The 288,358-nt window shown below is 45.7% G+C and overlaps 6 protein-coding genes, 1 long non-coding RNA gene and 3 pseudogenes across 11 annotated transcripts; 3 read left to right on the top strand and 7 right to left on the bottom strand.

The window, feature by feature from the left end:
• Positions 1-45,468: 45,468 nt before the first annotated feature.
• On the bottom strand, positions 45,469-46,403 carry LOC129393688 (olfactory receptor 4F3/4F16/4F29-like; annotated as a pseudogene).
• A 41,113-nt stretch (positions 46,404-87,516) lies between these two features.
• LOC117978468 (putative uncharacterized protein FLJ46235) lies at positions 87,517-88,310 on the bottom strand (annotated as a pseudogene).
• A 568-nt stretch (positions 88,311-88,878) lies between these two features.
• LOC117978467 (putative uncharacterized protein FLJ46235) lies at positions 88,879-90,264 on the bottom strand. Its single transcript, XM_055117367.2, has one exon. It carries the CDS (start codon positions 90,084-90,086, stop codon positions 89,463-89,465), a length of 624 nt encoding a protein of 207 aa, XP_054973342.1. The 5' UTR covers positions 90,087-90,264; the 3' UTR covers positions 88,879-89,462.
• A 13,765-nt stretch (positions 90,265-104,029) lies between these two features.
• LOC117977589 (spectrin beta chain, non-erythrocytic 5-like) lies at positions 104,030-130,625 on the top strand. The gene is given in 47 exon segments (XM_063594246.1): positions 104,030-104,068; positions 104,169-104,323; positions 104,687-104,873; positions 105,120-105,320; positions 105,557-105,673; positions 106,706-106,863; positions 107,248-107,383; positions 107,645-107,790; positions 108,605-108,719; positions 108,812-108,922; positions 109,145-109,324; positions 110,564-110,767; positions 110,947-111,096; positions 111,525-111,629; positions 112,041-112,208; positions 112,674-112,823; positions 112,938-113,129; positions 113,264-113,359; positions 115,637-115,752; positions 115,843-115,957; positions 116,757-116,870; positions 117,010-117,131; positions 117,378-117,540; positions 117,747-117,935; positions 118,174-118,251; positions 118,912-119,084; positions 120,687-120,777; positions 120,919-120,989; positions 120,991-121,063; positions 121,961-122,095; positions 122,174-122,430; positions 122,629-122,815; positions 123,162-123,374; positions 124,015-124,211; positions 124,332-124,536; positions 124,784-124,978; positions 125,555-125,710; positions 125,973-126,178; positions 126,313-126,502; positions 126,760-126,936; positions 127,022-127,123; positions 127,441-127,575; positions 127,907-127,978; positions 128,387-128,473; positions 128,606-128,697; positions 128,819-128,862; positions 128,894-130,625. Coding segments are annotated over 47 exon segments (6,801 nt in total). The 3' UTR covers positions 129,130-130,625.
• A 138-nt stretch (positions 130,626-130,763) lies between these two features.
• LOC117977805 (cytosolic phospholipase A2 beta-like) lies at positions 130,764-141,020 on the bottom strand. Of its 3 annotated transcripts, none has more exons than XM_063593838.1 (20): positions 140,954-141,020; positions 138,682-138,754; positions 138,246-138,382; positions 138,001-138,156; positions 137,811-137,851; positions 137,633-137,675; positions 137,335-137,389; positions 136,957-137,087; positions 136,630-136,713; positions 136,315-136,352; positions 135,100-135,235; positions 134,304-134,440; positions 133,847-134,069; positions 133,597-133,714; positions 133,143-133,280; positions 132,871-132,975; positions 132,538-132,717; positions 132,084-132,250; positions 131,397-131,583; positions 130,764-131,271 (listed from the first exon to the last, which is right to left on the bottom strand). In XM_063593838.1, exons 3-20 carry the CDS (start codon positions 138,342-138,344, stop codon positions 131,060-131,062), a joined length of 2,250 nt encoding a protein of 749 aa, XP_063449908.1. In that variant the 5' UTR covers positions 138,345-138,382; positions 138,682-138,754; positions 140,954-141,020; the 3' UTR covers positions 130,764-131,059. The 3 variants fall into 3 exon arrangements, with proteins under 3 accessions (XP_063449908.1, XP_063449907.1, XP_063449906.1); XM_063593837.1 differs by lacking the exon at positions 140,954-141,020 and adding an exon at positions 139,990-140,125 and having other exon boundaries at positions 138,001-138,132; XM_063593836.1 differs by lacking the exon at positions 140,954-141,020 and adding an exon at positions 139,990-140,125.
• LOC117977851 (bifunctional peptidase and (3S)-lysyl hydroxylase JMJD7-like) lies at positions 141,005-149,122 on the bottom strand. 3 transcript variants are annotated; one of them, XR_008626589.1, is made up of 9 exons: positions 148,995-149,122; positions 144,021-144,174; positions 143,691-143,944; positions 143,270-143,326; positions 142,671-142,766; positions 142,363-142,439; positions 141,972-142,131; positions 141,693-141,844; positions 141,005-141,141 (listed from the first exon to the last, which is right to left on the bottom strand). XR_008626589.1 is itself a non-coding variant. In XM_055117366.1 (8 exons), the coding sequence occupies exons 1-8, from the start codon at positions 149,056-149,058 to the stop codon at positions 141,756-141,758; spliced, it is 951 nt and encodes a 316-aa protein (XP_054973341.1). In that variant the 5' UTR covers positions 149,059-149,122; the 3' UTR covers positions 141,325-141,755. The 3 variants fall into 3 exon arrangements, 2 of the variants coding, with proteins under 2 accessions (XP_054973341.1, XP_034806721.2); XM_055117366.1 differs by lacking the exon at positions 141,005-141,141 and having other exon boundaries at positions 141,325-141,844; XM_034950830.2 differs by lacking the exon at positions 141,005-141,141 and having other exon boundaries at positions 141,325-141,844; positions 143,264-143,326.
• A 369-nt stretch (positions 149,123-149,491) lies between these two features.
• On the bottom strand, positions 149,492-166,941 carry LOC117979217 (mitogen-activated protein kinase-binding protein 1-like; annotated as a pseudogene).
• A 20,254-nt stretch (positions 166,942-187,195) lies between these two features.
• On the bottom strand, positions 187,196-227,464 carry LOC117975686 (nascent polypeptide-associated complex subunit alpha, muscle-specific form-like). The gene is made up of 24 exons (XM_063593840.1): positions 226,723-227,464; positions 222,158-222,311; positions 216,891-217,081; positions 214,772-214,829; positions 214,446-214,678; positions 213,479-213,675; positions 211,360-211,417; positions 211,034-211,266; positions 210,067-210,263; positions 207,945-208,002; positions 207,619-207,851; positions 206,652-206,848; positions 204,530-204,587; positions 204,204-204,436; positions 203,237-203,433; positions 201,115-201,172; positions 200,789-201,021; positions 197,700-200,018; positions 197,374-197,606; positions 194,285-196,603; positions 193,959-194,191; positions 190,870-193,664; positions 190,303-190,776; positions 187,196-190,174 (listed from the first exon to the last, which is right to left on the bottom strand). Exons 23-24 carry the CDS (start codon positions 190,700-190,702, stop codon positions 189,417-189,419), a joined length of 1,158 nt encoding a protein of 385 aa, XP_063449910.1. The 5' UTR covers positions 190,703-190,776; positions 190,870-193,664; positions 193,959-194,191; positions 194,285-196,603; positions 197,374-197,606; positions 197,700-200,018; positions 200,789-201,021; positions 201,115-201,172; positions 203,237-203,433; positions 204,204-204,436; positions 204,530-204,587; positions 206,652-206,848; positions 207,619-207,851; positions 207,945-208,002; positions 210,067-210,263; positions 211,034-211,266; positions 211,360-211,417; positions 213,479-213,675; positions 214,446-214,678; positions 214,772-214,829; positions 216,891-217,081; positions 222,158-222,311; positions 226,723-227,464; the 3' UTR covers positions 187,196-189,416.
• LOC134728518 (uncharacterized) lies at positions 226,400-228,479 on the top strand. Its single transcript, XR_010108982.1, has 3 exons — positions 226,400-226,608; positions 227,961-228,064; positions 228,346-228,479. It is a non-coding gene; the product is annotated as an uncharacterized LOC134728518 (long non-coding RNA).
• A 16,374-nt stretch (positions 228,480-244,853) lies between these two features.
• On the top strand, positions 244,854-279,088 carry LOC117977852 (beta-defensin 125-like). Its single transcript, XM_055117369.2, has 2 exons — positions 244,854-264,079; positions 272,317-279,088. The coding sequence occupies exons 1-2, from the start codon at positions 264,022-264,024 to the stop codon at positions 272,730-272,732; spliced, it is 474 nt and encodes a 157-aa protein (XP_054973344.1). The 5' UTR covers positions 244,854-264,021; the 3' UTR covers positions 272,733-279,088.
• The last annotated feature ends 9,270 nt before the right edge of the window (positions 279,089-288,358 follow it).

A 288,358-nucleotide genomic window follows, 5' to 3' on the forward strand; every position in this document is an offset into this window, starting at 1 on the left:
ACTGGCAAAACGAAACCAGCAGCACATCAAAAAGCTTATCCACCAAGATCAAGTGGGCTTCATCCCTGGGATGCAAGGCTGGTTCAATATACGCAAATCAATAAATGTAATCCAGCATATAAACAGAGCCAAAGACAAAAACCACATGATTATCTCAATAGATGCAGAAAAAGCCTTTGACAAAATTCAACAACTCTTCATGCTAAAAGCTCTCAATAAATTAGGTATTGATGGGACGTATTTCAAAATAATAAGAGCTATCTATGACAAACCCACAGCCAATATCATACTGAATGGGCAAAAACTGGAAGCATTCCCTTTGAAAACTGGCACAAGACAGGGATGCCCTCTCTCACCACTCCTATTCAACATAGTGTTGGAAGTTCTGGCCAGGGCAATTAGGCAGGAGAAGGAAATAAAGGGTATTCAATTAGGAAAAGAGGAAGTTAAATTGTCCCTGTTTGCAGACGACATGATTGTATATCTAGAAAACCCCATTGTCTCAGCCCAAAATCTTCTTCAGCTGATAAGCAACTTCGGCAAAGTCTCAGGATACAAAATCAACGTACAAAAATCACAAGCATTCTTATACACCAACAACAGACAGAGAGCCAAATCATGAGTGAACTCCCATTCACAATTGCTTCAAAGATAATAAAATACCTAGGAATCCAACTTACAAGGGATGTGAAGGACCTCTTCAAGGAGAACTACAAATCACTGCTCAAGGAAATAAAAGAGGATACAAATAAATGGAAGAACATTCCATGCTCATGGGTAGGAAGAATCAATATTGTGAAAATGGCCATACTGCCCAAGGTAATTTACAGATTCAGTGCCATCCCCATCAAGCTACCAATGACTTTCTTCACAGAATTGGAAAAAACTACTTTAAAGTTCATATGGAACCAAAAAAGAGCCTGCATCGCCAAGTCAATCCTAAGCCAAAAGAACAAAGCTGGAGGCATCACGCTACCTGACTTCAAACTATACTACAAGGCTACAGTAACCAAAACAGCATGGTACTGGTACCAAAACAGAGATATAGATCAATGGAACAGAACAGAGCCCTCAGAAATAACGCCGCATATCTACAACTATCTGATCTTTGACAAACCTGAGAAAAACAAGCAATGGGGAAAGGATTCCCTATTTAATAAATGGTGCTGGGAAAACTGGCTAGCCATATGTAGAAAGCTGAAACTGGATCCCTTCCTTACACCTTATACAAAAATAAATTCAAGATGGATTAAAGACTTAAACATTAGACCTAAAACCATAAAAACCCTAGAAGAAAACCTAGGCATTACCATTCAGGACATAGGCATGGGCAAGGACTTCATGTCTAAAACACCGAGAGAGGCCCTCTTATGCATTGTTGGTGAGAATACAAAATGGTACAACTCTTGGCAATATCTTAAAAAATTTACATGGTACTGACTTTTGGTCTAGCAATCCTACTTCTATCCTAAAGATATACTTGCAAAAATACAAAATAATTGATGCACACAAGTCTATTCATTGAAGCATTGTTTTTCATAGTAAAGAATGGAAAGTAGGCCGGGTGTGGTGGCTCATGCCTGTAATCCCAGCATTTTGGGAGGCTGAGGTGGGCAGATCACTTGAGGCCAGGAATTCAAGACCAGCGTGGCTAACATGGCGAAACCCCATCTCTACCAAAAATACAAAAATTAGCCAGGCATGGTGGTGCACACTTGTAATTCCAGCTACTTGAGAGGCTGAGGCAGGAGGATCGCTTGAACCTGGGAGGCAGAGGTTTCAGTGAGCCCAGAACATGCCTCTGCACTCCAGCCAGGATGACAGAGCAAGACTCCATCTCAAAAAAAAAAAAAAAAAAAAAAAAAAAAAAGGAAATTAACCAAATGACAAGTAGTAAGTACTACTTGCAAAACTTGTACGCAATAGAGTATGAAGCAACCATAAAATGAGTGAGAAATATCTCCAAATACTACTCTAAAGTAATCTACAAGGTATACCTTAACTGAAAAGAAACAAAAAAGTGACACCAGAATGTTATTTTTGTTAAAACAGGGATAAATACACTGGATTTACATGCATATATAAGTATATATTTTATAAATATTTAAATAAGCATACTTAAAATGGCAAAAACATAATACATATATAATTTTCTTATGGCAGGAGGAGGAAACAGGGCAAGGCACAGGGATAAAAGTTATTCTGAATACATCTTATTATATATTTTTGACTTTGAAATCATGTAGCTGTTTTACATAATTTAAAAATGTAATTAAAATAACAGAAAAAAAATTACAACTGCCAAAAATCAAGATCTGGCATTTTAATTAAGTTATAAAACATCGGAGAAAAGAATTGTCTCATGGGACACTAACATACAGTCAAATTCATTTGGAACCCAATGAATTAATGGGCCTAAGATAACAACCAACAGAAGCTAAAATGACGAGTAACTGTTTCAGAAGAAAACATATATGGAATGAATCAGCTGAAAATACCTGAACCTACTGATCAATTTTTATATCACATGAAGTGAATACACATAAAGTATAATATGGAGCACATAGAACCAACTAGAAATGAGCCTAATTGGTAAAGATTCTCTATTTTATGACAATATACAGGAAATATGTCGAAGAGAGAAACATGCAAGAACACCGTAGGATTTAATAAGATAATCACAAGGTATGGAATATTCAACAGGATGAATATCCTGGATTATTCAGCAAATACACAGAGCGAAAAAGCAGGAGAAAGGAATTCATATATATTTTTAAAAACTAAAAAGATATATTAGCCAATGCAACTTTGAAACTTCTTTAGATCCTGATTCAAATAGAGCAAATTTAACAAATATATTTGAAACTATTAAAATAATTTTAAAATGACTAAGTATTTGATTATATCAAATATAGACAATAATAACCTTGAATGTACATGGATTAAATGTCCACTTAGGGGCTGGGTGTGGTGGCTCATGACTATAATTCCAGCACTTTGGGAGGCCAAGGCAGAAGGATTGCTTGAGGTCAGAGGTTCAAGTGCAGCCTGGTCAAAACAGTGAGACCCTATCTCTACAAAAAACAAACAAAAATAAAAAATTAAACTAATTTAAAAAAAAAATATTTCTTCTAAATTCTCCACCTGAAAGATATAGACTGACTGAATGAATTTTAACTATGACCTGACTATGTGCTTCCCTGAACAAATGCACTTTACCTGTAAAAACACATATTAACTAAAAGAAAAGAGATGGAAAAAGGTATTCCATGAACAGAAACCAAAATGAGTAGAAGTAGCTATACTTATGTCAGACAAAACAGACTTTAAGTCAAAACTAGCTTTAGAAAAAAGACAAAAATGCTTATTATACAATGATAAAGGAATCAATCCAGAAAGAGGATATAACAATTTTAAATATATATGCAGCCAACACTGGTGCAGCCAGATTCATAAAGCAAATACTACTAGATCAAAACAGAGAGGTAGACTCAAATATAATAATAGTGAAGGACTTCAACACCCCACTTTCAGCATTAAACAGATCATCTAATAAGAAAACCAATCTCGCAGCCCTCACCCTGGAGAGTCCACAGGGACCAGGGGTTGGTCTGAACCCCCAGCACAGAGCACCTGCCTCACGGAAGAGTGGCTGCATTTTTCTTCATGCAGTTTTCCGTCCTCACTTCTCCTTACCAAGCAGGGCCGCCTGGCCTGGGACTCCTGTACAACTACCCTGCCCCTCACCTGACCACTTCAATAAGAAGTAGCCCAGCATTTCTCCAAGGAGGAAATACCAGAGTCAATTCACAACCACTGCAATTGCAGTGGTACCACCATAACAGCCCTTGGGCTGCAGAAGGAACTAAGAGTCTAGTCACTACAGTGGCACCTTCAGCACACCACAGCCACCATACAGAGAGGAGTCCACCCCCCTCCCCTGGGAACCCCCACCACCCACTCCACCAGGCACAGCCCCCAGCTCATAACTACAGATCAGTTGCCCCACCCACAGCTGAGCTTACCTACTGGCAGTGGCCCAGACTTTCCCCAGGGAGAGGCTCCCAGAGGCAAACGGCAGCCTCTCTGCCCCTGTCACAGCAGCAGTTCTATCCATGCTGTCCTCAGGCTTGGAAAGAAACAAAGCGCCTGAAGGCTGCACCTGAACTTACAGCATGCCACAGTTCCCATATGGAGAGGAGACCAGTCTCTCCTCCCAGTGAGCCCTAAACCCCCTGATCCCCAACAAGCAGAGCCCTAACCTCACACCAGCAGTACAGCTGCCCCATCCCCCAGGCTGAACATTCCCAGTAATAGCAGCTCCACCTGGAGATGGAGCCCCCAGGGTCAACCAAAAGCCCCTCTGCCACTGCCTCTACGGTGGTACTACTCCTGCTACCCTTGAACTAACAAAGGAGCAAAGACCCCAGTGCTCTATCCACACCTCCAACAAGCTTCAGTCGACCACAAAGAAAAAACCAGTCTGTCTCCCATGGGTCCTATCCACACCCCCTGCTGTTCACCATGGATGATAGAGTCAACAGTGTGAAAACAACCATACTGCCAAAAGCAACCTACAAATTCAATGCAATTCCAATCAAAATACCACCATCATTCTTCACAGAACTAGAAAAAACAATGCTAAAATTCACATGGAAACATAAAAGAGCCCACATAGCCAAAGCAAGACTTAGCAAAAAGAACAAATCTAGAGGCATCACATTACTTGACTTCAAACTATACTATAAGGCCATAGTCACCAAAACAGCATGGTACTGGTATAAAAATAGGCATATAGACCAATGGAATAGAATAGAGAACCCAGAAATAAAGCCAAATACTTACAGCCAACTTATCTTTGACAAAGCAAGCAAAAACATAAAGTGGGGAAAGGACACCCTATTCAACAAATGGTGCTGGTATAATTGGCAAGCCACATGTAGAAGAATGCAACTGGATCCTCATCTCTCACCTTATAAAAAAATCAACTCAAGATGGTTCACAGACTTAAATCTAAGACCTGAAACCATAAAAATTCTAGAAGATAACATTGGAAAAACCCTTCTAGACATTGGCTTAGGCAAAGACTTCACAATCAAGAACGCAAAAGCAAACACAACAAAACAAAGATAAATAGATGGCACTTAATTAAACTGAAAAGCTTCTGCACAGCAAAATAAATAATCAGCAGAGTAAACAGACAACCCACAGAGTGGGAGGAAATCTTCACAAACCATGCATCCAACAGAGGACTAATATCCAGAATCTACAAAGAATTGGAACAAATCAGCAAGAAAATAAACAAACAATCCTATCAAAAAGTGGGCGAAGGACATGAATAGGTAATTCTCAAAAGAAGATATACAGATGGCCAACAAACATATGAAAAAATGCTCAACATCACTAATGATCAGCAAAATGCAAATCAAAACCACAATGCAATACCACCTTACTCTTTCAACAGTGACCATAATCAAAAAATCAAAAAAGGTGTTGGTTTGGATGTGGTGAAAAGGGAACACGTTTACACTGTTGGTGAGAATGTAAACTCATATAATCACTATGGAAAAGAGGGGTGAAGATTCATTTAAAAACTAAAAGTAGAACTACCACATGATGCAGCAATCCCACTACTGGGTATCTACCCAGAGAAAAAGAAGACATGAAAAACATACTTGCACACGCATGTTTAAAGCAGCACAATTCGCAATTGCAAAAATATGGAAACAGCCCAAATGCCCATCAATCAACAAATGGATAAACAAAATGTTATATATATATATACGTATATATATGTTATATATATATACGTATATATATGTATATATACACATATATACGTATATATGTGTATATATACATATATACATGTGTGTGTCTATATATATATATAGACACACACACACATGCACACCACAGAATACTACTCAGCCATAAAAAGGAGTGAAATAATGGCTTTTGCAGCAATCTGAATGGAATTGGAGACCATTGTTTTAAGTGAAGTAACTCAGGAATAGAAAACCAAACCACATATGTTCTCACTCATAAGTGAGAGCTAAGCTATAAGGATGCAAAGGCATAAGAATGATACAGTGAACTTTGGGGACTAGGGGAAAGGGTGGGAGGGGGTGAGGGATAAAAGACTACACATTGTGTAGTGTACACTGCTCAGGTGAATGCACCAAAGTCTCAGAAATCACCACTAAAGAACTTCTTCATGTAACCAAACACCACCTGTTCCTCAAAAACCTATTGAAATAATAAATAAGATAAATGATGTTCTGTAACCATGGTTCTGTGAATTATTTCAGGGGAAGAATCTACCACCCTATTAGCATTACTTAGCAAAAACAATTAGATTTATAACTTGGTTAGGATGGAGCCAGGTGTGTAGGGAGAGAAGTGATTCAATAGTTAAAACCGGAATGTGTCTATGTGACAACTCATTATAAGTGAAACCCACCACAAGCCAGCCTTGAACTTGCTGAATCCAAGACATGTTACACACATACCAATGGTGGTTTGAAACACAAAGTGCATTCTGTGTGATCCAGCTGTGGGAGTACAAAGAACTGTACCTGATATGGCTGAACCCTTTTTAATTCAAATTATTCTCCTGCTGCCACTGTACTGTATCCTTCATCTGTAATGAAACTATTTTATGAGAATAAATAATTTGATTCCCCTGAGCCCTTTCAGCAATAACTTAGCGTGACTAATGCATAATTATGCAATTAATACACAAGGAATAGAGTGAAGTTTATATCCAGTGAAGCAGATCTTAAAGTATTAATGCTATTGGAAAAAAATTTAGACATGCAAGAAATCAGGGAATATTGTAATCACAAATCCCTTCCAGAAGAATCAACTAGGAGATAAACTTCACCAAGGACATAACTGGAAAAACTTTTTCATGAAAAGACTCATAGTGAGCAATCTATGTATTTAATTGCATATCTAAGATTGAAATAAAGGTAAGAATATTGTTGAAATAAAAGAATGTAAATCCTGTATGTTCTGAGAAAGAAATAATACAACCTAAACAAAATGGAAAGAGAGGAGAAAAAGGAAAGTAGAATAAGATCATTAATTGTTGTGTAGGAAATAGGAAGACTCAAGGATGCCATTTAAAACTGGCAAACAATATAGTAAGAGGTTAAATAAGAAAGGGAGCTATTGAGGCACTAGAGAATTTGTAAATATATGTTACCCACAATTTAAAAAAAGGGTCTTCCTAAATAACAAAAGAAAAATTTAAGAAAAAAGATGGGTCAAGCGGAAAAAGAAGTACAGTAAATATAGCATAGTATAAACAGAAACAATAAAATAATGTGACAGAGTACAGACAAACATATCAGTCTCATCAATATACATGAATGGGCTTAACTCACATATTAAAAGCAATGACATTTTATAAAAACCCAAAATTACAACTATATACAAGAGGTACAAGTGAAAGTAGTTGAAAAAGTGTTTAAAAGTGGGGAAATAATTGACAAAGATTCTAAGATATAGATTACCTAAACAATAGACCAATAAGAGAGATTTTATGGATGTTTTCTAACACTAGCCTGATAATAGAGAATATCTCTTCTTCTCAAGTGCACATGAAACATTCACAAAATTTCATCATATAATAGTTCCTTTAAAAACACTAGTGTCAGAAAGTAGAAATATTATAAAAAGTACTTTTTTTTATAAGGCAATAACACTAGAAGTTACAAGAAAAGGGATTGAGAAACACAGGGCCCTTTCTTTCTTTCTTTCTTTCTTTTTAAACTTATGTCCATACTTTCTTCAGGTTTTCTTAGTTTTGTTTTTGTTTTTGTTTATTTATTTATTTATTTTTTTATTATACTTTAAGTTTTAGGGTACATGTGCACAATGTGCAGGTTAGTTACATATGTACACATGTGCCATGTTGGTGTGCCACACCCATTAACTCGTCATTTAACACCAGGTATATCTCCTAATGCTATCCCTCCCCCCTCCTGCCACCCCACAACAGGCCCTACTGTGTGATGTTCCCCTTCCTGTGTCCGTGTGTTCTCATTGTTCAATTCCCACCTATGAGTGAGAACATGCGGTGTACAGGGCCCTTGCATCTGGAAATTTTTCAACTTGCTCTTAAGCAACACAAGGATGACAGTGGAAATATAAAAACAAGACATAAATATTCTGAATAGTGATAATAAAACAGTGCATACCAGAATACAAACTGTTTCCAAGTTACAATGGTTCAACCATTTTTCAACTTTATGGTGGTGTGAAAGTGATAGCCATTCATTAGAAACCATGCTCCAGGATGGGCACAGTGGGTCACGCCTGTAATCCTAGCACTTTGGGAGGCCGAGGAAGGCAGATCATGAGGTCGAGAGATCAAGACCATCCTGGCCAACATGGTGAAACCCCGTCTCTCCTAAAAATATAAAAATTAGCTGGGCGTTGTGGTGCGTGCCTGTAATCCCAGCTATTTGGGAGGCTGAGGCAGGAGAATCACTTGAACCAGGGAGTTGGAGGTATTGCAGTGAGCCAAGATAGCACCACTGCCTCTAGCCTGGCAACAGGGTGAGACTCCATCTCAAAAAAAAGGAAGAAACCCTACTCCGAATTTTGAATTTTGATATTTTCCTGGACTACCAATATGTGGCACAATGCTCTCTCACAATCTTGTGCAACAGCGGTGAGCTGCAGCTTCCAGTCAGCCAAATGATAATAAAGGTAGATAATCCATCTTGATATCTTCCTGAAGAACATAATGCCTGCCTACCATCAACAGGCATCAATACTTTCTACCAGCTATTCTCAACCCTCATCATCGGGAGAGACAGACACTGACTGTGTCAAAGTATTAGTCCCATCATTCAGCAATTAACTTTAGCTCAAATGCTTCAAAAATTCTTCAGGCCCTGTGTAATTTCAGCTACGTACATTAATGATGAGTACCCATACAACCATTCTGTTTCTTATTTTCAGTAACATATTTAATAAATATCAGTTATTCAATACTTTATTTAGACATTTTGTTAGATTATTTTGACCAACTGAAGTCTAATCTAAATGTTCTGAGCATGTTCAAAGTAAGCTAGGCCAACCTATAATTTTCGGTGTGCTAAATGCATTTTTAACTTATGATATTTTCAGTTTATGGGGGTTTGTTGAGACATAACTTCATCATACATCAAGGAGCATCTGTATATGGGATATAGTTAAAGCAGTGATCAGAGGAAAATCTATAGCCTTAACACATTTATTAATAAAAGTGTAGGAATTAAATTATCAGCTGAAAAATGTAAAAAGTATCTAAAAGAGTAAGCAGAAAGTACAAGAAAGAACCCAAAGTAGAAAAAAGTGAAAATTAATAAAATAAGAAGCCAAAAACAGATCAAATCAGTAAACCAAAAATCTTGTTCTTTAAACAAATCAACAAAGTTGACAAAAAATTAGATCTTTTAATCATGAATAAAAAAAAGAGAAAGCACAAAAATGAATATGGAATGGTGAGAGAAATAACTATTGATAATCAACAAATAAAAAATCATTAAAAACAATGTTGCTCACATCTATGAAAAACATTGAAAGCTAGAGGGAATGGGTAATTTTCCAGAAAAATACAATTCACCAAAATTGACTTCAAAAAAAAAAAAAAAGAAGTACAGCACTTATGTGAGCAATTTCCATAGAGAAATACAGTTGTCATGGAATTATAACACACACACAAACACTAGGTTTAGATGTTTTCACAGAGAATTCCACCAAACCTTTAGAAATCAGATCATCCAAAGGCAAATTAACAACCCTCAGCCATTTGAGGCAAAATATTACAATTGAGGCAAGATATACTGTACTGAAAGCTTGAGGAAAAAGCATGAGAGAAAGTTCCTTTGGGAAATTCGAATATTCAAAAGTGTTTACATGTAATGAAAAATTTGGAAATCCATGAGCATGGCCAAGGTGGGACACATGCTCAGAAAAGGCCTGAGAAGACACTAATAATTCACCTTTAGTAATTCCTAGGCTCACGGCAAAAAAAAAACGAGGGCCAAGGCAGAATTATATATGGCTTGGCTAAGTGTTGAGGGAGCCCCAATACAGAGTCAGTAAGCAAAGTCTGGGAGAGGTTTTTCATATTTTTTTTCTTTTTTGGCTCCTTGCAGTCAAGGAAATCATTTTTAAATCACTAAATGCTAAATGAACACAAGCTAAAGGAACTGAGCCTTCAAACAGCAAACATAAAAAAGAATGCAGATATTAAAAAACCAGTTTACAAAAGTTACTAAGCAAATAAAAACTACATCCCACAGTGGGTAACAAAAATAACCTTGAAGAGGGGGAAATTTGGTTTCCAGAATAAACACATTATACTATCCAAAATGCCCAGTTTTCAATAAAAATTAAGAAGCATGCAAATAAACACAAAAGTATGACTCATTTACAGAAGAAATAAATGAGACTCTCCCTGAGTAAGCACAGATATTGGAAATATTAGACAAAAACTTTATATAACTGTCTTAAATAAACTTAAAGAGCTAAAGAAACCCAAGAGAATGACATATGAATAAATAGGAAATGTGAATTTTTTAAAAAGTACAAAAAAATTCTGAGGCTGAAAAGTACAATAACTAAGTAAAAAGTTACTTTTTACTTGGGGTTCCAATGGAAGATTTGAGCAGGTGGAAAAAAGAATCAGTGAACTTGATAGATCAAATGAAATGATTCATTCTGAAGAGCAGGAAAACGAAAGAATGACAACAAAAAAGAATAGAGCCTAAAGACCTGTGTAACAACATCAAGAATGCCTACATGCAGAATCCTGGTGGGGAGTGAGGGGCAGGAAGACTATTTGAAGAAATGTGTTTGAAAGCTCCCCAAATTTCACTAAAGACAAATATACACATTCAAAAAGCTCAGTGAACTTAATCAAGGAAATATACAAAGATATTCACACCAAGACACACTATGTTTCAAATTGTCAAAAGGCAAAGTAAATGTTTGAAAGCAGCAAGAGAAAGGCAATGCATCATTTACAAAGGATCCTCAATAAATTTGACAGCAGATAGCACATTATAAGCCATGGATGCCAGAAGAGCTTAGGAGAAAGGCAACACATCATTTACAAAGGATCCTCAGTAAGTTTGACAGCAGAGAGCTCATTATAAACCATGGATGCCAGAAGAGCTTAGGATGACATTTTAAAGTTCTGAAAGAAAAAAACACTGTCAACCAAAAATTCTATAACCTGGAATATGCCCCTTCAAGTATTAAGGATAAATTACACATTCCCAGATTAAAAAAAAAAAAAAGAAGAGAGGGAGAGAGAGAAATAAAGAAAGAAAGAAAGAAAGAAAGAAAGAAAGAAAAGAAAAAAAGAAAAGAAAGAAAAGAAACGGAAAAGAAAGGAAGAAAAAGAAAAGCAAGCAAGCAAGCAAGCTTTAAAAGTTCGTGTTTGGTAGGCTGTACTTCAAGATACACTTTAAAAAAAAAGACTCCTTCAGATACAAACTAAAAAACACTAGAAAGTAACTCAAAACCACATAAAGAAATAACTGCAGTAAAGGTAACTACATAGGTAAATATAAAAGCAATTATCACATTTTTTGTAAGTCTTTTTTAATATTCTATATAAGTTTTAAAACAAATGCATAAAATAATGACTATAAATCTATGTTAATGGAGCATGATGTATAAAGATGTGGTTTGTGAAATTAACAACATAAAGAAATTCATAGGAAACTAAATAATAATACAGATTTTGTATACTATTGAAGTTGTTTCAATTTATGCTAAATTGTTCCAAATTAAGAATGTTAATTGTAAATCCCCAGGGTAACCACTAAGTTAATATCTTTTGAAAATACAGAAAAGGAACACAGAGGGTAAACACAGTGATATGCTACAAAATAGCAACTAAACACAAAAGAAGGCGATAATTGAGGAAATTAGGAACAAAGGAGGTATAAGACATACAGAAAACAAAAGCAAAATGGTAGGAGTAAGCCCCTCTTTATCAGTAATGACATTAAATACAAATGAATTAAACTCTCCAATCCAAAGAAAGAGATTGACAGAATGGATTTTTAAAAAATGATCCAACTATATTGTCCACAAGATACTCACTTTAGATCAAAATATACAATGAGTTGAAATGAAAGGATGGGAGAAAATATTCCATGTAAGTAATAACCAAAGGAGATCTGAGGCAAATATACTTATATCAGACAAAATAGACTTTAAGTCAAAAACTGTTACAAAATACAAAGAACAGTATATATTGATTTCAAAATTAATTAAGAAGATATAACAATTATAAATATATGTACACCAACTAACAGGGCTCCAAAATATATAATGTAACCATTGAGAGAATTAAAGGGAGAGACAGACAATTCCACGAAAATTGTTGGGCATTTAAAAATCCAACTTTAAATAAAGGATAAAGCATCTAGAGCAAATATCAAGGGAGGAATTAGAGGATTTGAATAAAACTATAAGCAATAACTATAGGTAACACTTCTCTCAAAAACTGCAGAATACACATTCTTCTCAAGTAAACATGGAACATTCTCCAGCATAGATGATATGTTAGGCCATAAGATAAGCTCAATAAACTTAAAAAGATTGAAATCATGCAAAGTATCTTCACTGACCACAATGGAATGAAATAAGATATCAATATCAAAAGAAAAACTAGAAAATTTATAAATATTTGGAAATTAAACAACACAGTATTTACCAACCAATGAATCAAAGAACAAACCATGAGGCAAATTAGAAAATGTTTAGAGACGATTGAAAACAAAGATATAACAAGATGGGTGTGATATATCAAAAGCAGTGCTCAGAGTTGTAACACCTACATTTTAAAAAAGAAACATGTCAAATCAATAACCAAACTTTACTCAATAAACCATAAAAGGAAGAGCAAACAAAATCCAGAGCTAGCAGAAGGAAGGAAATAAAGATTAGAGCAGAGATAAATGAAATTGAGAATTAAAAAATTATACAGAGATCAACAAAACTAAAAGTTGGTTCTTTTAAAATATCAATAAAATTAATATACTTTTACATAGACTAAGCAAAACATCTCTATTCAGCTGACTTTTTTTACAAGGGAGCCAACATTATTCAGTGGGGAATAATAGCTTTTTCAACAAAAAGTGCTGGGAATACTGAATATTCATATGCAAAAAAAATGAAGCTGGACCCCTACCTCACATTATATACAAAATCTAGATTGGATCAATAATGTAAATATAAGAGTGAAAACCATACATGCTTAGAAGAAAACATGGAAATAAAACATTGCTGCGGATTGGCAATGCGTTCTTAGATAATACACCAAAAATACAAGCATGAAACAAACAAATGTAGCCAAAATGTACCAGAATCTGAAAACATGTATTATCTATGAAGAATTAGAGAGGAATTTGGTGAAAGAAATATGGGAGAATGGGACATTGCTCTGTGAATGCTTTTGTGCATAATTGTACATTTTTAATTAAGTTAATCTTTTACACTCTCAAAGTGTGATATTAAGCAAGCAAAGATAAGTTATTACAAGACTCTAAAACCGAATGCAATGAGAAACAAGTGAATCCAAATATATTTCAAATGAATGAATGACATAATCAAACTTAAGGGGAAAATAATAATTAATCTGATTAATTTTTGACTGTTCTCTTATTTCAAATTGACTTTTGAACATACTTTGACTACATACCATTGCTTGAAAAAATAAAATATCTGCAACAAACTATTAAATCTTCATGATAGGCTTTTTTCTTTTTATATTAGTATAAATATAACAACTCTGAAACAAATGTATATGCATTGTAAGATTAAGCCAATGAGTAAATATTAATATATTTGTATTGCTAGAACCCCAGATTCTCACTGTGAAAGGACAGAGATACAGATATGGAATAAGACAAGGAAAGAAGCAGCCCACTGAGTTACATTAGAATCAGTATTATCCACATAAATATGCAATGTGCTCTCTCACATGCTCTTTCCTTCTCTTAAAAAAATATATAATATGTGCATATATTATATGCATAGACACACGTGTGTCTATACATATCCTATCTATACATATTGAGGATTAACAGGTGCTAGTAGAAAATATTAACTTTTTTTGTATTAACAGGTGTTAGTAGAAAGTAGTAGTAGGTGCTAAGATAAAAGCCATAATTAAACCTCCTGGTGAATGTACACACCATCACCTACAATCCTACCAAAAATAGAATCAAGCACGTGTCCTACTCAAACCTCTGGATTCAACTGTCATTTGGATAAAACGCAAAGGATAGTGAAAATGTCGATCTTCACTGAGAGTCTAACCAGCAAAATTCACAGTGTGGACATCAAGTGACAAAAATCCCAAATTTTTCAACAAATATATTGTATGGGAAAGAAAACTTTGAAAAGAAACCTGTATGTTAGAAGAGATTTTAAAAATATGACAAATGAAAAAAAAATGGGCAAGACTAAATCATAGTGTCTTGGAATGCATACATGAAGGATACAGCCGTGAAAATGCAAGGACGTCTCTATTGTAACAGTCATGTTTATCGTTACTTTTCAGGAGAAAGGTGGCTGCAATTGAGGAGAGTCACATGCAGGACTTCAGGGCTGGCAAAGTCCTATATCTTGACTTATGTGATGATTACAGGGATGTTTACAAAAATCAAACTATAAGTTTGTTTTGTGCCATGTTTTGTATTGTGTGTGTGTGTTGTTTTTCAACTTAAAAATAAATAAAAGCAAAACCAAGGCTTCATTATCAAGTAGCACAAAGTCTCCAATCTATAACCTCCTTTGTCTGGATATCTGCATTTAACTACCATTGCCAGAGCTAATCCTGACAATGCATTCATATTTTTAACACTGAAACACAGTAAACAGGGAAAATTTTTCTCCTCTAAAACAGGGCATCTTCAAGGCAATCAGAACAACTCAGAAAGTTTCTGTCTGTTGCATAAAACTCCCCTGTGCAAAGAGTTACACAAAATGCTGTCATAGTAAAGGTAGTTAACTAACGGCACTAATTGTTCTTGGGCAGTGGCCAAGTGGAACTTCAGAGACCTGGCATTGCCAGCCAGAAATCACTTGTCGCGGGAATTGCCTCCTGGAATCACTTTGGTTGTCCCAGGGTAACGCAGGGAAAGTGGTTAATGGGTCACTTGGGAGTGGCATCTTCATCAGTAAATCACATTTACTTTCTCCTACTAAGAATTTTATTTTTGGCCATGAAGCCAAAAGTCAGCTCTTAAATAACAAGGGAAGCAAATAATCATTGAATAAAAATAGCAGAAAGAAAAAGCTGTGCAAAGAAATTTATGTTTTTAATTTTTTATATATGTATATTTTTATCATACTTTAAGTTCTAGGGTACATGTGCACAATGTGCAAGAAAAAAAATTTATGTTTTTAAAATTTATTCTACATTATGAATTCTACATTAGAAAAATAAACCATAGCCTCATCACAGGCACTTAAATACACTGAAGCTGCCAAAACAATCTACCGTTTTGCCTACGTACTTATCAACTTCCTCCTAGCAAACTGGGAGAAAAAAGCAATGGAATGAATAAAATGATAGCCACAAATATCTAGGTGGGAGAAATACTTATTATATGTCCATAAAAAATTTTAATTAATGCAAAGTATTAACACCAATGATTGCAGTAATACAGATCTTACAAATGATAGTTTTAGTCTGAACAGGACTATCCAAAAGTTAATTTCTATAGTAACAGTTTTTAAATAAAATATCAATTCCTTAAACACATAAAATGGTCCATGAGTATACAACGAGTGAAAAAAAACAAATTCAGAGCAAACATAAATTGAGAAGTATCTAATATTCAAACATAGTCAAAGAGAGGGAGATTTCTGGATAATCACTTAAACCCATGGTTAAACATAAATGCAAATATGTTAATGTTTACTGAATAATTTATCGGTGCCAAGTGGTGTATTAATGATTCATTTTTATTTTTCACTAAATCTTTTCTCTAAAGTTGGTGTAGCCTGCAAGTAAATGCAGGAACTCTGACCTAGAACCTGCACTTCTTACCATTTTGCTCATATTTATTCCCTGTGCATTTTTGTAACATGTATATGTTATATATATATAGAAAGAGAGAGAGGCAGAGATGGAAAGTAATTTATGGAGTTTGATGTTATGTCAGGGTAATTACATGATTATATAATTAACAGAGGTTTCTTTTTAAATCAGCTATATCAATAGAAAAATAAATGTAGGAATCAAGAGACTCATTCTGTCCATCTGTGATAGTTCCATCATGATTCTGCATTGTCAAGTCATTGCCCCAAAAATATGGTTTAGCTCAACACTGAGTGACTATAGGAAACCAGAAACCAGGCTGGGTGCTAAAGATGCAAAGATGAATGAGACATCATCTCTGCCGTCCAAAAGCTTACTATCTAGTGGGAGAGTTATACATGTAAGGACAGTAATCTAATAAGAGCTAATAAGTGAAAACTAAGATAAATTAATAATACAAGATTACAGGGAAGGTTTCCAAAGTCAATGAGGCCTCAAATGAGTCTTGAAAGTGTGCAAGGATTAACCAAATGAAGAAATGTGTAAGTTTTTCAAACAAAAAGGAACAGCATGAGCAAATACAAGAAGGCCTAAAATAAAGAGATGTGTAAAAAGGTGTAAGCAGCTTTGTGCTACTGCCTGATAATTAGAAGAATATCGGGAGTAACAAGAGCTATAGAAGAGAGTCACAATTACGGAAAAATATTTATTAAATTATAAGAAATTTATAGCGTAAGGAATAGTAGGACCATTAAATGTTTTAATAAAGGTGATGCTTCATTTTTTTAATATTTATTTTTATTATACTTTAAGTTCTAGGGTACATGTGCACAACGTGCAGGTTTGTTACATATGTATACATGTGCCACGTTGGTGTGCTGCACCCATTAACTCGTCGTTTACATTAGGTATATCTCCTAACGCTATCCCTCCCCCCTCCCCCCACCCCACAACAGTCCCCGGTGTGTGATATTCCCCTTCCTGTGTCCGTGTTCTCATTGTTCAAGTCCCACCTATGAGTGAAAACATGCGGTGTTTGGTTTTTTGTTTTTGAGATAGATGATGCTTTAAATTGACCACTCTAGCTGCATTGCGGGAGGAAAAAAGATTTTAGAACAAGACTAGAAACAGAATAATTAGAAAAATGCAACTACAATGCAGATGAGTGATGATCAAGGTCTGAACTGAATAGTGGAAATAGAGATAAGGAGGCAAATTCAAGAAATGTGTGTGACAGTAAAATTAACATGACCTGGTGTTTGATTGACTCTGTAAAGTGAAAGGAAAGGATGAATAATCAACAAATATTTATTCTACCAAATGCCACCATGCCGCTCTGATGACAGGATAATATGTAAGCTTTTCTATTTCTCAGAAACTATATGACATGACGAAAAGTAAAAAGGGGATGGGGGTAAGGAGGTATCCTGAATTGACTGAGAAATAAGGAGGTATTCCACAGAGAATATAAAAAAACATATACTTAGTGTTCAAGGAATAATAAAAAAGTGAACATCTATGTGTCCACCATACAGGATATGAAATAGAACATTTGCCGGCCATGGTGGCTCACACCTGTAATCCCAGTACTTTGGGAGGCCGAGGTGGGAGGATCACTTAAGCCCAGGACACAGGTTGCAGTGAGCCAAGATGACACCATTGTACTCCAGCCCGGGCCACCATGTCTCAGAAAAATAAAAAATAAAGAAACTAGATGTCTTGGAGGATTGGAAACAAAATAGAACTTTACTAGTGCCTTAGACGCCCATTGGGTGCTCCTTGCCAATTGTGTTCTCCTTTATTTCCTGCTGGATATGACCACTATCCTTCCATTACATTGTATGTGTTTTTTAATAGACTTTAATGGTTCTCAAATGATGCATTATTTAGTTTGGTTCTTTGAAACTTATATAAATGAAATTATTTTGTAGAAGTTCTTTCACCTTTATCAGAAGGTACTTTCACTTTGATTCAATAATAAGTTTGCATATTACAACCTTGTTGAATGTTGCTGTAATTTATCCATTCGTATTGCTATATGATATTCTACTACATGAATATGTCGGACTTCATTCCTCAGATCTATTGTTGATGAACACTTGAAATTTTTCCAGTTTTTAACCATTACAAATAATGCTGCTATGAACATTCTTTTGTAAATCTCCTGGTTCATATGTGCAAGATATCCTCTGGGGTATATATTTAAAAGTAAAATTATTGAGTTATTCAACATTACCATGAAATGCTACACTATTTTTTTTTTTAACAATCCTACCAATTTACACTTCTACCATGAACAGATAAGCATTACCATTGGTCTTCATTTGTAGGAACGATATTTGTCTTTTGTTCTGGGGGCTTTGTTTTGTTTTGCTTTGTTTTTTGCTTAGAAGTGCTTTGGCTATTTGGGATCTTTTTTTGGCTCCATATGAACTTTAGGATTTTTTTTAATTTTGTGAAAAATAACGTTGGTAATTTGATGGGAATTGCATTAACTCTATAGATTGTATGGGTGATATGGTCATTTTAGCTATTGATTTTTCTAATCCATGAGCATGAGATGTTTTTCCATTTGTTTATGTCATCTATAATTTCTTTCATTAGTATTTTGTAGTTCTCCTTGTAGAGATCTTTCATTTATATAGTTATGCATTCCTAGGTATTTTTCATGGCTATTGTAAATTCAGTTGAGTTCTTAATTTGGTTCTCAACAAATTAATCTCAACAAACATTCAAACAGCTTGAATGTTTTTGGTGTATAGAAATACAACTGATTTTTGTGGCTTATTTATCCCAAGACTTTACCGAAGTCGCTTATCAAGTCTAGGAGTCTTCTGAAGACTTTAGGGTTTTCTAGGCCTACAGTCATGTCATCAGTGAGCAGAGATCATTTGACTTCTTTTCTAATTTGTATACCTTTTATTTCTTTCTCCTTTCTGATAGCTCTGGCTAGCACTTCTAGTACTGTGTTGAATAAGAATGATGAAAGTGAACATTCTTGCTTTTTTCCAGTTTCTAGAAGCAACACTTCCAACTTTTGCCCATCCAGGATGACGTTGGCTGTGGCTTTGTCATAGATGACTCATTTTTTGAGGTATACTCCATCTATACCTATATTGTTGAGGGTTTTTATTATAAACAGATGTTGGATTTTATCAAATGCTTATTCTGCATCTAATGAGATGATCATAGGGTTTTTGTTCTCAGTTCCGTTTATGTGGTGAATCATGTCTATTGATTTGTCTATTTTGAACCATTCAAGCACCCCTGGAATAAAGCCCACTTGATCATGATGAATTATCTTTTGGATGCACTGTTGGCTTCAGTTTGCTAAAATTTTGTAGAGTATTTTTACATCTGTGTTGATCAGGGATAAGGATTTGTAGTTTTCTTTTGTGATCTTTTAAAATTTTTCCTTGTTAATTTTACTGCACAGTATTATTTTAATGATGAACAAAGTGTTGAGCTGGACATGTGTACCTTGTTCCTCGTGTTAGAATGAAACTGTTTAATATGTCATGATTATTTATAATGTTGAGAGTAGTTTTTGTGTATATATTAAGATATTTACATCAGTTCTCTTCTAATCCTAGTTTGTTGAGTTATTATTACAAACAGTTTCAAATGTGAACAAGTGCTTTTCCCGAAGCTATTGAAATAACCATATTTTTTTCTTTTATTCAGTTAATGTGGTTAATTTCATGTTTTGGTTTTCTAATTTTAAACCATATGTTCTTGAAATTACTGCACTTAGTCACGATGTATTTTTCTTTGGAGTATATTCTTGGATTATATTTGCAAACATTTTTGTTTAGAATTATTATGTAGTATATTAGTCTACAATTTCATTTATTTTAATATCCTTGTATGGTTTTATTATCAAGGATGTACCACCACATAAACAAGTTGGAAAGTGTTATGTCTTCCCAATTCTCTAAAAATATTCATGTAACATTGGCATTATTTCTTTATTAAATATTTGGTAGAAATCATTATTGCATCCACCTGGCCCTGGAGTTCTTTCTACAGTGAAAAAAAATTTTATAAATAAAACTTCTACAATGAAAAAAAACTACTCAGTTTTTCTAGTTTTTTTCTGATCATTTCATAAAAATAGGTGTTTTTCATAGGAACTTGACCATTTCTTATGACTGTCAAATTTATTAATATAAAGTTTCATATTTTATATTTATTTTATCAGATAAATAAAATTATATACGTTTTTATTTTATTATTATAATACTTTAAGTTTTAGGGTACATATGCACAATGTGCAGGTTAGTTACATATGTGTACATGTGCCATGCTGGTGTGCTGCACCCATTAACTCGTCATTTAGCATTAGGTATATCTCCCAATGCTAACCCTCCCCCCTCCCCCCACCCCACAACAGTCCCCAGAGTGTGACGTTCCCCTTCCTGTGTCCATGTGTTCTCATTGTTCAATTCCCACCTATGAGTGAGAACATGCGGTGTTTGGTTTTTTGTCCTTGCGATAGTTTACTGAGAATGATGATTTCCAATTTCATCCATGTCCCTACAAAGGACATGAACTCATCATTTTTTATGGCTGCATAGTATTCCATGCTGTATATGTGCCACATTTTCTTAATCCAGTCTAGCATTGTTGGACATTTGGCTTGGTTCCAAGTCTTTGCTATTGTGAATAGTGCCACAGTAAACATACGTGTGCATGTGTCTTTATAGCAGCATGATTTATAGTCCTTTGGGTATATGCCCAGTAATGGGATGGCTGGGTCAAATGGTATTTCTAGTTCTAGATCCCTGAGGAATCGCCACACTGACTTCCACAATGGTTGAACTAGTTTACAATCCCACCAACAGTGTAAAAGTGTTCCTATTTCTCCACATCCTCCCCAGCACCTGTTGTTTCCTGACTTTTTAATGATTGCCATTCTAACTGGTGTGAGATGGTATCTCATTGTGGTTTTGATTTGCATTTCTCTAATGGCCAGTGACGGTGAGCATTTTTTCACGTGTTTTTTGGCTGCATAAATGTCTTCTTTTGAGAAGTGTCTGTTCATGTCCTTCGCCCACTTTTTGATGGGGTTGTTTTTTTCTTGTAAATTTGTTTGAATTCATTGTAGATTCTGGATATTAGTCCTTTGTTAGATGAGTAGGTTGTGAAAATTTTCTCCCATTTTGTAGGTTGCCTGTTCACTCTGATGGTAGTTTCTTTTGCTGTGCAGAAGCTCTTAGGTTAATTAGATCCCATTTGTCAATTTTGGCTTTTGTTGCCATTGCTTTTGGTGTTTTAGACATGAAGTCCTTGCCCATGCCTATGTCCTGGATGGTAATGCCTTGGTTTTCTTCTAGGGTTTTTATGCTTTTAGGTCTAACGTTTAAGTCTTTAATCCATCTTGAATTAATTTTTGTATAAGGTGTAAGGAAGGGATCCAGTTTCATCTTTCTACATATGGCTAGCCAGTTTTCCCAGCACCATTTATTAAATAGGGAATCCTTTCCCCATTGCTTGTTTTTCTCAGGTTTGTCAAAGATCAGATAGTTGTAGATATGTGGCATTATTTCTGAGGGCTCTGTTCTGTTCCATTGATCTATATCTCTGTTTTGGTACCAGTACCATGCTGTTTTGGTCACTGTAGCCTTGTAGTATAGTTTGAAGTCAGGTAGCGTGATGCCTCCAGCTCTGTTCTTTTGGCTTAGGATTGACTTGGCAATGAGGGCTCTTTTTTGGTTCCATATGAACTTTAAAGTAGTTTTTTCCAATTCTGTGAAGAAAGTCATTGGTAGCTTGATGGGGATGGCATTGAATCTATAAATTACCTTGTGCAGTATGGCCATTTTCACGATATTGATTCTTCCTACCCATGAGCATGGAATGTTCTTCCATTTGTTTGTATCCTCTTTTATTTCATTGAGCAGTGGTTTGTAGTTCTCCTTGAAGAGGTCCTTCACATCCCTTGTAAGTTGGATTCCTAGGTATTTGATTCTCTTTGAAGCAATTGTGAATGGGAGTTCACTCATGATTTGGCTCTCTGTTTGTCTGTTATTGGTGTATAAGAATGCTTGTGATTTTTGTACATTGATTTTGTATCCTGAGACTTTGCTGAAGTTGCTTATCAGCTGAAGGAGATTTTGGGCTGAGACAATGGGGTTTTCTAGATATACAATCATGTCATCTGGAAACAGGAACAATTTGACTTCCTCTCTTCCTAATTGAATACCCTTTATTTCCTTCTCCTGCCTGATTGCCCTGGCCAGAACTTCCAACACTATGTTGAACAGGAGTGGTGAGAGAGGGCATCCCTGTCTTGTGCCAGTTTTCAAAAGGAATGCTTCCAGTTTTTGCCCATTCAGTATGATATTGGCTGTGGGTTTGTCATAGATAGCTCTTATTATTTTGAGATATGTCCCATCAATACCTAATTTATTGAGAGTTTTTAGCATGAAGGTTGTTGAATTTTGTCAAAGGCCTTTTCTGCATCTATTGAGATAATCATGTGGTTTTTGTCTTTGGTTCTGTTTATATGCTGGATTACATTTATTGATTTGCGTATATTGAACCAGCCTTGCATCCCAGGGATGAAGCCCACTTGATCATGGTGGATAAGCTTTTTGATGTGGTGCTGGATTCGGTTTGCCAGTATTTTATTGAGGATTTTTGCATCAATGTTCATCAGGATATTTGTCTAAAATTCTCTTTTTTGGTTGTGTCTCTGCCCGGCTTTGGTATCAGGATGATGCTGGCCTCATAAAATGAGTTAGGGAGGATTCCCTCTTTTTCTATTGATTGGAATAGTTTCAGAAGGAATGGTACCAGCTCCTCCTTGTACCTCTGGTAGAATTCAGTTGTGAATCCATCTGGTGCTGGACTCTTTTTGGTTGGTAAGCTATTGATTATTACCACAATTTCAGAGCCTGTTATTGGTCTATTCAGAGATTCAACTTCTTCCTGGTTTAGTCTTGGGAGGGTGTATGTGTTGAGGAATTTCTCCATTTCTTCTAGATTTTCTAGTTTATTTGTGTAGAGGTGTTTGTAGTATTCTCTGATGGTAGTTTGTATTTCTGTGGGAATGGGGGTGATATCCCCTTTATCATTTTTTATTGCGTCTATTTGATTCTTCTCTCTTTTCTTCTTTATTAGTCTTGCTAGCGGTCTATCAATTTTGTTGATCCTTTCAAAAAACCAGCTCCTGGATTCATTAATTTTTTGAAGGGTTTTTTGTGTCTCTATTTCCTTCAGTTCTGCTCTGATTTTAGTTATTTCTTGCCTTCTGCTAGCTTTTGAATGTGTTTGCTCTTGCTTTTCTAGTTCTTTTAATTGTGATGTTAGGGTGTCAATTTTGGATCTTTCCTGCTTTCTCTTGTGGGCATTTAGTGCCATAAATTTCCCTCTACACACTGCTTTGAGTGTGTCCCAGAGATTCTGGCATGTTGAAATTATATATGTTTTGAAATATATATTCATTGTAAATTAGCCATGTTAAGTTAACATATGCATTACCTTACATGCTTATCTTTTTTTATGAGAACACTTAAAAATCTACTCTTAGCAATTTTGAAGAATACAAGTACAACCCCTATGGAGAACAGTTTGAAGTCTCCTCAAAAAACTAAAAATAGAGCTACCATGTGGTCCAGCAATCCCATTGATGCATATATACCCTCCAAAAAAGAAATCAGTATATTGAAGAGATATATGCACTCCCATATTTGTTGCAGCACTGTTTACAATAGCAAAGTTATGGAGTCAACCTAAGTGTCCATCAACAGATGAATGAATAAAGAAAATGTGGTACTTATATACAATGGAGTACTATTCAGCCATAAAAAAGAATGAGACCCTGTCATTTGCAACAACATGGATGAAACTGGAGGTCCTTATGTTAAGTGAAATAAGCCAGGCACAAAAAGACAAATACTATGTGTTATCACTTATTTGTGGAATCTAAAAAGCAAACAATTGAACTCATGGAGATAGAGAGTAGAAGGAAGTATACCAGAGGCTGTGAAGGGTAGTGGGGTTTGGGAGAGGTGGGGGATGATTAATGGGTACAAAAAATAGAAAGATTTAATAAGACCTAGTATTTGATAGCACAACAGGGGGATTGCAGTCTAAAATTCAATTATACATTTAAAAATAACTGAAAGAGTATAATTGGATTGTTTATAACACAAAGAATAAATGCCTGAGGGGATGAATATTCAATTTTCCATGATGTACTTATTGTACATTGCATGCCTATACCAAAATATTTCATGTACCCCATAAATGTATATACCTGGTATGTACCCAAAAAAAATTAAATTTAAAAACAATACATTGTTATCCACTGTAGTCACCATATTGCACACTAGATCTGTTGAATTCATTCCTCCTGTACAATGCAATTTTGTACCCTTTGACCAACATCTACCCAATCCTCCTGGTAACCCTCATTCTACTCTGTACTTCTATGTGTTCAGCCTTCTTAGGCCTCCACATACAAGTGAGATTATGCAGTATTTGGCTTTCTGTGCCTGGATTATTTTACTCAGTATAATGTCCTCCCGGTTCATTCATGTTGTCAACAAATGATACTTTTTTTATTTTTTAAGGTTGTATACTATTCTACTGTGTATGTGTACCACATTTTCTTCATCCACTCATGTTTCGATGGATACTTAAGTTAATTCCACATCTTGACTGTTGTGAATAATGCTACAATAAATATGGGAGTACAGATAACTCATTGACACACTGATTTGATATCTTTTTAATATATGCCCAGAAATAGCCTTACTGGATCATATGGTAGTTCTATTTTTAGAGAATCATTTATACTGTCTTTTACAATGGCTGAAATAATTTACATTTTCAACAATTACAAGGTTTTCCTTTTCTCCACATCCTCTCCAACACTTGGTATCTTCTGCCTTTTCTGTAACAGCCATTCTAATGGATGTGAAATGGCATTTTATTGTAGTTTTAATATGCATTTCTCTGATAATCAGTGATAATTAGCATTTTTATATATCTGTTGGCCATTTGTATGTCTTCTTTTGAGAAATGTCTATTTAGATCCTTTGTCAATTTTTCATTAGGGTTACTTGTTTTCTTATTATTGAGTTGTTTGAGTTCCTAAGATATTTTGGACATTAGCCTCTTATCAAATGTATAGTTTGCAGATAATTTCTCCCATTTTGTAGGTTATCACTTCACTCTGTTGACTTTCTTTTGCTGTGCAGAAGCTTTTTAGGTTGATGCTATTCCATTTGTGTTTTGTTGCTTTTCTTGCCTGTGCTTTAGAGTCATATCATAAAATATTATTGCCCAGACCAATGTCTTGGAGTTATTCCCCTGTTTTCTTCTAGGAGTTCTATAGCGCTAGGTCTTACATTTAAGTCTAACTTATTTTGAGCTTATATTTTTATATGGTATGAAATAAGGGCCTAATGTCAATCTTGTGGACATTCAGTTTTCTCAACACCATTTTTTGAAGAGACTGTTCTTTCCCCATGTGTGTTCCTGGCACCTTTGTTGAAAGTCAATTGACTATAATATGTAGATTTATTTATGGGCTCTTTATTCTGTGTAATTGGTCTATGTGTCTGCGTTTTTGCCAGTACCATGGTGTTTCGATTGCTATAGCTATGTAGTATAATTTGAAGTCAGGTAATGTGATATCTCCTGCCTTGCTTTTTTTGATCAAGATTATTTTGGCTTTTCAGAGTTTTTTGTGGTTCCATACAGATTTGAGAGTTGTTTTTCTATTTCTGTGGGAAAATGTCATAGGAATTTTGATAGAGATTGCATTCAATATGTACATCACTTTGGATAGTATGGACATTTCAAATATATTACTTTTTCCAATCCATGAACATGAGATATCTTTCCATTTATTTGTGGCTTCTTCAATTGCTTTCATCAATATTTTGTAGTTTTCAGTGTAAAGATCATTCACCTCTCTGTTTAAATTTACATCTAAGTATTTTATTTTTTGTTGCTATTATAAATAGGATTGTTTTCTTGATTTCTTTTTTTGTATAGTTTGTTGTTGATGTGTAGAAATGCTACTGAATTTTGTATGTTCACATTGTATCCTGCAACTTTACTAAATTCATTTATGAATTCTAAATTTTTTGGCAGAGTTATTGGTGTTTTCTATATATAAGATCATGTCAACTGCAAACAGAAACAATTTAACTTCTTCCTTTCCAATTTTCATGCCTTTTATTTCTTTCTTTTGCCTAATTGCTCTGGCTAGGATATCCAGTACTATGTTGAATAGAAGTTCTGAGAGTGGGCACCCTTGTATGAAGTTTTCCACAACATCTCTTATCTTTTTATTAGCTATATTTTAATACAGATGTTTCTTTTTCATCAGGAGTTTGAAAAATATGTCTTTTCTCCATATTGTTCTTAATCAGTCTTCCTAGAAGTATTTCAATTTCAAAAAGTAGCAACAACTGTGGGAGTTCAGTCAGGCTGGTGGGAAAAATTTTAAAGATAGTTATAAGAAATCGACACAAACCGTCATGGAAGGCTGGGGGTGTTGCATAGCTTCAGTAATAGATCTGAATGAAGGCGGCCTAATCCTTCCTTGAGTAAATAGCTTAAAGTAGGTGCAAAGGAACGTAAGGGAGTTTATCTAAATAACTTGTTTACTCATGTGGTCCTGAAGCCAACCTTTGATCATTCACAGGCAGGATGGCTCTCTCTCGGGGGAGGGTGACCAGGTTAATTACCCTCTATTTGTGTTGACTAAAAGCCCCTGTCATTTAATGTTTTTTCAATAAATGCTGGCAGGGCTAGCTAGTCAGGGCTCGTGGCTGCCAGAACTCTTTCTGTGCATGGCCCAGCCCCCTAGCGGCTCTTTCACTGAATAATTGGTGTCTGAGCACATTATTCATCCCTCACGCAGCTGGGGTCTGCAGGACAGACCCCCACAAACAACAATTTGCAAAAGCAAACTTCCCTGTTTTTTTTTTTCCCAAGATGATAAATTAGAGGCTTTTAGTGTGCCTCGGCCACTTAGAAATAGCAAGAGAGTGCACAAAGGTCAACTCTGTGAGCTCTAAGTCAAGAAGGAAAATGGGAATCCACCAGAATCATGAAGGACATCCTAGATCCCAAGAAGGAGAATGTGGGCAAACAGTCAACATGACAGCAACCAGCTTATAAAAGTGAGTGAAGTCCTAGCATGTGAGAGAGGCAGAGAGCCTCGCTCTGTAACTGACATTTTCACTGTGAATCTGAGCAACCCCAGCCAAGTTGTTGCATTTTGTTTCTCCCAAGGCCTGGAGTCAACATGGGGAGAGGCTTGGAGATGCTGTGAAGCAAAGACACTGGGAACAGCTGCAGACATTTTCCCAGACCAGGAAGTAAGAGCAAGATGCCATTTTCCATCTGGATGCATGCAAAGTGAGCTTTTTTTTTCCTTTTTGTGACCCAGCAGAATGCCTGCACAGGCATTTTAGTCTCAGGCCAAAGATTGGAACAACTGCTTTGGGGCTTGGTAGGGACCTTCACAGCCATATTGTGGAAAACACCTCAGCAGTATGCGCTGGAATTGTGCTTTCCTCCATCGCAGCCTTGGGGCAACAGAAAAGCTGCTACAGCTGTAATTTCTCCCAGGTGATGAAACTTGCAGCCAGGGCCAGCTTGGAGACCTACAACCAGTCTGCAGGTGTCATTGCTGGGTGCCCCAGCCTGTTCCCCTGAGAATGTGATACAGCAGGGCTTTCTCTGCTTCACCCCCAGGCAGAAATTCAGGCATTGGAGCACCTGCCTACCTGGACCAGCATACTGAGCTACCCCACCACTTATAAACATAGGTTGTGGTGCAGTGGGGCCCTCTCCAGTCTATGGCCAGGCAGATTTCCAGGTATGTGGAGTACCCACTTGACTGGATCAGCAGCCTGAGCTTCCCCAACCTTCCTGTGCTGAGATTATAGTGCAGTGGGGCCCTCTCATCTCCACACATAGGCAGACCTCCAAGCAATTAGAGCACCTGCTCCTATGGAGAACTTAAATTTACAAGAAAAAGAAACCTATCAAAAATTGGCCAAAGGACATGAACAGACACTTCTCAAAAGAAGACATGGATGTGGCCAACAAACATATGAAAAAAAGCTCAAATCACTGATCATTAGAGAAATGCAACTCAAAACCACAATGAGATACTATCTCAAACCAATCTTAATGGTAATTATCAAAAACTCCAGAAAAAACAGTTGCTGGTAAGGCTGTGGAGAAATAGGAATGCTTTTACACTGTTTGTGGGAATGTAAATTAGTTCATTCACTGTGGAAGACAGTGTGAAAATTCCTCAAAGTTCTAGAACCAGAAATGCCATTTGACCCAGCAATCTCTTTACTGGGTATATGCCCAAAGGAATATCAATCATTCTATTATAAAGATACATGTACAGGGCTGGGTGCAGTGGCTCACACCTGTAATCCCAGCACTTTGGGAGGCCAAGGTGGGTGGATCACCTGAGGACAGGAGTTTGAGACCAGCCTAGCCAACATGGGGAAACTCCATCTCTACTAAAAATACAAAAATTAGCCAGGTATAGTGGTGCACACCTGTAATACCAGCTACTTTGGAGGCTGAGGCAGGAGAATCTCTGGAACCCAGGAGGCAGAGGTTAAAGTGAGCCAAGATCATACCATTGCACTCCAGCCTGGGCAACAAGAGTAAAACTCCATCTCAAAAAAATATATATATATACACATATACATACATATATATACATATATACACATATATACATATACATATATAATATATAGTATATATAATATACATATATTATATATGTATATGTATATATATTTTATGTATATATGTACTTTTTATGTGTATATATGTAATATATATAATTATATATTATATATAATTATATATGTATATGTATATATGTGTATATATACACACACATATATACACATATATATACATATATATAACTACATATATATACACACACACACATACATATACATGCACACATATGTTTATTGCAGCACTATTTACGATGGAAAATACATGGAATCAATCCAAATGCCCATCAATGATATATTGGATAAAGAAAATGTGATATATATTCACCATGGAATACTATGCAGCCATTAAAATAAATGAGATCATGTTCTTTGCAGGGACATGGATGAAGCTGGAAGCCATCATCCTCAGCAAACTAACACAGGAACAGAAAACCAAATACCACATGTTCTCAGTCGTAAGAGGGAGTTGAACAATGAGAACACATGGATACATGGAGGGGAACAACACACACCAGGGCTTCTCAGGGGGACAGGGGGTAGGAGACCATCAGGACAAACACGTGAATACATGGAGGGGAACAACACACACCAGGGCCTCTCAGGGGGACAGCGGTAGGAGACCATCAGGACAAACACGTGGATACGTGGAGGGGAACAACACACACCAGGGCCTCTCAGGGGGACAGGGGGTAGGAGACCATCAGGACAAACACGTGGATACATGGAGGGGAACAACACACACCAGGGCCTCTCAGGGGGACAGGCGGTAGGAGACCATCAGGACAAACACGTGGATACATGGAGGGGAACAACACACACCAGGGCCTCTCAGGGGGACAGCGGTAGGAGACCATCAGGACAAATAGCTAATGCATGCAGGGCCTCATACCTAGGTGATGGGTTGATGGGTGCAGCAAGCCACCATGGCACACATTTACCTATGTATCAAACCTACACTTTCTGCACATGTATCCCAGAACATAAAATAAAATTTAAAAAATATATACACTGATTCATGATCTCCTTCCTCTCCTTCTGAAACACTCTTTGAAATTTTTTAGCATTTCCCCCTCTGTCTTCCATGTCTCCTAACTACATGTTTCTTATTTTCCATGTCTTTATTCCTGTGTTCATTCTGGATAGCCCCTTCTGACCTATATTACAGTTTACTAGTTCACTCTTCAACTACTTCTAACATACTAATATTCTGTTAAAACCACTCATTTGGGTTTAAATTTCAATTATGTTATTCTCTATGGACATTCTATTTGTTTTCTTGTAATCTTCTTGGCCATTCTCCAGAGTTTCCTGTTCCATTATGATATTTTTAATTTTTTGTTTTACTTTAAACATACTAAGTATAGTTATCTTATTTTCTGTATCTGATACTTTCAATAACTGCAGTCTTTGCTAGTCTTTTTTCTGTGCTCTTGCTCATAGTTTTTTTTGTTTGTTTTCATGATTAGAAAAACAGAGAGAGAAGAAGGAGAGTAAAGGGAGGAGGAGGAGGAGAAAAGAAGAAAGCAGAGAAGAAGGGACAGAGAAAAAAAGGAAGTTGGTTCTAACATTTCTCTAACAACTGGCTTCAGTGAAACACTCCCACCTTGTGGATTTTTAGGTTATTGAAATTAACCAGTCTTCTGGGTGCAGCACACCAACATGGCACATGTATACATATGTAACAAACCTGCACTTTGTGCACATGTACCCTAAAACTTAAAGTATAATTAAAAATAAAATAAAAAGCTACACAAATTAAAAAAAAAAGAAATCAACCTAATTCCTAGATTACCACCTCTTGATTCCAATGCTTTAAATCTAGGCTTTTCATCTGAGTCTTTCTTTTTAGTTATTCTGTTTATCTTCAAAACACTCCTGCTTTGAATCATTCAAAATCTACCTCCCTCCCTCTGTTTGACTACCATCAATTTTTTTGCTCATTCCTAATGCATTAATCTATTCGCTGTGAATATCCAAAAACCCTCATTTCACTGAATCTTTGACAGACCCCTTTGCATCCTCTTGTTCTTCTAATTATTTCCTCAGAAACTTTATGTTCTCTTTTCTTTACAAGCATGTCATAGTTTATATATAATGTGTGTATTGTTTTTATATATACCTATATATAGCCTCTTTTTAAAAGCACTGTACACCATGCTTTGAAATATATTCTAAAATCAGGTAGCATGAAAATGGAAACATAACATACTAAAACATATGGGATGCAACAAAAGCAGTTATAAGAGGGACATTTATAGCAATAAATGCCTACATCAAAAAAGAAAAAAAAGATCTCACATAAGCAACCTAATATGCCTAAAGGAGCGAGAAAATTAGAGAACAATACAAGCCCAAAGATAGCAGAAGGAAACAAATAACAAAGATCAGAGCAGAAATAATATAATAGAAACTGAAAATTTCAATAAAAATAAGAATTGTTTTTTGAAAAGATAGACAAAATTAACAAATTCTTACATAGACTAAGAAAAAAGAAAACAAACTCAGAAGTGAAAGAAGAGACATTACAACTGATACCACAGAAGTTAAAAAATCATAACATACTACTATAAACAATTATTCACCAGCAAATTAGATAACCTAGAAGAAATTGATAAACTCGTACCAAAACTGAATCATGAAGAATTCAAAATTTAGAACAAATCGTGAATAAGGAAATTAAATCACCAATGAAAGGTCTCTCATAAAAGAGAGACCCAGGGTTGAATGGCTTGCTGGCTGAATTCTCACAAACACTTAGATAAACTAACACCAAACTAACACCAATCCTTCTCAAACTCTTCCAAAAGAATGAAGAAGAGGAATACTTCCAAATCCATTTTTCAAAACCAACATTACCCTGATACCAAACCCAGAGAAGGACACTATAATAAAAATAAATTGCAGACCAATACTCCTGATGAACTTAGATGGAAAAACCCTCAGCCAAATATTAGCAAATATTATTTTTAAAAAAAACACAACAAAAAAATTCACCATGCTTAAGTGGGATTCATCCCTGGGAAGCTTATTAGTCTTATTTGATTTGTGTAATCAGAAAATTTCTGTGTCTAGTGAAGAGAAATGAGAGCAATAGAGACTCATAGCACCACAACAAATTTCCAGGCTTGAGCCAGTTAACAAATACGAGTCCTTCAAATACAAAAAAGACTGTGAAAGAAAATAGAACAGATCAATGAAACTAAGAATTTGTTCTTTGAAAAGATAAACAAAACTGACAAACCATTAGCTAGACTAGAAAAACGAGAGAATACTCAAAGCAATAAAATCAGAAATGAAAGAGGAAATATTGCAACTAATACCACAGAAATACAGAGGATCATAAGAGGCCACTATAAACAATTACAAGCCAACAAATTGGATAACCTAGAAAAAGCAGATAAATTTCTAGAAAAATGCAACTTACCTAGAGAAAGTCAAGAAGAAAGATAAAATCTGAACAGAACAATACTGAGTATGGAGAGTATATCAATAATAAAACATCTCCCATCAAAGAACATCCCAGGACCAGAAAACTTCATTGCTGAATTCTAACATTTTAAAAAATAATAATACAATCCTTCTGAAATTCTTCCAAAAACTTGAAGGAGAAAGAGTATTTCCAAACTCATTTTAAAAGATCAGCATTATTGTTTTTTTTTAAAGTGATGTTCCCCTTCCTGTGTCCATGTGTTCTCATTGTCCAATTCCCACCTATGAGTGAGAACATGCGGTGTTTGGTTTTTTGTCCTTGCGATAGTTTGCTGAGAATGATGGTTTCCAGCTTCATCCATGTCCCTACAAAGGACATGAACTCATCATTTTTATGGCTGCATAGTATTCCATGGTGTATATGTGCCACATTTTCTTAATCCAGTCTATCATTGTTGGACATTTGGGTTGGTTCCAAGTCTTTGCTATTGTGAGTAGTGCCGCAATAAACATACGTGTGCACGTGTCTTTATAGCAGCATGATTTATAGTCCTTTGGGTATATACCCAGTAATGGGATGGCTGGGTCAAATGGTATTTCTAGTTCTAGATCCCTGAGGAATCGCCACACTGTCTTCCACAATGGTTGAACTAGTTTACAGTCCCACCAACAGTGTAAAAGTGTTCCTATTTCTCCACATCCTCTCCAGCACCTGTTGTTTCCTGACTTTTTAATGATTGCCATTCTAACTGGTGTGAGATGGTATCTCATTGTGGTTTTGATTTGCATTTCTCTGATGGCCAGTGATGATGAGCATTTTTTCATGTGTCTGTTGGCTGCATAAATGTCTTCTTTTGAGAAGTGTCTGTTCATATCCTTTGCCCACTTTTTGATGGGGTTGTTTGTTTTTTTCTTGTAAATTTGTTTGAATTCATTGTAGATTCCGGATATTAGCACTGGGGCCTGTTGTGGGGTGGGGGGAGGGGGGAGGGATAGCATTAGGAGATATACCTAATGTTAAATGATGAGTTAATGGGTGCAGCACACCAGCATGGCACATGTATACATATGTAACTAACCTGCACGTTGTGCACATGTACCCTAAAACTTAAAGTATAATAAATAAAAAACAAAAACAAAAAAATAAAAATAAAAAGGCAAACAAGGACACTATAAGAAAAGTATGGGCCAACCAATATCCCTGATGAACACAGATACAAAAGTCCTCAAAAAAAAGTGCTGGCAAACAGAATTTAACAACACATTAGGAGAACATTTACCATGATAAAGTGGATTTATCCTCCAGATGGTTCAGCAAACACAAATCAAATGTGATAAACCACATTAACAGAATGAAGGATAAAAAAATAGCTATCTCTATATATGCAGAAAAAGCATTTGACTAAATTCAAAATCCTCTCATGACAAAACCTCTCAACAAATTGGGCGTAGAAGGCATGTACCTTAACACAAAACAGGACATATACAGCAAGCTCACAGCTCACATCATACCCAACAATGAAAAAGTGAAATCTTTTCTGCTAAGATCAAGAACAAGACAAGGATATTTATTCTCACTACTTCTTTTCAACTTATTTCTGGAAGTCCTAGCCAGAGCAATTAAGTCAAATAAAGAAATAAAAGATATTCAAATTGAAAAGGAAGAAGTAAAATTGTCTGTTTGATGACATATTATATATAGGAAACCCTAAAAACTCCACCAAAAAGCTATTAGAAATGATCAATGAATTCAATAAAATTGCAGAATTCAAAATCAATGTACAAAACTCAGTAGTTTCTTTACACTGACAACAAACTATATGACAAAAATAAAGAAATCAATCTCATTCACGGTAGCATCAAAAAAACCGTATTTTTTTTGTTTAGGAGCACATTTATGATTGTACTTAGGAGTACATTTAACCAAGGAGGTGAAAGATCTGTATTCTGAACACTATAAAACATTGATGAAAAAATTGTAGATGACACAAATACATGGAAAGATACTTTACGTTCATGGGTAGGAAGAATTAATATTCTTAAAATGTCCTTACTGCCCAAAGTGATTTATAGGTTTAATGCAATATTTATCAAAATTTCAATGTCATTCTTCACAGAAATAGAAAAAACAATTTGAAAATTTATATGGAACCACAAAGGACCCTGAATAACTAAAGGACTCTTGAGCAATAAGAACAAAGCTGAAGGCCTCACAATCTGACTTCAAAACGTATTATAGGAAAAGAACAAAAGAAGGAAGAAGAGGGTAGAGGAGAAGTGCAGCAAGGGTGGAGGGAGGTGCCCGCGCTGGGTCGGAGGAGCAGGAGGAGTATGGAGGGAAGACTCCTGGGTGGCATGGAGCTCTTGCACCTCTAGGCACTGCCCAGCCCCGTGTCAGCCAGGGCTGAACCCCCACAGGATAAGGAAGCCTGTGTGTGTACCAACAATCAAAGCTACATCTGTGACACAACAGGACACTGCTATGGGCAGTCTCAGTGTTGGAACTACTACTATGAACATTGGTGGTTCTGGCTGGCGTGGACCATCACCATCATCCTGAGCTGCTGCTGTGTCTGCCACCACAGCCAAGCCAGCCCTCAAGTCCAGCAGTAGCAACATGAAATCAACCTGACTGCCTATCCAGAATCCCGCAATTACTCAGTGCTACCATTTTATTTCACCAAACTATTTATTACCTTCTTATGAGGAAGTGGTGAACTAACCTCCACCTGTTTCCCTCCCTGTCTGTCCATTGTGGATGAGCTCTGAGCCCTGTTTTCCTGTGAAGATTCTTTGAATTGTGGCCATTCTATTCACATGAACTCTCACGTCTGGAGCACAGATGGCCTTCTCAAGGTAATTTATTGTATGCATTGACTGTTTACCAAACAAATGTCTTACTATGTACTCAGGTATATTCAGCAGCATTGTCGACCGCAGTCCCCTGTGCTTGTCAGAAGATACTGTATTCAAAGTAGAGGTTTCACAGTGATGAGTAATCACTGCAATTTTCCCATTGCTCCATGGACTCTTGGAGGCCGGTGTTCTGTTCCCTGTAAATAGAGATGTACTCTGAACCTTTCTGCTTCCCTCAGCTGTTCCTAGTCCTTGGTATCAGCCCCTGGAGGTGTCCACAACCACTTAGGACAAAAGGCAAAAGTGGAATTTCAGACAAAACTTTGATAGGATCTTCAGTGATAAACTTGGACTAACTGTGGCCCAGGTATCAGCACTCCCAAGAATTGCCAGGAGGAAGCTTTGGCAGACACCACAGGTATAGCAAGGCCTATCTCCCTCTGCTGAATCCAACAGGGGCAAGCAAGCTGGCATGTGGCCTGAGGTGACCTGAATATGTCAGCACCCCTCAGATGTCTTTCTTTGCACTTTTTAAAAAAATCTCAGAATTTGCTGGCAACATGGCCAAATAGGAACAGCTCCAGTCTGCAGCTCCCAGTGAGATCAATGCAGAATGCAGGTGATTTCTGCATTTCCAACTGAGGTACCTGGTTCATCCCACTGGGACTGGTTGGACAGTGGGTGCAGCCCATGGAGGGTGAGCCAAAGCAGAATGGGGCGTCGCCTCACCCGGGAAGTGCAAGGGGTTGGGGGGAATTCCCTCCCCTAGCCAAGGGAAGCCCCGCGGGACTGTACCATGAGGAACCGTGCACTCCACCCAGAAACTATGCTTTTCTCACGGTCTTCACAATCCACAGACCAGGAGATTCCCTCCAGTGCCTCTGCCACCAAGGCCCTAGGTTTCAAGCACAAAACTAGGCAGCTGTTTGGGCAGACACCGAGCTAGCTGCAGGAGTTTTTTTTTTTCTCATGCCGCAGTGGCAACTGGAATGCCAACAAGACAGAACCATTCTCTCTCCTGGAAAGGGGGCTGAAGCCAGGGAGCCAAGTGGTCTGGCTCGGCGGGTCCCACCCCTACAGAGCCCAGAAGCTAAGATCCACTGGCTTGAAATTCTTGCACAGCAGTCTAAGGTTGACCTAGGACACTCGAGCTTGGTGGGGGGAGGGGCTTCCACATTGCCAAGGCTTGAGTAGGCAGTTTTACCCCCACAGTGTAAACAAAGCCACCAGAAAGTTTGAACTGGGTGGAGCCCACCACAACTCAGCAAGGCCACAGCAGCCAGACTGCCTCTCTAGATTTCTCCTCTCTGGGCAAGGCATCTCTGAAAAAAGGGCAGCAGCCCCAGTCAGAGACCTATAGATAAAACCCCCGTCTCCCTGGAACAGAGCACCTAGGGGAAAGGGCAGCTGTGGGCACAGCTTCAGCAGACTTTGAGCATCCTTGAAAAGCCTGATGGCTCTGAAGAGAGCAGCAGATCTCCCAGCACAGCATTCGAGCTCTGATAAGGGTCAGACAGCCTCCTCAAGTGGGTCCCTGACCCCCGTGTATCCTGACTGGGAGACACCTCCCAGTGGGTGCCAACGGGCACCTCATACAGGAGAGCTCTGGCTGGCCTCTGGTGGGTGCCCCTCTGGGACAAAACTTCCAGAGGAAGAAACAGGCAGCAATCTTTGCTGTTCTCCAACCTCCGCTGGTGATACCCAGGCAAACAGGGTCTAGAGTAGACCTAGGGCAAACCCCAACAGACCTGCAGCAGAGGGGCCTGACTGTTAGAAGGAAAACTAACAAACAAAAAGGAACAGCATCAACATCAACAAAAAGGACATCCACTCAGTGACCCCATCAGAAGGTCACCAACATCAGAAACCACAGGTAGATAAATCCACAATGATGGAGAGAAACCAGAGCAAAAAGGCTGAAAATTCCAAAAACCAGAATGCCTCTTCTTCTCCAAAGGATCACAACTCCTCACCAGCAAGGGAACAAAAGAAAACTGGACGGAGAATGAGTTTGACAAATTGAGAGAAGTAGGTTTCAGAAGGTAGGTAATAACAAACTCCTCCAAGCTAAAGGAGCATGTCCTAACCCAATGTAAGGAAGCTAAGGACCTGGAAAAAAGGCTAGACCAATTGCTAACTAGAATAACCAGTTTAGAGAAGAACATAAATGACCTGATGGAGCTGAAAAACACGCCATGAGAACTTCATGCAGCATGCACAAGGATCAGGCACTGATTCGATCAAGCGGAAGAAAGATATCAGAGATTGAATATCAACTTAATGAAATAAATCAAGAAGACAAGATTAGAGAAAAAAGAATGAAAAGGAATGAACAAAGCCTCCAAGAAATATGGGACTATGTGAAACGACCAAATCTACGTTTGATTGCTGTACCTGAAAGTGATGGGGAGAATGGAACCAAGTTAGAAAACACTCTTCAGGATATTATCCAGGAGAACTTCCCTAACCTAGCAAGGCAGGCCAATATTCAAATTCGGAAATACGGAGAACATCACAAAGACACTCCTCAAGAAGAGCAACCCCAAGACACATAGTCGTCAGATTGAGCAAGGTTGAAATGAAGGAAAAAATGTTAAGGGCAGCCAGAGAGAAAGGTCAGGTTACCCACAAAGGGAAGCCCATCAGACTAACAGCGGATCTCTTGGCAGAAACTCTACAAGCCAGAAGAGAATGGGGGCCAATATTCAACATTCTTAAAGAAAAGAATTTTCCACCCAGGATTTCATATCCAGCCAAACTAAGCTTCATAAGTGAAGGAGAAATAAAATCCTTTACAGACAAGCAAATGCTGACAGATTTTGTCACCACCAGGCCTGCCTTAAAGGAGCTCCTGAAGGAAGCACTAAACATGGAAAGGAACAACTGGTATCAGCCGCTGCAAAAACATGCCAAATTGTAAAGACCATTGACACTATGAAGAAACTGCATTAACTAACAGCAAAATAACCAGCTAGCATCGTAATGACAGGATCAAATTCACACATAACAATATCAACCTTAAATGTAAATGGGCTAAATGCTCCAATTAAAAAACACAGACTGGCAAATCGGCTAAAGAGTCAAGACCCATCAGTGTTCTGTATTCAGGAGACCCATCTCAGGTGCAAAGACACAAATAGGCTCAAAATAAAGGGATGGAGGAATACTTACCAAGCAAATGGAAGGCAAAAAAAAGCAGGGGTTGTAACCCTAGTCTCTGATAAAACAGACTTTAAACTAACAAAGATCAAAAGAGACAAATAAGGGCATTGCATAATGGTAAAAGGATCAATGCAACAAGAAGAGCTAATTATCCTAAATATATATGCACCCAATACAGGAGCACCCAGATGCATAAAGTAAGCTCTTAGAGACTTAAAAAGAGACTTAGACCCTCACACAATAATAGTGGGAGACTTTAACATCCCACTGTCAATACTAAACAGATCAACGAAACAGAAAGTTAACAAGGATATCCAGGACTTGAACTCAGCTCTAGACCAAGTGGATCCAATAGACATCTACAGAACTCTCCACCCCAAATCAACAGAATATACATTCTTCTCAGCACCACATTGCACTTATTCTAAAATTGACCACATATTTGGAAGTAAAACACTCCTCAGCAAATGCAAAAAAAAATGAGAATCATAACAGTCTCTCAGATCGCAGTGCAATTAAATTAGAACTCAGGATTAAGAAACTGACTCAAACCCACACAACTACATGTAAACTGAACAACCTGCTCCTGAACAACTACTGGGTAAATAAAGATATTAAGGCAGAAATAAATAAGTTATTTGAAACCAATGAGAACAAAGACATAACATACCAGAATCTCTGGTACACAATTATACCAGTGTGTAGAGGGAAATTTATAGCACTAAATGCCCACAAGAGAAAGCAGGAAAGATCTAAAGTTGACACCCTAACATCTCAATTAAAAGAACTCAAGAGGCAGGAGCATACAAAAAGCTAGCAGAAGACAATAAATAACTAAGATCAGAGCAGAACTGAAGGAGATAGAGACACAAAAAAACCTTCAAAAAAAATCAATGAATCCAGAAGCTGGTTTTTGAAAAGATCAATAAAATAGACAGACCACTAGCCAGACTCATAAAGAAGAAAAGAGAGAAGAATCAAACAGATGCAATAAAAAATGATAAAGGAGATACCACCACTGATCCCACAGAAATACAAACTACTATCAGAGAATACTATAAACACCTCTACACAAACTAGAAAATCTAGAAGAAATGGACAAATTCCTGGACACGTACACCCTCCCAAGGCTAAACCATGAAGAAGTTGAATCCCTGAATAGACCAATAACAAGGTCTGAAATTGTGGCAGTAATTAATAGCCTACTAACCAAAAAACAGTCCAGGACCAGATGGATTCACAGCTGAATTCTACCAGAGGTACAAAGAGGAGCTGGTACCATTCCTTCTGAAACTATTCCAAACAACAGAAAAAGAGGGAATCCTCCCTAACTCATTTTATGAGGCCAGAATCATTCTGGTACCAAAATTTGGCAGAGACACAACAAAAAAAAGAAAATGTCAAGCCAATATCCCTGATGAACATCGATGCAAAAATCCTCAATAAAATACTGGCAAACCAAATCCAGCAGCACATCAAAAGCTTGTCCACCACAATCAAGTCGGCTTCATCCCTGGGATGCAAGGCTAGTTCAACATACGCAAATCAATAAACATAATTCATCATATAAATAGAACCAATGGCAAAAACCACATGCTTCTCTCAATAGATGCAGAAAAGGCCTTCGACAAAATTCAACAGCCCTTCATGCTAAAAACTCTCAATAAACTAGATACTGATGGAACGTATCTCAAAATAATAAGACCTATTTATGAAAAACCCACAGCCAATACTGAATGGTGAAACACTGGAAGCATTCCCTTTGAAAACCAGCACAAGACAAGGATGCCTTATCTCACCACTCCTATTCAACGTAGTATTGGAAGTTCTGGCCAGGGCAATCAAGCAAGAGAAAGAAATTGTCTCTGTTTGCAGATGACATGATTGTGTATTTAGAAAACCCCATGGTCTCAGCCCAAAATCTCCTTAAGCTAATAAGCAACTTCAGAAAAGTCTCAGGATACAAAATCAATGTGCAAAAATCCAGCATTCCTATATGCAAAAAACAGACAAACAGAGAGCCAAATCATGAGTGAACTCTCCCATTCACAATTGCTACTAAGAGAATAAAATACCTAGGAATCCAACTTACAAGGGATGTGAAGGACCTCTTCAAGGAGAACTACAAACCACTGCTCAAGGAAATAAGAGAGGACACAAACAAATGGAAAAACATTCCATGCTCATGGATAGGAAGAATCAATATCATGAAAATGGACATACTGCCCAAAGTTTTTATAGACCCAATGCTATCCCCATCAAGCTACCATTGACTTTGTGCACAGAATTGGAAAAAACTACTTTAAATTTCATATGGAACCAAAAATGAGACCACAGAGCTAGCACAGTCCTAAGCAAGTAGAACAAATCTGGAGGCATCATGCTGTCTGACTTCGAACTATACTACAAGCCTTCAGTAACCAAAACAGCATGGTACTGGTACCAAAACAGATATGTAGACCAATGGAACAGAACAGAGGCCTCAGAAATAACGCCACACATCTACAACCATCTGATCTTTGACAAACCTGACAAAAACAAGCAATGGGGAAACGATTCCCTATTTAATAAATGGTGTTGGGAAAACTGGCTAGCCATATGCAGAAAACTGAAACTGGATCCCTTCCTTACACTTTACACAAAAATTAACTCACAATGTATTAAAGACTTAAACGTAAGATCTAAAACCATAAAAAACCCTAGAAGAAAACCTAGGCAATACCATTCAGTACATAGGCACGGAGAAAAACTTCATGACTAAAACACCAAAAGCAATTGCAACAAAAACCAAAATAGACAAATGGGATCTAATTAAACTAAAGAGCTCCTGCACAGCAAAAGAAACTATCATCAGAGTGAACAGGCAACCTACAGAATGGGTGAAAATTTTTGCAATCTATCCATCTGACAAAGGGCTAATATCCAGAATCTACAAAGAACTTAAACAATTTACAAGAAAATAACAAACAAACTCATCTGTGGGTGAAGGATATGAACTGACATTTCTCTAAAGAAGACATTTATGCAGCCAACAAACATATGAAAAAAAGCTCATCATCACTGGTCATCAGAGAAATGCATATCAATACCACAATGAGATACCATCTCACGCCAGATAGAATGGCGATCATTAAAAAGTCAGGAAACAACAGATGCTGGAAAGGATGTGGAGAAATAAGAATGCTTTTACACTGTTGGTGGGAGTGTAAATTAGTTCAACCATTGTGGAAGACAGTGTGGTGATTCCTCAAGGTTCTAGAACTAGAAATATGATATGACCCAGCAATCGCATTACTGGGTATATATCCAAAGGATTATAAATCATTCTACCATAAAGACACATGCATGCATATGTTTATTGTGGCACTGTTCACAATAGCAAAGACTTGGAACCAACCAAAATGCCCATTCAATGATAGACTGCATAAAGAAAATGTGGCACATATACACCATCGAATACTATGCAGCCATAAAGAAGGAAGAGTTCATATCCTTTTCAGGGACATGGATGAAGCTGGAAACCATCATTCTCAGCAAACTAACCCAAGAACAGAAAACCAAACACCCGATGTTCTCGCTCATAAATGAGAGTTGAACAATGAGAACATATGGACAGAGGGAGGGGAACACAACACACCGGGGCCTGTCTGGGGGTAGGGGCTGGGGGAAGGTTAGCATTGGGTTAAATACCTAATGTAGATGATGGGTTGATGGGTGCAGCAAACCACCATGGCACGTGTATACCTATGTAACAATCCTGCACGTTCTGCACATGTACCCCAGAACTTAAAGTACAATTTTAAAAACAATCTCAAACAACTCGCTGAAGTGTCTCAAAGCTGAACAAGTTTTACCAAAATGAATCCTTCTCAGTTAACTGATCAAATGGATGAATCCTGACCCTCTGAAGTCTCTCTCCTGAGTTAGAGCAGGGAACTGCTCTGAGTGTTAACTGTTGGATTCACTGCAGTGTCCTACCATATTTTACAAGAAGATGAAAATGCAACCTGCAGATCTAGGCTTGATTCCCAAGTCACAGCCTGACCCCTGCTACAGGAGGTTACCCTCCTCAGGAAGAGATAGAAATAGGGAATTTGAAGGAATAGTGAGGGGACCAGGGAGATTTGATTGAGTCTGGTTTCCAGGTGAATTAAAAGGAAGGGTGTCATCCAGGGTTTGTTGCTACAGTCAAAGGAATAAATAAATCAATGAAGAAATACCTTCATTGTCTGTGGTTTTCATGCAGATATACTCATGGAGGTTGTAGCTCTCCAAAAACAGACAAATCCAAGGCTGTGAAGTGAACAAGCATCTGCATTTGAATTCCACTAAACCAAAATCTATGTTGAATGAAGTGAAGTCTGTACACAGCATTGCAAATGTGAACACATTCCTGTGTGAGGCACATCACCATTTGTCAGTTATTGTGAAAATGTGTATTCTTAAGCAATAAGATGCAGCTGGTCAGTTTTCTGGGCAATCTTGGCGATGCATTTCCTGTGCTGTGGTTGTTCTCTAACCACTGTGAGAAACCCAAATAAAAATCGATCCCCCCCACAAACACATACGTATCACAAAACCATAGTAATCAAAACAATATGACACTTGCACAAAAACAGACACATTGACCAGGGGAACAGAATAAGGAGCCCAGAAATAAACTCATGCATTTATGGCCAATAAATTTTTAACAAAGGTGCCCAGAAAACGTAATGAAGAATAGACATTTGTTTCAATAAATGGTGTTAAGAAAACTAGATATCCACATGCAGAAGAACACGAATGTGTATGGTGTGTATCCTTATCTCATACCATACACAAAAATCAATTCAAAATGCATTAAAGGTTTAAACATAAAACTGTAAAACTACTAGATGAAAACATAGGGGAAAAGTTCCACAATATTGGTTTGGTCAAAGATTTCTTGGATATAACCCCCAAAGCACAGGCAACAAAAGCAAAAATATATGGGATTGCATCAAACTAAAAAGCTTCTGCACAGCAAAGGAAACAATATGGTGAAGAGACAACCTACAAGTTGTGAGAAAATATTTGCAGAGCATACATCTGATGAAAGGCTAATCTCCAAATGTATAAGAAACTCAACTCAATATCAAGAAAACAAATAACCACGTCAAAAAATGGGCAAGGTCCTAAATAGACATTTCTCAAAAAAATACACACAAATGACTAACATAAAAAAAGTTTGTCATCCTAATTATCAGGGAAATGCAAATTAAAATGACAGTGAGATGCCACTTCATACCTGTTAGAATGGCTACTATCAAAATCATAAAAGATAACAAGTGTTGAAGAGGATACAGAGAAAAGGGAACCCTCGTACACTGTTGGTGGAAATGTAAATTAATACTATTATGAAAAATAGATAAAAGTTACTCAAAAAACTAAAACTAGAATTACTATATGATCCAGCAATCCCACTTCCTTGTATATATCCAAAGGAATTTAAGTCAGTATGCTGAGGAGATATCTCCAGGCTCATGTTCATTGCAGCATTATTCACAATACCCAAATATGAAATCAACACAGATGTCTATCAACTGACAAATGGATGAAGAAAATGTAGTGTATATATACAATGGAATACTACTCAGCCTTAATAGGAAGGAAAACCTGATATATGTGACAACATGAATTAACCCAGAAGATATCACGCTAAGTGAAATAAGCCAGGCACGAAAAGACAAATATCACATAATCTCACTGACATGTGGAATCTAAAAAAGTTGTATTCATAGAAGTAGAGAATGGAATGGTGATTATCAGAGGCTAGGAGTTGGGGGTAGACATGGAAAAGGTAGATGTTGATAAAAGGGTTCAAAGTTTCAGTTAGACAAAGTTTCAGTGAACTATTGCACAGAATGGTGACTGTAATAAATAACAAGGTATTGTATGTTTCAAAATGACTAACAGAGTAGAATTTAAATGTTTTCACCACAAAAAAGATATGTATGTCAATAACATAGACCTAATCATTCCACAATTTAAACATGTATCAAAACATTACATTGTACCCCATAAATAGATACAATTATTATTTGTCAATTTAAATTTTTTCACTAATTTATATTGTTATTGTCGCACCAACTCCTTTCCATCAGGCAGATTCTCATAAAGACTATTTTCTCTCTTACATGAAGCATTTCCTACACACCTCTTAATCACGGTAGCATTGACGTCATTCCACCAGATTCTATCTCCAGTGTTAAAATAATCAAGAACCCAGAAATCTCCACCAGGGGGCAACCAATGCGTATCAAAGTTTCCCACTTTCCTTTAGATTTACTTATGGGTAACTTATGGGAAAAAATACTTAAGTACTTCCCTTTTTAAAGAAAAAAATTATATGAATTCTTCAAAATTATGGCAGAAAATTTAAGAAGAGCAGATGCTTCCCAACTCATTCTAAAGGGCCAGCATTACCCTGATTCTGAAACAAAAAAACTTTACAAAATCCAAGATCCATTCCTGACTAAAGATAAAGGACATTTTCAGCAAACTGTGAATACAGAAAACTTTCTCAGCCTGTTAAAGATTACCTATGAAAAAAATTATAGCTAACATTATACTTAATGATGAAATATTTAATATATTTCATAACAGGAACAAGTCAAAGATGTCTGCTCTAACTAATTCTACTCAGCATTCAACAAAATGAATATAATGAATTCATACTAGAATTTTAAAAGCAAATGTCTTTATTCACTGAAAACATAATCATCTATAAAGAAAATCCTACATAACCTATAAAAAACTGATGGAACTAATAAGTTTTGCAAGTTTACAGGATATAATGTCCAACAAAGATCTATTATGTGCCCATAAGCTAAGAATAAACAATTGTAAATTGAAATAAAAATGTCATTTAACAGGGCATCAGAAATATAAAACTTAGAGATAAATATAAAGTACATATGCATAAAGTACCTGTTCACCAAAAACTACAAAACATTGCTGAAAGAAATTAAATGGGCATAATATAGATGTAGAGATGTGTTGAATTTATGACTCATTTTGAACAAGGAATATATTCATCATGTATTCATCAGATAAGAATTATGTTACAGGTCTAATAGCATTCAAATCAATACGTAATGTCTCATAGTTCCTGAATCTAAAATATCAAAGAAAGAAACATAAAGCCATATCATGTTTAATGAGAAGGGCTTATTGTATCATTTATGAGATCTTCTTGTAAATCACTAGCTGTTTGCATACTCTCTTTATTGCTGCCTTCATCTCCTTATTCCTGAATGTATAGACAACTGGATTCAGAAAAGGAGTGAGAACTGCATCAAAAATAGCCAGAAACTTGTCCATCTGTGAATTAGGGTGTGGCCGTGTATACACAAACATGGGTGGACCAAAGAACAAAAGGACCACTGTGCTGTGAGCTGAAAGAGTGGAAAGGGCCTTGGATGAACCACCTGAGGAATGTTTCCAAACAGTAAACAGGATGAAGACGTAGGAGATTAGAAGTATGAAGAAAGTACCCACACAGATAAACCCACTGTTAACAGTGACCATGAACTGCAATCTGTAGGTGTCGGTACAGGCTAGTCTGAGAAGCCGAGGAAGGTCACAGTAGAAGCTGTCCAATATATTAGGGCCACAGAAGGGTAAATTAACAAGAAATGCCAGTTGGAACAGGGAGTGACTGACACCAAGGGTCCAGGCAACAGCCAGAAATGAAAGGCACATTCTTGGGCTTATAATGGTCAGATAGTGGAGGGGCTTACATAGGGCCACATATCTGTCAAAGGCCATGGCTATGAGCAGCACCATCTCCACACCGCCAATGACGTGGATGAAGAAGATCTGAGCGATGCAGCCTCCAATGGAGATGACTTTGCGCTTTCTGAACAGGTCATAAATCATCTTGGGAGAAGTGACAGAGCAGGCTCCTAAGTCAATGAAGGAGAGACTGGCCAGTAGAAAGTACATGGGGGAGTGTAAGTGAGGGTCAGTGGTCACAGAAAACACAATGAGGATGTTTCCAGTAATGCTTGCCACATAGAGCACAGAGGAAAACACTAGGAGGAGGAGCTGGATCTCCCATGAATGAGTCCCAGAAACACAAACTCAGATACCACTGAGTGATTCTCTCCATCCATTGGTCCAGCCAACTGGGCTGTGGCTAAAATTATGAGAACTAAGAAAATGGGGAGGAAATTGTGATTATGAAGATAATAATGTGTACTAATATCATTAATATTGCAATGTCATCACTATGAATAAATAGTATACAGTTATTCATTTCCTCACATATAAAAACAACAAAAAATCAACATAATATTATCACAACATGTGAGCTGCAGCCTGATTTAAACCCATCATCAATACTTTCAGTATAATGTCTGATCTAAAATTAACAGGTTAGGTAAGAACAAGATTCCTGACTATCCATGAAATTCATCAGGTGTTTAAATGACCTGTGATATTGACTATTCCTCATTTCCAACATATTCCATTTGTATTAATACATATTCTTATAATTTCCTTCCCTTCCCAGTTTGTACCCACAATTCTCTGACAGAAAGTAGACATAAGAGGAAAACATGATTAACAGATGGATTATCACTGCAGTAAGAGGTGCCTGGGATGGACTTAGTTGAGGTAGGCTGTGGATTGAGAAAATATAGAGACTGGGGTATGTGAAATCGGAAAGCCCACAACTGTAGCAGAACGGAGTAAGTGGACTTTCACAAGAAATAGAATCACCACCATTATCTACCACATTTTCTCATGCTCACTGCTATTTAAGTGCCTCGGTTTCTATACAATCTTTCACAATTACGAAGCCCTAAATGGCTTCCCATCCTGCAACGATTTCATAAGGAGCCTATGCCACCTGTCATGTAGGGCTTTTTCCATGCCTAATAAATATGTTTTGGAGGGATTTCACCAGTGTTTCTGCTAAGATACATGCATAAAATGGACACAGAGGTTGTGAGAAATCTCCGCAGTTTCTCTTTGTCTATACACATGAAAGTATTGAAGACCAGCACTTGGATTAGTTAAGATAATGTTTTAATTCATCGCTGTCTCTTCCTCCCCTTGGTACCAGCTTTTATGTTCATTGCATTCCCCACCCTTTTAAGTACTCAGTACCTCCTGCATGGTAACCTGTTCTGATATTTGATATTATCATGCTTAATTTGACTGAATCCATTTGGATATTTTATCTTTAAGAAATTTGTAGTTTTATACTTTTAATTTATGATAAAATTAGATTAATATCAAACATTAACAAGTGACTTTTAGCAAGGTATATGAGCTTTCTTATTGACTTCAAACTATAAAGTACAAACTGTGACACTAGAAATTTAGTCCTTTAACACATGTTGTATTTATATGTGAAGTGGAGGGTGAGCAGAAAACAGTGTTATATTTCTCTGTGTCCAGATGGATACTCACCTCAATCATTTTCCTATAGTAGAAAGTAGTTCCTGAAAACACTTAATAGAGATTATTTTAGAAGTTGCTGAGGTACAAATAAAACTGCTATGCTGACATCACACTTTTTTGCACCAACAACTCCAGTTCTTCTGACACAAAGGACCATCTTCCTAGTGCCATAATTTATCTTAGACCCCAAAACTCACAGAGGCACACATCATATCTCTAATACTTGCTCACCACCACTGGCATGAGTCTCTCTCTATCCTCTTCTACGCTAAGTGATTATACTGTCACCTCTGGAGCTAACTGTCCACAGTCTCAAGATGCACACTTTTTACAACCAGAAGCCTATGGACTGGGTGAGGGAGCAGAAACAGCCACAGGTACTGCCCATCAGGGTAATGTAAGTCAGCGTGCAAACAACTGATCAGATGAACACGAATAGCAAGGTGCTGAGGCACTGGGAAGAGGGGCCGGAAAACTCTATAATTGTTGAAAAAGACTCAAGCCCTTGGCAAGGGAAATGCCTACGGAATTATATAAAGACCATTTTATCCAAGTTGGTCATCATTCAGATGAAAACCATGAGGCCCAGAAAAGTAAGCTGAGTTTCCAGAATTCACACAATTGATAGACTAGGAACCAGAATCCAGGACTCTTGCTTCCTATTCCAGAAAGACAAATTGCAATAATAATCAAATAATATGAGCAATCATCCAGTAAAAATAATCTAGTAAAAACAGCAAAACTCAAAAGAGTGATTTTTCCTGGTTAAGACCAAAACTAACCATAGATTGCTATACATAGTATCTATTATAAATACTGAATTATATAGCAGCCTGACAATAAATACATAAAATGTATACACGAAGATTATTGAGCCTGTACAATACAGTAGTAAATAGTAACTTTATATTTGCGAAGTGACTGATCATTACTATCAGAATTTGTTTACCCATTCTTCATATTTTGTTGGTCATATAACCAGTTACTACAACTGCAAAAACAACCTAAGGTCATGTTTCTGTGAAGTCCATCCTTTTGGTCTTTAAATTTTATTATCCTCAAAGGTCAATTATGATCTCAATCTTTTCTTGTAATTTTACTGACAATTCTCCTTCACACTGATTTGTTCTTTCTCTAATTCCTGTAAATAGAAAGAACCAAAAAAAGTTGAAAAAACATGTATTGTACATATAACAAACAATCATATGTGGTATACAATATATATCAAATGAGTATTAAGATAAACATTCAAAGAGTTTTAAAGAAAAAAGTGTTATAGATATTGGAGGGCAGAAGATACGATTGCCATTAAGAACAGGTGGAGGAGGTTATGCCAAGGACATTGACCTGACCCTTTAGGAATTAGTGAAAATTGAATAGGAGAAGAATGAGGTATACAATGTGTGAAAAATACCTAAATTGATATAACAGGAGGAGACCTTTTCATATCAATTATCATTACTTCTGTGTATATAACCATATTAGATACCCACAAACAAATAGAAAGTGGATAGTTCTTGATTGACAAGTAAGACTAAAAATCCCAGATCATAGTAAGGTCTTAACTTCAAGTCAATAATCTTTATTACTTATGGTTCATTCCTCTCCCTCATGTTTTCCAATAATTTTAAAATGCATAATTAAAACAATTCTCATTTAAAAACATAGTAGCCATGACTAATGATCTTCCAGTGGGAAGGTACTAAGACTTTACAACATGTTTCTTGCTGGGGATAAGACAGCCTACAGCCAGCATTCAACTCATTTTTCTAAAGTCTATGGATCAATTTGAAATACAGAAAAAGTAGAACAGAGATAAAGTTAAAAAAAGATTAAAAATATGGGAAGAATGGGAGAAAGGGGAAATTAGAAGATATGAACAATGATTTAAAAATAAAAGAGCCTCAAAGGAGAAGAGAAACTGCTAAGCAAGACTAAGGTAGGATGAAATACAGTAGTCTCTGTTTCTGAGAACACAGGTTAAAAAGAACATAAATAAAATAAATTTATCACCTTTAATACACTCATTCAAGGATGCTACTGACTTTGACTTTGGGAATTTCTCATCTTTAATACACTCGTTTGGGGATGCTACGGACTTTGACATTGGGTTGCATTTAAAGGGGGAGAGAAAGGGCAGTAGCTTCTATTATCTGCCCTGTTGGACTCACAGAGTTTCTTTGAAAAGCACAGATGATAATAAATGGAAATATTGCCTTTTATACTATACAATAATATACACATGCAATTCACTGGAAAAAGTATACTTGTTATGATTTGAGGATCCTACCATATACTAATCAAGACAAACACATGTACAGAACAAAGAAGGCACATGAAATTTTTACTAGTGTGTGTTTTCCTTGTGTTCTACCACCCCAGGAGCAGCTTCTGCTACTGAAGGTCACAGTAGAGTTATTTCCAAAAGTTGTGGGTCTGCAGGGCGGACTTATCACATAGCTGTTTGCCAAAATTCAAAAGTCCAGAAACCATTTCCAAATTTTCACCTCTTTTATCTTCAAATCCTAAAACTATGAAAATTCACAAACTTAGCTCCATACATTATGGTAGAAAGGTTAATAATTTGGACTTTGAGGTTGACCAGGCCTGATTTTTGAATAAATTCACAAACTTACCTCCATACATTATGGTAGAAAGGTCAATAATCTGGACTTTGAGGTCGACCAGGCCTGATTTTTGGATCCAGGCTGCAACACTCACTTGCTGTGTTAACGTAACAAAGTTCCTAGACCATGCTGAGCTTCAGTTTACTTGTTATTGAATTAGGGATATAGCGTTCGAAGGAAGAAGTTCTAGTATTTGATTGCACAGCAGAGAAATTATAGTTATTGAACTGGGGATATGTAGATAGACATAATAAATTCTAGTATTCAATTGTACAATGGAGAAATCATAGGGAACAATAATTTATTATATATTCTAAAATAGCTAGCAGAGAAAAATTATAATGTTCCCAACACAAAGAAAAGATAAATATTCGAGGTGATGAATATCCAAATTACTCTGATTTGATCATTACACATTGTATACATGTATCAAAAATATCACATGTACCCCAAAACATGTACAACTATGATACATCAATAAAAAACAACAAAAAAACCAAAAGAATAGAAATCAAAAATAAATACATAAATACATAAAATAGGGATAATAATACCTCCCTTGCTTGCTTGCTCCCTTGCTCCATTTGTAAGAAATAAGTGATATAATATAGGTAAAAATACTTAACCTCATACCTACCACATAGTATAGCACAATAAACGTTATTTATTATAATCTGAGGGCTACCTACATAAGTGACTTTCAAGTATAGAAAATTATTTCTCAAATTTTAAATACTCCCTGATTCTCAGGTATGGTAATTAGACCTGGCTTTAGGTAAAGCTCTCATGTCTACACTTGGATTTAATCACTTAAGTATATTTCCCAGCACCCCCCCCCAAAAAAATTGCTCCTAGGTGGACGCACTAATCAAAGACTTCCTGAGAAATGCAGGAAGAAGTTTTGTCCTCTGACCACGCTACGCCCTTTCCTTGATGGTAAGCCCCATAATCTAAAGCCATAAGTTTCAATTCCTCACATAAAAAGAAAAAAAATGTCTTTTATGACCACTTCAGATAACACTGGATATTTCCCTTGTCATTAGGAATGAGAAATGGGAGGAAGGTAAACTTGTAGACAGGAGAATTGGTAGATGCTTGAAAGGATTTCTGAAAACTGTGCCTATCCAGGTGTACAAATGTGTTGACCAGCCAAGGCAAAGCAGTCAAACCATACAATACCTTATCCTCAGGAAAATGGACTTTTCTCCCAAATTGCCTTTTTCATGAAAAATATAAAATTCTCCAGTTTCAACCTCATGTTAAATTTCACATGTGAAGAAAACAGTCATGCACATCAGAAAATTAAATGGCGAGTCAAGACCAAATTCCTAGTCACAGTTATGTTCTGTTTCCAGTATTACCTTCTCACTTATTCATTTTGTTAAAGTGGAGCCAAAATTGAAGTGGGTGTCACACATCAAGAAAGACTGAAGTCGTACAAAGCCGATCCTTATCCAACGTGCATTAAAATATGCATCAGGCATGTGTGATGCATATAGTAGAAGTGGAACAAATCAGGCCAGGTGCAGTGGCTCACGCCTGTCAGCCCAGCACTTTGGGAGGCCAAAGCAAGCAAATCGCTTGAGATCAGCAGTTCAAGAAGTGCAACAAATCCTCTACAATATAAGTAGAGTGAAAAGAGATAGCTACAGTGATGAGGGAAGGCACTATAGTGATGTGGCATTTGAGTATAGCCATAAAAGAGGATAAATATTACAATACATGAATATAGGGTCTAAAGAAGTCTTTTCAAGTAGATTGTAAAATATTTCAAAAATGGTAAGTTTGGTGTATGTTGAAGCATACAGATTGTCTACATCCTAAAAATCATTTTGGTGAAGAAAGGAAAATAAGAAAGGTAGTCAAGATTCATTTGTTGCCTATCATTAGAAACTTCTCAAAGGTATATGAGAATTATTAAATAAATTTAGGGAGCCAGTGAAGGTGTGGGTCCCGGGAATTGAGGATGAGGCGAGTAATTAGGGAAGATGCCCCATCTATACGTGTGAGGTATCAAATGGAGGAAAAGAAAAACGGAGGGAAGGAGTTCCCTTAAGAGAAGATTGAAATGGAGCAGACTTGGGGGCTACACAGAGGCACTGGGACTACACAGTTCCAGCTTTAAGGCTATGCAAACAGAAATAGAAATACTGGTAAGTGAAAACCCAAAGGATTGGTGACTTATCACAGCTGGAGTGAATACGAAGGAGCATGAACTCAAAGAAAATATCAAGATTTAAGCACGAATAAATAGGACAATGGTAGGTCCATTTTTAGAAATTAGAAAGTTGAACATAAAATATGTCAGCGTGGAGAAAATAATCACGTGTATTTTAAGCAAATAAGAGTATTAGATATTGAGATGCTCAGGTGAAAACATATGACAGGATATATGGGGGGAAAGTACAAATTCAACATGTAATTGTATAGTAATCCATATAAAAATAATGGACGGATGTGTAAGAGTGCATAAGGTCCCTGAAGGAAATAATACACAGGAAAAAAAAATTAAAAAGCAAAGACCCAACTATAGAAACTATCCACATTGATTATGTAAAGTAGGAAAAGGAAACAATAAACTAGACAGAACATCACAGAGGTAGGAGGACAAGTGCTGGCCTCAAGGAGCCAACACAGAAGCAGGTATCAAGAATAAAGGAGGAGAAGAGAGAACAAAGAGAGAGAGAAGAGAACTTCTGTGGCAGAAGATCAAGTGGGATGGTAGAATAAAGGAGAAGAAATACAAGAAAATTGAAATAAAATTTACAGAAATGTTCTACATTGTAAGTGGGCAGTTTTGACCTGGCACATTGTTGGCACGCATTATAAATGTCAAATGTATTAATGAATGAATGAATGGATAATATAATGAATGTGATGGAGTTGTCAAAAGCTGAGTTAATTAAAAGTCCCCAAGAGAGGTTAGATGACAAAATTTTCAGAAACTTTCCATGCCACTCTGTTGTGACATCAACGGTGCCGGACCCTTGAAATCAAACCAAAAGGACTCCACCATGAGAATGAAAAGGGCTGAGAAGGGGAATGCTGGGTGACACAGAAGGTGACAAAGGGAGAAAGGTTTCTAGGCATTTGATAGACTGATGGACGTCTGAGCTGACCATAAGGCACAGGCCACACAGGAAGGAAAATGAGACCCAACGCGAAAAAAAGTAGGGCTAAACAGTTGGGAAAATGTGGGAAGAAGGATGAATAGTCATACGATCAACTCAGATTCCTCCCTGACATTCTTCTACAGCTTTATTCTCGTCCTTTGGGAGCCGAGATGTTCATCTTCCTACATTCTTAGCTGCCTACACACGGCGACTTTTCTCCACGGTGCCTGATCCCTGCTGCATCCTCCTTCTCTAGTGGCAACAGCAAATGGCCACACAGAAGGCGGACATTGCACCCAACTGAGGAGAATGTAATTCACTCATCGCCAGTCACAGACCTTGGCTCACCGATCTACTAAGTATAGATTTTATTTCTATCCCTCACCTACCTGTTTTGCCAAGGGAACTAAGAAAACAGCATCATCAAAAATTCAGATAGGTATAGTTCTCTCAAGATGAACCAGATCCAGTACGGCATCACTGCAGACATACATACAGAGCTGCATAAAACAGGAAGAGAGCCGGAATCACAGCCCCAGAGGGCAGTGGCCAAAGTGATGCCTTGGAGATCCGAGAATGCCAGACTGAGATCACACGGCCTGGGGAATTACCGCCTATGGTCATTTTGGTTTTCCCGGGATAGCCAAGCCCAGAAACTGTTAATTGGGTGAAATAAAGCATATTTGATTTTCTTATGACAAAAAAGGCCTTTTGCCATTGTCTGCAGATGATACTTTAAATCTTTATTTTATGACTAAAGGTGAATTCCAGAGCAACATTAAATGTTGTCCCTTTAAATTTTTAATCATTTACATAACGATTACCATAATATTCAATTTAAACATAAAATGTAATTGAAAGTATGAGATTAATATGTGGACATGAAATCATATAATATTCCATGGAAAAAATAGAATGTATAAAGCAAAGAGGTTTAAAGTAACATCAAAACTAACGCTCACTATACAAATTCTATGAAATCCTCATAATTACACTGTGAAGCAGGTGTTGTTAGAGCCACATAATCTCAAACAAATTATTTATTATCTAAAATTACATAGATATTAAAAGGTTAGGCCATATATGAATTTAGGATTCTCTCAAAAATTTTTTCTCTTTCTCCTACATCACACTTCCCTAAATTATAGAAAAGTCACAATGTTACCAAACATATTCACAAAACACATATAATCTTGAATCCAAATTTCAGTTACAGCAGAAAAAATAAAACTCTAGATCAATCTCAATCGTGTAAATAAATTCAGATTTCCAATCTAAGAGTCTCAATTTGAGATACTTCTTTCTCTCTCTTCTTTCAAACCAGGAGAAATATAAATATGAGCCACAACCTTACAAAAGCTAGAAAATATTTACAATTCCACACAACACATGAAGAAAACCTTCTGGACATCAAAAGTTTAAACCAGTCAAGACTGAACACCAAGATAAAGTGCATGCCTCTGAAGAGCTTGAGCTAGTCAAGAAGCCCAGAAATCCCTAAAAGAGGTGTGTATACTGAGGACTGAGGATCAAAACCTGTGATCTTTACTTGGAACAGAAATATTGCAGCATGTGAACCCTCTACAGAGTGACAGAGGGAAAGGAGTTTAAAGGGAAACATGCAAATGTATCACCTTTGGAATAATTAGGACACGTGTGTGGTGTAATGAAAGAAGGCAAAAAGATGGGGAAGAAGCCAGACAGATGGCAATTTTCATTCTATTATGAAAAGAAAAGGATAAGTCACAAGTCACATGATGAAATTAACAACTATGAATCCACTCTAAGCCATAGTCAATCCTATAGCCTAGGAGTCATTCTAACAGATGAGAGTGTTTTGGAGACAAGATTCCAAAACTCGTCTGCTTTCCATCATACTTACTACCCCCAGCTCCTCCTCCACAATATCCTTTCACAAGTATCTAGAATATTCAAAGACTAATAATATTATATAATTATTTATAATAATTGTGTTACAAAAATAAAACTTGATGACCTTTATAAAAATACTAGAAGAAAAAGGGAAAATTACATAAGGTACAGAACATACAAATTATACCATGAACCAGTAAAAAATGGGATCAAATTTTCTATGTTTTTTAAAAATATGCCTTCTCTAAAATGTTTTCTCTCTGAAATGATATTTAGAAGACATAATTGAAAATAAATACAAAATAAAGTGATAAAAATAATCTGGCAAAATTCAGGATGTAATGAGTAAAGACAACCATGAAAGAAATGAAGATCAATAAAAGCAGGGAAAAAAGTGGGAAGTGGAGAGAATAATGCTGCTAAAAACACAGATAAGAATATAAATGACAGGCTTAAATATATCCTGAGCAAAACGAAATAGAAAACACAAGAAGGTGAAATGTAACATTAAAGTCAGGTCCAACAAATGAGAAATTAGTGTGAAAGAGCTCACAATATCTGGTTAAAAAATTCAAAGATAAAAGAAAACTTTTCTGAAATGAAGAAAACGTTGAATCTAATGGTTAAAGGGCTTATCTTTATCCAGAAAAAATGTGTTATAGTATGACCACATCAAGGCAGATGCAACTGAATTTACCGGACTTCACAAACACAAAATAAACAACCCACACACAAAAAAATAGAGTCCCCATGAGGCTTTAATGAAGACAAATATTAGAGGACAGGCACAGGGGCTAACACCTACAGTCCCAACACTTTGAAAGGCCAAGGCAGGAGAATCACTTGAGCCCAGGAGTTCAAGATAAGACCAGCCTGGGCAACATAGCAAGACCCCATCTCTATCAGAAAAACTTAAAAAAGAAAACTATCCACTAAAAATGAATAGAGATAACATGACACAAGTGAGCATTCTGAAGCCTAATATCAAAATGTTCTGGGGGTTGCGGTTAAAGAACAGAATGCAAATGTTACAAACCATAACTATATAAAGACTAATTATATTCATAACAAAAATAAGAAGAGAAAGATAGTAGAAATATATTCTGGTCCATTCAACTTTCACAGTGGGAGAGAATCAACAAATTATGTTATGGGTGATTAAATATTATTTTAAAAGATAAAGGTCATTATTAGAAAAATTAAAAATAACAAAATCAAATAAAGTTGAATGACGAAGGTGGGAGAGGAAAGTGGGTTAAAGGGGTAAAGTGGAACTATATTAAAAGAGTCCATGGAGAGTACCCTTGGAAATAACACAAAAATTAAAGAACTAAATATAATTTATACAGCACATAACTAAAATAAACTATAAATCTTCAAATTAAAAGAAAATATGTACATACAAAATATCACATAGAGAGAAATATTAATACCATGAAAATATTAAAATAAAAGCATAAAATTAATTCATTTATTTACCCTATTAGTATTTTTTGAACACCTATGTGCCAGGTATTGTGCTGAATGCCAGTAAGATATAGTTCCTGCATCTTGGAGTTTTCGTGGAGGAGACAGAGATTAATCAAACAATCACACAAATGTAAAATTGCAACCATAAAAATTACTCTGAAATACAATGAAAATTACTATAAGAGAGGGATTTGATGTGAGTCAGAGAAGTTTCCCCTAAGAAAGTAGCACTGGAGCTGAGATCTAAAGGGTAAACAGCAGTTAACTGAGTGGAGAACAAAGGTTTTCCTGCAGGGGGAACAATCTGCTCCCCGAGGCCAGAGTGGTGCCTTGGGAGTTGTGCCTGAAACCACATTGTGAGGAAGTGAGGGGAAGCATTGTGAAGATAATGCTGAAATAAGTAGTGGAAGATGCTTCCTAAGAGAATGAGAGATCCAAGACTACTAAGCAGAAGAATGATTTGACCAGATTTCACATTTGTAAATATCACTATGGTTACAATGTGTAGAATGGATTTTAAGGAATTCAAATTGGATACAGGTGAGTCAGTTAGAAAGTAACATGCTTGCCAAGGCAAGAAATTTGATTACTTAAACTAGATATGGGAGTTTTGGAAATAAGTAGATAAATTTGTCATATATTTGAGATAATAAATCACCAGGACTTGATGGTAGACTTAGTTGGAGATGCCCTCACTAATGCACCATCTAATGCTTCAAGTCTAATAATTATTCAATTCCTCCAGAGCCACCAATCCAATGGTTCTACCATATTTATGCTGCCATTCACTTTACTGATATCCTTCTTACCTTACCTCTTTTCCCACTTTATATTCCATGATCAATACCTTGCTCCCTCGTAATGATTGTACTCACTTTTCCAAACAACAATCCTGATAAATCCAACTCTCTGCCTTCTACATCTTGATACCACACAGCTATATGTGGCTAGATAAAACAGTCACACTGACAATCGTCCTATACTTTCTGAATCCATCACTCTTCTACTTTTTCAGATCTTTTCTTTCTCCCTCATCCTTACCATGTAATGAACTCATTTTGCATGTCAAGGGCTAAAAGTTGAATATTTTAAAAGTTCTCATTTTCCCACTACTATATAAACCAACAAATATCTTTAGTCTGCATTCACAAATAACATAACAAATGAGCTCTTCATATTTCTATCTGTGGTGAATTAAGATGACTAGAAATTTTGTGGCACCATCCCGTTGAAAACGTGGGGACATATTCTTTCTCCTTGAACCTGGGTGGGTTCTTTGACTGCTTTGACCAATAAAATACAGTGAAAGTAAAACTTCCAGTTTTGATGTCCAGATGTTAAAAGCCTTGAAGCTTCCATTTCTACATCTTGGAACCAACGTGTGTGGGGTGCTGAGTCAGTATCGAAGAATTCTGCTTATTCTGCTTTCATTAGTCCATTTTCATGCTGCTGATAAAGACATATCCAAGACCGGGTAATTTATGAATAAAAAGAGTTTCATGGAATCACAGTTCCATGTGGATGGGGAGGCCTCACAATCATGGCAGAAGGTGAAAAGTATGCATTACATGGGAGCAGACAAGAGACAATGAGAGCTGAGTGAAAGGGGAAGCCCCTTGTAAAGTCATCAGCTCTCATGAGACTTATTCACCACCATAAGAACAGTATGCGGGAATCACCCCGTCATTCAATTATCTCTCACCAGGTCCCTCCACAACACATGGGAATTATGGGAGCTACAATTCAATATGAGATTTGGGAAAGGACACAGCCAAACCACCTCATTCTGCCTCTGGCACCTCCCAAATCTCATGTCCTCACATTTCAAAACCAATCATGCCTTCCCAATAGTCCCCAAAAGTCTTAACTCACTTCAGCATTAACTCAAAAGTTGGCAGTCCAAAGTCTCACCTGAGACAGGGCAAGTCTCTTCCACATATAAACCTGTAAAATCAAAAGCAATTTAGTTATTTTCTAGATACGATAGGAGTACAGGCATTGGGTAAATGCAGCCGTTCCCAATGGTAAAATTTACCCAAAACAAAGGGACTAAAGGCTCCAAGCAAGTCCAAAATCCAGTGGGACAGTCAAATCTTAAAGCTCCAAAATGATCTCCTTTGACTCTATGTCTCACATCCAGGTCATACTCATGCAAGTGGTGGGTTCCCATGGTCTCAGGCAGCTCCACCCCTGTGGTTTTGCAGGGGAGAGCCTTCCTCCCGGTTGCTTTCACAGGCTGGCATTGTATGCAGCTTTTCCAGGCACACAGTGCAAGCTGTCTGTGGATCTACCATTCTGGGGTCTGGAGGACAGCAGCCCTCTTCTCATAGCTCCACTAGGCAGTACCCTAGTGGGGACTCTGTGTTGGGGGCTTCAACCCCACATTTCCATTCCCCACTGCCTTAGCAGAGGTTCTCCATGAAGACCTCACCCCTGCAGCAAACTTCTGTCTGGAGATCCAGGCATTTCCATACATTCTCTGAAATCTAGGTGGAGGTTCCCATACCTCGATTCTGGACTTCCATGAATCCACAGGCTCAACACCACATGGAAGCTGCCAAAGCTTGAGGCTTGCACCCTCTGAAGCCATGGCCTGAGCTGTACCTTGACCCCTTTTAGCTGTGGCTGGAGCAGCTGGGACACAGAGCACCAAGTCCCTAGGCTGTACACAGGCAAACAGCAGAGGGGCCCTGGGCCCAGCCTATGAAACCATTTTTTCCTCCTAGGCCTCTGGGTGTGTGATGGAAGGGGCTGCCACAAAGATCTCTGACATGGCCTGAAGACTTAGCGATTAACATTTGGCTCCTTGTTACTTATGCAAATTTCTGCAGCCAGCTTGAATTTCTCCTCAGAAAATGGATTTTTCTTTTCTATCACAGTGTCATGCTACAAATTTTCTGAACGTTTATGCTCTGTTTTCCTGTTAAAACTGAGTGCTTTTAACACACCCAAGTCACTCTTGAATGCTTTGCTGCTTAGAAATTTCTTCTGCCAGATACCCTAACTCATCTCCCTCAAGTTCAAAGTTCCACAAATCTCTAGGGCAGGGACAAAATGCTGCCAGTCTCTCTCGATAGCAAGAGACACCTTTACTCCAGTTCCAGTGAGTTCCTCATCTCCATCTGAGACCATCTCAGCCTGGATTTCATTTTCTATATCATTATTTGACATTTTAGTCAAAGCCCTTCAACAAGTCTCTAGGAAGTTCCAAACTTTCCCACATTTTCCTGTCGTTTTCTGAGCCCTCCAAACTGTTTCAACCCCTGCCTGTTACCCAGTTCCAAAGTCGCTTCCACATTTTTGGGTTATCTTTACAACAGCACCCCACTCTACCAGTACCAATGTACTGTATTAGTCTGTTTTCATGCTGCTGATAAAGACATACCTGAGACTGAGTGATTTATGAAGAAAAAGACACTTAATGGACTCACATTTCCAGGTGGATGGGGAGGCCTCACAATCATGGTGGAAGGCAAAAGGCACATCTCTACATGATGGCAGACAAGACAGAATGAGAGCTAAGTGAAAGGGGAACCCCCTTATAAAATCATCAGCTCTTGTGAGACTTATTCAAGACCACAAGAACAGTATGGGGGAAATACTCCTGTGATTCAGTTATCTCCCATTGGATCCCTCCCACAAGACACAGAAATTATGGGAGCTACAATTCAAGATGAGATTTGGGTGGGGACACAGCCAAACCATATTGCTGCTGAATAGATCATGTAGACAGGCTCTCAAACTACACGGAGAGCAAGAGAGGCCCACCTTACCACAACATTTCATCCAATCCACTAATAAAACAGGCACATCACTGAAGCCACCTTCAACTCTCCAGACTACCCAGCTGCCAGCTGAATACCACAGATGGCTACAGTTAATACCACATGGAGCAGAATCATGTAGCTAAGCCCTGCTTGCACTAATACAAGTCCACAATTTTTTTTAAGTTTGTTGTTTTAAGCTGCTAAGTTTTGAGGTGGTTTGTGGTACCTGGAATAAGATGTCACTCTAATATAATATAAACTTAAACTATGTGGCATTGGCTTTGGAATCAGACAATGGATAGAAGCCAGAAGGATTTCACAAAGACTGTTAGTGAAAAGTGAACAGACTTCAAGGAAAATGATAGCAAAACCTGTAAAAGCATTCTGGGAACTGACAGTAAACACTGAATGGTCCTTAAGGAGACTGAAAACTTGAAAGAGCTTAAGAAGTCTACTGGAAAGGGCTTTAAGGATAATGAGAAAAAATCATCAGTGGAGGCTGAGGAAAATGCACCAAAGTCATATTCTGATGGGAGAGTTAGAAAACGCTTGCCTGGAATGATATAAAAAATAGGAAAAATACCGAAAAAGTTTGTGGATCTGGCTGGGGAGATTTTTGGTGTCAACTAAAGAAAAAATTAAGCTTTTAAGAAATTAAAGTTAGATTTATTTAGGGGTCTGAGAACAAGAGACTGAGGATTACAGCCTAGGAGAAGTCTTTCAGAGAGGTTCTGTCAGACTGCTCTGGTGCAGGTCTTTAGCCCACAGTTTATATGCAAGCTGTACATATACACCATGGAATACTATGCCGCCATTAAAAAATGATATCGTGTCTTTTGCTGGAATATGGATGGACCTTCTATTATCCTTAGCAAACTAATGCAGGAACAGAAAACCAAATACAGCATACTCTCAGTTATAAGTGGGAGCTAAATGATGAGAACTAATGAACAAAAAGAATAAAACAGACACTGGGGTCTACTTGAGGGTGGAGGGTGAGAAAAGGAAGAGAAGCAGAAAAGATAACTATAGGGTACTAGGTTTAATACCTGGGTGATGAAATAATCTGTACAATAACCCCCTGTGACACCAGTTTACCTATGTAACAAATGCCCCTAAACTTAAAATAAAAGTAAAAAATAAGAAAATTAAAATCTCCTTATCATCTACCTGGTAATATGAAAAACACATATCTTTCATTCATTCCTTTCAACTGATGAGGAAACTGAGGCATCGGGAGTTAGTAAAAGTCCACATTGAGATATGAGACCCACCACTGGCTGGACGCAGAGGCTTACACCTGTAATCCCAGCACTTTGGGAGGCCGATGCTGGTGGATCACCTAAGGTCAGGAGTTCAGGACCAGGCTGGCCAACATGGTGAAACCCCCATCTCTACTAAAAATACAAAAATTAGCTGGGTGTGGTGGCAGGCACCTGTAATACCAGCTACTAGGGAGGCTGAGGCAGGAGAATCGCTTGAACCCAGGAGGTGGAGTTTACAGTGAGCCAAAATCACGCCATTTCACTCCAGCCTGGGCAACAAGAGCAAGACTCTGTCGGGAAAAAACAAAAAAAACAAAAAAACCACCACCATCATTTTGCAAGTGTTACCACTATTGTGTGTTAATATTGTAGAAGTATTCCTAATTATGATTTCTTTGTATTCCTAATTGTAATAGCTTTGTATTTGAAAAATTATTGGTTCATACTCTATATGTTATTATTTTGTATGTGATGACAACAGAATATATTATGCTCCTTTTGTGAATCTCATTCATAATATAAAGTATAAATTTGTGATTTTGCTTTAATTTGAAATATTAATTTCAAATATGTGATCACAATTTGATACAAACTATTGACAGTAAATCTGTGGATTAAGTAATGTCTTAGTAAGTATTGGGAAAATTTGAAACTAGTAACATGGAGGACTATTGTCATTGTTTATTTCAAAGCCAGTTAAAATTCTGCAAAGCAGTGTACATAAAAATAATTTCAAGAAATTTATAAAATACCGAGATTATGGTGTATAAACAACTTTAGATTCTTTGTTTAAGAAATTCTGCCAGTTTGTAATATATGCTTCATTCAAAGTAGCTAAGGGCTGTACCTGGCTAATAGTAGGCACCTAATATTTGTTGAAAAGGAATACTGAGTAGCTGGGACCTCCTGAGTAGCTGGGACCACACACATTTAACCTGTATTTATAAAATGACTGTTTAGAGAATAACATTTGATGGAATCATGCTTTTACTTTCTGCTTATGACTCAATTGTTTGTACTGACATTAACGTCCCAAATCCTTAGCATGGCCTACAAGGCCCTGAGCAATGTGGCACCTGCTGAAGCCTGCTGCCTCATTTAATAACTCTTTGTCTCTTTCCCAGATCCAGCCACTCTAACATTTTTTAGTTCCTGGACCAAGACAAGCTCTTCCCAGAACCTGACCTTTGTACCCGTTCTTTATTCCTGGAGTATTTTTCCCCTGACAAATTACTTATCATCTATCATAATTCAGGTTAAATGGCACTAACTCAGGGAAGGCTTCCTTAACTGCCTCCCTTCTCCAACCAAATTAGGAACAATTATATGGCCACATAGTATGGAATCAAGTTTATAATTTTAAAATAATTGGGAGATTTTGTTGTTTAACACTTGTTTTCACTATAAGACTGTAATTACATGCAAATAAGAATCATGCCTGTTTGTTCACTCCTGCCACAGTCAGAATAGTGCCTGGAATATGCAGTAAGGGCTGAACAAACACTAAATAAATGAACAAGTGAATAAATGGATATTGTCTCGTTTTTAGAACAGAGTACTAAATGGATCATGAACACTATCTGGTATGTCACGTAGGTAATTTACAAGGGCTACAATTTCAGCTCAGATTTACCTTTTCCTGGATACAGGTCTTGATAGGTCTCTTGATGTCATTTCACTTCAGATTCTTCTTTAGAAAACTTGGACAATAGCATTTGCTGTCTTGTCCAAATTGTTACTAAGAATCAAGAGAGATATCTGACATGAAATGACATTGGAAAACATTAAACACGATTGAAATAATGCTAGCCAATATGGTTATTATTAGAAACCAATTACATTTTCAACTTAAAAATAGTAATACTTATTGCAGACTCAAATGTGCTTATTCTAAAACAAGTAAATGTTTGCCTATGGTCTGAGATTCTAATCCATGGAGTTCATTCCAATCCACATTCAACACTATCATGTACCAGTGGGGCTCATAACCCACCTAGCCCTGTGATTTTTCAGGTTCACTTTTCTAAACTTGTGAATTAAATATTTATTTTCTTAGTTCAGAAGAGGAAAAAAACTCTTGTAATTGTTGCCCATTTCAGGAGAAATCTTGCATATGAAAACAAGAGATAAATATACACAACTGAGGGCTGTGGTTTAAACAAAATCTTGAGAATGTTTTTTGACCTTATACATTTGTGCTTTAGTATAACAAAATGATATAGACAAAGGTAACTTTTAATAGAACCAGTCACTAAATTAAAAAAATGACAAATTCTTCTGCTTAGCTAAGCAACAGAGAAGGTAAAATACTAATTCAATTCATCAATTTAAGCAATACTCATTAAGAGCCAAGTATGTGCTTACTGAATAAGCTGCTAAGGTTTGGTGGTTACAGAGTGTGCGGTGAAATGATGTCTACATCACAGTCCAACATTCACAGAGTTTAAAAGCCTACCAAGAATCAAGACAGACACAAATACCTAACATAGACGTTTGTATGTGATAAGAGAGCCAGAGTACAATTTAGGAGAAGAAATTGTATGGAAGGAAGGTTCATTTCCATTAGACCAGAAAAGACCGCACATTTGAAGGCCTGAATAAGAAATATTCTGGATAAGATATTGTGGCTGCTACCAGAATGGCTCTTGATGATCTCTACCTCTTGGTATTTATACCCTTATATAATCTCTTTCCTATAGTATAAGCTGGTCCCAGGTACTTGTTTCTATTGAATAGAATAGAACAAAAGAAATGAGATGCCACTTCTGAGATTAGATTATAAGATACTGTGAATTTCATCTTGTGCCCTCTCCCTCTCTCTCTTTCTCTTGCCCTCTCATTTGAATGAAGCCAACTGGCATGCTGTCAGTGGCCCTGTGTAAGTCCTGTTACAAGAAATTGATGATTGCCTGTAGCCAACCCTAAGTGAAGAACTGAGGTCCTCAGTCCTACAAATGGAGAGAAACTGAATCTAGCTAAGAACCATGTGAGTGAGCTGGGAAGAAGATCCACCCTCAGTTGAAATTTAAGATGACATATTGAGCAGACATACTGAGACACACTGAAAGTAAGAGAGCAGGAGGAAACAAAACCAGGGTCATACAAAGAACACAACTGATTTTGAGATTCTCACATAAGTATTACACCTTCAGTGAGCACGTGTACTAGAAATTTAAAAAATAAATAAAATAAACCTTCAAAGAGAGCTAGCAAATAAATTTCCCTATGGTCTCAGCTCTGAGTGGAGAGAGAAAATGTTCCCTGTGGAGTTTATAGCCAGAATCCAGCTCTCAAACAGGTTTCAGCCTGAACTCACACAATCTGTGTGGCTTCCAAATTTGCAAGCTGAGAATTTAATTCAAAGTGGTCTCAGGTTGATAGCAGTCCAAAATGCTAGGTAGGAAAAAAAATCCTCTCTGGACAAATAAATCATCAAAGCAAGCTCATAAGAGCAGGTTTCAAAGGTCATGAGCTTCTAACACACACACAAAAATCACACACACAAAATGGGGGTAGCAGCAACATGGGTAGTGTATTCAAACTTGAAAAGACTTTAAATATTTGTATTATTAGATGTAGATTATGAAACACGTATTTTAATGTGGTTAATTTTTTTAAGGAATCAAAACTATGAGTAAAGACCAAGAAAATTGTGCTGGATGGCCACTTCCACCATGGCTCCCCTCCTATTTAAGTCTGGGTACTGTGTCACCCGAAGTCTTCAGGCACATTGTTCCAGGTTTGGGTTTGCCTATGAAAGAAACTCATGAGAGCTGAAAGTGAGGAGTGAAGGAGGTCTTCACATAAAGCAGGCTTAAGGATTAGACACAGCAGGTTTGACAGATGTGATGGCTTGCAGAATTCTTTATGAGCTCCCACTGTCCATCTGGATAAGATTTACAGACCTTTCAGAAATTCCTATAAGCTTTGGTTCTGTGCCCACACTCTAGACTGTCAGGCTAAGATCTCTGATATAAAACAGACCTCTTCTGATTTTGTCTAGCTGCTTTTCTAATATCTATTCACCAAGATCTTCCAATAATAGCATAAGGCCCTAATTAATATTAAACTTTTATCATTATAATACATAGGATGTCTTCTGTTTTCCTGATCAAATTCTCACTACTATTAAAATATAAAGAATTGTCCAGAAATATATAAAAAAAGAATCACACATTGATCTTCTTTAAATGAAAATATAACAATTGTATGGACTAGGATGATTACAGTTGTTCAGTTCTGACTGTTATTTGAAGAAAAAAGCAATAAGAAGCCTCAGCAACTTAACAGAAGGAGCTGCCATTTACTAGGAGAAAAGATTGTGGATGAGAGTGTAGCAAAGGTCAGAATTCTGTGAAGCTTGAGATGTCTATTATAATGAATTATCTTTTATACTCACTACAATTTCCTAACAATTTTGGGGTTTATATTTTTGAAAGAGATATACCTTTAATTTTCTTTCTTTGTACTATTGTTAGGTAACTTTAATGTGCAGATTATACTACAGTGAAAGTTGCCAATGACAAGGCAAAGTCACTTACATCAGACCCAAAGCAAAGTGGAGCCGGGTCATGAAAAAGGGGATCTTGTGTGTGTGTCCACGATAAGCACTATCACAAGGACTTTCTATCAACTCACAAGAAATTTCTGCCCACCCAGCACACTCTGTTTGTCCAGCTCATCCTGTAGGTGTCTCTATAATAGGACCTATCATAAAAAATTCCTCAAGACTGCAGCATTTCAGATAAGCCACCCTCACAAGAACACTTGCCTAGCAATGGCTGTTTCTGCCAGTAAGTTAACACCAGCTCCTGCATCAGGCCCTGTGACCAATGATGTTTGTTTCAAAACAGCTTGCATAGACTTCTTTTTGTCTTTAAATATTTTCCTTACCTCAACCTCTTGGGATGCACCTATGATTGATCATAGCACAAATATCTCAGATTATAATCCTTGTTCATTTCCAAATAAATTTATTTCTTTGGAGATCCACTTTTTCTGTTATTATACATTGACATTGTTATCATGAAATTGGTTGGGTGATGTGTCTTATTTTCTTGTCTCCAGAAGAATTTCTGTAACAGTGCAATTAAACGTTCTTTGCATGTTTGCTAGAACTCACCTGTAAAATTGTCTGAGCAACCAAAGCCTGGTTTTTGTGTTTAGTTTTTCTTTTGTGATTGGGGAGGGGGGTTTATCGTACTGATTCAAGGTGTGAAGGTAACATCATTTTGATTTTATACATCTTCTTCAGTCCATTTAAGCATGTTACATAGCGTTGTTTGTTCTTTTCATGATATTCTTTACAGTAGTCTCCTAAATGTTCCCTCTGCTTCTGCCATGAGCCCCTACAATCTATTTCAACTCAGAAGCTATAGAGTTTGTTTAAAACATGTAACATATTATGCCACCTTTCTTACTGTAAAACATCCCATGGTTTCTCATAGTATTTATAGTAAAAGTGAAATTTTTATGATGGCTTGAGAAACTTTTCCCATTAGATGCCCAAGTGCTGGTCTGGTCTGATCTTCTCATCTTCCCTTGGGTGATTCTGTGGCAGTCACACTAGCCTCCTTGCTGTTCCACAAAAACTCCAGCATGATCCTACTTCAGGATATTTGCCATTGTTACTGCATCTGCCTGGAACCTTTTCTCCCATATAAACATAGAGATTGCTCTTGCCTGTCCTTCAAGTCTATTCTTAAATGTCCCATTCTCTGTGAAGCTTTCCTGCCCACCCTATTTAAATTACAGACTTCACTCCCAATTCCCCATCTACTTTAAGAGTCTTCATTTATCATTCCTTGACAAACTGTAAATATACATGTTCACTTTTTTATCATCTGTCTCCAAATACTGGAATGTAAAGTTCTGTAATGTCAGATATTTCTGTTTGGTTCACTGGTGTATTCTTAAAGCATATTACATACTAGGTATACTCAATGAATATTTGTTGAATAAATATCATATTGGGCTTATTCCAGAAATTCAAGCTTGTTTCAATAGTTAGAGCAATCTACAAATGTAATTCATTACATTAACTAATTAAAGGAGCTAAATCACATAACCACCACAATAATGCAGAAAAACACATTTGATACAACTCAATATTCATGTCTGCCTAACAAACATCTTATGATACTAGGAAAAGAGGAAGGGATATATTATTTTCATGTATAAAACACTAACCATTGTAGCATGCCAATACACTCAAAATTCAATGAAATTCCTATCAAAATCTTAGCATTCCTCTTAGTCCTCAACAAAGCATTTCTAAAATGTGTATAGAAGACCAAAGGGCCAAAAGAGTCAACTTCTGAAGAAGTGGAAAAAGAAAGTTGAGGAAATCTTAAAACATGTTATTGAGCTTAAAGTTGCAAAAATAAACTCATGTACCATAATTCATGAGTAGAAAAATAGACTAGTGGAATAACATAAAAATAAAAACAATGCTTACATAAAATGTTGTAACTGATTTGGATGTCATTAGAAATCAGTAAGTAAATAGATGGACAATGTAATGAAAGATGCTAGGCAAATAATGTGGTAGGGAGAATAATGGCCCTCAAAGATGCCCATGCCTAACCCTGGAACCTGTGAATATGTTACACTGAATGCAATAAAGGCTTATCAGATGTGATTAAGGATGCAAACTGAGATGGAGAGATCTTCCTGGGTTATCCAGATGGGCCCAGTCTAATCACATGAATTCTTAAAAATGGAGAACCTTTCTTAGCTGAGTCCAGAGAGAGATGTGACAATGAAAGAATGGTCAGAGAAATGTGACATTGCCAGCTTTAAAAAGAGAGAGGGGAGGCAATGAGAAAAGGAATGCTGATGTTCTCTAGAAGATAGAAAAGGCCAGGATATGGATTCTACCCTAGCCGCCATAAAGAAACATGCCTGTCGACAACTTGATTTTAGTTCACGAAAATTCATGCCTGATTTCTGACTTGTGTACACTGTAAGATGACAAGTTTGTGTTATTTTAGGTCACTTAGTTTGTAGAAATTTGTTACAGCAGTAATAGAACAAGTGGTTATCCATATGAGGCAAATTAGATTGGCTACCTATCTCCAATAGAAATCAATTCAAGGTGAAGTCCAGGAAAATACTTAAAACATTTAGATTAAAAATAAATGAGAATTTTTGTTACTTTTGGTAGGTCATAGAACCAAGAAAAACAAACATTAAGGAGGAAAAATGAACATATGGCTGCATCAAAATATAAAGCTTCTCTATTTGGATGATATCATAAGGTGACAAATCATAAACTGTAATATTTGCAAGATATATATGAGTGAATAAATATACATTTAGAATATATATGAACTCCCAAAACTCAACAGGAAAAATAAGACATAGAACAAGCAAAATGCATAAATAAAAGAAGGCAAAACAAAAATAATGACTCATAATTATATGAAAAGAAGCTCATCTTCATAGATGAGCAGATAAATGCAAATTAAAACCACCCTGAGATGCTTTTTACATCCATGAGCCTGATAAAAGTTAGAGTCTAAAAGTAATAATTAACAAATATGGGAAGTAACAGAAAATCTTGTCCATTACTGGTTAAAGTATAAGCTGATACAGCTACTTTATAGAATATTACATTATAGAATACAGTTGTGAGTATGTATATGCAGTGACTCAGCATCTTCATTGCTAGTATGTACTCAAGAGAAACTTACAGGAGTGGACTAGGAAGTAAATACAAAATGATTACAACATTGTTTGTTATATCAAAAAATAAAAAAGACACCCAATTTTCCAGCAAAAAAAAAAAGTAAAAATAAATCCTGGTGTATTCTAACAATGGCATAATATATAGCCATTAAAATAAATCAACTATTACTGTACATATGAATGTAAGTATCAGCAAAACATATTGTTTAGTGAAAAAGTAAGAAGCTGAAGAAGAATATATACAATATGGTTACATTTATATGAAGTCCAAAAACTTGCAAAATAAAGAAATGTATTTAGAAATAGATTCACATGTGAGAAAACTAGAAGAAAATTAATGAAAGGATAAAAGGGATAGCAGTAATTCTGAGTAGTTGAGGGGATTTCAATTGGAAAAAAATAGTATCATATTCTTTAAGTCAGGTAGTGGGTATTAGCATTTGTTTTACCATCGTTCTTTATTCTTATAGCTACACTATATATTTTCAATGTATTTAATGTATTTTTTGCATAATTAAATATTATGCAATAAAAATGAGAAAACAAAAAAGTAGAAAATGATAAATTACAATAAAGAAATGGAGAAAAAATTACAATCTAGTTGAGTAATGGTATATTACATAGCTATTTTCTTAAGTAGATGTATGTACATGATGTATGCACGATTGTACATACATGTTCTTAATTATATATAAATATATGTACATATTTTTAATACAAAATACTAAACAAAGTACACCAAAATATTAGCTCCTATGTTAGTGAGATAATGTTTTGTTTTTTTGTATTTTAAGTTTTACATAGTAGGTGTATTTGTCTGTTTTCATACTGCTATAAAGAACTGCCCAAGACTGGGTAATTTATAAAGGAAAGAAGTTTAATTGGCTCACAGTTCAGCACAGCTTGGGAGGCCTCAGGAAATCTACAATCATGGCGGAAGACAAAGAGGAAGCAAGCCAGCTTCTTCGCAAGGCAGCATGAAGAAGTGCCGAGCAAAGGGGAAAGAATCCCTTATAAAACCATCAAATCTCGTGAGAACTCACTATCACAAGAACAGCACAGGGGAAACTGCCCCCATGATTCAATTACCTCCACCTGGTCTCTCCCTTGACCTGTGGGGATTATGGGGGCTATGGGGATTACAATTCAAGATGAGATTCAGGTGGGGATACAAAGCCTAACCATATCAGTAGGCATGTGTTGAATTTTAAACTCAGAGAAAAATACTAGTGTTTTTATAGGATTCTTACTAAAGAAAAACCAGAAAGTAATAAACCATCTACGCTAAGACATAAAATTCAGTTGTTTAGTTACAAGATAGAATGTGGCCTTGTAAGAAAGCAAATTAACTTCTAACATCCAAAGCCTTAGAGAAGATTCAAGTGACTGACGGATCTTAAACAGAGCTATTATTACAACTCAAACTGCAGTAAAATATCCTCAGCAACATAGATGTGTGTGTTTCACTAGTCAGAGCAATACAAATTTAATGAAACTCCATTGGTGGTGTTTTTAATCAGACAATTTCTGAAGATGTCCTGGCTTATTCATAGATGCAAGCCAAATCTCTAGAAGAGTACCATAATAAGAAAAAAAAGAATACAGGCAATTGAGAGCTGTTCCAAAGTTTAGGGAGTTTTTGTAAGGAATTAATAAATAAAAATGTTCTTGAAAGAGAGAAATTAATATGCAGTTCATACTGCCAGAATTGCAGGCAATTTATCAAACTCCCCTAATCCTCCAAAATCGCTATTTTTTTTTGACACACACTTTACAGTACAGAAGAAAATGTCTCCGGCAATAAATCACAAAGTTAAAATTACCTAGTCTACAATTAACTAGACAGTGATGGTAAATCTTTTTCTACCAAAAGAAAGAAATGTCTTGTCTATTCAGGTTCTGCTCTACTTAAAAGTTTTCCTTGTTGGCGAGCAAGTGGTTAGAAAATCATATTTTATACGTACATTCAGCTTAACTATCATTCAGCTCAGGAAGATGACTCAGGGCCTTATCCATACCTTCAAGTTTGCTCTTAGCAAGTAATTGTTTCAGTATCTGTATCAAAAATGGCTTAAGTCTGCAACATGTTTCTGAATGATTAACAAGGTGATAGTCAGTTCTTCATTGAATCCTGGATGCTTTATTTTTCTTAATAAGAGGAATTCATATGGATCAGCTAGAAAAAAATTAAGAGGAAAATCACATGGAAAGTTATATATTATATATCTATTATACATATAATATTATATATCTATAATATTATATATCTATTATATATTATATATCTATAATATTATATATCTATTATATATAATATATATCTATAATATTATATATCTATTATATATAATATTATAGATCTATAATATTATATATCTATTATATATAATATTATAGATCTATAATATTATATATCTATTATATATAATATTATAGATCTATAATATTATATATCTATTATATATAATAGATATCTATAATATTATATATCTATTATATATAATAGATATATCTATAATATTATATATCTATTATATATAATAGATATCTATAATATTATATATCTATTATATATAATAGATATCTATAATATTATATATCTATTATATATAATAGATATCTATAATATTATATATCTATTATATATATTATATATCTATAATATTATATATCTATTATATATATTATATATCTATAATATTATATATCTATTATATATCTATAATATTATATATCTATTATATATATTATATATCTATAATATTATATATCTATTATATATATTATATATCTATAATATTATATATCTATTATATATATTATATATCTATAATATTATATATCTATTATATATAATATATCTATAATATTATATATCTATTATATATATTATATATCTATTATATAATATATATCTATTATATATAATATTATATATTGTATATCTATTACATATATTATATAATATATCTATTATATATCATATATTATATATCTATTATATATATAATATATTATATATCTATTATATATATATTATATATTATATATCATTTCCAAATTCCCCAGCGTTCATATTTGTCAGTGCAAGTAAAGAGCCTTAGTGCTGATGAGGTTTGAGGTATGACCATTTGGCCAGAATTTATGAACTCTACATGTCGCTTGATGTGTGCTTCAGGGTACATTTTTTTTTTTTGAGACGGAGTCTTGCTCTGTCGCCCAGGCTGGAGTGCAGCGGTGCGATCTCAGCTCACCGCAAGCTCCGTCTCCCGGGTTCACGCCATTCTCCTGCCTGAGCCTCCTGAGTAGCTGGGACTACAGGCGCCCGCCACTATGCCCTGCTAACTTTTTGTATTTTTAGTACAGACGGGGTTTCACCGTGTTAGCCAGGATGGTCTCGATCTCCTGACCTCGTGATCCACCCGCCTCGGCCTCCCAAAGTGCTGGAATTACAGGTGTGAGCCACCACGCCCGGCCAGGGTACACTTTTAAGCAGAGACACTACTTTGAAGGTCATAAAAAATATAATAAGAGATAAGACTAATTTCCTTTAATAATAATAAAATCCTTTAATAAAAATATAAAGGAATAATATAATAATTTTCTTTAATAAAATATAATAAGAGATAAGGCTAATTTCCTTTAATAAAATATAGTAACTACATACCAACAGAATTCCAAAAAAAGAAATGGAGAGGAAGGGAGCATGGGTCATTAATCTTGTCAAAAATATAAAATTATATACGAGGAATTCCTAGAAACTGTTTTCCTTGTCTGCGGCCATTGTGCTGCTGCTACACAACTACCGCAAGCAGCCCTTCACGCCCTCCTCCCAGTACAAAGCTAATTGACTTGTGAGAAATGTTAAGCTTGAAAGAGTCAGCATCGCTGCACTTGTTTTTTATTCTACTCTGACATTAGAATAATCCTTGAGTGGGGGAAAGGTTAAAACCCCCCCTGGATAAGTGTTACTAATTAATGATGATTGTTTTAAACAATGTTTGGATAATTTTTCCTTGTCCCTTGGCATAAACTTGATAAATAACTGAGAAGTGAGAAGGAGATTAGTGTGTTGATTAAATTCCATTCAGGTACTTAAAGTTCGCTCCAAAAATTTAGCTATTTATAAATTGTCATGCATTGTTAATGTATAAGAGATGTAGATTTCATTTATCTTTGGTGGAGCGAGATGAAGCAGTGAATCATTGAAGACTGAAAGAAAGAAAAAGGTCTTTTCCCTTTTCTTTAAGAAGCATCATTAGTTAAAAACATGTTAGTTGATACCAGAGAACTATATTTAAAGGGACAGCAATAAGCAAATTGATTACTCTGGTGATTATTGGAGTGACATTGCCTTTTAGTTGTACTTTCACAAAAATTCACAATATTTGCCAAAGTCAAGTTTTCCATTACACTATTAATTTGTCATTCTTTTGTTTATATAGTCAATATCTCTATCTCAATTGGATCTATCTCAACTGCTTCTAAACAAGCCACCATAGTCTCTCCCATTTCAACAATCTCTTCCAAGTACCATTTCATTTCTTCTTCTCATATTTTTGAAAACTTTTGAAAAACTACCTATTTTCCTCCTCCATTTCTTGTTCATTCCATTCTAGTGGACATGGAATCTGTTCCTCCTCCAAAACGGAATTTGGTAACCCTTAAATTACCAAACCCAAAACAATATGTTGTTTTTATCTTTACCTCTCTGTGGCATTTAATGATAAGACCACTACTTTCTTCTCTTTTACCCTTCTTTCTTGAATTCAGTCAAACAACGTACTTACATTTTTCGTCTTATTCTCCATCTTAGAAACCACCTCAGCTTTCTCCATTCAGCCATAAAATTGTGCTTTTCCTCAAAGATTAACCTGCCTCTCCTCTCACTCTATTCTATCTCTGTTAGCTAATTTTATTTGTGCACATTGCTTATACTGGGCATTATATACACATATGCATGTGTGTACATGTGCACACACACACTGTATGTGGACATGTATATATATATGTGTGTGTGTATATATATAGTATATATATAAATTACAATAAAATAAAGGTGGCATTTTAAATTAGTGGAAATTACCCTGATTTGATCACTACACATTCTATACATGTAAAGAAATATCACTCTGTATCCCAAGAATATGTACAATTATGGTTTGCCAAATGAAAAAGTTCATACTTTGAAAAATTTTAGATAAATATCAAACTTTCTCTGAAACTGTAACTGTAAAATGTAAAAAACAGTAATTGCTATATTGCTTATTTCTGAGTAGAAGAATATGAGACATTTCCCTAATCATTATGTGTAATTACAATTACATATATATGTTTATATATTACATACGTATATATATATGTAATTGTAATTACACATAATGATTAGGGAAATGTCTCATATTCTATATATATAGACAGAAAGAGAGAAAATATATGAGGGAGAGAAAGAATCTTTCCATCTCCTTTGAGTTCCACGGTGTTGAGAGTCAGGACAACTACAATTGCTTCATCATGCCTGCTTGCAATTATAGGGCTTTTGAACCATTTGTTCCCTCCTTAGATATCCTCATTTTTTTCAGATTCTTGCTTAGAAGTCACTCCTCTGTGGACCTCCTCTGACATATTAAACATTGCAGTCCATTATAAGCTGCAAGAGGACAGGGATTTTTGCCTGTTTTATTCCCTACTGTATCACCAGGGGCTACAGCAATATCTGACAAACAGTGGGCATGTAATGAATATGTGTTAAGTGAAGTAATAAATTCAATCAAATCACATCACCTGTTTAAAGCACTTCATTGGCTTCACATTGCACTTAGAATAAAGAGAAATTCTTTTTATACAATATAAGTTCCTGCAGAATGCAGACACTTTCTACTTCTCCAGCCTCTTTTCAACTCCTCTCCTACTAGCTTCTGTATTTAAGCCACATTAGACCTTTCTTCAGTTTTTTATATAGACTTTGTTGCATCACACCTCAGAGATTCTGTGCATGTTCTTCCTCCTGCCTAGAAAGGATCGTCCCTCCACTTTCGCCAACTAATCCCTGCTCAACTTTTCATCTCAGCAGGAGGCCCATTCTCTTTGGCAATCCTCTGGCCTCCAGCACATTTGTTATATACTCACATGTCAACATGTACTTCGTACAGCATGTAACACAATTGCACTTTTATATTTTAACAAATTATATTTCCCATATTGAACTGTAAGTCTCCTGAAAGGAGGAATTTTGTTCTTGCTCATCATCAACTTTTTCAACATCCGGTGCACCATTTAGAACTTAGATGTAGTCAATACAGGTTTGTGGAATGAAAGAGGAAAAGAAAGAATTAATATTCCTTTAAATTAGGATGGCAAAGATCGTATATAGAAAATTGGCTAAGTTGTGGTCCATTCATCTTTGCTCCCAATTAAGGAGCACAGCTATGAAAAGGAAGGCTTCAAATTAATAACCAATAGATTTTTTTAAAAAAGAAAACTGACCAGGTACCGTGGCTTATGTCTGTAATATCAGCATGTTGGGAGGCCAAGGCAGGATTACTTGAGCCCAGAAATTCCAGACCAGCCTGAGAATTTGGCAAAACTCTGTCTCTACAAAAAATACAAAAATTAGCCAAGTTTGGTGGCATGTGCCTGTAGTACCAGCTACTTGGGAGGCTGAGGTGGAAGAATAGCTTGAGTCTGGGAGGTCAAGGCTGCAATGAGCTGTGATCACACCACTGCACTCAAGCCTGGGTGGTAGAGTAAGACCCTGTCTCAAAAAAAAAAAAAAAAAAAAGAAAAATCACTAAGCAAAATAAGACACGTGAAGGATCATGTCAAAGGTAAGAAAAATTAGGGGAACGTTAAAAGCTTTCTTCCCAAGCCACTAAATCAACTTGACTAACAAAATTACCACTTGATTTAGCATTAGAAAATTACATTACATATCAAACATAAACCCATTAATCAAATACTAAAGAAATTTCTGTGTTAAATGGTATAATGTTAGCTTATGCCAGAGCTGACCTTGAAAGATTGTTCAAATATGGCTCAGTGTGATTGAAAGTTCTGTGTGAATATGTTTTTGGAAAGATCCAACAGCAACACCTTAGTGTATGTTTTTGAAATAAAATGTGTCTGAGTAGCAGCAAAGTTATTCTCAAATTTCCATTTTATAGCTGGAGATGTTATACCATGACATATATGATAGGACCCAATATGGATTAATCCCTTTTAGAAGTCAATCAGGAAGAGGGGAGCAGTTAAAACAGTTGCTTGGTTTACAAACATTAGAACAATTTTCTTATTCACACCATCTGATTATTGTATTTTATTTTTTCCCCAATGTTTAGACTACACAATGAGTTAAGAATGATAAAAATAAGCTCACCAATATACTATGTACATATTTACCAAAATCTGTGCATGCTTATACATATAAACACAGCTGATAATTAATTAGTTAGGCTCATTTGTAATTTTTGTCACTATAGACCAGTTTTTTATTTAAATTGAAGATTAGTATACATTTTAAATGATTAGTCAAAATAAAAAATCTAAAATGTGCTCTAAATACCTCTTAGGTCAGAAAAAAAAAAAAGTCAAAAGCTAGAACATAGAGAAATTAAGAAATGCCCTAAATTTCTAATCTGACAAAAATTCATACGAGATTGAAATATTTTAATGGAAAATAGAACACAACTAATCATTGAAGAAATTATAGAAAGGAAACAAAATAAACAGATTATATGGAGTATTTTTAGAAGATAAGTAAATAAATTAATATACTAGGAAAAAACAAGGGAAATATAATTGATAAATAAATACAGGTAAGAGTTCTTTTGAAATAATGATAAAAGAGAAAATCTCTGTCAAAACTAAAAGGAAAGATGCATAAATATATAAATAAATGATAAAACGATGTTGCATACATATACGACTTTTTCAGAATCAAAAAATTTAAATTTCTGTAATAAAATTTAAATGTTTATAAATTTAAAAAACTAGAAGAAAGAATGTTGACTGTTCACAATACAAATAAATGACAAATATTTGAGGTGATGGATATGCTAATTATCCTTATTTGATCATTGGACATTGTATACATGTATCAAAATATCACTCTGTATCCCATGAATATGTACAATTATTTGTCTCAAAAACAAACAAACAAAAGATAATGGGAGAATGTTGAAAACTCAGAGAGAAGAGCAACTCTCACAGATAGGGATCCAGATAACATTAGCAGCTGATTTCTCGGCAGAAACCTTGAAGGCCAGTAGGCAGTGGATTATATATTTAAAATAATGAAGAAACCTGTCAATTGAGAAATCTATAGCTGGAAAACTTATCCTTCAAAAATGAGGGAGAAATTAAGACATTTCCGGATTTTTTTTTAAAACTGAAAAAAAATCCATTTATCCCTGAATTTGCCATTCAAGAAGTGTTAAGTCCTTCAGGTTGAAATAAATGAACTCTAGGCAATAACTATATAAGTAAATAAGCAAGCTGTATGAATATACAAAGCTCTCTGGTAAAGGTAAATACATAAACCAACATAAAAACAGTCCTATTGTAATTTTGGTTTGTAACTCTGCTTTTTATTTTCTACATAATTTAAAAGGCAAATGTATAAAATGTAATTGTAAATCTGTTAGCTGGTATGCAATGAATAAAGATATAATCTGTTACATCAATAACATAAAAAGAGTAGAGCTATATGTATAGCAATAGAATTTTGGTATGTGATTGAACTTAAGTTGAAATAAATTCAAATTAAAATGTTGTAACTCTAGGATGTTATATGTAATTCTCATAGTAACCAAAAAAAGAAATATACATAGAATATAAACAAAAGGAAATGAGACTAGAAACAAAATGTGTCACTACAAAAAAATCAACTAAAGATAAAAGGAAATAATTGAGAAAATGGCAAAAATCAGCAAGTCTGACGTATTAAAACTTTCCATGCTACATAAATCTGAAAACTCTATTTCACATAAAACTGGAGCTGAAAGAGACAAATATTTACCTATAAAGTTAAAAGTTATATAGGGAACAAACACTAATTTTTTTTAGAAAAAATTCTAAAAAGAGTAAAAATATGCCTTATACTACCCCAATTTCATGTTTTACAGCTCTGGGAAAGTAGAAAATAAAATGTTCTGTTAGCATGAATCTCTCTGTGCCCCCCAAAAACCCTATGGATTGCATCATTATTACCTAAAAAGTCTATTGTCAAATGCAGCAGAGTGATATTTTTTACAAGGTAGATATTAATTTTAGATATGGAATAATATTGGTGATTTCAATTTTATAACACTGGGTTAAGATGAAAGAATGAGAAGATAAAGGTCCCTCAGCAATATAACTCACAAACATGTTCAGAAGCAGTAAGAAGTTACATTAATTATCTTTTGAAAGTCAATAATCTACATCTTTAATGTGTGCATATAGCATAGCTAATGTACTATCGCTGGGTCCATTTATTCAATGAATAATTGCCGCTATGTGTCAGACATTTTTCTAGGCCTAGGAATGGATACATAAGTGAACAAAGCAAAGATTCTGGTTCTTGTAGAGTTTCCATTAAAAGACCATTTACTAAAACTTTTCTTCCCCCAAATTATAAAATCTGTAAGATGATTTAACAACATGTATAAAAGTCATTGTGGGCCACGCACGGTGGCTCATACCAGGTGTGGTGACTCATAGCACTCTGTCACCCAGGCTGGAGTGCAGTGGCACAATCTCTGCTCACTGCAACCTCTGCCTCCTGGGTACAAGCGATTCTCCTGCCTCAGCTTTCTGAGTAGCAAGGACTACAGGTGCACACCATCACGCCTGGCTAATTTTTGTACTATTAGTACAGACGGAGTTTCACCATGTTGGCCAGGCTGGTCTCGAACTCCTGACCTCAAATGATCCGTCTACCTCAGCCTCCCAAAGTGCTGGAATTACAGATGTGAGCCACAATGCCCGGCCTTATTTTCTACAACTTTGGTAACTTTAGCATATACCCCAAATCTGTAAGACATAATATTATAATTCAAATGCAACTCATGGCTTCTCATTGTACTCCTTCTCTAGCTTTTGAATTATTTATTCTAATACCAGTTTTAATTCTGACACAAAAGCATGGGAGTTCTAATCAAAATCCAACCTTTTATCATAAAAACTATGAAGAAATTATGAGTAGAACTTAAAAAGGAAAATAGGCCTATTAATTAGATTTGTCTTTGTAGCATTTAACTCTATAATAAATAACATAATATTTTATGTCTATGAGTACCCAACAAAGCCTCCAGCTTCTATTTAGATATAAAATGTAAAAGTCACTACTGGATCCACAAGCAAGACTATGGTAAAGAAATTTCTCCAACTAACCAGCTTCTTTTACATGATGTTACATGTTTCTTTTGTTTTTTCATTTTGGCAAATATTGATTGTCATCTTCGTGTTTGTCTATGTCCTAAGTGCTGGGATACAGAATCTGAAAAGATGGACACAGGACCTGCCTTCAAGTTCACTCTTTTTTTTTTTTTTTTTTTTTTTGAGATGGAGTTTTGCTCTTGTCGCCCAGGCTGGAGTGTAATGGTGAGATCTCGGCTCACTGCAAACTCCACCTCCAGGGTTCAAGTGATTCTCCTGCCTCGGCCTCCCAAGTAGCTGGGATTACAGGTCCCAGCCACCACGCCTAGCTATTTTTTGTATTTTTAGTAGAGATAGCATTTCATCATGTTGGTCAGGCTGGTCTCGAACTCCTGACCTCAGGTAGTCGACCCACCTCGGCCTCCCACAGTGCTGAGATTACAGGCATGAGCCACCATGCCCTGCTAGGAGTTCACGCTTTAGTTGGGGAAAATATACAATAAGCAAGCCAATTTTTAAAAAGAGAACTGCAATTAGAGTTAAATGCTACAAAGACAATCTCACAGGAAGATGGGATGTAGAATGATAAGGCTCTCAGAATAGTAAGAGAAACTATTGCTTCTTACGATGTTTGTCTTTCTTTGTATCAGTGCTCAGCTGAGTCTGCAGTGCTTCAGAGGCAGCTTTCATTTTATAAAAATCTATGATTTCTCCTTCCAGTTGTTTTTTCTCTTCCTCGAGCTTCCTTATCTCCTCCTGTTGAATCATTTTAAGATGCTCGAACTTGTCCTGCAGCTGTGAAACCAATGTGCAGTTGTGACACCAAAGCAGTGGCTGAACACCCAAAAGAATATGCTTTTTTCTGATTATCAAACAAACCCAAATCATCACAGTAGAGCACGATCTTAATAACAATCTCAAAAACTCAGGAGTAAACACTCAGATATGGAATTTTTCTTTTCTTTCTTTTTTCCTTTTATAAGATGGAGTCTCATTCTGTTGCCCAGGCTGGAGTGCACTGGTGTGATCTCAGCTCACTGCAACCTCCATCTCCCAGTTCAAGTGATTCTCCTGCCTCAGCCTCTTGAGTAGCTGGGACTACAGGCATGCACCACCACTACAGGCGTGTGCCACCACACCTGGCTAATTTTTGTATTTTTAGTAGAGATGGGGTTTTGACATGTTGGCCAGGCTGGTCTAGAACTCCTGACCTCAGGTGATCCTCCCGCTTTGGCCTCCCAAGGACTTTTTTTTTTTTTTAATATAGAGACAAGTTCTCAGTACGTTGCCCAGGCTGGTCTCAAACTCCTGAGCTCAAGTGATCCTCCCACGTCAGCTTCCCAAAGTGCTGGGGCTGACTGGATGCAGTGGCTCATGCTTGTAAACTCAGCACTTTGGGAGGCCAAGGTGGGAGGATCGCTTGAGCCCAGGAGTTCAAGACCAGACTGGGTGATATAACACAATAGTAAACTTCAACAGGAGAGAGAATCTGTAAACTTGAATATAGATTTTCTGAAATTATCCAGTCAGAGGACAAAGAAAAAAAGAATAAAAAAGAGAAAAGAAGGTAGGGTGTGGTGGCTCAAGCCTGTAATCCCAACACTTTGGGAGGCCGAGGCAGGCAGATTAAGAGGTCAGGAGTTCAAGACCAGCCTGTCCAACATGACAAAGCCCCATCTCTACTAAAAATACAAAAATTAGCTGGGTGTGGTGGCACACACCTGTAGTCCCAGCTACTTGGGAGGCTCAGGCAGGAGAATCGCTTGAACCCAGGAGGCAGAGGTTGGAGTGCAATGTGAGCCGAGACCACACATTACACTCCAGCCTGGGTGACAGAGCATGACTCTGTCTCAAAAAAAAGAAAAAAAAGAAAAAAAAAGAGACAGAGAAAAGAAAGCCAACAAGACACCATTAGGCAAACCATTGTCAGGTTATGGGAGTTTGAGAAGGAAAGTAGAGAAAGGAGAAGAAAGCTTATTTAAAGAATGGCTGAAAACTTCCTAAATCATGGGAAAGATTTAGACATCTAAATCCATGAAGCTTAAAGATTCCTAAAGAGGTTCAAACCAAATAGATACTCACCAAGTCACAATATAATCAAATAGTCAAAAGTTAAAGAAACTTTGCAGGTCAGGACAGAATCGAATAATACATTCAAAGTGCTGAAAGAAAAAAACTGCCAGCAACTAATACTATGTCTGACAAAGCTGTCCTTCAGAAAGAAAAAAGAAATAACGTGCTTCCTCGACAAACAAAGCTGAGGGCATTCAGGACCACTAGGTCTACCTTAAAAAAAATGCTTAACGGAGTTTTTCAAGTAAAAATGAATGAAGTTGGGAGCGGTGGCTCATGCCTGTAATCCCATTTTGGGAGGCTGAGGTGGGTGGATCACCTGAGGTCGGGAGGTCAAGACCAGCCTGGCCAACATGGCAAAACCCCACCTCCAGTAAAAATACAAAAAATTAGCCAGGTATGAAGGCCACTGAGATCGTGCCACTGCACTCCAGCCTGGGTGACAAGAGTCAAACTACATTTCAAAAACAAAAAACAAAACAAACAAAAAAAACAAAACTTGAGGGCTGGCCTTCTGCTCCTCTCCAACCTCCCCTTCTCTGGGCCCAAGCCACCTTGGCTGAGGAGGGGGCGAGGTGTGAGCCCCTGCCAGGAACCCCCTGCACGGACCAAGTACTCGGCCCCCAGGCCTGCGTTCAGTGAGGCCTCCCGTGGCATCAGCATGTTCGTGTGGAGGAATGTGGAAGGTCACTCTGCGGCCGTGTTCCCCTGGTACTCCATCCCCTTCCTCACCCCTCCCTGCAGCCACACGAGGCCCAGCAACCTGCCAGTCACTCAGTGGCCTCCAACCAGAGAAAACAACCTGCCAAGTTGGCAGCTGTTGCTCATGAGCGTTCACCAGGTGGGACAGGGAGTGTTGACCCTGGGCGGCCCCCTGGAGCCACCTGCCCTGAAAGCCCAGGACCCGCAACCCCACACACTTTGGGGGTGGTGGAACCTGGTAAAAGCTCACCTCCCACCATGGAGGAGGAGCCCTGGGCCCCTCAGGGGAGTCCCTGCTGGACAGCGAGACAGAGAATGACCATGATGATGCTTTCCTCTCCATCATGTCTCCTGACACCCAGTTGCCTCTACTACTCAGATGATGTCAGGCCCAGTCCCTCAGTGCCCTGCGCAAGGAACAGGACTCATCTTCTGAGAAGGATGGACGCAGCCCCAACAAATGGGACAAGGACCACATCCGGTGGCCCATGAGTGGCGGTCATGATCTTCAGCAAGCGGCACCAGGCCCTGGCGGGGCACACCAGGGTCACCCCAACCAGGATAACCGGACCATCAGCCAGATGCTGAGCGAGCGGTGGTACACCCTGGGGCCCAATGAGATGCAGAAATATGACCTGGTCTTCCAGGTGAAGGTGGCCCACTTGCAAAAAGGACCGAAAGAAGTCCAGCTCAGAGGCCAAGCCCACAAGCCAGGGGCTAGCAGGAGTGTAACAAGGGCTCGTGGGAGCGGAGCATATCAGAGACGGGCACTGCCACTGCCACTGCCACTGCCACTGCCCCTGGGGTGTCCTCTGAACTCCTGTCAGTTGCAGCCCAAACACTCCAGAGCTCGGATACCAAGGAGCAGCTTCTGTGGGGCAGAACGGCTGCACACAGTCAGGGAACCTGGCTCAGCCTGGCCCAAGCCTTCTCCCACAGCGGGGTACACAGCCTGGACGGCAGGGAAATAGACCGTCAGGCACTACGGGAACTGACACAGGTGGTGTCTGGCACTGCATCATACTCTGGCCCAAAACCTTCTACTCAGTATGGAGCTCCAGGCCACTTTGCAGCCCCTGGTGAGGGAGGTGACCAGTGGGCAGCCCTGCTGCTGCCCACTTGAGATGCTCATTCCCAGCACATGGCCAGTGAGGACATAGTGAGTGACGAGGAGCACACGGTCATCCATGAGGAGGAGGGGGTGATGATGTCATTGCTGATGATGGCTTTAGCACCACTGACACCGATCTCAAGTTCAAGGAGTGGGTGACTGACTGAGAGTGGGGACAACTCTGGGGAGGAGCCAGAGGGCAACAAGGGCTTTGGTGAGAAGGTATTTGCACCTGTCATTCCTTCCTCCTTTACTCCTGCCGCCCTTGCTGGATCCTGAGCCCCCAGGGTCCCCCGATCCACCTGCAGCTTTTGGCAAAGTCTATGGTCCCACCCTGTCCTCCTCCTACACATACTCGGATGCTTCCTCCTCAACCTTGGCACCCACCTCCTTCTTACTGGGCCCAGGAGCCTTCAAAGCCCAGGAGTCTGGTCAAGGCAGCAGAGCGGGCCCCCTACGGCCCCTACCCCTGGGGATGGGGGCCCAGGGACGCCTTCCAAGGTGACCTGTTTCCTCCCAATGCATCCTGCCACCTTCTGGTGCAAGAGACCTGAAAGTTTGGGCGACCTGGAGCTACCAGGCTCCTCAGTCATCAGGGTCCCTCCCAACACTAAGGCTTTCCTAGGCAGGAGCTGAGCTGAGCCACCTGGGGGGCAGAGCCTGAAGAGAAACTGACTGGGCTTTCGGGGTCAGGGCAGAGGGAACCCCACAGACATGGATCCCACACTGAAGGACCCCACCACACCCAAATGCAAGATGAGAAGATGCTCCAGCTGCAGTCCAAAGCCCGACACCCCCAACTGTGCCATGTGTGATGGGGACAGCTTCCCCTTTGCCTGTACAGGTGGAGAAGCCGAGGACAGGCTCAGGGAACCGGAGACCGAGAAGGCGCTGTCCTCTTCACTGCACGTGCCCTGGACGAGTGCCGGCCCTGATCAAGCAGCTCTTCCAGGTCCACTGCTTCTTCCTGTCCACTAGGCCACAGCCGCTCTCCAGGCCCACTATGCACACATCTTCCCCTCCAAGGTTTGTTCTGCCCCTGCCCTGACTCCCAGCCCTGTGGGGGTCCTGATCGCACCTCACCTGGCTCAGACTCTTGACGCTGCTCTGGCTGCCCCACCACTGCCTCTGCCCGAGAGTCACGTGAGGCTGAGAGTAGGGGCAGGGGCAGCAGTGGTGCCAGTTGGGGGGCGGTCCAGTGGGAGGAGCCTCAGCCTCGCGGGCTGCTCCATGGGACTGATGACTGCATGATCTTCTGGGCACCTCACGGATCTTCAACTGCAGGTGAAACGGATGCTGGTGGTGGGTGCAGGGCCGCTGGGAGCTGCTGCATGGTTCCCAGAGGCTGGACTGGGGCAGGTGCCAACTGAAGCTGCTGGGGCAGCATGGGCAGGATGTTCTGCACACAAACCTTGGAGAAGATGATGTGTGCATAGCAGGTCCACTGCTGCTGCCCCTGCCCTGACTCCCAGCCCTGCCTGACCCCACCTCAACCTGCTCAGGCTCTGGCGCAACCCTGGCTGCCCTGCCACTGCCTCTGCCCCAGAGTTGGGGCCTTGACAGCCTGGTTGGAAGGGGACACCCCAGCCCTGCCTCAACACCTGGGGGGTCTCCATAACTACCACAGGCAGGTGGGCAACCCCAAAGATCCCAGGACTCACAGTACCCCCTGAGAACATGGACAGTATGTGGGGGTAGCAATGGAGGGCAGGATGGTTATCTTCTCCCAGGTAAAGCCATTTAATCCTTTCAGTTTGGGATGGAGTAAGGCCTGCCTCTTTTTTTTTTTTTTTTTTTGAGACCGAGTCTTGCTCTGTCGCCCACGCTGGAGTGCAGTGGTGCGATCTTGGCTCACTGCAACCTCTTCCCACCGGGTTCACGCCATTCTCCTGCCTCAGCCTTCCGGGTAGCTAGGATTACAGGTGCACGCTACCACGTCCAGCTAATTTTTGTATTTTTAGTACAGACGGGGCTTCATCATCTTGGCCAGGCTGATTTCGATCTCCTGACATCGTGATCTGCCTGCCTCCCCCTCCCAAAGTGCTGGGATTACAGTCGTGAGCCACCACGCCTGGCCAAGGCCTGCTCCTCTTATCTATACCCCCTACCCCTGCAGCTGTGCCGGGGGAAAGCTGGGCAGTTTCCCTCCTCCAAGCCCCTGTACATACCATGAATTGTGGGACCTTCAGAGCTTTTCACTTTTTGGAAAATAGCTCCTGCTGGGCTACAAGATGGAGTGTGAAGAGGGCCTTGGGCCACAGGGAGGCGCCTGTGGACTAGGGGGAGTTAATGCACCCCTTCCTTCCCCAGAGGGGCTGGACTCAGGTGAGTATGGGGGTGGGGGCTCCTGCACTTCGACACAGGCAGCGGGAGGGTTTTCTCCCCATTCCCTCTGCACTCCCAACTTGAGCTATACTTTTTAAGAAAGTGATTCACCCTGCCTTTGCCCCCTTCCCCAGAACAGAACACGTTGATCATGGGCGATATTTTTCATTGTGCCAAAAAGTTGCCATGACCGTCATTAAACCTGTTTAACACCAAATAATAAGGAAAATAAAATAAAAAATTCGGGCATGGTGCAGAAACTCACTCCAAATAAATTACCTACCAAAATATATAACGGTGGAAATATTCCAAAATTCAATATTTTGGGATTTATACACAAAAGATAAACAAATTAGAGGCCAAGAGGCTGCCGGAAGGGAAAAACGGGGCCTGGAAAGGCCGTTGTGAGGAATGAGCTGGGCCTAAAGAGGCCACTGGCAGGCAGTAGCTGGACCTGCCGAAGTAGCCGAAAGGCAGGAGCTTTGGACTGGGGAGGCCGCAGTGAGGTGAGAGCTAGCTGGGCGTGGAGAGTCCGCAGTGAGGCCGAGGCCAAGGCCGGGCCCGTGCAGGCCTTTGAGAGTCAGGAGGCCACGCCTGCAAAGGCCGACTGGAGATCAAGTTCTGCGCCTGAAGAGGCTGCCAAAAGTCAAAAGCGGGGCCTGGGAAGGCCGCCGAGAGCCATGAGCTGGGCTGGGCCGAAAGAGGCCACTGGGAGGCAGAAGGAGCTGGGCCTGGAGAGGCTGACTCGAGGAAGTTTTGCACCTGGAGAGGCCGCCGAGAGTACGGAGCTGGGCCGGGGGAGGCCGACTTGCTGCTCTTCCAGGCCCACTTCCAGGCCGACTTGAGGACAACTTGGGCCTGCAGAGGCCACCGGGAGGCCCAAGCTGGGCCTAGAGGAGCCCACCGACCGGAGGCCGTTTGGGGCCTGCAGATGCCATCGGAGGGCAGGAGCTGAGCCTGGAGAGGCCACCGTGAGGCCTGAGACGTTGTTGGGACCTGGAGTCGGCCCAGAGTCCGGCCTGGAGATGCAGCCGGGAGGAAGAGCTGGGCCCGGAGAGGACGCCGGGAGGCTGCAAGTGGGTCTGAGAGGCCAACTTGAGGAGGCCTGGCCTCCGCCTCCCGCATGGCCCAGCTGTTCCTCCTGGCTGCATCTCCCACCTCCCAGCAAACAAGCTCTTTTGGCTCAGCTCCCGCCTGCGTTTGTAGACCCCGAAGTTTCTGCAACCAAGCTCTTCAGACCCACATCCCTTCTCCCAGTGACTGAACAGTCCCAGCTCCGGCGGGAGAAGGGCGTCTGCAGACCCCAGCTGTTGCCTCCCAGGGGAGTCTCCAGGCCCAGCTCTCGCCCCATCGCGACCTCCCGGGCCCAAGTCCCTGCCTACCTCCCAGCAGCCCGCGTGCGACCCTGCCCCTCCCTCACGGTGGCCTGTTGAGGCAGGGGCTCAGGCTGACCTCTGTCCGCGTGGGAGGGGCCGGTGTGAGGCAAGGGCTCAGGCTGACCTCTCCCAGCGTGGGAGGGGCCGGTGTGAGGCAAGGGCTCCCGCGGACCTGTCAGCGTGGGAGGGGCCGGTGTGAGGCAAGGGGCTCACGCTGTCCTCTCTCAGCGTGGGAGGGGCCGGTGTGAGGCAAGGGCTCACACTGACCTCTCTCAGCGTGGGAGGAGCCAGTGTGAGGCAGGGGCTCACGCCTCTGGGCAGGGTGCCAGAGGCATGAGTTGGGCATCAATAGGCCACCGTGAGGGAGGAGCTGGGCCGCACGTGGGCTGCTGGGAGGCAGGCAGGGACTTGGCCCCAGGAGGCCACCGTGGAGGCAAGAGCTGGGCCTGGAGAGGCCCCTGGGAGGCAAGGGCGGGGCCTGCAGAGGCTGTTCTCCAACCAGTGCTAGGCCCGTACAGGCCACCAGGTGGCAGGAAGTGGGCCCTCAGAGCTTGGCTGGAGAAAGTTCGGGGCCTACAAAGGCAGTTGGGAGCTGGGCAGGAGTTGAGCCAAAAGAGCTTGCTTACTTGCTGGGAGGCAGGGCCGGGAGAGGCCGACTTCAGGACATCTTGGGCCTGTGGCGGTCGCCGGGAGGCCTGAGCTTGGCGTGGAGGAGCCCACCGACCGGAGAACATTTGGGGCCTGGAGATGCCATCGGAGGGCAGGAGCTCATCCTGGAGAGGCCACCGTGAGGCCTGACCTGGGCCTGGGGAGCTTGGCTTGAGGAAGCTGTGGGCTGACCAAGGCCGCCAGGAGATGGATAGGCACTGAGTCCAAAGAGGTTGTTGAGAGGCAGGAGTCGGGCCTGGAGACGCAACCAGGAAGAAGAGCTGGGCCCGGAGAGGACGCCCGGAGGGTGCAAGTGGGTCTGGAGAGGCTGACTTGAGGAGGTTCTGGGCCCGGAGAGGCTGCCGGAAGGGAAAAACTGGGCCTGGAAAGGCCGTTGTGAGGAATGAGCCCCATGGGCCTGAAGAGGCCACTGGCAGGCGGGAGCTGGGCCTGCCGAAGCAGCCGAGAGGCAGGAGCTTTGGACTCGGGAGGCCACAGTGAGGCGACAGCTAGCTTGGTGTGGAGAGTCCGCTGTGAGGCAGAGGCTGGGCCTGTGCAGGCCTTCGGGAGGCAGGAGGCTGGGCCTTGTCGAGGCCTGCAGAGGCCACCGAAAGTCAAAAGCGGGGCTTGGGAAGGCCGCCGGGAGGCATGAGCTGGGCTGGGCCGAAAGAGGCCACTGGGAGGCAGGAGGAGCCGGGCCTGGAGAGGCTGCCGAAAGGCAGGAGCTTCGCCTGAGGATGCCACAGTGAGACACCATCTGGGTCTGGAGGGTCCACTGTGAGGCAGAGGCTGGCCTGTAGAGTCCGACAGTAGACACAAGTTGGGCAAAAGGCTGATTTGAGGAAGTTTTGGGCTTCAAGAGTCAGCCACGAGGCAGGCACTAGGCCTGGAAATGGCCCGACAGTCATGAGTTGGGCCTAAATGGGCCACTGTGAGGGAGGAGCTGTGCCTGTTGAGGCTGCTGGCAGGCAGGCAGAAATTTGGCCTGGGGCAGCTGCCATGAGGCAAGAGTTGGGCCTGGAAAAAGCCCCTGGGAGGCAAGAGCAGGGCCTGCAGAGGCTGTTCTCAAGTCAAAGCTGGGCCTGTTCAGGCCACCGGGAAGCAGAAGGTGGGCCTGGAGAATTTGACTTGAGGAAGTTTTGGGCCTACATTGGCCGCCATGAGCTGGACAGGAACTGGGCCAAAAAAGGCTGTTGTGAGGCAGCAGTTGTGCCTGTAGACCCAGCCAAGAGAAAGAGGTGGGCCTGGAGAAGCCCCCATGAGGCAGAGGTTGAGCCTGTAGACGCTAAAAGGAGGCAGGAGGTGGGCCTGGAGAGGTCAACTTGAGGAGATTTTGGGCCTTCATAGGCCACCAGGAGGCAGCAGTTGGGACTAGAGAGTCTGACTTGAGTAAGTTTTGGGCCCGGAGATGATGTCCTGGGACAGGAATTGGGCCTGGAGAGGCCACCGTGAGGCATAAGCTGGATGTGGAGAGGCCAGTGTGAGGCAAGACCTGGGCCTGTCTAGGCTGCTGGGAGACAGGCAGGAATCTGGCCAGGGAAGGTTGCCATGAGACAAAAGTTGGGCCTGGAAAGGCCCTTGTGAAGCATGAGCTTGGCCTAAAGAGGCCACTGGGTGGCAGGAGCTGGGTGTGTAGAAGCTGCTAAAAGGTTGGGAGCTTGGCTTGGGGGGTCCACAGTGAGGTAGATGCTGGGCGTGAAGAATCTGCTGTGAGGCAGATGTTGGGAATGTAGAGGCCGACGGGAGGTAGAGGCTGGGCCTGGAGGGGACACCAAGATGCAGGAGCTGGGCCTGGAGAGGCTGCAAAGAAGCATGAGCTGGGCCTGGTGAGGTCGACTTGAGAAAGTTCAGGGCCTGGAGAGAAGGCTGGGAGGCAGGAGCTGGGTCTAAAGAGGCCATTGTAACGATGGAGCTGTGCCTGTGGAGGCTGTTGTGAGGCAGTAGCCTCATCTGCGGAGACTGCCGTGAGGTAGGGTATGGGCCTAAATAGGCCATGGTGAGTCATGAGCTTGGTCTGTAGAGGCTGACTGGAGAAAGTTCTGGGCCTGGAGAGGCTGCCGGGAGGTAGGAGCTGGGCCAAAAGATGTAAGCACATTTGCATTTATTAGGCACTTTATTTCCATTATTACACTGTAATATATAATAAAATAATTATAGAACTCACCATAATGTAGAATCAGTAGGCGTGTTAAGCTTGTTTTCCTGCAACTGGATGTTCCCACCTGAGCGTGATGGGAGAAAGTGACAGATCAATAGGTATTAGATTCTCATAAGGACAGTGCAACCTAGATCCCTCACATGCACGGTTCACAACAGGGTGCATTCTCCTATGAGAATCTAATGCTGCTGCTCATCTGAGAAGGTGGAGCTCAGGCGGGAATGTGAGCAAAGGGGAGTGGCTGTAAATACAGATGAAGCTTCCCTCACTCCCTCACTCGACACCGCTCACCTCCTGCTGTGTGGCTCCTTGCGGCTCCATGGCTCAGGGGTTGGGGACCCCTGCTCAAGTGCATCCAAAGCGACCCTTCCCAAACCAGTCTTCACAGTGGTCAAGGGCAGCAACCACTTAGCTCCCAAGGCATGTGCCTCAGCTGGCATTTCGTCACAATCAACAGTAAGTGGCAGCTTGAGTCACTGTGAGGTCACCTACTGGAAATCACCAGCATCCCATTTCCCACTGGCAAAGAGCTCAGCAGTGCCCCCTGGGAAACCAAACCTATGCCCAAATCCCATCTGTGTGGGTTTATCTCCTGGGACCCTTCCTAACATATTAGTCAGAGTCCAATCAGGAAGCATAAACCACTCAAAAGTTTAAACTGGTAAAATTTAATACAGAGAATTATTCATTATAGCAGGTGAACAGCATAATGAGAGATTGGCTAGCACAAAGTAAAGAGAACTCTAGAGAATATGGGACTAGCCCAGGCCAGGCATGGTGGCTCATGCCTGAAATTCCAGCAATTTGAGAAGCTAATGCAGGAGGATTGCTTAAGGCCAGGAGCTAGAGACCGGTCTGGACAACACAGTGAGACCCTGTCTCTATCCAAAAGAAGAAAAAAGTTAGCTGGGAGTGGTGGTGCACACTTGTAGTCCCAGCTACTCGGAATACAGAAGTTTGTGCCTGGGAGATCAAGGCTGCAGTGAGGCATGATTATGCCACTACAGTCCAGCCTGGTGACAGAGCAAGACCCTGTCTCAAAGAACAAAACAACAACAACCGTTTACAGACAGAAAAGAAATAGAGCTAATAAGCTGAGGAAAGATGTTGAAATGTGACAAGTAAAGTAATATGAGGTCTTTTGTCTATGTAAAATAATCAAACAAAAAATGACTTACTAAATTATAATACCCTGTGCTGGCAAAGGTGCAGTGAAATGGGCACTTTCTTATACTATGAGGGGTGTTTAAATTGTGTATAAGCCTTCCAGGGTAAAGCCTGTCAATTTTTTAAAATACTGGAGACAGGGTCTCACCATACTTCCATACTGCCTCCTCCAACTCTTGGCCTCAAGCAATCCTCTTCTCTTAGCCTCCCAAAGTGCTAAGATTATAGCTGGGAGGCACCCAAAACCCTGTCGATTTACATCAAGGGTAATGAGAATGTCCATTCACCATGACTCACAGTAATCTTACGTCTGGGGAGACAATTCAATCTAAACAAAAGGTCATCTGTACACACACAGTAAAAATCTGGGAGTAACTGAAGACAGAGTTGGTAAGTGAAATAAGAAACAGTTATAAGAAATTAAACGATGGTATCCATAGGCACCTGGTATAAAAGGTCAGTTGATGTTAGCTGCTACTTTTTTGTTGTTTTGAGACAGGGTCTCACTCTGTCACCCAGGCTGGAGTGCAGAGGCCTGATCATGACTCACTGCAGTCTCAGCCTCCCTGGGCTCAAGTGATCCTCCCACCTCAGCCTCCCAAGTTGCTGGGACTACAGGAACATGCCACCACACTAGGCTAATTCATGTGTTTTTCTGTAGGGGTGGTGACTCCCCCTTTGTTTCCAAGGCCTATCGCAAACTCTTGGCCTCAAGCCATCCTCCTGCCTCAGCCTCCCAAAGTGTTGCGATTACCAGTGTGAGCCACCACACCTGGCCAGCTGCTACTTTTATCAATATTATTAGTATTCCACTCAATTAAAAATTATTATTTTCAAGGCTATGCAACAGTATGTATCCTACAGCGTAATTGTAAAAACATATACAGTCGTTGTCCCTCAGTATACAGAATTAGTTCCAGCCCCCCATCTCTGCATATACCAAAATCCATGCTTACTCACGTTTCGCTGTCACCCCTCTGGAATCCACGTATACGAAAAATCCAAATATTAGTTGGGCATAGTGGCAAGCACCTGTAGTCTCAGCCACGTGGGAGGTTGAGGTGGGAGGATCGCTTCAGCCTGGAAGGTTGAGGCTGCAGTCAGCTGCGATAGCGCTACTACACTCCAGCCTTGGACAACAGAGGGAGACCCTGTCTCAGAAAAAAAAAACAAAATAAAACAGGTTAGAAATTGTAATCTAACCCTAACCCTAACCCTAAACCCTTAACCCTAACCCTAACCCTACACTAACCCTAAACCCAATCCTAACCCCTAACACTAACCCCTAACTCATAACCCCTACCCTAACCCCTAACCCCTAACCCCTAACCCAAACCCCAAACCCTAACCCTAACCCCAAACCCCAACCCCAAACAGAACCCGAACCCTACCCCTAACCCCTAACCCTAACCCTAACCCCTAACCCTAACCCCTAAACCCTAACCCTAACCCCTAACCCCTAACCCTGACCCTAACCCCTAAACCCTAACCCAAACCCCTAACCCCTAACCCGAACCCTAACCCCCAATCCTAACCCTTACCCTTACCCTAACCCTACCCAAAACCTAACCCAAACCCCAACCCCAAACCACCAACCTCAAACCCCTAACCCTAACCCCAACACCAACCCCAACCGTAATCGCAAACCTCAACCCCAACCCCAACCTGAACCCCAAAACCAAATCCTAACGCTAATCCTAACAATTAACCCTAATCCTACCCCATAACCCTAACCCTAACCCTAACCCCTAACCCTAACCCAACCCTAACCCTAACCCTAACCCATAACCCTAACCCTAACCGCTAAACCCTAACCCAAACCCCTAACCCAAACCCAAACCCCCAATCCTAACCTTTACCCTTACCCTAACCATACCAAAATCTAACCCCAACCCCAACCCCAAACCCCCAACCTCAAACCCCTAACCCTAACCCCAACAGCAACCCCAACCGTAATCGCAAACCCCAACACCAACCCCAACCTGAACCCCTAAACCAAACCCTAACCTTAACCCTAAACATTAACCCTAACCCTAACCGTTAACCCTAACCCTAACACTAACCCCTAACCCCTAACCCTAACCCTAACCCAACCCTAACACTAACCCTAAAACCCTAACCCTAACAATAACCCTAACCCTAACCCTGACACTTATCCCAACCCCAACCCCGACCCTAACCCTGACCCTAACCCTAGACCCTAACCCTGACCCTGACCCTGACCTAACCCTGACCCTGACCCTAACCTAACCCTGACACTGACCCTGACCCTAACCCTAACCCAACCCTAACCCTAACCCCTAACCCCTAACCCTGACCCTGAACCTGACGCTACCACTAACCCTGACCCTACCACTACCCCTGACCCTAACCCTAACCCTAACCCTGACCCTAACACTAACCCTAACCCTAACCCTACCCTAACACTAACCCTAACCCCGAACCCGAACCCGAACCCTGACCCTACCATGACCCTGACCCTGACCCGGACCCGAACCCTCACCCTAACCCCTAACCCTAACCCCTAACCCGAACCCGAACCCGAACCCTGACCATACCCTGACCCTCACCCTAACCCTGACCCTGACCCTGACCCTTACCCTAACCCTACCCAAAACCTAACCCAAACCCCAACCCCAAACCACCAACCTCAAACCCCTAACCCTAACCCCAACATCAACCCCAACCGTAATCGCAAACCTCAACCCCAACCCCAACCTGAACCCCAAAACCAAACCCTAACGCTAACCCTAACAATTAACCCTAACCCTACCCCTTAACCATAACCCTAACCCTAACCCCTAACCCTAACCCTAACCCAACCCTAACCCTAACCCTAACCCATAACCCTAACCCTAACCGCTAAACCCTAACCCAAACCCCTAACCCTAACCCAAACCCCCAATCCTAACCTTTACCCTTACCCTAACTGTACCCAAAACCTAACCCCAACCCCAACCCCAAACCCCCAACCTCAAACCCCTAACCCTAACCCCAACAGCAACCCCAACCGTAATCGCAAACCCGAACACCAACCCCAACCTGAACCCCTAAACCAAACCCTAACCTTAACCCTAAACATTAACCCTAACCCTAACCGTTAACCCTAACCCTAACACTAACCCCTAACCCCTAACCCTAACCCTAACCCAACCCTAACCCTAACCCTAAAACCCTAACCCTAACAATAACCCTAACCCTAACCCTGACTCTTATCCCAACCCCAACCCCGACCCTAACCCTGACCCTAACCCTAGACCCTAACCCTGACCCTGACCCTGACCTAACCCTGACCCTGACCCTAACCTAACCCTGACCCTGACCCTGACCCTAACCCTAACCCAACCCTAACCCTAACCCCTAACGCCTAACCCTGACCCTGACCCTGACCCTACCCCTAACCCTGACCCTACCTCTACCCCTGACCCTAACCCTAACCCTAACCCTACCCTAACCCTAACCCTAACCCCTAACCCGAACCCAAACCCGAACCCTGACCCTACCCTGACCCTGACCCTGACCCGGACCCGAACCCTCACCCTAACCCCTAACCCTAACCCCTAACCCGAACCCGAACCCTGACCCTACCCTGACCCTGACCCTGACCCTAACCCTAACCCTCACCCTAACCTAACCCTGACCCTAACCCTCACCCTCACCCTAACCTAACCCTAACCCTGACCCTGACCCTAACTCTGACCCTGACCCTGACCCTAACCCTGACCCTAACCCTGACCCTGACCCTAACCCTAACCCGATTGCCTTGGTTTTCTTCTAGGGTTTTTATGGTTTTGGGTTTTACATTTAAGTCTTTAACCCATCTTGACATAATTTTTGCATTAGGTGTGAGAAAGAGGTCTAGTTTCTGTTTTCTGCATATGGCTAGCCAGTTTTCCCAGCACCACTTATTAAATAGGGAATCCTTTCCCCATTGCTTGTTTTTGTCAGGTTTGTCAAAGATCAGATGGTTGTAGATGTGTGGTATTATTCCTGAGGCCTCTGTTCTGTTCCATTGTTCTATATTTCTGTTTTGGTACCAGTACCATGCTGTTTTGGTTACTGTAGCCTTGTAGTATAGTTTGAAGTAGTGTGATGCCTCCAGCTTTGTTCTTTTGGCCTCGGGTAGTCTTGGCTATACGGGCTCTTATTTTGGTTCTATATGAAATTTAAAGTAGTTTTTTCTAATTCTTTGAAGACAGTCACTGGAAGTTTGATGGGAATAGCATTTAATCTATAAATTAGTTTGCGCAGTATGGCCATTTTCAATATATTGATTCTTCCTATCCATGAGTATGAAATGGTTTTCCATTGTTTTGTGTCCTCTCTTATTTCCTTGAACAGTGGTTTGTAGCTCTCCTTGAAGAGGTCCTTCACATCCCTTGTAAGTTGTATTCCTAGGTATTTTATTCTCTTTGTAGCAGTTGTGAATGGGAGTTCATTCATGACTTGGCTCTCTGTCTATTGTTGGTGTATATGAATGCTTGTGATTTTTGCACATTGATTTTGTATCCTGAGACTTTGCTGAAGTTGCTTATCAGCTTAAGGAGTTTTTGGGCTGAGACGATGGGGTTTTCTAAATATACAATCATGTCATCTGCAAACAGAGATAATTTGACTTCCTCTCTTCCTCTTTGAATATGCTTTATTTCTTTCTCTGATTGCCCTTGCCAGAACTTCCAGTACTATGTTAAATAGGAGTGGTGAGAGAAGGCATCCTCGTCTTGTGCCAGTTTTCAAAGGGAATGCTTCCAGCTTTGGTCCAAATTCAGTATGATATTGGCTGTGGATTTGTCATAAATAGCTCTTATTATTTTGAGATACGTTCCATCAATACCTAGTTTATGGAGAGTTTTTAGCATGAAGGGATGTTGAATAATGTTGAGTAACTGAACACCAACATGGCTTCATCTCCAACAGTGAAATTGCTCATATGAAGGTCACCAGTAAGCTCAAAAGGTCCCATCTGCCTTCATTATCTGACCTCTCGGCAACTTTTAAAGTATCAGATCATGCTCTATGATCAAGACATTTTCTTTTCTCACTTCTTGATGACACCACATAAAACTAGTTTTCCTTCTTCTTCACAAACAAACTTTGGGTTTCTTTTTTTGTTTGAGAGAGGGTCTCACCCTGTCACCCAGGAAATACATCCAAAATGATAGACTTGAATAGGAATAGTAATTAAAAGTCCAAGACTTCAGATCTGTCGGTAGACTCAAGCCTGGCATAGGTCACTTGCTAGCTGGGAGTCTAGGCAAGATATTTTATTTTTCTAATTCTGTTTCCCCATGAGCAAAATGTGGGCACTAGAGTTATCAGTTGGTAAGGAGTTCGACATCTCTGTAACTCTTAATATAAAATATTGGACTGATGATATCGTTTGGCTCTGTTTCCCCACCCAAATCTCATATAGAATTCTAATCCCCACCCTAACCCTAACAGTCATAACCCTATGCTATCCCTAACCTAACTGAAAATGATGAGCCTAACAGTTGAGTGAATAAATGATGATTGATCCTAAAGGAATTAAGTAAATAATTCATTAGAGAATTATTAAAGAATTAAGAATTAATATTCCACAAATACTCACTGTGTCTCAATGGTGCTCCTTGATGCTCCTAGGCTTTGGTTAACCACCCCCGCTTAACCTTTGCAACCACCCTATGGCAGGTCCTAGCACCATCCCCATTTTACAGGTGAGAGGTTTGAGAACATGCCTAGGGTCACACACCTGGGCAGTATCAGGCCTAAATATGAGCAGGCACAGGTGGTGTCAGGAGAGACGCTGATGTGATAACAGTATAAGGAAAAGAAGGAGCAGCAGTGAGCTCGGTGTGATGGCCAAACATGCCATGGGCTGACCCCACGTGGATCCAGCCCCACAGCTGGCCAGGATACACTTTCCCTGTCCTTACATGAAGTTTTCACTTCATCATGGGAAGAGCACAGAGCGCAGGGAGAGTGTTCAAACAGCACTGGTACGTACTAGGAACTAAAGATGTTGGCTACCACTGACTCACTGAAAAGCAATCAGACAAAATACTAGAAATAAACCACAGGGACAGCTGGCTTTCTCTTTAGGTGTCAGGCCTGCATGTGTTTCCTTCGAAGTCTGTCCCCTCATTCTGCAAAAGCTCATTCCACCGAGAGAGGGAGCGGGAGCCCAGCCGAGCCCCTGTGCGGACAGCGGGGATGGCACTCGGTGCACGGTGCCCTGGAGTCCGGAGCGAGTGCTCGGGGAGGCAGAGAGCGCTCGGCGTGGGCGGCACCCGCAGGCACTGCCTCCCCAGGCTGCCCCCATCCCCAGGCCCGCGCGGTGCCGGCGGGGCCATTTGCGCAGCCGCCCGCACACGTCCCGCCGGGCGGGCCCTTGCTCCACCCGGACAAAGCGCCCAGGGCCATCCTGAGTCCCTGCAGGGTCAGGGCCTGCGGAATCGCGCGGCCTTTGCCCCACAAAACCACTGTGTGGCGGAAGAGCGCTTCGGCCGCGTCGCCTCGAAACTGGACCCGCACATCTGAGCCTGCGTTTCCGTTTCCCCGAGAGACCCCGGGCTCCCTCCCCCAAGGACAGGAACACAACGCACTGGCAGAGCTCGCTGATTGGATGAGGGAGAGAAGTGGGCGGAGTGAGCACTAGGAGATCCTGTCATTGGATAAGAAAGAGAAGTGGGCTGGGTGGGCACTGGTAGAGTCTCTACTGGTTGGATAGGAGCGAGAAGCGGGCGGGGCTAGCACTGAGATCCTGCAATTGGACGGGCATGAAGTAGGTGGGGCGAGCACTGAGGAGACCCTGCCAATTGGACGAGAGAAGTGGGCGGAGTAAGCATTGGTAGAGCCTGCTGATTGGGCAAGAGACAGGAGTGGTCGGAGCAAGGACTGCGGAGAAGGCTGCTATTGGATGTTAGGGAGAAGAGGGCGGAACAAGAAGGTGGCGAGCTCGGCAGATTGGACAGGAGAGATAAGCAGGAGGAGCAAGCAATGAATGGAGCCAGCGGTGAAAAGAGTCCTGATAATTAGACAGGGGAGAGCAGTGGAACCAGAATTCGGGTTACGGTCACGGTGACAGCCAGAAAGGAAATTCCAGCACGGATGCCAACCGCGCCAACCCAAAACTATGACCCGAGTCCTAACCCACCCTAACCCGGCCAAAACCGAACACCAAACCCTGACTAAATGCGAAACGCTGACCCGGACCTGGACCCTGACCCTGACCCTGAAGGGGGACATAGAGGAAAGAGATTGAGAGGTTTGCACATTCAGTGACATACATTTTCTTCGTTAGTCGATGTTAGAAAGCAGAGGCTTTTATCTCGAGAAATTTCTGACCTAAAGAATGATGTACAATAAACTGTATTCAACCATTGATCAACATTTTCTAACAAGGTGGAATGAAAATATAAAGTGTGGGGATTGCTACTAGTCCTAATACACTAATCTGTGGTTAGGAAGGTTTATTTTTTTCCCTCCAAACCTAAGCAGTACATGTCTTAAATTACCTTCTAAAATGTACGACTCTTGGAGCCTCAGACGGGCTGGAGTTAGTCAATACTCCACGGCTGTTTGTTGGATGAGTGGACAACAGCATGGCCGAGAGGTCCTGGTGCAAAAAGTCTTCGGCTGCCTCAGTTTGAATCGTGCTTCTGCCATCGACCAGCCGTGTGATTCTGTAAAAGTATTTTAACCTCTCTGGGCCTTAGTTTCCCCATCTGTAACTTGAGGGCCTACCTCAAATGGGTTCCTGGTGAAGAGTAACAAGACTATATCCGGAGTAGGTTTCAGTTGCCTTTTCCTCCGTCTTTCCACCCTCCCCTCCTACCCTTCCAAATCTTTTTTTTTTTTTTTTTTTTTTTGGACAAGGTCTCCCTCTGTTGCCCAGGCTGGAGTGCAGTGGCGTGATCTCGGCTCACTGCAATCCCCACTTTCCAGGCTCAAGCGATCCTCCTCCTCCTACCTCAGCCTCCTGAATACCTGGGGCTACAGGTGTGTGCCACCACGCTAGGCTAATTGTCATTGTGTGTGTTTAGAGGCGTGGTTTATCCATGTTGACCAGGCTGGTCTCGAACTCCAGGCCTCAAGCAATTCTCCCACCTCGACCTCCAAAAGTGCTAGGACTTACAGGCGTGAGCCACCGCCCCCACCCCCTTCAAATCTATTAAAAGGTGAGAGTCTCGCCAAGGCAATGAGATCGCAATATGATGTTTCCATTTACTTTGGATTATATGTCATTATAAATATTAACAAATAAGACTTAAAAAGGACACCTTCGGGTAGGTCAGACCAAAATACAAAACTTGTCTGTGGGACTGCAGTTTGAGGACAGTGTCTGCAACAGTGTCTGCAGCCGTCACATGGCAGCAAAACGGGGTTAAGCAGTGCACGAGAGTCTGAGTCGACGACAGCCAGAGTCCATGCATCGGGAGGTTCACTCGGTTTGCGAAGGAACAACGGGCACGGCATGCACGGCCCGGGCTCGGCGGGCGGACGGGCCGGGGCGCAGTTCCCCGCGCTCGCCACTAGAGGTCAGGAGGTGACCGCTTCGGGGTTGGAAGACGGGCCCGTCGGGGATTGGCGCAGGCGGCGGGCGGGGCGGCGGGCGGGGCGGCGGGCGGGGCGGCGGGCGGGGCGGCGGGCGGGGCGGCGGGCGGGGCGGCGGGCGGGGCGGCGGGCGGGGCGGCGGGCGGGGCGGGGCTGGAGGCAGCGCCTGGTTACTGACACCTGGAATGACTTTTTTTTTTTTTTTTTTTGGCATCAGATTTCCTGTCTTTGTGGGGATGATGGACCCGAGTAAAGATGCCCATTCGGGGTCAAAGGCAGAGCCGCTTCTGCAGCTTCTCAAAGCGTTTTTTGTTTTTTTTTTCTGAGACGGAGTCTTGCTCTGTCGCCCAGGCTGGAGTGCAGTGGCGCGATCTTGGCTCACTGCAGCCTTCACCTCCCGGGTTCAAGCGATTCTCGTGCCTCAGCCTCCCCGAGTAGCTGGGACTACAGGCGTGCGCCACCACGCCCGGCTAATTTTTGTATTTTTAGTAGAGACGGGGTTTCGTCGTGTTGGCCAGGCGGGTTTCGAACTCCCGACCTCAGGTGATCCGCCAGCCTCGGCCTCCCAAAGTGCTGGGATTACAGGCGTGAGCCATCGTGCCCGGCCTCAAAACGCTTTAACAGAAAGACAATCTGCACGGGATCTAGAAGGGTGCTGAGATCCTTGGAAAGGAAGGTTTCCAAACTTCCTGGGGAGTTCCTGCCCGAGTGCCCGTGCTGCCCCTGGGCTGGCTGGCCAGTAAGCCTGCCTCCCAGCCTGACTGTCCCCATCTTTCGGTCCCAGCCCCATTTGCACAGCCTGGGCAGTAGAGAGCCCTGGACTGGGGGGCTGGAGTTCTGGGTTCTTGTCCCAGCTGTGCCCCTTCAGGCCCCTTATTCCCCATGTGCCTAATAAGGAAGTCATGGTAGGTGGGGGATACAGCCTCTTCTCGCTTTGCCATTCACTTCTGTGTCTTCAGAGAGGCTGTCAAATCTCCTCTCTGAATGAGACCCCCAAAAAAGCAAAGCTAAGAAGATACCCAGAGCTTAACTAGACACCAGGCCTTTTAGAAATAGACCACCTCTTACCTTAGGCCCCCAGAGGGTGCCCATTCTGTGTGGAGAAAAGAGGAGCCCTTGCCTCAGCCCCCAGAGGCTAGGGTGGGGTGGCTGAGTTTGGGGGCCAGGTTAGACACCTCTGGGGAAGCCTGAAGTAGCATGGATGGTTTCAAAGCCAGCGGATGAGGTGGCAGGACAGTGACAAGACCCCAGGTCTCCATCATGCACCTGAGCTTACTGAGCCTTCACCTGGTGTCTCTGCTGAGTCTCCGACAGACCAGGAGGGAAGGGACTGGGGGTACCGACCCCCAGAGAGAGAAAGTGGCAGTCAGAGGACCTGGGTTTGAGTCCTGGTTCACCCCTTCCTGGCTGTGTGGCCTTGGCAAACTACTCAGACTCTGGGAACCTGTTTCACCTGCAAGATGGGGATGAGAATCAAACCCACCTTGCAGGGCTGTGAACATGCGTTCAGACCAGTGCATGCAAAAACCTTCACATAAAAACCCTTCCTAAAGATGGGGAGACAAGTCTCCATGAGCAGCAGGTAGCCAGGGACTGTGTAGGGGCTGGGGTCCTGTTTTCCCTGCAACCTGGGAAAGGCCTGATGTGTGGGGCTGGAAGGCCCTGGTCAGGTCACCTGACCTCTCTGGGCCTCTGTTTCCATCACACACTGATGGGCTGAGCACACTGGGACTCTGGCTGTGCAACTCCTTGGCTCTGCATTTGTTCACCCAGCGTTCCTGAGGGGCCCTTGGTAGGCAGAGAAAGTTTGTGGGCTTCAGGCATGGGCCCCAAGATTCAGATACTCTCAAGCCTCCTGGGGAGTCTGACTCAGGGGAGCAGACAGGCCCACCAGCCAGGGTGATTCTTGCTCAGCTCCTGGAGGGTGGAGCTGGCCCCACAGGCCTCCCCAGAGACACGGCCCTGGACTGCCACTGATTACTCTCAAAAGGGACATCTGTGGCGGTAGCGGGACCAAGATGCCACGAGCAAGCACCCGGAGGCCCCCAGTGTGAGCCAGGGAGTGGAGGGGAGGGGAAAGGGCAGAGTCAGGACGTGTAGGAATGCTTGCTTTTTTCGAAGCACAAGGGACCCTTTTCTCCACCGCAGCTGACCTGATGCTTATGCCGGGAAGGAGGAGGGGCGGGCTCTGTCCTTGAGGTCCCTCAGGAGTAGAAAGAGATCAGAGTGGGAGACTTGGGTCTGAGGTCTGAACTTGAGCCTACACCAGTTTCTCCATGGTGTTTCCATCACGTCCCCCACCTCCTGCCTCGAGCCTCACACCTTCCTAACAAACCCTCCCCTGGAGAGGAGACCCCGGGTCCACAGCACCCCGGCCCCATTGGCTTTCTCTCTCCAGGCCGTTTTAGACCACTCCCACTGCCTGGACTGCTTTTAGAAGCCCCCACTCACCCTCCAAGGCCTTACGGAAGCACCGCCTCCTCCAGGAAGCCTTCCCTGACCTCCCGGCAGAGTCAGCAGAGCCCACGGTACTTGCAGACTGGTCAAGCTGGTCTTGGTATTTCTCACCCCAGTTGGAATGGTTTGTTCCGGCTTCCTGACTAGATGGGAACTCCCTGAGGGCAGGCCCTGTGTCTCATTCACCCCCAGGGCTTGTGGAATCATTGAGTGAAGCATGTGCCAATTTACCCGTCATCAGGAGCCTCCGGGAACTCTGGCAGACTTTCGGCTGGCAGGCCCACTTCTTCCATCTGCCCAGCAGCGAAAGAGATGAGGGATGCAGTCAGGCTTTCTTGGGCTGGAGCAGCCAGTCTTCAAGGTCCCATCCTCCACCTGTCTGTCTGCTCACCACCTCCCTCCTCCGTTCCCACTGTCCGCCAAGGCGCCCCCACACTCCTGTCCTCTCAGCCAGGGCTGGCCTCTAGAAGGGTCTTTGCTCCCAGATGGGCGTGTCCCCTTCCCCTGGGCAGGTGCTGAGGTCTCTTTCCACCACCAGCCTCTTGGGCCCCAGAGGGCTGAGAGCCCCCCACCCCAGCTCCTTGCCCTCCCCGTCCCAGAGTGGCTGAGCCCTCCACGTCCTCCGATCGGGGACTGCAGTGGCTCTGTGTCCAAGCAGGGGTTCTGGATCTCCCCCAGTGTGGGGGCCACAGGCCTTGGTGGCTGCTGGGGAAGCCCGGGGCCGGCCGTGCTGGGCGCAGGTGGCGGCAGGGGTAGCAGTGGTGGGTGGGTGTCTGTCGCTGAGCACGGCCCCTGGGAGCTCGCTGGTGAGCGTGTGCCAGCGCTCGATGCGCTTGTCCTTGTTCTTCAGGCAGTCAAACCAGTGCTTCAGGCGCTCCCCCTTGGCGTGGATGCCCAGAACCACACAACCTGCAGGAGGACAGGAGGGGCAGCTGGGGCACAGGGACCCCCAACTCCCAGGCGTGGGGCCCATGCCCCCTCCCAGGTTCTGTGCTCGAAGGCCAGCCTCTCCCACTGCCCACTGGGTTCTGAGCATGAACAGGACCTGACCTCCATGCCACACTCTGGCCCCGTCAGGGCCCAGCCATCCTGTCTCTCTTCCACCAGGGCAGGGATAGGGGCAGGGTGCAGAGGCAGCATCAGGGGTCAAGGAATGGGGGCCTGAAGAGGGGAGAAAGAGCCAGGCAGCCCCACTATGCACAGCCACCAGGCCCACTTGGAATTTGGGGCCTCTAGGGCTCAGAGTCCAGCCCGAGGCTCTGCCCATCATTGTCTCTTGTCTGTGCTCCACCACAGAGTGCTGTGTGACCCTCCCAGAACTCCTTCCGTCTCTGGGCCTGTCTCTTCCTGGGGCACAAGGGTCAGGCTGGAGAAGGTCTGACCTAGGGGCAGGTGGTCCGTGGCTCCAGCTTTCCCCATGGACCAGGAAAGAGGGGCTGTGGCCTGATCCAGGACAGGCACACAGTGAGACGGTGTTCCCACTATGCCCCCTTACCAATGAAATCGTTGGATTTTCCAATGTCGTAATCCCAAACGGTGACCTCCAGGGACTTCTTGGCCAGGTCCCCATGCTTGATCTCGTAACAGAACTCCTGCTGGCAAGAAGGGAGTGTTAGGGCTGATGCCACGAGGCCTGGGCCTCGGCCGGGGGCCAGGAGGGGTATGAGGTGTAGGGAAAGAGGAGGGACAGGGGTGATCAGTGCTCAGAGTGGATGATGGGTGGATGCTCACATGTCTCGCCCACGTCCCCCTGAGCGCAGGACCTGCGCTCCAGCCAGAGGCTGCAGAAACGGCACCAACAGCTGGAGAGTGAGAGCCGGACCCTGGCTGCCAAGATGTCTGCCCTCGCCTCCAAGGCCCATGGCGTGGCCGCCTCCCCGGCCATCCTGGAAGAGACCTAGAAGCACCTCCAGAGGTGGGGTCTGTCCTCCCACCCACCTGTGTGTCACTCCTCCATGTGAATTTAAGGTCCCACAAGATGGCACCCACAGGACCGGGGTGTCCAGACCTCCTCCCTTATGAGTAGAGTCATTCTGGGATGGGAGGGTCGGAGACCCCATTATGCTTCCTCAGCAGGACCCCCACAGTGCGGTCAGGCGAGTCATCTAGGCCATGAGGTGGGGCCCTGGCGCCCTTCCACTGCCTCCCTTTGTCAGATGGGGCTTTGCTCTATTCCCTGGTCTTGTTCTTCACGGGCCCTGGCTTGGCCAAGGAGAGAACCAGGAGCCTTGTGCTCACTCTGTTCCCACCCTCTCCAATCTCTTCCTCCTCCTCCTAGGCTGGAGCTTCTGCAGGGGCATCTGGCCATCCGGGGCCTGCAGCTGCAGGCCTCAGTGGAGCTGCACCAGTTCTGCCACCTGAGCAACATGGAGCTCTCTTGGGTAGCCAAGCACATGCCCCATGGCAGCCCCACCAGCTATACCGAGTGCTTGAATGGTGCCCAGAGCCTTCACCACAAGCACAAGGTAATAGCCCTCTTCTTCCTACAGGATTACCGACATCCGCTTCCCAGACCTTAGAAACCCTCTGCCCCTACTCAGGTGTCCTGGCCTCTAAGCCCTCACCCCTGGGTATCCCAATTTCCAAATCTCTGCCCCAGCTATTTTGACCCTGGGGGTCTTGCCATGATTGGGTCCTGGAGCCACATCCATGGCTCTGCTCCGGACACCCCTGGGTTAAGAGCAGCAGCCTCTCAAGCCACTCTGTGGCAGGAGCTCCAGGTGGAGGTAAAAGCTCACCAGGGGCAGGTGCAACGGGTGCTGAGTTCTGGGCGGAGCCTAGCAGCCTCAGGGCACCCCCAAGCCCAACACATCGTGGAGCAGTGCCAGGAGCTGGAAGGCCACTGGGCAGAGCTGGAGAGGGCATGTGAAGCGCGGGCCCAGTGTCTGCAGCAGGCTGTCACTTTCCAGCAGGTAGGATGCAGAGAGGTGGGGTTGGGGGAAGAGGCAGAAGTCAGGGCTCCTTGAGGGGCCACCTGTGGGACTCTCAGGGAGGCGGATCAGTGGTGGGGGCTCTGGGCTGGGAGCTGATGGGTGCCCCTATGGGCACAGAAGCCCCTTTGATGCTGGAGAGCAGGGGCAGATGTCTCCAGGGCTGACGGAGGGTCCTGTCTGAGATCCTCCAGGTGAGTTGGCCCCACTCTTGGCAGTACTTTCTGGATGTGTCAGAGCTGGAGGGCTGGGTGGAGGAGAAGCGGCCGCTGGTGAGCAGTCGGGACTATGGCAGAGATGAGGCAGCCACCCTCAGGCTCATTAACAAGCACCAGGTACCACGTCCTGAGCCTCCCCTGCAGTGTGGTCTGGGTGATGATGGACCACGGGGAGAGGGCTGTCACCCTCCCTCTCTCAGAGGCACAGAGCCCTGCTCTTGCTTCCTGGAGACGCAGACAGCCCCATCCCCACTGCCCACCCAGATCCCACAGTGCCCCTTCTTCCAAGGCAACCTGGGCACTGTGATGTACACGCTTTCTCCCTTCATCTTCTTACGAGTCTTGCCTCTCCCTGTGGCCTTGGGGTTTCTCCGCCTCCTCTTGCTTCCTCTCTACCCCACCCCTGGCACTTTTCTCCTCTGTCAAGGTCACCTGCCCAGCCCGCTCCACATCTCCCACAGGTGTCTTCCTCCCAGGCTTTACCCGTCATCCTCTGAGTTAACCCAATGCCCTTCATGAAGCCGACCTCCTCCCACAAACATCCCCTGGCTGAAGGGAGGGAGGTCTCGAAGTCCCCTTCCTCACTCCTGAATTCGGACTCCCAGAACCACACAAGCTTCAAAGCCTGGAGCCCACGGCAGTCCCAGTTCCTGCTGTCACTGAACTGTCCTCCTGTCTGGGCATGTTTCCTGCACAGCCCCAGTTCCAGTGTGTTCTGCGACAGGACCTTCAGAGAAGGTCTTTCTAAAGGCCTGTAGCCTTGGCCTCATGGAGCACCCATCTCCCGGCTATACTGGACAGCTTGTTTAACTCTGCCTCTCTCTTACACATGGATGTTGGGGTCCAGTCTAATGCCTCCTGTGCCCTCCCTTCCTTGGCCCAGATTAGCCAGCATTCACCTTTCCCTGCTAAATAATGAGCCCTCAGTGGGCACAGACCAGGTGTTCACTTTATGGAACAATAAGTACTTACTCCATCAGTAATGGGTAGATGGATGCTGGGTGGGTGGATGAATGAGTTGAGGTAGATGGATGGGCGTGTGAGTGGTGGGTGAATGGATGGGGATTGTTGACTGGATGGGTGGGGGACGGACAGGTGGGTGGATGAGTCACCCAGGCTGAGCCTGGCATGGGTCCTCATGCATCATAGGCTCTACAGGAGGAACTAGCCATTTACTGGAGCTCCATGGAGGAGCTTGACCAGACGGCCCAAACCCTCACTGGCCCCGAAGTCCCTGAGCAGCTGCGTGTGGTATGGGAGAGGCTCCGGGAGCAGCTGCGGGCACTGCAGGAGTTGGCGGCCACACGGTGAGGACACCATAACCCCTCTCATCAGTGAGTACAGGAGGCCTAGCCACAGCTGACTGTTCCCATGCCATGGCCCAAAGTCAATCAGAACCCATGACCCCAGGCTGTAGAGATGCATTGGGAGAAGGGTGTGTGCTGCTCACCTCTTTCCATAAATTCTTCAGTGAGGCCCCACAACTCCCTGCAGTCCATCTCCCCACGTCCACACCCTCCTCTGCCCCTACACCTGCACTGCTGTGTCTACTGCTCCCTGAATCGTGAGCCGCAGGCTTGGACAGAGACCATGAGTAACCCCAGTTTTCAGACTGGCCCCTCTGGCTGGCCTGACTGGCCCCCAGGGGGGTGGGCAACTCACTTCTGGGGAACCACGGACTGTCACCACAGGGACCGGGAACTGGAGGGGACCCTGAGGCTGCACGAGTTCCTGAGGGAGGCCGAGGACCTGCAGGGCTGGCTGGCAAGCCAGAAGCAGGCAGCCAAAGGAGGGGAGAGCCTGGGGGAGGACCCCGAGCACGCCCTGGTGAGAAGAGGGCCAGGGTCAAGGAGGGTGCCCTGGGGAAGAGCCTATGGGGTGGGGAAGCTGGCTCTGGCAGGGTGGAGGAAGAAGGTGGCAGCAGAGCGGTGAGCCCTGGCTGAGGTGGGGCCTCCTGAGTGGAGCGGGCAGACGCCGTGGCTGTCCAAGCCCACATCACCCAGTTGGGCACTGAGGTGCCTCAATTCCCAGGCTGCTTGACGCCTAACCAGCCGGGGGCTACCCTGTCACCCACTCCCCTCTTCTCAGCACCTCTGCACCAAGTTTGCAAAGTTTCAGCACCAAGTGGAGATGGGCAGCCAGCGGGTGGCCACCTGCCGGCTGCTGGCAGACAGCCTGCTAGAGCGTGGGCACAGTGCTGGCCCCATGGTCCGTCAGAGGCAGTAGGATCTGCAGTGAGTGCCCAGCGGGCCAGGCCAGCATGGGGTTTGGGGCAAGGAGCTGGGCAGGCAGGGCCCAGAGTGGTAAGAGGGGATGGCATGCTGTGAGGGCCACGCTGGCCCTGGCTGCCCACAGGGCTCTGCAGGGGGCCTAGCTGCAGAGAAGCTGAGCCCGCCACAGGATCTGGTCTGTGAAGGGAAGTGAGGCTGGGTGTGCAGGTCAGAGTCCTGCTCCCAGGATTGAGAGCAGGAGCTGTGGGAAGATGGTGGGGCCAGACATCAGGGCCTTCCCCTGAGCTACCCCAGCTCCTGTGCTCACTCGGGACAGCCCATGCCTCGTGTGGTTCCTAGCTGTCCACTTGGCTGATTTGGATCCACTCCCAGCCTGTGAGCTTTGAGGCAAGGTCATGACTTGCTCATAACCCCTAGCCCAGAGCCTGGCCTGGCAGAAGCCTTAGGAGCTCAGCCAGTTGCAGAGTTAGCGAGGAACGGAGAGATGTGGCCTCTGCCCACAAAGCGTCTGTGATCATAACCTGGGTGACGCACTATGAGTCAAAGCACAGGATGTAAGGAGTATCACAGCACAGATACCATGCAGTGCCGAGCATTACAGCAGCAAAGCACTGAATTCATGGTAAAGCTAGAAGACAGGCTCCCAGGAAGAAGGTGCGTAGGCAGGGCCACAGGCGGGAGAGGTTTTAAGAAGGAGGAGCTTTGGGCAAGTCCCGATACAACTCAGAGAGGAGCGGGCTGACCAGGCCTAGCGGGAGGGAGGAATGAGACGGCCCGGCAGCAGATCCCCGGCTGGTCTTCCACACGCCGTGGGCAGGGCCGCCTGGTCGGAGCTGTGGGAGCTGACCCAGGCCCGAGGCCACGCGCTCCGAGACGCCGAGACCACCCTCAGAGTTCACAGAGATCTCTTGGAAGTCCTCACCCAGGTCCAGGTGTGAGCCGGAGGGGTGGCTAGAAGTGGATACACTCCAGGCTCAGTGCCCACCCTCCATCCCGCATCTCCTCAGCATTCTCCCTTCCTCAGGAGAAAGCCACGAGCCTCCCCAGCAATGTGGCACGGGACCTGCGTGGGCTGGAGGCCCAGCTGAGAAGCCACCAGGGGCTGGAGCGAGAACTCGTGGGCACCGAGCGGCAGGTGAGCCCAGCTGGCTGCCTCTCCGACCCAGGCCCCTGCAGCCCCCTCAGGCTGGCCCGCCTGTTCCTCTAGATTTTCCACTCTCCCTCAGAGCCTCCCATGGGCCTACTGTGCATGGCAGGACGTGGCCCAAGGGGGCCAGAGTTCCCAGGTGAGGGATACATCTGCGAGATAATCAGGAGGACATGACCCTTGCCTCCCTGTTCCCTGCCCCTCCCGCAGCTGCAGGAACTGCTGGAGACTGCAGGCAGGGTGCAGAAGCTGTGTCCGGGGCCTCAGGCCCATGCGGTGCAGCAGAGGCAGCAAGCTGTGACGCAGGCGTGGGCAGTGCTGCAGCGACGCATGGAGCAGCGCAGGGCCCCGCTGGAGCGGGCACGCCTCCTGGCCCGCTTCCGCACGGCGGTGAGGGCTCCTGCCCCTTGGGTGGCGTGTGTGTGCATGTGTGTGTGCTGCACCATGCATGGGCATGCACGCATGAGGCCCTCCAGCTCTGGAGGGAGAACAAGCATGGACTCGGGTGGGAGAGCACAAGCACACGGGATGTCAGTCTGGCTGGTCAGGGGCTGAGCACATGGGCGTAGCAGTGACACCTTAGGGTCTGGGTCAGTGCCAGCAAGGTGAGTGGCAGGGCAGTCATGCAGCGTCCCAGCCAGGGCTGGGAGTAAGGACTGCCGAGGAAAGCTCATAACTGGAGACCCAGATGTTAGACAGTGACCTCTGGATCAGTCAGTATCTATTTAATGTCTGTCTTCAGCTCCCTGCTGAAGCCACGGGTGGAGAGAGGAGGGCAATATAGAAGCTATGGACAGTGGAACTGCTGCCCTCATGGAGCCCTGCTTCCTGGGGAGATGAGCCCGAAACCCAGAGAATCAGACTGGGACAGTAGGTCCTGGCCACGGGATGTCCCCGGCATCCCACTGTCCTGGGACCTGGCAGACCAGGAGGCCCAAACTGACACTGCAAAAAGGCTTGAGTTTAGGGACCTAACTCTGCTGATTTGCTAGCAATGTGAGCTTGAGCAAGGCACTTAACCCTGGGTTTGTCATGCACTTAGAGTTTACAAGACTCTTTGTGCCATTTACCCTTCCTTCCTCCATGCAATGAGATATTTGGACAAGGGCCTGAAGTCCCTCCAGCACCAATCTTGTATAGTTGTACCCAAATCAGCAGAAGACTGTAAGGGTTAAATTAGTAATTCAGAGAACAAGGAGAGCAGTGCAATGTCAAATACCAGGGAAGGCTTTGCCAGGCAAAGGCGGCCAAGGGGCCTTTGAAGAGCAGGTGAACTTTCTTTCCCCATCAAGCAGTCTTGATGGGGCTGATCTTGCTAGCCGCCAGTCCTCTCATGGCCTCATCCAGGTGAGCTCTGTAGAGACGGGAAGGCAGGAGGAACAAAGGGCAGAGATGTGTCGTGGTGAGTGTCTGGCTCATGTAGGGGGTTCGTGGTTCTGGGAGGATCGGGTTGGATGAGAACGGAGAAACCAAGTGACAAAGGGCCACACATGCCTCACCCGAGGCCCTGACCCAGGTCGGCTTGGGCAGTGTGAGTGGACTCAGGTGGGCTGCAGTTGCCTCAGCACCTGGTTTCCTGCTGCCCAGCCCAGCCCTCACCCGGCTCTCCCTCCGTGTCCCCGGGATCAGGTGCGTGACTACGCCTCCTGGGCAGCCCGCATGCGCCAGGACCTGCAGGTGGAGGAGAGTTCACAAGAGCCTAGCAGCGGCCCGCTGAAGCTCAGTGCCCACCAGTGGCTCCGGGCGGAGCTGGAGGCCCGGGAGAAGCTGTGGCAGCAGGCCACCCAGCTGGGCCAGCAGGCACTTCTTGCTGCAGGGACACCCACCAAGGAGGTGGACCCCCTCCCCTGGTGCCCCCACATACCCTAGCTGACCAAGCTTGTGCCTGGCCACCTGGTGCCCCGTCCTACTGTGCCATGCTGGCCTCTCCTCAGGAGCTTCCCTCAGGATCCAGTCCTCACCTCACCCACACCACCCTCCCCAGCTGAGGCTCCTCATGTGTCCATCCCCAGGTCCAGGAAGAGCTTCGAGCCCTGCAGGACCAGCGGGACCAGGTGTATCAGGCCTGGGCACAGAAGCAAGAGAGGCTGCAGGCCGAGCAGCAGGAGCAGCTCTTCCTCAGAGAGTGCGGCCGTCTGGAGGAGATCCTCGTGCCCCAGGAGGCAGGTCCCCTCCCGCCCTCACACTCCGCTCAGCCTCCTGCTCCTCCTTTCCATTCCCCTCTCTGCTCAGTCCCTTTCCTCCCGCCTCTCTGGCTTTTTCTCTAATATGAGGCAGCTGTGCACAAGTCCTTCCAGGTGGCCATGGTGAAGTGCTGAGGCCCCTGAGCGTCCACTGACATCCCCAGCCCCTATCCCAGACTGAGCCCCAAGGAAGTTGGCCAGAGGCTGGTCATGCTCCCCACATGGTGCAGAGGTTGAGGTGTCGCAGCCTCCCAACCTGGACTCCCACTCCTCACAGCTCCATGCCAAGCTCAGTGGGCACTCCTAAGGCCCTGCCATACCCAGAGTGCCCATGGGCACAGACTGCAGCTGGAGGGGCTGGCTGGCTGGAAGGCTTGGTGGCCTCTTTGACTTTTCTGTGGATCCAGGTCTCCCTGAAAACCAGTGCCTTGGGGAGCTTGGTGGAAGAGGTAGAGCAGTTGATTCGCAAGCACGAGGTCTTCCTGAAGGTTCTGACTGCCCAGGACAAGAAGGTAATGGAGTCAGGAGGCCTGGGCGTGGTCAGAATGTGGCGGTCAGGAGAGAGTCCTGAAGGGGGTCACGGGGCGCTTGGTGCATTCCTGGAGGCAGTGCTGATAAGCCTGCGAGGCTGGGGGCCTGGTTGGGGTTGACTGAGCAAGTTGTACGTGTGGCTCAAGAAGAGGGCCCAGGGGGAGATGGGCCACACTGCAGAGACCCACACGGGGCATTCGGCTCTGTCCACACCGTGTGGTCCTTGGGGAGCAGACTGGTCTGGCTTGTGGCTGGGAGGATCAGACACCCCTCAGCCATATGGGGCTGAGGTAAGGGCTCCGGGGCCCTCAAAGAAAGGACTGTGAGCCCTGCAGGCCAGGCCCTGCCCCAGCCCAGGGTGGGAGAGCAGCAGCTGTGCCCCTGCCCCACAGGAGGCAGCCCTGCGTGAGCGGCTGAAGACGCTCCGGCGCCCCCGGGTGCGGGACCAGCTTCCCATCCTGCTGCAGCGCTGGGTGAGAGTGAAGGAGCTGGCGGAGAGCCGGGGACACGCCCTGCATGCCTCCCTGCTGATGGCCAGCTTCACCCAGGCCGCAACCCAGGTCAGAGGGCACCCCCAGCCCAGGGCCTTCCACTGGAACCACACTCGACAGTTTTCAGCCGCCTTCACACCGCAACACTGTGAGGCGGAAACAGGTTCGGGGGTGGATGGCTTTCCCAGAGGCTGTGCTGGAGCCCAGAACATGGGATCTAAGCCCCTTTGCGTGGAGACCCCACCAGTGTCCCGAGCTCTAGCAGCGCCAGGGCAAGAGAGGTGGGGAAGGGAGCAGAGCAGCCCAGGGCCCCAGGAGTAGGGGCCACACCTCCAAAACGAGAGCCCACCCAAGGCCCTGCCCGGCTGCCTCCTGCAGCAACCTTCCGGAGCTGGAACCTTCAAGGCTCATTTACCAGGTGCTGCCCGCCCCACCCCTGAGGCCAGCCTCCTGGGAATGGCTGGGGGCTAGGCCTGTGGCGTCTGGGGCCTGAGGCTGCAGAACATTGCAGCATTCATGTCCCACCCCCACCAGGCTGAGGACTGGATCCAGGCGTGGGCCCAGCAGCTGAAGGAGCCGATCCCTCCTGGGGACCTGAGAGATAAGCTGAAGCCCCTGCTGAAACACCAGGCCTTTGAGGCTGAAGTCCAGGCCCATGAGGAGGTCATGACCTCTGTTGCCAAGGTAACAACAGGGCCCTCAGCCCCATGCCTGCCCCAAAGTGTGGCCCAGGGGCCATGTCAGTCTTAGGAGGAAGTGCAGCAGGCAAGATGTCCTGTGTCCCCTCTCTCCCTCCAGAAGGGAGAGGCTCTCCTGGCACAGGGTCACCCTCGAGCTGGAGAGGTCTCCCAGCAGCTGCAGGGCCTGCGGAAGCACTGGGAGGACCTGAGGCAGGCAATGGCCCTCAGGGGCCAGGAGCTGGAGGACAGGCGGAACTTCCTGGAGTTCCTGCAGAGAGTGGACCTTGCAGAGGCCTGGATCCAGGAGAAGGTGTAGCCCCAGCTGGGTGGGGGCTGAGAGATGGGGGGAGGAGCCCTCCCTTGACAGGAGGGATCCCCAGCAGCAGGTGCCAGGGGCCTGGGCTGGTGCTCAGAGCGCTCCCTCCCCACCCTCCGCCTTCACAGGAGATGAAGATGAATGTTGGTGACCTGGGCCAGGACCTGGAGCACTGCCTGCAGCTCCGACGGCGGCTCTGCGAGTTCCGAGGAAACTCGGCCGGGGTAAGGGGACCTTGCTGGGTAGAGGTTGGCCATGCATCCCGCACTGAAAATCCAACTGAGAGCAGGGAAAGAGTGTGGGCTGTAGAGCAGGGCGTGGGCACCATGCCTGCTCCTCCTACGCCCTCGGGCAGGCTCCCTCCTCTCACCCGCCTTCACTCCTTCCTCTTTAGAATGGGGGTAGCACCCACCTCAGAGGTAAGAGAGCACGTGTGTGGTGGCAGGTACGTGAGTCTCTAGCTGTGATAAAACTGCATAGACCTATCCCCCACTGCCCCGCACAGATGCGTACTTGCAAAAACTAATAAAATCTGAATGAGGTCTGGTCTAGTTGGTAGTATTACACCAACGTCAGCTTTGTGGTTTTAATGTTATCATTATATAGGATGCTGCTGTAAGGGAAGCTGGGGAAGGGCACAGGGACCTCTCTGCAGGACTTTGGCAATTTCCTGGGCATCTATAATTATTTCAAAAAATCTTAAAATGATAGGACATATGCCTGGGTGTGGCAGATAATCAGCGCCCACCTTCAGTGTGACTATTTCAGCGTCTCAGCGTCTTCTCCTCACCCCACACCCGCCCCCTCACACATGCACACACCAAACATCTATTTCTCTTATGTGTGTGGCAGATAATCAGCGCCCACCTTCAGTGTGACTATTTCAGCGTCTCAGCGTCTTCTCCTCACCCCACACCCGCCCCCTCACACATGCACACACCAAACATCTATTTCTCTTATGTGTGTGGCAGATAATCAGCGCCCACCTTCACTGTGACTATTTCAGCGTCTCAGCGTCTTCTCCTCACCCCACACCCGCCCCCTCACACATACACACACCAAACATCTATTTCTCTTATGTGTGTGGCAGATAATCAGCGCCCACCTTCAGTGTGACTATTTCGGCGTCTCAGCATCTTCTCCTCACCCCACACCCGCCCCCTCACACATGCACACACCAAACATCTATTTCTCTTATGTGTGTGGCAGATAATCAGCGCCCACCTTCAGTGTGACTATTTCGGCGTCTCAGCATCTTCTCCTCACCCCACACCTGCCCCCTCACACATGCACACACCAAACATCTATTTCTCTTATGTGGTATACAGGGGGAAAAAATGGCAAATGTATTGACAATCAGGTGTTAAAGACCAAATGTGCTAACCTTGTCCCCCGGTACATGTATGTATTACTTTTTAAGAGGCGGCAGTGCTTACACCTAAGACATCCCTTGTTAATGGTGGAATTTCACAGACGCTGTGCCAGATGCTGCAGTAGGAAGAGAGCTAGACTCTAAAGGAGCTGGGCTTGAATCCTGGCTCTGCCACAAAGGAGCCAGGTTAGCCTCTGAGCTCTGCTCCGGCATCTATAAAAGGAGGGGAATGTCCTTCCCTGCCTACCTTGCATGAGGCACTTCATAGGAAAGTGCTTTGGAAATTTAAACAAGCTCTAGAGATGCCAGAGGCAGGAGATCTGCAACCACACCCTGCGGTGGACCCCTCCCTGTGTGCCTTTAAACCCCCTCCAGTGTCCAAGCAGCACCAGCCTCAGCTCAGACGAGTCCTGGGGTGGGGACACCCAAACCCTAGGAAGCCAGAGCTCACTGTTCCATTCCACAACCTCCCTTTGCTTCTCTTCAACCAAGAAGCTGAATTTTCATTTTAAAAGTTTCTGTGGCTGGGCACAGTGGCTCACACTTGTAATCCCAGCAGTTTGGGAGGCCAAGGCGGGCAGATCACTTGAGGTCAGGAGTTTGAGACAAGCCTGGCCAACATGGTGAAACCCCGTCTCTACGAAAAATACAAAACTTAGCCAGGCTTGGTGGCAGGCACCTGTAGTGCCAGCTACTCGGGAGGCTGAGGTAGGAGAATCGCTTGAACCAGGGAGGTGGAGGTTGCAGTGAGCTGAGATTGTGCCACTACAACAACAGTGCAACAGAGGGAGACTAGGCAACAGAGGGAGACTCCGTCTCAAGAGTCTCTGTTAGTGAGCATGTGCCCACTCTCCCCCTCCTACATGGTACCCAGTGCAGGGATCCCATTTTCTGGCCTTAGAGATGACTCTGGGGCTGCAGGCTCCAAGCTGATCTTGCTCACTTCACCTGGACGGGGTGACCTCAGGGACCTGCTGCAGTAGAGGAGGCAGGAGGCAGTTCTTCCCACTGCCCAAATATGCAGTTCCTCGTGCTCCGGGGCCCAGGCATGCTTCCAGTGCCTGCTGAGGTGGGAAGAAGGGGCTCTGCGTGGGGGGTGCCAATGCCCTCACCCATACCTCCCCTGCAGGACACAGTGGGTGATGCCTGCATCAGGAGCATCAGTGACTTGTCACTGCAGCTCAAGAACCGGGACCCTGAGGAAGTCAAGATCATCTGCCAGCGGCGAAGCCAGCTCAACAACAGGCCAGTCCCAGGCTGGGGAGAACCAAAGGGCCGGGAAGAGGGGTGGAAGGCCACCTCAGGCTCCACATGACACCACCACCCCTTGGCCAGGTGGGCGAGTTTCCATGGCAACCTGCTCCGGTACCACCAGCAGCTCGAAGGGGCCTTGGAGATACACGTGTTGTCCCGAGAGCTGGACAATGTCACCAAGAGGATTCAGGAGAAGGTACGTGGTGGAAAGAGGTCCCGGTGGGGGCTGTGAGCAAATGCAGTCAGGGGAGGGGGCGCTGCCTAGAGTCTCCCATGCGTCTCCCCCCTCACTGGCCTCTCCTGTTCAGCTGGGTACTTGGAGGTGGGTCCCAGCAGTCTGCACCAGGGACATCTGATGGGCTGGCCCTCGGGATCAACTCAGGACCATAGAAGCACCCATTGCAAGCTCAGTGGGGGATTCCCTGTCTCCTTTCTCCCCCAGATCTGGTCCCCAGATACATGGCAGGTCCAGAGGCCAGAAAACACACTCTCTGTTTCCTCCCAGCCCTGAGGAAGCCCAAACCCTCGGGAGGTTTGCCCTGGGACTGTGTACATAACCACAGAGCTCCGGGCTGGAATCTGGCAGAGTTAGAACCCGGTCTAGGAAGCCCTTGTGTGAAACAGGTGCTGCTGCCTGTGCTGGGCATGCCTGGCTGTTTCCTCCGCTGGCTTCTGCCCTCAAATGACGGCACAGGCCTGTCTGTCCACCTTGCTCTATTTTCTTTCTCGCTCCTCAAGGGATGAGAGTTGAGTGAGACTGTACAGGGAAGCAGCACACACGTGAGGTTCTTCCCTCAGAGGAGACTCCAAATCCAGAGTTGCTCCTCAGAATCGTCCCCCTCACATAAGGAAGAGATCTCTGGCCCTCAAATTCGGGGCCAGGAAATCACGCTGGGGACTTGCTGTGCACACAGAAGCCACTGGTTGGGCCCTTTGCCAGGAAGGAGGAGCCGAAGCAAAGGCCCAGCAGGTAACTGGCCGTGCCCCTCCTCCAGGAAGCCCTGATCCAGGCCCTGGACTGTGGGAAAGATCTGGAGAGCGTGCAGAGGCTGCTGCGGAAACACGAGGAGCTGGAGCGGGAAGTGCACCCCATCCAGGCCCAGGTGGAGGTGCGTAGCTGGCTGTAGAGCTGGGCCCAGGGCATCTCCTCAGTAGGACCCTGGGCACAAGTGGGGAGGAGGGGCTTTGGGATGCCAGGGTGGCCCAGAGCTCCCCTGCCCCAGCCTCTGACCCCGGCTTCCCCCACAGTCCCTAGAGCGTGAAGTGGGCCACCTCTGCCAAAGAAGCCCTGAGGCAGCCCGCGGCCTCAGGCACAGGCAGCAGGAGGTGGCTGAGAGCTGGTGGCAGCTCCGGAGCAGGGCCCAGAAGCGGTATGAACCTGCAGGCCTTGCCCTCGCCGACCCATCCTCCAGCATCTCAGTCCCCACAGCTCCCCTCAGCCCCTGTGTTCCCCTAGGATTCCTTCTCCACCCTTCAAATAACTGTACTGTCCTCCCAGTAACTCCCAGCCTGTGGGCCCTCCTGTGGTTGAGGGGATTAAGGGACAGAAGACACCAGTGGGCATGGGGGAGAGGGGTTTGAAGGCCTGACGACTAGCTGATGAGCACTGTGGGCAGGAGGGAGGCGCTGGATGCCTTGCACCAAGCTCAGAAACTCCAGGCAATGCTGCAGGAATTGCTGGTCAGCGCCCAGAGGCTGCGGGCTCAGATGGACACGAGCCCCGCTCCTCGCAGCCCTGTGGAAGCCCGGCGTATGTTAGAAGAGCATCAGGAGTGCAAGGTGAATGGGCAGCTGGCCCAAGCCTTTCCCAGGCTCTCAGCTCTGCCCTGCCCTCCCCTTCCTCTCATCTCCTTGCTCTTGGGCCTCCTGAGTGTCCCGCCCTGCCTATCTCCTCCAGCCTCCCACTCCTCAGCTGCTTCCCCACCTCTCTCCTGCCTGCTGGGCTGCTTCCAGCCCCCAGTGATCTGAGCCCAGTCCTGTTCCAGGCCGAGCTGGACTCCTGGACAGACAGCATCAGCCTGGCCGGAAGCACTGGGCAGCGACTGCTCACAGCGGGGCGCCCCTTCAGCTCTGACATTCGCCAGGTGCTGGCTGGCTTAGAACAGGAGCTGAGCAGCCTGGAAGGGGCCTGGCAGGAGCATCAGCTACAGCTGCAGCAGGCCCTGGAGCTACAGGCAGGCACAGTCCCATCCCCAGCCTGCATCTTGCCCCCCCGAACAGGGCCTGCGCTGACCCCACAGCCTCTGGTCAAGGCTAAGACTGGAGGGGCTGCTGTGCCAGGGACTTCCCCACCACTCAGCACTCTTGCCTTCCAGGACCCTGGTTCCCTAACCTGTGCCACTGGAACAGTCACTCCAACTGCAGTGGCTGGACCCTCCACCGACTGTCTCTTGCCTTTTCCTTTGTTCTCAGCTGTTTCTGAGCTCAGTGGAGAAGACGGAACGTTGGCTTTGCAGCAAGGAAGACTCCCTAGCCAGTGAGGGTCTATGGGTAGGTGCCCAGCAGGAATGGGCAGGAGGGGGGAATTACAAGAGCAGCATTAGGGGTCAAACCAGCCAGTGCTGCCTGAGCTCCCTAGGCCAGGGATCCTCCCCTTCTGGGCCATCTCCCCACCCTGGGCCACATCCGTCACTGGGCAGTTACTTACCCGTCATCTAGAGCAGTTCCCATGCAGCTGTGGGCAGGCCCCACCGCGAACACCAAGGAGCTTCTAGAGTGCCTGTGTGGGCCTGACCCATTCTTGCCACCTCACCCCTGCCCTCCTCGCTTCCCAAATGCCTAGAGGTTGGCTTTTCCCGCCACTGCCCCAACCCTGAAGCAGACGAGTATAACTTATAGGAGACCTCAGAGGATAACTGGGGACTAACATGGTCCTCCAGGGAGTGCAGAGGAGGGAGCTTTCACCTTACATGAAAAAGCTCTGCTTGCCTCAGAGATTCTGGCTCTTGATCCCTAATCCAAATGCCTCCCCTGGCTGGGAATCACTGTCCTAAAGCTGGAAACAACCTTGAGGGATGTGAGGGATGTGTTTGGGCGGAGCAGCCGCTCTGTGGATGAGCATTTGGTAGGATGGTTCTAGGTGGGAAGGCAGGTAGCCTGGGATGGGAGGGGGAGGCTCATGGACAGTATTGGGTTCCCCACTCCCACCAGGACCCCTTGGCCCCCATGGAGCCCCTTCTGTGGAAGCACAAGATGCTGGAGCGGGACCTGGAGGTGCAGGCGGGAAAGATCAGTGCTCTGGAGGCCACGGCCCACAGCCTGCACCAGGGTGGGCACCCCGAGGCCCAGAGTGCCCTGGGCAGGTGCCAGGCCATGCTTCTGAGGTAGTGGTGGCTCTGGGGTGAGGGGTGCTGTGGGCAGGCTGGCACAGGCATCTGGCATCCCGGTTCTTCCCTTCCCACCCTTCCACTACTTGGCCCAGGCTCACCAGCCTTGTCCAAGGACTGAGGTCAGATGCCGGGGGTCCCCACCACCCCTGTCCCTGCAATGTGTCTGCCTGTTATGGACATCAAACACCACGTGGAAAATCCCACTTCCTTCTTCATTCAGTTGAGATCAAAGGGAGTTTAAAGAGAGGCTTATGCTAGGAGACCAAGAGGAAATCATCTCACGAAACGGAAGGTCGCAGGGCACAGAGGTCAAGCATCGGCCTTCCAGGGTCACAGCCCTGAGTCCCTGTGCTGCCCACTAATGGCAGGACTCAGACAAGTTCCTCCTCACGGCAGCTGAGCCTCACATCCTGGGCTTTAACGGCTGTGATGAGGACGAAAGCACTGTGCTGGCCCCACAGGCAGGCTAGCAGAAGTCTTAGCTCATCTAACTGAAGTTCAGACACAGATGCATGTGACCTGCATGGCCCATGAGACCCCAGCTCTGCAGTTTTTTTTCCCTGTAAAAGCTCATCAGGTTTGGCTGCTTCATGCAGCTCCTCAGACTTTTAGATCAAGGCAGGTACGGTCAAAAGCCAGATCCCAGACTGGTGGAGGCTTTTGTCCTTCTCAGCCGATCAGAGAGCCAACCAGCACCCACAAATGCCATGGCTCCTTGTGCTGGTGTCCTGGCGGTGGTCGGGGCCACCCCCTCTCCATTCTTGCAGGTGGACCACACCTGGGTACCTGTGGAGGTCTTTGAATTAACAGAATGCAAACTTTGCTTTGCTGGTCTCTGTCACCACCCCCTCCCCCAGTCACCTTAGGTGGTTCCTGGCAGGCTCAGCTTCCCCCCAGCACAGTGCCACCCTGACTTCTAGCCCCTGGCTTCTGCCCTCCTGCAGGAGGCAGATCGTCCCCCTGTGCTTGTGTCTGCCCCAGTTGCCTCCTCTCATAAGGTCACACTGGATTAGGACCCACCCATATGACCTCATTTTCACTTAATTACCTCTTTTAAAGACGCTGTCTCCAAAAACACTTCTGGAGTTAGGCCTTCAACATAAGAACTCAGGGGTACAGGCTGGGTGCAGTAGTTCACGCCTGTAAACCCAGCACTTTGGGAGGCCGAGGTAGGTGGATCATTTGAGGTCAGGAGTTCAAGACCAGCCTGGCCAACATGGGGAAACCCTGCCTCTACTAAAAATACAAAATTTAGCTGGGCCTGGAGGTGTGAGCCTATAGTCCTAGCTACTCGGGAGGCTGAGGCAGAAGAATTGCTTGAACCCGGGAGGTGGAGGTTGCAGTGAGCCGAGATTGTGCCACTGCACTCCAGCCTGGGTGACAGAATGAGACTCTGTCTCAAAAACAAAAACAAACTTGGGGGTACAAAATCCGGCACATAACAGACACAAATACAGAGGGGGAGTGCAATGTACCTTTATTCCAAAGGAAACTCCAGACTCGGAGTATATTCATACCCGAGAAAGCCTAGGCTGGACGGGCACCCCACCTGGCCCCGGGGGTGGCTCCAGGCCCATAAGCCTCTCCTCCTGGCAGGAAGGAGGCGCTCTTCAGGCAAGCCGGGACCCGCCGCCATCGCCTGGAGGAGCTCCAGCAGCTGCAGGCCTTCCTGCAGGACTCCCAGGAGGTTCGCCTCGCTTGGAGAGGGAGGCGGTCATGGTGGGGAAGGAGTCGACCCAGGGAAAGGCCACCCTTCCTCTGGGGTATCCCAGAGGTCAGGGGAAGGGGAAAGCCCTGGACAGCAGGCCTGTCCTCCCCACGTGCCCAGGTAGCTGCGTGGCTGAGGGAGAAGAACCTGGTGGCCCTGGAGGAGGGTTTGCTGGACACAGCCATGCTGCCAGCAGTTACAGAAGCAGCAGAATTTCCAGGCGGAGCTGGACGCGAGCATGCACCAACAGCAGGAGCTGCAGCGGGTGAGGCCCTGCAGGTAGGAGGGTGGTGGGACAGCTCTCCAGGCAGAACACAGGACAGTGCCCCAGAGCTGGTGCTGAACCACAGTAACGTTGGCCAGCGTTATCCAGTACTTTCTGTGTGCAGGCACCTGGCTAAGCGGTTGTTTAGGCAGAAGTGTAGTGAGAAGAAGTTGCTTTCCAGCAGTGGGGGGGGGGGCGGGCACCTTCTCCAAAAATGGCACCTTTTCAGTAATTTTAAAGATAACATTTTGATGTGAACAGGACATAGCCACCAGTCCTGTGAGCGAAGGAGTCAAAACATAGCCACTTTGAGACAGGGTCTTGCTCTGTCACCCAGGCTGGAGTGCAGTGGCAAGATCTCAGCTCACTGCAACCTCCGCCTCCCAGGCTCAAGTGATCTTCCCAGCTCAGCCTCCCAAGTAGCTGGGATCACAGGCCCACACCACTACATCCAGCTACTTTTTTGTATTTTTGGTAGAGATGGGGTTTTGCCATGTTGTCCAGGCTGGTGTCAAACTCCTGAGCTCAGGCGATCCACCTGCCTCAGCCTCCCAAAGTGCTGGGATTACAGGAATGAGCCACTGTGCCCAGCATAGCACTTTTTAAAACATTCTCTTTTCCACCTGCAAAGGCAGGTCCTGACCCCAGGCTGGCTCCCTCTGATATAAATCACCCTGCTAAGTATTTTATATGACTTATCTCATTTAAACAAAATAACCATTATTTTCTCTATGATACGGATGAGGAAAATGAGGCTTAGGTAAAGAAAGTTGCTCAAGATCATGCAGCTGGACCGCAGGGACTCTGCAGCTCTAGTGCTGGTAGTCAGAGTCAACACAAGTGCCCTGGTACTGGCAGTCCTGAGTCCACAAGGTGTGTTTCATGTTGTGGCTGCAGGAGGGACAGAGGCTGCTGCAGGGGGGCCACCCAGCCTCGGAGGCCATCCAGGAGCGACTGGAGTAGCTGGGAGCACTCTGGGGTGAGCTGCAAGACAACTTCCAGAAGGTGGCCAAGCTCCAGAAGGCCTGTGAGGTGAGGTTGTGCAGGCCGAGGGGTGGCTGGCCGGGCTCCAGGCCACTCCCCTCCTGCCTACCTCACTTCCTACCCTAGGCCCTGCGTCTGCGGCGGAGCATGGAGGAACTGGAGAACTGGCTGGAGCCCATCGAGGTTGAGCTGAGAGCCCCCACTGTGGGCCAGGCCCTGCCTGGGGTGGGCGAGCTCCTGGGCACACAGAGGGAGCTGGAGGCAGCAGTGGACAAGAAGGCCAGGCAGGCTGAGGCACTGCTGGGCCAGGCCCAGGCCTTTGTGAGGGAAGGCCACTGCCTTGCCCAAGATGTGGAAGAGCAGGCCCAGCGGCTGCTTCAGAGGTAGATCCACCCGTGCCCTCAGCTTCTCTTCCCTGCCTTCCTGGAGGGACCCCCACCCCTGCCCTCTTAACTGATGTCTTCTCACTTTCTCCCCTTGCCCATGGTGAGGGCCACAGCTGGGTGATCTGTGTCACCAGGTATCCCTAATACTGACACCCTGGTCCCTGCCTCCCTTGGTCCCACCCTCCACCGCTGCAGGTTCAAGAGCCTGAGGGAGCCCCTGCAGGAGCGCAGGATGGCCCTGGAGGCCCGGAGCCTCCTCTTGAAGTTCTTCAGGGACGCCGACGAGGAAATGGCCTGGGTGCAGGAGAAGCTGCCTCTGGCCGCTGCCCAGGACTATGGCCAGAGCCTGAGTGCGGTGCGGCACCTGCAGGAGCAGCACCAGGTGCCTGGGTGCAGGAGAAGCTGCCTCTGGCCACTGCCCAGGACTATGGCCAGAGCCTGAGTGCGGTGCGGCACCTGCAGGAGCAGCACCAGGTGTGGGCCCACCCGGGGAGGGCCGGCCTCGCACGTGAGCAGGGCTTCTCAGCCAAGGAAATGGCACTCTCTGTGGCCCAGCCAGGAACTCTCTGCCTCTGGGGGCTTTTGGGATGCCCTGGATTCTTTGGGAGTCATGGGGACAGGGAACTCCTTGGGGACAAGTTAGTGGGGTCCCGTGAAACTTCAAGCACAACTGTGGGAGTCCCCCAAGGGTCAGCGACATCCGCATCCTCCTCCCTCCTCCCCCACAGAACCTGGAGAGTGAGATGAGCAGCCACGAGGCTCTGACCCAGGTGGTGCTGGGCACTGGGCACAAGCTGGTGCAGGCTGGGCACTTTGCCGCCCACAAGGTGGCCGCCCGGGTGCACCAGCTGGAGAAGGCCATGGCCCACCTGCGGGCAGAGGCGGCGCGGAGGCGGCTTCTGCTGCAGCAGGCTCAGGAGGCCCAGCAGTTTCTGACTGAGGTGAGGGGAGTGATGGGCAGGGCACAGCAGGCAGGCCTGGAACACAGGGCGAGTGCGGCCGGGAGGTCACTCCGGGGCTCCTGGCCTGGGCACCTTTCGTCTCCTCCACTCAGTGGTCTCCTGCCCCCAAGGGCTTCCTTCCACATGTTTCCCAGAACACAGCTGCTGGCTGGGTTGGCTTTTGTCTTTTTTCCCTCTAGATCAGTGGTTCTCAACCAGGGCTTTACATGAGAATCACCTGGAACCTTCACTCGGATGATTATACCTCAATTACTTCACGATGGTGAATACAATTGTAAAGGAAGAAAAACTGAAGTAAATAGGCTAAAAAATGAAAGGGAGAAACACTGCAAGGAATATTTGCTAAAACTTGGTTTTAAGTGACAAAATCTATGCCTATGAACCAAGAATAAAATGTCTATTTTGCATGGAAAAAAGCAATCACCTGGACCCTTTACAAAACACTGCCGCTCTGGCTGTGTTCCGGACCAGATGAGGCTGCTTAGGAGTGGGGCCAGGCCGAGGGAGCATGACAGCTCCCAGGTGATTCCCCTGTGCAGCCAGGCTGAGAATCGTGGCTGTAAATCCTGAGCCCTGGAGGGTGCCCCGGGAAAACGGATCTCCACTCTGTCACCCCCAGCTCCTGGAGGCGGGATCCTGGCTGGCTGAGCGGGGCTATGTCCTGGACAGCGAGGACATGGGCCACAGTGCTGAAGCCACACAGGCCCTTCTGCGGCGGCTGGAGGCCACCAAGAGAGACCTGGAAGCGTTCAGCCCACGCATCGAGCGGCTGCAGCAGACAGCAGCACTCCTGGAGAGCAGGAAGAACCCAGAAAGGTGGGCGGAAGCCACACCATCCGGGAAGGAGCAGAGAGAAGCCCCCTACAGAGATGGCAGGAGACTGCTCCAGCCTGGAAAGGAAGGGCTGCAGTCCAGACTGTCGCTCTCTTCTCACAGCCCCAAGGTGCTAGCCCAGCTGCAGGCAGTTCGGGAGGCCCACGCAGAGCTGCTGCGGAGGGCGGAGGCCAGGGGGCACGGCCTGCAGGAGCAGCTGCAGCTACACCAGCTGGAGCGAGAGACCCTGCTCCTCGATGCCTGGCTGACCACCAAGGCGGCCACTGCCGAGTCCCAGGACTACGGGCAGGACCTGGAGGGTGTCAAGGTGAGTTACTCCTGAGCAAACCTCACGGGGAGTGGGCAGAGGCTGAGGAAGGCCTGCCTTGGGATGAAAGGGTTGCTGGGGAGTCAGCAGAAAGGAGCCTGGAGAGGGTGTCCTAGGGAGGATCCCGATGGTTCCAGAACCTGGGCTGAGGGATTTCAGAGCCATCAGAGTCTGCTGAGCTCTTCATGAGCTTTGAGAGCTCATGATACCATCTCGAGTGACCCTGCTGGGTCTCATACCTTTGCAGGTGCTGGAAGAGAAGTTTGATGCTTTCAGAAAGGAAGTGCAGAGCCTGGGCCAGGCCAAGGTGTATGCCCTGAGGAAGTTGGTAGGCACCCTGGAGCGCGGTGCACCCAGGCGCTATCCCCACATCCAAGCCCAGAGGAGCCGCATTGAGGCCGCTTGGGAGAGGTTGGACCAAGCAATAAAAGCCCGCACAGAGGTAGGTGATCACAGGCCGGGCCAAGCTAAGGGGTGTCAGAGTCTTCAAAAAATCCCTCTAAGCCCTCCTTACCACAGGCTTTGGTTCCAACAAGACACACACCCTGCTGGCCTCAAGTGAATGCGCCTTCTCCCTCACCTGCTCAGCTTTCTTCCAGGAATTGGCTGCAGCCCAGGACATTCCATCTCTGTAGGTCCTGGGCTGGGGCTGCCTCCTGAGCTGACCCGGTCCCCCAGCCCCATGAGAGGCACTGCAGGTGGTACTGCCAGGGCCAGCCAGATCCCCGAGAACCGGCCTGCTCCCTCACGTGGACCCAACACCTCGCGTCTGCCTTTCCCTGAGATGCACGAGGCCCTCTCCTCTCCCCGCCCTCCCCACCCCCTGGCCTGCCGCAGACCCATATCATCACGTTCACTGAGGGCTGCAGCATGGAGGATGGTTTCTGTACCTGGGGACACATCAAGCCCCATGGTCCTCCTTGTTCAAAAGGAGGTGGCCCAGAAGGCCATGTCTCCAGGGAGAAAGGAATCCTGGGAGCAGAGAACAGCCCTGACCAGGTCCTTTCTCCTCTCCCAGAACTTGGCTGCAGCCCATGAGGTCCACAGCTTTCAGCAGGCAGCGGCTGAGCTCCAGGGAAGGATGCAGGAGAAGACGGCCCTGATGAAGGGAGAGGACGGAGGCCACAGCCTGTCATCTGTGCGGACCCTGCAGCAACAGCACAGGCGCCTGGAGGTGAGGCCCACGCCCTGCAGCCTGCCTGTCTGAGCCCCTGCCCGAAGGCGGTGGCTGAGGGGACCTATCTCAGCCCTCCCACCCCAGCCTGCTTCAGCCTCTTCTCCAGAAACCCAGATCCTTCCCCGAGGGGCCCTAGGACTTGGCCCAGCTTGTGCAGCAGAGTGGAGGTGGTTCCTCAGAGAGGCCTGGTGCTCCTGAATGCAGAGCACGCATCGGCTCAGTGGGGGGACTGAGGCCTGATCTCATGCTCTGGTTGCAGAGAGAGCTGGAAGCTATGGAGAAGGAGGTGGCACGGGTACAGACGGAGGCCTGCCGACTGGGCCAGCTACATCCTGCAGCTCCGGGGGGCCTGGCCAAGGTGCAGGAGGCCTGGGCCACCCTGCAGGCGAAGGCCCAGGAGCGAGGCCAGTGGCTGGCGCAGGCTGCACAGGGCCATGCCTTCCTCGGGCGCTGCCAGGAACTGCTGTAGGTGTCCTACCTCAGCTGCCGGCTCAGCTCTACCCTGTGGGGTGGGGGTATCCTGGCTCTTGGGGGAGCTGGACCCTCCCTCCCCTGCTCCCCAGCCAGCCCTGACAACAGCTCCCTTCCCTGCCCCACAGAGCATGGGCACAGGAGAGGCAGGAGCTGGTGTCCTCCGAGGAGCTGGCTGAGGACGTGGCGGGGGCTGAGCAGCTCCTTGGGCAGCATGAAGAGCTGGGGCAAGAAATCAGGGAGTGCCGCCTTCAAGCCCAGGACCTGCGGCAGGAAGGACAGCAGCTGGTGGACAACAGCCACTTCATGTCTGCGGAGGTGTGAACTCAGAGGGTGGGCCTGGGATTGGGCTGGGGATACAGCCTGATTGCCCAGGGCCTCAGGGCCCCTCACAGGCATGGAAACCAGCAGGAAAGGAAGGCTGGGCGCAGGCAGGGAGAGAGGCTGGGAAGGGGCAGGTGCGGGTCTCACAGCCTTCCCTCTGCACTTCCATTAACACTTGGCTCTCCAGCCCTGCCCTGCCCATGGTGGGAGCCCTACCCAAGCTGTCACCCATAGCAGCCCCTCCCCACCAGGTGACAGAGTGCCTGCAGGAGCTGGAAGGGCGGCTGCAGGAGCTGGAGGAGGCTTGGGTCCTGCGCTGGCAACGCTGTGCCGAGAGCTGGGGCCTGCGGAAGCTTCGGCAGAGGCTGGAGCAGGCTGAGGCCTGGCTGGCCTGCCGGGAGGGCCTCCTGCTGAAGCCCGACTATGGGGTGAGTGGGGGTCCTGCCCCTTAGCTGGCTACCAGGCTCTGGGCGCCCCCCAAGCTGGGCCTCACCTGAACATGCTTCTCCCCAGCACTCAGTGTCAGATGTGGAGTTGCTGCTGCACAGACACCAGGACTTAGAAAAGCTGCTGGCAGCCCAGGAAGAGAAGTTTGCCCAAATGCAGAAGACAGAGGTGACGACTGCCTCGGCTAGGGGCTGAGGGCTGGTGGGGGAACAGTCCCTCTCAGCCTGCAAGTCAGTGTCTCCCAGGGCACTGAGCCCTCACCCGGCCCTGCCTTACCTGCTCCTTTCCCTCGCCAGCTGCGGTGGTGGGAGAGGCACCATTGTGGACTGGGTGTGAGCTTCCAGAGCCAAAGCTGAAAGAGCTAGTGATGGGGAGGCAGGCCCCCTCTGACCGGGAGGGCTGGGGAAGGGGAGGTAGACGGGAACCCGAGGTGTGGCTGGTCTCCCTGACCTGGCTCACCTTGCCCACCTTGCCCACTCCCCAAGATGGAACAGGAGCTCCTGCTGCAGCCACAGGAGCTGAAGCCCGGGAGAGCTGGCAGCTCGCTGACATCCTTTCAGTGGAGGCCCTCTGGACACCAGGGGCTAGGAGCACAGCTGGCTGAGACGAGGGACCCCCAGGCAGGTGTCCCCATGGGGCTGCAGGCACCCCCGCCGTGGTCTCCCTGGAGCATGCAGTGGGGCTGGGGCTGTGGGGGTGAGGGCCCACACCCTGGAGCCAGTGCTGGGAGCCCGGGCACAGGAGCTGAAGGTCATTAGGAATAAAGATGGCTGTCTACAGCCATACCACCCTGAACATGCCCGATCTCATCTGATCTTAGAAGCTAAGCAGGGTCAGGCCTGGTTAGTACTTGGATGGGAGGAATAACGAGAGCCGGGGGCAGTGGGTGCCTTGCCCACCTTCCTGAGGGTGCTGGTCCTGACATTTCTGGGCCCCATCTTGTATTTTCAGGATGCAAAGGGTACCCCCACCATGGAGGGGTCTTTGGAGTTCAAGCAGCACCTGCTGCCTGGCGGGAGGCAGGTGAGTGCCTGGAGATTCCTTCTCCAGGCAGCTCCCCACTTGCAGCAGCACTTGAGTGGCTCGAAGAGCCATCTGGGCCTGGCACCCTTGCACTGTGAACTTGGGCAGATGCCACCCCCCACCATGCTGTCCAGGCAGTTTGGCTCCTTGGGACCCTTCCCAGCTTCTGCCACCACCCCCACCTACCCACCCCCCCAGGAGGTGCTGGGATTCCTCCTCCCTACCTGCTCTTCCCCTTCTGCTTGGTTTTCCGTCAGAACCCCTCTGTGGCTTCCCTTTCCCCATTGGGACTTTGGTCCAATCCACCGCTTTTCCTGGGAAGCTCCAGACACACGGTGAGGCGTGGACAGGCCCTAGCTCTGGCTTCCTGCGTGTGGCTCATGCAACCTTCCCGCCTCCTCTCCACAGCCTAGCTCGAGCTCCTGGGACAGCTGCCGCGGGACCTTGCAGGGCAGCTCTCTGAGCCTGTTCCTGGATGAGAGGATGGCAGCGGAGGTACCAGGCGGGGTAGGGGAGATGCAGACATCAGGGTGCTGGGAAACAAGGCAGAGGGGCCCCAGGACAGAGGGACCCCACAGGGAAAAGCTGAGATGGCCACAGTGACCCCTGCCTCTCATCTCTCCTCAGAAAGCAGCTTCCATAGCCCTCCTTGACCTCACGGGAGCCCGGTGTGAGAGGCTGCGGGGCCGCCATGGCAGGAAACACACATTCTCCTTAAGGTGAGCGGAGAGACATGGACTCCGGCATCGCCCCCAGCAGCCACCTGGCTCAGCGGGGGCTGGAGGCGTGGGGGTCCCCAAAGGGACAGTGGAGTTTGACCTGTGACTGTGTGGGTGCCAGGCTGACCAGTGGGGCAGAGATCCTGTTTACAGCTGCCTAAGGCTGTGCTGAGCCTCCAGAAGCTGGAGGAAGGAGCAGCCAGACCTGGCGCCTGCAGATGGTCTGGGCCGGGCTAACAGTGGTTATTCCCTTGCTCTGCAGCCCAGAGTCTGAGCCCAGAACTCAAAGCCAAACCTGCCAGCTCTCTGAATGAGTGCACGACCAAGGATGCCCGGCCTGGATGTCTACTTAGGTGGGACACCTGGGTGGGGGAAGCAGGGCGGGGAGCCCTGGGCTTCAGTGGCTGGCAGGCACTGTCCTCTGAAGCCTGAGGTTCTGGGCCTCAGACTTACTCTGTTGGGCTGTAGGGAAATGCTATTGGAACCCTCAGCTGCCCCTGCCCACTCTCAGCTAAGAGGAATCCAGGCCACAAAGCCCAGATTTCCACAGACTCAACAGTGGTCCCCTCCCAGGGCTCACTCCATGCTCTGGTGTGGGGACCCTGTAGACGAAGTTGCCCAGGCTCCCTGTGCCCTTCCTGCTCGGCTGCTTGTGGGAGGAGCAGCCAGGTTTCCCTCTGCCCAGTGCTGAGAGCCTGCCTGGGTTTGTTTCCCACGCACTCCTCACTTTCCTCCCTCCTCTCCCCTCTCCAAGGCACAGCACATTGGCAGGATGGCCAGACCCTGCCCCACCCTTGTTCCAACCTGTTCTCTACCTGGTCCTCCCCTGCTTTCCCCAATCCCCACTCCATGGCAATGGAGAGGGCCAGCACGTCCCGGCCTGCAGGCCAGGGAGGAGATGTGAAGGTGGATGTGCGGGGGCAGGAGGCCCTTACCTGGCTCCTCAGTCCCTCCTTGTAGATCCCAGCATCATTTCAATGCTCAACCCCCCTCACCCACATTTCCTTCCCTTCCAAACCAGAGGGCTTCAGGCTCTCCAGGGGGAGGGGACACCTGAGGTTAGGTGAAAGTGGAGGAGGGACCGGAGACAGGCAAATCCTCCATGCATGGGCCCCATGCCAGGATGTGCCTAGACGTGCACACGCATATACAGCCGTGTGCCTGGAGGGCTCATACCATGAGGGGTGGCAGCCACGGCTGTGGTCTCCAGTGTAACCATCTGCTCCCAGTCCTGCAGAGCCCAATATATGATTTAGATGATGTGTTGCTGACGGGACAGGCCTTGTCCTGGACACAGGGGCTCCTGAGGCTACCAGGACAGCCATTTTTTCTGCTGTCTCTAACCCAGGGCTGGGGCCGCTAGGCCAGCTGACAGACGTCGAGTTGGGTTATGAACGTCGAGGCAATTCCCACCCACTCACCCGTCACTGTGGTCGCTGCCGCAGCGCCTGTCTGTCAGCTCTGGAATCCACTCCCACGCTTATTCTAGGAGGCTGGCTGGTCCAGGGGAGGGCAGGGGCACCAGTGTTTGTTTGTTTGGAGAAGATTCTGGGGTGGCCATACCCTACTAAATTCATTCCGTTTTCCCAACAGGTCTGATCCCTGAGGTGAACCCCAGTGCAACACCAAACTTCAGGGGCACAAGCGAGGACACATCTAAGGGACCAGAATGGGACTCAGCTACAGGCAAAAGGGCTCCTTCCTGTGGCTGCTTCAACCCAGTTCCCCAGGCCCAGCTTCTGGAATAGACAGTTCCTTCTGGTTAGATGGGTCCTACCATGTGGCAGGAAACAGCCATTGCCTGGCCTCCCCCTGCATTCCTGTCTGGGTGAAGAGGAGACGTGTTACGGCAGAGCAGGTAGGCAAGGCCAGGGCTACCCCAGGCCCATGTGGCCTCCTCCTTGCTTGGAAGGGATGACTCTGAGCACAGGTAGACGCAGATGTGTGCAGAGAATGTGCTCTTCAAGGAAGAACACTGATGAGCGGGCTCTGTACCAGCCCTTGCCATGTACAGCCAAGAGCCTAGAATGACATGGCCCTTCTCAGCAGTAATAACAGATGGTCTCAGCGCCTCACATTTGTATGAGTCTGTAACGTATCAAGTGCTCCAACTACTCAAGGTAGCGCAGAAGGGAAAACAAACAGGCCGGGGGGTTTTGGGTGATTACACAAATGGGCTTGGCGTCCTTACCCCACTGCAAACTGCTGAGGCACAAGGGAGCTCCCAGCCCTCAGCCTGGACCCTGGGACAGTGCCACCTGAGCCCGAGGCTCTGAAGCACTGCGTGATGACAGTTCCCATCTGCAACTCAGCAGCCAGGGAATGAATGAGAGTTAGTTAGGGGTGGCAGGGGCCCTGGCCATCAGTGGGGCCTGCGCTGCCGCCTCCGCTGCACTGCCTGGCGCAGAGCCTCCAGCAGCTGCTCCTGGTTGTTGCAGACATTGTAATGTGTCAGGTGCAGGAGCTTGTCCACGTCCTCCTGGCTGTAGGTCACCTTCGTGTAGTGGTAGGGATAGTCCGATGAAGACAGGTTCACCTCCCCAGCTGCCGCCTCCTCGGGTGTCCGCCGGACCCCTGTGGAGAGAGTGCAGCCTGGCATGGGGAACACGTTGTGGGGAAGACGGGTTTGGAGAGGCACAGGGGACGGAGGAGGTGTGGGGGACCGGGGCAGCAGGATGGGGAGGTGAACAGCAGCTCACCAGGGGCCAAGTACTCCCGGAAGGAGTCGCTGACCAGAGGAAAGTGCAGCACCGCAGGGGCTCCGGGGCAGGTGGGGTCGGAGAAGGTGTGGCACTCCCGAGGCTGGAGCTGTTCTTTGGGGCTGGGCGAGATGGGTGGGAACGGGATCCCCTGCTCCTGGCAGAACCAGCCCAGGAGCTGCAACTGCTGCAGGGCAGGCAGAAGGGGCTTCAGAGGGACAGGGCCCCTGGCATCCTCAACACTGGGGCTGACGTAAGATGCACAGGACCTGGGGCTCAAATGCCAAAACGCTCTCCAGTGGGGCCTATGAAGCCAGTCGTTGGAAAAAACTCTCCACACCTGACAGGCCTCGGTGGCAGCTCCTCTGGGGCTAGACGGAGCCGGGTTACTCCCAGCATTCCAGTTCTGACACTGGGAGCCAAAGCAGACTCAGCAGGTGGGCCCAGAGGCCCAGGACCACACCTCGCAGGTCAGTAAAGGGGACCCAGCTACAAGATACCAGGAGCACCTCGCCAGCTTCCCAACTTCTGGAAAAGAATGAGCTGCTCTGGTGGCAAATTAAGATTCCAGTGTCCCAGTCACAGCTCCTAAAGGAAGCTGAACCAGACACTGGACTCCAAAGCCCCTCTCTTCAGGGGACAGGGGCCACCCACCGCCTCCCTGGTGGGCTGCCCACCCTTCCCAACCTGGAAGGCTCCGTGGAGGTTGTAGTCCAATGACAGGATGAGGTCCACGTCCCGAGTGGGCTGCAGGAGGGGCAGGCAGCTGGTATTGATGAGGTAGCCAACATCCAGCAGGCACAGGTGGGGCTCTGAGGGTGTCAGCTGGTTGGGGAGCCCATCCAGAGTGGTAGCTGGAAGGTTGGGGAGAGCAGCAATTGTCAGAGACACCAAGGGTACCAGATTCCTGCTGGAAGGAGAGACTCTGGCCTCTGGTCCCTGCTCTCCTGCTGAACCAACACCCCCAACAGCCCTGCAGGTGGGTCCTGGGTCCCCAAGACAAGGAGAAAAAGACCCCTGTTCCAAGTAGTCCAGGGAATCAAGCTCAAAGCAGGAGAATGGGAGTGGACCGTGAGGGGTATCTGGACTGGGGACTCAAGGCTCAGGTGGCCACAGGAGGACTTTGGAGAGAAGCAGGTACCTTTCCATGTAGAGAAGTGAGGATGCTGGAAGTAGTCTTTGTGGAAATGGAGGCCACGCAGGAAATTATGTGTGGCCTGGGCCAGTGGACGCCACGTCAGAAGATCGGTGAAAAACTCAGCTATCCTGCCGGCTGTTGAGGGTGGTACTTCTATCTTCAGAAGGGGGACCTGCTCCTTGTCTACACAGGCAAGGTGGGGAAATGGGGACTCCTGCACCTTTATCCCCACCTTGGTGGTGACCCTGGAGGGGAAGAGGTGTGAACCCCCTGCCCCCTGGTGCAGCCCCAGCTGGCTGCCCCTTGGCACCCTTATGAAGGGGCCGGAGCACTTACCCAGGTTGGCCTGGTTCCTGACCCAGTGGTCCCAGAACTGGCTGGGCTCTGAGGCCCAGTATGAGCTCTCCTGGAGGTTGGCTGCATACAGGTTGCTCCAGATACCTGAAAGAGCGGCCGTGAGGGAAGAGGGCCCCCGACTCTTGTCCCAACCCTACCCTTCCCCATGGCCAGTCCTGGCCCAGGAAACTCTTCTGACCGAGGCTGCCCTCTCACCCAGGACCCATTTTCCCTGCTCGGCCCAGCTTCCCCGGCCTGCCAGTGCCCCTCACCTTCTAAGCAGCAGATGCGGGAGTCAGGAAGCCTCTTCATCAGCTGCCCCATAAAGAACTCAGAGCCAAAGAGCTCAGAGGGGATGAAGGCCCCGTACTTGGGGAAGCCGACCTCATAGGGAGAGAACTCGCACCACTCTGTGAGGAGCCCACCCCTCAGCCTCGTGGTGCAGAGCCCTCAGGCACCCACACCCCCACCCCGACCCAGGGTTTTGCTTTAGGGCAGCTGAGGACCAGGAGGCCCAGGCCTTGTGGCCTGGGCTTTGTGCATAGGACCTAAGGCCCCTGCCTCCTTCCCAAAGGGCTGAGGGACCCCGGTAGGGTGTCGGTCTCCAGAAAGCATGGGACCTGGCTCAGGAGAGGTGGGTGTGACATCTACAATCTGCACACAGGCCCCGTCTCCCCTTATTCCACCAACTGCAAGGGCACAGGTCTCAGCTCTTGGGCCACTCACCCCCAAATTCCAAAGTGGTCAGGCTCTGCCCTTTGGTGTTGAGGGCACAGTAGATGGGCAGAGGGTTCTGGCCATGACTCAGGGCCTCCCGTTGATCTGAGAGCTTGTGATCATGGGGCTGGGGAAAGATGCATAGAACCTAAACCCACAGTGGCCTGGGTGCCCAGGGCCTTTCCCACCCTGCTGTCCAGCACCGAGCCCCAGCTACAGCCCTTGCCCTGGCTCTGCCCCCAGGCCGCAGCCCCCGCACCTCATCATGCAGCAGCGCCTCGTTGATGAGGGCCCACAGGTTGGTGAAGCAGCTTGGGTAGCCCAAGCGGGCACGCTCGGCCAGCTCCTGCCGGTACCGCTGCAGCTGGCTGAGGGCCAGCACACCCAGCTTGTTCTTGGTCACCTGGGTCTTCAGCAACTCAGTGGGCCCTGCCAGGTCCTTCTGAGACCACTCTGGGTCCTCAGAAAGGTTGGCCAAGGCCCTGGGAAAAGCCAAAGCCAGAGGGCTGTCACTGAAGGACCCCATCTAGACCCCGCGTGCCCCGGGCTTTCTAGGACAATGGCCTGGCAGGGACCTTCCCAGGGTCCCCTTGAGCACGTTTCTCCCTGGCACATTCATTCTCCCAGCCCTTCTAGTTTTCTCAGAGGCCTAGGAGAACCCTGGCACCAGTACCCCCTGCCACACAGGGTCCAGCATCAGCCTGCCCCCAGCTCACCAGGTGGAGCCCGAGGCCCCGGTGATGTAGGAGACGCAATCCAAGAGGCCCAGCTCCTTCAGGCCAGCCAGCTGCCCATACAGGGAAGTCATTGCCCGGATCCCACCACCAGTGGCCATAATAGCTACCACTGGGATCTGGAAAAGAAGAGAGCCAGGCCTGTAGAGGCCCTAGGGATGGGGAAGGCCAAGTCACAGGAAGAAGAGGTAGCAGGTCAAGTGGCCACCCAGCCCACAGCTAAGGCCTGATCACAGGTCTTGGGACCAGTTCTGAGTCAGCCCTGGGGGCCAGAAACAGCCTTTTGAGTGCCCACCTCCTCCAGTCCTAAGGGCTCCAGGAAAAAATGGCCCAGGCAAGTTCTGAGCCTCATCTCCTTGCCCTCAGCCCCCGAGCCTGATGCTCACTTTCTGGAAGCCCCAGGGCCCGCCTCAAAATTTTCCCAAATTGCCATCACTCCCCCAGGAGATGGCCCAGGCTAATATGAACCTCCTGAAGCACCCTGGGCCAACAGGCCTCATACCAGATATCTGTCTCCCTCCTCAGACAGGCTAGGCTGAGAACCAAGAAACAGAGTAGGAAAGCCAGCCCTATGAGGTAGCTCCCATGCAGGCTCCAGGTGCCTCAAGCAACACTCTGCCTGTACCAAGTCCCTGCTAACACCAGGTGAGAGGAAGCAGGGTGGGGACAGGCAGCTACGAGCTCTGGTCTAGATCAGGGACAAGCAGCTCCAGTGTTCAGCACCAGGAGCTAGGCCCAAGCAAGCCCGGGGACACCCCATCCAGCCCAGCCCCCAAACCTCATCCTCCTGCAGGTCTCCGTCCAGCTGCAGGGCCTGCCTCAAGGCCGCGGCCACCACCTGCTTCCTCCTGCTCAGGAAGGCCTGCTCCTCTGCACAGGGCCCGAAGCCGAGTCGCATGGCCAGCTCCCTCAGTCTGGCCGGGGAAGGAAGAGACTGTGAGACAGCTCTCAACCCTCCCCAGAGAATGGAAAGCTGGGTCTGCCTCACCTGTAATACCTACTGCTCTCCCTCTTCTCCCCAACCCTCAATGCCACTCCTGTGTCACAAGACTGAAGTTTGACACCTGGGGAGAGTGTGTCCATGTGGACATGCTTGGGAATGCAGCAAAGCAGACTGGCAGGACCCAGAATGCCGTGGCCGAAAGAGGCTGCTTGGGGTTCCCAGGTGCAGACAGGCCCCCAGGCAGGCCCCATACCATAGATCCCCCCCTCCAAGTCTCGCGTTCTGTCCCTTACCCACGGAGTTCAAAGCACTTTGGGAGGCTGAGGCAGGCATATAACTTGAGGCCAGGACCAGCCTGGCCAATGTGGGGAAACCCCGTCTCCACTAAAAATACAAAAATTAGTTGGGTGTGGTGGTGGGCACCTGTAATCCCAGCTACTCGGGAGGCTGAGGCAGGAGAATCGCTTGAACCCCAGAGGCGGAGGTTGCAGTGAGCCAAGATCGCGCCATTGCACTCCAGCCTGGGCGACAGAGAGAGACTCCATCTCAAAAAAAAAAAAAAGGGCAGGGGGCGGGGCAGAAAAGGACCAATAATCCTGTGTCTGTGAGGTGAGAAGCCACTCTCTCAAGACAGAGGGCCAGGGTGGGCGACAACTCTACGAATCATTTAAGGTCCAGCCATAACAGCTTCCACCCAAAAGGGCGCAATTTCCCCTCTTCTCTCCCTTGGTTTTCCTGCCCTCTCTGCGCCCCAAACCATGTTACCATTTTCCATCCTCGCCTCCCTGCGTTTTCCAGCCAAACATTTATCAAGTGCTCCCCGGGTGCCTGGCACTGGGCCGGTCACTCACCCCTCTGACCATAGGTGCTAAGACTCCTCCCAGTACTCCACCCAGTACTTCGTGCCCCACCGAGCGCAAGCCTGAGCCCCTTCAGAGAGCATGAGGATGAGGGGCGGCTGTTTCTCCCCCTCACTCCTCCAGGCCTCCTCCAGCCCCGCACCCTGGTTGTTTTCCAGGGCCTTGCCCAGCCCCCAGCCAGGCCTCTCACCCTGCTTCTTTTTTCAGCTCCTCTCTCATCAGGGGCTCCTGAAAACCGTGAAGGCCCCAGTCACAAAAGGTCGGCCACCTCCACCCAGCTCTGGTCCTCTTACCCTGATCCCCGGCGCACCACCCCCGCCCCGCCACTGTCTCCACAGGCGCCAGGCCTGAAGCAGGGATGCTCAGAGGACACTCCCCAAAGAGCCTGGTCCCAGCACCTGCTCAGGGTGTGACCCACGGAGAAGCAGGAAGCAGGCCCCTCCCTTTGTGGCCTGGGTACCAGCCCCATCCAGGCACCTTGCTTCCTTCCCTGGGAGGCCAGTACCTGGGACGTGGGGAAGACAAGCCTCACCACTTGACCAGAGGGCAGGGAACTCAGTGGCACCTTTAGTTGCTCCTCGGGGGCATCCTGCAGGGGACAAAGAATGGAGACCTAAGAATCTTTACGCTTCCACTCCTAGCAAAGACCTCACCAAACTCCCGCCGGCAGCCATAGAGGTATGGGAGGGACGGGAAGGGGAGGCCAGCATGGGCCTACACATGCTGCCAGGGTGCCCACTCTGCCAGGTGGAGCAGAGGTCAGACTGGGAGGAGGTGCAGAGGGAGGGAGGAAGTTCTGGGGGCCCCACCTCGAGGGAGCGAGGCACACTACCTGCAGGTGAATACACAGCTCCTGCTCCCAGCAGGCTGGGCAGTGGAAGCGGAAGGTGCCAGTGCCCACAGAGGCCTCCTGCGAACCCTCACAGGACCCAGGAACCACAAGCTGAACTCTGTGCTCTGAGGCTGGAAACAGGAACCAGAGCAGAGAGGCTGGGGACGGTATCTCTGCCCACAGAACCCATCTTGCTGCGTGGCCTGGAGGGCACCTCCCTCTCCCCGCTGAAATGATCTGGTGGAGATGGATCCCCCACCACGGTCCCCCGAGAAGGCCTAAGGGGAAAGCTCAGGCCCCAGGGAGAATTGTCCAATGCTTAAAGGGGGAAGACAAGAGCTGAGAGCCAGGGGCTGTCCCAGTGGGTTGGGGACTCACACTTCTGGTCTCCTGTCTCCTCCAGTTGAACGTGCAAGCAGGAGAGCTCCCGGGCCTGAGTCATGAAGACAGCCCCTCAGACACTAACCCCACCCCCCATTCAGGGACCCCACCCTCGCAGCACCCTGGCTGCTGCTGGTCTGCACTTCATTACCTGGGCCCTTGAGATTGTATTCCCTTAACAAACTGAAATCCCAGGGTCCCCAGGCTGAGGCAGCGGTGGGCCTGTACCTCAAGTCGCTGGCATGAGGGAGTCCCGGGGACCCCAGACCACCTCCCAGAGCACTGGCACACTCACCACCAGAATGCCATTGCTGACGAGCCACTCGCCACGGTCAGCCCTGGAAAGAGCCCCCAGAGCCCCCTTAGCAGGAGTCCAGGTTCCCACCCCACAGAGACCTGGGCATCCCCCAGGCACTAGTGCTGTCCTTCCCACAAGTCACTCCCACCCAAACTGCCCCAGGCCCCTGACTCACAGACTCTGCAGGTGAAATTCAACTTCCAGGCGCCCCTCACCCTGGGAAGAGAGCCAGAAGTAAGTTAGAAAGGGTCAGAAGGAGTGCACATATGTCAGTGAGTATGAGAGACATGCGTGTGTGTGCATGTGTGCGCGTGGAGATTTCAACCCAGACACCAGCTAGGGCTGCTGTGGAAACACCGCCTTGCCTGAGGGCTCAGTGAGAAGCTCTCACGCCAGAACTCCCCAGCCCGCAGAGTCCCCGCATCAAACAGTACTGACAACACAGGGTCATCTCCGGTCACCAGGTCCTGGTCAAAGACTTTCAGTTCCATGACATTCTGGAGGGGAAACGAGTGACAGGGCTGCAGGAGGGAGGGGACAGAAAGGTGAGCAGGGCAGCGGCAGTGGCTGGCGAGGATGTGGGTAGAGTCAGCGCTGATGCCCGGCCCACCTTGAGCTGCCTGTGGATCCTGAAGTGAAAGCTCTGGTTCCAGACAGGGCTACTGCTGTTCTTGACCGTGCGTGTCTGGAGCCTGTGGCTGCAGGCCATGGGCAGCCAGAGAGCCACGTAGCAGTCAGAGGGGGTCACTACAGGAAGGAACAAGTGCCCAGCAGTGGACAAGAGCCCTTCCCAGCCGCCCAGACCCACTTCCTTCCATCACCTAGAGCCCCATGTGGGTTAAGACTGAGGGGGAGGGGGAGGGGAAGTGGGGGCCAGAGGCAGAGCCCCAGCTGCCACCTTCCACCCAGAAGCTCCTCTCAGCTCCCTCCTCTAGGCCCTGCCCACCGGCCCACCCGCCTCCACCAAATCCAGCCACAGCACCCTCCTCCTCAGCACCCTCCTCCTCCCTCAGCCCGGCACAGGGGCCAGGGCGGTGCGCACTCACCTAGGTCCTTAGAGGGTAGGTGATGGGCCTGCAGGACACGAACCGTGAGCAGGCAGGTCCTGGACACCTCTGCCTGCAGAGGTGGGAGAGGGGAGACCTGCTACGGGCTGATGAAGCCAAGGGTGACAGGGGCCACAAAGGAGGCTGGAGCAGTGCCTCAAGGCCTAATCCTGAACCCCAGGCCCATCCTCCATCTCATCAGAATCCTGAATCAACAAGAGGAGACATGATATCTCCATCACGACGCCTGCCAGCACTTACACGATGCTCTGCGCCGGCTCTGGGCCAAGGGCTTTGCATACATTAACTCATTTATCGCACAACCATCTTATGCACAGATACTATTTACGATGGCCCACTCCACAAGGAAACTGAGGCACAGAGAAGCAGTCACTTGCCTGAGGTCCACAATTGGGGTTGGAGCCCGGGCAGGCTGGCTCCATATTTATGCCTCACACAGACCTGCTTCCACCTTCTCGGGCTAGTATCCTTTAGGCTCTCCACCCCACATCCCCAGCCCACACCCCAGCTAAGCAGCTTTCCGGCTGGTCTTGGGTGGCAGGGGACATAAGCTATCGAGGGAGGGGAAGTAGCACATCAGGGCCTTGGGCCCCAGGCTGAGCTGCTCTCGTACCCTCCCTCCACCCTGGTCAGAAGAGCATCCTGGAAATGGGCTCTCTCCTGGGCAGGGGAGGCGGCTCCTAGCTCAGACCCCTCACAGGCTGTCATGTCCTCCAGGTCCTGCCAGGTCAGGCTGAAGATGGTCCCCTGGTAGCTCCCTCCAAACCCATGCCCCTGGTTCTGGGAATGCAGCCTGGCAGGCGCACCGGGACCAGGGAAGCCTGTGCCAACTGCTTCCTTTCGGCCTTCCACCTGCCTCCGCAAGGACCCTAACAGGTCAAGTCCAGGGAGCAACCAGGTCCAGGGCAGTGCTGGAGGGCCTCATCCACCAGGGTCAGCCCAGGGCCCTCACACTCCAGGCAACTGAGTCAGAGGAGCATGGAGGAGCCACTTGCTTCCAGGGCCTCAGGGCGGCAGCTGGGAGCCTCTGAGTCTCCAGGGCCCAAATCTATGGTGCCAGGGAGCTCTGCCAGGAGCCCGTTCCCAGGACAGAAAACACTCAGGACGGATCCCTCATCCCCAAGCCTCCTTCTCCCCTGGCTTCTGCCCACTACCCTGGTCTTGTGGTCAATAAACTCCCCTCCCTACCCCTGGAGAAGACCACAGCTCCCATAAGAAACATATTAACTAGGCCCCAGGTAGAGACCAGGGGTCCCAGTAGGGACCCAGGGCCCTGCCAGGCCTTACCACAGCCATGAGACTGAGTCCTCAGGAGCAGGAATGATGGGGCAGTGGCCACAGGATCAAGGACTGTCAGCTTTCTAACCCAGAGCCAGGGATGTGATGTCCCAATTGGTCCCAAGTCCCTCCTATCCGCCGTCTCTGCTCCACCTAAGCTCCACACCCACTCCTGAACCAGCCACCTGTCCAGGAAATGAGGCACCCTAAGCCTATACTAGAGCTCCTGATACCTCTGTGGCACTCGCCAGCCTTTACCAGCTGGGCCTGCCCCACCCAGCCCTGCAATCCCAGCCTGGAGAGCTTGCTGCCAGGGGCTGAGCAGAAGGAAAGCAGGGGTGAGTCCCAGAACAGCAGCCAAGGGAAGAGTGGAGTTCCCTGTCACAGGCCTTTCGCAACTCTGGCACCTGTTGGACAGGAATGCCCAGTCTTGATGGCAGGGCTCCATCAATCTGAGATGAACACCCGGGCCCCCTCACGACAGGCAGGGGAGTGGCTGTCACATAAAACAGCCCTTCAAAGCTAGGGGCTGAGTGGCCAGGGATGAGGCCTGTGGGTTGGCACTCAGGGGCAGGGGGTTCTTCTGCCTCCAGGGCATGGTTTGTTGGGGGGTCAGCGTGTGGAAACCAACTCTTTCCTCAGAGGGACAGCCCTAGGAGAGGCGGGGGCTTCCGTCCCTTCCTGCCTGTGCCTGTTATGGGAGAAACAGGGGTTATCCCCAGGGCACCAGGTCCCACCTGCTGCCCCTGAACTGGGGGAGGACAGTAACCAGAGGAGAGCTAGGAATAGCTCTCAAGGTCCTGGGCCAAAGAGGTCCGGACCAGAGAGCTACAAGACTCAGGTCTGCTTGCTTGTCCCAGGGAGGGGCTGCAGTGGCTCTCATGGACAGCGGGACTTGGGCAGCGGACGGCTCTTTGGGCCCAGGCTGGGATCCAGCCCTCACCCCCAGTGAAGGTCACCCTGAAGTTTTTACCTGAACCTTCAGGCCCTCCTTAGACCACAGAAGGCAACTTCAAGAGGGAGGATCAGAACATACGACTCATAAGCCAGGCGCAGCGGCTCACACCTGTAATCCCAGCACTTTTGGGAGGCCGAGGCAGGTGGATCACGAGGTCAGGAGATCAAGACCATACTGGCTAACACGGTGAAACCCCGTCTCTCCTAAAAATACAAAAAAATTAGCCGGGCGTGGTGGCACGCACCTGTAGTCCCAGCTACTTGGGAGGCTGAGGCAGAATAGTGTGAACCTGGGAGGCGGAGCTTGCAGTGAGCTGACATCACACCACTGCACTCCAGCCTGGGTGACAGAGCGAGACCCCATCTTAAAAATAAAAAAAAAAGACATACGACTCACAGCTACCTTTTATTCCACATGTCCTGTGTGCCAGCTCCATGCTGGTCCTCATAGACATCATCTCCAAGCCCACAACAGCCCCGCAAGGTACAGCCATTATTATCTCTTTACTGACAGGACACCAATGCCCAAGACGCAGTGACTCGCCCAACATCACAGTGCTTGGGAGAGGTGCCGCTGCACCTGATCCCCGCTCTGCTCACCTGTGTGGCAACTTCCTGAGAACCCTCACCCAGACCTGCCTGGCACCTTGAGTCCTTATGACCACATTCCAAGATCCTCCAAAGCTGATCTCAAGCCATGCTGGACCTGGGGCCAGCAGCCAGCATGCACACTCCAGGCTCTCTCGAGAACTGACCTGGCCAGGGAGGGGCTGGCCCCGTCCCCCGAGGCGTGCTTGGTCGTGTTCACCAGTGCTCCATCAGTCAAGGCCTGAAGCCTTGGTGAGGGAGTCGAGCAGCTGGAAGTAACTATACTTGAGGTCGTATTCCATGTCATACCAGAAATTCACTGTGGGAAGAACGGGGATCTGAGCATGAAGATCCCTCTTCTGACCCAGAGCCTCCCAAGCCTCCCCCCAGAGGCCCTGCTGGACCTTGGCAGGGCCTGTCCCCAGGCGGCCTGGACAACTCCTCACCTGCGATGCAGCCCTGGGACTGCTGGACGTGGTGGAACCACAGAGCCGGCAGATAGAGCATCTCACCAGCCCGCACCGTGCAGCGAAGGGCCTGGGCCTGACTGTAACTAGGGTACCGTGCTAGGTCTGGCGCCAAGGGGTCCAGTGGGATCCAGGGCACCTGGGAACACATCAGATGCCAGGGAGCAGCCCCCCAGACCCCCCAGGACTTCAGGTTCTGTCCCTTCCAAAGGTCAACACCACAGGCCCTGCTTGGCTCAGCACTGAAAGGCCTCAGACTCAGGGACTTTTCAGAGCAAGGTGCCACCTCTCCCCAGATCTTTTGTGCCTGCTCTTCAGAGCCAGGCTTCTGCCCTTCTCCCTCCCTAGAGCCCAAGAACAGGACAGACACCTTCTCCATGGCCTCTTCATCCACCACCTTAAAGGTGCCCTCTTCAGTTAGCTGGTAGGTTGCCGGCGTGTACAGCTCTGGAGCCCAAGGGAGAAGGGTGTGGGGGAATTGCAAACAGCCTGGAACTTGCCAGACCCTCCTCCACCCCAGCCAGCCCTGGGCAGGGGCAAGGGGATCAGGGGCCCTGGTGCACTGGGGATGCCACAGCCACACCTCAGGCCTGGGAACTGGCCTCCCAGGCTCTTGCTGCCTCCCTCCCCCTTGGGCCAGCTGTTCCCCAGCCCCTCCCTGCAGGCCACATCCCCTACCATAGGGGATGAAGGGCCAGTCGCTGGGCGGATGGAACAGGAAATGCTTCTCTCCTGAGACCACGCAGTAGAGGTTCTCATAGTGGTCCTTGTGCACTGCCAACAGAAAGAAGGCCCGGGGGCAGGGTATGGAGGGCAGGGGCACGGGAGGAGGCAAATCATCATGCTGAGAGCCCCGCACCCCAAGACGGCCTATGACAAAAGAGAAGCACGCACAGAGCCAGTGGGCTGGAGATGCCAGGGGCTCTGATGGGCATTCTGGAACTCTGCCTACCAGGGACCTGATGCTCACCAGGCCCTGGACTCCTCTTCAACAAGAGGGGAAGTTCTCCTACACTTACCCCCTGGCCCAGCGGGCCTTCAGGGAGGTTTCTTTGGGTCTAGAAGAAACAATGCACCTGCCCCCAATGCCATGGGTCCATTCCCCGACCTCAGCTGTCAGGGGAAACCCTCTGTGGTGCCCGAGTCCTAGAAGCCAAAAGAAATCTTAGAGAACAGCCCAACCTCCACCCAGGGCCATCCCTCCACTCCTGGCCTCGTCTTCCCTCCCTCTGCCCCAACCTGCTCCTTCCCCACCTTTGTATTCCCCTTACACCTACGAGAAGTCACCGCAGCCACCTCCCCCAGCCAGAAGTTCACAGCATCGGGCATCTTTCCTGCAGGGCAGAAGGCAGAGAGCAAGTTAGGAAGGCCAGGCTGGGGAAAGCTGCCATCCAGTGATGCCAGAGCCAAAACCTGTCTGAGCACAGAAGAATCCCAAGAAAGGGGTCAGGGAGAAGAGGCAGAGGTTGGGAAATCTTGGGGAAGGGGTCCTCCCTCCCTGGGGCAGAAGGAAGGACAACAATCTTTGGCAGTTCATCTATGATTAAGTCAAGGCCTGGGAATGTATTTAGTGAGCTGCACCAGATGCTGACAGGACCAAGCCCATAGGCCAGGTCATCACCTAAGAGCAAACAGGCTGACCCCCCTCCTACCCATATCTTCCCTGTCCAGGGCCAGGACCACCCCACCTCCACTCACCCAGGGCTTCGGAGGCCCAGGGCACATGGGATTCCAGATCAGGCAGCAGCTGGGGCAGCTCGGTGGGCAGGTTGGAGCACTGCTTCTGCACATAGAGGACTCCAGGGTGCTGGGCCCGGCCCTCCAGCACATCCAGCACGAAGCTCAGGGGCAGGTGGCGCTCAGCTGGCATCATGAAGCGATCCCCTCTCACGGCATCCGCGTAACCATCTGGGGTCACGGCCACACTCACCTCTGTGGAGCCCACTGTGGTTCTAGAGGAATGGACACTCAGCCCATGCCCAGATGCCAGTAATCACTGCTCACACCTGACCCCAGGGCAGCTCCCACCTGAAATAGGGGAGGGACCACTTCTGGAGGGCCGGCCAGTGCTGCAGAGCGTTGCGGATGATGCACGGCCTGTTGGGGCAGACCCAGTCACGGTAGAAGTGGAGCGGAGTTGGGGGTTTGTCCAGGTAGGGCACAGCAAGAGGCACACAGAGCTCTGAGAGAAAGAAGAAGACAGGGGATGGAAGGGCTGATGTCTGCAGCACCCAGTCCCTGCCCAAGAGATGCCCTCCCTGGAAAGGCCGCGCTGTGTCACTGGGAAATGCTCGTTGGTGACCAAAGGACCCTGGACAACCAGTAATAGAAAGATGAGGAGTGAAAAATGAAAGCAGAAAGCATCACGCACACACACCAGCATGGGCCCTGACCGTCCACGGGGCCAGAGGCTGCTACCCAGCCCATAAGCCAAATCCCCTGTGGGGCTGTGTCTGCACAGTGGACCCTATGCCTTCCCACCCTGGAGAGGCCAGCCTCCTAGCATCTACCAGGAAAGGCCACCATGGAAGTGGCATTGGGAGCTCCAGAATGAGTAAGGCTGAGGCCCCATGGCCACGGGCTATTCTGGGTGTTGTGTGGCTCTGGGAAGCCCCCTTTAACAGTGACATTTACTGAGCACCAGGAATGTGCTCAGCACTTGGCTTGGCTAATCTGGGGCTATCAGGGATGACACAATCATCATCTTAAGAAATTTACAACCTTCTTACCCGGGAAGACAAACTACCAGATGACACCAATGGAGGAAAAGGAAGGGCTCAGCTATGGTTTGGGTCCTGCTGAACAGCATCACCATCTCCAGACACCCAGGGCCACCACGTACACTTCGGCAGGCTGCGTGGTGTGCCGCCTGCACAGGGGTCTACAGTGGCCCTGTGTCACCCCTAATCAAAATCTTTTTGACTCAGCTTTCTCCTTCACTCCCGTCATCCTACTGGTTGGCTCTGAGTCCTGTTGATTCTGTCTCCTATGTCTCTCAAACCCACCGTCTCCTCTCCTCCGCTGGCATCCACATTCCAGCTACCTCCTTTGGGTCCTCACTCAAATATCACATTGATAAGACTTCCTTCTCCGACTATACTTTCTAAATTTATAATCTGTCCCCCTGCCGCAAATCTTTATATCCCTTTCCGTATTTTTTCTCGTTAGCATTCATCACCATCTGACATGCTATATATTTTAGGGCTAGATGTGGTGGCTCATGTCTGTAATCCCAGCACTTTGGGAGGCAGAGGCAGGAGGATTGCTGAGGCCAGGAGGTCAAGACCAGCCTTGGCAACGTAGGGAGACCCCATCTCTACAAAAAAATTAAAAATTAACTGGACATGGTGGCATGCACCTATACTCCTAGCTATGCTAGAGGCTGAAGCCAGAGGATCACTTGAGTCCAAGAGGTAGAGGCTGCAATGAGCTATCATCGTGCCACTGCACTCCAGCCTGGGTGACAGAGCAAGACTTTATCTCAAAAAAAAAAAAAAAAAAAATGAGTGTGGGGTTTGGCCACTGCGCACAGCTAGGCAGGTGGGCTGCGGTGGGGCAGGCAGCTTCAGGTGCCAACACAGGTGCTGGTTTCCTGCAAGGCTGCAGCTAGACCAGGTGTACCATAAGCAGCTTCCACAGCTGACACTGGGAAGCATGGTGGTGGTGCCTGGAAGCTTGCAGATACCAGGAACCGCAGAGCCCTAAAGAGGGTGTCAGAACCCCAGCTTGGGGAGCTCCTGGGTCTGGACTCCCCAAAGGGCCGCAGCTCTTCTTTCCTTCTGGTCACCCACAATGTGGCGAGCAAGACGCATGGTTCAGCCCTCTTCATGTTACAGCTCTTTTCGCCCTGCCACTCAGCAGGTCCCAATTCTTGTCCTGCATCCAGGAAGAATGAGGTACACACAGACAAGCAGAGGGTAAACAAGACAAAGAGGAGCTTTACTGAGCCACAGAATAGCTCAGAGGAGACCCACAGTGGGCAGCTGCTCCCCGCAGCTGGTCGTCCCATCGTCTCTTCTGGTCTGGCTGAGTCAGGGGCTTTTTATGGGTCTCACAGGGGAGGACGTACATGCCTATTGGTCCATGGGCAGCCACGGGTGGGCCGGAAAAAGCACCAAAAGTTCCCATTCCGGTCCATGGAACCGGCAGCCCAGCCCCCAGGCTTCAGGCCTTCCCTGGCTTGAAGGTCGGGCTTCACCGGGACCCGCCACCTTCCACCCAGGAACCTGTCTGCCTCTTGCCACCATTCACGGCACCCAAGCTGTTTGTGCCAAGGGGTGCCTGCAGGCCAGCACTGAGCTGCCCTCAGCCCCTCTTGGCCTCCCTCCCATGCTCGTTGGCACCCAAAGGCCAGAGGGGGCCAAGGAGGCAGGGGGCTGGTGTGTCAGCACTGCAATAGCACCCAGGCTCGGCCTCAACTTTGCTCCATGATCTGATCAGGTGCTGACAGTGGGGAGAAGCCAGACAGCAGGATCAGGCACTTCCAAGCCTGCGGCAGCAGGAAGGGGCCTTCCTGAGTCCCCAAAAGTGCAGACATGCCTGGGTCCACAGCTGCAGCTTGGGAGGCTGCAGCTGCATCTAGGAGGGTGGGGCTCCTGCCTGCTCCTGGCTCCCAAGAGCACAGGGGTGCCTGAGTTGCAGTCCTGGCTTGGGTGGCTGTAATTGCGCCTAGGGAGCTCCCACTCTACCAACTTGGAAGGGGTGGGGCTCCCATTGTCCCCAGTTCCCGCCAGCTCTGTGGAACATGTGGCCCCAGCTGCCTCTCCTCTTCGCATTTTCCCCACAGCGGTGGCGGGCAAGGTGCATATGGCATGGCAGCTCTGACCACCCCAAACAAATGAGCCTAGTAGTCCTGTGTTCCGGAAACAGTGAAGAAGCCAGTTGGCAGGAGCAGGGTCTTTGTGCACATGTGTGAGTATTTTTGTACTCACAAGTACAAGTCCCTACAAGTCCCAGTTGCACCTTTGGCAGGGTGCTCGCAGGCTTCTGGGATGTGGCAGGGAGCGAGGTTCAGGCTGCAGCAGAGGGTTTGGGCTTAGGAGCAGGTCCTGCCCAGCCATGTGAGGGTGGGGGTGGTGCAGTCGGCTGCCTCGGGGATGCAGGGAACAGGGGACTCACTACCACCACTGCTGCTCCCAGAGCTGCTTCTGCTGCCCGACTTGTGCCTCCCCACTGCAGCCAGCATGATGACAGCATCTGCTTCAAACTGCCCGCCACTGTCATCAAAACTACTGGACTCAAACAATCCTCTTGCCTCAGGAGGTGGGACTACAGGCACATGCCACCACACGATGGTGTCTCACTATGTTGCCCACGCTGGTCTTGAACTCCTGGCCTTAAGAGATGCCTCCCACCTTGGTCTCCTGAAGTGCTAGGATTACAGGCGTGAGTCCTGCACACAGCCTGGGATTCTGAAAATGCATGGAAACTGCCATTTTTTCACCCTTTGGACTTCTGCAATTAGGGATTTGTTTTACTTGCTCACCATTTCCTTTAGAGAATGGCTGCTTTCCTCTCCTGGGGCTTCCAAGTGAGAAAATTTCAAAAGGGATCCAAACAATTGCTTTGACCCCATAACTCTGCTAAGAATTTAACAAGGCAGGGAGCAGTGGCTTATGTGTTCCATGGCGTTCCAAAACTTTGGAATGCTGAGGTGGAAGGATTGTTTGAGGAATCTGAGACCAGCCTTGTCTCTACTAAAATTCAGAAAAATTAGCCAGGCGTGGTGGCGCATGCCTGTAGTCTCAGCTACTCCCAGGTGCTGAAGCAGGAGGATCTCTTGAACCTGGGAGGTCGAGGTGCAGCGAGCTATGATTGTGCCACTGCACTCCAGCCTGTGTGACACAGTAAGACCCTGTCTCAAAAAATATAAAGAATTTAACCAACAAACATACTCACACATGTGTAGAAAACGCTGCTCCTGCAGACTGGCTTCTTCACTGTTTCCTAAACACATCAGGCACACTCCCACAGAGGGCTTTGCCTGCACTTACCTTCTAACCTACTTCTTCTACTCTACATTGTACTCATTCAGTACACCTGTGGTTAATTGTCCACCTTCTCACTTAGAATGTAACAGGACATACACTGTAAAAGACAGATTTGTTTTGTTCAGTGATGTATCTCAAACACACTGAACAGAGCCTGGCACACAGAGATGCTGAATAAGTATTTGTTAAATCAATCCTCAAAGTATTCGTTGCAGCATTATTGAAAACAACGGATTGGACATGACCTAAATGACTAAGTGAATACAGCACTAGCACACAGACGTGAAAAAGACTGAGGTAGAGGAATGTGAAATGATCTCCAAGATACACGGTGCAGAAGAGTGTGTTTAGCAGGCTACTATTTGTACAAAAAAAGGGTAAAAAGTCGTGTGTGCACGGATATAAACAATCTTTCTGTAAGAATGCAAACTGGGGCTGGGGGAGAACCTTGCTTCATTTACATTGCGTACCATTGTATATTACATACCCATCACATACACATGAGCCTGTGTTGCTGTTCAGTGGTAAGAAATCATTTACAAATAGAAAAAAGAAGGAAGGAGGGAAGAGAGAAAGAAAGAAAAGGAATAAAAACCAAGCAGGGGAAGAGCCAGGGACCATCTGGTCAGCCTGCAATCCTCCCAAAGTGCGACAAGGGAGTTGAGGTCGGAGGCGGCGCACGTGGGGGAGGAATCCGACCACCACCTGTGTGCCTTCCATGAGCTTTCAACAAGGGCAACAGCAAGCTGCTCAAGACTGTAGGAAACACAGGGCTTCGCCGCGACCACGGTCAAGACGGCACCGGGCCTTGGGAATAACGTGAACAGAATCACCCAGGAAGCCGCGGGAGCGCGCGAACACGGGAGAAGGGAAGCAGGTTGCCACAGAAGAGCAACCCGAGCGGGGCCTCGGGGCAGTCGCACACACGAGGTTCCGAGCCCCCGGTGTCAGCGGCATCCCAGGGCCCCTCCCGTGTTCGGAAATCGCCGCAGCCTGTGGGAGAGCCACTCACCCCTCGCAGCGGCCGGGAATTCTCGTAACTCGCTCCGCGCGGCTTCCAAAGCCGCCTCCGCCATGGCTGCGTCAGCGCCGGCCGAGACCCCGCCTTTCCCCGACGCCCCGCCGCAGGCCACACCCCCAGCACTCGCCCCGCCCTTCCAGAGGCACCCGCCGCAGGCCACACCCCCAGCACTCGCCCCGCCCTCCCCGCCGCAGGCCACACCCCCAGCACTCGCCCCGCCCTCCCCGACGCCCCGCCGCAGGCCACACCCCCAGCACTCGCCCCGCCCTTCCAGAGGGACCCGCCGCAGGCCACACCCCCAGCACTCGCCCCGCCCTCCCCGCCGCAGGCCACACCCCCAGCACTCGCCCCGCCCTCCCCGCCGCAGGCCACACCCCCAGCACCCCGCCCCGTCCTGCCCCTGGACACATACCGGGTTCTGCCAGCGAAGCGGTGGAGCGACTGGCAGCGCCCGCTTCGGCCTGCCCCACTGGGCCGGCATCCCAGGGTTAACAAACAATTGTGTTTATTGACAAGTTCATACATCAGTACAAACGGGCACGTTAAAAACAGCCCCCCCGCCCCATGCAGCCGAGGATGAGGCGGGAAGCGCCGCGACCTGCACAAAGTATAAAAGTTATAAATAAGGGGCTTTCAAAACAGGGCGGGGGCAAACCTGGAGTGGGGCGGCGGTTGCCGGTGGCCTCAGACATGCAGAAGGGGACGGGGCGCCGGCCGGGCCACGAGGCCCCCCACCCACATGGGGCAGAGGGCAGGAAAAGGGCGGCCACATTCTCACAAACTTCTGGCGAAGGGTAGCTGCCTCCTCGTGAAGGACCTGGCCCAGAGGGCGAACCTGAGTCCCACCTGCGGTGGGCGCGGCTGGTGTGGGAAGTCGGGGCACAGCAGGCACGGGCCCGCCCCCGGCGCCGCGGGAGTTCAGGGCCATGCGGGTGGCGATGCTAGAGGAGTGGGGAAGGGCCAGGTTTGGAGCAGCTCAAGCGCACTCAGGCTGATGCCCCGGAGCTGGGAACCTTTTGTAACCCTTTTTCTTTTTCTTTTTTTTTTTTTTGAGATGGCGTGTAGCTTTGTCACCTAGGTTGGAGTGCAATGGCGCGATCTCGGCTCACTGCAACCTCCACCTCCACCTCCAGGGTTCAAGCGATTCTCCTGCCTAAACCTCCCGAGTAGCTGGGATTACAGGCGCCCACCACCACGCCCAGCTAATTTTTTTATTTTTAGTAGAGACAGGGTTTCACCATGTTGGCCAGGCTGATCTCGATCACCTGACCTCGTGATCCACCCGCCTCGGCCTCCCAAAGTGCTGGGATTACAGGCTTGAGCCACCACACCTGGCCCGGAACCCATTTCTTTATAAGCCTCTGCCTATGGCGCAGCAGGGCGGGTGCAGGGGCTCTCGTGGCCTGAAGCTGTGGTAAAGCTGCTCTGACTTACCTGCAGCAGAGGGGAGCAGTAGGGCCCAGAAAAACCTTTCCTCAACTCTTCAACTGCCTCACGACATGGTCCCACTCTACCTCCTAGGGTCCCCTATCTCCTTTCCCTCACCCCTAATTACTGCCCTTTTACATTCTAACTTATCCCCTCACCTCTGCCACTTACCTGTCCCATCTACCACTTTTCTAGTGTCTCCTTTGGCCCCAGCACCTCCCTCCTCTCAAACTCCAGTATCCAGCACACCCGTGGGTGCCCAGCACTGCCTTTGAGGAGGCTCCTTCTACCTAAACCAGGTGTCCTATGGGCCATCTCGTATCAGCTAGGCTGTGGACACCAAGAATCCAGAATCTGGGTTCACTTAGTGTACTGCACCCCTTTTCTGCTCCCTGATAGGTGTTCCACATAAGCCAGGGTGGTGAAGCTGAGGCAGGATGTGAGGAAACCAGGCACACAGCAGCCAGCCAGATACTCTGGCAACCAACACTCAACGGCGTGCTGTGCAGGTAGGTGTGTGTGTGTACATGTGTGCACGTGCATGCGTGTGATCTCATCTGTGGCCGAGGTCCTCAGGAGGTAGGCCAGCGCCCTGTAAACGAGGGATGTTCCAACACAGGCTTCTGACTAAGCATCATTCAGGATGCAGGGAGAAGGTGGCCTCTGGGCTCCAGCAGCCGGCTGGGGTCCAGGGTGGAGGACAGGGAAGAACAAGGGGCTGAGGAAAGGAGGCCAGAGCTTCATGTTTGCCCAGGTGAGGGCTTACTGTTCTGCAGCAACGTCCCACAGCTGGCTCAAGTTCTGGCCAGGAGAGTAAGGGGTCACAGGGAAATACAATGCTGGGCCCCTCTTGGAGGGAGAATGGGAGTGGAATGTGCGGGCTCAGGTCCAAATACCAACTCAAGTCTCCTGATGGCTGGGGACACCCTGGAGGGCCAGATGGCTCTGCCTTTCTGAGCTGCCAGGTATTGGGGAAAACCACCCTGCTCTGGCAGCCAGGGGAGTGCAGCTGGTGTGAGAGGGGAAGTGCAGGTAGAGGTGAAGGCCCACAGTTGGCTGACGGGCACTGAATACCACATCACCTCTCACCTCGACCCCAGAGTACCCTGTGTATGCTCCACCACAGGGAGCTAATCCCTGCAGTAATTTCAAATGGCTTCTAAGAGAGGGCCAGCCCTTCCCAGATTCCTAGATGGGGTAGGCTGCCCTCCTACCTCTCACAGCACCAAGATGACAAAGACCCAAGACCTGTCCCTGCCACTGGAGGGGCTGTGGAGGCAGGAGTTCCAAGGAAGTGAGGCAACAGTCAGGGAAATAAATTAATAAATACAGGCCCCCCATGAGGAGCGGCTGGGAAGGCTGCTTTGCCTCTGAACACTGCTCCCTGCTTTCCACTCCAGGCAGCCCCGCAGGTTTTGGTGAGGGGCAGAGGGGCTGCAGTTTGGAATCGCTGGGGCATTCATTCACTTGGGACAGGCTTCCAGAACTCAGAGTTTGCATTCCATACGCCGTTCCATGGCTCGAAGCAACAGTTCCGAGTATTGCTCCAGCAGGGCCTGTGTCTGCTCGGCTCCCACAGCCCCAGGGCTGCTGCCTGGGCTGGACAGCACTGCCCCAGCCACAGCTTCCAGCTCCTGTCGCACTGAAGAGAAGGTGTCTCTGAGGAGCTGGGCAATCTGACTTTGCTCTGCTGAGGGCATCTTGCAGCCAGCCACCTGAAACAGCACCCCCAGAAGTGAGGTGGAGGAGCCTGTCAACAGACATATAAAAGGGAGGGGCCCCACCTGGGTCCAGCCTGCCTCAGAAGGGACTAGCTGGGAACTCTACCCGCCAAGATCAGCATGTATGGCCAGGGAACATAGGATGCAGGCAGACTCTGGGGGTGACGCCCAAGGAGGAACCCATTGGATTGCAGAACCGTCTACATCTTATAAGCAACTCCTTATGACAACTCCGGCAGAATCTGCTTTCTCTTTCAAAGTTTGGGCCTTCTTGGACTGTCCCCTATGTCTAAGGGGGCCAAATAATTCATGGATATGAAAAAGGATGCCATTAATAATTACACTGGGACAACGACATAAACTGGGATTGTCCTGAGCCAACTAGGAGGTGTGGTCTCTTCAGGCCTCACCTCCTGAGGGAAATCTCCAGCTCTTAACCAGAAATGACCGCAGGTGCCCGGTACAAGAGGCTAGCCTGGCCTCTAACCCCCTCACCTATGCTGCCCAAGATGTTCTTGAGTGTGCCATCCTGTCAGCACAAGAGCCTTAGCATACTGTTCTGGACATGGTTATCCGAAACACCCAGCACTACTGACGTGCCCGCCCTCCTGCCGGGGGGCACCTAACACCCACCGAGTGGTAGAGCCGCACTGCCTGGCGCACGCTGCCGCGGAGCTCTGCCACCAGCTGCTCACACTGCTCCAGGCTCACCGCTGGCTCCGAAAGAGACGGATACAGCTCAGTGAGGCCCAGCATGTAGCCCTTTCAGGCCTCCGCACCCAAGACACTCAGAGCGGGAGAGACCTAGCCCTCAGCATTGCACCCCCCACTTGCCCTCAGTCCCTTCCTCTTGGCTTCTCTTCCAACGGCCTCCCCAACACCACACAAACAAGGTCCAGAGGAGACGGCCAGCCCCAAGTTCAGAAGCCACTGAATGGGCAAGTGAGTCACAAGGAAATCATGAAGGTTAGCAGGAGGGTCTCACCATCAGGGGTGTGACTTACGGACCTGCGACAGGAGCAGACAGGACAAGAAACACCAGAAGCTGTACCCACAGAAATGGGATGGAGCCAGACAGCGGCCAACAGAGAGGGGAGAGTAAGGATGGGGCAGGAGATGAGAGCTGGGGAGCTGTGCACACCTGAGTCCTGGCTCAGGGCTGCCCCTGGCTTGGTGCATTCCATGGGGTTGGGAGTCTTCTCAGGGGGTGGGGGCTGCAAGTTTTCAGGGCCTTGGAAGAGGCTGCTGACTGGCAGTTGCTGGGCACAGGGGCTGCTGGGCCCAGGATGAGCCTGGCACTCTGTCCTAGGCTTGGGAGTGGTGCCCTCCCCCAAACAGGCCCATCTCTCAGTTGTACTGTGAGCTTTTCCTAGGCCCACCGGGAAGCCAGGCTTTTCTGCCTCGCCAGGGGCCCGGCCTTTGGTGACAGGAGAGAATGCAGCCAGGGTAGGACGGTCAGGCAGTGGTTTGGGGATGTCCAGGACCAGGTGAGCCCAGCTGGGCAGGGCCAGCTTGCTGAGTGGTGAGACTCGGATGGGGGCATGAGCTTGAGGTTCAGCCACCAGGCCCAGGTTCTCCCCAACAGAGATACTGCGGGATATCTTGGCCATGGAACTGGTGGTGGGGTTCTGATAGGAGTGAGGCCGAGACGGACGGCCATCAGCTGGGGGCAGGGAGCCCAGACCATCCTGAGCTTCGATCTCCCGAGACAGCAGTGCGCCTGGTGAAGGGGCCTGCAGACTGGCCTCATGTCTTTCTGCAAAGGAGACAGAGGTATACACAGGTCAGGTGTTGAGGAAGGCATCCCAGGTGCCAACACCCAATCCCGAAGAGCTGCTGTTCCCCTCCACATGCCCATTAAGGGACACCTAGTGGCCAGCAGAGTGGCACATCAGGGCCACACCAGGCCCTCCCTCCTCCAGCATGTACATGTGTTCCATACACCCTGCACCCTGGCACTGAACCCATCAGGCTCCTCACCCTGTGGCACCAGACTGTGCACAGACTGGGCCTTCTGGAGTCCAGAAAAGGGGCTGGCTGTGGCCACTCTCTTGGGAGCCCAGCTGCTGTCAGGGTTGAGACGGCATCGTGGCAACAGCACAGAGGCTGCCTGCTGGGGGCTGGGGTTGCCAGAGGACGGTTCCACCTCCGGGGGTGCTCCAGGGGGATTGGCACCATTGCCTCTCGGCTGCTCACCAGATGCCTGTGGCACCTGGGCTGGTCTCGACATCAGTGCCAGGCTTGAGGAGGACGGGGATGGTTCCCTACAGGGAGGAAATGTGGGAGAAGGCCCAGAGAAGTCTCAATGCTCCTCCCTGCCAAAATGGCGAGAAACTCATAGCACCAGGGCACTAGGAGAGAACCAGCACAAAGCCAGATAGGGCTGGGGAAAGGCCAGTTAGCCCAAAACCGGGAGTGCAAAACACCCCGCGCATGGAGAGACAGAACACTGGAGAGGAGAGGGCAGGAGCCCTGGGAGGCCAGGAGAGCCAGAGCTGCTGCTGGGGGGTAGGGGGCCTCTGTACCTGAGTGGGCGGGTCTGTACTTGCAACAGCAATCGTGAAGAGATACTCCGAGACTCTGACCTCTCTGGGACCTGCACTGGGGCCCCTACCAAGGTCAGAGAAATCATGAATTGGGGCAAAAACCAAGCCCTTGCCCCAGATTTTCCTCCTTGAGACCCCCAGCCACAGCCTATACCCTGGGACCCTCCTCTCAGGTAGGCAAGGAGGGGAGAAGGGCAAATTGCAGGCACTAAATGCTGGCCCTCTGACCACACCTGGAGCAGCTCCACTGGCCAGAGTCTCAAAGTGCTGTTTTAGAAACTGCTCCTGGTCTGGAGTCTGGGGGCTGCCCTCCTGTAGCCCATAGGGGCCCATGCCTCCCTCCTCTTCTTCCTCTTCTTCATCGCCCTCAGCTGGCTCTTCAAGGTCTGAGGAGATGCCATCCACACTGAGGGGCTCCGTGCTCTCAGAGTCTGGGTGTGGGGAGGGGAGAGAGGCATCGCACTGCACCCATCTGTTGCCAGAACCTCCCCACCCACCTCCGGGCCCCACCCCCCATGGCCCCTCCCTCCAGGCTACAGCCTCACCTTCAGTGGGGTGCTCCGGGCTGGAAAGGCAGCTGCTGCTGTAATCCACAGAGCAGGCACTGTCAGGGCTGTGCTTTTCTGAGCTCCTGCTGCCTGGGTACACTCTTCCCAGAGTTCCCCGGGCTGGAGCCTGCACTTGGAACTCACTGTCAGGATTCCAGCAGGGAGAAGAAAAGGCAGTGAGCAGGGGTAGGCAGCAGCCCCGCTGGACTCCTGCCTGTGATCAGGGTGAGGGATGAGGCAGTGGTGAGCTGGAAGGAAAGCCCTGAGTATCCTGGGGGCCAACCCTCCCTCGACTAAAGAACACTCATAGGGAGGGGAAGACGGGGGCACGAGGTCTGGCTAGGGCAGGATCCTTGCCTGGTATCCATGGTGGGGTTGTCACTCGGCTCCGGGTAGACAATACCATCTTCAATGGGTGCAGGTTCCAGATCTTGGGCAAAGACCCCTTCCTCTTGTGACAATAATCGGATAATATGGGGATAGGAACAAGGTTGGGAAGCCTGAGGCCGAGGGGGCTTTTCATTCTGGGAACACACAAAGGGATGTTAACAGAGCAGAGGTGACAGATGAGGCAGTGGTAGCTGGGGGGTAAGCCCTGAGTATCCTGGGGGCCAACCCTCCCCTTGGAGAAGAGGTGGAGGTGAGTAAGGATGTGGTGTGCACTCATTCAAGGGGAAGCTGAAGGACAGACATCGAGAAGCCAGGCTGGGCTCCAGTTGCTGATGTGAGCTTCTGGATGAACTGTATTAGCACTCTGGGCTGCCAACCTCCAGCTACCACTTAATACCAAGAGTCCTCCAAGAAACCCAGCCCAGGGCAAAGGCCACTTTTGCCTCTCCACCCCAACCCCTCCCCTGCCTATCCTGATGACCAAACCATACAGCCCAGCCACCCCCATCCTGGCTTTGCAGTTCAGGTTACCCATGTGCCACAGGGGCAGAGCAAGCATAGCTGGACCAGTGCTCAGGTCCCAGCTGGTGGCAAAGGCTGCCTAAGGCCCCTTGGAACTCTCTAGAGAGCTGGGAGAAAGCAGGCTCACCTGGCTAGTGAGTGAAGTCTCAAGGGCCTGCTGCCCATGCTTCCTGGGACCAGATGGGATGATGGCCAGCGAGTCCTGGCTAGGGTCCTGCAGGCTTGGGGCCAGTGTTTCCAGCTGCCGCAGATCCAGCATGGATCTAACGCTCAGTTCCACACCTGGCTGAACCCAGCGCCCTCTTCTTCTGGGTCCCGAGTTGGCTGCAGGAGCTGGGTCCAGGAACCCCACGGACTCCTGTGCCTGGTGGGAGGTAGGGGGTGGGGGAGGAGTAACAACAACCACACAGTCAGATCAACAAATATCCACATATCCCTTACTATGTGCCTGGCACACTACACATGCTAGCTTACTTCATCCTCACAGCAACCTTTTGAAATGGGCACTAGTATCATCCTTGTTTTACAGATGAGGAGACTGAAGCACAGGGGGCTTAAGTGACCAGTCTGCGTCCCACAGACAGTAAGTGGCCTGCAGGTTAGTCTGGCTCCAGAGTTCATGCTCTTAGCTGCATTCCGCATCCTCTGGCACAGGAACCCCTAGTCTCAGCCTTCACCTGGTATCATGGATGCCTCAGAGCTGGGGGTCTCTAAAAGTCTCCCACTCTGAGGACAGCCCCAGCAGCAACCACTTACTACAAAGAGTCCCCCAAGAAACCCAGCCCAGGGCAAAGGCCACTTCTGCCTGTCTACCCCAACCACTCCTTTTGCCTCTCTACCCTAATCACTCCAATAGCTGGGGGCCCCAAAGTCCCTTCACAGCACCAAGGACAAACCTATAGCCCAGGCCTGAGACCCCTGGCCCGGTCAGGGTGCTCCAGAGACACCACAGCATCATCACTCTGTGAAACTGTTGCTGACAACGGAAGGTACTGGTGCTTGGGAACTTGCTCTGAACACCTTGATCCCCCTTTGGCCACCCCAGGGCAGTTGCTGAGTTACGGGTCCCCTCATGGCCTTTTCCCTCTAACTATTCTGGAAGTTCTCCGCTTACCTCCTAACCGGGGTCTTTAGAACTGTTTCTCCAGATCTCCGCTCTTTGGATCCTTGATTTCCTGCATTTTAGTTCTAACTGTCTGGCTTAGGGGTCCTTTGTCCTCTCCACCTTGAGCTCTTCTCTGATGATATTTACTTCCAGGCACCAGGCAGCTGAACAAGTGCCCCACCTCCCCAGTGCTGACTAACCCTGTGCTCCATCCACCCCAACTGGTCCACAGGAAGGAAATACCTGGGCTTTCTTCACCCCGCACCCAGGACCGGCCCAGCTGCTTCAACTTCCCCGACAAGGCCTTCCTTGGACACAGGAGTGCAGCATGTGGGCAGACCCCATGCCCCAGTACCCTACCAGGCCCAGAGAGCCCTGTTCTCACAGCTCCCTTCGCCTCCTCTAACCTTGGAAGAACATTTTAGCAATGGCGACTCACCCGACTCATCTCCCAGTGGGACAGGCTTCGGGGCAAGGCTGGGCTGGGTACCGAGGCTAGACAGAAACAGGCAGTCAGAGGAAGTGTCTCCTGCCCCCCCCGCCCCCACCCAACCCTGGAGCCCTGGCCCCATCAGCCCATACCCTGTGTGGCCACAATGATGCCTCAGTTTCCTCAGCTCACACTGCTCTCACCCCACAGTCTCAGAAAAACCATATCTAGCCATCATACCAACTAGGGCCTGTCTGCCCCCACACCCAACTGCCACAGACCCAGTGCCTTCTTGGTACTCTTGGCAAGGACGGGCAGTGCTGGAAGTTCTTCTTCAGTCCCCTCATCTTCTCCCTCCTTGTCACTGTCTGATGAGAGAGCCGGTCCAGGAGACAGCATTGATGGGGCCTGGTGCCTGAGTCCGAGACAAGGAAGGGCATGGGGAGAGGAGACTCAATAGGGGGAGAGGAAGCTCAATGGGGGAAAAAGGAAGAGGAGACTCAATGAGGGGAAGATGAGACTCAATAGGGGGAGAGGAGACTCAACAGGGGGAAGAGGCTGACATCATGGATCCTTGTGTGAGAGGTAAGGTCTTGGGAGACAGAGTTGCTGAATGGCAGGCCCAAAGCATGGAGGAAGTGCAGTGAGGTCCCAGCAAGCCATCTGCACACCCACCCATCACTTGCCCACATTCTGTTCTCACCGGTTGGGTCCAGAAGCCCTTTGGGGAGAGGATGGTCCTTGCTGCTTGCCGCCCCGCTGACGCTGGCGCAACTCGGCCAGACGCTGCCTCATGCTGATGGTCATCTCAGAGCTCAGGCGCCACACAAATATGCAGCTGGGGTAAAGCCACACAGTTGGCTGAAGGAGGGGCAGGTAGAATGGCTAGCGCTATTCGTTCCCCTTATCCATGGATGGCAAGGAGACCAGAGCCACCCTCCACTTCAGGTCAAGCACAGCCAAGAGCTATCCCTGTTAACCCCACTTCCCAGAGACATCACTGAAATGGAGAGAGGGGAGGGCAGGGTGCTGTGGCAGAGTAAGAATCTGCCTCTCAGGGAAGCTGGATTCTGCTCACCTGTCCCCAGACACAGAGATGAGATGTTTACAATCATTACTAAATTTCATGCCAGTGACAATCTCTGTGAAGAACAAAGAATACGGTCTATAAGCCACCTTAAATTCCCAACCAAGTCCTCTCCATCCCAACAGTGGACACAGGGGTTGGCTGCAGGGTAGGGATAGGTAGCTCTGCGGGTCCCAAGAAACTAATAGAAGAGTGAAGTTCCGGGGGTGGAACTCACTCAGGTTTACGCAGGTATCAGCTTCTACTCGGGGATTCAGGCTACACTCACCTGAGTGGCCAAACATGGTGGCCACGCACTCGCCTGAGGAGAAGTCAAAAATGGAGAGATTCTTGTCAGAACAGCTGGTGGCAATGTAGATCCCTGAGGGGTCTGTCTGCACCTGAGGAGTAGCAGGGTGTGCAGCTGGAGGACATGGGAAGTACCAGTCCCTCACACCCAGCACCACCCTGTCCCCGAGCCCCTGTCCAGTACCCCCTCTGGGTCCTTACCTTAATGAGTGTGCCGTCCTCACCCTGTGACCCTTTAAACAGCTTCTTCTGCTTTCCACTGCTGATGTTAAATATCCTGTAAGAAACATAGTCTCTTTCTCATGAGGAGGCGGTGAAGGTGGAACACGCCTGGGGGATGGAAATGCCAGCTTTCACTCCCAGTCTACACTCTCTGGGAGCTACCCCCAGCAGCAAACAGGCTACCACCTCTTGGGTGAAGCAAAGTACTGTAGGCTCAAGGGGGTACAAAGTCCTGTACAGAACGACAGATGTGGGAACTTAGCTGCACAGAGCTGACCCCGTAGGGCGATGAAGGAATGTGGGCAGAGTCTGAGGAGGGGATGCCCACCGAATATTTCAGTCCTGGCAGCCAATAGCCGTGTACTTCCAGCTGGGCTCCACATCCATGTCATAGAGGGTCGTCTTCCGCACCACGTGGTGTGTCCGTGTGAACTGCACTCCATCTCCAGACTGCAGGGGTGGAGCATGTGGGCAGGCCCACACCCAAATGCCTCACCAGGCCCCAAGAGCCCTACTTGCGCCTCCCTTCACCTCTTGTAACCTTAGGCAGGGAATGGCAGACCCTGCCCTGCCCCGCCCCTCTCAGGAAAGCCCAGTGCCCTCACCTTCTGCGCAGTGCGGAAGTAGATGCTCTTGTCTGCTCCACAGCTGATCATGCAGACTTGCCCATCACTGGCTATGAAGGAGGGAAGCCCAGCTGTTCCCACTGTTCTCACCACATGGGAGCAGCCTGCCTCCCACCTTCCCTCCATGAGATCCCCCATCAAGCTACTCTACATGCCAGGGAAAACCAACTAAATTAAACCTGGAAACCCAGGTTTTCCTGTCTCCTTATCCTCAGTCCAACCTGGTTGGCTCAAGTCCCAGCACTGAGAGTCTCTGTTCCACCTATCTTCCCAACCAGCTCCAGACCTCCCAGCTGCTGTCCAACACTCCCCCACAACGGGCAGACCCTTCTCATGGAGGTGGGAGGCAGATGGCAGCAGGGGTGAGAGTGGCAGGATGTGTCTCATTCACCCTGCCCGCACCTGCAAACTTGACAGCAGTGATGGAGGATGAGTGTTCGTCCAGCGTCTGCTGTAGGCTGTACTCCCGCCCGGCATCCAGCACATGGATCAGCCGGTCCCGGCTCGCCGATGCTAGCAGTTTCAGACCTGGGGATGAAAGAACTCCATCAGCCCATGAGTGCCCTGAACAGCCCTTATCTGGGCCTGGCAAAGAGCCCCGAGGGAACTGAGCCCCATATCCCCAAGCCATGTGAACCACGGAGCAAGGACAGAGCTGTCTTCCTCTAAACCAGCAAAGACACCAATGATCCAAAGATTACCGACCCCATGTCCAAGAGCTGGGACAGATATAAGTGGCACCGGCAGGACTGGAGGAGACCTGTGCCATTCCGGGCATTCTCCTAACCTGTGTCTGGCTTAGAATACTCCAGGCACAGAATCTCAGAGTCATGGGCCTCCACCTTCAGCATCTCACTCAGGGACTGAAGTTTGTGCATCCTGCAAAGATGAGGAGAGGTGGGAAGAGGCCATGGCCAGGCCGCAGGAAGGACTCACGCCCCCTCCTCTGCTACATTTTCTCCTCCTTTTTCCTTTTTTTGAACTTTTAGGCTTAGAGAAAAGTTGCTGAAAGAACAGAGAGCGTCTATATTTCCCTTACCCAGCTTTCCCTAATGTGAACATCTTACATAACGATAGTGCAATTATCAAAACTAGGAAATTTATGTTGGTACAATACTATTAATTAGAGACCTTATTCAAATTTCACCAGTTTTCCTACTATGTCCTTTTTCTTGACTCTAGATCCTATCCAGAATCCAAATTGCATTTAGTTACTTCTCCTTAGACTTCTGTGGTCTGTAACAGTTCTCTGGTCTTTCCTTACTTTTCATGATCTTGATGCTTTTGAAGAGTATTGATCAGTTACTCTGTGGTATGTACCTCAATGTGAGTTTGTCGGATATTTTCTCATGCCTATATTGAGTTTATGCATTTTTGGTAAGAATACCACAGAAACAATGTCACATCCTTCTTAGCACGTCCTATTATGGGCTTAATGATGTTGATACGAGGATGTTAACCTTGATCACTTGGTGAAGATGATTTCTGCTAGGTTTACTCATTGTGAAGTTATTATCTTTGCCTTGTAAATAAGTATCTTGTTGCCCAATCTTTTTGAGCCAAACCCTCCCTAAAGTTCTAAATACCCAACTCGGCACCATGAGAGGCAGTCAGTACCCACCCAGGGCCTGGCATTACCTAAGTGTGCCCATACGGTCCCCTGATGCTAGATGCTGTCCATTGGGGCTGACACACACCGAGCGGATGCCCACACGGGGATCCAACAGGGATGCATCAGCTTTGTCTCCTCCAGGCAGCTCTGTGTCCAGCAGGGCCTGGGTGTTCCCATCCACATAGATGATTTTAATGAGGTCCTAGTGGAACAGGTTAGAAAAGGTGGATGAAGCAGGCCTGACCAGTACAGCTGCAAGGGGCAAGAAAGCTGAGCACAATAAACCCTTGGAACACAGAGCACAGCCAAATGAAGGCTGGAAGGCCGAGGCCTAGGGACCCAGTTCCCAGTAACCAGGTGCAATAGCTGTGGGGATGGGGGCACTGAGGGTGAAGCAGGGCCCCACAGCCTCAGGGCTCACACTGCTGAGGATGTTTCGGTGGAGGGTGGAGCCATGCACCCCGGAGCTCTCTGTGTTCCACAGGCGGATGGTGTTGTCTGAGGAGCAGGTAATAAAGGAACTGGGGGGCAGGCAGGCCTGGTTACTGTCCTTCACCTCGGGGTAGACCTGAAGGGGCCGAGGGAACACAATCAGACCTCCATTCGGGAGCAGTCCTCTGCCTACCCAAGGAGATGGAAGGGAATGGGACGAAAAAGGGAATGGTGGCCAGGACTTAACCCAGTGCCTGTCACAGGCCATACATAACTGGTATATACCCTTCAACATGACCAAGGGGAAGCACCCACTATATATCAGGCACTCTTCTATGTCTCCCACTTACACTATTTCATTTTATTCTTAGAACAATTAGGTGAATCAAGTACACCATTTTACAGGTGAGGAAACTGAGGCTTGGTCAAATTCAATAACTTGTCCAAGATGACTGAGGCAAAACTAAGGATGGGGCACACTGGGGAAGCCTGTAACATTCAAACTCAGTCCCCAGGATCTATCCCAGGGAAGTCACTGGAGAAACAGGGAGGCAGCAGGAATCTAAGATTATACTTGGGGATCCCTATTTTCTGTCCTCAAAATGGTATCCCAGCCAACCTGGCCAGTCTCCAGCCAGCCAGCCAGCCCACATACCTCCACACTCCAGACGCAGGAAGACTGATACAGAGCCGAGTACACCTTGCCCACTTTCTAGGGGTCCCTCACATCCCAAACATAAATGCTATGATCGTTGTACACACAAGACAGCCACTGATTAGTAGGATCAAAGGTCAAGGCAATGGTGTCTGGATACCTGGCATTCGCCACTCCAGAGAAGAGGCGACTGTAGGGAGAGGACAGGGCACACTGGTCAGACTGAAGGGAATGAAAAGAGAAGCCAATCCACAATGGAAGGAGCAGTGTGTGAGGAGCCCTCCCTGGGCCTGCAGGTTTGGAAGTAGTTGCTTGAGAGAAGAAAGGAGCCCCTACTAGCCATCAGCAGGAACCTGACCCAGCACTAGCTGCTGGGTCATGGTGTTCGGATGAACACAGCTTCACAGAACACCAACGTTAGACAAGATACTTCTATGGCTGTGATGGGGCAAAACAAAAACAAGACTACTCTGTGCACAGATAAAAACAAGATCACCATACAAACCACAACGAACCATGACAATGACCAAACACCGCCTTTCCCATCGACATGACTGCTGGCGGCTTCTTGACCAAATACAGCTTTAGCCCCATACCTTTCCTTCACCTCTTAGATAAATTAACAAGATGTTCCACTGTAGAATTGCCCCTAGTTCCGGACAGCATCCAACCAGAATACTTCAATCCCTTGAACGATTCCTAAAATCACCCAACGCAAACCCAAATCCCACATGTCCCTCCTAACACCCACTTACTGAGACTCTCCACGGTTCTCCATGGGGTGGGGTCTCCTTGGTTGCAACAAGTACCAATAAACCCAAATTCTTCTGTCTAAAGAGGTGTTCCCAATAATCTTTGGGGCATCAATACACTCTTCACCTGCTCCCTGAGGCACTGACAAGAAAGACTGGGCAGGGGTAAGGCTACAAATGGAGGAAGGGGGGCCCACATAGCTCACCTGGCCTCGGTGACGCTAGCAATGTCTGTCCCCAGAGCATGGGGTTGGGGCAAGGTGCTAAGGAAGTGCAGGTTAGAGGGGTTGAAAAGGCGCATGGTGCCATCAGCACAGCCACAGAAGATGTAGTCTTGGCTCACAGAGATGCAGTGGGCCACTGTGGTCTGTGGGCAGAGTGGCTCAGCTCAGCAAGGCCACCTGCCCACTCAGTCTTCTCTCCTCCCCACCCATCAACAGCCACCTGCCAAGAGGAGGGACCGGCCAAGGCAGCGGCAAGGGAAAAGCCGCCCAGCTGCCCTGTTCTGAGCCCCTCAGCCCTGTCCAGCCAGGGATTAGGAATCGAGGATTCTTCTAGGCACCAGAGGATCCAGTAGGAAAAGCCCAGTGAAGAGAAAGAAATAGCATGAGAAAGAGAGGAAGGTGCAGGCACCACTTACTGTGAAGCTGTCTATGTTCTGAGCTGAAGAGGAAAGCAGGGGAAAGAGACAGAAAGAGCAGAGAGGAGGCAGTTATACAGATCACCAAGGGCTGGAAATGGGCCAAGCTCTAGCTCCCCCAAGCTTCGTTCTCCTGGGATCTCCCGTATGCACAAGGGACCAGCCCCTAGTCTGAAGCCCTGGGCACTAGTTCTCCCCTGAGCTGAGACATGAGCAGACCCTACCCCTGGGGATGGAGGTACTTACCCTCAGCTCCACCCACTTGTCCAAAAGCCTTCGATCACTGAGCTCACACAGCAGCCCTGAGGACGTGATGCAGAAGGTACTGTCCGCCTTCTTTCCTCTGCCACAGGCCACATCAGTGAACAGGTTGTTCCGTAGCTCTCCCAGCAGCCCTGAGCGGCCCAGCAAGGGCACAGTGGCATTCACCTGTGGAGGCACACCACTGTTACACCCCCATCCACCCCAGAGCCTGCCCCTGTGGAGGCACACACCACTATTACACCCCCATCCACCCCAGAGCCTGCCCCTGTGGAGGCACACCACTGTTACACCCCCATCCACCCCAGAGCCTGCCCCTGTGGAGGCACACACCACTGTTACACCCCCATCCACCCCAGAGCCTGCCCCTGTGGAGGCACACACCACTGTTACACCCCCATCCACCCCAGAGCCTGCCCCTGTGGAGGCACACACCACTGCTACACCCCCATCCACCCCAGAGCCTGCCCCTGTGGAGGCACACACCACTGCTACACCCCCATCCACCCCAGAGCCTGCCCCTGTGGAGGCACACACCACTGCTACACCCCCATCCACCCCAGAGCCTGCCCCTGTGGAGGCACACACCACTGTTACACCCCCATCCACCCCAGAGCCTGCCCCTGGAAACTAGGCCCTAGGAGAGTACAGGGGACGCCTCCAGCACCTCCTTGCTCTTTGGGCCTACTCCTCAGCCCAGACAGCATCTGGCTCATCCAAAACTTCTGCATGGCTGCTGGGAATGCAGAGAGAGGCCCAAGTGGGGCAGAGTCTCCTGGGGTGGGCTGGGCAGGCCCTGCCAGGGGCCTTGGTGGCTACTCCCAGCTTCAGCACCTCACCTCTGAGGTCTTGCTGTCATCGAGATACCAGAATTTGATGTGCCGGTTGCCTGCAGTGACAAAGTAGCTGCAATCCTCAGAGAAGGACACTGCTGTCACCCGACTGGACACCTTGTTGGAGGCCACCACAATGTTTTTCTGGAGGGGATGCCAAAGGAAGAATCAAGGCTCTGTCTCTTGGAGCTAAGAAGACAGTGACTCAGAGAATGGAGGAGAATTAGAATTTGTACTTGAAAAAGTGTTTCTTTCCAGAATTTACTGGCCAGAAAAAGAGGGGTAGGGAAATAATCCCTTTCTAGAGGAGCTGAAAGGATTCGTTTCCTGCAGAAGTCCTTGAAGGCATAAAGCTAGCCCCTTCAACCAACATGCTTGGCCACACAGTTGCTCTTTTCTGCTTCAAATAACTTTCTAGAATGAGAATGGTTCAGTGGGGTGGAATGGAGCAGTGCAGGTCAGCAGTCTCTTGCCTCCCCAGCTGACACTTGACCCCTGTGAGGCTGCCAGGCCACCCCACCCAGCCACTCACCTTCCAGGCCCACACGTTGACGATCATGTCATGCTGGTAGCCCACAGAGACAATGTACTTGGCGCTAGGAGAGAAGGCCACACAAGCCACACCATACTTGTGCTCCTGCAGCTCAGCCACCTGGCTGTGCTCTGCCACGTCCCAAACCCGCACGGCAGGCATGTGCCCACTCTGCAGGGAGGCAAGAACTGGAAGTGAGTTCTTGACTTCTCCACAGGCATACAGCCCCACTTCGTCTTCCAGAGCGGGGCCCTCGCCTCCTCAGCTACTAGATACCATCACTTCCCCAGCCAAAAGTCAGGGCAGGGTACAGAGGAAATATGATAAAGATCTGAGGGCGACAGTGATTACCAGGAAGAAAGTGGCCCCCGATTTTAGTCAGCATCTCTGGGTGGCCGTCTGTACTTCAGGTTGTTCAAAGCTCCCTGAATGGTTCCGATGGGCAGCCGGCACTGAGAGCCACTAGCACTCAGGTCTATTTCTGCCCCTAGTAAGACTACGCCGCCGGGACAGCAGCGTTCCTCCTGAGCCCAGCAGGGGGCCCCCGGGGGTAAGGAATAGTTAAGGCAGCGGTTTCCAAAGCACGCTTCCTTCACCAGCAGGATCAGCACTCTCTGGGAACTTGTTACAAATGCACATTTCAGACTCCCATCCCAGACCTACAGAATCAGAAACTCTGAGGACCAGCCTAGTGATGTGTGCTTCCACAAGCCCTCCAAGTGATTCTGATGTCCACTAAAGCTTGAGAACCACTATTCTAAGGTACAGCGAAAACCAGGATTTGGTGTCTGTTTCAGAAGCCAAAGTGACAGCAGGCCTAGGACCGCAGCTGTCTGCGGAGGCTGGGACACCTGCCCTCTTTACAGTACTGCCAGCCCTCTTCCTCACTCACCTCTCCAGTGACCAAGTACTTGCCATCAGGGGAGAAGGCAAGGGCAGTGATGGTTTTCCTGCAAGAGATGGGGCAGGCTCAGAGGGGCACCGGCAGCCTGGCCTAAGCCTAGCTCCCTCCCAGCCTCTCAAAAGGTGAGACCAGCAGACACCAATGGCACATGTGGCACTTCCCCATCTGGCTTTAGGACCCAACCAGGTCCCAGCCCCCAGAGCCATAGAGACTCTAGACAGTGCCCTTCTCATAGCTCCCAGAAGGAAGAGGTATCCTGAGGACCCCAGCCCATTTACCTGGAACTGTTGAGGATGTGGTGCTGTTTGTGTTTCCGGGGATTGAACAACACAACCACACACCTGAGAAGATGAGCAGACAACAGGCTCAGCAGCAAACCACAGCTCCCCCAGGAGCCCTCCAGGCCACCCAGGACTTCCAGTCACCCAGCAGAGGGAGCTGGGTAGAAAGAGCTCAGAAGGGCTCCACTGTTTTTTTCCTTTCCTTTTCTTTTCTTTTTTTTTTTTTTGAGACAGGATCTTACTCTGTCATCCCAGCCAGAGTGCAGTGGTGCAAACATGGCTCAGTGCAGCCTCAACTTGCAGGTTCAAGCAATCCTCCCACCTTAGCCTCCCTAGTAGCTGGAACCACAGGCATGTGCCACCATGCAAGCTAATCTTTGTATTTTTTTTTTTTTTTTGTAGACACGGGATCTTGCCACGTTGCCCAGGCTGGTCCCAAACTCTTGAACTCAAGTGATCTGCCTCCCAAAGTGCTGGGATTACAGGCATAAGCCACCGTGCCCAGCCTCCACTGCTTTCTCCTGGCAACCTGTTCTTGCTCCTTTTCCCCACCCAAGAGGAACTATCTCTGTAGCCCAATGAGGGTGAAAGGGTTCCCTGGAAGCCTGTCCCCCCAGCCAGGCCCCTAAATACCAGCTCTATCTCTGGCCATACCCACAAAGGGCAGCAGGGACACAGGCCATCCCGCAGCCCTTGTGCATACCCCAGGAAGGGGTGTAGGAGGGAAGAAGAAATGTGATTTGGGCAAAGCAGGCCTCGGGTGCACAGCCCGTTCACGGGCTTGGGGCCACACATGTATCAAGCATGTGTGCCTTAAGATGTAAGGCCTCTCACGTGTGCACCCATGTGTGTAGTTGGCAAGAGCTGGCCCCCCACACCCTCCATGTGTTGAATAAGGAAGGAAGTGGGAGGCGAGGCAGGGGCCACACAGCAGAGAGGCTCAGTAAGATGGGGTGGGGGATAGAGATAGCCTGAGAAGGCCTGGGAAAGCCTTACAGTGCCACAGAGGTCCCAAGCCCCACCCTGAGAATCTCTGGCCCCAAGAAACCTGAGAAGAGCCCCCCAACTGCCAGAAGCAGAATCAGGGACTCTGCCTGCCTCACAGAGAAGGTGGGGGCAACCTCTCCCGCCAGGCAGCAAGGCTGCTGGATGGAATCAGGTCCTGCCTTTCCGGAGGCAGCTCCGGAGACAGAAGCTGGGTAGTAGGAATTGGGGGCAAGAAGCCAAAGGCCAGTAGCCAGGCAGCTTCTCTTTAGGCTTCCTGGCTGTCAGCAGGCCCTGGCCCGTTGCCCCTTCTGCCTCAACTCTTCATTAGCACTGGAAATAGCAGACAAGAGCAAGCCTGGAGACTGCGAATAGGAAAGGCAGGGAGGAGAGAAAGAGGAGACAGCTACTTCCCCCAGACCTAATTTTCCCTCGTGGGACCCCACTGCAGCCCCCATATCTGAACGCCACTACTGGCTGGAAACTTGAAGGGAGGTAGGTGCAAGTTGCTAGTGAGGGCTAAGCATCTTGGGCTCAATAAACCACTTCGATATGCAAATTTGGGGACACTGGGACCTCCGATGTGACTAGATATGCCCAGAACTGCCAGGCTGACCAACAGCTGTGGAATTCCTGAGTCACATCATTTTCTCCTCTAACCCCTCAACTCTTCCTGTTTTTTTTTTCCTCCTTCTTTCTCCATTTCCTACTCTTTCCTTGTTCCTGTTTCTTTCTCTGTTTTTTTGAGACAAGGTCTCACTATGTTGCCCAAGCTTGTCTTGAACTCCTGGGCTCAAGTAATCCTCCTGCCTCATCCTCCCAAGTAGCTGGGATTACAGGCTCATGCCACCCTGGCTCAGCCCTTCCTTCATTTTTTTTTTTTTTTTTTTTGAGGCAGGGTCTCGCTCTGTCACCCAGGCTGGACTGCAGTGGCACCACGGCACCATCACAGCTCCCTGCAGCCTCGACCTCCTGGGCTCAAGCAATCCTCCCACCTCAGCCTCCCAAGTAGCTGGGATTACAGGCACATGCCACCATACCCAGTCAATTTTTGTATTTTTTGTAGAGATGGGGTTTTGCCATGTTGCCCAGGCTGGTCTTGAACTCCTTTCTCTTTTTATACCACCTTCTAGTCTCCTGCTTCCCCTTCTAGAATGTCACAGTCAGGAGGGTTTTAAAAAGTATGACAGGCCGGGCACAGTGGCTCATGCCTATCATCCCAGCACTTCGGGAGGCTGAGACAGGCAGATCACCTGAGGTCAGGAGTTCGAGATCAGGCTGGCCAACATGGTAAAACCCCATCTCTACTAAAAATACAAAAAAAAGCCAGGTGTGGTGGTGGGTACCTGTAATCCCAGCTACTTGGGAGGCTGAGGCAGGAGAATTGCTTGAACCCAGGAGGTGAAGGTTGCAATGAGTTGAGATCATGCCATTGCACTCCAGCCTGGGCGACAAGAACTAGACTCCGTCTCAAAAAAAAAAAAGTATGACAAAAGCAAGATGGCTCTGGAAACTCTGCACCCCATCGCTCTTGAGCAGGCAAACGAAAATTATAACAGAGCCGGGAGTGGTGGCTCACGCCTGTAATCCCAGCACTTTGGGAGGCTGAGGCTGGCAGATCATGAGGTCAGGAGATTGAGACCATCCTGGCCAACATGGTGAAACCCCATCTCTACTAAAAATACAAAAATTAGCCAGGCGTGGTGGCGGGCACCTGTAGTCCCAGCTACTTGGGAGGCTGAGGCAGGAGAATTGCTTAAGCCAGGGGGGGTCAAGGCTGCAGTGAGCCATAATCACCCCACTGTACTCCAGCCCACATGACAGAGTGAGACCCTGTCTTCAAACAAACAAACAACCTGCTATGCAGACCAAACAAAACAGCAGCTGAGCACCACATTCAGTCTGAGGCCCACTGGTTTTCAACCTTGTTCTAAGTGATCGCTTCTTTCACAGGCCTACTTAGCACAGTGTAGCTAACCTCTAGTGTTCCTGGGAACCTAACCACCCTCTAATAGAACCTTTGGAAAAATGCATTATTCTCATCCTTCTGGGTACAAATGTGTGCCCTGCGTTATCCCAGCCAGCATGGGTATGTATAGGACTTTCCTGAGCTGGGGAGTGTCTGTGATTAAAATCATAGATTCAATTTAGGAGCAAGCTGGAATCTTTAAGACCTGCTGGTAGAAAAGGAAGGCCACCGGGCTTCTGTGAGTCTGCTGCTCTGTTGATCGCATATGAGCAGCGTTTTTGTTCCCTTGGTGTCTTCTGTTATCTACTTCTGAGCACTGATTCTCTCACTTGGTTCAAGCATCAGTGCACTGTCGCCTTCACCCTAAATAATTTTATTTCCTTCTATAACTGCAGACTGTGCTTCTCCCACAAATATGTCTTGCATCCCCCCTGTATGCCAGGCACTGGATACAAAGATTTTTTAAATAACCAGTAGATAGCATTTTGGACAGCTTTCTAGGTGCCAAGGTGATTCTAAATGCTTCACGTATATTAACTCTGCAGCTCCTGAGGCCTGTGGATACTATTATCAGCCCTAGGGCAGCCCCAAGACACTGTTATTACAGATGAGGAAACGAGGCACAGAGAGGTGAAGTAATTTGCCCAAGGTCGCAGAACTAGTAAGTGATGGAGCCAGGAAGGTCCCAGGCAGTCTGGGTCCAAGGCCCACATTGTCCGCCACTATCTTGTGTGACCATGATGAAGACACGGTTCCTGTGGTTAGAGAATATATAATCTAATGAAAGAGACCAGCCCATCCCTCTGATTTTAATACCCTGTGTGAAGTGGTGCCATAGGCAGCACAGGCAAGGGAACTCAGGATGGGGAGCAGTTGAGGAAACCAGAGTAACCACAGCTCAAATTTGCTGAAAGTTAACAAAGTCTCAATGCCTTATGGATAAAAGCATTTTCTCAGGTAATCACTCAACAACCCGATCTTACAGGTGAAAAAAACTGGAGCTTAAAGTTAAGTAATGTCTAACTTAATCAAAGTTGGCCCAGATATTTTGAAGAATGACTAGGGTTTGGGCTGGCTTTCTAGGCTCAGTCTAGACCATAGAGGAAGGGTTCACCAGGGCCATAGCCCAGCATGGGCAAAAGCAGGGAGCTTGGGTGAGTTTTAAAATCTGTCTTCAGATAAGCATGTTTCAGTTCTGTTTCCTCGACCTGTGATGCACCACCTAAACATCTATTGGTAACTTTTTGGAATAAAAGGAACTAATACTACTTTAAATGTATTTGATTTGCTTTGTTGCTTGCTAACCAACAGGAACATAAACCTGTCTGTACAATTTCCCCACTCTGGTATTCAGTCTAGACAGTGATCCTCAAACTGCACCATGCATTGCAATCACCTGGGGAGCTTCCAAGTGCAGATCACCAGGCTCAGCCCCAGGGATTCTTATTCAGTGGCTCTGGGGAGGGGCCTAGGAGTCTAAACTTTAGCAAGCCCCTTATTACATTCCAACACAGGAACAGGCTTTGAGGATCAGTGGTCTCTAGGTCCTTCTGAATCACCGTTTTCCTTTAGCAGGCAGACTAAATGACATGTTGGGAGTTAGATCCACTGGGATTTTTGGGTAGCTAGGTATTTGCCACCTGAGTCCTTCATGACACAAGAATCAAGCCGACCTATTCAGCCTTAGGAGGAGGGAGAGACTCTGACACATGCTACACCACAGATGGACCTTGAGGACGTTGTGCTGAGTGAAAGAAGCCGGGCACAAAAGGACACTTCTCTGAAGTACCTAGAGTAGTCAAATTCATAGAGACAAAAAGTAGAATGGTGATCACCAGGGGCTAGAGAGAGGAGGGGAGAATTAGTGCTTAATGGGTTCAGAGTTTCAGTTGGATGGTGGTGGTGGTTGTACAACAATGTGACTTATTTAATGCCACTGTGCAGTACACTTAAAATGCTTAAAGTAGCAAAATAATCCTAACTTTGTAGGGGGAGGTGGTAAGCAGACCAACCTCTCCCAGCTTTGATCATTCCTTGCTCTCTTTTGGACACGGTGATTTCTACTCCTTTGATTGTGTTGCCTGATGTGTGACAGACCGTCCTCTTACACCTGCTCAGGGACAGAACAAACACAGCTCTGCCTACCTGTACTTCTCGAACTGTATTAAGCTCTCATTGTTACTTTAACACAAGAAAATATGGATATGTACCTGTTCCTCCAGACATGAGTATTGGCATCACTTATAATAAACTTAAATCTGGCAGCTCTGTTCCTAATAACTTTTGATTTCACTATAGCATTGAAATGGCATCTTTTTTAAAGATACTTAAATTAACTGTTAGGAACTCAAATTTAAGTTAAAGTTTAAACACAAGTGTTGCAATCAAAGGTAACCATTCAACCCAGGCGGCCCTGGGAGGAAGACAGCCTGCATCTGCACGGCTGGGTTGGCACAAGCACGGCAGGGTTGGCATGAGTGCAGCTAGTGGCAGCAGCTGTGTTTCAGTTTGGGTGGCAGGTTTCTTTCAGAACTGACAGTAAGAGGTACTCCGAAATCTTAAATGGGGGTGAGGGGAGGATTGTTTACCAATTGTGGTTTTGTTTGTTTTGTTTTGTTTTGTTTTTGTGACAGGGTCTCACTCTCTCACCCAGGCTGGAGTATAGTGGTGTGTCCATGGCTCACTGCCTCAAACTCCTGGCCTCAAGTGATCTTCCTGCCTCAGCCTCCCCAGTAGCTGAGCCCACATGCATACACCACCACGCCCAGTTAATTTGTTTTTATTTTTTGTAGAGACAGGGTCTCACCATATTGCCAGGTGGTTTCAAACTCCTAGCCTCAAACAATCCTCCTGCCTCTGCCTCCCAGAGTGCTGGAATTACAGGCATTAGCCACCGTGCCCAGCCTTATCATCACTTTCAATAGCAAACCAAAGAAGCTGATTCTAACTAATTTAAGCAGAAAAGAAAATGTTTTGGAGAATTTTTCCCAGGATTAATGGGAAAGTTGGAGAACTAGGCTTAGAAAAGAGTTAGGAAGCCGCCACCACCATGAGTAAATTCTTATTTTCACTGTGTCTTCGTGTCATTTCCCCAAGGTTCAGCACTCCTCTCTGGTGGAAGGAAGTGAATGTCTAACTCTAGATCAGATGCTTATGCCCCAGCTTGCTAAGGAATGGGGCGAGGGACTCTCTGCCACACCTTCAGCCTCCACAACCCATAAAGGATACCTCCCAACCCAACAGGAAGGGTATTCAGCAAAAGCAACTCACATTCACTCCATGTGCACAGCATTTTCTTTGATCTGTTTCTGAACCTTCAGATACCCCATCTGATCACTAGGAAGACCACGTGGGAGAGTGGTCATGTCAGCATGGTGAATCAATCATCTCTCCTGGAAAAGCAAGTCCCCATGCAGGTCCATCTACGAGTGGCTCCAAAGCATCTTCCCAGCACCCAGAAAACAGCCAGTTCATTCATCCACTAAGGACCTACAATCCTGTGGGCTAGGGCTGTCTGTGCACACGTCTGTCTCAAATGACAGCAGCACTTAGTGTTACCCTAGGAGGCAGTTTGTTCTGGCCTTTCAGGGACAGAACTCAGAGTGAAACCTTGACTATGTGTGACCCTGTCAGTAGGTCTTTGATATTCCTCTGACCTAAACTGGCTGCTGACAGCAATGAAAATAAACGCTGGCCCACATTCCGAGAACTGCCTTTGTCTTCCTTATCCCCAAGGAGTCAGGGAGTGCCGCAGTGAGACAGAACAGAGAAATGAAAAGCATGAACTGGAAGTATCCATGCGTGTGGCGGCATAAACACCACACTCAGGACAGCGGCCTCCTAGTGGGGGGAAGGGCTCAGGGAGGGGTGCACAGGGGGCTTCAACGTTACCAAGCGTCTTGTTTTCTTTATGAAAAATGGACCTGAATCCAGTTTGCTTGTTCAGCTATTCCTCTAACACCTGTTCTTCAAATGCATGGAAACCTTAGTCCGCAGACCCTCTTTATTTTCACCTAATAGATTATTCACCTCAGATACTTTTTCCTCTGCCTTAGATCCACACCTTCTCCACCCCCACAGCCAACCAGGGTCTCACAATCGATGCTGACATTTTTGTATTTGTGCTATAGTCTGTATCCACAGATGGTTGAGTATTTTGTATTTTAACATTTTACGTGAATGTTATCATGCTGTACATGTCCTTTTGAAACTAAGTTTTTACTCTTGTTCTTTTTTGGAGATTTACCTGTGTTGACAAGTGAAGATCTAGTTCCTTCTCACCACTGTATGGTATTTTGTTATCTAAAGAAACGATACTTGGTTTTAAAACATATCTGAAATAGCAAACAAAGCAAAGTGTCAACATTTGTTAAAATTATGTGGTAGGTACATCAGCATTCATTATATGACTTACAGATGTTTATGTATGTTTGAAAGTTTTCAAAATCTAAAAGAAGAGGGGAGACGACCCCTAGCATGGGGGTCAGGCAGGTGACATCTCAGCACTAGCTGGGCTGGATTGAGACTCTGCTTCTACAACTAGTCAGACTGAGATTAAAAGTCAACTTTGTGGGCTTGGTCTCCTCTTGTTTGCTTTTCGTGGGAATCTGCCTCCCTGGGGAAAGGCCTGAGAGCCTTGACCTTGGGCTGAAGAGTGTTTACGCAGCTGCATGATTTGTGGAGGTGGTCAGAATAGGCTGGACAGAATTTGCTGTGGGCCAGGCCATTTTAAAAAAAGAAATTGGCAAGAGACCATTTTACACAATGGCTGTGATACGTAATGTTAAAAAAATATTCACAATGTACCTGAGTTATAAATAGTCCAAAGATAAATATTGATCACAACACTGGCTGGGCCAACCTTTGACCTCCTCAGCACTCTACAAACTTGGGTTAATTGAAGGCGATGCCTCTTCTGTTATGCTTACTGGATACCCCCATGGGATGCCAGGTGGCCTCTGGTTCTCTTTCTTCTCTATCTGGGGCTTTCAGAAAAGTGAGACTTTTCAGAAGTAAGATCTTTTGACCCATGGCCTGTGTTTTTATAAAACCATTGATCAATTCTGCCATCAAGCAAAAGGTCTGTATTAGGTGAAATAAAACACTCATGAGGACTAAATGAAATCGCAGATATGGAAGTCAGCAATTCCCAAAGTGACCATGAGCCCCATTCTCTTTCCTCCCTCCTCCTGTGGAAGGGCTCCCCAGGTCCTTCCCGCCTGGATTCATCCAGCCCGTGATTTTCATGTCACCAGGCCTCCACTGCCTCCAGGTTGGAGACAGGGCTCTCTCCCTGGCAGCTGCTGGAGAGCGAGACTGTTCCTGAGCCCCTCATTAAACGTGTCTCCTGCAGCAGTGGCTACACTGACGTGTCCTTCTCTCCACCCAGGCTATGACTTCTGCCAGGTCCTGCAGTGGTTTGCCGAGAGGGTGGACAGGATCATCCTGCTCTTTGACGCTCACAAGCTGGACATCTCAGATGAATTCTCAGAGGCCATCAAGGCCTTCCGGTGCCAGGACGACAAGATCCGTGTCGTGCTGAACAAGGCCGACCAAGTGGACACGCAGCAGCTGATGCGGGTCTACGGGGCCCTCGTGTGGTCCCTAGGCAAGGTCATCAACACGCCCGAGGTACTGCGCGTCTACATTGGCTCCTTCTGGGCGCAGCCCCTGCAGAACACAGACAACCGCCGGCTCTTCGAGGCTGAGGCCCAGGACCTCTTCAGAGACATCCAGAGCCTCCCCCAGAAGGCAGCGGTGCGCAAGCTCAACGACCTCATCAAGCGAGCGAGGCTGGCCAAGGTAAGCCAGGAGATGCCTTGCACAGAGGCCAGGGGCTGGGACTCTGCTGTCTCCTCTCCAGAGGCAAGATGGGTGGGAGGAGGCTTCGTTCCAGAAGGCTTAAGGAATGAACATGTGCTAGGTTAAGAATACAGCCTCGAGGTCAGGTGGCCCTGCTGACACCCTAGCTCCTGGCTCTGCACTCCTGGGCAGATGACTAACCCTGTTCTCCAATCTGTACCATGGAGCTAATAAGAGCACTTCACAAGAACTTGGGGTGACAGTTGGTCAGTGTGACAGAGCACTTGGCATAGTGCCTGGTGCACAGGGAGGGGGATCGATCAGTGCACTCACTACATGGTAGCTGTTAGGATGTCAGGACGATAGGAATATAACCAGCCAAACCTGAGAGAGGTGGCATTGGTGAGACCGACAGGATGCTGAGAGGCCACTGCTAGTCCCCGTGCACCAAAGGCCAGTGTTACCACCTGGATCCAGGGGAGCCCTGGGAAGAAGTATGGCTCAGTCTTACTCTTGGAGTGTGCTGGTTCTGGGTCACCCCCGCATCCTCATTCTGGGCTGCGGGCTGTTAGCCTGCATGCCTGGGCTCCTGGCTCGCCTGCCTCATAGCTGAGCCTTTCAGCAGCCCCAGGAGCGTGTGCCCAATGGGGCAGTGAGAGGTGACCTGCTGACATCCCTCAAGTGACAGAGTCAATTCATGTCTCCAAAGAGAGAAAAGCATATCCCTCCTCCAAGAGAAAATACAGAGAAAAAAATGGCTCTTTAAAAAATAGGTGCATGTTTCATAAAATCATTGTCCTCTAATGCTGGAAGTGCCTTTAGAGTTTTATCTAGTCCTAGTGAAGTTCAAACCTGGCTGATCATCAGAAGCAACATACATTCCCAGGCCCTGCCCCAGAGCCTCGGATATAGGGGTGTGCGTGCACTCATGGCCATGTGTGCATATGCATGTGTGTAAACATGCATGTGTGTGTGTGTGTGTGTGTGTGTGTGTAAAGCTCCCTAGGTGATTGGCTATGTGCCAGTCATGGTGTGGATGCTGCCATGAGTGCCCTGGGAAGGGTGACTACGTGCCTGGCCAGGAGGCAGGGAGGGCTTCCCTGATGGGGACAGCCAAGATGGGGACAATTCTTCCTCCTTCTTGCTGCTCATTAGCAGCCTGTCCTCGTGCCAGTGTGCTCACTGGGCAGCCTCTTGCCTGGGTGAAAACAAACACCTTCCTGGCTGCTGCTGCCCCTCACACAGGACCTCGATGTCCTGTGTCCCTCTCTGTCACATGTGTCCCAGTGCGTGTGCACGCATTCCTCCCATATGGCTCAGCTAACCTGCAGTGGTGTGGTGCTTGTGTGAGTCATCCTTCTTTATCCATTCTTCCTGGTCCAAGTGGCTTCCTTTCCAGAACTACAAGCCATTTTTGCTCCAGTTCTGCAAGGCAGATGTGCTAACTAGTTTGTAAATCCACTTACGTGCAGCTCTCCTGAAATGATTTTGCCCTCGCCCTTGTCCTGGGCCTAATGCTTGGTAGCAGGAAGGCTGTTTTTCTACTCGGTGATCCCTTGGTTTGTGGTGTTTCCTTTCTCCAGCAGGTACAACTGAACAATCTTCAAGGTGTGTGACACCCCACATTATTTTATAACCAAAGTTGGTGACTCATGTCATAGCCTTTGCAGATTTTGAGATTTTTTAAAACTATTTTTAAATGCTCATGGACATTCCTCATTTACCAGTTATTGGTAAATGAAAACCCAGTAACTGGAGATGCTGCTGTATTCAGTCATATAAATAAATAAGGAGGCCGGGCACGGTGGCTAACGCCTGCAATCCCAGCACTTTGGGAGGCTGAGGCGGGTGGATCACAAAGTCAGGAGTTCAAGGCCAGTCTGGCCAACATATTGAAACCCTGTCTCTACTAAAAATACAAAAATTATCCAGGCATGGTGGCAGGCACCTGTAATCCCAGCTACTCAGGAGGCTGAGGCAGGAGAATCGCTTGAACCCAGGAGGCGGAGGTTGCAGTGAGCCAAGATCGTGCCACTGCACTCCAGCCTAGGTGACAGAGTGAGACTCTGTCTCAAATAAATAAATAAATAAATAAATAAGGAGCAGAAAGCTCACTGGAAATGCCAAGCGCCTTAACCCATAGAGCTTCCCTGCCATCCTTGAGCCTCGGGCCCTCTGAACGGGCCAGCGCGGCCTGGGTTTGGAGGCACAGAACGCTGCTCTGTATTCTGACACTGTGAATAATGAAAACCCTTGTGTGGATGCGGGGAGTGGGGGACGGTCAAACTTGCTGAGCTTACTTGCAGGAAAAAGGCTTGTGGTTTTTTTCTTCCTAAGAATAGTATCTGGCTTGTTCCTTTTCACAAAGGAAAATGTTTGAAGTATGGGTATTTGCAGCCGGAGCTTCTCAGTGCCAGTTGCTCGTGGGCAGTGCCATGCTGAGGAGTGGGGACAGGAAGCGGGCTCACCAGGAGGAGAAGCCGGACTCAGCACGGCGGCCTTGGCCACTAACTCATGACATTGACCTCACGCCACCTGCAGTTTCATGTTCCACCGCTGAACTTGTTTCTGCTTAAATGGACAGATGCTTACCTGAGTTTTTCTTTTTGGAGTGTTTATATTTTCCAAAAGTGCTTTTATTTTGGTTTATTAACCTTTCTCTTGATCCAGTTTTCCTTTTTCACACCAACTGTTCCAAAGCTCTGTAGTCTGCATTATGTGTGTTTTTTTGTTTGATCCTGTTGACAACTACAGAGTTGGGCATTTTTGTCCTCATTTCCCACCTGAGGGAATGGAAGCTCAGAAAGGTGAAGTTATGTCCCCGAGGCTTCACAGCCTGTAAGCTGCAAAGTATACGTTCAAACCTCGGTCAGTGTGACACCTCAGTCCAGAAAGCAGTCACCTGAAATCGGGAGTGAACAGCAGCTACAGTACCTCCTCCCTTGTGTCCTTGTTTTCTGCACTGATCTGTTAATCTATTTATTCCATAAAAGTCTCCATCCACAGAAACCCTACAAAGTTTAGGTTTATCAAGCTGACACTTTGAAAACATGCAAAGGGTAAGTTTTCAGATGTCAGCTAAGAGATGTCAAGTCTGAGTTGGGTTGTGGGGTATGTTTATTTATAGAACACCATAATTAACCAGGATTCATGGCCCATCCAGATAAAGCAAGTGCGCCGTTTTAATCAAACTCGAAGTGTCATAAAGGTGACATTTTAATAATATGAAAAGTAGATAGATACTGTTCCCAAAGAGCTCTTGAAGTTTATTTCCCTTCTTTTTCTGTTTATATATTTTTTTCACATCTCTGTATTTAAGGAACAGGGAAACTTTAGAGTGGGTTTTTGGTTAGCCTCAAAGATCACTTCTTACAATCTCAGTAGACATCCTTCTTGGAAGACGGCTCACACTCTGAGATGCCAGTCAGGGTTCATTTCATGATTCTTTAAAGGAAGCTATTTTGGGAAAGCCCAAAAAAGGGTTTGGAAAATGTCATTTACTTTTATTCAGCTATAATTAAAATAGCCAAATTAAAGAAATTAGACTCATACAAATCCCAAACAATGCAAGTTCACTATCAGACCCCACCCTTTAGAAGCGTATTGCCCAAGAATAGGAAAGGCTGTCACCCATTTGGAGATCTTTGCTCAACAAAAATGAGGCAACATTTGAGGAAGAAACAAGTAAAACTGAGAAAGAAGAGGAGAGGTCAGTGATTTTCAAGGTTCGCTATAGTTCTGTGGAATTTAGCTTATTTCAAATGTAGACTCTTCTCAGTCACATGTGATGTGCAGAGCCTGGCTTTCTTGTCTATAGGCTGGGCACGGTGTCTCATGCCTGTAATCCCAACACTTCAGGAAACCGAGGCGGGCAGATCACTTGAGGTCAAGAGTTCGAGACCAGCCTGGCTAACATGGTGAAACCCCGTCTCTACTAAATGTCATCAAAATGACAAAATGACAGTTTTTCTCTAGGCTAATAACTCAATGAGCAGGAAGGAAAGTCCTCCCTTTTAAATGTATATGAATGTGTATGTAGTTCACACTTACACTCTGACACAGATCTTATTGTGTCCAATGATGTGTGTGTGTGTGTGTGTGTGTGTGTCTCCAAGACTGAGACACATGTACTAAAGAGTGATACTGGCCACATCTACTCTGGGCTGAGAGGGTAACTTCAGCGAGTGCTGGATACAAAAATTACAAAAGAAATTACAAAAAAATTACAAAAAATACAAAAATTAGCTGGGCATGGAGGTGGGCACCTGTAATCCTGGCTACTCAGGAGGCTGAGGCAGGAGAATCACTTGAACCCAAGAGTCGGAGGTTGCAGTCAACCAGGATCGTGCCGCTGCATTCCAGCCTGGGCGACAAAGCAAGACTCCATCTCAAAAAAAAAAAAAAAATTCTCCTATAAAGAAATGAGGCATTTTTTGTGCACCAAATGGATTCAGGCTAAAGCGTGTGAGAATCATGATATAATGGATCATGAAGATCCTGGTATTGCCTAGTCCTCGGCAGGGCTCTAAAAATAACTCAGTCAGCAGCCCTGAGCTGCTGTGGATGTGTGTGTGTCAGTGCTTGAGCCCATAAATGGAAGCCTGTCTCTTTGAAGGGTGACCTCAGAGAAGTGTGCAGCCCCCTCCAGTCCCCTTTAAGGCTGCACGGAATTACACGTGCCATTGGTGCCAGTTTTGATCTGAACAGAATAACAAACCCTTGCTCAAGTGGGAACATGTCAGCTGCCCTTCTCTGCCTCTCACAGTCTCACACTCTTGTTACCCCATGGGTTCATCTTTTGGGACTCAGGCTTATTAACTGAATTTTTTATATTATCATAAACCCACTTTATAAACGTGCTGATACCCTGGCTTTAAATACTCTATGCAGGTTTCCAGAGCTGGGCTTCCAGCCGCAGGTCTCCAGCAGGTAGCGTTAAGTTTGCAGATGAGCGTGGCACAGTGTATCACCATGCCTTCCCAGCCCGCCTTCCCCAAACTACTGCCTGATCCTCACATTCCATGAAGCTTTTCATTCCAGCACTGGTCGCTTCCAGCATCCAGCACTTGCTGAAGTTACCCTCCAAGCCCAGAGTAGATGTGGCCAGTATCACTCTTTAGTACATGTGTCTCAGTCTTGGAGACACACACACACACACATCATTGGACACAATGAGATCTGTGTCAGAGTGTAAGTGTGAACTACATATACATTCATATACATTTAAAAGGAAGGACTTTCCTTTCTGCTCATTGAGTTATTAGCCTAGAGAAAAATTGTCATTTTGTCATTTTGATCCATTTGATTTCCCCCAGTCATCCCCATTAGATGCCTTAGGGCTTCTGCAAATTTACACAAGGCATAGGATGACTTGAACAAGATACGAATGTTCAAAAGCCCCCAGGGGTCAATGTAAATTAAACACTTGGAACCCAAATTCATTATATTACTATTTAAATAGAGTTTATTAATTATTTGGTAAGGAGTAACCAGCCGGGAGCCCTCTCTCTCATTACTGTACCTCCAGCTGTTGGTCTTTGGCCATTAGTTGATAAGAAGTTACATTTGCTCCTCTTTCTAGTGAGCAGAGTGCATTCAAATGCATGACCTCTTCTATTCTCATAATAACTCTGTGAGATGAATGTTGTTGTCATTTCTAATTTGTGGATGAGCACGCTGAGGCGGAGATCCCATGCCTGGCCCCAAGTTGCTCAGTGGGTAGGCAGTGGTCACGGGGCCTGAGCCTCATCTTCCAGCTCCAGGTCTAGTCCCCCTCTTCTCTTTCGTACTCCTCCTCTTCCCAGTTAGTTTTCTCTCGTTATAAAGGTCAGAAGACCCAAGTGTTTCCACCTCCTTCCCCAGGGACAACCGCCAGGTCTGGCCCTGGGTCTGGCATGTATTTGGAGACACCTTTGACACATAATTGCAGGAGTGATCTCTGGAGGCTGACTGTGGATTTTAGCCATTCAAGCTGTCCCGTCTGTTTACCAGAAGACTTTAGAAAATGACAGGATGCCATCCTGCCAGCAGCTCGCAGTCTTCACCCGCATTCCCACGTGGTGTCCCGACGTTTGTGTGCCATCATTGTGTCCGTGTTTGATGTGTGGGGAAAGGGAGAATAAAGGACCCTTCCAAAGCCTCTCAGTGAATTAGGCACGAGCAGAAGTCAAACCTCAAAGTTTTCCAAACTCATTCTATGGGACACAGTTCATTTTGAATTCCAGATTTTGAACAACTTCAGTAAGATTATTAATGCATACCCACAGGGAGTCATTAGTTCTTTAGGGACAGGAACGAGGCACTTGGATGCTAGTGCCAGCTCTGTATCTACCAACTAGCTGTGTGACCTTGAGTGAGTCACACGGATGTCCTGGAACCAGGAATTAAAGTAGATATTGGGGGGTCACTTCCAGTTTCAGTATTCCATGATGCTATGGATTATAATTTATCTTGTGACTTGATGATTTTTTTTTCTTTTTTTGAGACGGATTCTTGCTGTGTCACCCAGGCTGGAGTGCAGTGGGGCCATCTCAGCTCATTGTGACCTCCACCTCCCGGGTTCAAGCTATTCTCCTGCCTCAGCCTCCCGAGTAGCTGAGACTATAAGAGCACACCACCACACCCAGCTAATTTTTGTATTTTTAGTAGAGGCAGGGTTTCACCACATTGGCCAGGCTGGTCTCGAACTCCTGACCTTAAGTGACCCACCTGCCTCAGCCTCCCAAAGTGCTGGGATTACAGGCATGAGCCACTGTGCCCGGCCAACTTGATGAACTTCTGAAAGCAGGTCTGTGCACAGAAGTTGTCCCTGGGTTATTGTTTAGGGCGCACCAGGAAGGGCAGGACGCGGGTGGACATGCAGAGGCAGCGTAACAGGAGACTTCCACAAACCTCGCTAACAGAACTTCCTAGAAGTGGAGGCTGGGACCGAGAGCAGCCGCAGTGTGAGCAGGTCACCTAAGGGTCATGACTCAGGTGACACCAAGCTGGCGGAAGGAGGAGGGAGTTGAGACCTGGCACGAGATCAGCCCCAGGTTTATCAGGGCTGTGAAGGCCTAGTGTCGGGGCCACCTCGGTCATCAGCCAGCAAACACCATGAGGCCTGAGATGAGGGAGCAGGTGACACTCAATTGGTGGAGGGTGTGGCAGGTGCACATCAGCTGAGTTCAGTGCAGGTAAAGCAGGCTCTGGGCACCAGGGAGTGTTCAGGAACAGTGTGCCCAACCTCGGGGGGTGGGTGGCAGGGAGTGGGTGAGGAGTCAGCCAGATGAGTGGGAACTAAGCCCTCCCTGAGCTGGGGCCTGGCGGCTCAGAGGTACCTTACTAATATGTGGTGAGGGGTCTTGGGAAGCCCTACAGAGGCCTAGGCAGCTGCTCCAGGGCTAGGCCCCAGAGCAGGGAAGGGGGTGGTCTCAATAAGAAGCCCTTGTGTTTGGGAGACTGAGCAGCTGTGGGGGCCTCCTGCTTCCCTTGGGGTGGCTCCAGGGTGGGGTGAGCCTGAGCACAGAAGAAAGAGGTATACATAGGTATACATAGAGAACATACTCATAAGCCCAGTCCAGAGTTGCCAGGAAGGTGGAGGCCAAGGAAATGATGCAAGGACAGCTGGTGAGCAGCTGGTTCTCCCTGATGGAACGTGGCAGCTCCTCCAGTCCAAGGGTGCTCCCTCAGCCCTGGCCCTCCCCAGCCCACCCACACCAAGCCAGGCATTCACAGTCGGAGGCAAAGGAGTTGGTATCTTACCACTTGCTCATCACAGCGGTTAAATCCCAGGATTCTAAATAACGGATCCCAAACTTCGGGTTTCTCAAGTTATCTCTAAGAATCTTGTAAATCATTTCAATTGTCTTCATTTGAAAAATAAGTACATAAACAAGTTTGCTGGTGACAGAAAGGTTTAGCATCATCTCTCCAAGTCCATCCTCTCAGCGGTAGCCAGGCTGCACAGTGCATGCTTCTGTTAAACGACCCTTGTGCAGATGGGAAGTTGACATTGTCTGACCTCAGCATGTCAGACCTTGCATTAGGTACTTAGGTTAGCATCCAAATCCTCGCAAAATGTTTTTGGCTGTGTCCAGCATGTGTCCACACACGGGCCCTCAGCTGAGCTATGGAATGTATCTGCTTACCCCCTTTATTTAATTTCAACTTCTACAAGATTACAGTAGAAGTCTGTTTCCTTTAATAGGATTTTCCGTTGCTACATATTCATTTTGTAATCACCACTCTGTTTTTCATCCTTTCTTATTTTAGTTACTTACTTGACTTCACAATTACTCTGAAGTTCAAGATATACAAAGTGGCCGGGCATGGTCGTTCATGCCTGTAATCCCAGCACTTTGGGAGGCCAAGGTGGGTGGATCACCTGAGGTCAGGAGTTCGAGACCAGCCTGGCCAACATGGTGAAACCCCATCTCTACTAAAAATACAAAAATCAGCTAGGCGTGGTGGTGCACACCTGTAATCCCAGCTACTCGGGAGGCTGAAGCAGGAAAATCTCTTGAACCAGGAGGTGGAGGTTGCAGTGAGCCAAGATCACGCTGTTCCACTCCAGCCTGGGCAACAGAGCGAGATTCCATCTCAAAAACATATATATACACACCAGGGTCACCCCAACCAGGATAACCGGACCATCAGCCAGATGCTGAGCGAGCGGTGGTACACCCTGGGGCCCAATGAGATGGAGAAATACGACCTGGCCTTCCAGGTGAAGGTGGCCCACTTGCAACAAGGACCGAAAGAAGTCCAGCTCAGAGGCCAAGCCCACAAGCCAGGGGCTAGCAGGAGTGTAACAAGGGCTCATGGGAGAAGAGCATATCAGAGACGGGCACTGCCACTGCCCCTGGGGTGTCCTCTGAACTCCTGTCAGTTGCAGCCCAAACACTCCAGAGCTCGGATACCAAGGAGCAGCTTCTGTGGGGCAGAATGGCTGCACACAGTCAGGGAACCTGGCTCAGCCTGGCCCAAGCCTTCTCCCACAGCGGGGTACACAGCCTGGACGGCAGGGAAATAGACCATCAGGCACTACAGGAACTGACACAGGTGGTGTCTGGCACTGCATCATACTCTGGCCCAAAGCCTTCTACTCAGTATGGAGCTCCAGGCCACTTTGCAGCCCCTGGTGAGGGAGGTGACCAGTGGGCAGCCCTGCTGCTGCCCACCTGAGCTGCTCATTCCCAGCACATGGCCAGTGAGGACACAGTGAGTGACGAGGAGCACATGGTCATCCATGAGGAGGAGGGGGTGATGTCATTGCTGATGATGGCTTTAGCACCACTGACACCGATCGCAAGTTCAAGGAGTGGGTGACCGACTGAGAGTGGGGACAACTCTTGGGAGGAGCCAGAGGGCAACAAGGGCTTTGGTGGGAAGGTATTTGCACCTGTCATTCCTTCCTCCTTTACTCCTGCCGCCCCTTGCTGGATCCTGAGACCCCAGGGTCCCCCGATCCACCTGCAGCTTTCGGCAAAGTCTATGGTCCCACCCTGTCCTCCTCCTACACATACTCATATGCTTCCTCCTCAACCTTGGCACCCACCTCCTTCTTACTGGGCCCAGGAGCCTTCAAAGCCCAGGAGTCTGGTCAAGGCAGCAGAGCGGGCCCCCTACAGCCCCTACCCCTGGGGATGGGGGCCCAGGGATGCCTTCCAAGGTGACCTGTTTCCTCCCAATGGATCCTGCCACCTTCTGGTGCAAGAGACCTGAAAGTTTGGGCGACCCGGAGCTACCAGGCTCCTCAGTCATCAGGGTCCCTCCCAACACTAAGGCTTTCCCAGGCAGGAGCTGGGCTGAGCCACCCGGGGGGCAGAGTCTGAAGAGAAACTGACTGGGCTTTCGGGGTCGGGGCAGAAGGAACCCCACGGACATGGATCCCACACTGAAGGACCCCACCACACCCAAATGCAAGATGAGAAGATGCTCCAGCTGCAGTCCAAAGCCCGACACCCCCAACTGTGCCATGTGTGATGGGGACAGCTTCCCCTTTGCCTGTACATGTGGAGAAGCCGAGGACAGGCTCAGGGAACCGGAGACCGAGAAGGCGCTGTCCTCTTCACTGCACGTGCCCTGGACCAGTGCCGGCCCTGATCAAGCAGCTCTTCCAGGTCCACTGCTTCTTCCTGTCCACTAGGCCACAGCCGCCCTGCAGGCCCACTATGCACACATCCTCCCCAAGGTTTGTTCTGCCCCTGCCCTGACTCCCAGCCCTGTGGGGGTCCTGACCGCACCTCACCTGGCTCAGACTCTTGACGCTGCCCTGGCTGCCCCACCACTGCCTCTGCCCGAGAGTCACGTGAGGCTGAGAGTAGGGGCAGGGGCAGCAGTGGTGCCAGTTGGGGGGCGGTCCAGTGGGAGGAGCCTCAGCCTCGCGGGCTGCTCCGTGGGACTGATGACTGCAAGATCGTCTGGGCACCTCACGGATCTTCAACTGCAGGTGAAACGGATGCTGGTGGTGGGTGCAGGGCCGCTGGGAGCTGCTGCATGGTTCCCAGAGGCTGGACTGGGGCAGGTGCCAACTGAAGCTGCTGGGGCAGCATGAGCAGGATGTTCTGCACACAAACCTTGGAGAAGATGATGTGTGCATAGCGGGTCCACTGCTGCTGCCCCCGCCCTGATTCCCAGCCCTGCCTGACCCCACCTCAACCTGCTCAGGCTTTGGCGCAACCCTGGCTGCCCTGCCACTGCCTCTGCCCCAGAGTTGGGGCCTTGACAGCCTGGTTGGAAGGGGACACCCCAGCCCTGCCTCAACACCTAGGGGTCTCCATAACTACCACAGGCAGGTGGGCAACCCCAAAGATCCCAGGACTCACAGTACCCCCTGAGAACATGGACAGTATGTGGGGGTAGCAATGGAGGGCAGGATGGTTATCTTCTCCCAGGTAAAGCCATTTAATCCTTTCAGTTTGGGATGGAGTAAGGCCTGCCTCTTTTTTTTTTTTTTTTTTTGAGACTGAGTCTTGCTCTGTCGCCCAGGCTGGAGTGCAGTGGTGCGATCTTGGCTCACTGCAACCTCTTCCCGCCGGGTTCACGCCATTCTCCTGCCTCAGCCTTCCGGGTAGCTAGGGTTACAGGTGCACGCTACCACGTCCGGCTAATTTTTGTATTTTTAGTACAGACGGGGCTTCATCATCTTGGCCAGGCTGATTTCGATCTCCTGACATCGTGATCTGCCTGCCTCCCCCTCCCAAAGTGCTGGGATTACAGGCGTGGGCCACCACGCCTGGCCAAGGCCTGCTCCTCTTATCTATACCCCCTACCCCTGCAGCTGTGCTGGGGGAAAGCTGGGCAGTTTCCCTCCTCCGAGCCCCTGTACATACCATGAATTGTGGGACCTTCAGAGCTTTTCACTTTTCGGAAAATAGCTCCTGCTGGGGCTACAAGATGGAGTGTGAAGAGGGCCTTGGGCCACAGGGAGGCGCCTGTGGACTAGGGGGAGCTCATGCACCCCTTCCTTCCCCAGAGGGGCTGGACTCAGGTGAGTATGGGGGTGGGGGCTCCTGCACTTCAACACAGGCAGCGGGAGGGTTTTCTCCCCATTCCCTCTGCACTCCCAACTTGAGCTATACTTTTTAAGAAAGTGATTCACCCTGCCTTTGCCCCCTTCCCCAGAACAGAACACGTTGATCATGGGCGATATTTTTCATTGTGCCAAAAAGTTGCCACGACCGTCATTAAACCTGTTTAACACCAAATGATAAGGAAAATAAAATAAAAAATTCAGGCATGGTGCAGAAACTCACTCCAAATAAATTACCTACCAAAATATATAATGGTGGAAATATTCCAAAATTCAATATTTTGGGATTTATACACAAAAGATAAACAAATTAGAGGCCAAGAGGCTGCCGGAAGGGAAAAACGGGGACTGGAAAGGCCGTTGTGAGGAATGAGCTCGGCCTAAAGAGGCCACTGGCAGGCAGTAGCTGGACCTGCCGAAGTGGCCGAAAGGCAGGAGCTTTGGACTGGGGAGGCCGCAGTGAGGCGAGAGCTAGCTGGGCGTGGAGAGTCCGCAGTGAGGCCGAGGCCGAGGCCGGGCCCATGCAGGCCTTCGAGAGGCAGGAGGCCGGGCCTGCAAAGGCCGACTGGAGATCAAGTTCTGCGCCTGAAGAGGCTGCCAAAAGTCAAAAGTGGGGCCTGGGAAGGCCGCCGACAGCCATGAGCTGGGCTGGGCCGAAAGAGGCCACTGGGAGGCAGGAGGAGCTGGGCCTGGAGAGGCTGACTCGAGGAAGTTTTGCACCTGGAGAGGCCGCCGAGAGGACGGAGCTGGGCCCGGGGAGGCCGACTTGCTGCTCTTCCAGGCCCACTTCCAGGCCGACTTGAGCCTGCAGAGGCCGCCGGGAGGCCCAAGCTGGGCCTAGAGGAGCCCACCGACCGGAGGCCGTTTGGGGCCTGCAGATGCCATCAGAGGGCAGGAGCTGAGCCTGGAGAGGCCACCGTGAGGCCTGAGCTGGGCCTGGGGAGCTTGGCTTAGGGAAGTTGTGGGCCTACCAGGGCCACTAGGAGCTGAGTCCAAAGACGTTGTTGAGACCTGGAGTCGGCCCAGAGTCCGGCCCGGAGATGCAGCCAGGAGGAAGAGCTGGGCCCGGAGAGGATGCCGGGAGGCTGCAAGTGCGTCTGAGAGGCCAATTTGAGGAGGCCTGGCCTCCGCCTCCCGCATGGCCCAGCTGTTCCTCCTGGCTGCATCTCCCGCCTCCCAGCAAACAAGCTCTTTTGGCTCAGCTCCCGCCTGCGTTTGTAGACCCCAAAGTTTCTGCAACCAAGCTCTTCAGACCCACATCCCTTCTCCCAGTGACTGAACAGTCCCAGCTCCAGCTGGAGACGGGCGTCTGCAGACCCCGCTGTTGCCTCCCAGGGGAGTCTCCAGGCCCAGCTCTCGCCCCACCGCGACCTCCCGGGCCCAAGTCTCTGCCTACCTCCCAGCAGCCCGCGTGCGACCCTGCTATTCCCTCACGGTGGCCTGTTGAGGCAGGGGCTCACGCTGACCTCTCTCAGTGTGGGAGGGGCCGGTGTGAGGCAAGGGGCTCACGCTGACCTCTCCCAGCCTGGGAGGGGCCGGTGTGAGGCAAGGGCTCACACTGACCTCTCTCAGCGTGGGAGGGGCCGGTGTGAGGCAAGGGCTCACGCTGACCTCTCTCAGCGTGGGAGGGGCCGGTGTGAGGCAAGGGGCTCAGGCTGACCTCTCTCAGCGTGGGAGGGGCCGGTGTGAGGCAAGGGCTCACGCTGACCTCTCTCAGCGTGGGACGGGCTGGTGCGAGGCAAGGGGCTCACACTGACCTCTCTCAGCGTGGGAGGGGCCGGTGTGAGGCAAGGGGCTCAGGCTGAGCTCTGTCAGCGTGGGAAGGGCCGGTGTGAGGCAAGGGCTCACGCTGACCTCTCTCAGCGTGGGAGGGGCCAGTGTGAGGCAAGGGCTCACGCTGACCTCTCTCAGCGTGGGACGGGCTGGTGCGAGGCAAGGGGCTCACACTGACCTCTCTCAGCGTGGGAGGGGCCGGTGTGAGGCAAGGGCTCACGCTGACCTCTCTCAGCGTGGGACGGGCTGGTGCGAGGCAAGGGGCTCACACTGACCTCTCTCAGCGTGGGAGGGGCCGGTGTGAGGCAAGGGCTCACACTGACCTCTCTCAGCGTGGGAGGGGCCGGTGTGAGGCAAGGGGCTCACGCTGACCTCTGTCCACGTGGGAGGGGCCGGTGTGAGGCAAGGGCTCACACTGACCTCTCTCAGCTTGGGAGGGGCCCAAGTGAGGCAAGGGGCTCACGCTGACCTCTGTCCGCATGTGAGGGGCCGGTGTGAGGCAAGGGCTCACAGTGACCTCTCTCAGCGTGGGAGGAGCCAGTGTGAGGCAGGGACTCACGCCTCTGGGCAGGGTGCCAGAGGCATGAGTTGGGCATCAACAGGCCACCGTGACGGAGGAGCTGGGCCGAACGCGGGCTGCTGGGAGGCAGGCAGGGACTTGGCCCCAGGAGGCCGCCGTGGCGGCAAGAGCTGGGCCTGGAGAGGCCCCTGGGAGGCAAGGGCGGGGCCTGCAGAGGCTGCTCCCCAACCAGTGCTAGGCCCGTACAGGCCACCAGGAGGCAGGAAGTGGGCCCTCAGAGCTTGGCTGGAGAAAGTTCGGGGACTACAAAGGCGGTTGGGAGCTGGGCAGGAGTTGAGCCAAAAGAGCTTGCTTACTTGCTGGGAGGCAGGGCCGGGAGAGGCCGACTTCAGGACAACTTGGGCCTGCGGCGGTCGCCGGGAGGCCCCAGCTTGGCGTGGAGGAGCCCACCAACCGGAGACCATTTCGGGCCTGGAGATGCCATCGGAGGGCAGGAGCTCATCCTGGAGAGGCCACCGTGAGGCCTGACCTGGGCCTGGGTAGCTTGGCTTGAGGAAGCTGTGGGCCGACCAAGGCCGCCAGGAGATGGATAGGCACTGAGTCCAAAGAGGTTGTTGAGAGGCAGAATTCGGGCCTGGAGAGGTCAACTTGAGGAGATTTTGGGCCTTCATAGGCCACCAGGAGGCAGCAGTTGGGACTAGAGAGTCTGACGTGAGTAAGTTTTGGGCCCGGAGATGACGTCCTGGAACAGGAGTTGGGCCTGGAGAGGCCACCGTGAGGCATAAGCTGGATGTAGAGAGGCCAGTGTGAGGCAAGACCTGGGCCTGTCTAGGCTGCTGGGAGACAGGCAGGAATCTGGCCAGGGAAGGTTGCCATGAGACAAAAGTTGGGCCTGGAAAGGCCCTTGTGAAACATGAGCTTGGCCTAAAGAGGCCACTGGGTGGCAGGAGCTGGGTGTGTAGAAGCTGCTGAAAGGTTGGGAGCTTGGCTTGGGGGGTCCACAGTGAGACAGATGCTGGGCGTGCAGAATCTGCTGTGAGGCAGATGTTGGGAATGTAGAGGCCAACGGGAGGCAGAGGCTGGGCCTGGAGGGACCACCAAGATGCAGGAGCTGGGCCTGAGGAGGCTGCAAAGAAGCATGAGCTGGGCCTGGTGAGGTCGACTTGACAAAGTTCAGGGCCTGGAGAGAAGGCTGGGAGGCAGGAGCTGGGTCTAAAGAGCTCATTGTAACGATGGAGCTGTGCCTGTGGATGCTGTTGTGAGGCAGTAGCCTCATCTGCGGAGACTGCCGTGAGGTAGGGTATGGGCCTAAATAGGCCATTGAGTCATGAGCTTGGTCTGTAGAGGCTGACTGGAGAAAGTTCTGGGCCTGGAGAGGCTGCCGGGAGGTAGGAGCTGGGCCAAAAGATGTAAGCACATTTGCATTTATTAGGCACTTTATTTCCATTATTACACTGTAATATATTATAAAATAATTATAGAACTCACCATAATGTAGAATCAGTGGGCGTGTTAAGCTTGTTTTCCTGCAACTGGATGGTCCCACCTGAGCGTGATGGGAGAAAGTGACAGATCAATAGGTATTAGATTCTCATAAGGACAGCGCGACCTAGATCCCTCACATGCACGGTTCACAACAGGGTGCGTTCTCCTATGAGAATCTAATGCTGCTGCTCATCTGAGAAGGTGGAGCTCAGGCGGGAATGTGAGCAAAGGGGAGTGGCTGTAAATACAGACGAAGCTTCCCTCACTCCCTCACTCGACACCGCTCACCTCCTGCTGTGTGGCTCCTTGCGGCTCCATGGCTCAGGGGTTGGGGACCCCTGCTCAAGTGCATCCAAAGCGACCCTTCCCACACCAGTCTTCACAGTGGTCAAGGGCAGCAACCACTTAGCTCCCAAGGCAATGTGCCTCAGCTGGCATTTCGTCACAATCAACAGTAAGTGGTAGCTTGAGTCACTGTGAGGTCACCTACTGGAAATCACCAGCATCCCATTTCCCACTGGCAAAGAGCTCAGCACTGCCCCCTGGGAAACCAAACCTATGCCCAAATCCCATCTGTGTGGGTTTATCTCCTGGGACCCTTCCTAACATATTAGTCAGAGTCCAATCAGGAAGCATAAACCACTCAAAAGTTTAAAGTGGTAAAATTTAATACAGAGAATTATTCATTATAACAGGTGAACAGCATAATGAGAGATTGGCTAGCACAAAGTAAAGAGAACTCTAGAGAATATGGGACTAGCCCAGGCCAGGCATGGTGGCTCATGCCTGAAATTCCAGCCATTTGAGAAGCTAATGCAGGAGGATTGCTTAAGGCCAGGAGCTAGAGACCGGTCTGGACAACACAGTGAGACCCTGTCTCTATCCAAAAGAAGAAAAAAGTTAGCTGGGAGTGGTGGTGCACACTTGTAGTCCCAGCTACTCGGAATGCGGAAGTTTGAGCCTGGGAGGTCAAGGCTGCAGTGAGGCATGATTATGCCACTACAGTCCAGCCTGGTGACAGAGCAAGACCCTGTCTCAAAGAACAAAACAACAACAACCATTTACAGACAGAAAAGAAATAGAGCTAATTAGCTGAGGAAAGATGTTGAAATGTGACAAGTAGAGTAACATGAGGTCTTTTGTCTATGTAAAATAATCAAACAAAAAATGACTTACTAAATTATAATACCCTGTGCTGGCAAAGGTGCAGTGAAATGGGCACTTTCTTATACTATGAGGGGTGCTTAAATTGTGTATAAGCCTTCCAGGGTAAAGCCTGTCAATTTTTTAAAATAATGGAGACAGGGTCTCACCATACTGCCATACTGCCTCCTCCAACTCTTGGCCTCAAGCAATCCTCCTCTCTCAGCCTCCCAAAGTGCTAAGATTATAGCTGGGAGGCACCCAAAACCCTGTCGATTTACATCAAGGGTAATGAGAATGTCCATTCACCATGACTCACAGTAATCTTACTTCTGGGGAGACAATTCAATCTAAACAAAAGGTCATCTGTACACACACAGTAAAAATCTGGGAGTAACTGAAGACAGAGTTGGTAAGTGAAATAAGAAACAGTTATAAGAAATTAAACTATGGTATCCATAGGCACCTGGTATAAAAGGTCAGTTGATGTTAGCTGCTACTTTTTTGTTGTTTTGAGACAGGGTCTCACTCTGTCACCCAGGCTGGAGTGCAGAGGCCTGATCATGACTCACTGCAGTCTCAGCCTCCCTGGGCTCAAGTGATCCTCCCACCTCAGCCTCCCAAGTTGCTGGGACTACAGGAACATGCCACCACACTAGGCTAATTCATGTGTTTTTCTGTAGGGATGGTGACTCCCCCTTTGTTTCCAAGGCCTATCGCAAACTCTTGGCCTCAAGCCATCCTCCTGCCTCAGCCTCCCAAAGTGTTGCGATTACCAGTGTGAGCCACCACACCTGGCCAGCTGCTACTTTTATCAATATTATTATTATTCCACTCAATTAAAAATTATTATTTTCAAGGCTATGCAACAGTATGTATCCTACAGCGTAATTGTAAAAACATATACAGTCGTCGTCCCTCAGTATACAGAATCAGTTCCAGCCCCCCATCTCTGCATATACCAAAATCCATGCCTACTCACGTTTCGCTGTCACCCTTCTGGAATCCACGTATACGAAAATTCCAAATATTAGTTGGGCATAGTGGCAAGCACCTGTAGTCTCAGCCACGTGGGAGGTTGAGGTGGGAGGATCGCTTCAGCCTGGAAGGTTGAGGCTGCGGTCAGCTGCGATAGCGCTACTACACTCCAGCCTTGGACAACAGAGGGAGACCCTGTCTCTGAAAAAAAAATAAATAAATAAAACAGGTTAGAAACTGTAATGAGGTCTGCTGGGCAAAATTCCATATAAGCAAAGTATAAATTAATAAAGCAAATTGTGATAAATTAGTACGATTGACTTTCTGGAGTTTCTGACAATAAAAGTAAGGAAAATGCAGAACACAAAGACAGAGAGCAAAAAGAGAAATTAGGAAAGCATTCTACATGTTGAATAGGAAGACACTGGCCATGTTCGTGCAGCGGCAGTATGTCGTGACATGACATACCTTGGAGAGAAGTTAACAGATGAGGAAGTTGATAAAAATCATCAGAGAAGCAAAATACTGGTAGCGACACTCAAGTAAACCATGAAATTTCCATAACTTATGTCAGCAAAGTGGGAATATTGTACAGTGTGTGTTGAAGTTCCTATACAACATTGTTTATCTGCCTTTTCTTTGTTTGTAGGGAATGTAGATACGAAAAGTTCTTCTTGCTGTCAAAAGAATATGTGTGAATAAGTCATTTTAACTTATGCTTCTGTTTTTCTTTTATCTTCCTGCCATCATCCCACAGCCTTACTTTAGAAATTTTTTTTTTAGAAAACTGAACAAGTGCTCCTTGTGGTGGCACATACCTCGAGGATGGGAGGCAGGGGTGGAAGGGTCACTTGAGGCCATTAGTTTGACACCAGCCTGGCCAACAAAGTGACACCCCATGTCTACAAAACAATTTAAAAATTAGCCAAGTATCGTCATGTATACCTACAGTCCCAGCTACCTGAACTTACTGAGAAAGCTCAGGGCCTGGAGAGAAGGCTGGGAGGCAGGAGCTGGGTCTAAAGAGGCCATTGTAACGATGGAGCTGTGCCTGTGGAGGCTGTTGTGAGGCAGTAGCCTCATCTGCGGAGACTGCCGTGAGGTAGGGTATGGGCCTAAATAGGCCATGGTGAGTCATGAGCTTGGTCTGTAGAGGCTGACTGGAGAAAGTTCTGGGCCTGGAGAGGCTGCCGGGAGGTAGGAGCTGGGCCAAAAGATGTAAGCACATTTGCATTTATTAGGCACTTTATTTCCATTATTACACTGTAATATATTATAAAATAATTATAGAACTCACCATAATGTAGAATCAGTGGGCGTGTTAAGCTTGTTTTCCTGCAACTGGATGGTCCCACCTGAGCGTGATGGGAGAAAGTGACAGATCAATAGGTATTAGATTCTCATAAGGACAGCGCGACCTAGATCCCTCACATGCACGGTTCACAACAGGGTGCGTTCTCCTATGAGAATCTAATGCTGCTGCTCATCTGAGAAGGTGGAGCTCAGGCGGGAATGTGAGCAAAGGGGAGTGGCTGTAAATACAGACGAAGCTTCCCTCACTCCCTCACTCGACACCGCTCACCTCCTGCTGTGTGGCTCCTTGCGGCTCCATGGCTCAGGGGTTGGGGACCCCTGCTCAAGTGCATCCAAAGCGACCCTTCCCACACCAGTCTTCACAGTGGTCAAGGGCAGCAACCACTTAGCTCCCAAGGCAATGTGCCTCAGCTGGCATTTCGTCACAATCAACAGTAAGTGGTAGCTTGAGTCACTGTGAGGTCACCTACTGGAAATCACCAGCATCCCATTTCCCACTGGCAAAGAGCTCAGCACTGCCCCCTGGGAAACCAAACCTATGCCCAAATCCCATCTGTGTGGGTTTATCTCCTGGGACCCTTCCTAACATATTAGTCAGAGTCCAATCAGGAAGCATAAACCACTCAAAAGTTTAAAGTGGTAAAATTTAATACAGAGAATTATTCATTATAACAGGTGAACAGCATAATGAGAGATTGGCTAGCACAAAGTAAAGAGAACTCTAGAGAATATGGGACTAGCCCAGGCCAGGCATGGTGGCTCATGCCTGAAATTCCAGCCATTTGAGAAGCTAATGCAGGAGGATTGCTTAAGGCCAGGAGCTAGAGACCGGTCTGGACAACACAGTGAGACCCTGTCTCTATCCAAAAGAAGAAAAAAGTTAGCTGGGAGTGGTGGTGCACACTTGTAGTCCCAGCTACTCGGAATGCGGAAGTTTGAGCCTGGGAGGTCAAGGCTGCAGTGAGGCATGATTATGCCACTACAGTCCAGCCTGGTGACAGAGCAAGACCCTGTCTCAAAGAACAAAACAACAACAACCATTTACAGACAGAAAAGAAATAGAGCTAATTAGCTGAGGAAAGATGTTGAAATGTGACAAGTAGAGTAACATGAGGTCTTTTGTCTATGTAAAATAATCAAACAAAAAATGACTTACTAAATTATAATACCCTGTGCTGGCAAAGGTGCAGTGAAATGGGCACTTTCTTATACTATGAGGGGTGCTTAAATTGTGTATAAGCCTTCCAGGGTAAAGCCTGTCAATTTTTTAAAATAATGGAGACAGGGTCTCACCATACTGCCATACTGCCTCCTCCAACTCTTGGCCTCAAGCAATCCTCCTCTCTCAGCCTCCCAAAGTGCTAAGATTATAGCTGGGAGGCACCCAAAACCCTGTCGATTTACATCAAGGGTAATGAGAATGTCCATTCACCATGACTCACAGTAATCTTACTTCTGGGGAGACAATTCAATCTAAACAAAAGGTCATCTGTACACACACAGTAAAAATCTGGGAGTAACTGAAGACAGAGTTGGTAAGTGAAATAAGAAACAGTTATAAGAAATTAAACTATGGTATCCATAGGCACCTGGTATAAAAGGTCAGTTGATGTTAGCTGCTACTTTTTTGTTGTTTTGAGACAGGGTCTCACTCTGTCACCCAGGCTGGAGTGCAGAGGCCTGATCATGACTCACTGCAGTCTCAGCCTCCCTGGGCTCAAGTGATCCTCCCACCTCAGCCTCCCAAGTTGCTGGGACTACAGGAACATGCCACCACACTAGGCTAATTCATGTGTTTTTCTGTAGGGATGGTGACTCCCCCTTTGTTTCCAAGGCCTATCGCAAACTCTTGGCCTCAAGCCATCCTCCTGCCTCAGCCTCCCAAAGTGTTGCGATTACCAGTGTGAGCCACCACACCTGGCCAGCTGCTACTTTTATCAATATTATTATTATTCCACTCAATTAAAAATTATTATTTTCAAGGCTATGCAACAGTATGTATCCTACAGCGTAATTGTAAAAACATATACAGTCGTCGTCCCTCAGTATACAGAATCAGTTCCAGCCCCCCATCTCTGCATATACCAAAATCCATGCCTACTCACGTTTCGCTGTCACCCTTCTGGAATCCACGTATACGAAAATTCCAAATATTAGTTGGGCATAGTGGCAAGCACCTGTAGTCTCAGCCACGTGGGAGGTTGAGGTGGGAGGATCGCTTCAGCCTGGAAGGTTGAGGCTGCGGTCAGCTGCGATAGCGCTACTACACTCCAGCCTTGGACAACAGAGGGAGACCCTGTCTCTGAAAAAAAAATAAATAAATAAAACAGGTTAGAAACTGTAATGAGGTCTGCTGGGCAAAATTCCATATAAGCAAAGTATAAATTAATAAAGCAAATTGTGATAAATTAGTACGATTGACTTTCTGGAGTTTCTGACAATAAAAGTAAGGAAAATGCAGAACACAAAGACAGAGAGCAAAAAGAGAAATTAGGAAAGCATTCTACATGTTGAATAGGAAGACACTGGCCATGTTCGTGCAGCGGCAGTATGTCGTGACATGACATACCTTGGAGAGAAGTTAACAGATGAGGAAGTTGATAAAAATCATCAGAGAAGCAAAATACTGGTAGCGACACTCAAGTAAACCATGAAATTTCCATAACTTATGTCAGCAAAGTGGGAATATTGTACAGTGTGTGTTGAAGTTCCTATACAACATTGTTTATCTGCCTTTTCTTTGTTTGTAGGGAATGTAGATACGAAAAGTTCTTCTTGCTGTCAAAAGAATATGTGTGAATAAGTCATTTTAACTTATGCTTCTGTTTTTCTTTTATCTTCCTGCCATCATCCCACAGCCTTACTTTAGAAATTTTTTTTTTAGAAAACTGAACAAGTGCTCCTTGTGGTGGCACATACCTCGAGGATGGGAGGCAGGGGTGGAAGGGTCACTTGAGGCCATTAGTTTGACACCAGCCTGGCCAACAAAGTGACACCCCATGTCTACAAAACAATTTAAAAATTAGCCAAGTATCGTCATGTATACCTACAGTCCCAGCTACCTGAACTTACTGAGAAAGCTCAGGGCCTGGAGAGAAGGCTGGGAGGCAGGAGCTGGGTCTAAAGAGGCCATTGTAACGATGGAGCTGTGCCTGTGGAGGCTGTTGTGAGGCAGTAGCCTCATCTGCGGAGACTGCCGTGAGGTAGGGTATGGGCCTAAATAGGCCATGGTGAGTCATGAGCTTGGTCTGTAGAGGCTGACTGGAGAAAGTTCTGGGCCTGGAGAGGCTGCCGGGAGGTAGGAGCTGGGCCAAAAGATGTAAGCACATTTGCATTTATTAGGCACTTTATTTCCATTATTACACTGTAATATATTATAAAATAATTATAGAACTCACCATAATGTAGAATCAGTGGGCGTGTTAAGCTTGTTTTCCTGCAACTGGATGGTCCCACCTGAGCGTGATGGGAGAAAGTGACAGATCAATAGGTATTAGATTCTCATAAGGACAGCGCGACCTAGATCCCTCACATGCACGGTTCACAACAGGGTGCGTTCTCCTATGAGAATCTAATGCTGCTGCTCATCTGAGAAGGTGGAGCTCAGGCGGGAATGTGAGCAAAGGGGAGTGGCTGTAAATACAGACGAAGCTTCCCTCACTCCCTCACTCGACACCGCTCACCTCCTGCTGTGTGGCTCCTTGCGGCTCCATGGCTCAGGGGTTGGGGACCCCTGCTCAAGTGCATCCAAAGCGACCCTTCCCACACCAGTCTTCACAGTGGTCAAGGGCAGCAACCACTTAGCTCCCAAGGCAATGTGCCTCAGCTGGCATTTCGTCACAATCAACAGTAAGTGGTAGCTTGAGTCACTGTGAGGTCACCTACTGGAAATCACCAGCATCCCATTTCCCACTGGCAAAGAGCTCAGCACTGCCCCCTGGGAAACCAAACCTATGCCCAAATCCCATCTGTGTGGGTTTATCTCCTGGGACCCTTCCTAACATATTAGTCAGAGTCCAATCAGGAAGCATAAACCACTCAAAAGTTTAAAGTGGTAAAATTTAATACAGAGAATTATTCATTATAACAGGTGAACAGCATAATGAGAGATTGGCTAGCACAAAGTAAAGAGAACTCTAGAGAATATGGGACTAGCCCAGGCCAGGCATGGTGGCTCATGCCTGAAATTCCAGCCATTTGAGAAGCTAATGCAGGAGGATTGCTTAAGGCCAGGAGCTAGAGACCGGTCTGGACAACACAGTGAGACCCTGTCTCTATCCAAAAGAAGAAAAAAGTTAGCTGGGAGTGGTGGTGCACACTTGTAGTCCCAGCTACTCGGAATGCGGAAGTTTGAGCCTGGGAGGTCAAGGCTGCAGTGAGGCATGATTATGCCACTACAGTCCAGCCTGGTGACAGAGCAAGACCCTGTCTCAAAGAACAAAACAACAACAACCATTTACAGACAGAAAAGAAATAGAGCTAATTAGCTGAGGAAAGATGTTGAAATGTGACAAGTAGAGTAACATGAGGTCTTTTGTCTATGTAAAATAATCAAACAAAAAATGACTTACTAAATTATAATACCCTGTGCTGGCAAAGGTGCAGTGAAATGGGCACTTTCTTATACTATGAGGGGTGCTTAAATTGTGTATAAGCCTTCCAGGGTAAAGCCTGTCAATTTTTTAAAATAATGGAGACAGGGTCTCACCATACTGCCATACTGCCTCCTCCAACTCTTGGCCTCAAGCAATCCTCCTCTCTCAGCCTCCCAAAGTGCTAAGATTATAGCTGGGAGGCACCCAAAACCCTGTCGATTTACATCAAGGGTAATGAGAATGTCCATTCACCATGACTCACAGTAATCTTACTTCTGGGGAGACAATTCAATCTAAACAAAAGGTCATCTGTACACACACAGTAAAAATCTGGGAGTAACTGAAGACAGAGTTGGTAAGTGAAATAAGAAACAGTTATAAGAAATTAAACTATGGTATCCATAGGCACCTGGTATAAAAGGTCAGTTGATGTTAGCTGCTACTTTTTTGTTGTTTTGAGACAGGGTCTCACTCTGTCACCCAGGCTGGAGTGCAGAGGCCTGATCATGACTCACTGCAGTCTCAGCCTCCCTGGGCTCAAGTGATCCTCCCACCTCAGCCTCCCAAGTTGCTGGGACTACAGGAACATGCCACCACACTAGGCTAATTCATGTGTTTTTCTGTAGGGATGGTGACTCCCCCTTTGTTTCCAAGGCCTATCGCAAACTCTTGGCCTCAAGCCATCCTCCTGCCTCAGCCTCCCAAAGTGTTGCGATTACCAGTGTGAGCCACCACACCTGGCCAGCTGCTACTTTTATCAATATTATTATTATTCCACTCAATTAAAAATTATTATTTTCAAGGCTATGCAACAGTATGTATCCTACAGCGTAATTGTAAAAACATATACAGTCGTCGTCCCTCAGTATACAGAATCAGTTCCAGCCCCCCATCTCTGCATATACCAAAATCCATGCCTACTCACGTTTCGCTGTCACCCTTCTGGAATCCACGTATACGAAAATTCCAAATATTAGTTGGGCATAGTGGCAAGCACCTGTAGTCTCAGCCACGTGGGAGGTTGAGGTGGGAGGATCGCTTCAGCCTGGAAGGTTGAGGCTGCGGTCAGCTGCGATAGCGCTACTACACTCCAGCCTTGGACAACAGAGGGAGACCCTGTCTCTGAAAAAAAAATAAATAAATAAAACAGGTTAGAAACTGTAATGAGGTCTGCTGGGCAAAATTCCATATAAGCAAAGTATAAATTAATAAAGCAAATTGTGATAAATTAGTACGATTGACTTTCTGGAGTTTCTGACAATAAAAGTAAGGAAAATGCAGAACACAAAGACAGAGAGCAAAAAGAGAAATTAGGAAAGCATTCTACATGTTGAATAGGAAGACACTGGCCATGTTCGTGCAGCGGCAGTATGTCGTGACATGACATACCTTGGAGAGAAGTTAACAGATGAGGAAGTTGATAAAAATCATCAGAGAAGCAAAATACTGGTAGCGACACTCAAGTAAACCATGAAATTTCCATAACTTATGTCAGCAAAGTGGGAATATTGTACAGTGTGTGTTGAAGTTCCTATACAACATTGTTTATCTGCCTTTTCTTTGTTTGTAGGGAATGTAGATACGAAAAGTTCTTCTTGCTGTCAAAAGAATATGTGTGAATAAGTCATTTTAACTTATGCTTCTGTTTTTCTTTTATCTTCCTGCCATCATCCCACAGCCTTACTTTAGAAATTTTTTTTTTAGAAAACTGAACAAGTGCTCCTTGTGGTGGCACATACCTCGAGGATGGGAGGCAGGGGTGGAAGGGTCACTTGAGGCCATTAGTTTGACACCAGCCTGGCCAACAAAGTGACACCCCATGTCTACAAAACAATTTAAAAATTAGCCAAGTATCGTCATGTATACCTACAGTCCCAGCTACCTGAACTTACTGAGAAAGCTCAGGGCCTGGAGAGAAGGCTGGGAGGCAGGAGCTGGGTCTAAAGAGGCCATTGTAACGATGGAGCTGTGCCTGTGGAGGCTGTTGTGAGGCAGTAGCCTCATCTGCGGAGACTGCCGTGAGGTAGGGTATGGGCCTAAATAGGCCATGGTGAGTCATGAGCTTGGTCTGTAGAGGCTGACTGGAGAAAGTTCTGGGCCTGGAGAGGCTGCCGGGAGGTAGGAGCTGGGCCAAAAGATGTAAGCACATTTGCATTTATTAGGCACTTTATTTCCATTATTACACTGTAATATATAATAAAATAATTATAGAACTCACCATAATGTAGAATCACTGGGCGTGTTAATCTTGTTTTCCTGCAACTGGATGGTCCCACCTGAGCGTGATGGGAGAAAGTGACAGATCAATAGGTATTAGATTCTCATAAGGACAGCGCGACCTAGATCCCTCACATGCACGGTTCACAACAGGGTGCGTTCTCCTATGAGAATCTAATGCTGCTGCTCATCTGAGAAGGTGGAGCTCAGGCGGGAATGTGAGCAAAGGGGAGTGGCTGTAAATACAGACGAAGCTTCCCTCACTCCCTCACTCGACACCGCTCACCTCCTGCTGTGTGGCTCCTTGCGGCTCCATGGCTCAGGGGTTGGGGACCCCTGCTCAAGTGCATCCAAAGCGACCCTTCCCACACCAGTCTTCACAGTGGTCAAGGGCAGCAACCACTTAGCTCCCAAGGCAATGTGCCTCAGCTGGCATTTCGTCACAATCAACAGTAAGTGGTAGCTTGAGTCACTGTGAGGTCACCTACTGGAAATCACCAGCATCCCATTTCCCACTGGCAAAGAGCTCAGCACTGCCCCCTGGGAAACCAAACCTATGCCCAAATCCCATCTGTGTGGGTTTATCTCCTGGGACCCTTCCTAACATATTAGTCAGAGTCCAATCAGGAAGCATAAACCACTCAAAAGTTTAAAGTGGTAAAATTTAATACAGAGAATTATTCATTATAACAGGTGAACAGCATAATGAGAGATTGGCTAGCACAAAGTAAAGAGAACTCTAGAGAATATGGGACTAGCCCAGGCCAGGCATGGTGGCTCATGCCTGAAATTCCAGCCATTTGAGAAGCTAATGCAGGAGGATTGCTTAAGGCCAGGAGCTAGAGACCGGTCTGGACAACACAGTGAGACCCTGTCTCTATCCAAAAGAAGAAAAAAGTTAGCTGGGAGTGGTGGTGCACACTTGTAGTCCCAGCTACTCGGAATGCGGAAGTTTGAGCCTGGGAGGTCAAGGCTGCAGTGAGGCATGATTATGCCACTACAGTCCAGCCTGGTGACAGAGCAAGACCCTGTCTCAAAGAACAAAACAACAACAACCATTTACAGACAGAAAAGAAATAGAGCTAATTAGCTGAGGAAAGATGTTGAAATGTGACAAGTAGAGTAACATGAGGTCTTTTGTCTATGTAAAATAATCAAACAAAAAATGACTTACTAAATTATAATACCCTGTGCTGGCAAAGGTGCAGTGAAATGGGCACTTTCTTATACTATGAGGGGTGCTTAAATTGTGTATAAGCCTTCCAGGGTAAAGCCTGTCAATTTTTTAAAATAATGGAGACAGGGTCTCACCATACTGCCATACTGCCTCCTCCAACTCTTGGCCTCAAGCAATCCTCCTCTCTCAGCCTCCCAAAGTGCTAAGATTATAGCTGGGAGGCACCCAAAACCCTGTCGATTTACATCAAGGGTAATGAGAATGTCCATTCACCATGACTCACAGTAATCTTACTTCTGGGGAGACAATTCAATCTAAACAAAAGGTCATCTGTACACACACAGTAAAAATCTGGGAGTAACTGAAGACAGAGTTGGTAAGTGAAATAAGAAACAGTTATAAGAAATTAAACTATGGTATCCATAGGCACCTGGTATAAAAGGTCAGTTGATGTTAGCTGCTACTTTTTTGTTGTTTTGAGACAGGGTCTCACTCTGTCACCCAGGCTGGAGTGCAGAGGCCTGATCATGACTCACTGCAGTCTCAGCCTCCCTGGGCTCAAGTGATCCTCCCACCTCAGCCTCCCAAGTTGCTGGGACTACAGGAACATGCCACCACACTAGGCTAATTCATGTGTTTTTCTGTAGGGATGGTGACTCCCCCTTTGTTTCCAAGGCCTATCGCAAACTCTTGGCCTCAAGCCATCCTCCTGCCTCAGCCTCCCAAAGTGTTGCGATTACCAGTGTGAGCCACCACACCTGGCCAGCTGCTACTTTTATCAATATTATTATTATTCCACTCAATTAAAAATTATTATTTTCAAGGCTATGCAACAGTATGTATCCTACAGCGTAATTGTAAAAACATATACAGTCGTCGTCCCTCAGTATACAGAATCAGTTCCAGCCCCCCATCTCTGCATATACCAAAATCCATGCCTACTCACGTTTCGCTGTCACCCTTCTGGAATCCACGTATACGAAAATTCCAAATATTAGTTGGGCATAGTGGCAAGCACCTGTAGTCTCAGCCACGTGGGAGGTTGAGGTGGGAGGATCGCTTCAGCCTGGAAGGTTGAGGCTGCGGTCAGCTGCGATAGCGCTACTACACTCCAGCCTTGGACAACAGAGGGAGACCCTGTCTCTGAAAAAAAAATAAATAAATAAAACAGGTTAGAAACTGTAATGAGGTCTGCTGGGCAAAATTCCATATAAGCAAAGTATAAATTAATAAAGCAAATTGTGATAAATTAGTACGATTGACTTTCTGGAGTTTCTGACAATAAAAGTAAGGAAAATGCAGAACACAAAGACAGAGAGCAAAAAGAGAAATTAGGAAAGCATTCTACATGTTGAATAGGAAGACACTGGCCATGTTCGTGCAGCGGCAGTATGTCGTGACATGACATACCTTGGAGAGAAGTTAACAGATGAGGAAGTTGATAAAAATCATCAGAGAAGCAAAATACTGGTAGCGACACTCAAGTAAACCATGAAATTTCCATAACTTATGTCAGCAAAGTGGGAATATTGTACAGTGTGTGTTGAAGTTCCTATACAACATTGTTTATCTGCCTTTTCTTTGTTTGTAGGGAATGTAGATACGAAAAGTTCTTCTTGCTGTCAAAAGAATATGTGTGAATAAGTCATTTTAACTTATGCTTCTGTTTTTCTTTTATCTTCCTGCCATCATCCCACAGCCTTACTTTAGAAATTTTTTTTTTAGAAAACTGAACAAGTGCTCCTTGTGGTGGCACATACCTCGAGGATGGGAGGCAGGGGTGGAAGGGTCACTTGAGGCCATTAGTTTGACACCAGCCTGGCCAACAAAGTGACACCCCATGTCTACAAAACAATTTAAAAATTAGCCAAGTATCGTCATGTATACCTACAGTCCCAGCTACCTGAACTTACTGAGAAAGCTCAGGGCCTGGAGAGAAGGCTGGGAGGCAGGAGCTGGGTCTAAAGAGGCCATTGTAACGATGGAGCTGTGCCTGTGGAGGCTGTTGTGAGGCAGTAGCCTCATCTGCGGAGACTGCCGTGAGGTAGGGTATGGGCCTAAATAGGCCATGGTGAGTCATGAGCTTGGTCTGTAGAGGCTGACTGGAGAAAGTTCTGGGCCTGGAGAGGCTGCCGGGAGGTAGGAGCTGGGCCAAAAGATGTAAGCACATTTGCATTTATTAGGCACTTTATTTCCATTATTACACTGTAATATATAATAAAATAATTATAGAACTCACCATAATGTAGAATCACTGGGCGTGTTAATCTTGTTTTCCTGCAACTGGATGGTCCCACCTGAGCGTGATGGGAGAAAGTGACAGATCAATAGGTATTAGATTCTCATAAGGACAGCGCGACCTAGATCCCTCACATGCACGGTTCACAACAGGGTGCGTTCTCCTATGAGAATCTAATGCTGCTGCTCATCTGAGAAGGTGGAGCTCAGGCGGGAATGTGAGCAAAGGGGAGTGGCTGTAAATACAGACGAAGCTTCCCTCACTCCCTCACTCGACACCGCTCACCTCCTGCTGTGTGGCTCCTTGCGGCTCCATGGCTCAGGGGTTGGGGACCCCTGCTCAAGTGCATCCAAAGCGACCCTTCCCACACCAGTCTTCACAGTGGTCAAGGGCAGCAACCACTTAGCTCCCAAGGCAATGTGCCTCAGCTGGCATTTCGTCACAATCAACAGTAAGTGGTAGCTTGAGTCACTGTGAGGTCACCTACTGGAAATCACCAGCATCCCATTTCCCACTGGCAAAGAGCTCAGCACTGCCCCCTGGGAAACCAAACCTATGCCCAAATCCCATCTGTGTGGGTTTATCTCCTGGGACCCTTCCTAACATATTAGTCAGAGTCCAATCAGGAAGCATAAACCACTCAAAAGTTTAAAGTGGTAAAATTTAATACAGAGAATTATTCATTATAACAGGTGAACAGCATAATGAGAGATTGGCTAGCACAAAGTAAAGAGAACTCTAGAGAATATGGGACTAGCCCAGGCCAGGCATGGTGGCTCATGCCTGAAATTCCAGCCATTTGAGAAGCTAATGCAGGAGGATTGCTTAAGGCCAGGAGCTAGAGACCGGTCTGGACAACACAGTGAGACCCTGTCTCTATCCAAAAGAAGAAAAAAGTTAGCTGGGAGTGGTGGTGCACACTTGTAGTCCCAGCTACTCGGAATGCGGAAGTTTGAGCCTGGGAGGTCAAGGCTGCAGTGAGGCATGATTATGCCACTACAGTCCAGCCTGGTGACAGAGCAAGACCCTGTCTCAAAGAACAAAACAACAACAACCATTTACAGACAGAAAAGAAATAGAGCTAATTAGCTGAGGAAAGATGTTGAAATGTGACAAGTAGAGTAACATGAGGTCTTTTGTCTATGTAAAATAATCAAACAAAAAATGACTTACTAAATTATAATACCCTGTGCTGGCAAAGGTGCAGTGAAATGGGCACTTTCTTATACTATGAGGGGTGCTTAAATTGTGTATAAGCCTTCCAGGGTAAAGCCTGTCAATTTTTTAAAATAATGGAGACAGGGTCTCACCATACTGCCATACTGCCTCCTCCAACTCTTGGCCTCAAGCAATCCTCCTCTCTCAGCCTCCCAAAGTGCTAAGATTATAGCTGGGAGGCACCCAAAACCCTGTCGATTTACATCAAGGGTAATGAGAATGTCCATTCACCATGACTCACAGTAATCTTACTTCTGGGGAGACAATTCAATCTAAACAAAAGGTCATCTGTACACACACAGTAAAAATCTGGGAGTAACTGAAGACAGAGTTGGTAAGTGAAATAAGAAACAGTTATAAGAAATTAAACTATGGTATCCATAGGCACCTGGTATAAAAGGTCAGTTGATGTTAGCTGCTACTTTTTTGTTGTTTTGAGACAGGGTCTCACTCTGTCACCCAGGCTGGAGTGCAGAGGCCTGATCATGACTCACTGCAGTCTCAGCCTCCCTGGGCTCAAGTGATCCTCCCACCTCAGCCTCCCAAGTTGCTGGGACTACAGGAACATGCCACCACACTAGGCTAATTCATGTGTTTTTCTGTAGGGATGGTGACTCCCCCTTTGTTTCCAAGGCCTATCGCAAACTCTTGGCCTCAAGCCATCCTCCTGCCTCAGCCTCCCAAAGTGTTGCGATTACCAGTGTGAGCCACCACACCTGGCCAGCTGCTACTTTTATCAATATTATTATTATTCCACTCAATTAAAAATTATTATTTTCAAGGCTATGCAACAGTATGTATCCTACAGCGTAATTGTAAAAACATATACAGTCGTCGTCCCTCAGTATACAGAATCAGTTCCAGCCCCCCATCTCTGCATATACCAAAATCCATGCCTACTCACGTTTCGCTGTCACCCTTCTGGAATCCACGTATACGAAAATTCCAAATATTAGTTGGGCATAGTGGCAAGCACCTGTAGTCTCAGCCACGTGGGAGGTTGAGGTGGGAGGATCGCTTCAGCCTGGAAGGTTGAGGCTGCGGTCAGCTGCGATAGCGCTACTACACTCCAGCCTTGGACAACAGAGGGAGACCCTGTCTCTGAAAAAAAAATAAATAAATAAAACAGGTTAGAAACTGTAATGAGGTCTGCTGGGCAAAATTCCATATAAGCAAAGTATAAATTAATAAAGCAAATTGTGATAAATTAGTACGATTGACTTTCTGGAGTTTCTGACAATAAAAGTAAGGAAAATGCAGAACACAAAGACAGAGAGCAAAAAGAGAAATTAGGAAAGCATTCTACATGTTGAATAGGAAGACACTGGCCATGTTCGTGCAGCGGCAGTATGTCGTGACATGACATACCTTGGAGAGAAGTTAACAGATGAGGAAGTTGATAAAAATCATCAGAGAAGCAAAATACTGGTAGCGACACTCAAGTAAACCATGAAATTTCCATAACTTATGTCAGCAAAGTGGGAATATTGTACAGTGTGTGTTGAAGTTCCTATACAACATTGTTTATCTGCCTTTTCTTTGTTTGTAGGGAATGTAGATACGAAAAGTTCTTCTTGCTGTCAAAAGAATATGTGTGAATAAGTCATTTTAACTTATGCTTCTGTTTTTCTTTTATCTTCCTGCCATCATCCCACAGCCTTACTTTAGAAATTTTTTTTTTAGAAAACTGAACAAGTGCTCCTTGTGGTGGCACATACCTCGAGGATGGGAGGCAGGGGTGGAAGGGTCACTTGAGGCCATTAGTTTGACACCAGCCTGGCCAACAAAGTGACACCCCATGTCTACAAAACAATTTAAAAATTAGCCAAGTATCGTCATGTATACCTACAGTCCCAGCTACCTGAACTTACTGAGAAAGCTCAGGGCCTGGAGAGAAGGCTGGGAGGCAGGAGCTGGGTCTAAAGAGGCCATTGTAACGATGGAGCTGTGCCTGTGGAGGCTGTTGTGAGGCAGTAGCCTCATCTGCGGAGACTGCCGTGAGGTAGGGTATGGGCCTAAATAGGCCATGGTGAGTCATGAGCTTGGTCTGTAGAGGCTGACTGGAGAAAGTTCTGGGCCTGGAGAGGCTGCCGGGAGGTAGGAGCTGGGCCAAAAGATGTAAGCACATTTGCATTTATTAGGCACTTTATTTCCATTATTACACTGTAATATATAATAAAATAATTATAGAACTCACCATAATGTAGAATCACTGGGCGTGTTAATCTTGTTTTCCTGCAACTGGATGGTCCCACCTGAGCGTGATGGGAGAAAGTGACAGATCAATAGGTATTAGATTCTCATAAGGACAGCGCGACCTAGATCCCTCACATGCACGGTTCACAACAGGGTGCGTTCTCCTATGAGAATCTAATGCTGCTGCTCATCTGAGAAGGTGGAGCTCAGGCGGGAATGTGAGCAAAGGGGAGTGGCTGTAAATACAGACGAAGCTTCCCTCACTCCCTCACTCGACACCGCTCACCTCCTGCTGTGTGGCTCCTTGCGGCTCCATGGCTCAGGGGTTGGGGACCCCTGCTCAAGTGCATCCAAAGCGACCCTTCCCACACCAGTCTTCACAGTGGTCAAGGGCAGCAACCACTTAGCTCCCAAGGCAATGTGCCTCAGCTGGCATTTCGTCACAATCAACAGTAAGTGGTAGCTTGAGTCACTGTGAGGTCACCTACTGGAAATCACCAGCATCCCATTTCCCACTGGCAAAGAGCTCAGCACTGCCCCCTGGGAAACCAAACCTATGCCCAAATCCCATCTGTGTGGGTTTATCTCCTGGGACCCTTCCTAACATATTAGTCAGAGTCCAATCAGGAAGCATAAACCACTCAAAAGTTTAAAGTGGTAAAATTTAATACAGAGAATTATTCATTATAACAGGTGAACAGCATAATGAGAGATTGGCTAGCACAAAGTAAAGAGAACTCTAGAGAATATGGGACTAGCCCAGGCCAGGCATGGTGGCTCATGCCTGAAATTCCAGCCATTTGAGAAGCTAATGCAGGAGGATTGCTTAAGGCCAGGAGCTAGAGACCGGTCTGGACAACACAGTGAGACCCTGTCTCTATCCAAAAGAAGAAAAAAGTTAGCTGGGAGTGGTGGTGCACACTTGTAGTCCCAGCTACTTGGAATGCGGAAGTTTGAGCCTGGGAGGTCAAGGCTGCAGTGAGGCATGATTATGCCACTACAGTCCAGCCTGGTGACAGAGCAAGACCCTGTCTCAAAGAACAAAACAACAACAACCATTTACAGACAGAAAAGAAATAGAGCTAATTAGCTGAGGAAAGATGTTGAAATGTGACAAGTAGAGTAACATGAGGTCTTTTGTCTATGTAAAATAATCAAACAAAAAATGACTTACTAAATTATAATACCCTGTGCTGGCAAAGGTGCAGTGAAATGGGCACTTTCTTATACTATGAGGGGTGCTTAAATTGTGTATAAGCCTTCCAGGGTAAAGCCTGTCAATTTTTTAAAATAATGGAGACAGGGTCTCACCATACTGCCATACTGCCTCCTCCAACTCTTGGCCTCAAGCAATCCTCCTCTCTCAGCCTCCCAAAGTGCTAAGATTATAGCTGGGAGGCACCCAAAACCCTGTCGATTTACATCAAGGGTAATGAGAATGTCCATTCACCATGACTCACAGTAATCTTACTTCTGGGGAGACAATTCAATCTAAACAAAAGGTCATCTGTACACACACAGTAAAAATCTGGGAGTAACTGAAGACAGAGTTGGTAAGTGAAATAAGAAACAGTTATAAGAAATTAAACTATGGTATCCATAGGCACCTGGTATAAAAGGTCAGTTGATGTTAGCTGCTACTTTTTTGTTGTTTTGAGACAGGGTCTCACTCTGTCACCCAGGCTGGAGTGCAGAGGCCTGATCATGACTCACTGCAGTCTCAGCCTCCCTGGGCTCAAGTGATCCTCCCACCTCAGCCTCCCAAGTTGCTGGGACTACAGGAACATGCCACCACACTAGGCTAATTCATGTGTTTTTCTGTAGGGATGGTGACTCCCCCTTTGTTTCCAAGGCCTATCGCAAACTCTTGGCCTCAAGCCATCCTCCTGCCTCAGCCTCCCAAAGTGTTGCGATTACCAGTGTGAGCCACCACACCTGGCCAGCTGCTACTTTTATCAATATTATTATTATTCCACTCAATTAAAAATTATTATTTTCAAGGCTATGCAACAGTATGTATCCTACAGCGTAATTGTAAAAACATATACAGTCGTCGTCCCTCAGTATACAGAATCAGTTCCAGCCCCCCATCTCTGCATATACCAAAATCCATGCCTACTCACGTTTCGCTGTCACCCTTCTGGAATCCACGTATACGAAAATTCCAAATATTAGTTGGGCATAGTGGCAAGCACCTGTAGTCTCAGCCACGTGGGAGGTTGAGGTGGGAGGATCGCTTCAGCCTGGAAGGTTGAGGCTGCGGTCAGCTGCGATAGCGCTACTACACTCCAGCCTTGGACAACAGAGGGAGACCCTGTCTCTGAAAAAAAAATAAATAAATAAAACAGGTTAGAAACTGTAATGAGGTCTGCTGGGCAAAATTCCATATAAGCAAAGTATAAATTAATAAAGCAAATTGTGATAAATTAGTACGATTGACTTTCTGGAGTTTCTGACAATAAAAGTAAGGAAAATGCAGAACACAAAGACAGAGAGCAAAAAGAGAAATTAGGAAAGCATTCTACATGTTGAATAGGAAGACACTGGCCATGTTCGTGCAGCGGCAGTATGTCGTGACATGACATACCTTGGAGAGAAGTTAACAGATGAGGAAGTTGATAAAAATCATCAGAGAAGCAAAATACTGGTAGCGACACTCAAGTAAACCATGAAATTTCCATAACTTATGTCAGCAAAGTGGGAATATTGTACAGTGTGTGTTGAAGTTCCTATACAACATTATTTATCTGCCTTTTCTTTGTTTGTAGGGAATGTAGATACGAAAAGTTCTTCTTGCTGTCAAAAGAATATGTGTGAATAAGTCATTTTAACTTATGCTTCTGTTTTTCTTTTATCTTCCTGCCATCATCCCACAGCCTTACTTTAGAAATTTTTTTTTTAGAAAACTGAACAAGTGCTCCTTGTGGTGGCACATACCTCGAGGATGGGAGGCAGGGGTGGAAGGGTCACTTGAGGCCATTAGTTTGACACCAGCCTGGCCAACAAAGTGACACCCCATGTCTACAAAACAATTTAAAAATTAGCCAAGTATCGTCATGTATACCTACAGTCCCAGCTACCTGAACTTACTGAGAAAGCTCAGGGCCTGGAGAGAAGGCTGGGAGGCAGGAGCTGGGTCTAAAGAGGCCATTGTAACGATGGAGCTGTGCCTGTGGAGGCTGTTGTGAGGCAGTAGCCTCATCTGCGGAGACTGCCGTGACGTAGGGTATGGGCCTAAATAGGCCATGGTGAGTCATGAGCTTGGTCTGTAGAGGCTGACTGGAGAAAGTTCTGGGCCTGGAGAGGCTGCCGGGAGGTAGGAGCTGGGCCAAAAGATGTAAGCACATTTGCATTTATTAGGCACTTTATTTCCATTATTACACTGTAATATATAATAAAATAATTATAGAACTCACCATAATGTAGAATCACTGGGCGTGTTAATCTTGTTTTCCTGCAACTGGATGGTCCCACCTGAGCGTGATGGGAGAAAGTGACAGATCAATAGGTATTAGATTCTCATAAGGACAGCGCGACCTAGATCCCTCACATGCACGGTTCACAACAGGGTGCGTTCTCCTATGAGAATCTAATGCTGCTGCTCATCTGAGAAGGTGGAGCTCAGGCGGGAATGTGAGCAAAGGGGAGTGGCTGTAAATACAGACGAAGCTTCCCTCACTCCCTCACTCGACACCGCTCACCTCCTGCTGTGTGGCTCCTTGCGGCTCCATGGCTCAGGGGTTGGGGACCCCTGCTCAAGTGCATCCAAAGCGACCCTTCCCACACCAGTCTTCACAGTGGTCAAGGGCAGCAACCACTTAGCTCCCAAGGCAATGTGCCTCAGCTGGCATTTCGTCACAATCAACAGTAAGTGGTAGCTTGAGTCACTGTGAGGTCACCTACTGGAAATCACCAGCATCCCATTTCCCACTGGCAAAGAGCTCAGCACTGCCCCCTGGGAAACCAAACCTATGCCCAAATCCCATCTGTGTGGGTTTATCTCCTGGGACCCTTCCTAACATATTAGTCAGAGTCCAATCAGGAAGCATAAACCACTCAAAAGTTTAAAGTGGTAAAATTTAGTACAGAGAATTATTCATTATAACAGGTGAACAGCATAATGAGAGATTGGCTAGCACAAAGTAAAGAGAACTCTAGAGAATATGGGACTAGCCCAGGCCAGGCATGGTGGCTCATGCCTGAAATTCCAGCCATTTGAGAAGCTAATGCAGGAGGATTGCTTAAGGCCAGGAGCTAGAGACCGGTCTGGACAACACAGTGAGACCCTTTCTCTATCCAAAAGAAGAAAAAAGTTAGCTGGGAGTGGAGGTGCACACTTGTAGTCCCAGCTACTCGGAATGCGGAAGTTTGAGCCTGGGAGGTCAAGGCTGCAGTGAGGCATGATTATGCCACTACAGTCCAGCCTGGTGACAGAGCAAGACCCTGTCTCAAAGAACAAAACAACAACAACCATTTACAGACAGAAAAGAAATAGAGCTAATTAGCTGAGGAAAGATGTTGAAATGTGACAAGTAGAGTAACATGAGGTCTTTTGTCTATGTAAAATAATCAAACAAAAAATGACTTACTAAATTATAATACCCTGTGCTGGCAAAGGTGCAGTGAAATGGGCACTTTCTTATACTATGAGGGGTGCTTAAATTGTGTATAAGCCTTCCAGGGTAAAGCCTGTCAATTTTTTAAAATAATGGAGACAGGGTCTCACCATACTGCCATACTGCCTCCTCCAACTCTTGGCCTCAAGCAATCCTCCTCTCTCAGCCTCCCAAAGTGCTAAGATTATAGCTGGGAGGCACCCAAAACCCTGTCGATTTACATCAAGGGTAATGAGAATGTCCATTCACCATGACTCACAGTAATCTTACTTCTGGGGAGACAATTCAATCTAAACAAAAGGTCATCTGTACACACACAGTAAAAATCTGGGAGTAACTGAAGACAGAGTTGGTAAGTGAAATAAGAAACAGTTATAAGAAATTAAACTATGGTATCCATAGGCACCTGGTATAAAAGGTCAGTTGATGTTAGCTGCTACTTTTTTGTTGTTTTGAGACAGGGTCTCACTCTGTCACCCAGGCTGGAGTGCAGAGGCCTGATCATGACTCACTGCAGTCTCAGCCTCCCTGGGCTCAAGTGATCCTCCCACCTCAGCCTCCCAAGTTGCTGGGACTACAGGAACATGCCACCACACTAGGCTAATTCATGTGTTTTTCTGTAGGGATGGTGACTCCCCCTTTGTTTCCAAGGCCTATCGCAAACTCTTGGCCTCAAGCCATCCTCCTGCCTCAGCCTCCCAAAGTGTTGCGATTACCAGTGTGAGCCACACCTGGCCAGCTGCTACTTTTATCAATATTATTATTATTCCACTCAATTAAAAATTATTATTTTCAAGGCTATGCAACAGTATGTATCCTACAGCGTAATTGTAAAAACATATACAGTCGTCGTCCCTCAGTATACAGAATCAGTTCCAGCCCCCCATCTCTGCATATACCAAAATCCATGCCTACTCACGTTTCGCTGTCACCCTTCTGGAATCCACGTATACGAAAATTCCAAATATTAGTTGGGCATAGTGGCAAGCACCTGTAGTCTCAGCCACGTGGGAGGTTGAGGTGGGAGGATCGCTTCAGCCTGGAAGGTTGAGGCTGCGGTCAGCTGCGATAGCGCTACTACACTCCAGCCTTGGACAACAGAGGGAGACCCTGTCTCTGAAAAAAAAATAAATAAATAAAACAGGTTAGAAACTGTAATGAGGTCTGCTGGGCAAAATTCCATATAAGCAAAGTATAAATTAATAAAGCAAATTGTGATAAATTAGTACGATTGACTTTCTGGAGTTTCTGACAATAAAAGTAAGGAAAATGCAGAACACAAAGACAGAGAGCAAAAAGAGAAATTAGGAAAGCATTCTACATGTTGAATAGGAAGACACTGGCCATGTTCGTGCAGCGGCAGTATGTCGTGACATGACATACCGTGGAGAGAAGTTAACAGATGAGGAAGTTGATAAAAATCATCAGAGAAGCAAAATACTGGTAGCGACACTCAAGTAAACCATGAAATTTCCATAACTTATGTCAGCAAAGTGGGAATATTGTACAGTGTGTGTTGAAGTTCCTATACAACATTGTTTATCTGCCTTTTGTTTGTTTGTAAGGAATGTAGATACGAAAAGTTCTTCTTGCTGTCAAAAGAATATGTGTGAATAAGTCGTTTTAACTTATGCTTCTGTTTTTCTTTTATCTTCCTGCCATCATCCCACAGCCTTACTTTAGAAATTTTTTTTTTAGAAAATTGAACAAGTGCTCCTTGTGGTGGCACATGCCTCGAGGATGGGAGGCAGGGGTGGAAGGGTCACTTGAGGCCATTAGTTTGACACCAGCCTGGCCAACAAAGTGACACCCCATGTCTACAAAACAATTTAAAAATTAGCCAAGTATCGTCATGTATACCTACAGTCCCAGCTACCTGAACTTACTGAGAAAGCTCAGGGCCTGGAGAGAAGGCTGGGAGGCAGGAGCTGGGTCTAAAGAGGCCATTGTAACGATGGAGCTGTGCCTGTGGAGGCTGTTGTGAGGCAGTAGCCTCATCTGCGGAGACTGCCGTGACGTAGGGTATGGGCCTAAATAGGCCATGGTGAGTCATGAGCTTGGTCTGTAGAGGCTGACTGGAGAAAGTTCTGGGCCTGGAGAGGCTGCCGGGAGGTAGGAGCTGGGCCAAAAGATGTAAGCACATTTGCATTTATTAGGCACTTTATTTCCATTATTACACTGTAATATATTATAAAATAATTATAGAACTCACCATAATGTAGAATCAGTGGGCGTGTTAAGCTTGTTTTCCTGCAACTGGATGGTCCCACCTGAGCGTGATGGGAGAAAGTGACAGATCAATAGGTATTAGATTCTCATAAGGACAGCGCGACCTAGATCCCTCACATGCACGGTTCACAACAGGGTGCGTTCTCCTATGAGAATCTAATGCTGCTGCTCATCTGAGAAGGTGGAGCTCAGGCGGGAATGTGAGCAAAGGGGAGTGGCTGTAAATACAGACGAAGCTTCCCTCACTCCCTCACTCGACACCGCTCACCTCCTGCTGTGTGGCTCCTTACGACTCCATGGCTCAGGGGTTGGGGACCCCTGCTCAAGTGCATCCAAAGCGACCCTTCCCACACCAGTCTTCACAGTGGTCAAGGGCAGCAACCACTTAGCTCCCAAGGCAATGTGCCTCAGCTGGCATTTCGTCACAATCAACAGTAAGTGGTAGCTTGAGTCACTGTGAGGTCACCTACTGGAAATCACCAGCATCCCATTTCCCACTGGCAAAGAGCTCAGCACTGCCCCCTGGGAAACCAAACCTATGCCCAAATCCCATCTGTGTGGGTTTATCTCCTGGGACCCTTCCTAACATATTAGTCAGAGTCCAATCAGGAAGCATAAACCACTCAAAAGTTTAAACTGGTAAAATTTAATACAGAGAATTATTCATTATAACAGGTGAACAGCATAATGAGAGATTGGCTAGCACAAAGTAAAGAGAACTCTAGAGAATATGGCACTAGCCCAGGCCAGGCATGGTGGCTCATGCCTGAAATTCCAGCTATTTGAGAAGCTAATGCAGGAGGATTGCTTAAGGCCAGGAGCTAGAGACCGGTCTGGACAACACAGTGAGACCCTGTCTCTATCCAAAAGAAGAAAAAAGTTAGCTGGGAGTGGAGGTGCACACTTGTAGTCCCAGCTACTCGGAATGCGGAAGTTTGAGCCTGGGAGGTCAAGGCTGCAGTGAGGCATGATTATGCCACTACAGTCCAGCCTGGTGACAGAGCAAGACCCTGTCTCAAAGAACAAAACAACAACAACCATTTACAGAAATAAAAGAAATAGAGCTAATTAGCTGAGGAAAGATGTTGAAATGTGACAAGTAAAGTAATATGAGGTCTTTTGTCTATGTAAAATAATCAAACAAAAAATGACTTACTAAATTATAATACCCTGTGCTGGCAAAGGTGCAGTGAAATGGGCACTTTCTTATGCTATGAGGGGTGTTTAAATTGTGTATAAGCCTTCCAGGGTAAAGCCTGTCAATTTTTTAAAATAATGGAGACAGGGTCTCACCATACTGCCATACTGCCTCCTCCAACTCTTGGCCTCAAGCAATCCTCCTCTCTCAGCCTCCCAAAGTGCTAAGATTATAGCTGGGAGGCACCCAAAACCCTGTCGATTTACATCAAGGGTAATGAGAATGTCCATTCACCATGACTCACAGTAATCCTACTTCTGGGGAGACAATTCAATCTAAACAAAAGGTCATCTGTACACACACAGTAAAAATCTGGGAGTAACTGAAGACAGAGTGGGTAAGTGAAATAAGAAACAGTTATAAGAAATTAAACTATGGTATCAATAGGCACCTGGTATAAAAGGTCAGTTGATGTTAGCTGCTACTTTTTTGTTGTTTTGAGACAGGGTCTCACTCTGTCACCCAGGCTGGAGTGCAGAGGCCTGATCATGACTCACTGCAGTCTCAGCCTCCCTGGGCTCAAGTGGTCCTCCCACCTCAGCTTCCCAAGTAGCTGGGACTACAGGAACATGCCACCACACAAGGCTAATTCATGTGTTTTTCTGTAGGGATGGTGACTCCCCCTTTGTTTCCAAGGCCTATCGCAAACTCTTGGCCTCAAGCCATCCTCCTGCCTCAGCCTCCCAAAGTGTTGCGATTACCAGTGTGAGCCACCACACCTGGCCAGCTGCTACTTTTATCAATATTATTATTTCACTCAATTAAAAATTATTATTTTCAAGGCTATGCAACAGTATGTATCCTACAGCGTAATTGTAAAAACATATACAGTTGTCGTCCCTCAGTATACAGAATGAGTTCCAGCCCCCCATCTCTGCATATACCAAAATCCATGCCTACTCACGTTTCGCTGTCACCCCTCTGGAATACACGTATACGAAAATTCCAAATATTAGTTGGGCATAGTGGCAAGCACCTGTAGTCTCAGCCACGTGGGAGGTTGAGGTGGGAGGATCGCTTCAGCCTGGAAGGTTGAAGCTGCGGTCAGCTGTGATAGCACTACTACACTCCAGCCTTGGACAACAGAGGGAGACCCTGTCTCAGAAAGAAAAACAAAATAAAACAGGTTAGAAACTGTAATCTAACCCTAACCCAGCGCCTTAACCCTAACCCTAACCCTAAACCTAACCCTAACCCCTAACTCCTAACCCCTACCCTAACCCTAAACCCTAACCCAAACACCAAACCCTAACCCTAAGCCTAACCCTAACCCCAAAGCCCAACCCGAACGCGAACCCGAACCCTAACCCTAACCAATAACCCTAACCCTAAACCTAAACCTAACTCTAACCCCTAACCCCTAACCCTAACCCCTAACCCCTAACCCTAACCCCTAACCCTAGCCCTAACCCTAACCCCTAATCCTAACCCTTACTGTTATCCTAACCCTACCCTAACCCTAACCCCTAACCCTAACCATACCCTAAACCTAACCCTAACCCCTAGCCCTAGCCCTAGCCCTCACCCTCACCGTCACCCGAACCCCAACCCCTAACCCCTACCCCCACCCCCACCCCCACCCTCACCCTCACCCTAACCCTCACCCTCACCCTAACCCTCACCCTCACCCTCTCCCTAACCCTAACCCTACCATGTGGTAGCAAATTGCTGCTACCACGACAGCATGGCCTGTCTGGGAATGCAGCCAGACCCAAAGAAGCAAACTGACATGGAAGGAAAGCAAAACCAGGCCCTGAGGACATCATTTTAGCCCTTACTCCGAAGGCTGCTCTACTGATTGGTCAATTTTTGCTTAGCTTGGTTTGGGGAGTTCTGACAGGCGTGCCACCAATTCTTACCGATTTCTCTCCACTCTAGACCCTGAGAAGCCCACGCGGTTCATGCTAGCAATTAACAATCAATCTCGCCCTATGTGTTCCCATTCCAGCCTCTAGGACACAGTGTCAGCCACATAATTGGTATCTCTTAAGGTCCAGCACGAGGTGGAGCACACGGTGGAGAGACAGATGCAGTGACCTGGAACCCAGGAGTGAGGGAGCCAGGACTGAGGCCCAACGCTCCCGAGAGGCATCCAGCCCTCCCTGGGCTGTGCCAGCAGCTTGGAGAACCCACACTCAATGAACGCAGCACTCCACTACCCAGGAAATGCCTTCCTGCCCTCTCCTCATCCCATCTCTGGGCAGGGGACATGCAACTGTCTACAAGGTGCCAAGTACCAGGACAGGAAAGAAAAGATGCCAAAAATCCAGGGCTGCCCTCAGAGAAGGGCAACCATGCAGTCCCCGTCTTAGCAAGGAAATACAATTTCCGAGGGAATGGTTTTGGCCTCCATTCTAAGTGCTGGACATGGGTTGGCCACAATCTGGAGCTGATGGCTCTTAAAGACCTGCGTCCTCTTCCCTTGGGCACATCTAGCACAACGATAAGCTCAAAAGGTGCATCCAGCACTTTGTTACTATTGGTGGCAGGTTCATGAATGGCAACCAAAGGCAGTGTACGGGTCAAGATCATCAACGGGGAAGACACAGCATTTCCTGAAGGCTTCCTAGGTGCCAGGCACTGTTCCATTCCTTTGAAGGCTTCCTAGGTGCCAGGCACTGTTCCATTCCTTTGAAGGTTTCCTAGGTGCCAGGCACTGTTCCATTCCTTTGAAGGCTTCCTAGGTGCCAGGCACTGTTCCATTCCTTTGCAGGCTTCCTAGGTGCCAGGCACTGTTCCATTCCTTTGAAGGCTTCCTAGGTGCCAGGCACTGTTCAATTCCTTTGAAGGCTTCCTAGGTGCCAGGCACTGTTCCATTCCTTTGAAGGCTTCCTAGGTGCCAGGCACTGTTCCATTCCTTTGCAGGCTTCCTAGGTGCCAGGCACTGTTCCATTCCTTTGCAGGCTTCCTAGGTGCCAGGCACTGTTCCATTCCTTTGAAGGCTTCCTAGGTGCCAGGCACTGTTCCATTCCTTTGAAGGCTTCCTAGGTGCCAGGCACTGTTCCATTCCTTTGCAGGCTTCCTAGGTGCCAGGCACTGTTCCATTCCTTTGAAGGCTTCCTAGGTGCCAGGCACTGTTCCATTCCTTTGAAGGCTTCCTAGGTGCCAGGCACTGTTCCATTCCTTTGCAGGCTTCCTAGGTGCCAGGCACTGTTCCATTCCTTTGAAGGCTTCCTAGGTGCCAGGCACTGTTCCATTCCTTTGCAGGCTTCCTAGGTGCCAGGCACTGTTCCATTCCTTTGAAGGCTTCCTAGGTGCCAGGCACTGTTCCATTCCTTTGCAGGCTTCCTAGGTGCCAGGCACTGTTCCATTCCTTTGCAGGCTTCCTAGGTGCCAGGCACTGTTCCATTCCTTTGCAGGCTTCCTAGGTGCCAGGCACTGTTCCATTCCTTTGCAGGCTTCCTAGGTGCCAGGCACTGTTCCATTCCTTTGCAGGCTTCCTAGGTGCCAGGCACTGTTCCATTCCTTTGCAGGTTTCCTAGGTGCCAGGCACTGTTCCATTCCTTTGCAGGCTTCCTAGGTGCCAGGCACTGTTCCATTCCTTTGCAGGCTTCCTAGGTGCCAGGCACTGTTCCATTCCTTTGCAGGCTTCCTAGGTGCCAGGCACTGTTCCATTCCTTTGCAGGCTTCCTAGGTGCCAGGCACTGTTCCATTCCTTTGCAGGCTTCCTAGGTGCCAGGCACTGTTCCATTCCTTTGCAGGCTTCCTAGGTGCCAGGCACTGTTCCATTCCTTTGCAGGCTTCCTAGGTGCCAGGCACTGTTCCATTCCTTTGAAGGCTTCCTAGGTGCCAGGCACTGTTCCATTCCTTTGAAGGCTTCCTAGGTGCCAGGCACTGTTCCATTCCTTTGCAGGCTTCCTAGGTGCCAGGCACTGTTCCATTCCTTTGCAGGCTTCCTAGGTGCCAGGCACTGTTCCATTCCTTTGAAGGCTTCCTAGGTGCCAGGCACTGTTCCATTCCTTTGAAGGCTTCCTAGGTGCCAGGCACTGTTCCATTCCTTTGAAGGCTTCCTAGGTGCCAGGCACTGTTCCATTCCTTTGAAGGCTTCCTAGGTGCCAGGCACTGTTCCATTCCTTTGAAGGCTTCCTAGGTGCCAGGCACTGTTCCATTCCTTTGAAGGCTTCCTAGGTGCCAGGCACTGTTCCATTCCTTTGAAGGCTTCCTAGGTGCCAGGCACTGTTCCATTCCTTTGAAGGCTTCCTAGGTGCCAGGCACTGTTCCATTCCTTTGAAGGCTTCCTAGGTGCCAGGCACTGTTCCATTCCTTTGCAGGCTTCCTAGGTGCCAGGCACTGTTCCATTCCTTTGAAGGCTTCCTAGGTGCCAGGCACTGTTCCATTCCTTTGCAGGCTTCCTAGGTGCCAGGCACTGTTCCATTCCTTTGAAGGCTTCCTAGGTGCCAGGCACTGTTCCATTCCTTTGAAGGCTTCCTAGGTGCCAGGCACTGTTCCATTCCTTTGAAGGCTTCCTAGGTGCCAGGCACTGTTCCATTCCTTTGAAGGCTTCCTAGGTGCCAGGCACTGTTCCATTCCTTTGAAGGCTTCCTAGGTGCCAGACACTGTTCCATTCCTTTGAAGGCTTCCTAGGTACCAGGCACTGTTCCATTCCTTTGCATGTTTTGATTAATTTAATATTTACAATAATTCTACCAGGAAGCTACCATTATTACCACAACTTCACAAATGAGAACACTGAGGCTTAGAGGGGGTGGGTTGTCCAAGGTTACAGAGGAAGAAAACAGGGGAGCTGGATCTGAGCCAAGGCATCAACTCCAAGGTAACCCCTCAGTCACTTCAGTGTGTGCCCCCTGGTTACTGGGACATTCTTGACAAGCTTGGGGCAAGCCGGTGAGTCAGTGGGGCAGGACTTTCAGGAAGAGGTGGGTTCCCAGTTGGTGACAGAAGAGGAGGCTGCAAAGTGAAGGAGCAGGGGCTCCAGGTCTGACGACAACCAGGGAAGGGACAGGGCAGGGATGACTTGGACCACGAGAGGCACCCGAGTCAGGCAGTCACATACTTCCCGCTGGGGTCTACCATGTGAGGCATGGTGTGGGATCCTGGGAAGGAGACCAAGCCTCATTTCAGGTTGCTCATGGCCAAAGACAGGACCTGTGTACCCGACAACCCCTGGGACCTTTGCCAAAAAAACAGCAAACACCATTCACTCACTCATGTTAGATAAACACTGAGTGAAGTCACTGGAGCCCAAGGACTGTGCGAGGTCAGCGCTGCCAATACAAGAAGCTGCACCCCTCCAGCTCGCCTCCCTCAATGGCCACTCCGTGCTCCAGCCATGCTGGCTTCCTTTTAGGTCCTCCACCTCCAGGCTGTAGTTCATGTGCTTCTTTCTGGAATGTTCTTCCCAACCTACCCACTCAACCCTCAGACTTTACCATAAATGTCATTTCCTCACATCTGCCTTCCCTGACCTGAGACCAAGCCAGGCTTCCCATGACGAGCCTCACAGTACCCCATCTCCCCTGAACAGATGCAGTAATAACCTACATAACCCGGGGCCATGATCTATGGCTTTGAATCCTGGCTCTGTCACTTGGCCAGGTCTCTCAGGCTTTCTGTGCCTCAGTTTCCTCATCTATAAAATGAGATGACGGCAGTGCCTGCTCATGAAGTGTGAGTTAATGCACTCAAATCAATGGTGGTGCACGGTTTATATGAATATTAGTGATTACAAAATATTATCAATAGACCCTGTCACAACTGTTATTGAAGAACTAATCACGTATTGCTTATTTAGGTCTTTCTCTCCTGCCAGAATGTGTGCTCCATGGAGAGGTATGTTGCCTTATCCGTGGCTGGATATATAGAGATTCCCACATTGCCTTGCACACGAGCACTGCTGGGTAAATATTTGCTGGCTGCAGGAAAACGTGAAGGAATAGGCCCTCCAGTGGGAGGAAAAGCACGAGTTGTGAGAGCAGAGCCACCACAGGAAACCAGGAGGCTAAGTGGGGTGGAAGGGAGTGAGCTCTCGGACTCCCAGGAGTAAAAGCTTCCAAGTTGGGCTCTCACTTCAGCCCCTCCCACACAGGGAAGCCAGATGGGTTCCCCAGGACCAGGATTCCCCAAGGGGGCTGCTCCCAGAGGGTGTGTTGCTGGGATATCCCAGGACAGGGATGGCCCTCTCATCAGGTGGGGGTGGGTGGCAGCACCCACCTGCCGAAGATGTCTCCAGAGACCTTCTGCAGGTACTGCAGGGCATCCGCCATCTGCTGGACGGCCTCCTCTCGCCACAGGTCTGGCTGGATGAGGGGCACGGCATAGGTCTGACCTGCCAGGGAGTGCTGCATCCTCACAGGAGTCATGGTGCCTGTGGGTGGGAGCTGGAGCATCAGAGCCACCCACGACCACCTGCACCCACCCACCACAGGGCAGGGTGGTGTTGAGACAACACAGCCCTCATCCCAACTATGCACATAGCTTCAGCCTGCACAGATAGGGGAGGAGGGGACAGAGCATTTGCTGAGAGGCCAGGAGCGCATAGATGGGACTCTGCTGATGCCTGCTGAGTGAATGAGGGAAAGGGCAGGACCAGGGACTGGGGAATCTGTAGGGTCAATGGAGGAGTTCAGAGAAGGTGCAACATTTCTGACCCCCTAGAAGTTGCTTGCTACCTGCCAGGCACCCTTTCCATACATTGTCTCAGTTCAGCTCCCTACCTTGGATAAACAAGAAACCTTGGTTGCGGAGGAAAAAAGAGGCTGGAAACAAAGGGGTAGAAATGGGGTAGTGGGGGAGATTGCCTGATCAACTGCCAAATGGTACCCAGTTCTGGAAAAGCACAAAAAATGTGCACACACCGGTTCTTCCCACTTTAACCCCTGAGGAATTTGAGGCCTGCTCCTGAAACAGACCGGGCAGTGGCTAGTGACTCTAGGTATAGGAGTATCCAGCCCTGCTCACCCAGGCTAGAGCTTAGGGGGCCAAGAGGAAAGAGGTGCCTGTGGGAGTGGAGGACAGGAAGGAAAAACACACCTGGAATTGCAAAGTGAGGGCAAAGTCTATTTATATTGGGTTTAATTAACTCCTCTCCCTGGTGCCACTAAAGCAGCAATCACACTGCAGACAGCACTGATTTGATTGGCAAGAGATGCACCAGGCAGAATATTAAGGGACCAGGCCCCTATAAATAGGCCTAATCATAGCCCCTCGCTGGAAAATGCTAAGGAAGACATTAATCAGGCCTGGCACTATGCCCTAGACCTGCTCCCCTAGGCACTACAGTGGGGCCCTTGGTTGCAACACAAGTAGGTAGGGATGGATGAGTCTGGTATGAAGGGCCTAGGAGATTTCATTTGGGTTTAAAATGCTGTGACCTTGAGTAAGTTGCCGTCTCTGAATCTGATCCTTTCCATTTCCCATTCTCCAAACTGAGAACTAGCACTGCTGAGACATGGTTATTCCCAATAATAATTTGTATATTTTACATAACATACCACACCAACATCTTCACCCAGCTGGAGCCTATTCCTTTGCTCCCCCTGCTGGCTTCCCCAGCCCTCCCTTCTGCCCTCCTCAGGCCAGCACTTTTCAGTGAGTTCCTCCTTTGCATACAGGCTTTCCAGATCTGTACTTGCCTTGAATACTCATCAGAGCCCAGGAGTTACTCCTCACCTCCCACTTATTTTTCCTCCCATCAAATAACTAAAGCATGGCCAGCTGATGCCCAGCCAACTGAGAAACCTAACCCTCTGAGACCACCACATCCCTTTCAAGCATGTTCCTCCCTCCTCTTCTTTGTATTTATACTGACGCAAGTTTGCTGGCTGTCCTAACTTATTTCTGTGCCTCAGTTCTCCCATATGTAAGATCACAAAGGGGGTGAAGATGCAAGATATTTCCTGTGCACATCTTCAGATGAATTTCTTGTTAGTGTGTGTGTGTTTGCTCACACATATGCGTGAAAGAAGAGTACATACACAAATCTCAAAAAGGAGGCAGCAAGCCCGTTCAAGAATGGGACTGAATACACCTGATGAGTGGTTTACTTTCTGTCTGCAAACATCTACTGATCATCTATTAGGTGCAGGCCATGATCACAACAAAGACGAATAAGACACTACACTAGCCAGGGAGAGTCTCAAAAACAACTAAACTCAAATTAAATTCATTCTACTCCAGTCATGAGTACAAAGCTAAGGAGTGACAAATCCCTCTTGGAGTTAGGGGAGTCAGGAAAAAGCTCTTAGCAGAATGTGTGCCTCTCGGCCGGGCACAGCGGCTCACGCCTGTAATCCCAGCACTTTGGGAGGCGAAGGCAGGCAGATCACCTGAGGTCAGGAGTTCGAGACCAGTCTGACCAACATGGTGAAACTCCATCTCTACTAAAAATACAAAATTAGCCAGGCGTGGTGGTGCATGCCTGTAATCCCAGCTACTCGGGAGGCTGAGGAAGGAGAATCACTTGAACCGGGGAGGTGGAGGTTGCAGTGTGCTGAGATCGCGCCATTGCACTCCAGCCTGGGCAACAAGGGTGAACCAGGTCCAGGAAGAAGGTGCAAAGACAGCATTCCAGGTAAAAGAAACAGCTTGAACAAAAAGTGTGTAGGGGAACAGCAAGCGGTCTTGAGTGCTGAGGGTACAATCATCCTTGGGGAAGTACTAGAAGAAAGAATGATAAACAGAGGCCAGTTTGTTAAAAACACTCAAAATTAAAGCTAGGAGTTTGGACTTGTGGCAGGAATGAAATCCTTAGACCTGTGCTGTCCAATATGGTAGCCACCAGGCACATGCAGCCACTGAGCACTTGAAATGTGGATAGTCTGAATTGAGATGTGCCATAAGTGTAAAATATGCACCGAATTTCAAAGACTAGAAAAAAAGAATGTAAAATATCTTATTATTTTATATTGATTACATGCTAAAATAACCATATTTGGGATATACTGGATTTTAAAAATATATTACTAATTTCATCTGTTTCTTTTTACTTTTAGAAATCACATATGTGACTTAAATATTTCTTTTTCTTTCCTCTCACTCAGCGTCCTGTCATTCCAAAGAAATGAGTCTCTGCTCTTTCTGGGCAGGAGATATCCTAGAATGGACTCTGACCTAAGCATCAAAATTAATCATCATAACGTTATCATTTTATGGCCCCTTCTTCCTATATCTGGTAGCTTTTAAATGATGACCATGTAGATAATCTTTATTGTCCCTCTTTCAGCAGACGGTATTTTCTTATGCTACAGTATGACTGCTAATAATACCTACATACGTTAGAACCATTCTGACTCCTCAAGAATCTCATTTAACTCTTATTATCAGTGAATTTATCATCATCCCCAATTTTAGATAAGGAAATGGGGTTAGAAAGACCAAATAACATTTTTTCAACATCAAAACACTAGCTTGAGATCAAGCCCAGACTTGGACCTGTTGTCTGAATTCCAAGCTTTTTGTTATTTATTGATATGTTTTGTTGTTTTCATGCAATAATGCAAATCTTAGCCCAAACATTTTGTTAGTAGTACCAACTGTAAGTCACCTTATCTTGATACTTTGTCTTTATGTAAACCTAAATTAGATCTGTTTTTGATACTGAGGGAAAAACAAGGGACTCTAACACTAACCAGCCCGTAGTGTGTGGTCAACACTTTCGTTACTTTAGTATACATCACCCCAATTGTTTGTCTTCACCACACATTTTGGAGTTAGGTAGTACTATCTATTTTTACAAAGAAAATCCAGGCACAAAGGGGTTGATTAGCAATTATCTTTTGAAAAGCCTGTAGTGCTCATCTGAAGAAGTGATGGACCACCTCTTATTTAGTGGACAGACAATAACTAGTTGAGAAGACAGGGGATTTTGTTGGCGGAAAAAAAAATTTATCAAAAGTCGTCTTCTATCGGAGTTTTATGAGAAACCCTAGCTCCTCAGTTCCACAGTGGGTAACTGCAATTCATTCTAGGTCTGCGATATTTCCTGCCTATCCATTTTGTTAACTCTTCAATGCATTCCACAAATGCCTAAGTATTCTTTAATAATGGTGGTTTTTTTTTTTGCATCTATGAAGTTTTTTCAAATTCTTTTTAAGTGACAAAACTTGTACATGTGTATCGCACAATATTTCTAGTCGACAGCACTGCTTTACAGAATGTAAACCGCGCACTCCCAGGAACATGCAGACACCGCACGCCTCTTTGGGACCACGGTTCATACTTTCGGAGTGCTCGGAGCCCTTCCTCCAGACCGTTCTCCCACTCCCCGCTCCAGGGTCTCTCCCGGAGTTACAGGCCTCGCTGTAGGCCCCGGGAACCCAACGCGGTGTCAGAGAAGTGGGGTCCCCTACGAGGGACCAGGAGCTCCGGGCGGGCAGCAGCTGCGGAAGAGACGCGCGAGGCTTCCCAGAACCCGGCCGGGGCGGGAAGACGCAGGAGTGGGGAGGCGGAACCGGGACCCCGCAGAGCCCGGGTCCCTGCGCCCCACAAGCCTTGGCTTCCCTGCTAGGGCCGGGCAAGGCCGGGTGCAGGACGCGGCTCCAGGGAGGAAGCTCCGGGGCGAGCCCAAGACGCCTCCCGGGCGGTCGGGGCCCAGCGGCGGCGTTCGCAGTGGAGCCGGGCACCGGGCAGCGGCCGCGGAACACCAGCTTGGCGCAGGCTTCTCGGTCCGGAACGGTCCCGGGCCTCCCGCCCGCCTCCCTCCAGCCCCTCCGGGTCCCCTACTTCGCCCCGCCAGGCCCCCACGACCCTACTTCCCGCGGCCCCGGACGCCTCCTCACCTGCGAGCCGCCCTCCCGGAAGCTCCCGCCGCCGCTTCCGCTCTGCCGGAGCCGCTGGGTCCTAGCCCCGCCGCCCACAGTCCGCCCGCGCCTCCGGGTCCTAACGCCGCCGTTCACCCTCCGCTGCGCCCTCCCCGAGCGCGGCTCCAGGACCCCGTCGACCCGGAGCGCTGTCCTGGCGGGCCGAGTCGCGGGCCTGGGCACGAAACTCACGCTCACTCCGAGCTCCCGACGTGCACACGGCTCCCATCCGTTGTCTTCCGAGCGCAGGGCCGCCCGTGCTTTCTGCTCTGCAGACCCTCTTCCCAGACCTCCGTCCTTTGTCCCATCGCTGCCTTCCCCGCAAGCTCAGGGCCAAGCTGTCCGCCAGCCTCGGCTCCTCCGGGCAGCCCTCGCCCGGGGTGCGCCCCGGGGCAGGACCCCCAGCCCAGGCCCAGGGCCCGCCCCTGCCCTCCAGCCCTACACCTTGACCCGCTTTCCTGCCTCTCTCAGCCTACCTGACCTTGTCTTTACCTCTGTGGGCAGCTCCCTTGTGATCTGCTTAGTTCCCATCCCCCTTTAAGAATTAAATAGAGAAGCCAGACGCAAAACTACAGATATCGTATGAGTCCACTTTTGTGAAGTGCCTAGAATAGTCAAAATTCACAGAGACAGAAGCAGTGGTCGCCAGGAATGGGGAAGCAAGGCGGAGTTGGGCAGCTTGTGTTCAATGGGTAGAGTTTCAGGCTGGGGTGATGGAAGGGGTGCTGGAAATGAGTGGTAGCGACGGCGGCGCAACAGTGTGAATCTACTTAATCCCACTGAACTGTATGCTTAAAAATGGTTTAGACGGTGAATTTTAGGCTATGTATGTTTTACCACAATTTTTAAAAAGCTAGTGAAAAGCTGGTAAAAAGAAAGAAAAGAGGCTTTTTAAAAAAGTTAAATATATAAAAAGAGCATCATCAGTCCAAAGTCCAGCAGTTGTCCCTCCTGGAATCCGTTGGCTTGCCTCCGGCATTTTTGGCCCTTGCCTTTTAGGGTTGCCAGATTAAAATACAGGATGCCCAGTTAGTTTGAATTTTAGATAAACAACGAATAATTTCGTAGCATAAATATGTCCCAAGCTTAGTTTGGGACATACTTATGCTAAAAAACATTATTGGTTGTTTATCTGAGATTCAAAATTAAGCATTTTATATTTTATTTGCTGCCTCTGGCCACCCTACTCTCTTCCTGACACACTCTCCCTCTCCCAGTTTTGTCCGCCTTCCTTGCCTCCTCTTCTGGGGGAGTTAGATCGAGTTGTAACAAGAACATGCCACTGTCTCACTGGCTGCAGCGTGTGGTCCCCTTACCAGAGGTAAGGAAGAGATGGATCTCCACTCATGTTGTAGACAGAATGTTTATGTCCTCTCCAAATTCTTATGTTGAAACCCTAACCCCTAATGTGATGGTATGTGGAGATGGGCCTTTGGTAGGTAATTACGGTTAGATGAGGTCATGGGGTGGGGCCCTCATTATAGATCTGGTAAGAAAAGAGAGCATTGTCTCTGTCTCCCTCTCTCTCTCTCTCTATGTCATTTCTCTCTCTCTCTATCTCATTTCTCTCTCTCTCTCTCTCCTCTGTCTTTTCCCACCAAGTGAGGATGCGAAGAGAAGGTGGCTGTCTGCAAACCAGGAAGAGAGCCCTCACCAGGAACCCGTCCAGCTGCCACCTTGAACTTGGACTTCCAAGCCTCCAGAACTGTGAGGGATAAATGTATGATTTTAAAGTCGCCCAGTGTGTGGTATTTTGTTTTGACTAATACAACCTGAAAACATTTTCCCCTCACTCCACCTGAGGAATATCTGAGTGGCTTAATGTACTCAGGACACAACAAAGAAATGTCCCATGCACAAGGTGCACCCATGCCTGGGTAAAGCAGCCTGGCACAGAGGGAAGCACACAGGCTCAGGGCTCTGCTATTCATTCTTTGTGTGACCCTGGGCAAGCCATGAATGGAGCTTCAGTCACCCCATTTGTAATGGGATTTAATTGAGCTTGCCCTGCCTCCTTCTGAGGGCTGTAGAGAAAAGATGTCAAAGTATTTTGTAATCTGGCTGGGCGTGGTGGCTCATGCCTGTAATCCCAGCACTTTGGTAGGCTGACGCGAGAGGACTGCTTGAGCCCAAGAGTTTGAGATCAGCCTGGGCAATATTGTGAGATTCCATCTCTACAAAAATAAAATAAAATAGCCAGTCATGGTGTCACACACCTGTAGTCCCAGCTACATGGGAGGCTGAGGCGGGAGGATCACTTGATCTTGGGAGATCGAGGCTGCAGTGAGCTATGATTGTACCACTGCACTCCAGGCTGGGCGACAGAGAGAGACCCTGTCTCAGAAAAAAGAAAAAGTACTTTGTAATCTGTAAGGTTTATTTCAACACACACAAAAAAAGTGTATATGCTCCACGATGCCTGTGAATATACACACACACTACATCATATACCAACCCTGGCTGTGTCTTCTCACAAATGCGCTGCTGGGCACCACCCCCAGTTCTAGAACCTGTGAATATACACACACACCACATCATATACCAAGCCTGGCTGTGTCTTCTCACAAATGCGCTGCTGGGCACCACCCCCAGTTCTAGAACCTGTGAATATACACACACACCACATCATATACCAAGCCTGGCTGTGTCTTCTCACAAATGCGCTGCTGGGCACCACCCCCAGTTCTAGAACCTGTGAATATACACACACACCACATCATATACCAAGCCTGGCTGTGTCTTCTCACAAACGCGCTGCTGGGCACCACCCCCAGTTCTAGAACCTGTGAATATACACACACACCACATCATATACCAAGCCTGGCTGTGTCTTCTCACAAACGCGCTGCTGGGCACCACCCCCAGTTCTAGAACCTGTGAATATACACACACACCACATCATATACCAAGCCGGGCTGTGTCTTCTCACAAACGCGCTGCTGGGCACCACCCCCAGTTCTAGAACCTGTGAATATACACACACACCACATCATATACCAAGCCGGGCTGTGTCTTCTCACAAACGTGCTGCTGGGCACCAACCCTAGTTCTAGAACGTGTGAATATACACACACACCACATCATATACCAAGCCGGGCTGTGTCTTCTCACAAACGCGCTGCTGGGCACCACCCCCAGTTCTAGAACTTGTGAATATACACACACACCACATCATATACCAAGCCTCGCTGTGTCTTCTCACAAACGCGCTGCTGGGCACCACCCCCAGTTCTAGAACCTGTGAATATACACACACACCACATCATATACCAAGCCTGGCTGTGTCTTCTCACAAATGCGCTGCTGGGCACCACCCCCAGTTCTAGAACCTGTGAATATACACACACACCACATCATATACCAAGCCTGGCTGTGTCTTCTCACAAACGCGCTGCTGGGCACCACCCCCAGTTCTAGAACCTGTGAATATACACACACACCACATCATATACCAAGCCTGGCTGTGTCTTCTCACAAATGCGCTGCTGGGCACCACCCCCAGTTCTAGAATCACACCAGCCAGTTCACCCTCCAGATGGTTCACCCTCAACTTCCTAAAAGTTCTTTACCTAATCTACTGACAAGCTCATCCGCTACCTAATTTTAAAGATTTCCTAGGAGCTGCAGTGGGAATCCTGGACCTCAGCCTGGACCAAGACCAGCTGCAGGTCATTCTCATGTGTGGACACGGAAGCCCTGCCTGCCTTTGCTGGCCAGCTGGACTGAGTGGGCCTGGGAAATTAAGTCTGCAGGGTTGGTCCCAGGCAGTCTTGCTGAAGCTTGCCACATCCCCCAGCCTCCTGGATTTGCCAGGATCCAAGAGCATGGACTTTAGGAATTCCTGGTGGAGGAGTGAAGAAAATGTGACAGGGTGTCCTAAGCCCCGATCTACAGGAAGAAAACTGGAAATAAGACTGAGGACTTAGTTTAAGATGTTCCTACTCAGCCTCTAGCTTTTGTGCTACAGTTCTGGGAACAGACTCCTCTCTCCTGAAAACCACTTCCCTCTGCAGCATTAAATTTCACCAAGATGTCTTGCTTGTGGAAAGACTTCCAAGGATGCCTGGAGAGAGGAGGATGGAAATGTCCCGCTCTCTAAACAGATAGACAGATGCAGCCAGACAGAAAATAGTTTATCTTGCTGAGGTTTCTAATTTGAAAGAGGCCTGGGTCTAGAAGTCTACCCAGAGGGCTCTGTGTTGTGCAGGCAAAGATAAGAACCTTCCCTGTGGGAGTTCCAGAGCCAGTTTTCATAAACACCCATCGGTGACTGTGTTCAGAGTGAGTTCACACCATCCTGACCTGCCCTGAGTTAGACCTTACATGGTCTTCCTCCTCTAGGAAGCCTCTGCAGCCCAGGAACCTCCCCTTATCTGAAATGAACAGCATTTGAAGCTTCACCAGACAGACCAGACAGCTTAGCCCTCGTGTTGTGCCACGTGGGTTGTTCTCTGAGAGGCAGGAGAGCATAGTGGTTACTAGGAAGGGGAGGACTTTGGGACTAGACTGCCTCGGCTGGAGTCCTCTTTCTGCTTCATAGCCACGTGATCCTAGGCATGTTACCTGTGCCTCAGTTTTCACTCTATCAATATGTAATAACTGAATCTGTCCTTGTGGTGAGGATTCAGTGAGTTAACATATTTGAAGTGCTTAAAAATGAGGCTTGTGTCCATACATTAATGAGTGAATACACACATGGTGATATGGACATACAGTGGAGTATTAGTCATAAAAAGGAAGGCAGAGCTGATCCATGGCACCATGTGACTGAACCTCAAAAGCATTAGGTTAAGTGGAAGAAGCCAGACACAGGTCACCTATTGTGTAATTCCATTTATAGGAAATATACAGAATATGTAAATCCGTGGAGAAAGAAAGCCAATTTCCAGGGGCTAAGGGGAGGGGAGAATGGGAAGTGGCTGCTTCATGGGTACAAGGTTTCATTTTGAGGTGATGAAAATGTTTTGGAACTACACAGAGATAGTGTTGGCACAACATGGTGAATGTACTGAATGCCACTGATTGTTCACTTTAAAATGGTCAAACCTATGTGAATTTCACCTCCATTAAAAAAAAAAAAAAAGGACCAGATGTGGTTGCTCACACCCATAATCCCAACACTTTGGAAAAAGGTGAAAGATTTTTTTTTTCTTTTTTTTTATATACTTAAGTTCTAGGGTACATGTGCATAATGTGCAGGTTGGATACATAGATATGCGCGTGCCATGTTGGTTTGCTGCACCCATCAACTTGTCATTTACATTAGGTATTTCTCCTAATGCTATCCCTCCCCCAGCCCCCCACCCACTGACAGGCCCCAGTGTGTGATGTTCTCTGCCCCATGTCCAAGCGTTCTCACTGTTCAATTCCCACCTGTGAGTGAGAACATGCAGTGTTTGGTTTTCTGTCTTTGTGATAGTTTGCTCAGAATGATGGTTTCCAGCTTCATCCATGTCCCTGCAAAGGACATTAACTCATCCTTTTTAATGGCTGCATAGTATCCCATGGTATATATGTGCCACATTTTCTTAATCCAGTCTGTCATTAATGGACATTTGGGTTTGTTCAAAGTCTTTGCTATTGTGAATAGTGCCACAATAAACATACATGTGCATGTGTCTTTATAGTAGCACGATTTATAATCCTTTGGGTATATACCCAGTAATGCGATTGCTGGGTCAAATGGTATTTCTAGTTCTAGATCCTTGAGGAATCACCACACTGTCTTCCACAATGGTTGAACTAATTTACACTCCCACCAACAGTGTAAAAGCGTTCCTATTTCTCCACATCCTCTCCAGCATCGGTTGTTTCCTGACTTTTTTTTTTTTTTTTTTTGAGACAGAGTCTTGCTCTGTCACCCAGGCTGGAGTGCAGTGGCGTGATCTCACCTCACTGCAAGCTCCGCCTCCCGGGTTCACGCCATTCTCCTGCCTCAGCCTCCGGAGTAGCTGGGACTACAGGCACCCACCACCAAGCCTGGCTAATTTTGTTTCCTGACTTTTATGATTGCCATTCTAATTGGTGTGAGGTGGTATTTCACTGTGGTTTTGATTTACATTTCTTTGATGGACAAGTGATGATGAGCATTTTTTCATGTGTCTGTTGGCTGCATAAATGTCTTCTTTTGAGAAGTGTCTGTTCATATCCTTTGCCCACTTTTTGAGGGGGTTGTTTGGTTTTTTCTTGTAAATTTGTTTGAGTTCTTTGTAGATTCTGATTATTAGCCCTTTGTCAGATGGTAGATTGCAAAAATTTTCTCCCATTCTGTAGGTTGCCTATTGACTCTGCTGATAGTTTATTTTGCTGTGCAGAAGCTCTTTAGCTGAATTAGATTGCATTTGTCTGTTTTGGCTTTTGTTGCCATTGCTTTTGGTGTTTTAGTCATGAAGTCCTTGCCCATGCCTATGTCCTGAATTGTACTGCCTAGGTTTTCTTCTAGGGTTTTTATGGTCTTAGGTCTAACATTTAAGTCTTTAATCCATCTTGAATTAATTTTTGTATGAGGTGTAAGGAAGGGATCCAATTTCAGCTTCCTGCATATGGCTAGCCAGTTTTCCCAGCACCATTTATTAAATAGGGAATCCTTTCCCTATTTCTTCTTTTTGTCAGGTTTGTCAAGGATCCAATGGTTGTAGATGTGTGGTGTTATTTCTGAGATCTCTGTTCTGTTCTGTTGGTCTATATCTCTGTTTTGGTACCAGTATCATGCTGTTTTGGTTACTGTAGCCTTGTAGTATAGTTTGAAGTCAGTTAGCATTATGCCTCCAGCTTTGTTCTTTTGGCTTAGGATTGTCTTGGCAATGTGGGCTCTTTTTTGGTTCCATATGAACTTTAAAGTAGTTTTTTCCAATTCTGTGAAGAAAGTCACTGGTAGTTTGATGGGGATGGCATTGAATCTATAAATTACCTTTTCATGATATTGATTCTTCCTATCCATGAGCATGGGATGTTCTTCCATTTGTTTGTGTCCTCTTTTATTTCGATGAGCAGTGGTTTGTCGTTCTCCTTGAAGAGGTCCTTCGCATCCCTTGTAAGTTGGATTCCTAGATATTTTATTCTCTTTGTAGCAATTGTGAATGGGAGTTCACTCATGATTTGGCTCTCTGTTTGTCTGTTATTGGTGTATAGGAATGCTTGTGATTTTTGCACATTGATTTTGTATCCTGAGTGTTTGCTGAAGTTGCTTATCAGCTTAAGGAGATTTTGGGCTGAGACGATGGGGTTTTCTAAATATACAGTCATGTCATCTGTGAACAGGAACAATTTGACTTCCTCTTTTACTAATTGAATACCCTTTATTTCTTTCTCTTGCCTGATTGCTCTGGCCAGAACTTCCAACATTATATTGAATAGAAGTGGTGAGAGAGGGCATCCTTGTCCTGTGCTGGTTTTCCAAGAGAATGCTTCCAGTTTTTGCCCATTCAGTATGACATTGGCTGTGGGTTTGTCATAAATAGCTCTTATTATTTTGAGATACATTCCATCAATACCTAGTTTATTGAGAGTTTTTAGCATGAAGGGCTGTTGAATTTTGTAGAAGGCCTTTTCTGCATCTATTGAGATAATCATGTGGTTTTTGTCATTGGTTCTGTTTATGTGATGGATTACATTTATTGATTTGCATATGTTGAACCAGCTTTACATCCTAGGGACGAAGCTGACTTGATCCTGGTGGATAAGCTTTTTGATGTGCTGCTGGATTTGGTTTGCCAGTATTTTATTGAGGATTTTCACATCAATGTTCATCATGGATATTCATCTAAAATTCTCTTTTTTGGTTGTGTCTCTGCCAGGCTTTGGTATCAGGATGATGCTGGCCTCATAAAATGAGTTAGGGAGGATTCCTTCTTTTTCTATTGATTGGAATACTTTCAGAAGGAATGGTACCAGCTCCTCTTTGTACCTCTGGTGGAATTCGGCTGTGAATCCATCTGCTCCTGTACTTTTTTTGGTTGGTAGGCTATTAATTATTGCCTCAATTTCAGAGCCTGTTATTGGTCTATACAGAGATTCAACTTCTCCCTGGTTTAGTCTTGGGAAGGTGTATGTGTCCAGGAATTTATCCATTTCTTCTAGATTTTCTAGTTTATTTGCGTAGAGGTGTTTATAGTATTCTCTGATGGTAGTTTGTATTTCTATCGGATCCGTGGTGATATCCCCTGTATCATTTTTAATTGTGTCTATTTGATTCTTCTCTCTTTTCTTCTTTATTAGTCTTGCTAGCAGTCTATCCATTTTGTTGGTCTTTTCAAAAAACCAGCTCCTGGATTCATTGATTTTTTGAAGGGTTTTTCGTGTCTCCATCTCTTTCAGTTCTGCTCTGATCTCAGTTATTTCTTGCCTTCTGTTAACCTTTGAATTTGTCTGCTCTTGCTTCTCTAGTTCTTTTAATTGTGATGTTAAGGTGTCAATTTTAGATCTTCCCTGCTTTCTCTTGTGGCAGAGTAGAAGGAAGCCCTGGGTTCCTGAAGGCATCATGGAGCCACCACGTCAGCCCCGTGCTGCTGACCTCCTTTCTCCTGTTGTGTGGAGAATACGAACCCTGGTGCTTGAGCTCGCGGTCGGGTTTCTCTTGGCCACAGCTGGAAGTAATCTTAACTGGATGAGCTCCTCAAAGTCTCACTATGTTGCTCAGGCTGGTCTTGAACTCCTGGCCTCAAGCGATCCTCCCACCTTAGCCTCCCAAAGTGTTGGGATTATAGGCATGAGCCACTGCACCTGGCCGACCTGGGAGGCATTTAAAGCAGTGTGTAAAGAGAAATTTATAGCACTAAATGCCCACAAGAGACCTCTGCCTGAGAACGTGGGTTTCAGCCTAAGAGTTGTAATATGTGTGCCCATTCACAGGTGCTGCATCAGAGTCCCAGGTGGGAAGAAGGCAAGCATACACAAAAATGGTAAAAGGCAGAAAGGAGCCCAGTCTCTTTCTTTTTAAGAAGTTTTCCTAAGAATCTCCACCCAGCGACTTGCTCTCACATCTTCTTGGCCAGCACTGGACCACACGACTCCTTCTAGATGCACAGGAGTCCTAGGATTCTATGAGAAAGAAGGGAAGGGTGGGCAAAGGGCAGCCATCTGTGCAGCATCTGCTGGAGACACCTAACCCTTGGTGGAGGGGTTGTGGTGCTGGGAGAAGGCTTTCTGGATGGTGTGACAGCAGAGATAAACTTAAAGGCCAAGTAGGAGTTACCCTGGTGAAGCAGGGCAGGGTTACAAGCATTCCAGCAACATGAAGCAGCAGGAGTGTTTTAATTAAAAGAAGGGAGTTGCTGTAACCAAGTATAAACAAATAAAGGCTTAAACACAATGGAAGTTTATTTCTCACTAAGGGAACATCCAAATCCATGATACTTTAAGTCAGGGACCCAGGATCCTCCCATCTATGGCTCTGCCATCACTAATCTGGGTCTTCCACAATTGCCGTGCTCCTTGGAAGTGGGAAGAGCAGGCGGAGGACACGTGGGAGGTTTTAGGGACAAACCTGGAGGCAGCATGCGTCACTCCCATGCAGAGTCCATTGGCCAATGCTGGCTCCGATGGCCACATCTCACTGCAGGGGCAGCTGGGAAATACAGTCTGGCTATCTACCCAGGAGGAAGAGCAGCCAGTTTCTGCTGCTGATGATCAGGAGGTGGAGAAAATGTTCAGTTGGGCAGGGAGTGGGAATAGACAAGACCACAAGCAGCTTGGTGCCTCTGAAAGGGAGAGGGGTGGAGGGGAGACTAGAGAGGTGGGTAGGAATACTGGATTCCACTGACCACGTGCTGGATGTCATGCTTAGCCCTCCTGCTCTGTGCCAGGTTAGGCACCTGGTGTTTTACATATATTATATTACATTGTATTACAGACAACTCCATAGCAATCCTTTCCTCTCCATTCCATTTCTCTCCACTCCATCCCATCCCATTCCACTCCCTTCATTTCCATTCCAGTCCATTCCATTCCATTCCATTCCATTCCACTCCACTGCACTCCATTCCACTTCACTCCACTCCACTCCACTCTACTGCATAGCACTCCACTCCATTACATTCCACTCCACTCCACTCAAATCCATTCAATTCCATTCCACTAAACTCCTTTCAACTCCACTCCACACTATTCCATTCCCCTCCATTCCACTGCACTCCTCTCCATTACTTTCCATTCACTCCACTCCACTCCATTCCACTCCATTCCTTTCCATTCCTGTCCACTCCATTCCATTCCACTCCACTCCATTCCACTCCATTCCATTCCACTACAATCCATTCTACTCTACTCCATTCCAGTCCACAGTACTCCATTCAATTGCATTTCACTCCACTCCATTCCGTCCCAATCTACTCCATTCCATTGTATTCCACTCCACACCACTCCATTAAATTCCTTTCTATTGCATTCCATTCCGTTCAACTCCATTCCATTCCACTCCGGTCCATTCCATTCCACTCCACTCCACTTCATTCCACTCCATTCCATTAAATTCCACTCCATTCCATTCAACTCCACTCCATTTCACACCACTAAATTCCGCTCTACTCCATTCCACTCCACTCTTTTTCATTCCATTCCATTCCACTCCATTCCATTCCACTCCACTCCACTCCATTACACTCCATTACACTCCATTCCACTCCATTCCATTAAACTCCACTTCATTCCACTCCACTCCATTTCAATCCACTCCACTCCATTCCATTCAATTCCTTGCCACTCCATTCCATATCACTCCACTCAATTCCATTCCACTCCACTCCATTCCAATCCACTACACGCCATTCCATTCCACTCGATTCCATTCCATTACACTCCACTCCATTCCATTACCTTCCATTCGACTCAGTTAAGTTCCACTCCACTCCATTCCATTCCACTCCACTCCATTCTGTTCCAATCTACTCCTTTCCACTCCATTCCACTTCATTCCATTCCACTACTCTCCACTCCACTACACTCCAATCCACTCCTTTCAATTCCACTCCACTCCACTCCATTCCATTCCTCTCCAATCGGCTCCACTCCATTCCATTCCACTCCACTCCATTCCATTCCACTACATTCCACTCCTTTCCATTCCATTCCATTTCACTCCACTCAACTCCACTCAATTCCATTCCATTCCATTCCACTCCACTCCATTCCATTCCAGTCCATTGCACTGCACGCCACTCCACTCCATTCCACTCCACTCCACTCCACTCCATTCCACTCCACTCCAGTCCACACCACGCCATTCCATTGCACTCCATTCCACTCCATTCGACTCCACTCCATTCCTTTACATTCCACTCTACTCTGCTCCGCTACACTCTTTTCCTCTCCACTCCTCTCCACTGCACTCCACTCTACTCCAATTCACACCATTCCATTCCAGTCCACCCCATTCCATTCCAGTCCATTCCACTCCACTCCATTCCATTCCACTACACTCCACTTCACTACATTCCATTCCACTCCACTCCATTCCATTCCACTCCACTCCACTCAGTTCCACTCCATTCCACTGCATTCTACGCCACTCCAGTCCATTTCACTCCACTCCATTCTATTCCACCCCACGCCACTGCACTCCACTTCATTCCACTCCACTCCACTGTACTCCACTCCACTCCATTCTATTCCATTCCACTCCATTCCTTTCCCCTCTAATCCAGTCCACTCTACTCCATTCCACTCCATTCCTTTCCATTCCACTTCACTCCATTCCACTCCACTCCACGCCATTCCATTCCACTCCATTCCATTCCTTTACACTCCACTCCATTCCATTACATTCCATTCTACTCCGTTAAGTTCCACTCCACTCCATTCCATTCCACTCCACTTCATTCCATTACACTCCTCTCCACTCCACTAAACTCCAATCCGCTCCTTTCCATTCCACTCCACTCCATTCCATTCCACTCCAATCTGCTCCATTCCATTCCATTCCACTCCACTCCATTCCATTCCACTACATGCCATTCCTTTCCATTCCATTCCATTCCAATCCATTGCATTAAATTCCATTCCATCCCATTCCATTTCACTCCACTCCACTCCATTCCACTTGACTCCACTCAGCTCCACTCAATTCCATTTGATTCCATTCCACTCCATTCCACTACACTCCATTCCATTCCACTCCACTCCATTCCATTTCACTCCCTTCCACTCCAGTCCACTCCTTTCCACTCTACTCCATTCCATTCTTCTCCAGTTCAGTTCATTTGACTCCATTCCACTCCTCTCCTCTCCATTCCTCTCCACTCCATACCATTCCTCTCCACTCCATTCCGTTCAATTTCGCTCCATTCCATTCCACTCCACTCCTTTCTATTCCACTCCATTCCATTCCACTCTTTTCCATTCCACTCCACTCCATTCCATTCCACACCACTCCACTCCATTCCACTGCATAACTCTCCAGTCCATTCCATTACACTCCATTCCACTGCACTCCAATCTGCTCCACTCCACTCCATTCCATTCCACTCCACTCCATTCCATTCCACTACATTCCATTCCTTTCCATTCCATTCCAATCCATTGCATTAAATTCCATTCCATTCCATTTCACTCCACTCCTCTCCTTTCATTGACTCCACCCAACTGCACTCCATTCCATTCCACTCCATTCCACTACACTCCATTCCATTCCACTCCACTCCATTCCATTTCACTCCCTTCCACTCCACTCCTCTCCTTTACTCTCTACTCCATCCCATTCCTCTCCAGTTCATTGCATTCGACTCCATTCCACTCCTCTCGTCTCCATTCCACTACACTCCACACCAATCCTCTCCAATCCATTCCGTTCAATTTCACTCCATTCGATTCCACTCCACTCCTTTCCATTCAACTCCATTCCACTCCACTCGATTCCACTCCACTCCTTTCCATTCGACTCCATTCCACTCCACTCGATTCCATTCCACACCACTCCACTCCATTCCACTCCATTACGTTCCAGTCCATTCCATTCCACTCCATTCCACTGCACTCCAATCTACTCCACTCCACTCCATTCCATTGACTTCATTCCATTCCATTCCATACACTCCATTTTATTCCACTCCACTGCCTCCGATTCCATTCCATTTGACTCCATTCCATTCCATTCGACTCCATTGCATTCCCCTCCATTCCATTCCATTCCATTCCGCTCAACTCCATTCCATTCTAATCCACTCCATTCCATTCCCCTGCTCTCCATTACCCTGAATTCCATTCCATTCCATTTCACTCCACTCCACTCCACTCAATTCCATTCTATTCCATTCCATTCCATTCCACTCCACTCCACTCCATTCCATCCCATTCCAGTCCATTACACTGCACTCCACTCGACTTCATTCCGCTTCACTCCACCCCCTTACACTCCACTCCATTCGATTGCACTCCATTCCACTCCATTCGACTCCACTCCACTCGATTCTTTTCCATTCCACTCCATTCCACTCCACTACACTCTTTTCCTCTGCACTCCTCTCCACTCCACTCTTCTCCAATCCACACCATTCCATTCCATTCCAGTCCACTCCATTCCTTTCCAGTCCATTCCACTCAAATTCATTCCATTCCACTACACTACACTTGACTCCATTCCATTCCAATCCAGTCCACTCCATTCCTTTCCAGTCCATTCCACTCAAATTCATTCCATTCCACTACACTACACTTGACTCCATTCCATTCCACTCCAGTCCACTCCACTCCATTCCACTCCAATCCATTCCATTTCACTCCAATCCTTTCTATTCCACCCCACGCCACTGCTCTCCACTTCATTCCACTCCATTCCACTCCACTGTACTCCACTCCACTCCATTCCATTCCATTCCACTCCATTCCATTCCATTCCACTCCATTCCATTCCTCTCCAATCCATTCTACTCTACTCCATTCCACTCCATTCCATTCCACTTCACTCCACTCCATTTGACTCCACTACATTCCACTCCACTGTACTCCATACCACTCCACTCCACTGTGTTCCACTCCACTCTATTCCATTCCGCTCCAATCCATTCCACTCCATTCCTCTCTGTTCCATGCAACTCCACTCCATTCCACCCAATTCCATTCCACTCCACTCCACTCCATTCCATTCCACTCCACTCCTCTCCATTCCACTCCACTCCTCTCCATTCCACTCCAGTCCACTCCATTCCACTCAACTCCATTTTATTCCACTCCACTGCCGCCCACTCCATTTCATTTGACTCCATTCCATTCCATTAAATTTTATTCCATTCCATTCCATTCCACTCCACTACTCTCCATTCCAATCCACTCCATTCCACTCAAGTTCATTCTATTCCCTTCCATTCCACTCCATTGCATTCCAATCCACTCCATTCCATTCCCCTGCTCTCCATTCCACTCAATTCCATTAAACTCCACTCCACTCCACTTCATTCCATTCTATTCCATTCCATTCCTCTCCATTCCAATCCATTCCATTCCATTCCATTCCACTCCTCTCAAATCCATTCCATTCCACATCAATCTACTCCACTCCATTCCATTCACTTCCACTCCACTCCACTCCAATCCACTCTACTCGACTCCTCTCCATTCCACTCCTCCATTCCACTCTATTCCTTTCCATTCCACTCAACTCCATTCCATTCCAATCCACGCCACTCTCTTCCACTCCAGTCCATTCCATTCCTCTCCACTCCATTCCATTCAATTCCACTCCATTCCATTCCACTCCACTCCATTCCATTCCACTGCATTCCATTCCACTCCACTCCATTCCCTTCCACTCCACTCCTCCCACTACATTCCACTCCATTCCATTCCATTTCACTCCACTCCACTCAATTTCACTCCATTCTATTCCATTCCACTCCATTGCATTCCAGTCCTCTCCATTGCACTACAGTTCCTTCCACTCCACTCCACACCCCTCCATTCCATTCCACCCACTGCACTCCACTCCACTCGACTCCACCTCTCTCCACTCTACAACATTCTATTCCTTTCCGCTACAGTCCATTCGATTCCACTCCACTCCACTCCACTCCACTCCATTCCATTCCACTCCATTCCATTCCACTCCACTCCTTTCTATTCCACTCCGCTCCATTCCATTCCACTCCATTCTATTCCATTGCATTTCATACCATTCCATACCATTCCTTTCCTTTTAATTCCACTGCACTCCACTGCACTCCTTTCTAAACCACTCCATTCCACTCCACTACATTCGAATCCATTCCATTCCACTCCATTCCATTCCACTAAACTCCATTCCACTCTATTCCTCACCATTCCATTCCACTCCACTCCACTCAACTTCACTCCTATCCACTCCATTCCATTCCATTCCACTCCACTCCACACCACTCCTCTCCATTCCATTCTATTCCACTCCACTCCACTCCTTTCCACTCCACTATATTCCACTCCACTCCACTCGACTCCCCTCCACTCCATTCCACTACACTTCACTCCACTTCACTCCAGTCTTCTCCATTGAATTCCGTTCCATTCCACTCCAGTCCATTCCATTCCACACCACTTCATTCCATTACAATCCATTCGATTCCTTTCAATGCCACTCCAATCCATTCCACTCCACTCCACTCCATTCCAGTTCACCGCATTCCAATCCTCTCCACTGTACTCCACTCCATTCCACTCAATTCCATTCCTCTCCATGGCATTCCATTCCTCTCCATTCCATTCCATGCCACACATTTCAGTTCGATTCCATTCCTCTCCATTCCATTAAATTCCATTCCATTCCATTCCACTCCACTTCACTCCATTCAACTCCAATGCATTCCACTGCACTCCATTCAACTCCATTCAATTCCATTCCATTCGACCCCACTCCATTCCTATCCACTCCACTCCACACCATTCCATTCCATTAAAGTCCAGTCGATTCCATTCCATTACCCAACACTCCATTCCACTACACTCCATTCCACTCTACTCCACTGTACTCCACTCCACTCCAATCCGCTCCACTCAATGCCATTCCACTCTATTCCATTCCAATCCACTCGTCTCCAGTCCACTCCATTCTATTCCTCTCCACTCCATTCTACTCCACTCCACTCCATTCCACTCCACTCACTCCATTCCACTCCACTCCATTCCACTCCACTCCAATCCATTCCATTCCACTCCATTCCCATCCAATCCATTCCACTCCACTCCATTCCACTCCACTCCACTCGATTCCACTCCAGTCCATTCCACTGCACTCCATTCCATGAAATTCCATTTCACTCCATTCCATTCCATATCACTCCATTCCATTCCACTCAATTCCATTCCCTTCAATTCCACTCCACTTATTTCCCCTCCTTTCCACTCCATTCCACTCCACTCCACTCCATCCCTATCCACTCCTCTCCACTCCATTGCATACCACTCCACTCCTTACCACTCCTTTCTTCTCCATTCCACTCCGCTCCCCTCCTTTCCTTTCCAATCCTCTCCAGTCAATTCCATTCCACCCCACTCCATTCCTTTCCACTCCACTCCACTCTATTCCACTGTATTAAACTCCACTCCATTCCATTCCAGTCCATTCCACTAAACTCCACTCTATTCCACTCCACTCCATTCCATTCCACTCCACTCTACTCCACTCCATTCCGCTCATCTCCACTCCACTCTACTCCTTACCACTCCATTCCACTCAACTCCACTCCATTACATTCCACTTCATTCTATTCCAATCCACTCCATTCCTCTGGACTCCACTCCATTTGACTCCACTCCATTCTGCTCCCATCCACTCCATTCCACTCCACTACATTCCATTCCTCTCCACTCCATTCCATTCCATTCCCTTCCTTTCCATTCCATGCCACTCCTTTCCGTTACACCCCACTCCACTGCATTCCACTCCTCTCCATTCCATTCCAATCCACTCCACTCCACTCCAGTGGAGTCAGAATGACAGTTTGGGTGAAGCAGTATGTCCATGTAAAACCACTTTTCCAAACCTTGCAAATCCACAGTGGTGAAATGTGATGCAGTTATGGTCAATGATATTAAGCATAATATTTTTGGTGGGGCATCTGGTAAGAACCTTAAAAGAGAGGAAAAAAGTAGTTAAGAGGCATTGTCCATTAGCCTTTGCCTTTCTGCTATCTTCTGCATGAAGCATGGTCAAAATGTTGGAGTCAATGCAGCCATCTTGCAAACATTCAGCAAAAGCACAGTCTAGGAATGTATTAAAAAAAAGACTAGAAATTGCCTCATACTTGATATCATTGTGAAGCTATTATAGCATTCCTTGATTTTATGTTATATAAGAATAATAAACCCTTAATTTATAAAAGGCAACATTTTTCATGTTTTATGTTTCAGCCTATTGTACTTGTGAATAGATTATGTGTTATAGATCAAATGTGATTTAGAAATATAGCCCTTTCTCCAATCTATCATTGATGGGCATTTAGGTTGATTCTGTCTTTTATATTGGGAATAGTGCTGCAATGAACATACGCGTGCATAGAGGATCAGGAAAGATAAACAATGGGTACTAGGCTTAATACCTGGGTGATGAGATAATCTGAACAAACCCCCATGACACAAGTTTAGCTATGTAACAAACCTGTACATGTACCCCTGAACTTAAAAAAAGAAATATGGTCTTTTCTTAAAGTTTTAAAAGTGTTGTTTTCTTTCTTTGTTTTCATTTTCTTTAGTGTCTTCAGTTAAATATGAGGGGCTATCAATTATTTTAGGGCACCTTTATATGAAAGGTTATGATATATTATTAAGTGAAGAAATGTAACTTAATAACTTTAGAAAGAGTATCATTTCAATTTTGAGAACAAACTAAAACCAAAAATTAGATATCTAGAGTCTATTCTGTGCATATTTCTTGAGGTAACAGATCTGACGTTTTATTTTCTTGTGTGTTAAACTTCATCAACTATTTCTGTTTTTATGACTACTTTGTCTCTAGCTCCTTGACCAGAATAGGTAGAAGTAGGTACTCAATAAATACTTGTTGAAAGAATAAAAACATGAATGTATCATTATTATCTACACACACACACACACACATAATACTCTATATTAGGGTGTAAACAATACTTTGGGGGAAGTTACTCAATTTCTTTTAGCTTGCCTGTCTTTTCATATTTTTTAAAATTGAACGAGGTTTATTTCTGTCAGAATAAAATAAATAAAAGAAACTTCATCATTAATGATAAATTAGAAGAAACTGGAAAAATTAGGTGATTCTTTATTCCATGTATTATTGATCTTATAAGAGAAGATTATAATAGTCACCCGCTTTCAGTTTCAGCACTTTAATTTCCTTTATCCTTTTACCAAAATTAATTTTAGATTGATTAAGAGTTAAATGTAAATAATAAAGCAGTTGAAGAGCCAAAAGATAAATGAGAAGATTTTAGAATAAAATAATTTTGTAAGATTTCTGGGTGTAACATTAATATAAAAATTAAACACTTTCTTTAATAAAAATCTAGAAAAGGTGGCGGGTAATAGTGGACTGTACATGCACTGAAGTCTTATCTTTCACTCGAGTATTCTAGAAATGACAATGAAAACATAAAAACAGGCTGGGCACAGTGGCTTATGCCTGTAATCCTAGCACTTTTGTTGGCCAAGGCAGGAGGATTGCTTGAGGCCAAGAGTTCAAGATCCACCTGGCCAACATAGCGAGAACCTGTCTCTTTTTATAAAAAACAAACAGAAAAAAACATAAATACAAGTAAATTAATATAAAACCATGCTTAAACATATTTGATAGGCATATCATTGAAGCAGAGAATGTTTTTGAAAACATAACATTGATGAGATCAGATTGAAAAGACATTCTGAAACCTAGGAGGATTATGACAGAGTGCAACTGTAGGAAGTGGAGAAGGTGCTCTATCCACAGAGATGACACGTGTTTGGAGGAGATGCTGTGGGACCAACAACAGGAAATTAACTGGAATACTGAAGTCGAATGCTGCAGTTTGAAATGAGCATATCAAGCCCTCTCCATGAGACACTGCAACAGAGAAAGGGAAAGTAGCGTCTGTCTCCAAAAAGCAGCAGTGGTGCAGCTTGGATGGCTGACATGCCCAGAACAGGTCCCAAGTAACATCACTAAGCAGCCTTTATCTCTAACTTCCTCTTACTAAAAATAGTGCAGAATATAGAGAACAATAGCTCCCACTCTCTCCCTCATTAATTAGGCATGTAATTAATATATTCAAAAGGATAAGAGGATAGTACATCCATGAAATAAACCAGGTGCTCATGAAAAGGACCAGTATTGAGATATTAGTGATTAAAAACTTAACTGTTAAAGTATAAACTTTAATATGTATGTTAATTTTGTAATAAAGCCAGCTAGAGAGTAACTTATTAGGAAAAGCTGGATGGAAAAAATGCAGATTACATTAGAATAGAAAGTATGAAAAAATGTTAAGAACTATGAGGAACAGATCAAGAACTTTCTAAATCAATTAAATAGGAGAGTAAAGAGGGGGAAATGATAGAATGGAGTGGAAGAAATCCTTAAACAAGAAAGAAAAATTTACAGAAATAAAAAAAAATGAGTTACCAAATTGAACCTGTTCACTAAGAGTGTGATAGGAAAAACAAAAACAAAGCAAATAAAATTGACTTCCAGATCCACTAAGATGAAATAGGGCATTTTTCCTAAGTCCTCCCTTTTACCTCTCAAAAATCCTGAACATAATACAATAAACAAGCATAGGAATACTCTGAAATGTGGAAAGAATACAGTGGACTACTTATAGTCCTCAAGACTTAAGGAACTCCGTGGGTCTCAGTTCTCTGGGTTTCCTTATTGTCTTGCATATATCCAGGACAGATGCTACAAATATTCCAATGCAGAACAGAAAAGAAGCATCCTTCTGTGTCTGTTACCCCATGCAACAATATCAAAAGTTGAAATTATCCCAGTCCAGGGGGAGGGGATAGAGAGGGTTGGGCATAAGAAGTATTTGAAAAGAATGTCAGCTGAAGTAGTCCCAAATGTGGCAAAAGACAAAAACCTACAGATTCAAGAAGATGATCAAATCCAAATAGGAAAATCCAAATAAATGTATGCCAAGACACAACCTAATAAACTACTGAAACCTAAAGACAAAGAAAAAAATTTTAAAGCAAGCAGAGGGAAACAACACATTACTTATAGGGGAATGCCAATTTAAATGACAGTGGATTTTGCCTCTGAAACCATATAGACCAAAACTATTGTGGCGCAACATTTATCAAGTTATTAGAGATATGACAAACCCACAGCCAACATCATACTGAATGGGCAAAAGATGAAGCGTTCCCCTTGAAAACCAGCACAAGAAAAGGATGTCCTCATTCACCACTTTTATTCAACATAGTATTGGAAGTTCTGGCCAGGGCAATCAGGCAAGAGAGAAAAATAAAGTGCATCCAAATGAGAAGAGAGGAAGTCAAACTATCCCTGTTTGCAGATCACATGATCCTATATCTAGAAAACCCCATAGTCTCAGCTCAAAAGCTTCTTAAGCTGATAAACAACTTCAGCAAACTCTCAGGATACAAAATCAAAGTGTGAAAATCACTAGCATTCCTATACACCAACAGTCAAGCCAAGAGCCAAATCAGGAATTCTCATTCACAATTGCCACAAAAAGAATAAAATACCTAGGCATACAGCTAACTAGGGAGGTGAAAGATCTCTACAGGGAGAACTGCAAACCACTGCTCAAAAAAATCAGAGATGACAAAGACCAATGGGAAAACATTCCATGCTCATGAATTCTTCCTAGAATGGATTGATTCTTCCTAGAATCAATGTCATTAAAATGGCCATACTGCCCAAAGCAATTTATAGATTCAATGCTATTCCTATTAAACTACCATTGACATTCTTCACAGAACTAGAAAAAAACTATTTTAAAATTCATATGGAACCAAAAAAGAGCCCGAATAGCCAAGGCAATCCTAAGCAGAAAGAACAATGCTGGAGGCACTATGCTACCCAACTTAAAACTATATTATAGGGCTACAGTAACCAAAACAGTATGGTAATGGTACAAAAACAGATGCATAGACCAATGGAACAGAATAGAGAACCCAGAAATAAGACCACACACCTACAACTATCTAATCTTCAACGAAGGTGACCAAAAAGAAGCAATGGAGAAAAGATTCCCTATTCAATAAATGGTGCTGGGATAACTGGCCAGCCGTATGCAGTATATTGAAACTGGATCCCTTCCAGTTTAATATACAAATATTAACTCAAGATGGATTAAAAGACTTAAATGTAAAACCAAAAAATATAAAAACCCTGGAAGACAACCTAGGCAATAGCATTCAGTACATAGGCATGGGCAAAGGATTCATAATGAAAACACCAAAAGCAATTGCAACAAAAGCAAAAATGGACAAATGGGATCTAATTAAACTGAAAAGCTAAATTAAACTAATTAAGCTAAAGTAAAAAGCTTCTGCACAGCAAAGGAAACTATCAACAGAGTAAACTGACAACCTATAGAATGGGAGTAAACTTTTGCAAACTATGCATCCAACAAAGGTCTAATATTCAGCATCTATAAGGAACTTAAAGTAATTTACAAGAAAAAACCCCATAAAAAAGTGGGCAAAACACATGAACAGACACTTTTCAAAAGAAGACATACACGTGACCAACAATCATATGAAAAAACCTCAACATCACTGATCATTAGAGAAATGAAAATCAAAACCACAATGAGATACCACCTAACACCAGTCAGAATGGTTATTATTGGTTGGTGGGAGTGTAAATTCCTTCAACCATTGTGGAAGACAGTGTGGTGATTCCTCAAAGACCTAAATACAGAAATACCATTTGACTCAGCAATCCTATCACTGGGTATATAACCAAAGGAATATAAATCATTCTATTGTAAAGATACATGCATGCATATGTTCATTGCAGCATTATTCACAAAAGCAAACACACGGAATCAATCTAAATGCTCATCAATCATAGACTGGATAAAGAAAATGTTACATATACACCATGGAAAGCTATGCAGCCATTAAAAAGAACAAGATCATATCCTTTGCAGGGACATGGATGGAGCCGGAAGCCATTATTCTTACCAAGCCAACACAGGAACAGAAAACGAAATACTGCATGTTCTCATTTATAAGTGGCAGCTAAGTGATGAGAAAACTTGGACACATAGCAGGAAACAACAAACACTGGGGCCTTTCGGAGGGTGGAAGGTGGGGAAAGGGAGAGAATCAGGAAAAATAACTCATGGGTACTAGGCTTAGTACCTGGGTGATGAAATAATCTGTACAACAAACCCCCATGACACAAGTTTACCTATGTAAGAAGCCTGCACTTGTACCACTGAACTTAAAAGGTTTAAAAAAAAAAGGAAAGCTTAACTGTAAATTCTATATCTGGTGACAGAATCTTTCAGGAATGAAGGAAAAATAAAGACATTCTTATACAAAGTAAAATGAAGAATTTGTTGCCAACAAATCTATCATTAAAGAATGGGTAAATAAAGTTCTCTCATAAGACAGCTAATAATAAAGACAAAGGTGTCTACACCTTCAGACAGAAGATCAGTATAGGGAAAAATAAAATTACTACAATATACTATACTTCCTATGAGTTTCTTACATAACATTTGATGGCTGAGGCAAAAATTATAATACCAAGTAATGAGGTGTTCAATGTGTGTACAGGAAATATTTAAAATAAATGTACCTTAAAGGTGGAGAGGTAAGAGACATAATTGTAGAAAAGTTCTACAGTTCACTTGAAGTGCTGAAATGTCTATGTCAGTAGACGATGATAAGTACCTTATAATACCTAGAGCTAACACTAAAAAAACTATACAAAGTGATATACTCAAAATCAATGGAAATAAATCTAGCCTAAGTCTAGACAAATAATAAATTGGCAGGTTTAAGCCCTGAAAAAACAATAATTACCTCAGATGTGTATGACCAAAATTCACCAATTTTAAGAAAGATACTGAAATAAATGAAAAAAACATGGTTCAAAAACATATTATCTACAAAAACTCATTTCAAATACAATGACTTAGGTAAATTAAAAGGATAAAAAAATAAAAGTAACAGGATGAAAAAAGATACATGCAAACTTTATACAAAAATCAGGAGTGGCTATATTAATACAAGATAAATAAATTTTGGAGCAAAGAACATGATTAGAGGCACAGAAGGACTCACATAATGATTTTAAAAAGTTAATCCACCAGGAAGACATAATAATCATAAATGAGTATTACCAAAAATTATAGCCGCAAAAAACACAGAAGAAAAATGTCCAGAATTGAGGCCGGGAATGGTGGCTCATGCTTATAATCCCAGCACTTTGGGAAGCCGAGGCAGGTGGATCACCTGAGGTCAGGAGTTTGAGACCAGCCTGGCCAACATGGTAAAACCCCATCTCTACTAAAAATACAAAAAATTAGCCAGGCGTGGTAGCACGTGCCTGTAGTCCCAGCTACTCGGGAGGCTGAAGCAGGAGAATTGCTTGAACCCGTGGGGCAGAGGTTGCAGTGAGCTGAGATCAGGCCACTGCACTACAACCTGAGTGACAAAGTAAGACTCCATCTCAAAACAAAAATCACAAGATAAAAATGTCCAGAATTGAAAGTAGAAATAGAAAAAATCCACAATTATACTTAGGATTTTAACATCCAACTCTCAACAGTTGATAGAAGTAGTACACAGCAAGAATACAGAAAAACTGAACAATGCTATAAACAGGAATTCTCCAAACTCTTGGGAAATCATAAAACACATTTCTACATAATCCATGGGACAAACAGGAGGTCTCAAAGAAAGTAAAAATACGTTTGAACCGAATAAAAAATAAAATAGACTCTACCAAAGTATGTGGGCTACAGCTAAAGAGGTAATTAGAAGAAAATTTATAGCACTAAACACTTATAATAAAAAAGAAATATTCCAATAATCTAAGATCCTATCTCAAAACTAGAAAAAAAGAGCAAAATAACCCAAAGCAAGCAGAAGAAATAAAATAATAAATATAAGAGCGAAACAAATAAAATGAAGAACAAGAAAACAAGAAAAACATAAAAAGTTGGTTCTTTAGAAATCAATGATATTGAAAAATTCTCAATTCACCAATATCAGCAATGAAACTGTGGCTATCACTACAGACCCTGGAACCATTGAAACTCTACACATTCTCTGCTGCTATCCTCAGTTCCCTGGCTTCACTACAAACACTTGTACCTCACATATCATTACCAATGCAGCAGTCAGAATGCCAGCACCCCAGGCATCAGTGCTATTACTGCTCTGGAATACAGAGCCTTATCCCTTCCATGTGTGTCCATGCTTCAAGCCTCAGCTCTGAAGTTACTCCACAAGCACCACTTATTAGACAATGATGTCACTGCTACCATGAGCTAGACCAATGCCATGAGAGAACCCCTCAGGGACAATTTCCTGGTGGGAGTGAAAGAGATCAGGAGCAGCCATTACCACTGAAGACTCAAAACAGCCCTTGTTGCCACCGCAGATATGCACAGTATTGACTGCTGAGGGCACTTGCAATTATCATCAACACTGAACTCAGCTGACATAGTTGCACCATCACTGTTGTCAGAATCGTAGCACCTCACCCAGCAAGTAACCTCACACCCACAAAGGAAGGACTTTCCAAAGCAAATCCAGCCTATAAAATCTGCAAGGGGTGACTATTTCATTAAATGCTCAAATATCACATAAGGAAACAAGAAACATAAAAAAGCAAGGAGACATATCACCATCAAAAGATTACAATAATTTACCAGTAGCTGACCACAAAGAAATGGAGATATATGAATGGCATGACAAAGAAACCGAGTGACTTCAAGAAAATACAAACAATGCAATAAAAATCAGGAAAATAATAATCAAATAAAATTAGAAATTCAACAGAGACATTGAAGTCATAAAAGAAGAAATATTTGAGCTGAAGGGTACAATGAATGAAATGAAAAATGCAATACAGAGTATCAACAGCAGACTTATTTAAACAGAAGAAAGAATCTGTGAACTTAGAGTTTAATTAAAAATATACAGAGGGGAAAAATGAAAAGGAATGAAGAAAGCTTATGGAATTTGTGGGACAGCATCAAAAGAGCAAATACTCAAAATATAAGATTCAAGAAAGAGAAGACAGATGAAGGAGAAGAAAACTTATTTTAAAAAATGATAGCAGAAGACTTTCCAAATCTGGGGAAAGATATAAATATTCAGGTACAATAAGATCCAAGGTCTCCATTCAGATTCAATCAAACTACGCTGACATAATCAAACTGTCAAAAATCAAAGGGGGAAGAGAAATCAAAGACAAAAGTTTCCTGAAACCAGCAAGAAGAAAGAAGCATATCAAATATCAAATATAAGGGGATTTAAATAAGGTTATTACTAGATTTCTCAGCAGAAACCTTGCAGACCAAGAAAAAGTAGCATTTTTTTTATTCAAAGTGCTGAAAGAAAATAAAAAAACTACCAATCAAGAATACATTGCCTGGCAAAGCTATACTTCAGAAATGAAGGAGAATAAGGATTTTCTCAGAAAAAAAAAAGCGGAGGAAGTTCATCACCACTAGACCTGCCTTACAAGAAATGGTAAGCTGAAAGAACAGGATGCTAATTATTAACATGAAAACATATGAAAGTATAAAACTCATTGGTAAGAGTAAGTACATAGCCAAATTCAAAATATTCTAATACTGAAATGGTGGTATGCAAATCACATATACTTAGTATGAAGGCTAAAAAATAAAACTATTAAAAATAATTATAGTTACAATAATTTGTTAAGGAATACACAATATAAACAGATGCAAATTGTGACATCAGCAACATAAAAAATGGGGGTGGAATAAGAGTATAGAGTCTTTAATGTGGTCAGAATTAAGTTGCTATCAGTTTAAAATAGCCTGTTATAAGTGTATTTTATATAAGCCTCATAGTAACCACAAGAAAAATCTATATCAAATACAGAAAAGATCTTTTTAAAAAAGGTTTTAGGCCAGGCGTGGTGGCTTATGCCTGAAATCTCAGCACTTTGGGAGGCCAAGACAGGTGGATCACCTGAGGTCAGGAGTCCAAGACCAGTCTGGCCAACATGGTGAAACCCCGTCTCTACCAAAAAATACAAAAATTAGCTGTGCACGGTGGCAGGTGCCTGTATTCCCAGCTATTTGGGAGGCTGAGGCAGGAGAATCGCTTGAACCCAGGAGGTGGAGGTTGCAGTGAGCTGAGATTGCGCCATTGCACTCCAGCCTGGGTGACAAGAGTGAAACTGCATCTCAAAAAAAAAAAAAGGCTTTAAATTATGCCCTATGGATATCAAACTACAAAGGAAGGTAGCAAAATAGCAAGAAAGGAATGAAAGATCTACAAAACAACTAGAAAACAATTAACAATGCAGCAGTAGTCCTAATCTATCAATAATTACATTGAATGTAAATGGATTAAATTATCCAATAAAATCACATAGAGTGGCTAAATGAATTTTTTTTAAAGACCCAACTATATATCTCCTACAAGAGATTCACATCACCTTGAAGGGCACACATAGGTTGAAAGTGAAGAGATGGAAAAATATTCCATGCAAATGGACATCAAAAGAGAGCATGGGTAGGTATACTTACATCAGATAAAATAGATATTAAGCCACAAATTATATAAAGATACAAAGAAGGTTGTTATATAATGACAAGGGGTCAATTTATCAAGAACACATGCCAATTGAAAATATTTATGCATACAACATCAGAACAATTAGATACAGAAAGTGAATATCCATAGATCTGAAGGGAGAAATAGATGGCAATGCAATAATAGTAGGGGACGTCAATATGCCATGTTCAACAACGAACAAATCGTCCAGGCAGAAGATCAGAAAGAGAACAATGGAGTTAAACTACACTTTAGGCCAAATGGACCTAACAGACAGAACAGTAGATCCAAATGCAGCAGAATACACGTTTTTCTGAACTGCTCGTGAATCATTATCCAGCATAAGTCATATGTTAGGCCACAAAACAAGTCTCAACAAATAAGAAGACTGAAATCATATCAACTATTTTTTTCTGACCACATTGGTATGAAACTAGAAATTAATGATTATAGAAATATTGTGAAAATTACATATATGTAGAAATTAAACAACATTCTCCTGAACAACTAATGCATTATAGAATAAATTACAAAGAAAATTTAAAACTATCCACAGACACACAAAAATAGAGACCCAACATACCAAAACTTATGGGGTGTAGCAAAAGCAGTTTTAAGAAGAAAGTTTATACCAACAAATTCCTTCATCCAAAAAAAAAAAAGAAATCTAAATAACAAACCTGCTTTACACATCAAGGAACTAAAAAAAGAACAAACTAAGCCCAAAGTTAGTAGAAGGAAGGAAATAACAAAGATCAGAACAGAAATAAATGAAATAAACACTAGAAGAACAGTAGAAAAGATCAACAAATTAAGTATTAAGTTTTTAAAAAGATAAGTAAAATTGACAAACCTTTAGCCAGACTAAGATAAAAGAGAGAAGACTCAAATAAAATCAGAAATGAAATGGACACATTACAACTAGTACCATGAAAATACAAAGATCTTAAGAGGCTACAATAAACAATTGTACACCAACAAATTGGATAACCTAGAAGAAAAGAATGAGCTCCTAGAAACACGCAACCATCAAGACAGAATCATAAAGAAACAGAACACTTGAACAGATTGATAACAACTAAGGAGGTTGAATCAGTAATAAAAAGTTTACCATCAAAGAAAGGCCGAAAATCACATGGTTTCATGACTGGATTATCCCAGACCCTTAAAAAAGAACTAATATCAATTCTTCTTAAACTCTTACAGAAAATTGAAGAGGAGGGAATACTTCCAAACTCATTTTACAAAGCCAGCATTACCATGATACCAAAGCCAGATAAGGATACTACAAGAAAAGAAAATTACTGGCCAATATCCCTGATAAATATAAATGCAGAAATACTCAAGAAAATACCAGTGTACTGAATTCAGCAGCACATTAAAAAGATTATTCATTATGGTCAAGTGGGACTTGTCCCTGGTATGCAAGGATGGTTCAACATATGTAAGTCAATAACTGCAATGCACCACATTAACAGAATGAAGGACAAAAACCACATGATCATTTCAATAGATGCAAAAAAGTCATTTAACAAAATTCAGCATCTTTTCATGATAAAAATTCTCAACAAATAAATATAGAATGTACCTCAACACAATAAAGGCTTTATATGACAAGATCACAGATATCATACTCAAAGGTGAAAAGTTGAAAGCTTTTCCTCCAAGATCAAGAATAATACAAGAATGCTCATTCTTACCACTTATTTTCAACATAGTTCTGAAAGTCTTAGCCAGAGCAATTAGACAAAAGACAGAAAGAAAGGTCATCCAAATCAGAAAGGAAGAAGTTAATGGTCTCTGCTTCAGAACACATGATCTTGTATAAAGAAAACACTAAAGATTCCACCAAATAAACCTGTTAGAACTAATAAACAAATTCAGTAAAGTTGCAGGTTACAAAATCAACATGCAAAAATCAGCAGAATTTCAGTACAATAAAACAATCTGAAAAAGAAATCAAGAGAAACTATTTACAATTGGTACAAAAAATTATTAGAAATAATTTAACCGAGGATATAAAAGATCTGTTCACAGAAACTTTGAAAACATTGAAGAAATTGGAGACACAAATAAATGTAAAAATATTTCACATTCATGAATTGGAAGAATTAATATTGTTAAAATGTCAAAAGTGGGGGATAAGACAGCCAACCAGACACAGCTGGGAGAAGTGCCTCTCCTACCGAGAGAAACCAAATATTGAGTAAACTATCCCACTTTGAACAGATTTTTTAAGAGAAAAAACTGAAAGTTAATAGAGAGGTGACTCAGATCCAGAGGTGGAAGAGGAAGGAAGCTTGGAACCCTATAGAGTTGCTGAGTGCCAGGACCAGATCCTGGCCCTAAACAGGTGGTAAGGAAGGAGAGAGTGAAGGAACTGCCAGGTGACACACTCCCACCATGGACCTCTGGGATCCTAGCTTTAAGAGATCCCATCAACCACATGAACATTTGAATTGACATGGGGAGCTGCCTGGAGAGTAGGCAGATACAGAGCTCAAGCCTGTGCAGAGCCCAGGTTTTGTGAGTGGGACAGTTGCAACAAAACACAACCATAGGTGCCCATCCACCAAGGCAGGCTCTCCATCTTGCTCAGAGTGGCTCTAGCCCTTGCTGACTGCTGGGCAGGGAGAGAGCAGAGCTAACTTCCTCATGGGACCTGGGTGTGTCTGATCTGTGCACACCACTATCCAACTGATCCCGAGGCTCCACCCTGGCCACTCTTGTGTGCACACAGCACAGCCTCTACTGCTACACCTGAGTACTTTGCCAGTGGCCTGGAAGCACTTTGTCCCCCCTGGCACAAATGGTGCTGGACCACGAGGGGCCACAGAACAAAGCCTTGGGCGTGGTCCCAACTCCCAAATGTTTGAACACACAAGTTGGAATATTGGGCTGAGATCTGTGGCCAGGGCCTGAGTAGGGGAGAAGCTCCCACTCTCAGAACACTGAGAAAAGTGAGGCATGGGTTTCTGGGCTGGTACAGGAGCTCGATGTGCTTCTCTCTACAAGACTGGTGAGGGAAAGGTGTAACCTGTTTGTCAGCCACAACATCTTCCTAAGGGAGCCTTGTGTCCGGGAAAAACTGACAGACCAGTGATCTGGGTGCAGAAGGCTTGAGACAAAACTAGCTGGTTGGGCCAGCTATGGGGCAAATGCTAGAAAGAAACCTGGTCAGGGAGCCTGAGCTGAGTGGTCCCCACAGTCATCTGCTTGGCAAGAAACCCTAGGTCGCAGGTGCTAGACCAGCTGCACACCCACAGCAACACTGCCATGCCTAGGATCCTCTGCCCTTGATCCTGAATCAACAGACCACTTGCAGATATACTTCACAACCCACGCTGACTCTGCCAAGCACAGAGAACCATTGGGCCCCAGGGGAGCTGCAGGTCTCCTGGTCACCTAATCTTTTTTTTTTTTTTTATACTTTAAGTTGTGGGGTACATGTGCACAACGTGCAGGTTAGTTACATATGTATACAGGTGCCATGTTCGTGTGCTGCACCCATTAACTTGTCATTTAACATTAGGTATATCTCCTAATGCTATCCCTCCCCCCTCCCGCCACCCCACAACAGGCCCTGGTGCCATGGAATACTATGCAGCCATAAAAAATGATGAGTTCATGTCCTTTGCAGGGACATGGATGAAGCTGGAAACCATCATTCTCAGCAAACCATCACAAGGACAAAAAACCAAACACTGCATGTTTTCACTCATAGGTGGGAATTGAACAATGAGAACACATGGACACAGGAAGGGGAACATCACACATCGGGACCTAATCTTAAGCTAAGTGTGGCTAAGAGCCTATCTGCTGGCCTTTACTATTAAGCACCGCCCACTGGATTGCAGCCTGAATTACACCGCCAAACAAATACTGTTTCAGCACACACTACCAGTGAAACCCAATGCAGGAACATAGTCAAAAATAAAGACCTGGCATAGAGACTTGGCCCTCTGAAAACACCCAGAAAAAAGCCAGCTATATTCAACATACATCACTGTCAAAATATCAAGGAAAATGAAGAAGAATAAAACAAAAAGTCAAAACCAAATGATAGTAACTTCAAAAAGATAAAGTAACACCAGCTGTCTTAGATCAGAAAGAATCAGCACACATTCTTGCAATTCAAAAAGTCAGAATGTCTCCTTACCTCCAAACAATCATACTAGCTCTCATCAGATTGAAATGGCTGAAATGACAGACATAGAATTCATGATCTGGAAGGTAAGGAAGCTCAACAACATTCAGGAGAAAGTTGAAACCCAGTCCAAGGAAGCCAGTAAAGCAATCCAAGAGTACAGAGATAACATAGCCATTTTAAGGAAGAACCAAAAGAAACTTCTGCAATTGACAAATTCATTATAGGAATTTTGTAATACATTCAGAAGCATTAACAACAGAATAGATCAAGTTGAGGAAAGAATCTCAGAGCTCAAAGATCAGTCCTTTGAATCAACACAGTCAGACAAAACTAAAGAAAAAAAATTAAAAATAAAACCTCTAAAAAATATGGGATTATGTAAAGATACCAAACTTACAACTTATTGGCATTCCTGAAAGAGGAGAAAGAATAAGTAACTTGGAAAACATATTTGAGGATAGTCCATGAAAATTTCCCCAATCTCCCTAGAGAGGCTGACATGCAAATTCAAGAAATGCAAATAACCCCTGTGAGATAACTACAAGATAACTATCCCCAAGACACATAGTCATAAGATTCTCCAAGGTCAACGTGAAAGAAAAAAATCTTAAGGGCAGCTAGAGAAAAGCCTGAGGTCACTTATGAAGGGAAGCTCATCAGACTAACAGCAGACTTCTCAGCAGAAACCTTACAAACCAAGCAAGATTAGGGGCCTATTTTTAGCATCCTTAAAGAAAAGAAATTTCAGTGAAGAGTTCCATATCCTGCAAAACTAAGCTTCATAAAAGAAGGAGAAATAGGCTGGGCATGGTGGCTCACACCTGTAATACCAGCATTTTGGGAGGCTCAGGCAGGAGGATTGCTTGAGCTCAAGAGTTTGAGACCAGCCTGGGCAACATGGCAAAACGCTGTCTCTTCTAAAAATACAAAAATTACCTGGGCAAGACTCCATCACAAACAAACAAACAAACCAAAACTATCAGGTACTATGCTCACTACCTGGGTGACAAAATCATTTTTACACCAAACCCAGTGACAAGCAATTTACCCATGTAACAAACCTGCATGTATATCCCCTGAACCTAAAATAAAAGTTAAAAAAAAAAGAACTTTCATCAACATTTCTTGCAGTGAAGGTATGTTAGTGATGAACATTCTCTGCTTTTATTGCCTGAAAATATCTTTATTTTATATTCATATTTGACATATATTCTCACTGGGCATAAAAATTCTAAATTACAAGTTTTTCCCCTTTTTTCTATTAAAAATTTCATTCCAATATCTTTCATATTGCCTTATTTGTAATGATGCCTTCTATCCTTCTTATCTTTGTTCCATTTATAAGAAGTGTTCCCCAACCCCAGACTGATTAAAAACTTTTTTTAATTAAAAAAGCAAAAGAAAGAAACATTTTTATCTGAAGCTGTCTCAGACTCAGACACCACCCAATCTTCAGATTTCAAATAGCTTATACTCAAACATTTGGTAATATCAGCTCCTTAATGGTCTTCCTGGAGGGCAGATGCATTCTAGAGATGAGAACACGATCCTGATTACGAATGCTACCACCACTACGCACGCACAAAAGTCACTGGTGTGATCCTTTCTCAGAACATTGTGGTAACTTCTGGACATTCTCTGCTGTTATCATTGCTCCTTCCTTCTGGGTTTTTTTCCCCCCTTATATGGGCAGATAATTTTCTCCATTGGAATGAAAAAGTCTTGCTTCATGCTCTTTAACTGTGTGACCTTGGGCATATTACTTTACTTTGGGGCAAACCATTTTCCTTCTTGAGGACCAAATGTGCTCTTTTATAAAATGAGCAGTTAGAATTAGATTGTCTCTCTGGACACGGCTTATGTTGACAACCTGGATCACATTAGAGGATCACACTGAGACCTTTATGTCGGCCTCAGTTTCTCCATCTGTAAAGTAGAGGTTGGGCTTAGATTATAGATGATAAAGACACCAACTTTCCTGGAAAGGATTCTGAACTTAGGCTCAGCCTCAGTAAGAAGGAGTTCTGTGATTAAACAGGGATGTCCACACATCAGCAACAGAAATGGGCAGGTCAACCATGTATGCTGTGCCTCAGTGAAGATTTTATGCTATGCTGTGCATTCGATATCCATTCTCTATATTTGATATCCAATCTAAGATTATCTAGAAGGTCCTTTCCAAGACACTGGTGAGATACATCTGTATAAATATATAACTCAGGATAAAAGCAACTTTTAACATTTAGCGTGTGCCTCTGCTTCTGATCTGATTACAGCCCACAGAGAAATATAAACAATACACAATACAGGCTAATGAAGAAGGGTGATACGATTTTTTTTTTTTTTTTTGAGACGGAGTTTCACTCTTGTCACCCAGGCTGGAGTGCAATGGTGCAATCTTGGCTCACTGCAACCTTTGCCTCCCGGTTCAAGCGATTCTCCTGCCTCAGCCTCCTGAGTAGATGGGATTGGAGGCGCCCACCACCACGCCCGGCTAATTTTTGTATTTTTTAGTAGAGACAGGGTTTCACCATGTTGTCCAGGCTGGTCTCGAACTCCTGACCTCAGGTGATCCGCCAGCCTCAGCCTCCCAAAGTGCTAGGATTACAGGTGTGAGCCACTGCGACCGGCCAAGGGTGGTAAGATTTTAAAAATTTATTTAAAATACAGAAATTTCAAAAAAAGAGAAGTGCAGTGATAGCAAAATTGATGCAAACTGTGCAAGCATGAAATCTATTTTATAGCTGAATCTACTTTTCTTGGTCCCGAGATTCTATTTCCATTGGTTTTCAAATAGTTAATTCTATTGATTTTTCAGGGAGATTACTAAAATCACTAATAATTATTTTCTTAGTGACACAAAATCTAAAAAGCACCATATAGAACTTCTCTCTCCATCTCCCCTTATCCTTATGTCACCTTACCCTACCCCAATACTCCAATGGCAGAGTATCTACCCATGGCAGAGTAGAGAATATGTACACTAACAAAACCAGATGCACAGAGGTGGGGTATCCATCTCTGACTTGGCTGAGCTAGTCTAAGGAAGGAAGGCTCTGTGGCCATTGTCCTTGGAAGTCATTCTCACAGGTTGGTGGTATTCTCAAGTAGGTGGTGCTTGACTGGCCCAAGAGCACCCACATGCTGCTATGCATTTTTCTGACAACCTCTTTATGATCTCTGACTTTGGCAGATCATCTTGCATCTCTCAATTGGAGAGTCACTTTTCTTATCTCCACAGAAAATTCTTAATCAAGCTCCTGGTTTTCCTTTATAGCTTCTACTTTTTAAACTCACTTCTCCAACTTCACCGCTACATCTCTGACAGATGAGAACATTAGAGATTCCTTGTTTTTCAAAAACAAAACAAAACTCAGAAAAACTATAAATATACTAAGGGTAAGTCTGTATTATCTCCTGCCAAAATACAGCACCCTGTATTTTTTTAAATTTTTATCTTTTGCAGGTACATAGTAGGTGTCTATATTTGTGGGGTACATGAGATGTTTTGATACAAGCATGCAATGCATAATAACCACATCATGGAAAATGGGGTATCCATCCCCTCAAGCATTTATCCTTTGTGTTACAAATAATCTAATTATACTTTTTTATTATTTTAAAATGTACAATTAAATTATTTTTGACTATAGTCACCTCGTTATGCTATTAAATACCAGGTCTTATTCATTCTTTCTAACTATTTTTTGTACCCAGTAACCATCCTCACCTTCCCACACACGCCCACCACCCTTCCCAGCCTCTGATAACCATCCTTCTACTCTCTATCTCCCTTGAATTCAATAGTTTTGATTTTTAGATTTCACAAATAAGTGAGAACATGCAATATTTGTCTTTATGTTCCTGGCTTATTTCACTTAGCATAATGGCCTCCAGTTCCATCCATGTTATTGCAAATGACAGCATCTCTTTCTTTTTTATGGCTGAATAATACTCCACTGTGTATAAGTTCCACATTTTCTTTATCCACTCATTTGTTGATCGACACTTACATTGCTTCTAAATCTTGGCTATTGTGAATAGTGCTGCAACAAGCACAGGTGTGAAGATATCTATTCAATATTCTTATTTCCTTTTGGAGGGGAGTGTGTACCTAGCAGTGGGATTGCTGGATTGTATGGTAACTCTATTTTCATTTTTTTAGGAACCTCCAAACTGTTCTCCATAGTGGTTGTACTATCTTACGTTCACACCAGTAGCATACAAGGGTTTCCCTTTCTCCAAATCCTTGCCAGCATTTGCTATTGCCTGTCTTTTGGATAAAAGCCATTTTAACTGGAGTGAGATGATATTTCATTGTAGCTTGATTTGCATTTCTCTGATGATCAGTGATTTTGAGCACCTTTTCATCTGCCTGTTTGCCATTTGTATGTCTTCTTTTCAGAATATCTATTCAGATACTTTGCCCATTTTTAAGTTGGATCATTAGATTTTTTTCCTATAGAATTGTTTGAGCTCTTTATATTTCCTGTTATTAATCCCTTGTCAGAAGGGTCGTTTGCAAATATTTTCTCCCATTCTGTGGGTTGTCTTTTCACTTCGTTGATTGTGTGCTTTGCTGTGCAGAAGCTTTTTAACTTGATGTGATCCCATTTGTCCATTTTTGCTTTGATTGCCTTTGTTTGTGGGTTGCTACTCAAGAAATTTTTGCCCAAACATCCTGGAGAGATTCCCCAGTTTCTTATAGTAGTTTCATAGTTTGAGATCTTAGCTTTAAGTCTTTAATCCATTTGATTTAATGTTTTGTATATGGTGAGAGACAGAGGTCTAGTTTCATTATTCTGCATATGGATATCCAGTTTTCCCAGCACCATTTTTTAAAGAGACTGTTTTTCCCCCAAAGTATGTTCTTGGCAACTTTGTCAAAAATGAGTTTACTGTAGATGTGTGGACTTGTTTCTGTGTTCTCTATTCTTTTCCATTGCTCTATGTGTCTGTTTTTATACTAGTACCATGCTGTTTTGGTTACTATAGCTTTGTAGTATAATTTGAAGTGAGGTAATGTGATTCCTCTAGTTTTGTTCTTTTTGCTTAGGATGGCTTTGGCCATCCTGCATTTTTAACCCTTTTCCCATTTTCACCCAGAATACTCGCTGGTGGCACTTGCAGCTGCAGGGTTTACCCTGAGATAACTTTGCCACAAAATATCTCACCTTTATTATTATTTTCACATCGTTCTAATATATCGACTTTGAAAACACAAATCATCATTCTATTTATAGCATCTTGTTGTTAGCAGTGGTATTTCCATTTACAAAATATAGAAATTCTTGATCGCTGAAAATGTCAAATTCTAGAAAGCGTAGCATTCCCACGTTAACATTGTTCTCAAACAGTTTTTGGCCAAAGAGTCATTTAATGAATCCGGTTTTTTCCAAAATAGATGATTCTGATTATTCAGATGATTCTGATGTTAGTTCTGTTTAAAAATAATTCCAAGAACAGTTTGTATATTGTATTTTCACACTGAAAATCAGTCAGCCTCCAGAGCATGTTAATGTAAAATTAAATGAACACAGGCAGTGAGCTACAGTTTTTTTTCTAAACAGTGCAGCTGTTTAGAAAATTTTTAAAAAATTTTCCTGATTTCCTTGGTATCTAGTGGTATTAAACATATGTGGGAGAAATACAGCTCAGCAAACTCTTCCAGGAGATAAAATGCTGATCACTCCTACTGGGCAATTTCACAAATGTCTCCTATATTTTTCTCCTTTGGTAGTGGGGATGGGGGGCATAATGTTACATTGGGCCTCTCTCCTCTCTCTCTTTCTCTCTCCCTCTCCTTTTAAAATGTTTCCTCTCTCTCAATATTTCATTTCTTATTTGTATTTCTGAATGAGGGAAAAGAGTTGATGGGACAGTGGAACGGGAAAAAGAAGAGCACCAATAAAACCTGTTTTCCTGTTTTCACTATTTTCATTCCAAATTCCTTCTGTCTCATAATTGATGGAATCTTATGAACTTATTAGTTAAAAAGTGTCTTTCTTGTTTCACAGGAATTCATATTGGGGTGATCACTCAGAAGAAAAGGTGAATACCGGATGTTGTAAGCTATTGGACTGCCACAAGTGATATCTTTACACACCATTCTGCTGTCATTGGGTATGTACAAAGTGCTGCATACAGACAGAGGAGAAGGACAATTGAGCCCATCTAAAGTTAACAAAAACTTCCTCTTGGGGCTGTTTCTTTCCATCAGACCTTACAGTTCTACGGGATAATAGCTTATCTCATAAGGCCTCAGCTTTCTTTAATAATTTCTAGAAGCAGACATTATTGTGTCATGCACACTCAGTGTTGCAAATTAATGGTCTGGTGATCTGGGTGGCATGGCATTTTCCCCTTCTCTGGTTCATCACCCATGATAGACCAGTAAAGGTGACCACTTAAATTCCTTGCTGTGCAGTGTTCTGTATTCCTCAGGACACAGAGCTTCCTCTCTCCCAGGAGCCATGAATATCCTGATGCTGACCTTCATTATCTGTGGGTTGCTAACTCAGGTGACCAAAGGTAATGGAACCCTATAAAGCAGAGATGATGACTAGGATGAGTTGTTGCCCTTGGGCTCCCCTGGTATCATGATGGGAAGAGAGGGAATCTGTAGGAAAAATCTGGGCCAACAAAGCAGCAGAATGCTCGTATTTTGGCAGCTCCATGCCCCTAGTCTCTGAGAATCTTTCTGTTAGGGGCATCTAGCAAGCTGGGATGTCCTCTGAGGCATTTCTCCAAAGACAAGAATTTCCTTAATGCTCTGAGCCACCCTATCTCTCTCTCTACATAACTATCCAATGTTAGTTCAGCCTCACTTCACTTCCATTTTGATTATTCTGTTGTATCTATTTCATTGTTGTGTCCTATTAGTTCTCCTAGCATCTTGAATTCTTCTTTGCCCGGAGAGTACCTTCAGAGGGAGGCCCTCACTTTCATGTTCTTAGGTACGGTGAACAAGTCCATTGACAGTTTGTAGATTCTGTAGCACTATCATATGGAAGAGACAATATATATGTTTGGGGTAGAAGTGGAAATAAGTGGAGTGAAGACAGGATAGACAGACTAGTGACCAATGGGGAGCTTCTAATTTTAGATGAATAGGAACAGTCTGTTTCCACTATTTAATAATGCTACTTTTGAAAATTGTTAACTTTTTATTAAAAAATAATACTTGCAATTGACTTATGTATCAAGCAATCGATAGATTTATAGGGTTTAAGGAAAAGAAAAATGTTTGTCTGTCCAAGAATACCAGTTCTTCAGTCTTCCCCTTCAGAATCAATCAATGTTACCAATTTCTTATATATCCTAGCAAATACAAATGTATTTATATTTGCATGTGTATACCTTTTAGATTTTTTAAAAATGCAATTGCAAATGCACCATGTGAATTGTTCTGCAATGTACTAGCAATATATTAGAGACATCCATACATAAACCTAGTTCATTATTTTTAATCAATAAGTAAAACTTTGAGGAGGAGCAGATGAATTGCCTCACATTAATTACTCCACTACTGATGAAAAATAGGTCTTTAATTATCAAAAACAATTCAGCAAGAAAAATTTGTAAACAAATGTATGTCTTTTCATTTATGACTGGACACATGGACACACACACACACACACACACACACACACACACAGTCAAACCACCTACCAGAAAAGCTGAACTATTCTTCTCTCCTATCACCAGTTGTAAGAGTGTCAGCTTCCCACACCCTCATCAGTCCTTTCTGTTTTTTCTACTACATTCAGTTTTCTACTACATTCAGTTTTACAGTCTAATATGTGAAAATGATGTCCTGATGTTTGAATTCATGACACTTTAGTTATAAATGAGTTTGAACATCCAGTCCATTAGATTTCTAAACTTTCTTAATTATCTTTATATACTAAGAAATTTGGCTTTTGTTAAATTTGGAGGTGTTATATGTTGCCTAGAAAGGTGCTATTCATGTCTATTAGATGGTTATAACTGTGCCTATGATCTGTTATGTCTTGATTCACATGTTGATGTAATGTGAGTTACAGAATTAATATCTACATTCATTTCTGATTATAAACTGCTGTATTTGTTGAAAATTTGGAAATTTTGAAATTGTAAAGAAGTAAAAAAATTGTAAAGAAGTTAAAAGAGACAAAATATTTTTGATCTATTGTTCTTCCTCAGTTTTCTTATTTGAATAAAAATGTATAGCATACTTATAAATTTTCTATTATACTATTAGTATTTTCCCATTTACTAAATATTTTCAAAAACTGTATTTCCAATGACTGTATAAATTTTATAGAATGGATACTGTTTAAATTACTTAGCCAAATTGTTTTTGCATAAATAAGTGCATTTACATTTTATAGACAAGGATGGCTAGTATAACCTTTCTTATACATAAATCATTCAGCATAAAATTCCTGGAGATGTACTTTTTTCTGTCTGCTTCATGTATTATCAATTTCTGAATACTTGCCAAGTCCTAAAAATGAAATATTATATATAAATATTTAATTTTTATTTATGTCTGTGAGTAATGGGGAAGTCGAACTTCAAATACATGCTTAATGTATATTTAACTTTTCTACAAATTGTCCATGTCTCTCTTTCCCTTTTATTTTGGAGAGGTAGTTTTCATTTCTTTTGATTTAGAGATTTTCATTTTTGTGTTCTCTTATAGGTTTTGTTTTGAAATTTAGCTATTTAGTCTCTCTGGGCTTTATATTATGTGTTTTCAAGTGAGATAGCACCTGATGGCTTGTGAAGCAACTTTTTACCAAGCCAAGCTATCGGTGGACTGCTATCCATAGATATATTTTAAGTTGATGCTAGCTGATTATATATCTGGTATGTTTTAGAAAGAACTCCACACATGGGATAATGTTTTGGCTAGATGGCTCCCCTACTTAGAAACATACAATTGCTAGTCATATTTCTAATTTTAGGATTTTGAGATACTGGTGATGAAGATCACATGTCCTAACAACATAATAGTTCCAGACTGAAGTTCTTTGAAAAAAATGACTGTTGTCACTCTAGAAAAAAAATTATGAATTTTTCCCAATTGCCATCATTCTACTGCTAAAACCAAATTCTTGGAATTATCTTTGATTTTTCTATATCCTATGACACTCATATCTATCAGGAAGTCTATTACATCTGCCTGCAAATTATATCCAGAATGCAATTATTCTCGTCACCTCCATTGCTACCACTCTGATTCTAGTCACCATCATCTCTCACCTGTGTTATTGCCATAGCTTCCTCATGATATCTGTCCTTCTGCTCTTCCCTTCCACCATCTTGTGAAGACACACAGTGCATGATCCGCTTACACTGGAAGTCAGATCACGTACTTTTGCTCAAAACTCTGCTATGGCCCCCTCTATACTCAGAGCGGTAACAAGAGTCCATACAGTGGCTCACCTGGCCCTGCAGGATCTGGCCCTTATGACCTCTCTCACCTCATCTCCTACTATTATAGTCCTTGTTCACTCCACTACAGCCACACAGGCCCCAGTGCTCTTCCCCAAACATATCAGACTTACTCAGCCCATAGAGCTTTGTTTGTTTCCTCTGCCTAGAATGTACTTGCCTCAGATACTGGTGTGACTAATTCCTTTACCTCCTTCAAGCTGTTTAATCATCACCTTGTTACACAGGCTTGTGCAACTCCTGTTTATGAATCTTCTATTACCCTTAAATCTATTCTCCCTTCTTTCTGCAAACCATTTGTCACCTTTTCATCTACAAAATAATGTACTTTTTTATTAAGGTAAAATATACATTTAAAAATTACCATCCTTACCATGTTTTTACCATATTTTTATGTATACTTGTTGGCTGTTTGTATGTCTTCTGTTGAGAAATGTCTATTCAAATCTTTTGCCTGTTTTAAAATCAGATTGTTTTTGTTTGCAATGGAGTTTTTTGAGCTCCTTATATTAATATACTTTTGGTTGTTAATTCCTCATCAGATGGATAGCTTGCAAATATTTTCTCCTACTCTGTGGGCTACATCTTCACTTTGTTGATTATTTCCTTTGCTGTGCACAAGCTTTTTAGTTTGATGTAATCCTAATTGCCTATTTTTGCTTTGGTTGCCCGTGCTTTTGAGGTCTTACCCAAGAAATCTTTGCCAAGACCAACGTCCTGAAGTGTTTCCCTAATGTTTTCTTCAGGTAGTTCCATAGTTTCAGGTCTTAGATTTAAGTCTGTAAACCATACAGTCTAGCAGGGAGTGCATTTACTTTTTATTATCTGTCTCCCTCTGCTAGAAAGTCAGCTCCATGTGATTTTTGTCTGTTTAGTTCACAGATGTACCTCAAGGGCCCAGGATGGTGCCTGCGCCATAGTAGGGGCCCAAAACTTTGATGACTGTGTGACTACAGCCTAATTTAAGAATGGAGGGGATAATTTAAAAGCAGTAGAAAGGAATGTAAGTGAGAAACAATTTTGAAGAATAATTGACAGAACAAGGCGATTCAAAGACAAAGGAGAAGAAGAGAGCCAAGATGACATATTTCAAGTATGGATAATGCTGGAGGAAAAAAATTAAGATATAAATCTTTGTAGATGTGAGGAACGAAGAAGCAAGGTTAGAGTCTGTCTTGCACAAAAGAAGTGGAAGGTCTAGACTTGAAACTTATAGAAAATTCCACGAAGTACAAAGTAAAATCGAGCCAGTAAAATAACAAAGATAGAATAAATGACTCTAGAAGAGTGAAGGTAGAATAAATAATTGGTGAAGTTGGACTAGAGCCAACATTTCCCAGAGGATAAAATATAAACCAAATTATTGTGAGCCTAATATATACATACATACATACATCTATATATGTTTTATATATATTATCACATTCAGTTCAAATGAGGTTGTTTAGAAAATTACTTGCTCTTCTGCACATATACCAGGCTTCCTCCTCCATAGAGCCTTATCTCTAGCGGCTTCCTCTGCCTAGAATACACTTATCTAGGTACTCCTTGGGCAATTGTCTTGAGAAAGATGATCATGCCGTTTACTGCTTGATAAATGAACATACAATGCAGCACACTAGTTTCCCTTTAGATTTATATCCTCACCCCTCAAATGAGTAGTCACACTGCTTGGAAATCCTACTGCATTTCTCTTGTAAATGAACCTTCCTTCTTTTTTTTTTTTTTTTTTTTTGAGACAGAGTCTTCCTCTGTCACCAGGCTGGACTGCAGTGGCCCAATCTCGGCTCATTGCAACCGCCAACTCTCTGGTTCAAGTGATTCTCCTGCCTCAGCCTCCCGAGTAGCTGGGATCACAGGCATGTGCCACCACATCCAGCTAATTTTTATATTTTTAGTAGAGACAGGTTTTCACCAGGTTGGCCAGGATGGTCTCGATCTCCTGACCTTGTGATCCACCCGCCTCGGCTTCCCAAAGTGCTGGGATTACAGGTTTCTGCCACCACACCCAGCCATCTTCCCTCTTTTTTAGACAACTATTTTGTCCTGACCTTTATTTGTCTTTTATTTTCCTGTTCCTCTCCTCTACATGGCTCTCCCCCTCAGCTTATCCCATGCCCCATTTATTTAAACAATTCAAATAGGAAGTTTTCACTCATTTCCTCTGTCCCCTTTGCCATAAATGGAGAAACGTGTCTTCTCCATCTAAAGATCAGTCTGCTCTGTGTGAATTTGTGACTGTGCCCTTCTGTCATCTCATCACCCTATTCTATATTAATCTCTCCTTTTCTGCTTTTTTTTTTTTTTTTTTTTTTGAGATGGAGTCTTGCTCTTGTTGCCCAGGCTGGAATGCAGTGGCACGATCTTGGCTTACTGCAACCTTCGCCTCCCGGGTTCAAGTGATTCTCCTGCCTCAGCATCCTGAGTAGCTGGGACTACAGGTGCTCGCCACCTTGCCCAGCTAATTTTTGTATTTTTTAGTAGAGACAGGGTTTCACCATGGCCAGGCTGGTCTCGAACTCCTGAACTCAGGTGATCTGCCCGCCTCGATCTCCCAAAGTGCTGGGATTACATGTGTGAGCCACTGGGCCCAGACTGCTTGTTTCTTTTCTCATTGCTTGCAAGCACCATTTGGTATTTCTCGTTCTTCAAAACAAACCTGAAAGCTTTCCCTTAACCTTACATTGCTCTCTAACAAGTTATTTATTTCTCTGCTTTTCTTTGGAGCTAAACTTCTTAAGAGTTTCATCTACAGGTCCTGCATTCACTTCTCTCTCATTCACATTTTGACCAACTGCAATTTGGTTTCTTTTTTCATACCACTCGGAAGCTGCTCTCCTCAGTATGAAGTTACCTTCATACTACTAAAAGCATGGACATTTTCCTGCCTTCATCTTTTTTTTTAACCTCTCAGCAGTATTTGACTACAAAATGACCACTCTGTCCTTTAAGAAACAGTCTCCTCTCCTGCTTAATGTAGTCACATCTGATACAACTTTCCCCATAACCTTTTATGCATTTTCTGTTTTCATGCATATCAGCCCGACTTGCAACTGTCAGTATCTCCAGTCTTTCAACAACTGCTTGTGAAATACCCCTGTACAGGGCAATCCAGAAATGCCAGAAAATTATCAGCTGTCTCTGGATCATCTGTCAACTACGGGGGAAGCTGGATAAATAGTCCAGGTCCTTTGAGCCTCATGTAGAATAACTTTGAGGCTTGGTAATATTTTTTTTCCTGTGGTAATTCCCTTATTTGCAGTTCAAGGCTATTATGGGAAGAAAACATAAATGGATGTTAGTTCTTCAAGGTTTTTACTGTAACTGTGCACCCTTTCATTCTTCAAGGTTTTTCTGTAACACTGCACCTTCAGGACCTGATGCCCAATTAAACATTTTTTTAAGTTTTTTTTTTTTTAATAAAAACTAAATGCTATTTTTTCTTCTACTTTTAGTTGATGTGTAATAATTATTCATATTTAGAAGATGCAGAGTGATATTTTGATACATGTATACAATGTGTAATGATCAAATCAGGGTAATTAGCATATCTATCACCTCAAACATTTGTCATTTTTTTATATTGGGAACATTCAGAATCGTCTCTTCTAGCTAGTTGAAAATATACAGTAAATGATTGTTAACTACTGTCACCCTACAGTGCTATAGAACAGTGGACCCCTTTTGGCACCAGGGACCAGTTTTGTGGAATACAGTTTTTTCGACGAGGTGAAGGTGGTGGTGGGGATGGTTTCAGGATGAAACTGTTCCACCTCAGGTCATCAGGCATTAGAGTCTCACAACGAACACACATCCTAGATCCCTCACATGCACAGTTCACAATAGGGTTCATGCTCCTATGAGACTCTAATGCCTTGGCTGATCTGACAAGAGGTGGAGCTCAGGTGGTGATGCTTGCACACCTGCTGTTCACCTTTTGCTGTGCAGCCTGGTTCCTAACAGGCCATGGACCAGTACCCATTGGCTGCCCAGGGGTTGGGGACCCCTGCTATAGGATGCTGGAACTTTTTCCTCCTATCTAGGTGTAATTTTCTATCTGTTAACCAACCTCTCTCTATCCTCCTTTCCCTTCCCAGCCTCTAGTAATCATTATTCTACAGTCTACTTCTATGAACTCAACTTTTTTAGCTCCTGCTTATGAATGAAAACATGTGGTATTTATCTTTTTGTGTCTATTTCACATAACGGAATGTAACATGTCCCCCAGGCTCATCCATGAGTCTGAGGCTTATTTGTAGCCTGGCTGCTGGGCTTCCCTGTGGGATTGTCCTCTGAGCAAACAGAACACAGCCATCCTGCTGGCCATCAGTTGATAGATGATCTCATGATAATAACAGGTTATAACTCACCTTTTCTTGGATTTCTTGCTCTCCTGATTTCTACATTTCTCCACTGATTTTTTTTAAGGAGGAATTGTCTCTCAACTAAACTATTATATTCAAATCTTTGCTGGAGCTCTGCTCTGCTGGGGGTCTGCTTTAAGACTCTAGAGTCTTATTCTCCTGTTTTGATCTGACTTATCTTATTGGTCCTTTTAAGTCGTTTCCTCTTATCTGATCTCTTATCTCTTAATATTGAAACTCACTAGAATTTAATTCTAGTCCTCTTTTTTTCTCATATTATTCCAACCCACCATGGTTTACCAATTTCTGTACTTTAAATGCTATCCATAAGCAATCACATTTATTGATTTGCATACATCAAACCAACCTTGCATTACAAGGATAAAGGCTACTTGATCGTAGTGGATAAGCTTTTTGATGTGCTGCTGGATTTAGTTTGCTACTATTTTGTTCAGGATTTTTGCACTGATGTTCATCAAGGATACTGGCCTGAAATTTTTTTTTTCTTGTGTCTCTGCTAGGTTTTGGTCTCAGGATGATGCTGGCCTCATAGAATAAGTTAAAGTTGAGTCCTGCCTTCTCAATTTTGGGTGAATAGTTTCAGTAGGAATGATACCAGCTCTTCTTTGTATATCTGGTAGAATTCAGCTGTGAATTCATCTGGTCCTGGGCTTTTCATTTTCATCCTTTCTTTCTAGGTTTCGTATCAGTCTCAGTATGCTCTCTCTCTCTCTCCGTCCCTCTCTTTTTCTACATTTCTCCTTTTCTCCATACAACTTCTTTGATTGCACATAGCACAATTTTAATATACACCTTTTGTTCTCCTGTTTGTCTCTTTCAATGGCTTTTTGTACTTGACATCATATTAGTCTAGATGTCAGTCAGTGTAAATTTTTGAATGAATGAAAAGTTGTTATGTTGATGCCAGAGTTAAAAATTTGACCTATATTTTATTCTCTACAGGTAGCTTTGAACCCCCAAAATGTTGGAAGAATAATATAGGACATTGCAGAAGACGATGTTTAGATACTGAAAGGTACATACTTCTTTGTAGGAACAAGCTATCATGCTGCATTTATATAATAATATCACATGAATATACTCGACGACCAGCATTTCCTATGATTCACCTAGAGGATATAACATTTGATTATAGTGATGTGGACTCTTTTACTGGTTCCCCAGTATCTATGTTGAATGATCTGATAACATTTGACACAACTAAATTTGGAGAAACCATGACACCTGAGACCAATACTCCTGAGACTACTATGCCACCATCTGAGACCACTACTCCCGAGACTACTATGCCACCATCTGAGACCGCTACTTCCGAGACTATGCCACTGCTTTGTCAGACAGCTCTTACTCATAATTAATTAACATTTACTTCTGGTATGGAAGAACTAGAAATACTGCTGGAAATAATATCCAAAGAGCTCATTCTACCAATCCAATTTCACCAGGAAAATTCCATCAGGGATTGGATGACCATGGGGATGGACATAATTGCTACTACCAACACAACAGCCAAGAGAGTTGCCTTACAATTAGAAATGTGTAGACAGAAATGTATAGAAGATACAAGGATTTTCTTAATTGGACTTAAATTCTTTATCTGTCTTCCTCCGATGTACTCAAATATATGAGCTAATTTTTGTCTTAGGTGAACATTTGTATGTCTATGTATTTTTCCATGCCAAAAACAAAAACGAAGACCATTGTTTGGAGCTGCCTATTATGACTAAGACATGAAGTTTTACTTTAACAGTGCCTGGCCCACTACTATCATATATAGGAGAACATATAAAAGCATATAGAAAGTTCCAGATGAATGTTCCCTTCTCTACCCTCCACCTTTTATTGTAAGTTCTGACCCTAAATACTTTTCTGTGTCATGACGTCAAATTTTGTTTAAGGTTCTAGCTGGTAACTAACAGAGTCAGAAGCTAATTCTTTCATTCAGCACAAGCACTGATCTAACTGGATAGAGATAAAAGTGGGACTTGCCTTGAGAGTACATCATATTAGATTAAAAGCTGCATCTCAAATTCTACTTATCTTTCCAATCTTCTTTCCACTTAGAATTCCAACTTCCAAGTATGGCAGCCTCATAACATGCCTCTTCAGGTCTCTGTGCTGTCCATGAATGTTAGTTGTGTGCAGTGTTTCTATGCTTTCTATGGCTGTACGCATGTGACTGCTGTTTGTATGGCAACAGGTGGGTCAGTAAGTGTCTTCTATGATACTACAGAGAAGCGGTTATTAACTATAAAGTTGATTAGGTTTTTTTTTTTTTTTTTTGAGACAGAGTCTAGCTCTGTCGCCCAAGCTGGAGTGCAGTGGCATGATCTCGGCTCACTGCAAGCTCTGCCTCCTGGGTTCACGCCATTCTCCTGCCTCAGGCTCCCAAGTAACTGGGACTACAGGCACCCACTACCACACCTGGCTAATTTTTTGTATTTTTAGTAGAGAGGGGTTTCACCATGTTAGCCAGGATGGTCTTGATCTCCTGACCTCATGATCCATCTGCCTTGGCCTCCCAAAATGCTGGGATTACAGGTGTGAGCTACCGTGCCCGGCTGATTATTATTTTTTTTAAGTTCCAGGATAGAAGTGTAGAACATGTAGGTTTGTTACATAGGTATACATGTGCCATGATGGTTTGCTGCACCTATCAATGCATCATCTAGGTTTTAAGTCCCGCATGCATTAGCTATTTGTCTTAATGCTCTGCTTCCCCTTCCCCACACACCCTGACTGGCCCCCATGTGTCACGTTCCCCTCCCTGTGTCCATGTGTTCTTGTTGTTCAATTCCCACTTATGAGTGAGAACACGTGGTGTTTGGTTTTCTGTTCCTGTGTTAGTTTACTGAAGATGATGGCTTCGAGCTTCATCCATGTCCCTGCAAAGAGCATGATCTCATTCCTTTTTATGGCTGCATAGTATTCCATGGTGTATATGTACCACATTTTCTTTATGCAGTCTATCATTGATGGGCATTTGGGTTGGTTCCATGTCTTTGCTATTGTAAATAGTGCTGCAGTAAACATACGTGTGCATGTGTCTTTATAATAGAATGATTTATATTCCTTTGGATATATACCCAGTAATGGGATTGCTGGGTCAAATGGTATTTCTGGTTCTACATCCTTGAGGAATTGCCACACTGTCTTCCACAATGGTTGAACTAATTTACATTCCCACCAACAGTGTAAAAGTATTCTTATTTCTCCACAGCCTTGCCAGCATCTATTGTTTCTTGACTTTTTAATAATTGCCATTCTGACTGGCATGAGATAGTATCTCATTGTGGTTTTGATTTGCATTTCTCTAATGATCAGTGATGTTGAGCTTCCTTTCATATGTTTGTTGGCTGCATAAATGTATTCTTTTGAGAAGTGTCTGTTCATATCCTTTGCCCACTTTTTGATGTTTTTTTTTCTTGTAAATTTAAGTTCTTGTAGATTCTGGATATTAGACCTTTGTTAGCTGGGTAGATTGCAAAGCGTTCCTCCCGTTCTGTAGGCTGCATGTTCACCCTGATGATAGTTTCTTTTGCTGTGCAGAAGCTCTTTCATTTAATTAGATCCCATTTGACAATTTTGGCTTTTGTTGCAATTGCTTTTGGTATTTTCTTCATGAAGTCTTTGCCCATGCCTATGTCCTAAATGGTATTGCCTAGGTTTTCTTCTAGGGTTTTTATGGTTTTGGGTATTACATTTAAGTCTTTAATCCATCTTGAGTTAATTTTTGTATAAGGTGTAAAGAAGGGGTCCAGATTCAGTTTTCTCCATATGGCTAGCCAGTTTTCTCAGCACCATTTATTAAATATGGATCAAATTCACACATAACACTATTAACCTTAAATGTAAATGGGCTAAATGCCCCAATTAAAAGACACAGACTGGCAAATTGGATAGAGTCAAGACCCATTGGTGTGCTGTATTCAGGAGACCCATCGCACATGCAAAGACACACATAGGCTCAAAATAAAGGGATGGAGGAAAATTTACCAAGCAGATAGAAAGAACAAAATAGCAGGGGTTGCAATCCCAGTCTCTGACAAAACAGACTTTAAACCAACAAAGATCAAAAAAGACAAGGGCATTACATAATGGTAAAGTGATCAATTCAACAACTAGAGCTAACTATCCTAATATATATGCACCCAATACAGGAGCACTCAGATTCATAAAACAAGTTCTTAGAGGCCTACAAAGAGACTTAGACTCCCACACAATAATAGTGTCACTCAGTGTCAATATTAGACAGATCAATGAGACAGAAAATTAACAAGGATATTGACGACTTGAACTCAGCTCTGGATCAAGTGGACCTAATAGACATCTACAGAACTCTCCACCCCAAATCAACAGAATATACATTCGTCTCAGTGCCACATGACACTTATTCTAAAATCGACCACATAATTGGAAGTAAAACACTCCTCAGGAAATGCAAAAGAACTGATTAGTTATTAATAAATTGGGCTGAGGCTTGGGCGCTACTGAAAGCCACAATATCAGATGCCAGAATGTCTCAAAATCAAAAAGGTTTTTTCCTCTAATTATTTTTTATGTGATCCAAGCCAAGCTGCCAGTGACTATGGCTGTAGTTTGGATGTTGACCATCAGACCACTGACCTTTCAGTAGACCTCATATTCTAATAGGTCTTAGACCGCCAGTTAGGGTGTCCATCATTCAGATTTGACTGGGACTGAGGGGCTTCCCAGAACATGGGAATTAGAGAGCTAAAATCAAGAAAATCCAGAGTAAATTGGGACAAGTTGATCACCCTCACTTCAGTGTACTTCTGTCTAGCAAGCTATTTTTCCATTTTTCATGGCTATACCTCATCACATAGGTCATACATTGGCTTTTCACAGAAACAGTCTAGGGTGCTCTTTTTCCATATTTTTGCCTCAACTGTCATTTCCTGAAACACACTCCTTGAGCATGCAGAGCACCTTCCATTCTACTTTGTATTATTTTCTTCCCATCATTTGAACTCTGAAATCAGTTTGAGTATTTACTTTCTCTCTGATTTTTTTTACTAACTTATGGCCTAACACCCCTGCTATAATGTACATATAGTCCTCATCTCTTGGTCTTGTTGACATATGTGATGGTCCATAATGGGCTGGGCATGTCTTATACTTACTGAGGGAAGCAGCTTTAATACTCCTAGATCTAATGGGCAAGAATATTTAATGCCTTGGTTTTTTCTCTCCCATAAGGCCAGCATACTGGTATGACCTAGTAAAACCTAGGTTGAGTGTCCAGAGAAGCACTGCTGGAATATATTCTGCATTGATTTAGGGATCAATGCTGAGACTTAGGAAAAGAGAGTAAGAAAAAATTTTTAAAGCAATAAATATTTAAAATGAATTTACTGAATTGATAAGAATGGATCCTACTATATGGTTAAATAGTATTACAATGAGGCAATGCGGTCTATTAATAAAACATAGGAGGTGGCACTGTTCTCTCACTTGGAGCTAGGGCACAAAAAACTCTTACAATCTAAGTATTTTTTTCTTATTGGCCCAAATGCGAATGGTGATGTGTGTGATGCCCCTGGTCCCTTTTGTACATGACTTGGCTGTGCTCTCTCTGCCAATGTCTGGCTTCCATTACAGTCAAAGTCATTAGTGTACTAGGATTGGGTTCTATCCAGGCTAAATGAACATAGTAAGATCTTCAGTTCTACCCATAACTGGCGCTACTACGTGCTAAATGATCCATCTATTGCAAGGATGTTACATAAGAAAACAGGGTCTAAAATTTCTCTGGGTCATTGACTCTCAAATCAGCTCAGAATTTATTTAGCTTCCTAAGGATTTCATGTTTGACTAAAACCAGTCCAAATTGATCTCTCAACTCATTAATTCAAGGCCTAGCATTCTAAGGCAAGCATAATGAATAGACCAACCTAGCTGTGTCCATTAATATTCTCATCTTCCTTCTTAAAGAAGAGATCATTTGCAATATTCTTTAGGAAATTCAGAGTGCATACTTTTGGAATGAGATAAAAGAGACATATCTTAAAGTCCAGAGAAGAACAGGAAACCCAGCATTCTCTTTAAAGCAGGGCTTTTGGAATGTATTTTTTTCCCTCTTTAAAAACAGTAAGTTTTTACCATCCACTAAATACAAGTTTATGTCTGATTTTTTTTTGTTTGTTTAACCCTCTTTGATTAATTATTTTTATATAATATTTCATGCCACATTTATTTAAACTAAAAAAGAAGTTAAGTGAATATTGATGGTTTGGTGGTTGCTATCTTACAAAGAAAAATTAATATAAACAGGTGGTATTATCTGATTGAGGCAGGGATAATAAATGACCAAATAACAAGAAAACCCATAATACTTGTCAAAAAGAGGCAGAATTATTTAAATAGAAATGTAAACCCTGGCATATTCATTGCTAACACATATTTATTGAACAAGTACTACGTCCCAGAAATTTTGTTGGACCCTGTAGACGCAAAAAGTAAGGCATAATCCTGACCTCAGTAGTTTACATTTTAGAGTTAAAATATGCATTAGGAAAATATATGCTCATTAGGAAAAAAGAAAATTAAACCCCACCATTGTGTGTCCTATGGCATAGGTGTGCAGTTTTCACCACTGAAACATATAATAGGGACATTAAGCTCAGACTGCTATGGAAAAGGGAGAGTCTTGAGTAAAAAGCAGAATTAACTCAATAAAAAAAGATTATGGGATAGAGGAAGATTTTCTCTGTAGAGCAAAAGATAAAGACAAAATAAGGTGGGAAATAGAATATATACAAATTTAAGAAACTACAAATAATAATTTAATATGGAAGATGTGAGGACAAGAGAAAAAATATGTACAAATATTTTTGTAATTTTAGGTGGAGACAAATTTCTAAAATTCTGCTACCACACCATATTAGGCACCAAAGAATGGAGGGGAAGTACATAGACCTTAGAGCCCAACTGCTGGGGTTCATATCTCAACTAACAAGTGTAGCCTGGATGAATAAACTTCTTATGACATCTACACTTCTTTCTATTTCCTTATGTGAAAATTGGTAATAATAAAACAACTTTTTTTTTGCTGCATGCAATGTTGTTTTGAGGATCAAATGGTTTAATAACTAAAAGTTATCCAGAACAATATCTCATACATAAGTATTTAATAAATGTTAGGTATTACTAATATTAAAACTAGAAATCATGAAAAAATGGATATAATTGTGTATAGCACAAAATCAAATTTTATAGACATGAAACTGTACTGGCATGTACTGATTGCACAGGATGGGATAACTGAAGGGATTCAGGGCAAAAGACTGAGAAGTTGTCTCAAAACAAATTATTTTTCAGAACAGTTTTAGATTTACAGGATATTGAGCAGAAAGTACAGAGTTCCTTTAAAGCCTCTTATCTACACCCTCCCATTCCAGTTTCTCCATGTTGTTAGTATCTTGCCTTATGTGGTCCATTTGGTACAAATGATTAGCCAATACTGATACATTATTATAAATTAAAGTTCACAATTTAGATTAGGTTTCATTCTGTACCTTGTGTGAGTTTTCACACTGTACCATGACATGCATCCATCATTATGATATTATACAGAAACATTTCACTGCCCTAAAAATTATCTGTGCTCCATTTATTTATCCCTCCCTTTTCCTTCCAACCCCTTACTAACTTCTGATTTTTAAAATATTCTCCATAATTTTATCTTTTCTAGAATGTCATAAAATTAAAATAATGCAATGTGTAGACAGATTGGCTTTTCTTACTTAGCAATATGCATTTACAGTTCCCCCAAGTCTTTTTGTGACTTGATAGCTCATTGGTTTTTATCACGAAAAAATATTCCATTTTATGAGTGACCACAGTTTGTTTATCCATTCACATGCTGAAGAACATTTTGGTGGATTCCCAATTTGGGGCATTATAAATAATAATTTATTTTTTAGGAGTGTTTTGGGCACAGAGATGATTTATTATTAAACTCTATTATATACATTATTACATAATTATTACATATTTCAGTTAACACAATAAAAATAAAATATCCAGTCATTAAAAAGGCAATATATGTCTCTGTGTTCATATATATCCTTACATATATGTGTGTATACATATTATGGATTCTTAAAAATATATAAGTATATGTACATGCGTTGTATGTATGTGTACACTTATTGGCATGTAACATTTTCTTGGCATATAGTTAGTGAAGAAAGCCTAGTCGTTACTATAAAAGAGGGTTCATAACCATTACAATTTTTGTAGATACGTAGGTAGAGATACAGGTAGATGGATATGTAGCTAATATCTGAAATTATGTTGACCCAAATGCTTATAATATTTGCCTTGCATTGTAGTTTTAAAATAAATCTTAACTTTCTTCTTTCTTCTTTTATTTGTAGGATGAATTTTCACCAGTAATTATCCTTTACATTTGCAAATAAAATGTATTTTTATTAAAAATATTGAAATGTAAGAGAATAAACTAAGAAAAGAAAGCAGAGAAGATTCCTAAATGGACAAAATATAGAGACTGAAATAATGCTTTTAAATCACAAATTGAATGTTAAATGTTGATGGAGGATGAACCTTCCAGAAAAAAAGTTACATATTAGAATAACATATATAATAACATATATTATATGTAATATGTTATTTTATATAACATATCAAATATATAATATATGATATATAAATAATACATAAAATATTAACAATATAATGAATTGTTTCCATTAGGTTCTTCTGGAAAATAGTTAAAATCTGATAAGGAGTGTAAGATGACTTGAGATAAATCCCGATTGCCAGATCTAAAGCTGATGGCTCTGCCTTCTAATAAACTGAAGAACTTTTCTTGGTTTGTGATTAAGAAGACAAAACATAACCCTGTGAATTGATTTTTAAAGGAATGTGATGTCAGATCTTCACACATTGACTTTGTCACTGATAAGAAAATTTTTATGAGATTTAGTTAATAAATAAATTTTTATAACTCATGTAATTAGGAAAGACATTATATGAAAACAAATAAAATACCTACAGAAAGAGATAAAGGGCAATGAGGTGAAACTACTTGAGCAAAGAAAAGGACAACTTAATGTCTCCCTGACTCAGCTTCTCACATCAGATAGCTTTTTATTTCAGAAAACCTTCTTCCTATACCAGACCATAGAGAAAAATCAGTGTGTCAAGCAGGAATTTTGTTCCTATTTCCATATTGAGACTATGTAGGAAATAAAACATGAATTAATTTGAAATATATTCAAAATAGCATGAACACATTAATCATTTTTAAAAAGAGTTGATGTGAAAAATTAGAATTTTGTAATAAGCCAATGTTGTGGGTTGAATTGTCATAACTCCTAGTAACTCAGAATGTGACCTTATTTGGACATAGGGTCTTTACAGAGGTTAGCAAGTTTAAATGAGGTTAGTAGGGTGACCTCTAATCTGATATAACTGGCATCTTTATACAAAGGGACAATTTGGAGACAGACACACATAGTAGGGAGATGAGAAGACACAGAGAGAAGACGCCTAACTACAAGACAAGGAGAAGGGTCTGGAACAGATCCTTCCCTTCCCTCAGCCCTCAGAAGGAAACAACCCTGCCAACATCTTGATTTTTGACTTCTAGCCTGTAGCACTGTGAGACAATAAATTTTTGTTATATAAGTAACTCAGATTGTGGTACCTCATTTTGACAGCCCTAGCATATTAATACAGCCAATATAAAAATTTACCTTGAAATTTTAAAGGATATAGAGTTTTTTTTTAAAAGGCAAACAACCCCCCCCCAAAACTTTCCACCAGTTCTGAGGCATAATCAGTTTTCAGAAATAGTCTACCAAACATTTTGATTTTTTTAGATATATTATTTTACTTTTTATGCAATTCTCTAAAATATAAAGGCCACTATCCAAGAAAAAAAGGTTAGAAACACAATTAGATAGGAAGATATGGATTATCTGTAACTAATTCCTTACAAATAGGCAAAGCATTTTGAGAAAAAAAATAGCGTTCTATAAGCTGAAGATTACAAACATAAAGAAAAAAAGTACATAACCAAGGGAAACTAACTCCAAAATGTAATATCCTCCCTAGGAAACTAGTAAAACTGTTGTCGCTTTTACATTCTTAGCACATATGTGCCTTTGAGTATTTCCACTGCCTTCCCTCAGGATATATCTCCTTAATAAACCACAACAGATAGCATTAAGTGGATACCAGAGATCTTCAGCAGGCTTCTCTGCATTTTTGAAGTTAGATAATGGCATTTCAAATACACATTGAGTTGCACATTAAATAATTTTTTAAATGTCCATTGACACACACACACACATCCTCAAGTAATTATGAAACAAGCATTTACTAGCTCAAGTCAAAGACAACAAAACACCTCAACTAAAAGGATAAAAGGAACCCCATATTCACAGTAACTGAAATGGGAAAAACAAAGCTGAAATCATTGAACTATATAAAGTGTCATTGATAGGGTTTGGCTGTGTCCCCACCCAAAATCTCACCTTGAATTGTAATTTCCATAATTCCCACATGTCAAGGGAGAGATCAGGTGGAGGTAACTGAATCATACGGGTGGTTTCCCCCATGCTGTTACTGTGATATTGAGTGAGTTCTCACAAGGTCTGACGGTTTTATAAGTGTGTGGTAGTTCCTCCTGGGTTCATTCTACTTCCTGTCGCCTGTGAAGAAGTTGCTTTGCTTCCCCTTTGCTTTCCGCCATGATTGCAAGTTTCCCAAGGCCTCCCCAGCCATGCTCAACTGTGAGTCAATTAAACCTCTTTCCTTTATAAATTACCCAATCTTGGGCAGTTCTTTATAGCAGTGTGAAAATGGACTAATACAGTCATTTCATGAAATTATGGCTGTGGAGTCATAGCATATTTTTGGTAAAAGGTGTCCTTAATCTCATCTCAATGGGATAATATCAACTCAACATTTATTGATTCAGAAAATGCAATTTTTTGCTTAACTCCACACCACTGCCACAGATTTCCTTGTTTGAACTTAGAAATAAGTTATCTGTAGAAGAGACTAAAAGGCATTCATACAAAATCATTTTTAAGAGACTTTCATATACATATGATTGCTATGTAGAACATAAGATGTGTTACCACCAAGGCAGGAGGCTCAATTGAGCCCAGGAGTTTGAGACCAGCCTGGGAAACATGGCCAGACCCCATCTGTACAAAAAATACAAACATTAGCCGGGCATGGTGGTGACCCCCTTTAGTCCCAGCTACTTGGGAGGTTGAGGTGGGAGGATCACTTGAGCTCAGGAAGCGGAGGCTGCAGTGAGCCATGATGGTTCCACTGCACTCCAGCCTGGGTGACAGAGTGAGACCCTGTCTTAAAAAAAAAAAAAAAGAGACCAGAGATCAGGAAGAGCCTAGAAGGTATGGGCCAAGAGCCTAGATTAATGTATTAGAAAGGCATTGGAGAGTTTAAACATGAGAATAATATTCTCTGATTTATGTTTTTAAGATATCGTCTTTGATGTTCTGAGGAGAATGGATTGTAAGGGGGTAAGGAATAGACATCAATTAGAACAGTGTTTTATTCACTGCTCTACGTTCAGTGGTTAGCATAGAACAGGTGCTCAGTATTTGTAAAATCACTAAATGAATGAATTCCTTGATAGCAAGTGGTTTTACGAACAATCTATGGAATTGTATGTTTAAGAACGCGTAGTATTTTTAAGTGTATCAAGCCTATCTCTATATACATTGCATAAGTACCAGGACATCTTTGGTAATGTGGAGAAGTCATTTGAGCAATGCCAATTAACTCTCCTGTTGGCAAAAATATACAAAAGAAAATAAAAACGAAAAACAGGAAGAACATGACCAAAATACAACAGCAATGTACAAGACCTATGAGTCAGAGGGAGCAGCATGTGAATTTTTAAGTGACTATTACACGTCTCTGAAATTATGAGTCTGCTATCTATGTGTCCCTGGGGATAAAACAACTTCTCTGTTAATGATGATTAAAATAGAAAGCATAATTTATCTCATTAAAATTTATTTAACAATCATTCAGCCACTAATATTTTTCAGGGCCTGTAAAAAGATGACTAAAACCCAGTCCCTATAGTCCGCATCTAGCTCAGGTTAGTGACACCTCCAGACCCGGTCACCAGGGGCTCGCCTCCTGTGTCCCAAGCCTTATAAAGTTCACAAGCTTTGAAACATAAGGACTTTAAAAGATGGTCTTGTGAGAAAGTTATGGAACCACTTAGCAACCTATTGAACCAAAAGAAAATGCCGGAGAGCAGAAGTGTACCTCCCCCGGCAGTAGGATGGGGGGGACTGGGTGAGGAAAATGAAGATGAGTGGGGAGGTGTTAAGAATGGCCAGAGAGAGGATGACGATGTCTTTTACATCCAACCACCCCAAATCCCCCAGTGCAGGTATCTAAGCCGGCCATCTCCCAAGATCATCCTGTTTCTGCCCTCCCCTCAGGCCCGGTGGCAGTTGTTTGGGAGGCATTTAGAATTGCCTGGAAAACCTGTTTAAAAAGGGAAGTTGGAAGGATGGAAAAAGACCTGGCTCCCAGCCCCACATCCTGGTTCAGGCAGTTCTCACCCTAGGCCCAGGCCACCTTTATTCTACTCTGCCCCAGCCAATAATGGGTACCCTTGAGGCTCATAGGCTGCAGGGCTGGAGGGAGATGAGAGGTGGTAGAAGTTGCACTTTTAGCTTTAGCCTGAGAAGGATGAGGGTGATGCTGGTGGAGCTGTCTGCAGGGCCTCGGGCTGAACCTAGTCTGGGCATGAGAGATAATTTAGAACTTTAAATATTTCAAGTGTAAATATATGAATATCTTTCTTTGCACTCATAAACATTCAATGAGCCTACTAAGGCGACTGGAGAAAAATGATCTTAATAAAACGTAATCAGATGAAACTGCATAAAAAAGCTGCACAGGGTGCAGAATATGTCAAAAGTGATGGTGAATCATAGCTGCCCCGCTTAATAGAGCTTTTAACTTTTGGAACGCACATTGCCTTTCTGGGTGTCCATTTCTTTCACTGTATGGTGGTAGAAACAATATCTGCTTCACACAGTGTGGGGCTGAGGATTGCTATCACAAGGCTGATACCATGTATTAGTCTGTTTTCATGCTGCTGATAAAGACATATCACCTGAGGTCAGGAGTTCTGGACTAGCCTGACCAACATGGTGAAATCCCATCTCTACTAAAAATACCAGTAATTCCAGATACTCAGGAGGCTGAGGCAGGAGAATTGCTTGAACCTTCTAGGCAGAGGTTGCAGTGAGCCAAGATTGTGCCATTGCACTTCAACCTGGGCAACAACAGCGAGACTCCATTTCAAAAAAAAAAAAAAAGAGTGATTATGATATGCCAAGTACTATGTTGAGTGTGTTGTGTGATATCAAACAGATTAGGTTGATTTCTTCATAAAACCTTGGCATCAAGAAAATAAATTAGATAATCAGGCCAACAAAAGATTTATTGGAGAGAAGAAATTTGTACTGAGAATTTGAAGCATAAGTCAAAGCAGACCTGAAAATGCCCATGTGAATGAATATTTTAGGTGGAAGGATAGTATGCACAAAGAATGCAGTATGTAAGGGGTGTGGAGGAGAAAAATGTGGGAAGGATTTTAAAAATGAAGTTGGAAAGTTAAGTGGGGCACTGCCTGAGCAGGTTTATCATAATATTTGCTGACTGAATTTAGGTCTTATCTGTTTGAAGAATTGGCAGATAGTACATTAGACAACCTAGATGATATTTGAAATTTGTTACATAAAACATAAAGTAAGAATATGACATCAGTTTTGACAATGTAAAAACATAGAAAGAAGTACAATTGTTAGGTGTGTACCAGTTTAAACAATCTAATTTCCAAATAATCACTTTACTAAAAATAACCCACACCATGACAGTAAAAATTATTCTGAGAAAATTGAATTATTTTATGGAATTATGTTATTATTTTATTGAATTGTGTCTTCTGGATGATTTGATTTCTACCGCTGGAACTACCAGACATATACATTCATTTGGCTGTCTCTAAAGCCATTCTTTCAAATCTTCTTCAGAGGATTTGGAAATGAAACACTGAATGAGGAATTATCTTGTAACTTATAAAAAATTTAAAACACAGGATTCATATCCCTAAGTTAGACACATTAAATAATACAAGCAGAAAGATAATGAACAAATAAGGCAATTCATAAAATTATTTAGTGAATAATATAATGAAACTATATTTAGGCGATTTTTATATGCTATTCTATATTTGTCTTGTTATTTTATAAGCACAATTCTTCACTAAAATAAAATATTAACCAAATTACTGAATCAGCCTCTTATTGTGAAATATAGATGTCTTTGTAAATGTGGAGCTTAAGAGAATTAAGACAAGTGAGTAGTCATTTAGCATCTCCTAAACTTTACCTTACAATTGTACTTTTTGACCCCTATAAAATTTTGGAGTCAATGTCAAATTTAATATGACATTACATTCTACTTTTCATTATTATAGTGGTGTAAATATGCTAGCTCAGTTAGATTGAATGTATTCTAGTCAGTGACTGCATCTTGCTCATTTCTGTGTACAACATAGTATGACACAATGTTTTCTTCATAAAAGATCTTCACTAATCTTTTTAATTTAAATGAGTTAAACACAAGAGATATTAACATTTCTCATCAGTACCAATCTTTTTGTCTTTTTTGTCTTCTAGGTAAGCAGAACACTCTACTGAAATTTCACTTAGCTGGGGCTATGGGACTGGTTCTGCCCAAAAGGTGGCAAGCATATATGGCAAGTGTCATTTCCTGCCCTAAGCCTTTAGTTTCCAGAACAACTTCTCTCTGTCATTTCATCTCATGATAGAGCAACAGAGGTAACATATTCTTGTGGGTATCATTAAAAGATGACGTAACCTCTGACAGCCTGAGTCCATAAATGTCTGCACAGAGGACAGCCCCTTTCTAACCTGCCTGTGATATACCATGAAACAAACCTTTTTATTGCCTTAAGCCACAGAGATATTTGGAGATGTGTTTCACTTCAGCAAAGCTGGTTCTATCATAACTAATATATATTTTTCTTAAGTATAAAACACTAGTGTTTATATGAATCTTAGTAATCTCTCCTCATTGCTTTTTCTTACTAGGGGATTGTCTAAATAAGAAAAAAACGAGTCCTAATGAGTTGTACATACATAACCAGCTATCTGCTTTTTAAAGTTTACATTGCTCTATGTTGAATGGATACTAACAAGTATCATTTGGATACCACAGCAGATACTGAAAAACACTTGAGATTAGAAGGCTGGTACATAACAGAGTCCCAATAAATTATTGATTAATAGAAACATTGTATCATTGGGGCTTTACAAATGTTTCAAAATGCATAACGACATGAATTTTGAACAATCCTAAACCAGATAGATAGTACCCTCATATTCTTTTGTCCAGAATTATACAGGGACCTCAGGATTTTGCTAGAAACTTTTTATATTAATCTTTCTAAACATCATAAACTAAACATATTTCAATATACTCTTTTTTAGAGTCTCATTTTACTTTCCATTGAAACTGTAAAGGATTTCAGGTTAGTTTTTATTATGGGTTTTGCTCTACTTCATATCAGGGTGATATAGCAGAGAAGAAGTGATGGGAGAGGAGCATTGTACAAGCGTGTTCTTCTCATTGCCAGCTGACCACAGGCTCACTCTATTTGCCGTAACATTTCTCTCCCTGTCTATCTTATTTCTTTCTGGCCTCACAGGGTCATATCTAAAAACATTTTAAGAAAAAATAAATTAAAAATATGGAAACATAAGAAAAGATCATTTGCCTGATATTTAAGCTTCGAAATCCAACATTGAAACTAGACTAAATTCCTATGAGCAACTATTTTTCAAACTGTTCTGCAGTTGTCTGGTTTTATTTCACTTTCCAAAACCTATCATTATCACCCATTTCTTGAGGATACGCTCTCTAGTGAATTCAAGCTAGGACAGTGTCAGTTGCACTTCAATCATTAACTATTACTTCCTCTGGATAACGAAGAAAGAGCTTTCCACATATGATATAACAAAGCAGATGATATGGTTTGACTGTGCCCCCATCCAAATCTCATCTTGTAGTTCCCATAATCCCCATGAGTCACAGGAGGGACCAGGTGGAGATACTAGAATCACGAGGGTGGTTTGTCTCATCCTGTTCTTGTGCTAGTTAGTTCTCTCAAGATCTGATGGTTTTATAAGGGGTTTCCCACTTTGCTGGGCACTGATTCTTCTCCTTCCTGCCACCACATAAAGAAGGATGTGTTTGCTTCCCCTCACTATGATTGTAAGTTTCCTGTGGCCTACCTAGCCCTGCAGAACTATGAGTCAATTAAACCTTTTTCCTTTATAAATTACCCAGTCTGAGGTATATCCTTATAGCAGTGGGAGAACAGACTAATACAGCAAATTGGTAGTGGGAATAGTGGGGACGCCACTGTAAATATATCTGAAAATGTGGAAACACCTTTAGAACTGGGTAGCAGGCAGAGGTTGGAACAGTTTGGAGGGTTCAGAGGAAGACAGAAACGTGGGAAAGTTTGGAACTTCCTAGAGACTTGTTGAACAGCTGTGACCCAAATGCTTTATAGTGATACAGAAAATGAAGTCCAGGCTGAGATGGTCTCAGATGAAGATGAGGAAATTGTTGGGAACTGAAGTAACAGTCACTCTTGCTGTGCAAAGAGACTGGTGGCATTTTGCCCTTCCCTAGAGATTGGTGCACTTTGTGCTTGAGAGATGATTTAGGGTATCTGGCGGAAGAAATTTCTAAGCAGCAAAGCATTCAAGAGGAAGCAGAGATAAAAGTTTGGAAATTTTGCAGCCTGATGATGTGATAGAAGAGAAAACCCTAGCACTTTAGGAGGTCAAGGCAGGTGGATTACCTGAGGTCAGGAGTTCCAGACCAACCTGGT

This window comes from Pan paniscus, chromosome 11 (genome assembly GCF_029289425.2).
Source record: "Pan paniscus chromosome 11, NHGRI_mPanPan1-v2.0_pri, whole genome shotgun sequence".
Lineage (NCBI taxonomy): Eukaryota > Metazoa > Chordata > Mammalia > Primates > Hominidae > Pan > Pan paniscus.

Excerpts from the sequence above, each read along its gene's own strand:
- LOC117977852 (XM_055117369.2), top strand. The coding sequence starts at position 264,022 with ATGAATATCCTGATGCTGACCTTCATTATCTGTGGGTTGCTAACTCAG. Across the intron at positions 264,080-272,316 it reads GCTAACTCAGGTGACCAAAG|GTAGCTTTGAACCCCCAAAA; the intron begins GTAATGGAACCC and ends TATTCTCTACAG.
- LOC117977805 (XM_063593836.1), bottom strand. Across the intron at positions 138,383-138,681 it reads CCTACCCTCTAAGGACCTAG|TGACCCCCTCTGACTGCTAC; the intron begins GTGAGTGCGCAC and ends TCCTTCCTGTAG. Across the intron at positions 131,584-132,083 it reads ACCTCCACGGAGCCTTCCAG|CAGTTGCAGCTCCTGGGCTG; the intron begins GTTGGGAAGGGT and ends CCTGCCCTGCAG.
- LOC117975686 (XM_063593840.1), bottom strand. The coding sequence starts at position 190,702 with ATGGCCTATTTAGGCCCATACCCTACCTCACGGCAGTCTCCGCAGATG. Across the intron at positions 190,175-190,302 it reads CCCAGTGGCCTCTTTAGGCC|CATCCAGCTTATGCCTCACG; the intron begins AAGCTCATGTTT and ends CTGGCCTCTCTA.
- LOC117977851 (XM_034950830.2), bottom strand. The coding sequence starts at position 149,058 with ATGGCGGAGGCGGCTTTGGAAGCCGCGCGGAGCGAGTTACGAGAATTC. Across the intron at positions 144,175-148,994 it reads ATTCCCGGCCGCTGCGAGGG|AGCTCTGTGTGCCTCTTGCT; the intron begins GTGAGTGGCTCT and ends TCTTTCTCTCAG. Across the intron at positions 142,132-142,362 it reads ATGAAGAGGCCATGGAGAAG|GTGCCCTGGATCCCACTGGA; the intron begins GTGTCTGTCCTG and ends ATGTGTTCCCAG.
- LOC117978467 (XM_055117367.2), bottom strand. The coding sequence starts at position 90,086 with ATGGCCTATTTAGGCCCATACCCTACCTCACGGCAGTCTCCGCAGATG.